Source organism: Ursus americanus, chromosome 2 (assembly GCF_024610735.1).
Source record: "Ursus americanus isolate L20-20 chromosome 2, mUrsAme1.1.p, whole genome shotgun sequence".
Lineage (NCBI taxonomy): Eukaryota > Metazoa > Chordata > Mammalia > Carnivora > Ursidae > Ursus > Ursus americanus.
Genome location: NC_142128.1, coordinates 3,642,314 through 3,922,672, shown reverse-complemented (window position 1 = coordinate 3,922,672; position 280,359 = coordinate 3,642,314). Strand labels below are relative to the sequence as shown.

General features: G+C 54.6%; 6 protein-coding genes and 1 long non-coding RNA gene across 23 annotated transcripts; 4 read left to right on the top strand and 3 right to left on the bottom strand.

Moving 5' to 3' along the window:
• Window positions 1-17,812: 17,812 nt before the first annotated feature.
• Window positions 17,813-53,445, bottom strand: WIPI2 (WD repeat domain, phosphoinositide interacting 2). 3 transcript variants are annotated; one of them, XM_087867053.1, is made up of 13 exons: window positions 53,181-53,445; window positions 47,021-47,103; window positions 31,408-31,577; window positions 30,007-30,103; window positions 29,497-29,594; window positions 29,002-29,094; window positions 25,831-25,901; window positions 23,343-23,450; window positions 22,302-22,466; window positions 21,329-21,436; window positions 20,501-20,598; window positions 20,188-20,278; window positions 17,813-19,203 (listed from the first exon to the last, which is right to left on the bottom strand). In XM_087867053.1, exons 1-12 carry the CDS (start codon window positions 53,252-53,254, stop codon window positions 20,217-20,219), a joined length of 1,227 nt encoding a protein of 408 aa, XP_087723179.1. In that variant the 5' UTR covers window positions 53,255-53,445; the 3' UTR covers window positions 17,813-19,203; window positions 20,188-20,216. The 3 variants fall into 3 exon arrangements, with proteins under 3 accessions (XP_087723179.1, XP_045669225.1, XP_045669224.1); XM_045813269.2 differs by lacking the exon at window positions 20,188-20,278; XM_045813268.2 differs by lacking the exon at window positions 20,188-20,278 and having other exon boundaries at window positions 20,468-20,598; window positions 53,181-53,444.
• A 17,372-nt stretch (window positions 53,446-70,817) lies between these two features.
• Window positions 70,818-111,362, top strand: MMD2 (monocyte to macrophage differentiation associated 2). The gene is made up of 7 exons (XM_087867050.1): window positions 70,818-70,909; window positions 95,920-96,001; window positions 97,494-97,654; window positions 100,634-100,708; window positions 105,085-105,186; window positions 105,897-105,966; window positions 109,601-111,362. Exons 1-7 carry the CDS (start codon window positions 70,863-70,865, stop codon window positions 109,802-109,804), a joined length of 741 nt encoding a protein of 246 aa, XP_087723176.1. The 5' UTR covers window positions 70,818-70,862; the 3' UTR covers window positions 109,805-111,362.
• Window positions 111,363-125,168: 13,806 nt separating this feature from the next.
• Window positions 125,169-188,747, top strand: RADIL (Rap associating with DIL domain). 4 transcript variants are annotated; one of them, XM_045813276.2, is made up of 15 exons: window positions 125,169-125,281; window positions 129,207-129,805; window positions 165,061-165,293; window positions 166,909-167,547; window positions 169,390-169,427; window positions 175,165-175,325; window positions 179,448-179,560; window positions 180,799-181,036; window positions 181,791-181,963; window positions 185,461-185,611; window positions 186,221-186,405; window positions 186,562-186,850; window positions 187,668-187,807; window positions 188,009-188,148; window positions 188,425-188,747. In XM_045813276.2, the coding sequence occupies exons 2-15, from the start codon at window positions 129,271-129,273 to the stop codon at window positions 188,528-188,530; spliced, it is 3,141 nt and encodes a 1,046-aa protein (XP_045669232.1). In that variant the 5' UTR covers window positions 125,169-125,281; window positions 129,207-129,270; the 3' UTR covers window positions 188,531-188,747. The 4 variants fall into 4 exon arrangements, with proteins under 4 accessions (XP_045669232.1, XP_087723131.1, XP_087723137.1 ...); XM_087867011.1 differs by lacking the exon at window positions 125,169-125,281 and adding an exon at window positions 187,182-187,208 and having other exon boundaries at window positions 186,221-186,400; window positions 186,542-186,850; XM_087867016.1 differs by lacking the exon at window positions 125,169-125,281 and adding an exon at window positions 187,142-187,184 and having other exon boundaries at window positions 186,562-186,837; window positions 187,671-187,807.
• On the top strand, window positions 139,571-144,034 carry PAPOLB (poly(A) polymerase beta). Its single transcript, XM_045813279.2, has one exon. It carries the CDS (start codon window positions 139,729-139,731, stop codon window positions 141,655-141,657), a length of 1,929 nt encoding a protein of 642 aa, XP_045669235.1. The 5' UTR covers window positions 139,571-139,728; the 3' UTR covers window positions 141,658-144,034.
• Window positions 183,295-202,390, bottom strand: AP5Z1 (adaptor related protein complex 5 subunit zeta 1). Of its 12 annotated transcripts, none has more exons than XM_087867038.1 (23): window positions 202,295-202,390; window positions 199,161-199,298; window positions 198,739-198,925; window positions 198,327-198,471; window positions 198,003-198,115; window positions 197,430-197,598; window positions 196,925-197,065; window positions 196,581-196,618; window positions 196,348-196,510; window positions 195,726-195,904; window positions 194,975-195,117; window positions 194,507-194,647; window positions 193,776-193,887; window positions 193,421-193,518; window positions 192,777-192,909; window positions 192,484-192,698; window positions 190,650-192,233; window positions 189,891-190,072; window positions 189,030-189,504; window positions 188,349-188,604; window positions 185,297-188,104; window positions 185,064-185,197; window positions 183,295-184,848 (listed from the first exon to the last, which is right to left on the bottom strand). In XM_087867038.1, exons 1-17 carry the CDS (start codon window positions 202,333-202,335, stop codon window positions 191,963-191,965), a joined length of 2,427 nt encoding a protein of 808 aa, XP_087723164.1. In that variant the 5' UTR covers window positions 202,336-202,390; the 3' UTR covers window positions 183,295-184,848; window positions 185,064-185,197; window positions 185,297-188,104; window positions 188,349-188,604; window positions 189,030-189,504; window positions 189,891-190,072; window positions 190,650-191,962. The 12 variants fall into 12 exon arrangements, with proteins under 12 accessions (XP_087723164.1, XP_087723149.1, XP_087723153.1 ...); XM_087867023.1 differs by having other exon boundaries at window positions 183,295-185,197; window positions 185,297-186,821; window positions 186,992-188,104; XM_087867027.1 differs by having other exon boundaries at window positions 183,295-185,197; window positions 188,349-188,434; window positions 188,579-188,604.
• A 1,337-nt stretch (window positions 202,391-203,727) lies between these two features.
• Window positions 203,728-206,369, top strand: LOC123802487 (uncharacterized). Its single transcript, XR_006782557.2, has 3 exons — window positions 203,728-204,039; window positions 204,282-204,389; window positions 204,485-206,369. It is a non-coding gene; the product is annotated as an uncharacterized LOC123802487 (long non-coding RNA).
• A 4,510-nt stretch (window positions 206,370-210,879) lies between these two features.
• On the bottom strand, window positions 210,880-276,796 carry FOXK1 (forkhead box K1). Its single transcript, XM_045813231.2, has 9 exons — window positions 276,163-276,796; window positions 229,424-229,609; window positions 219,106-219,262; window positions 218,386-218,532; window positions 217,550-217,743; window positions 215,021-215,187; window positions 214,647-214,931; window positions 213,671-213,895; window positions 210,880-213,057 (listed from the first exon to the last, which is right to left on the bottom strand). The coding sequence occupies exons 1-9, from the start codon at window positions 276,783-276,785 to the stop codon at window positions 212,792-212,794; spliced, it is 2,250 nt and encodes a 749-aa protein (XP_045669187.2). The 5' UTR covers window positions 276,786-276,796; the 3' UTR covers window positions 210,880-212,791.
• Between the last annotated feature and the right edge of the window lie 3,563 nt (window positions 276,797-280,359).

Genomic DNA, 280,359 nt, shown 5'->3' with positions numbered 1-280,359 from the left:
GGGATTTAGTGAAGGAACATTCTAGATGCCTCAGCTCTGCCTTCCCAGTGCTGTCCTGGAGAACAAGCGACCACCAGCTCTGCTCACCCCCAAATTCTGTCAACGGCCCCTGCCAAGGAGAACTACTGCCCCCCACTGGTTCTCTGTCAGAGCAGTCCTGAGCCCCCTTCCGGGCTCTGTGGGGACGTTTCCCCCGATGCCTGGCTACGTGGCTGGCATGTGCAGCACCAGACAGAGGGTGACCGAGGGGCATGCTGGCGTGGGGCGTGAGGACAGAACTTGGCCACGTAGGCTGGGATGTCCACACTCGTGCATGTGGGACATTTCACCGTGAGCGACGGGGCTGGCAGGGGTGGGAAAGAAGGGAGGGAGTGGACCGGGGTTGGCTACAATGGGGGACCAGAAGTCAGAGGTCAGCAGGGTGCCACTGTCCACCCCCTGCTCCCCACTCCCTGTGTCCTGGAAGGGAGCCCAGTTCACACCAGGTTGTTGCAAGCTGTGAGACAGAATGCATTTGTTCAACAGTTCGCTTGATTTATAGCTCTTAACTATTTGGACCCACGGCAGGTGGGCCTTTTGCTATTTGACCTTTGCCCCAGGCCCTGCAAATTTAGGGACAGGGCTAACCCCTCGTTCAGGACTTGGTACCTTCATTCATGTGGTTGGGTCCACCCCGAACACCTGCCTGTCCCCTTGGAAGTCTTCCGGAGCTGCCGGATGCCGCCGATGCCTGAGGTCATTGTAATTACCGGCTGCAGTGTTAGGAGGTGGGGCGGTCCGAGGCCCAAGGGTGTTTGCCGCGGGTGGGGCCAGCTCCGGAGAAGCACAGCGCTGGTGGAAGGAGGCTCTTTCGTCCCTGGAAGGAGCTTAGCTTGGCAGCATTTTCCTAATCCCTTTGGAGGATTAAGGAAACTCAGTGCTTGTCCCTTGATAATGCCATTTAAGGATTTATAGGTTTCAGGCTCTCCAAGAGAAAGCCCAGACGGCTTTGTTCTTGACTTGCCGGGTAACCTTGGTCTATGGCTCCATTCCTCCTCCTGTAAAGGAAAGAAGTTGGCAGTGATCAGCGGCCCCTGAAATGTCAGGTGTCTAAGGGGGTGGACTGTGGTTGCCATAGCTAGTGTTGGGTCGAAAACCTTCCTCATCCCACCCCCTCCCACCCCCGTTGGGGAGGCGGGGCTGTTAGGCATGAACCAGGAGGCCAGTCATGGGACGGCATCCACGGGAATGCCGTGGTTGGTCGGGGATGGGCATATGGCTCGAGCATGGCCCCCCAGAGCCTGCCTCAGAATTTCGGCTGGATTGCGCTGGTAGGCTTCTCCCATAGGGCCTCCTGACTTGGGAAGCTAGGATCGAGCTGTCCCCATGTGCCAAGCGCTGATGGGCAGAAGGAGGGTCAGGATGACAAGCACAACAGAGATGGAACAGAGAGGCAAAGCCCGGGCCGTGTTAGGACCCTGGATCTAGCCTTACCTGACACCTACTCCGTGAGCCTATACATTCCCTCTCTGGCAGAAAGCTCTTCTAGTGGTGTTTCTGCTACTCGGAACTGGAGGAGATGGATGGGCCTAATGCCGGGAGGGGGAACACTTGGATTTCTTCGGATGCTCAGCGGGGCCCCTGCTTCCTCCCAAAAACCAAGAAGCCTCCAGGGAGATTTCTTCCAGCTCTAGAGGCCCAGACGTCTCGGCAGCCGCTGACAGGATAACTGTGGTGGGCTCATCCTCAGACTACACGGAATGTCTTCCTGGGTTGGCCCTTCTGCCCCCTCCAGTCTGCCGCGTAAGGGCCACACCAGCGGGGGCCCTGCCTCTGGCTCCTGGTCGGGTTTGGTCAACAAAAGTCCCTGGCGAGAGACTGGAGGGAGGGAGGAGGGTGGGGTCAGGACATTTCTTCCCTGACTCCCACCTGGTGAGGTCGCCTGGGCTGGCGGTGTCTCTTGTCCCGCCATCATGGCCTCCCAAGGCCGCTGCGCGATCCTCTCATTCCAGACTCCAGTATCCCACCCTTCCCCAACTCTCTGGGTTCGGGGACAGCTGCTCCGGTCCTGGCTCAGGTGTCTGCCTCTGTTCTTGGAAGCAAATCCTCCGGAATCGTCCCAGTCTGAGGGCGCCATCGGTTTTCTCTGTGGGTCTGAGCGATGCGCGAGCCATGAAAAGCACTAGGATCAGACGACACACGACAGCTCTGGGTGGAGCAGCAAGGGACGTGGCCGGCGACAGCCGATGAAGGCCCAGGGTGGGTCTCGCGTGAGCCCCGTGCCTCTGACGCTCCGCTTCCCCACCCAGAGCACGAGAGGTTGGCCCAGACGAGCCAAGACTCCCTGGATTCCGTGCCTCAGAGCAGCGTATCGCGGGTTTACAGGCTTGAGGTTCCTATCACTTATCACCCATCAAATGATCACAAAAATGTTGGAAGTGATCCCACGCAGTGATGGCGAGGATGAGGGAAGAGGCTCCCCCGGACTTTGCTGGTGGGAACGTGACATGCTGTGGCCGTGCTGAGTAACAAACTGCCCCCCAAACCGAGGGCAGCCCCTCATTCTGCTCACGGATCTGGAAGCCAACTGGGCTCAGCCAGGCCGTTCTCACTCTGCGTCTCAAACCCGGTCGGTCACGTGCACATGGTGGCTTTTCCCCTTGTGGGTCTGCTGCCTGGGCCACGGCTCGCAGTGGCGGGGATGGAGCTGCCGTGGCTTCCTTGCCACACTGCTCTCCTCCGTATGGTGGCCTTGCACATGGTGGCATGTAGTGGCTTAAATTGTGCCCCCCAAAAGTATGCCCAAAGTCCTAAGCCCCAGGACCGGTGAATGTGACCTTGGTTGGAAATAGGGTCTCTGCACAGGTTAAGAGGAGGTCCACAGGTTAAGAGGAGGTTAAGGGGGCTCTAATGCAATGACCAGTGGCCTTAGAAGCAGAGGGAGACACGTCCAGAAGCTAAGGACTGCCTGGGATCGAGGGCTTTCGGCAGAAGCCAGGAGGGAGCCCGGGGCAGACCTCCTCCAGCCCCTGCAGGTGCGGGCAGGGCCGGCTTCTGCTGACGCCTCTCTCCTTGGCGTGTAGGTGGCCGTCTTCTCCTGTATCCCCATGTGGTCGTCTCTCTATGCCTGCCTGCGCCCTGAAACCCTCCTCTTCTAAGGACTCCAGTCCAGTTGGATTGGGGCCCACCCTTGGGACCTCTTTTTACCTTAATTAGTCCTTTCAAGACCCTGTCTTCCAAAGACACATTTTGAGGCACTGGGGGTTTTGGAATGCATCATCACTTTGGGGGGGGTCACAGTTCAGCCCACATGATGCGTTGAATCATCTGGTGTGTGGTATGTGTTGCAGAGGCCACAGGAGACAGGTCCACGGCAACTCCAGGCTCCCAAGCACTTTTCCCAAGAGACCCGGTCACTGCTGCCTTGTTCTGTCCATGGTGGGTTTGCAGACGCCCTCCGACTCCTGCTAAGGGAGGCGTGGGCTGGGAGGAGAAAGAAAAGAGGGAGAAGGAAAGTGACTGGAAATAAAGATTATAGTCGATGAAATAATATACACAATATAATGTTTGGGGGAACGAGCGTTGCTTTATGAAGTATGAGCGAGAGCCGTGTAATAAATATTCATGGGGGAAAAGAACTCTGCCCTTGGCCGAAGGTTTGCCTCTGGGTCCTTGAACATCTGCCCACAGAACTCGGGGACATGGAGGATTTGGGGGTGTTTCTGACATACCCTAAAGTATCACAGTCCCTGCCCCCTCGGCCCCCAAGATGTCACAGGGACGAAGGACGAAGCCTGCCTGGAAACCCCTTCCTGGTTTGCAAAGGCCTGTCCTCAGTGGGGCTGTCATTCAGCTCTCGGCCTCTGGGGTCTGTGGCTTCATACCCCCCAGACCTAATTGTCCCTTTTTAGCCCAAGGGTTGTGAGGAGCTTGATGGCGTCCCCATCTCAGTTTTCCTGGGCTTTTAAGGGACTTTTAATAATTGATGGCATGGCTGCCTTCTGAGCCCCTGGGAGCTGAGGGTGCTTCGGATTTTTCCATTTTGACCCAAGGAAGGAGGGAAGCTTCTCTGGGACTCTTCTCCCAGCACTCCTAGCCACGTGGCCTGGGGCAGGTCACGCCTTCTCCGTGGGCCAGAGCCGGTGGCGGTCATGATGCTCCGTGGGGAGTAGTCCAGAGACCATAGAGGCAGTGGGCTCTGGGAGTGGGATTCAGGGCCCCGGGCCTTTCTGCCAGAGGCCCCGGTACCGCCGTGCGACCTCACATCCCTCTGGGGTAGATCAGTCCACGGCCCCTGACCCCACGCCTGCGACCGGCTCAGCAGAGCTGCGTGAGCCTGGCCGGGCCAGCAAAGCCTCCTCTGAGCTTTGCGACATGGGCGTGTCGGGGGGCGGGCTCTCCCACCTGGGGTTTTGAATCCATGACAGTGGCGCCCCCAGCATTCGTGCCCACCCTTACCCCAGCTCTGAGGGCGCGGCGGCTGCACAGAGAGGCTGACGGAGATGAGCCGCCGCAGCCTGGTGGCATCTCTGGCCCCCGGCTCTGGTCCGGACGCCCCCGTGATGCGGGCCGTGCGCTCCCCTCTTGCTTAAGGCAGCTCGACCTGGGTTTCTGAACCTTGCCCCTGAGAGAGTCCTGAGGAAGGCAGCCGTACGGTCCCTGCTGTCACGGCATTTACAGCAATGGGGGGGCAGGGATGGCAGGTGAGATGCCCTCCCACAGAGACCACCACTTGTGATACATGGGAACGAGGGGAAGTGAGGGGCTGGCTGGAGGGTACCCGGGGTTCACGTCGAGGTGGTCAGGCCAGGCTTCTGAAGAGCTGTCAGGAGCCGGGCGGTCCATACATGGAGGGGACATCCCCACCTTCATCCGCTCGAGGCAGGGGGGCTCAGGACCCAGAGGAGGACTGGGAAAGTTGCAGGGGACAAAACCCAGCTCAAAGAACCACCCTGGGGCTCAGGCCAGTGGAGGCAAGGCCTCAGAAGCTCTGGAACCTGGGACTGGACTGCAGGGAGGACCTTCGGGCTCTGTCCCTGGTCACTCACGGCTCCCCAGCCCCATCTCCCAAGAGGGCCTGACCGTCCTCTCTGCACCCCAAAGGGAGAGGCCCAGGGCAGAGTCCTGGTAGGCCCGGCTTGGGTCCCACGGCCACCCGGTGGATGGAGGGGGCAGTCAGACGGGCCCCATGGCTGGGGGAGCTCATTCCAAGAAGGGGCTGGTGCTCTGGGACAGCAGAAGATGGGGCATTCACAGTGATGGGGGTCACCCTACAGCATCTAGAATATTCTTCAGGAGGAGAGAGAGTCAGAAATTTAGGGAGAAAATACATTATCTAAGAGTTAAGTGGGAATCAGCCCTTCCAGTCTATTCTGGTCCCTTTGATCCTTATCAGCATTGTCAACTCCATGACAACAGGGGACCAGCTCTTTGAAGCTGTGACTGATTTCTGTAAGCAACCAAGTTTATATTTTTATCCCTACAAACCCTCCCCACGACTGCTTTCTCAGGGGCTGTGGTCAGAGCGTGGAAGGCTCCTGAGGGCCCGTCTGCCTGCAGGGCTGGGGACACTCGGAGTGGGGGCGGCTTCGGATTCTGTCCTGTGACTTCATTCTGCCGGGCTGGGCGCGGCTGGGCCCCCTTCCCCCTCCCCCTCCTCGGCCGCAGCCCGTGTCCTTTGCCTCAAGGACATTTGCAGACGGAGTGTCTTCACTCAGCCCGTTGAAACCACACCCTTGAGCCCCTGAGGCCACACACACGCACAGACACACACGCACAGACACATGGACACGCGCAGTCTCACACGGAGGCATGGGCTTGTCAGTGGACAGGTTCACAGCCCCGTTTCTGCTTTGTAGCCGTTGCTGACGCCCGTGGTGTAAATGCTCCTTGTCTGGTGTGTTAGAGAGCTCGGGGGGGGGGGGGGCAGGGGGAGGAGGGGCCCACAGAAAAGTCCCGAGAGGGTCGGAGCCAGCTCCAGCAGCCCCCTGACACCCACACGCGCACACAAACCCCCTCGCTCTGCTGACCGGTCTCTCCACGCCGGCGCCAAGGTAGGCCTGGATTCAAACCTTCCTCTGCTGTGTGTCTTTGGTCACATTTCTCAACCTCTCTGGGCCTCAGGTCTCACAAAATGCGAAAACCCATCCAGTGCTGATGTGAAGCCCCGTGCTCATTTGGGAAGGCCTGTGTGGAGCCTGGTGCCCGGTGGTCCGGCTGCCGGAGTCCCAGGGCCACACCAGGTATGTGCTCTCTAGCCCCAGGGCGGCTTGGGCTGAGGCTCCCTTGTTCTTGAGCAGGACTCGGGCTATCTCCAGGGGTACAACTTGGGGCCTTGCCAGCTTCTGGAGCCTTGTCTCCTCCCTCCCGACACCTCATGCTTCCCAGGTTGCCCCCAACACACCAGAGATCCGTGCCCGCAGCTCCCCGGCGGGGGGGGGGGGGTCATTCCTGATGCCACCTGCTACCCCCACAGTGGGGCCCTAAGAACAGGGGCATGTGTTTTGTCTGTCTTCCCAAGAACCTGCCAGGTCCAGGGGACAGAGGCTAGTCCTGGCTCTCGTCCCCAGGGCCCGACACCCTGCGTGGCATGTGGTGGGAGGACCACGTTGTCAGATTGGACCAAATGGGTCCAGAGGCTCAGCGCCCCCAGAAGCGGCAGGCTGGCTGCAGGGCAGGTGTGGCCTCAGAGCAGCAGCACCCGGCCCTTGAGGACTCGGTCCCAAACAACCACGAGCCAGAGGCCCCAAGCCGAGACGTGAGGGTGCAGTGGGGTCATAGGCTGGAAGGGCCTGGCGCGTCCACCGGAGGACGCATGGCTCGAACCGCTCTCCCGTGGCTGCGCTCCCAGAACTTCGGAGGGTCCCGCCCTGGGCCCAGCCCTGGCATCCAGCCCCAGGAGGCCCCAGGCGGCTTGCCGCTCTGCCTCCAGCTGCCCCCACTGATGGCGCCGCCGCCTCAGAGCCTCAGCCCCTGGACCCCCACTGCCGTTTCGCCCGCGTGGACTGGAGGGCCTGCCAGACTGGCTGGGGGCTGAGGCACGGAGGGCAGGAGCGACTAACCTGGCCTCAAGATCAAGACTGCAGCGTATTTGACCAGGAAAACAAATCAGTAAGCCGGGTGTAACACGGTGCGGACGTAACGCTCCTCTTGGGTTTCTTACTAAGACTCATCATCTTTCTACCATATGATCCAGCAGTTGTGCCCCGTGCTCCGCGCCCCTTGCGCTCCCATAGGAGCGAAAAACTGAACGTCCCCACGAAAACCTGCACACGGATGCCTACGGCAGCTTCATCCACGATGGTCCAAACTTGGAGGTGACCAAGACGTCGCCCCCCCGGTAATGGGTAAAGCTCGGTCCATCCAGACATGGCGCGTTAGAGGTGCTACAAAGAAAGGAGCCATCAAGCTGGGAGAAGACACAGAGGAACCTTAAATGCAAATATTTAAGGGGAAAGCAGCCAGTCTGAAAATGCCGCATACTATATGATTCCAACTCCATGACATTCTGGAAAAGGCGAAACCGTGGGGACAGTGGCGGGTCAGTGGTTGCGGGGGTGGGGGCGGTCGGGGGCAGGAGGGTTGAAAAGGAGGAGCCAGACGCAGCTGCGGGGCCGTGGGCTGAGCGTCCTCCCTCCCTCTCCCAGGCCGCACCCCCTCCTGCCTGTTGCCAAGTGGCCTCAGCCCCCTGCTGGCACCTGCAGGGGTCACTTAGAAGCCAGTGGTGCCCAGAACAAGAGCCGTTTTAATAAACGAGGGAGTCTGGATATAAACCAGAAACGGAGTGGCGGGTGAGGGCGTCTGAAGGCAGATGCTGTGTTGAGAGTGAGCAGAGCCGGTAAGTATCAGCCTCGGGGTCAGAATCCAGCCTCTCCCCCAGCCCTGTTCCATGTGGCCCCCATTCCATGCAGCCCCCCGTTCCATGCAGCGTGACCTCCCAGGGCCCACCCAGCAGGTGAAGCCGGCTCCCCTGGGCACTTGGAGGCTGATCGTTAAACTTTTAGAAATGGTGCAAATCACTATTAAGAATTACGTTACATAAATGTACAATTAAATCTCAAAGTAAAATCATAGTTGGGCTAGGCTGCCGTTAGGAGATGCCCTTTGGGGGCGCCTGGGTGGCTCAGTCAGTTGAGCGTCTGCCTTCGGCTCAGGTCATGATCCCGGGGTCCTGGGATCGAGCCCCACATCGGGCTCCCTGCTCAGCGGGGAGCCTGTGTCTCCCTCTCCCTCTGCTCCCGCTCATGCTTGTGCTCTCCCTTGCACTGTCTCAAATAAAATAAAAAAAGAGAGGGAGATGCCCTTTGGGGGTTTCACGCAGCTTGTTTCCGTGCTCGCCCACCCGTGGGGGCTTCCTGTGCTCCAGCTCTCTCTCCTCCCGCCGACCTCGGGCCTGCGAGGACTCTGGGTGAGCCCGGGGGCCTTGGTTTCCCTCACACGGTTTCCAGCTACTCTCAGGCGGAAATGCTGGAGCGGAAGTAATTTCTTCTGAGATTTCAGAGGCGGTGAGAAATCGTACCTTCCAGAGGGCCGCCTGGAGGAGGGCGGGGAGGGAATGGGCGTCTCAGACCCTGGAGACCTAGCTGGAGGCAGCTTCCTGGGTGACTGGTTCCCAGTGTGGCTCAGGGGAGGGTTGGAGGCCTGGGGGCCTCAGGGGCGGTGTGGCCAGGTCCCCTCCCTGGGCGCCTGGGTGGCATCCCCCGCAGCCTCTCCCGGGCGGCTCCCATGATGAGGACCCAGAAAGCGCTGTCCCACCGCTGGGCGTCGCCCCCTGGAGTGGCCTAATCTTCCTGCAAACACTTCACGCCTGATGAAATCACAGGCTCTTGGAGCGCAGGCCTCACAGCCGGGCGAGTGCGAGGTTTCTCGGTAAGTGGCTCTTACAGACTCTCGAAGGGCCCCTGACGTCAGGGAGAGGTTCTTGAGTTCCGCCTCAGAGGAAGAAAATGAACGTGTGCTGTGTATTTGAGGACAGCCTCTGCCCTCGGAGCCCGCTGGGGCGCGCGGCCCAGGAGCACAGGGGCCAGGGGCCCGGCCCCGGCTTTGCCACCACCCGCCCGGGGGACTGAGGCAGTGGCTCAGGAGGGAGGAAGCAAAGCATTCAGCGATGGGCAGGAGGGGTCCCGCTGGGCCCAGGTGGGAGGAGCGGGCCCTGCGAGGCAGGGGGAGTGCCAGGAGAGCCGGGCTCTCCCCCGGGACGCACTGGCAGGAGGCTCCCGGGACGGAGGAGGCCGGCTGCGTGACTTGGAGCCCAGACCTGCTCGTTAGGCCTGTGTGCATCTCAGTCCGAGGCGGGAGCACAGCTGGAAGTTCTCCCTTCTTTCCCATCACAGACTCCGAAAATCTGATATCCTATGTTATCCGAATGTGTTTCAGGTTATACGTCTAAAAGAGGGCACTTTTGCAAACCATCACAATACCGTGATAATGGTAAGAAAAGTGAACAGTGTTTCCTTAACGGCGTGGCACGGACCGTCAGTGCTTGCATTTCCCCAGATGCTTCATAAATTTTCCCACTCTTTATTTTAAAAACATCAGTCTTACAAAATAAGTATAAGGACACCTACAGACCCTTCCTTCTGCGTTCGCGGAGATGGTCATCTGTCCTTACTGATGTCCAGTGTTCTATCGGTAGGTAACGGACATCATTTTAACGTCCCACACAAGCCATTATTACTGTTTTTATTTTTCTGTTGAGTCCCTAGGTCTTCATATTCACCAACAGGCTTATCAATGTCTTTGCTCATCGGGTTTTTTTCCCCCTAAAACATAATACATCTTTTTTTTTTTTTTTTTTTTTTTTTTTTTTTACTCATTTCTTTTTCATCTCTTTGGGAAAATGGGTCATGGCTCATTCATTCAGCAAGTGTTACTTGGGTAGCTCCTGGTGTAGACTCGTCATTTCATTAAGTGCGTTATTCGCGTCCTAGATCTCCGCTAGGGCGGGGCGTGATCTCCTGTTGGCCCTCCCTCACCGCTGTATTTGTCTCACTGTTACTGGTGCAGAAGACTTGATTTCTGTGGCTTTCATAACCAGACACCTAACTGAGCATTCTTTTGTGATCTGGACACATTCTCATGGGTTTTTTATGGGTTTTCTTGGGTTTTCCAGGGAGACGATCATATTATTTGCAGATAACGAAAATCCACCTCCTCCTTTCCAGTATTTTTTATTTTGCTTTTAATTGTGGTAAAATATACATACTATAAAATTTCCTATTTTAGCCATTTTTAAGCGTGGAGTGCAGTGGCGTTCGGTACACGTGTGCACAATGTTGTGTGACCTTCACTAATTCCAGAACCTTCCACCATTCCAGACAGAAATTCCATCCCCGTTCCCCAAGCCTTCCCCACACCGCCCCCGCCTGGGGCACACGGCACGCGTCCTGGGTCCTCTCCAGGGCCAGTGGCCAGGGCTGTCCTGTTCCTTTTTGCCAGCAGGGCAGTGACTTGTGTTTGCGGCTGTCTCTGTCCCTGCTGCCATCTCAGAGAGAATCAGGGTCCAGCCCCACGCTGTGGTCTGGATCTGGGGTCCCCACCCCGGGCACCTGGGCCCTGACCTGATCTCACTGGTCTGCCTTTAGTTTCTCCACCTGAGAATTTCCCCTTCTTTCTTTCGAGCCCCATCATGCATTTGCGTTTTTAGCCGGAGTGGGGGTGGTTCTGCGTCCACCAAGTTCATTTCTGTTGCTAGAACCCTCCACGTTTCCCTACCGACCCACACAGACTTCCATGGCAGGCTTTCCATCGATGGAGCAGAAAGCACGGCGCCTGCCTCCCCCGTGGGCGCTCCGGCGTCTCCTTTCCAGGGCGAATCCTCCATCTAGTCCGTGATGGGGTGGAACACAGGCAAACGCGGCCGAGGGTGAGTGTTAAGTGACAGCTGGGTAACCACATCTTCTCTTCACTGGCCTGTTTCTTTACCAGGTTTTATTTTAAGCTCTTCAGAGCATGTGTGTTGCTATTGCGAACCTTTGCTCAGAGCTCTCTGGCAGCCAAGCTCTCCCCCGGCTTATGCAAATAGAACCCCCCAGAAGACAGCCCCCACGCGACTGCACAGAGCTCTGGGTTCCCAGCCAGCAGAGCCGTGGGGCCGGGAGCGTGGGGCGGGCCCCTCTCCACGGCCCACGGGGCCCCGAATTCAGCTCTCCCGCCGTGGACTCCGGGCGCGGGGTGCCGGGCGTGCGCCTCCTCTCGGCTGTAGAGACACCCATGAGAGCAAGACGATCAGCGTCCCATGGGCTGGGGAAGACACGAACGGAACGGAGTCCTCGCAGGCTGCGAGGGGAAGCGAAAGCTGGTCCAATCCTGGGGTGGTCTCCAAGCACGAAGGCCATCGCCCCTCCCCGCCTGCGGGTGCCCGCACCCCTGCAGCTGCGCATCAACAGCAGAGCTGGTTTCCCTCCCTCGTGCCTGTCCTGACCCTCTCACCTGTTCTGGGCAGAATGAAGTCAAAGTGACAAGGTACCAGGTTTTGTTCGTGCGTTTGAAAGAAACCTGGCAGTTCCGCGCTGGCTCTTGGAAGCCGGGCTCCAGCGGACCACCAGCAGGCCGCCATGCTGCCCGGAAGCCCGGGCAGCCACGAGGGGAGGGCGGGGCCGGGCCGGCGCCGTGATTCTGGCCCAGGGAGCCACGGGGCCAGGCGCGAGCGGCGGGGTCCAGCCAGACTGCAGGGCGCCAACCGACAATGACCTGCTTCGAGCCCCCGCAACCCCACTCCTAGGTAAGAAAGAACCCGCACGAGTGGCCCGGGAGACATGTATACAAGGACGTCTGCAGGGATGCTGTAACAGCCACAAACGGGAGACGACCACACGTCCACCCACGGGAGGAGGTGTAAACGAGCGACCTCACTTTCACACGACGGAGAACGACCCGGCCACGAGGACACACGGGAATTTCCTTAAAACCCAAGAGAAAAATGTATGTACACGTCCTGATCTAAATATATCCTCGGGGATAGCGTGGCGATCTGCAACACCCAGCGAAGAGCCTTTGCGCTCCTTCCACCCGTTCACAGACCTGGTGCGTATTCGAGGATCGTAAGTGAATGCTCTGTATTGGAGGAGGGTGCGGGCTGCAAGGAGAGCCTCTGAGTGGAGGGGGCTGTGGGTGCGCGGCCGGGGCGCTCAGAGAGCGGAAACATCCCTCTAGGCCTGAGGCGGGATGAGAGGGCAGACCCAGCACACGTGCCCCTTCAAACAAGCCTGACAAGTACGGAGGACCTGCCTGGCCCCACGTCCGACTGCCCACGAGAAGCCGGAAGAGTCCTGGTGGCCGGGACATTGGAGGCGACCTTCCCGACACCAGACACACACAAATGCACACCTGCACACACAGGAGTCACACCCCGCTGTGGGTGGAAGGTCAGATCCTAACTCTGGGGTGAAGCCCTGGTGCGTGGGGGTAGTGTTCTTCTAAGAGGGAGACCCGCAGCGCCCCCCGGCCCTCCCACCCGGTGAGGACACAGCGAGATGTGGTCTGTGAACCAGACATGGAATTTGCCAGCACCCCGACCTGGGACCTGCAGCCTCCGGAGCTGGGTGAGACTACATTTCTATCGCTCCTCCGCACATCCTCGTCTTGCTGGAGACTTGGTTCAAACCTTCTGTCTGTGATCTTACGCCTCTTGAACGCCCCGCGTGCCCTTCACTCAGCAGCCATCAGTTCTAGGTGACCTCTGCGCCCCCCCCCCTCAAAATCCTTTGTCCGAGAGCAGATGCCAGGTTGGGAACTGTAAAGAGAAGGCCCCTGTTAATCATTGAGGGAGAACACGATGTCGCCGCAGAGCTGCATACTGATTTATGAAATCAACTTATAAAATGACCTGTTAGAGAAGAAGCTGGAAGGAAACACACCAAAATGTTCATCCTGCTTTAGCTCAGGGCGGGGGTGCAGGTAACCTTTGTCCTCTTTGTCCATCCCGATTTTTTCAGAGTTGTCCACACTGAGCCTCTGTGTTTACCTTCAGAAAACTCTTACCCATGTTTACCTTTGAACACAGAGCAGCTGGGATGTGCTTCACGCAGGAGGAGCCCCCCCATCTGCCCCTGCCAGGGACCACCGCACCCCACTCCCCGGGCAGGGGGCAGGGGGAGCTCCCCCTCCCAGCACTGGCCAGCAGGCCTCCTGCGTCCTGGGCCTGGGAAGCAGGGCCTCTAGGCCTGCACCTCACAAATGCCCGCCCAACCTAGCAGCTAAGAAAAAGAGGGAGATAGCCCAGGGCACCCATCCCCGTGGAGTTGCAGCCCCTGTCCGGTGGCTCCTCCCCACGGGTCATCAGCTGTGGAGCGGGTGGGAGAACGTCTGGCCCACCCTCACTGGAGGGAGGAGGGAAGGGACCAACAGCATCATCACAGGAGTGTGGCATCTCAGGCTGAAGCAGGACAGTCGTCCACCCCATTAGGAAAACCTTACCTTCAGGGTTTCCAAAGATGAGTCGGTCACTGCAGCGTAATTGTAAACCGGAACGAGAGGTTTTGATTTTTAAATAGATTTGCAATTTTTATTTAGAAAGAGCCCAGCAACCATGGACCCCGCCCCGCCAGAGTAAGCTGGAAGGTCCAAACCCTCAAAGCCCAACAGGGAAGTCACATTGAAGTTCAAAACCAGCACGCTAACGGTGACCTGTTCCCACCTCTCACGACCCTGTGGACGGAGGGGACGAGAGGGAAGGTCCCCTTGGAAAGCACGGCCAGCAGGGACAGAGCCCTGTGGGATCTGCTCCCGTGACCTCCCAAACCCGTTCCCCTTGCAGCGCCTCGCCAGGGACTACACCAACCTGATGGGCACTTCCTCTCTGGGAGGACACTGGCAGAGCAAGCCCAGCCCTGGGGGAGCCAGGGACCCCGGCAGCTGGGGCGTCATGTCAATGGAAGCAAGTGCTCAATTTAAAAGCCCCTAACACGATTAGTCCCCACGACCACAGCTGCCGCAGTGGTGACAAGGGCGGCAGGGAGGAACTTCCAAGGGTTTCACTAATTTTACTTAAGGGCTTGCTTTAGAGCTGGCGCTCGGGTTGGAACCAGGCGTCCTCAAGGCATCATTTCAAAAGGGGGTCGGACCTTAGAACGCCCTCTGTTTAATATGCACGTTACCTTCTTGCTTCAGGTGCCTTGTGCCCCGCAGCACCGGCCCCTTAGGACACGCGTTCGAGGACCCGTTCGCACTGCGCCGGCCCCCCGCTGGGCATTACTGCCCTGTGGACTTGTTGGAACCGGCTCGTGTCCTGGGTCTGGCAGACTCCAACTAGCTTGGGGAAGGTCAAATGAGGGAGGTCAAGGGGGCCTCCTCCAGGGACACAAAGGGTGGCAGGAAGCCCCGCTGTCCTGCTGTCCCGGCCACCCCGCCTCACGCCCCCTGGAGAAAAAACGCCTGGTTGCTCTAAGGGAGCCCAAGTACATCCTTACGTTAATCCACTAAGAAAAATACAGCAGGAAAAACAAAATCACAAATGCTCTCTATAAAAAACAGGAACCAAAATGAGCACATGGAAAGACTTAAGGAGTCTTGTGTGTCTCCCTGAAAAATTAAATGCTGCGTCCGTGTCCTCGAACAGGGCGGCCAGCGTGAGACCGGCAGCAGGGACATGATCCCAACGGCTTCGGAAAGTCACCTGCTGAGGGCACTGCAGGCTTCTCAGAGGCAGAACGCGAACCAGACGCGTCTGAGCCTTTGATGTAAAAGGGACAAGTCCTCCAACCTAGAGGGAGCCGTGGGGCGCAGCGGGGCTCAGAAGGACGGGCTTCTAACAAGCGGCCAGACCAGCTGCACCTGAAGTCAGTCGAGCCGAGGCTGCAACGTGCGGAGCGCCTGTGTTCCCCCCGCCCGCAGCCCCCCCATCGCCGGCAGGCCAGCGTCTCCCCCAGCAGAGCCTCGGCCGGCAGGGCCTCCCAGCGGCCTCCACACGGACAGCCCGCACCTGCCTAACCCCACCCACCCCGTGAGATGCAGCGTCCTGAGGGAAATCCTTCCGATGAGGCCAAGAATACTGGTAGAAAGAAGTGTTATCATTTAGTTCACAAAGGACAAAAATCAATTCTGGATGAAAACCTTTATAAGATTTCAGTCGGACTTCAGGATTCTGCTACTTTGCCATAATATTCTAGGAAGAATCACAGTGCACTGAAGTATGGTACAAAGGGACGTACAGCCTGGGAGTAAGGAATGAAGCAGTGGGGGAAAGAAAAGGATACCACAGCTGTAAAATGCGAACAGCAGTGGGATGTCCAGTCTGCTTGGGTCTGGAATGTAACCCGTAAGCACATTTACTCATGGCGCACACATGCGTGTGCACACGCACACCCACACCCCCCACCCCATATACACCGGCAGCACATACAACAGGTTCATCTGAAAAGGAAATGTAAGAACGAATATCATTAAATCACAACTCAGTAAAGAATGAAACAATATGGAGAGGACGTATCAAAACAGTCCCTTTAAATTCTGAGCTTTAAAAGGATTTAATTTTTCCAAATTAAAGACTTTCCTGGTTTGATTCCAGGGACGGATAAGAGGGGCTGGCCATGCCTCAAACCCAATTTTCTTTTGTGCTTCACAAAATCCACAGAATGAAAAGGTACAATACGGGCCAAGGGTTAGGACCTGGGTGGGAACTAAAATATACATCAGTGAGCTCTGCCTGGCAATGAGCTATTGTTATATATTTTCAGTAAGAAATCAGTTGTTCACAAAAGAGAATTCTATACAAAGCTCTCCTCCCAAACAGAATATCCACGGCTTGAATGCACTTTCTTTTTATGTCTCCGACACCGCAGAACCCAAACCACAAGCTCTCGACCTGTCCCCCTTAAGAATTAAGTACACTTGTAAAAAAACGTATTTGGATTTTCAGCTGTGCTAGCTAGTGTCACAAAGACATTTTAAATGAGAGCTCCTGTCACTCCCTGCATGCAAAGGATGGGACCTCCAGACGTTTAGGGCAGGGGACACACAGACCAAACCAGCATGGCCCACGCACAGCTCCGTGCTGCTGCTAATGATTACAGAGGCCGCCAAGGACAGCAGCGTGGGGCCTGGAACGCCGCTCCCGCCGCCGACCGCCCCGTTTCCCTCTGCGAAGCTGTGACCTGAGCACGCCTAGTCTTTCCGTATGTGACCCCCATTTTTCCGTCTGCTCCCCAAACGGATCTGTCCGTAGGCAAAGCCTGGGAACTCCGTCCTTGGCGGGTAGAGGGCGGGCTGGCCGCTCCAGGGGAGCTGGTGTCCCGCGCTGGCGGAAGGGGCTCTGCTTGGGGGCGACCGTGGCCCGGCAGTGCTCTGGAGGCACGTCTCCCCACCCCTCTGCCCAAGACCCACGCGGGCAGCTGCTCAGGGGCCCTGGAACCCGGGAGATAGAAAGGCAGGGATGAACGGGAGTCACGTGACCTCAACGGTGCCGTATACTTACGTGGTGCTTGTTTTACCTTTCCAACCAGCTTAGTATTCAGAAATAAGAGCTGAAGAAACACCGTTGGTTTCATTCCGTAAGACCAGTGTCTGTTTCAGGGTTTACTGGGTGCCCACAGCCCGCCAGGCAGGGATCGTCCTGCGGTCCAGCACAGGAGACCCAGGCCCCCATGGGGCCCACCCAGGCCACGCCACCAGAAGGTGCTAGAATCAGCAGCTGCATGCAGGTGTTTTCTACTCCAGCTTCAATCTAGCTGTGGCTTCCACGGCTTGAGAAAACACGAAGGGTTTGGTCCCAATCCACACGGGTCTATGAAGAAGTGTCTGGGTTTTGTTTCCTATCCCGTGATTCTTTCGGGAGCTTGGAACATTATGACAAAGTTAACACTGGTGTACGGTGTGGGGTTGAGCAAATCAGTGCCACGTCGGGGGCGGCTGAGGAGCCTTTCTGGCTGAGCTTCGAGCCCGGCGGCAAGAGTTCTGCTAACGAGCATCTCGCGGCTTCCCCAGGTTCTCTCCTTTCCCGCATCCCCTACACACGTCTCAGGCCCACTGATGCCCAGGCACAACGGGGCTCCCTCGGGCAGGGCAGGGGCGACGGTCACAAGCCGCTCAGGCCACCTTTTTGAACCGCCCGTCCTACCGTGGAGGAGATGGTGGCTGCCAGGGAAGGGTCCCACGACAGACGAAGACACGACCTCTGCCAGGAGAAACCACAGAGCAGATCTGACTCCCCACATCGCCACGAGCGTGGAAGCCAACACACAGACGCCAAGATCGGCCATACTGAACACGAACAGGAAAGGCCGTTCTCTGTTTGGTCATCAGGAGGCCCTGGCTCAGGGCCCCACATATGCCATGCACGCCTTTGACACTGACTTTCCCGTGAACACTTGCCCCGGCCAACTGCGCCACTGAAGACACGGAGTCCGAGGCCTTGCTCCGGAGGGGGAGAGAGGACCTTCCAGGCCCAGGCGGCCCCCGTGAGTCCTCGGGTTAGGAGCATCCTTGCTCGGGGCTCAGCCGATGCGCGCCATCTCACACCAGGGACGGAGGGTCACAGCTCATCAGGTGGCAGGCAGTGCCAGCCGCAGAGTCCAGTCTAGACTGCTTCACTTCCGACTAGCACAGCACCTCGTTGCTGCCATAAGCAGCGCTTCTAGAGATTTCCGCCGCACTCAGGATTTACTCTGGGTGCCCTCTGCACCGAGGCTTCTGCCTAACCCGACTGCTGGACACGCAGCGCCAGGAGTGCGGGCTGACCTCGAGGTCGGGCACGTGGAGTGTACTGTCCTCGCCACGGACGCCCGCCCCTCCCTTCTCCCGGCCACACGACTGCCACGACCAGCACAACCCAGAACGGATACTCGGCCCTCCTTTGTTCGGAAGCCCGACAAAGGGAAAAGGGAGGGCAGGTCCAGTATTTTCACTTTTTTTTTTTTTTTTTTACTTCTGTCCTTAACTGTCACCGTTCCAAAGCCTCTATAACGATCTTTTACACCATTACCTCCACTCGAATTGCCTCAAAACTTGGACTGCTAGATGTGTTGGTCTGGAATGCAGAGTTCGAGGTATCTGCGGTTGTGTAATTCTGTAAAAACGAAAAGGGGAGCTGGGCTAACACTAGGACCTGTGACCACAATCTCACGTCAATTTGCTGAACAATTCTGTAAGATTAAAATAGAAAAGGCACATATCACCCCGTAAAGCAGGTGCTCAGAGCCAACCTCCCGCCTCCCGCCCCCCCCCCCCCCGCTTCTACCTCTAGTATTTCTGACGCAGGTGAGAAGAGCCCCTGACAGACGGCGGAGCTCAAGGTCAGAGGGCAGTTTGGGTGCCCTCCACACTCTAATTCTGTGCTCCACGGGTACAGGGAATAGCTACAAAATTCCCTAAAAACAAACACCCCTCCCAGTTATTCAACAGGAAAATTAAAGACCAGATAATTTAGTTACACAAATGAGACCACTTTCCTTTGCTCTGGCCTTCTGAGGTGTTCCTTCCAGTTCACGTGCTGTCCTAAAGGAAGATTTCTAATAGCAGAAAGAACCCCTCTCCTCCAACACCCACATGAAAAATAAGGCCAGAAATAAAGTCCGGCAAGCAAGAAATCCCAGAATAATCCAATTTGGAAAGAATTTAATTAACAAAATAAAATGGGGGAAAAGGGCCCAGGAGGGGTTCTGGAGAGAGAGAAACCCTTTCCATGGCTGAAGGCCCCCAGCCTGGCAAGCCCAGAGGGGGCTCTTGGACCCACCCGAGCAGAACCCGCCTCGACACCCAGAACCGCTCTGCACGATGCCACCTCCTCCCCACGTACGCTCCTCCTTATATACAGGTTTTAAAAACCAAGCAACTGCAGTTGTTATCAAGTGGCTTCTAGTTCTCCTATGCTGGCTTGGCACATTCATGCATGCAAAGCGAGGTTTCAAGGGCTTCACCAAACAGTTAATTTTGGCAAAAAGAGAAAACAAACAAAAAGCTAAGATTCCTAAGCAGGATTAAAAGCCACTGAAGTGAAAACGATGTATTTCTCAACAGTATGGAATGAGACTACAGCTACAATCTTTTTTTTTTTTTTTTCTTTTTAAGTCTCTGCCATCCTCTCCCCTACTCAGGTCAAAGTTCATAGCAGCATAACACAAAGTCCTCCATCAAGCCAGTGTTCTCTGCTTCGGGGGTCAGAGTTCACAGGTCAAGTTCAGTCCGTCCGAAGAATCATAGGAGGATGCTCACTGTCCTCCTCCAGCCGCAGAGCGCTGGCCTCCTCTTCCAGACATGCGCCGCCCACTGCTCCCAGCTCATCTGCATAGGCTGCAAAGAGATAGCACAGCCATGCTCAGGGGCTGGGAGGCAGGGAGGCTGAGAGGCTGTGAGGCAGGGAGGCTGTGAGGCTGTGAGGCAGGGAGGCTGAGACGCAGGGAGGCTGTAAGGCAGGGAGGCTGTGAGGCAGGGAGGCTGAGAGGCAGGGAGGCTGGTTGGCAGGGAGGCTGAGAGGCAGGGAGACTGTGAGGCTGTGAGGCAGGGAGGCTGGGAGGCTGGTTGGCAGGGAGGCTGAGAGGCAGGGAGGCTGGGAGGCTGGTTGGCAGGGAGGCTGAGAGGCAGGGAGGCTGGTTGGGAGAGAGGCAGGGAGGTTGTAAGGCAGGAAGGCTGAGAGGCAGGGAGGCTGTGAGGCAGGGAGGCTGAGAGGCAGAGAGACTGTGAGGCTGTGAGGCAGGGAGGCAGGAAGGCTGGCAGGCAGGGTCCGGCAGCTGCAGGGGCCAGACCTGGACAGCTACAGGCTGCAGTGCACACTAAGACTGAACTGGGATCCCTCTCCGACTACAAGCTTTTTGTGGCCTTGGGCAGCTCAAGATGAAGTCTTTTATTTTCCAAAATTCATAAATGTCAAAAAAATGGCTGCACAGTAAATAGGGGCTTCCCGACTGACAGGCCACAAATTTTCCTCAGTGAACATGGAGGATGGGGATAGCTCTCGAATTGGTGATGCCGGACGCTCGACACCGGACGTTCAGTGCTTCACCTGAAAGGGCCACTTCCTCTCAGAGTCACGATGAGCACATACAGTCTTCTGTGTGAGCAAATCTACAGGATCGCCGACCTGAGGTCAAGCTGACTGGGGGGCGAAAGGGGGGGGATGGCTGGATGGCCTCATCTGTCTGCATGCCGACCTCCCAGCTCCCGCGGCAGGAGGGCCCCCGAATGCAGGCCTACAATGCTGTCCTCCCGGGACCCGAGAGCTGAGGGGATGTCCCACCCATGCTCACTGAATGAGGACACAAGACCAAGGACACCTGCCTGGCGATGTCAGAATTCAGGGTCATATTTCAGCCAAGAGGCGGCCAGCCACGTGTACCTGAAGCAGCCTGAGCCATCGTGACTATTTTTCCTTCAAAAATGAAGAAAACGAATTCAGCCTGAAAGCCCCAGCTGACAAGAGCTCGCCTCTGAGCCTACCTGTCCCCTGCCCGAGGGAAAGCGGCAGGTGGGCCGTGCTGCTCAGGGAAGAGCGCCAAGCACGGGCCGCAGCGGGAGGGCCTGGCATCAGGGACCCTCCCGGCCACGGCACAGCCCTTACCGAGTCTGGTCGGAGACGAAGGCACGTGAGTACCTGTGGCGACAGCTGCGTTGTAGGTCTGGGTCACTAAGGGGCAGTCGTGAGAGGCTGAGTCTAAGATTTCATTGGTCGTCTCCATGCTGCCATCCAACCTGGAGGAAGCAGAGAAACACGGAAACCCCGAGGCAGGTCGGGGGTCCTGCCCACACCGCCTCGGGGGCCCGTGGGGCCAGACGTGCCACAGCAAAGGCAAGAGGCCGCGCCAGGTGGGTGCGCGTGTGCGCTCCTTGTGCTGGGCTCACTGTAAGCTCAACCCCGTGCGTCTGGTCACCTGGAGTGTCACCAAGATGTGCACATGGGAAGTCTGATGAAAAGAAGTGACACCACTGAGATAATCTTACTTTTGTAAGACTAAGGATCAGAAACACAATTCACTATTAAAAAAAACGCATCCACTTTCACCCGTTATAATTATAGTATTATAGTATCATTTTTAGAGAATTTCTGGATAGCTTTAAAGAAGCAAAACCAAAATCAAAGCGGCACTACTTCCCAATGAACAAATACTAATGCCTTCCTTTCAAAGAGGACACCTACATGTCACAGTGAGACAGCAGGCACTCCGGGAGCGCGCACCACCCTGGGGAGGGCACCAAGAGCATCACCCCTTTCCTGCAATGTGCTAAGTTCCCGCCTCCGTCCACCCTGTCCCGTGCCAGCCACCTGTCCAATCTGTGCCCAGGCCGTGAACAGGACGCCAGCAGAGGTGCGGGACAGCGGGAGCGTGTGCGAGTGAGGCCTCCCAGCACAGGCCAGCTCCGCTGGATGCGTCCCTCTGTGCCACTGGCTTTTGAGGAGATGGCCGGCGCGAGGCCCACTTACTTGTGCTGCTTCATCAGGGTGCACTCGCCCCCCTCCTGGGGGTCCAGGTTGTACATGTACAAGTACCCGTCAGAAGCTCCCACCAGTAGCCGAGGAATCTTCTGAATTCTAGCGAGAACAAAATGGAGCCACATTCTAGGACCGCAACTCGCAGACAACGATCTCATCATACCAGCAGCCCTGCCTTCGGCAGAGCGGGAAGAAGACCCACCCCCACCCCATACGAGCACAGAGCTAGTTCCGCGCGCCCGATGTACTATATACGGGTCAGGAGAAAGATCGCACCCGCTGTGCTGCTTGGGGCCGCAGCATCGAGGCTGAGGGGGACTTCGTGTGAATAAACACCGAAGCCCACAGGAGAACAGGTGCGCGTGAAATCAGTCTCACGGCTTCTCTATGACTAAGGGTAGGTATTTTCGTAAGTTTTTTCACCTGAGTTATTAGCTGCACAGAAAGGATGTAAAATAACATTTCTAAAATTCACGGAATCACAGAGATGTGCCATCACAGGATTTTCCAGACCGTACTTTCCTGCACGGCTGTACTTCGGACAATCCCACGAGGCTCGCGAGCCGCCACGTGTGTTGAGGCCGTACTCCAGAGCGACACCGACAGCCCCCACCTACGTTAACTAGTCGGTTCTGCAGGCCCCAAAGGGTTAAATACTGCCGACGTCCTACAGTTCTGACTGACGGTGTTTTTCATTGCCGTTATAAACATCCCAACGAACAGGGGAAGACTTTCTGGATCAGAACACTGCAGATGAATCATTCGGGTCTAGTAACGGTCAAGAGGCACTTGGGGGGGGGTTCCCTCCACCTCCACCAAGTCAAAGGCCTAAGTCTGTGGGTCGTTCCTGAACCGGGAGAAACCCAGCCGACCCCTAGCACCACCGTCTTCGGGGCTCTGCGACCAGGCTCCCCACTGGACAGACATCGGCAAATGGGAGAGAGGCAACCCCGTCCTTACTCACGTGGCCAGGGAGCAGATGTTCTTGTGGCCACAGAAAGGCAGGCGGACTGTGGCAAAGGCTCTGCCCTGGTTGAACATTTCTGTTACTTGGGAGGGCAAGTAGCTGGTGGAAGCCATGAGTACCTTCCCGAAGTACCCGGTCCAGGTGGTGGGCTCCTCCTGAGGTCTAGGGGAGGAACCGTCATCAGCTGTGTAATGGGGGACCCTTCACCAGAACGACCAGGTCCCACTCACAGGAGCAAGTATCAGCCCTGAAACTTGAAGAGGACTTCCCCGTACTGCAGGGAAAAGGGGTGCCGAGAATGAGAGCCGGGGAGCACTGGAGGTGCGTCTTCTGGGAAGGGTCCGAGGAGGCCCGTGAGGGTTGCTCCTGGGTGCTCTCCCAAGTAGGGCAGATGCTCAGCGCCCCCCCCACCAACTCTGCAGCAAATGTGAGGACGTACAGGGCCAAATTCATGATCCACCCCTCCCGCCCCAGATCTTTTGAATAGGAAGTCTCCAAATACCTTGTAAGTACAATCTCAAATCGTTCCCCGAGCCCGTTTCTGTTGTTATTCATTTTGCATATATTAAGTCATCTTAAATGTTCCTCTGAATAAGACAGCAAACCAACAGTACCCATCCTAGTCGGCCTTGTTAAAATTTAAGAAAAGAACCAGCCCTTCACCTTGTACATCCCTCACACAATTTCAATCAACTGCTTTAAAAACGGAAGCCGCCTGTGGGCAGCCTGGAGCCAGCACTCACTCCGAGGGGGCGACTACCCTTAAGTGCTTCCGTGGGTCTGGGCGGAGCGACGACTGGACAGGTGCAGGGACCCCAGGATGTACCTCCTCACCGCCCCCCCACCCCCGGCTTCATTTTCCAGGGAAGGCCATGTCCCTGCCGAGCCCGGATCTGGCGACGCTGACTGTAGGGCCAGCTCCAAGGTCTTTACAGGTAAAAAGGACTATGGGCAGGACAGTGTCTGTGCTGCTGTTCTCCTCCAGTCAGTGGAGAAGGGCCTTGTGTTTTCTAAAACGAATGTGTCTTTGCAACTCACTTTTCTTTCACAGTCTCGAGTTTGAAGATATGCACAGTCTCAGTGTTGCTGGACGCGGACAGGAACATGCTGTCCATGCTGAAGGCCAAGGAGCAGATGCTCACACACCTGGGGGCGAGCGGAGGGGCCGGGGTTACGCGGTCGCCCACAAGCCCTGGTGCCGGCGACTAGCAGCCTTTCTCCAGGGCTTTCAAGGTCAGAGAGGTTCCCAGCACAGGCATACTCGAGTCTACTGGTGTCTTTCTTATTCCTCTCCAGACATCTTTTCTTTGCCTTTGTTTTTTAAAGATTTTATTTATTTGAGAGTGAGAGAGAGAGAGCGAGCAAGCAGGGAGGAGGGGCAGTGGGAGAGGGAGGGGCAGGCTCCCCGCCGAGCAGAGAGCCCAGCTTGGGGCTCGCTCCCAGGACCCTGAGATCATGACCTGAGCCAAAGACAGACGCCTAACCAACTGAGTCACCCAGGCGCCCCTCCAGACATCTTTTCAAAAATTTTTCTGAAGAAAGGAAAATGTTTTAAAGGTAATGCCAAGTTAAGAGCAATTCTTTAATATTTTCTTAGCCAATTTTCTTTGAAATTCCAAATAGCAAAGGGAGTCAGGGCTTCATTAAACCATTTTTGGCCAAATTAGGCTGGATTTACAGCACTAAGGGCAGTAAAAGAAAATCCAATAATTTAAATTACAGCAATTCTTAACATGCAAGAAAGCAAACGGACAACCCTGAAAACTTTCAACATGCTAAGACTCTACAGTTGATCTTAAAAATCACCGTAAAAATCCCAAAGCCCCCAATAAACGTGCATCTCCTCACAGCCCTACAAGGACAAGGCACATTTTGCCCTGACTGTACAGAGCTCGGGATAAATCAGGGACGGCGCTCACAGTGAGGTGTGAGTGCGGACGGTAAAGGTGCTGCGCGCAGGCGAGCCAGAGGAGCACGGGGGGCGGGGGGGGAAGGGGGGTTTCCACGAGAGGGTCGGGAGGGGCTCCCTGAGGCACAGACATTCGACTCAGACGTCAACAGCTCAGGAGTTGGCCCGGTCATGGCTGCGACACCAGCACAGGAGACCCCGTGCAGAGAGATCACTCCTTGGCGGAACCCCTGTTCAGTGTGGCCGGAGCTGGGAGCGACAGGGAAGACAGAGCTGAAAAAGCAGGGTGCAGGAGGCCGGGCTTAAAGACCAGGGCTGAGCGCTCTGGAGTTAGCCCTACCGGTGGCAGGTGGGCCCTGAAGGCTCCACACAGGGGTGTGCTCTGATTGTGCAGACACCCCCAAAGAGCAACCAGGCCACGGTCTGAAGAACAGACCGAGGGGGCCAACAGCAGAGACAAGGCGCAGGAGAGGTCAGACAGTGGCGATCCAAACTGGGCAGGCAGGGGTGCCGAGGAGATGGGGGTCGGTGGGACTGACCCGGGGCACCGACACCCCTGCTACCTGACTGGAAGGAAGGAAGGAACCAGTGTGGAGCCCCTCTGATTCAGCTGCTGGGTCAACGACAGTAGCAGGGGAGCGACGATGGGCAGACGGGGGCACATTCTGGCTGGTCGCTGGAGAGCCAGCATCAGGAAAGAGCTCAGGAGAGCAGCCCGGGCTACACATACAGGTGACGAGTCACCAGCACACAGACAAGACGGTGTAGGGGCCTGTGGGACTACACGGAACAGGAGAGAGACTCCAGGCAGAAGAAAGATACGGGAAGAGGAAATACGGGAGCAGTAAAGGACGACAAGTCCAGAGTGGGGTGGTCTATGGAACACCACGGAAACAAGGAAAGAAACACAGGAGGCAGTGATGGGGAAGGGCTGGGGCATTTGGAGACAGGACCCTAAAGCACGCATGTGCCGTCTGTGGGAAGGACCCCGAGGACGAGAGGGAGCGGTGACACGGTGCCAGGTCCCCAGAGGTGGGGGCGGTCCTGGAACCCTTCCTGGCCCAGTTCCCGCCCTGAGGTGGGTACCCTCAGCTGCCCCTTGGGAATGGGGACCAGACCCCCTCAAACCAGTCCTGTGGCAGGGGATCCAGGCCTCAACAGGATGGATGTTCCTTCCTCCCGAGCGGGCATCAAGGAAGAGAGGGCTAAGTACAGAGCCGGCAAGGTGTACGGATGGACAGGGACGTTAAGTGGTGACGGGCTGGAGGGGGAGCTGGTGCAAGTCTTCACGGTAGAGGAGCGGGACAGGAGCATGCCAGCCAGGTCAGTAAGTCACTGGCCTGCCACCTCGGAGCAGGGGGAGGAAGCCACGCGGCCCCACAGGGCCTGCTCAGGCCACTTCTTCTCGTTCAGTGGGACCACAAAGGAAAACCAGTCTGCTTTATAGAAGCGAGGACTCCAAAGCCTCCCCCGACATCCAGGTGGGTTGAAAGCACTTATGCATTTAAATGGGGGTTCCCAGGGCTGCTTTACGTCTCCACTTGTTGACCCAGAGAAAACAGAACTGAAGCCCCGGATGCCAGCTCCAGATCAATTCCAAAGACTTACATATCTTACCTCTTAACTCCTCTCCGGAACTCAAAGAGTTTTTGTCCCTCTGGAATGGAGAATACCCTAATCACGGTCCCCTGTGACAGGTGGAAAAGGAAAGAAAAAAGGATTTTAACCGAGGAAACCCAGCCTGTCTCCTTCCCGTCAGACCCTGGAGGAAACGCGAGGGGCCCCCGCACATCCTCTGCGCACCAGCGGCACGGCACACCGTTCCGGCTTCCACCGCCTACTGCACGTTTCCTCTTTTCTGTAGATAGAGCCACCCTGGCTCACTGCTTCTCCCAAACACCAACAGCCGTGACATCACGTGTGCAACAGCGCCAGTTCTCCTAAGTCATGTGACGTTTCACCTCACACACATGACCCCTTGACATGCGGACTGCTCGTCGAGAGGCACCACCTAACTCAGCGGTCTGGCAGGTCCCCGGCCCCTGGCATCCTTTCTTGTACTTCAGGCTGAGCTACTGATTAGGGAAGCTTCGGGACCAGACAAAGGGGTCCAGCAGTGAGCAGTGAGCCGCTGCACTTCCCGGCGTGGAGGTGAGGTGTGCGGGAACCGCTAGAGTCCCTGCCTCCCCCAAAGTAACAGGGCCTTTGTGGATGGACAGCCTGGATGTGGGCATCTGGGGCAGTAAGTCAGAGGGAACAGCCAAGAAAGTGAACACAAATGGGACTTTCAACATTGAAATGCTAAAAGAAAACTAGCAAGCCACAGTAATACAACAGCACAACAAAGAGACTCCTAGAACAAAATGGAAAACCTGGAAACAGGCAGTATTTCAAATTCATGGGGCAGGAAGAACGACTCAACTAGACTCAACAACGTGTAACCTGACACCATACACATCTTGGAAGGTTCAAACTGTTTAGTATAAAAACCGTTAACATCGGATGTGTTTATAAATAGTAAAAATAAACAAACAGACTATTAACAACCTAATTATGGAACACCAGGAACACTTTCCTTTTCTTTAAAATGTTACTTAAAAGGGGAGCTTGGGTGGCTCAGTCCCTTAAGTGTTCAACTCTTGATTTCGGCTCAGGTCATGATCTCAGGGTTGTGGGATAGAGTCCAGAGTCCGGCTCTGTGCTCAGCGGGGAGTCTGCTGCAGACTCTCTCGCCCCCGCCCCCAACCCCTCGCCTGCGTGGGGGCACACATACATTCTCTCTCTTTTGCTAAATCTTTAAAATAAAATGTTTTTTAAAGGCAATGATTCTCTCTGGATAAAAGGATACCAAATGAACTGCAATCCTTGAGAATTGGAAGGGCAAAAACAGCGCAATCACATACGAAAGTAACCACGGCAAAGGTTTGATCCTTTATAGTCTCAATTTTCTTAGAGATTTTTTTAATGCATTACGGTGCATGATACTAATTAGCAGAGGGCTGTTGGTCCCAGCCTGACTGCGCTCCCTGAAAGCAGGATTAAGCAAGCACCTAGGGATGGCCCCAGCACCTAGCAGGATGGGGGAGGCCACCGGGGGGTTAAAAGCAAATCAAAAGATTGTTCTTCAAGGCCCAGGACAAAAAAGTTGTTCTATTTTTAATGGCCTTGAGATCCCACAAAGTGCTTTAGGGAGCTCCCAGGACTTAATGAGAACTATGGAGATGAGACTATTAACCAAGGGGGCCACTTCAGTAGAAATGGACAGGGCAACAGTGTCATCAGCCAGTGGTGTTTAAAAGCAAAGTCAGGCTGGGAGTCCAAGCCTCTGTCGCTGCCCAACGTGATGACTCTCAGCAAATTATTTAACGTCTCTGAGCCCTTGGTATGAAATGAGAAAGTGTTTACCTTGCTGAGGAGATGGAATGGGGTCATGAATGTAAAGGACCTGTATTCCCGAGGACTAAGTGATCCACAGACAGCAGTACCATTCTTATGAGAGTCAAGCACAGAGACCCAGGCAGGAAAGTTCGGGTGAGCGGACTTTTCTCGGATCTTATTTGGTTGGCTGGGCCAAGGGGAGAGGCAACTACTTTAGGTTTTTTTTTTTTTTTTAAAGATTTTATTTATTTATCCGACAGAGATAGAGACGGCCAGCGAGAGAGGGAACACAAGCAGGGGGAGTGGGAGAGGAAGAAGCAGGCTCATAGCGGAGGAGCCTGATGTGGGGCTCGATCCCATAACGCCGGGATCACGCCCTGAGCCGAAGGCAGACGCTTAACCGCTGTGCCACCCAGGCGCCCCTACTTTAGGTTTTTAGCGAGAAAGCATCAAAGCAAAACAAGACAAGTGAAAAGCTGGTACTGGTTACAGAGAGGAGGAATAAGCCAGAACAAACGGGATCGTCAAGAGCAAGGCCAGAGAATGGGAATTATGGAGACGAGAGGGCAGCAAAGGAACAAGGTGTAGCAGCCACACTAGGAAGAGCGTGAGGACCCTTTGCTGTCATGGAAGCTGGAGGGAAGGCCAAAGTCACTCTATCCTATGTGGAGAGAACTTTAAAAAGACCACATCCTTTTAACCCAGAAAGTTTGTCCATTGGACTCTTTCTTTTTTTTGGGGGGTGGGCGCGGAGGTGTAGAGGGAGAGAGAATCCTAAGCAGGCTCCTCGCCCAGTGTGGAGCCCAATACGGAGCTCGATCTCATGACCCTGAGATCGTGACCTGAGCCGAAATCAAGAGTCAGATGCTTCACTGACTGAGCCACCTTGGTGCCCAGTCACTGGAATCTCTCAAGTGAAAAAAGATCAACAGAAAAAGATTTGTATGTAAGAATTATCTATATTCTTAATCACCTATGTTCCAAATGTTATTATATTATTGCAACCTAACTATCAGGAACAATATAAACGTCCCCCAAGGGCAACGTTCAAGTAAACCGTGACTGAGTATTGTACAGCCATTAGAAGTGGTTTTTAACTTAGGGAGATCTAATTCATGCAGAGCGAAAGAGAATGGTAAGTTACCCGTACGGTATGATCACAATTTTGCTAAATAACAGAAAAAGAAGGAAAGGAAATATACTGAAATGTGTTCAGAGCCGCCCTGGCCAGAATTATGTCCGCGGCCCAGCACACGCTAGCGTGTCACCGAGAAGCTTGCTGGGGGCAGAGTTGTGATCTGTGCTTCTCGGGCAGCCAGTCGGCACAGACACTTGTTTGGTACCTTGACTGTGTGAGCAGCAGGGTGCCAACCCCCTGGAAGAGTCTCCTACCGGCCACGGCAGACGCACCTTCTCCGAGGCAGTGGCGAGCTTGGTGCCACTGGAGTCAAACGCCAGCGCCGCCAAAGGACTGTCGTGAGCCGGGATCATGTTCGCAGCTCTCTGAAAGGCAAACCCACCGTGACGTGGCCGCCACGCAGCGAGACCACACCCCACGCTGCCAATCGTCATCCGGCTGCAGTGCCTAGTGGCTGCGACCAAAACCCCATCCCGGTCAATACGAGAACCACATGCACCGGAATTACTGGGGGAGGGGCCCGAGTAAATGCTGCTCGAAACCCTCCAGAAAGCAGAGCACTTGTCCATGAAGTCTTTAGAGCTCTCGCCATTCCCCCAAACAGCCACACGGCCAGAAGCTCAGCGCCGGGGGAGCAAGGGCAGAAATCTGCAGGCAGAGGTCACCCAGACCCTGCTGAGCCAAGGAAAGGTGGACGCCCATGGGGCCACGGTGCTCGTTGCACAGAGCGGGAGTCGAGAGGAACCCCGGTACAAAAGGAGCCTCACCAAGTTCATGGTGTCGAAGACCTGCACCTCTCCGATGGTGGCACTGCCTGGGTACGCCAAGTAGCCATTGTCGTTGTGTATGGACAGCGCACACAAGCCTGTGGTAACACACGGAGGCAAACACGGACAGTGAGGCCCAGAGGCGCTTCCGTCTAGTTGCTACCCGCAAGTTAGCATCCACTTAACAGAGACCGGAGAAAGCAAAGGGGCTCAGACACAGCCGTGGGAGTTGCTGTGCCGATGGTTCGAGCGCCACCCCCCAAACCAGCTCCGCAGGTGACAGCAGGACTATGAAAACAGACCGAAGGCCGTTGGTGGGAACCGATCAGCAGCCTCAGAATTAGAGGCTGACGAAACCCATGATTTGTGGTCTGGTCTGGGGGTAGCTTGCTTGGTTTAAGATCAATACTTTCAATAGCTCGCTATCCCAGTGGAACCTACAAGGAGAAAACAGCTACTCTTTAAGAGGCAGAATCAGAAAAGTGGGCTTTCTTCCCACCGTGAGCTTACCTGCAGGGTTCGGGGGGGTCTCCCGGATCGTGTGCAGGACTTTCATGTCCCGGATGTTGTGTATATACAGAGACTCCTCCAGGCACACTATTAGCCTCTGGGAAAGAGAGAAGACACAGAAAACCAAACGTCAAGAGGCCGGAACACCATGCGGACTGGACACGTGCGGCACGGCGGACGCTGGCCATGACCAGCGGCTTTCCTGCAGCGCCTCCCCTACCAACTCGGGAGTGTCCACAGCCGGCCGCACCTGCTCCCCTTTCCGCCAACTGCACCAGGACCTCAAACCAAGCGACTGAATGCACTATTGCAGAAACTGGAAAACTATAGTTAAGAAAGGTATGGTTTGTGTTTTCGGTTTGTTTTTGCTTGACTCACCCCTCCCCTCATGCAAATCAGAGCAAGCGCCTTGGACAGGTCTGCAAAGGTCGGCTGCTTTCAAAAACCCATGTTGAATGAAGCACGGCAAGACGAAAGTAAAAGCCTAGGGGTTTCCGAAGTCTCAAAGCTCATGCTGCACTCACGCTATGTGTAGGCGTCTGAGTCCACACTCCACTTTAGAGAGGATGCGCGCACCGAGGGATGGCTGACGCAAGAAGACAACTTGGCAGGCACGCAGCGCCATGTCAGTCGGTGCGTGAGTACACACGTATATGTTTTAAGTTTAAAAACCGTTCAACGTGTTACGTCTTTTAATTTCCTACTGTCACCATGTCCTTCGGTTTGCAGACCAAGCCCAGCAGGCCTCCCCCGCAACCCCCCCGCCCGGTCAGCACACTGCGGACGCCCTCGCCCTGCAGTGACGTGCGTTCCGCATCCAGCAACCGCATCAGCTTTCCCTGCGTGGAATACGTGGTTGTCACAGGGAAGCCGAAGGGGCTTAGGGGCGGTGCTGCATTCTGTGGGGAAGCAAAAGCCACGAGGTGCTCTCATGAAATAACTCAAGCGCTAGCCACCAAGTCCGTACTCTGCGCCAGACGCTCTTGTGAGTGTGGGGAAGAGAAAACAAAAAAAGGAGTAATTCCTTCATCTTAAAAGTAACAGTTTAAAAGAGAAATAAGAAGAAAACAGGAAAGAGATGCTTTTTAAAAGGAACACCTATAAAAGGGAAAGGTGGTGAATAAACCATGCCGCGTGAGGAAACAGGTGTACAGAGAAACGCTACGGCTCGCGTCTCGATGGGTGAGGAAAAGGTGACCTGGCGGAGAGGACGGGACGGCGTGCTGTGAGCGACCTGCCGAGAGAACAGAGCTGAGTCGGGGAGGGGGCGTGGGGGGACCCGGTGCGGGGCTGAGGGAGGGGGACCACTGCGGGCAACGGCAATGGCAGCGACGGCCAAGAGCCCCCCGGACAGTGAGACACGGACAGAGCCCCTGGCAGGCTGGGTCGGGGGTCACTCACCTGCCTGTTCAGCTTCACAGCCAGTATGGTATTCGAGTAGCTGTAGTTGCAGATCTCGGTGCCTTTCTTAAAGTGGCAAACTTTTAGCTTCCTGGGAGCTTTGAGGCTAACGATGGCCACTAAGCTGCTCGAAAACAGTCTTTCTACAATGCACACATCTTCAGTATCAGCTGAAAGGAGGAAAACAACGCGTATGTATTCATGTCAACAGGTACAATCCGCTCACACACACAAATGCACTTCGAAGTAGACATGCGTGTCCAGCAGAGCACAACGGGCTTACACAGTGGCTGTCTGGACGGTCCCAGAACACGGCAGAGTGTGCAGGTCAGCTTGGGGGCAGACAGACTGGGGCTACACACACCGCTTATGAGCCGCGGCCAGACTGCTCTCCGGGGCTCCCTGCTCCCCCTCCTCGTTCCTCTCTCACATCATCCTGATCACTGGGTGCGGGTCCTTATACACACCCTGGAGTGTGAGCTCCACGAGGACAGAGGCCTTGTTTCCCTGCTGGTGCCTGCGGTCCTGGCCCTCCCCCCCTGGTACCTGACAAATCACGGGCCCCGGATAATCTCTACAAGACTCGATCTTTCTACGGCTTGCCTTCCTCGTATGTAAAATGGGGATCACAGCTCCTCTAGGTGACTGTTAGGAGGGGTTGCCGACACCAGCCTGTAGCACTCCCACCCGTTACCTCCCTGCTCCCCGCTTCAAGTGGGGACATCCCCTACTCATGATGGCGAGTTCAAAACGAGCGCACACAGCACATTGCACAGGAAGTAACAGACACAACAGACCCTCCGTACGTGTTACCTCACACCCACCCATGTCCAGTAAGTGCCCACATGTCCCCGATCTTTATTTCTGCCCTTGTTTAGTAGCAAATACCTGGTAAGCTCAGATCTAGAAGCAAAGAGAAGACTGGATGGTAGAAAAAACACAGCAGCAACAACGCATGTGACTTCCGCACGTGGCCTGTCTCTGTCTGTGCCTCTGAGGCGCACCTATGCGGGTGTCTCAAGCACACACCCGTCCACCAATCCAACGACGACCCGAGGCCGCACCCTGTCTCTCTGCACCGCAGCGGGGCACAGAACGGAGACGACCAGACAGGACCAGCCCAGGGACCTGGAAGTGCCGGCTATCTGGAGCCTCGGCAACGCTTCCACCGTAAAGCAGATGCCCTCATGTGAAAACTCATGGGAAACCTCACATGAAAGACAAAATACAAAGTTACTCAAAAGCATTCCTTCCCGTTAGGCTCTGCTGCTGGATTTAAATGGTGTAACAAAGACACGCTTAAGTTAGTTTAGAAACCCAACTACAGAGAAAATGAAAGAAGCAGCTCCAAGGGAACTTCTATTAAGACAAAACTATTTCTAGAGGTGTCTGACGGCTCAGTCAGTTGAGCACTTGACTCTTGGCTCAGGTCAGGATCTCAGGGTCGTGGGATCAAGCCCCACATCAGGTTCTATGCTCAGTGAGGAGTCTGCTTGAGATTCTCTCTCTCCCTCTGCCCCTCCCCCTGCTTGCTCTCTAAAATAAATAAATAAATAAATCTTTAAAAAGGAGAGACTATTTCTAGGAAAATGCCTGGTATCAGTCATTTCAACATAGAGGTGACAGCCTCATGTGCTCAGCACGACTAGGTACTCACATAGTGGGTGGTGGCCACAGTCATGTATGTACCAAGTGACATAACACAGGCCTGCGGGGAAAACTATAGGATTTTGCTGTTACTTAGAATGGAATCAAGTGTCTGATTCACAGTCACTTTTACTGAAACCCTAACTGCTCCTTCCCACGGCAGCAGGCTAAGCCTGACAAAAACAGAGCAGGCATCAGGCTGCAGCTCCCAGCCTGGCAGCATCTTAGAAGAGCGGCCAGTCCCTTCTAGGACCCGACTCCCCACTGAAGGGCAGGATCAAGAGAGGTCCCGCTGCCACAGCAGGCAGGATGTGTGTTCCGTCTTTACCGATAAGCAGTCTCTAGCCTTCGCGGTGCCGTCTGGCACATGGCCGAGCTCAATCGCCAGGGTGACCAACCTCAGATGAGACCGATCCAAAGCCAGAATGTTGACCATGAGCAGTGAGAATGTCCTTCAGGGCCCAATACTTGCTTTCTCTGACCAGCCCCTTCCCCCCGGAAACTGGTAGAGACACTGTATTATGACCAGAAGCTTGCTTGGTGAGCAGTGGGCCCGCGGGACCAGCAGATGCTGGGAGGGCTCCTGGCCACCAAACTCAGCTGTGCAAGGTGGCTGGCCGCTCAGGCCCGGGGACCGAGGGTGCTCCTCATTCACTGTCCCAAGTCTCCTTCTTCAGGCTCCCCTTGCCAGTTACCTCGCTCTTTCTTCAGGATTTAATGATTGATGCACTTAATCAATCACTTTCTCTGCTTCTCGTTCTGGCAGTTATCACATTACCACTGGGCATCTGGGGGTGTTCCCGGCCAGGTCAGGCTGTACCCCCAGGTCTAGCACTGCCCGGCCCAAGAGTAGCTGGTTGTAACTTTGTTGGATGACTGAAAACAGACCTGGGACTAGATTCTGGGTTATTTCCCAAATCTTTCAAAATACCATTACACGAAACACAATAATCTCCTGAATAAGGTCATATCTAAAAAATGGGCTGATGCTACCCATGATATTTGTGTCAGTGGTGAAGGAGTACCATGCCCCTGGGTGGTAAAGTCCAAGTGCGTTCGTTCTAGCATAAGCCCTGGGCAAGCGCTGCAGCGCCTCAATCCTCAGTGCGTCCGGGGGGTGTGACGGGGACGCAGAGACGCAGGCCCCTCACGGACGTCAGACTGAGTCCCAGCTCTGCTGTTTCCTGGTTGTAAGACCCGGCGCCCAGCTCCTCAACGGTCAAAGAAGAGCTGGAGCCTTGGCTTTATTCACCGGATGACTGGGAAACAGTGAAGAGAAGCTGGCCTATGAGACACGGATTTCTTATAAAATAAGTAAATATTCTTTAAATTCACTGCCCCTCTAAGTTAAATCGGTGGTGAAAAAAACTTATTGTCGATCCTCATGATTCAGACTCTGTATCTGTACATTGGCCTGGTTGCGGAAGTTTATTTGTAACCCTCAAGGTTAATCCTTGTGGTGCTTCTACAGTCTTCCGTGGACACGCACAAAGCAGCAAAAAACTGCTGAAGTGCCGGACGCACGTTCCCAGCTGAAGCCGGCCAGGGCGCTACACTCTGCTCTCTTGTTTTCCGCTCCTACTGTGAACAACTGTCCTTTCCGTGGTCTGTGTTTTCGCATTCTGTGCTTTCGGTCCGTGATCTCACAGTGTAAAACAGGCCCCAGCCACCGCACCGTCTGGTGCTCCCAAGGGCAAGAAGGCTGTGATGCGTCTCCCGGAGAACCGTGTGCATCAGATAAGCTTTGTTTAGCATGAGTTACAGTGTTGTTGCCGTGAGTTCGTTGTTAATAAATCAACAATATATATTCAAATAAGATGCCTTGAAACAGAAACGCATAAAACAAGCTCAAGTATTCATCACTTGATGCAGACACTGCGGCCAGAGGCTCACAGGGACCTAACCCTTCAGTACTCGCTGACTCCGCGTTCGCGGCAACGTGAGAATGGGACTACCGTGAACAATGAGAACTGACTGTCTTTTTTGCTTCAGAGACTGGATTCGTACCCCTCTGTCTGACACAACCTTCCTTCTTTCCTTCACCCATTCAATATACAGTTAGACGCTGACCCCAAGCTTCTGCTCAGGCACGAGGAGGGAGTGGCGAACAGAGCCGGCAGCACGGAGCCGGGGCCGGGGAGAGAAGCAGGCCCAGGCCCTGGGCGGCACCGCAACAGTTCCAGGTCAGGCAGAGGAGGAGAGCCAGCGACGAGACCGAGCGAGAGAGAAAAACCAGGTCCCTGTGACCCAGAAGCCAACGGAAGACGCTGTGGTAAAGAAACAGCAACTGTGCCCAGAGCGGCCGCGTGGGGCAGTCACTGAATCTGGGGACACGGATGTCACCTGGTGACCCTGACAAATCTTGATGGAGAGGTGGAGGCAGAATGAAGTGTGAAAGGCGGGGAGGAAGTGGAGAACTCCGGCAACCGGCTTCTGCCGTGTTAGGGGGAGGTGAAGAAACGAGCCGTCATGCTGCTTATCCGTATCATCTGTACGGTTAGGGCGAGCGTCTGTTTTCACGTACGAGAGCTACCACACGTTAATGGAGCGACTGGTAACGCAGTAAAGCCAGGATAAATGGAGGAATGAACTACGTAAAAACTAGAAGGTGTTACGTTACGGTAACGTAACGTAACACAGGTCACATGTGACAAGCCCACAGCTAACATCAGACGCAACGGTCGGAAACTGAAAGCCTTCTCCACTAAGGTCAGGAACAACACAGCGATGCCCGTTCTCGCCACTTTTATCCAACACAGTGTTGGAAGTCCCGGTCAGAGCCATAGGAAAGAAAGAGAAGTAAAAGTAGGCAAGAACATCCAAAGGGGAAAAGAACCTCTTAAGTAAATGGTGCTGGAGACCTGGACAGCCACCGGCAGAATGCAACTGGACCGCTTTCTCACACCACACATAAAATAAGCTCAAAATGGATTGAAGACTGAAATGTGAGACCTGAAACCATAAAACTCCTTAGAGAAAACACAGGCAGTGACCTCTTTGACCTCAACCTTGGCAATATTTTTCTACATGGGTCTCCTCAGGGAAGGGAAACAGAAGCAAAAATAAACTACTGGGACTGCACCAAAAGAAAAAGCTTCTGCACAGCAAAGGAACTCAAGAAAATGAAAAGGCAACCTACTGAATGGGAGAAGATATTACAAATGATGTATCCGATAATGGGTTAATTTCAAATATACATATAAAAAACTTATTTGGCTCAACCAAATAATCTGATTTAAAAATGGATAAAAGGACCTGAATAAACATATTTCCAAAGAAGACATACAGGTGGCCAACAGACACATGAAAAGATGCTCAACATCACTAATCATTAGGGAAATGCAAATTAAAACCACAATGAGATAGCTCCCACCAGTCAGAATGGCTATCCTCAGAAAGAAGTAACAAATGCTGGCGAGGATGTGGAGAAAAGGGAGCTCTGGTGCACTGTGGGTGGGAACGTAAATTGGTGCAACCACTGTAGAAAACAGTACGGAGGCTCCCCAGAAACTTAGAAATGGAAATACCATACGATCCAGGTATTCTACCGCTGGGTATTTACCCAAAGAGAATGAAACACTACTTTGAAAAGACGTATGCGCCCCAAGTTCACTGCAGCGCTATCTGCAACAGCCAAGATCTGGGGGCAACCCAAGTATGCGCTGAGGAGTGAATGGATAAAGAAGATGTGGTATACACATACACTGGGGTACTACTCGGCCACGGAGGAAGAGGGAGATCTTGCCCTCTGTGACAACATGCACGCACCCAGAGGGTACTAGTCGGGAGACGAATACCATATGGTTTCACTTACATGTGGAACCTAAAACCAAACAAACAGAAACACTCATAAATACAGAGAACAAGGTGGTGGCTGACAGAGGGAAGGGAGTTGGAAGGACGGGCAAGAACGGGCGGAGGGGAGTAGGAGGGAGGCTTTCAGTTATGCAGTAAGCCATGGGGACGGAAGGTGCAGCGTCAGGGATACAGTCCGTGGCGGTGCAGCAGCTCCGTGTGGTGACGGACGGTGGCTGCACTTGTGGTGAGCACAGAATGCCACGAGAGTTGTGCGATCGCTACGCTGCACACCTGAAACTAATGGAACGTTGTGTGCCAACCAGCCTTCAGTTAAAAAAAAAAAAGGTAGGTAGGTAGATATAAAGATATACAGATACAGATCACTGTCCATCCTGCCACACAAGTGGCAGGTTTTTTTTCAGTTTGGAGAGAAAAATCTGTCCTGGTTTTCCAGGAGACTGACTGATGTAATCTCCCTGGGATCTGAAAAGAGCTCAATCAGCTGCGTGCAGAGCAATGCGAGTCATGGGATTCTAACAAAAGTGGTCCTCATGCCTCTCCATGTGACCAGGTGTTTTCTTGAAGGCCTTAAAACCAGGGGAGGGGGCACATCCACAGTGGAAAAGAAGTAAAACGATCACGACTTGCAGATGGCATGATACTATAATATGGAAAATCCTAAAGACGCCACCAAAAAACTACCAGAACTTATAAATGATTCGGTAATCGCAGAAGACAAAATTAACATATAGAAATCAGTTGTGTTTCTACATACTAATAATGAGATATCAGAAAAAGAAATTAAGAAAATAATCCCATTTACAACTGCATTAAAAGAATATCAAAATACCTAGGAATAAATTTAACCAAGGTGGTGGAAGACCTGTATTCTGAAAACTCTAAGACACTGATGAAAGAAACTGGAAAAGACACAATAAATGGAAAGATATTCCATGTTCATAGATTGGAAGAATTAATATCGTTAAAACGCTCATACTACCCTATGCAATCTAGAGATTCAGCACAATCCCTATCAAAATACCAAGGTGTTTTTCACAGAACTGGAAAAAAGAATCGTAAAATCTGTATGGAACCACAGAAGATCCCAAATAGCCAGTAAAGTAATCCTCAGAAAGCACAACTAGGCTGGAATTACGCTGATTCCATACTACACTACAAAACGACAGGAACCACAACAGTATGGTATTGGCACAAAACTGACACAGAGATCGACAGAACAGAGAGCGCAGAAAAAAACCTTACACATACATGGTCAGCCGATCTATGGCAAAGGAGGTAAGAATATACAATGGGAAAAGACAGTCTCTTCAAAACATGGTGCTGGGAAAACTGGACCACTTTCCCGCAGCACACACAAAAACATTAAAAATGGATTAAAGACCTGAATGTGAGACCTGAAGCCTTGAAACTCCCAGAAGACACCACAGGCAGAAGCTCTTTGACATTGGTTTTAGCAACATTTTTCTGGACCAGTCTCCTCAGGCAAGGGAAACAAAAGCCAAAACAAACAAATGGGATTAAATGACACTAAAATGCTTTTGCACAGCAAAGGAAACCATCAGCCAAATGAAAAGGCTACCTACTGAATGGGAGAAGATATCTGCAAATCATACATTAGATAATGAGTTAATATGCAAACTATATTAAAAAAAAAAAAACTTAACACCAAAAAACCAAATACCCCAATTAAAAAAGGTACAGGGGACTAGAACAGACATTTTTTCCAAAGACATACAGATGGCCAACAGGAACTTGAAAAGACGCTCAGCATTACTAATCCTCACAATATGACAAGTGTTGGCAAGAGCGTGGAGAAAAGGGAGCCGTCGTACACTGCTGGTGGGAATGTAAATCAACCAGCCACTATGGAAAGTAGGGAGGTTCCTCAAAAAACTATAAATAGAACTACCAGGGGCACCTTAGTGGCTTAGTCGCTTAAGCATCTGACTCTTGATTTTGGCTCAGGTCACGATCTCAGGGTCATGGGATCGAGCCCCTGGTCTGGCTCGTGCTCAGCGGGGAGTCGAGATACTTTCCTCCTCTCTCCCTGCCCCCCCACTCTAAATAAATAAATAAAATCTTAAAAAAAAACCCACAATGAGTTACCACTATACATACATCAAAATGGCTAAAATTAAAAAGATCGGTAACAGCAAACATGGGGGAGGATGCAGGGCCAGACTGCACTGGTGGGAATACGCAATGGGATCGCCTCTTAGAGAATCCCGAAGTTTCTCATAAAACAAAACACACTTTGCACTGCTAGATATTTACTTAAGATAGATGAAAACATGCTCACAAAAAGATCTGTACAACAATATTCATAACAACTACATTCACAATAGCTAAAAATGGAAAAAGTACAGATGTTCATCCACAGAAGGATGGACAAACTCATGTATTTGCACAGTGGGCACCTGAGACGCGCGCCAACAGGCGTAAACTTCAGCACCATTACGCTGCGTGCAGGCAGCCTTACCAGAAGGGCACGGGCTGCATTTACGTGATGGTCTGTCATGGCCAAGAGGAATCTATAGCAGGAAAAACCCAGAACACTCCTTGCTTCTTAGAGGGTGAAAGGGAGCTGGAACGGATGGGGGAAGGAGTACGAGGAACCTTCTGGAGTGATGGTAAACCTGGAGTGATGTAGGATTTGTCAAAACATAGAATGTTTACTTAAGATTCATACATTCCATTGTATGTAAATATTACCTCAAAATAAAAAAAGAAACAGTGGGCTCTAGTTAGTAACATTTATGAAGTATTTAAGGAAGTACGTGCTGATGCCTGCCATGTCCCGTGAAATGCACACGAAAGATAAGACAGATCGATGGACAGACGGATGTGTGACAGGATGAATACAGGAAAGTGTTAACAACAGACTCTAAGGGCGGACATATGGGTGTATCTGTGAAGTACTTTGACCTTTTCTGTGTTTGAAAATGTCCATTAACAACATGGTGGGAAGAGGAGAGGACTGTTACTCACCTGCTTAAATACAAGTGCAGAGAAAGTGAACAACTAGTGGGTTGGGGTGTTTGCCTGTTTTTTCTACCAACTGCAAGTTTGAAAAATTAATTTTGAAATTTTAATGAAGAAAAAAATGCGGATGTAATTTTAGAATCTTTTTAAATGGGGGGATGTGGGAGGCCATAAAGCTATTTTTAACCACAAATACTCATAAAAGAGAACAGCATAATGAACCTCCTATACCCAGCACTCTGAATAAATCTTATCTTTCTGCCATTTCGCTTCAACTATGTTTTTCTTTTCTGAAGTTTCAAAAAGAGGCTCATTATTATCTTGACATTTCACCTCCAAATACTTCAGTAAGCCCCTCTAAATAACTAAGGACATGGGAAAACTACCTTTTCCAGCCTATGAATACAAATGAAAGATACCATAACATCAAAACACATTCCAGCTGGCTCGAGTATTCCGTGTAAAACACGGTACCGAAGAACTAAAGACACCCCTGGAGAATGTTCTACGCACCCCCGAGATAGGAAACGCCTTTCTGGTGCTCCAAAGCGTGGAAGCCTTCGGAGACCACACAAATACAGCTGAACAGACAAAAAACTTGAGACTTCAACCCGGTAAAAAGACCATAAACAAGGTCAAAAAGCAAACAATCCAGGAGAAATAGTTAAACCCACCACCAACTGGCTGATTTGCTATAAACTGGTAAGAGACAAATAATCCAACAGAAAAGCAGGCAAAGGAACAGCTGAAAAACACGAAAGAAGCAGAAAAAAAAAAGAAGCAAATGACCACATGAAAAAAAGAGAGTTCCGTTTCAGGTATGATTTAAGAAATGTAAAGGCAAATGAATGTGCTTTTTATCTCAGACTCATCAATATTAAATGTCTGGTAATGCCTCGTGTTGTAGTAAGCGAGAATACGGGCACTCGGACCCTGTTAATAAGAACACTTTTTTTTTTAAAGATTTTATTTATTTATTTGACAGAGAGAGACAGTGAGAGAGGGAAGACAAGCAGGGGGAGTGGGAGAGGGAGAAGCAGGCTTCCCACTGAGCAGGGAGCCTGATGCGGGGCTCGATCCCAGAACGCTGGGGATCACGCCCTGAGCGGAAGGCAGACGCTTAACGACTGAGCCACCCAGACGCCCCAATAAGAACCCTTTTTAAGGGCAACTCGGCACTATCTACCCACTGCCACATGTTCTTCTGTTGATTCCATCCGCCCAGCTCCAGGAGTTTATCTGACCGCTCGACTCACAGGTGGGCCAAAGAAAGCTCTCACCCAGCAATTCCACTCCGACAGGCATCTCTCTCCTCAAAGGACATGAAAACACATGTCCACACAAGTGCTCACAGCAGCACCATCTACAACCGCCGACAAGCAGAAACCACCGAGCGTCCCTCGACAAAACATGGTGTGTCCGTGGAAGGGGATATCGCTGAGCAAGAGGAAGAAAGGAGGCGCGGACACACGCTCGCACGTGGACGAAGCTTGAAAACACTGGAAGTGGAAGAAGCCAGGCCCATCTGACTGCAGTTTCTGAGCCGTCCAGAGTGGCCGGCGCGGACGCAGAGAGCAGACGGGCGGGGCTGGGGCGGCTGCACGGAAGTGGCTACTGAGGGACTCAGGGTTTCTTTTGGGGATAAACAGGTCTTCAAATCAGACTAGGTATGTTGTACAACTTGGGAAATATACTAAAACCCACTCACTTGTACATTTTAAACCAGTGATTTTTACAGCACATAAACCACATCTTGAAAAAGCTGTTAAACTGCACAGACTATCGCAGAATTGGGATTGTGAGGAAAGAAGTGTAGGGCAGCAGGGATGGCGGGCGGATGGGAGTTGTTGGGTGGAACCCCCCGGCAGGTGCAGAGCAGGGGGGGGTCTTCTTGGAGAGTCCCACACCCTGAATTCTAGAACCCTCCCGCAGGCTTCAGGGTCTCTGAAACCACCGCAGTTCTCATCAGTCTTCCAAAGGAGCCAGGAACTGGGAAAAGGTCAAGGCCCTTGTGCAAGGGCAGATCAATCCGGTGACCCTGCCGGTAACATGTTTCTGTCACCACCTGGGAAGCAGTAACAGCACACAAGGACCGGCTTCAGAGTGCCCTTCCGTTCCACACCAAGTGCCCACCTTTTCAGGAACACACCTTCACAAAGTGCCCTGTCTTTCTGTGCTGTCGGTGGCTTGGGCCTGTTAATTTTCTACTGCAGGATCCCAAGAACCTCTTTAACATTTTGACATGACACCTCACTCTCAAGAGCACCCTAACCACGTAAACATATGCAGTCACTTCCCACTAAACCGAAGCCCACCCAGCCCGGCCCTCCCACCAAAGTATGGCGCACGAAGCGTAACCCAAGGGCCCTGCCATCCAAGGAAAGCAGGAGAAAGAAGGCTCAACATCTGTGATTATTCAAGGTGGCCTGTCACGGACACTCGGCCCCGATCAAAACTCACTCGACCCACCCCCGAGAAAGTGTGAACGTAAAGCTCAGTGACCTCAAGCGTCAATGAAAGCTTTGCCTTCAAGGCCCATTCTAGGCCAAAGTTTCTGACAAATGTTCTTCGCAGAGATGACCTACCCAAAACTTCACTTAAGCAGCGAATTACGTGACTTAAAAAAGAATGCTGTTTTGCCTCTGCAGGTGCTGCTTAGAGCTGAAAAAGATAAAGCTTCTAGAGACCAGGAAGTAAGTGACAGGACACACGTCCAAACGAGGCGCGTCTGCCGGATGCCCGCAGCTCTAAAGAGAGGCAAGAGCCTGCCCTTCATCACAACGGATTCGGGCAGGGAAATGCTACTGGACTTCTCCCCCTAAGAGCCAAAACCATGATGCATCTCACGGAAATGAATATTCCAACCAGGGTTGTCTGTCAAATCGGAACAATCTCAAAAGCACCATTTCTCAGCCTTCAGATGCAAACGATGGCCCGTAGGGTCAAGGACGGTGAGTTTTCTGGTCAAAGGTGCTGTGTCTGTGGAGGCATGGCTGTTAATCACGCAGGCGCCGGTCACCTTTGCGCAGATAAGCACAGTCCGCTCACGCTCAATTTCAGAACTGAATGCTTCCTGTGCTATGTTTTCCTAGCTCAGAAACTTAAAAATGCAAACATACACAAGGTAGAATGCGAAAAAGCCTACTTTTCCTCCTGACTTACGTGCTATTTTACAAATAACATCTATACTACCTTTATTTTGTCTTGGGGGTAGGATTTCATTGCAATAGTATTTCAGGGAAGGGAGACAACATATTTGCACATTACGTATCTCCACACACACAATGGACAGAGACAGAGAATGACAGGACAAAAGGGCGCGCACACAACAGGCAAAGCATACATGGGACTTCCTGCAACTTCAGAAATTACAATATAGACGGGGAAAAAAACTTCCATTATTTCTGGGCAAAAGGGTTTTTTTGTTTGTTTAAATAACCAACAGAAGAACAAGCAGTTGTTCATCTTGGTCTTCCCAAGACCAGTTCTGGCTCATTCTTTCTGTAACAGCAATAGTGACCGACAGCGAAGGTCTGAGTCCGTGACGCGCAGCTGAGATTATGAGCCCGCGCTAAATCGCGAGGCATCAAGTGTCTTCTTTGCTCTGTGCCTCCTTGTAGAAAAATTCCAGAAAACAATCTTGACTCGGTAGCTAACCTGTTTCCGAATGGACATTCATCTACCCAATAAAAGCGTGTGAGAGAGAGGAGAGCTGGACAAAGCTCCAGGAGGAAAAGAATTTCACTGCTCCCAGTTTAAAGTATTAACCCTCAGAAAGTTCTCTGTCCATTTTCATCACGTATTTCTAAGGGTCAAAGTTCACTAAGAAGAGCAAAGGAATCTCTTTCACCTCACCGTGCTGGTCAGTAAATACCCACCCTTTTCACAATATTATCAAGACATCACATTTTGCTCCGTCAAAAACCTTTAGAAAAATGAGGCACCACAAATCAGTAAATAAAGTTCAAGGGAACAGATTAGTCACGGAACTGATTCCATCTGAGAAAGACTAAAGACCAGGCTTTGGTATTCTTACACCCTTTCTCAGGACTGGGTCTCTCAGTGGGGGCTGGGGTGGGAGGGATTCTGTGGATTTCAAAGCAGCTGACCCTAGTCGCTACAGCCACACTTTCACTGCACGGTTCAGGGGCTCACTGGGATGCAGAGCCCGTAAATGTTTCAGTCATCCATAAAAGCCCGATGGAGTGCAGAGATCAGGCTACCCTTCTTTGAAGAAATCCCCTACGGGGAACAATCCTACGTGGGACCGTGGGAAGGGGACCGGTTTAGAGATTTTTCAAACTACCGACAGCCACCTGAGATAAGCAAGCACACGGGTTCACAGCCGTTTTATCACCCAGATCACATCTTCCAGCTACACATTAGAAAAGAGGCTTTTTGAAGAGAAGATTTAGTAAGCATCAGCAGGCCAAGTCTGAGGACAAAAAAGGAGTAAACTCTAAGGCAGCCCACAGGAAGTATGAGTCAGACACTGATGAGCTCCCGAGGAAGGGCCCGGGTGCTAGCCTTTGGGGCAGCAACAAACACCAGACTTGTCGGGGGAAGTCAGACACTCCACTGATGGAGGTGAGGGTCACCCGAAGGCCTACTGAAGAGAGGAGGCCGAGGCCTGGGAGGAGGGAGCCCGTAAAGCCTCTGACCTCCATGGGAACTCCACAATTTCAGGTAACCGGCAGAAGAAATGACATTTTCCCCAACAGTCTTCATCTTAGGCTAACAGGGGTGGGGATGCAGGGGTGGGAGGCGGTATTTGTGTCTCTGCTTGTCGCTGTGTCCCCAGCCTAACACTGGACGCAAATACCTGCACTCGTTCTCTGTCTCCCTCCATCTACACGCAAGTGCCACAGGGGCAGGAACGTGGCCACTACTGCATCTCCACACGTGGAACAGGGTCGGCGCACGGCAGGTCCTCAGGACGCGTTCGTGGAGCAAATGGAACCAAGAATGAATGAGAAGCCTGTTTGCACTCCTCGCTCAATCCCCCCTTCTTCAGAGATAGGGCAGGTAGGCAGATAGGGCAGAATTCCAAAATGGAACATGGAACCATCGAGAAAGCAAAGCTGGCAACACTGGAACACTCGCTCAGAAAGGAGATACCGACACTGTTAATAAGGACGACTGCCCACAACCGCGTGCTCACGTAGCTGAAATGCTAAGTACTCAGTCCCTCCCTGAATGCACACCCCAGCGTGACCAATCACAAGAAGTATGCTGTGCGTAGAGAACTCCCAACTCTCTAACGAGGATTCTTAACTGACGTCAGGCCGTGGGCAGGTTGCTTATTATAGACAGAGAAAATATTTACAAACCATATGTCTGACAGAGGCCTAGTATCCAGAACATATAACGAACTCTCAAAACTCAACATCGGAAAACCCCGAATAATCCCATGAGAATGTGGGCAAAAATGCCGACATTTCACTGGAGAGAATATACACGTGGCAAATAACACACGAAAAGATGCTCACCATCATTAGCCGTTAAGGAAAAGCAAATCAGAACCACAGTGAGACCGCACTGCTCGATCTCCCAGGATGGCCACAATGAGAAACAGAGATGACACCAAATGCCAGCAAAGAGGGAGGAACTGATCTCTCAGACATTACCGGTGGGAATGGAAAATGGTACAGTCACCTGGAAAATACTTGGGCAGCTTCTTTAAAAAGAGGAGAAAAAAACTGGGGGTACCATATGACCCAGCAATTGTACTCTTAGCTATTCATCCCAGAGAGGTAAAAACTCACGTCCACCCAAAGCTCTAGCCACAGCGGCTTTATCTGTAATAGCCAAAACCTGAAATCAGCCCAGATGCCCTTCAACAGGGGGCTGGTGAACTGTGTCCATCCACACCCATGGAATATACTTCTCAGTCGTAAAAAAGAACTACCGACACACACACAACAGCTCGGATGAACTTCCAGAGCACGATGCTGAGTAAAAAAAGCCAATCCCAAAAGGTTATAATCTTCCATTCACATAGCATTTTTGAAATGACAAAATTTGAGAAACAGAGGACAGATTCGTGGTCGGCAGGGGTGGGAAGGAGACAGGTGTGGTTGTAAAAGGACAGCAGGGAGGATCCCACCGTGTTGGAACTATCCAGAGTCCTGCTTGTGGTGGAAACAGGAACCTGCAAGGGTATTATGACTGTACAGAACTTATAAAAACACATGTGCGTACAAGTGAAACTGGGGAGACCTGAAAGGGAGCAATGGGTCCCCTCAATGTCACCCTCCTGGCTGTGACACTATAATGTGCTTTTGCAAAATGTTATCATTGGGGGAAACTGCGAGAAAGGTCTAAGAGATCTGTTTTAATTCCAACATCTGCACATAAATCCACGATCACCTCAATTTAAAAGAGGTCATGTTTTTGAAAAGAAAAATAAAGAACAAAGTGTATTACAAGCTCATGTCTGTAAAACAAAACCACACACAAAACCAAAAGTATACCTTTATGTGTGTATGTGTTACATGTGCGTAATTACGTAAGTGCATAGGAAACAAGTTACGTATGTAGGAGGAGCCCCAAGCTTTCTAGCATATTCAGTCTCGGGAGGGGTCCGTACCTACCATGTAATCAGCAAGCACTACCATACACAGACAGACACACGCAAAAGGAAGCCAAAGAAACTCAGGTCCAAGATGAAGCAATCTATCTAACGTCCCGAGTAAGTGCCCGAGCAAGAAGTCAAAGCTCACTCGACCCTTCCACAATTCCAGACCGCCTGACGTGTGGGCGTGCCTCTGACGCGTGGGCAACCCGGCTGCCATAAGATGACAACAGAAGAAAATACATCATTCCCACGGGGGCTTTCCTGGAAGCCCTGTATCACAGAAACCTAAATGGTTTAAATAATGGCATTTAAAGTGGGGTGAAATGACAGAATAATACATACAGCACAGTATCATGTGTTGGAAAAAACAACCCATAAAACAAGTGTTTCTGTGCGTACACGTGTAAGTACGCACACGCACAGACCCTGGAGAACACGCACCATCTGTGAGGATCAAGGGCAAAGAAGAGTACTGGTCAGGGGGTATCGGGGCTTCAATCACAGTGTTAGAATTTGAGAATGCATTCCAATTCAAGTATAATTTGTCTATTTTTTTTAAGAAGGGGGAAAAATAAAGCAAACACTTACTGCATTCATAGATCTGTTCCAGCTTATCCACAGAAGAAAGGGAGAAAAACTTATAACCGGACTTACTACCAACAGCTAGGGACCTGCAAAAAAGCCAAATCAGAAATAAGAGCTGATACGTGTAGACAGTGATAATGCACAAACTAGCTCCACGTTACCAAACAGTAACCATCCTTTCCACCAAACATTAGCACAAATAATTTCCAATAGTTTGTAGCAGGTGAGTGGCGGCTGAGCAGCCAAGGGGAAAGTGGCAGAGGGAGATGCCCCACCCCGCAGCCAGGAAAGGGTGAAGGCCAATAAAATACAGATAATATTCTTCTTTAAAACCAACAAAACCTTAAAGATAAATTTGACAAATAAATGAGAGTAACTGGCCCTAAGTTAATGACCCCCTCAGAACAAAGTGGGGTTTCTCAGGTGATCTGATCTACGTACAAGTCCAAAAGCTAAATAAGCCGACGCCCCGAACTTTAAACAAAGACATTTACGGTGTAGCGGACGATGACACCCTCTGCTTTCGGCACGGCCACAGCAAATGCGGCTCCATCACCTGGAGGTTACGCTCTGGCCGGGCAGTGGGGTGGAAATAAAACGGGGCAGAAAGCTCGCTTAGAACCTGGCATCAGAAGACTACCCAGCTGACCGACAAAGAAAAGGTGAAGCCACTCACAGCCAACCCCAGCACCGCGGCGTCTGCTAAGGGGCCTCAGGGGACCTCGCGGGCTCTCCGGGCCCCCAGCACACGAGCTGCGGGACACCGACTGAAGTATGTCCTCATCAGACGATTACTACTCTCTGGAACGTGACCGACCACAGAAAAAAACAGAAGAAAGCACAGCTTTGAGAAACAAAAGAGGAGCCAATAAAGCAGGAAGCGTGGGACACGCGAGCAAGCAGCTCCTGGGACTGCTGTGAACTCAACAGCTGGGAGGACGTGGAAACCAGCGGAGGCAGAAGACAAACCAGAAGACCGGACCGGGGCTATCCGCACACCAAGATAAAAACTAGGGCCCCGCTAACGGCCGTTTCATCTATTAAAAACTTGAGATTTCCAACCTCTCTTTCACCATATGCAGAAGAAATATATTCTAAGAACAGAGGTGCTATAAGCACTATTAAATTTTTAAGCTGTAATTGGTACATCTTGGCCGTATGAACAGAAACAAAACTACCAGCCTGTTTTGGGGGGCAAAAATACTTCACTATACTGAATTACTTATATTAATAAAGTAATTAGGTATTGTTACCTGTAAATATTTTGAAAAGCAATAAAGAAGCCAATAAAAATAGAAGACTATCCAGGAAAGCTAAAAATAAAAGACAAAAATCTCGGTAATCTACAACTTTGGGAAGTTGGTATCTGGGAAAATGTTTTCCAGATAACTAATGGTTGCTATTTTAAGCACCAATACCTTTCCCCTGCCATTTCTGAATAAAAAATGAAAAAGTCATTCTTGTATCCTATGCTTTTCTGTGTTCCTATCACAGGGGGATGGGGAATTCTTAACATTTTCCGGGACTCCCATCATTAAACCTACCCTACTATTACAATACAGCGACCCTCTCAGACGCTAACAAGGAATTGAGGGTTTTGTGTACTGACCTCAGGTGGCCAGACTGTAGTGCTGAGTTTCTAAAAACATTTTCCACCTTTTGTTTTGCTGACAGGTGTCACTTCCTTGTGACCCTCCCCCCATCATTGACAGCCCCTCTCCCATTCTAAATTTCTTATTGACTTAGGAACCAAATCACCAAGCTTATCGGCCTTACATATAAGCTTATATATATAAGCTTAGAGAGGGCTTCTTCCATGGACAAAGTTAATGAGCTTTAATAGTTAATGAGAACCTGGATTTTGATGCTGTGCTCCTAACAGACGAATCTGTCAAAACTGGGCTTTGGTGATCAAACATCAGAACTTTGATGGTCTTAGAGATATTCCAAAACTGGTTTAGGATATTAAACACCTTAGCCAGAATTTTAATTGCATGGTTTACAAAACCTTAATCAGCCAGAAATGGAAGCAAAAATATTTCAATTATTTTGACATGTATAATATGAATATATACTTTATCAATAAAAGTATATGTTTTTAAAGGGTGGTAACACCAGCAATCAGGTTCATACATCCTTCTTCGGGGATTGATCCTGCTTTTACTAATTTCTCATGATTTGCCTGACCATACAGTGGCAGACATACTAATCGGAGAGGCAGATTAACAGGTAAGTTTGAGATTTCCTTATTAAATAATCTTATTCCCCAATAAATGTGTGTGTGTGTGTGTGTGTTTTTTTAAAGGTAACACAGTGAGATCTTTTACTGACAAAGGGAAAACCCAGCTCGCTATAACAGAAAAAAGGATGGATGTACCCAAGCCCACATTTCACTACTATACCCCTGCCTCCGGCTGCACCTGCTGTCGGAATCCAGAGACCCTGTTACACACTCTGGAGACAAGGTCCGCGGCCTTTGTCAGGATGAGTGAGCGCTTCTGGAACATGCTTTGGGCCGACCCTCTTTAGTTTCATCCAGTCCCCCTTTACTCTGCTTCTAGAGCTTCCCCAGACTGCCAATCCTGAGCCTTTTGGGGACTCTGCAGTTTAAAGTAGGTTGACTCTCTGCTTTCTCAACTAGCGAGTTGGGATCCACTTTCCTGTACTACTTGCTGGCTTCCAAATTGTTGTTGCTAGTGACTCCTTCCTTATTCTCCCTATCCTATGGCTTTCAGCTTTTTAAAGTATCGTTTGGTATTTTATTGGTTGACATTTTAGTAGGGTTTTGGGAGGGAGCCAAAATTAATGCTTGTGTCTGACCCACCATCTTTAACCGCAAGCCTGTCACCGAATTTAAACTAAGTGTTCAATATCTAAAAAAAAAAAAAGTGATTTCCACTTAAAAAAACCACAAAAAAACAAACCCCCCAAATGTGAATCAGATCTTTCTCTTAACTCCTTTTTCTTTTCTTTGCCCTCTTACCAATAATTAGTCCTGAAAGGCTTTCCCTTTCCATTATCTTCTTATTTGATTAGAGGGTTCAGTGGCATTGGGCCACACCCATAAAAAGGAAACCACATGAACTGCTGAGACCTGGGAGGCCCCGGGGGGCCCCAGCTAGTAAGTTCATCGCCACAGCAGGCCCTTCCCTCAGCTCACAGCATTCCCCTCCAAACTGAATCCTCCTCTAATCTTTCCCCCATAATGGAATCACTGTTCACCCCGAACCCACACCAGAGATTTGGGAGTAACCTTAACTTCCCTGCACCACCCACATCCCACGGGTCACACTAAGTCCCGATGGCTGACCAGTCTGCTCTCCACGGGCCACTGCTGTTGGACAATACCCTCCTGGGTGATGTCTGCCCTCCTCCAACACACCCTCTACCCAGCAGGCAGAATGACCTAAAACTTTAAGGTTGAAGGATCCTTAAAACCCATCCACAATCAAGCCTCTCAATTTACTGATGAGGAGAAAGTGGAGAGAAGGGACTTTCCCACAACTACATCTGTAACCTAGAAGAACCTCAGTTAAACAAGCGTCTCCCTAACTTTTCTGGACACTAACAACATCGATGCTACAAACAGAAGACTTGGAAAATCAAGTCCCTTTCTTCCGTCTACCCCTTTTGGAGACGTAGTTTAAAACAGACATTGCCACATCACAGGCTTCCCACAAGCTGAGTGGCATCTGGTGGAGGACTTCGGTCCTTGACATTTTCAATTAAGCGACACTCTGCCACTTATTAGTTTGTTAACTTCTATTTCAAAAAGCCAAAAATTCCTCCAAAATAAACCTTCCAAACTGTTACTTTCAGAAACTAGGATTGGAACTAACCAGTCAATAGGTGACTGAGATCAGCTGTTCCTGGTGCCTCTTTCACTGCTCTAGGTTAAAACAAAACAAAACAAAACAAAACACACACACACACACACACACACACACACACGCACACACAATCAAACAAAGGGTAGACAACAAAAGTTATACTTTCAGGTCAAGAATCCTAGAAAAATGAGCACAATATTTGAAACCACATTGTCAGGACAAAAAGGAAGGACAGATACAGCTTGCTATGCAAGCTATACTCTTTGTTAAGCATTCCTGTGTAACGTACACGTATTCTATTAAGTGAAATGGCTTCCAGACTTCCCCCTGGTGAATGTGGATCCCAGACCAATAACCTTTGTCTTGTGAAAGACTGTGTTCCTCTATAATGATAGCTTCTGGAGACGGTAAGGGAGGCAAAGGCGTAAATTGTGCAGCCTTTCCTCAGGAACTCGTGTATTTCTTTAGGACAAATTACAGTCATTTTAATTGATAAACTTCTAGTAGAATCCTAACTCACTATTTCTTAACAATTTATGTTCATACTAGATCAAGGTCTCTGGCAAGTTCAAATTATGACGTAAAAATTTCTTGAACTTCAGGACCCACTGAGGAGTGGGGAAGCACGTGATTTCCAAGTGTGAAAAGGTCTATTTCCAGCCAGATGAATATATTCTATTACATAGGGGATTTGGTAGCCCGTTTGAAGTAACAGCAAAAGAGAACAGTCTCATATTTTATTTCCTTTCAACATAAACAATGGGTAGTGAAAAACTGAGAGGAAAAAAAGCAGAAACTGTTTTGGAACTTCTCTAATTTATAGGAGACATAAAAACAACCACAAAGCTACCATTTCTTACCCATCTCAAAATACTAAGGGCTTAAGAACCAAATCACAGATGGTTTGAAATGCTCTATTCGCTTCTTGGATGGATATAATCTAGTCTATCCCAATTACAATCACGTGCAACAGGTTGTCCAAGATGTTTCTGTTGTACTGGCTTTTGGTCACACAGTATGCTTATGTATGTGGTAGCTTTAATCTTTAAAGACTGCTACAGTAGGATTTCTAAATTCACTATCCTCAAAATCCTAGCTTTCAGGTAGAGAAGAGTGTGGCAGGGTGGGAAGATCACTGGAAGAGCTGTCAGTCCCGCGCCCACTCCACTACTGGCCAACTGGAAGATCCAGGTGCAGCTCTAGGCCTTCGTGAACTTCAGGTCCCTCATCTGAAGTTGGAGCAGGAGATGGGCTTCCTTCCCACCCTCCCTGCGGTCCACCTGCCGCACCATCTGCACTAACCTCACAATTCTGGGGAGGTGCTGCTCAGCACCTTCTGCCTACTGCTCCACAATTAACTTTCATTAAAAAAAATCTTTCCCCCCTACTTTTCTGATCCCATTCAGCCAGTAACAACTCAACCAACTACTTACTATGAAGCCAATGACCCATTCCTCCTAACTTACATCACTTCCTCTTACTCACTTCCCAAGATGGCTCTCCTCCCTTCCAGTTCCACAACTCCTTCCTTTTCCAGAAACTTCACCTATTAACTATCCTCACAGGTCACCCAGACGGCCTGTGAAGAATCAGCTTCAAACCACATGAGTTTGGACAAACAGCGTTCCAAATCCATGGGTGGGCATCAGTGGCCTCTCTTCCCCTAAGGATGGCCCCAGATTCCTCAGGTCCCTCTTGGCTCAGTTTCTCCCCGGATCAGAGGCCAGGATTATTGCTAAATCTGTTTCTTGCTCGGGCAGGACATCAAAGTTACCTAAAAAAAGAACAGCGAAACAAGAAGAAAAGGAAAGCAAAGAAGGGAAAGAGGCCCGAAGATGATGAGGAGACTAGAAGGACCTGAAGAGGGGAAGGAGTGGAGGAAGAGGGCTGAGAAGAAGGAGAGGTGGGAGAGAAGGAAGAAACGCGCTCTCATCGCTCCGGAAGCGGCTGAGACAACAGGTCAAGGCACAAAGTTCTGCCCCAACTTTGTGAGAAGGGAGGTCCCAAAAGGTAAAGCAACCCTTCGGTGGGTGGGTGAAACACCTTCCTATCTCCATCACCTTCCCCGCCCAGAGATTCCCAGCTCCAATGCAGCGCAGCGCCCGGAGGGTCTCCGAGGAGAGCGCCCCTCCCTCCAAGCTCCGGGCCCGCCCCCCGGGGGCGCCCCCGCCCGCCCCGGCCTCCACCCCGAACTTCTAGGCCCGACCTCGGGCCCGGCCCGGGCCCCGGCCTCAGCCTCCCACCCGGCCCAGCCCCGGCCCCAGGCTCCCGCCCGTCCCGGCCACAGGCCTCGGACCCCGGACCCCGAATCCCCGATCCCCGCCCAGCCTTACGTGTTGTCCTGGTTGAAGTTGGCGAAGAGCAGCTGGCCGGCGCCGGCCTCGCCGCTCTGACTCGCCAGGTTCATGGTGGGCGCGCGGCGGGCGGGCCCGGCTGGGGGATCGCGCGCGGGAGGGCGTGCCGGGTGCGCTCAGGGTCGGCTCCGGGCCCCGCTCGCCGCCTCGCTGGCCGCAGCTGGCTGCCCGGGGATCAACCGCCGCCTCATCCCGTGCCCGCTCTTGTTTATGCTCCGGAGCCGGGGCACTCTGCGCGCCTGCGCGGCCCCGCCTCCTCGGCGCACGGCTTCCCCATGGCGCAGGCGTATTGAGGAGGTCCCGCCCCTTCACCTCTGGCCCGCCCCTGGGGCTCTGGTGGAACACGCGCACGCGTGGGGACGCGCGGGGGCGCGCGGGGCAGGGCTTCCCGGCGGACCGAGGGCGGCGCATGCGCATGGAGAAGAGTAGGTGCCTCGTACACTCCGTAATTTTATCAATATTAAAAGGGCCCGCCGTGGGCCAGTCGTTGCGCTAGATAGCATCTTATTTGATTTTTATAGCAACCCTACTTAGAGAATATTGCATTCCCATTTTACAGATTTGAAAACTGAGGCTCAGAAATACTAACCTATTTGCCGAATGTTGGATCTGAGAACTGAAACCCCTTTCTTTCCCCAAGGCCCACGAGGAGTCGTTCACCTTATATTTATTCATACAGTCAATAATCTTTAGGAAGTACCTTCCATGTGAACTAAATAGGCCTCCTTTCTCTTAGAGAAGTTACCGTGGGGGAGATACTTAAAAACAATTACAAGTCGGGCTACAAGAGAGCACATAATGAGGTCACTCAACCTAGACTTAAGGGACAGCGACTGTGCAGTCAGAGAAGGCTTCCTGGAGGAAGGGAGACCCGAAATTTGAATAGTAGGTAACCAACACAAGGAGATGGAAGCATTCCGTATCGCAAAGATCCACAGATGAGAGTGTGTCCCGGGAATACTGGGCTCAGTGTGTCTGAGCTCAGAGTGGGACGGTGAACACGAGACAGATTTGACTTGTGAAATCGGAGGTGGCTAAATCAAGCTGGATGTTGTTAAGCTACATTAAGCAAGAGACCGAACATTATCCTAAGAACAATGGGCTGCCATTGAAAATATTTAGGCAGGAGAGTGGCACGATCAAATTTGTGGGTAGGGAAGTTAATTCTAGCCACAGAATCAAGAGTGCATTGAAAATCGTTGAGGAAAGAAAGGTCTTTTCTATTAAAGGTGCTGACTCTCCTACCTCACACCAAACTCAAAAACTAGTTTGAGATGGATTGTAGATACAAATGTGAAAGGTAAAACAATAAGCCTTCTAGAAGAAAACATGGGAGAATGCCTTCATGACTTCGGGGTAAATAAAGTATTCTAAACAAGTACTTTAAAAAGTACTAAGCACAACATAAAACATTAATCTTCGTCAAAATTAAGGACAGCTGCTCATCAGGAGGCCATCAAGGAACGTAGAGAAGGCAAGCTTCAGAATGGGCCCACATAGGGGCACCTGGGTGGCTCAGTCCTTAAGCGTCTGCCTTCGGCTCAGGCTGTCATCCCGGCGTTCTGGGATCGAGCCCCACATCAGGCTCCTCTGCTGGAAGCCTGCTTCTTCCTCTCCCACTTGCCCCTGCTTGTGTTCCCTCTCTCGCTGGCTGTCTCTCTCTCTCTCTGTCAAATAAATAAATAAAATCTTTAAAAAAAAAAAGAATGGGCCACATAGACTTTCAATACATGTATTTGCAATACGTATTTTTGACAAAGGACTTCTTTCCAGAATGTTCAAAGAATTTCTACAAATCAATAAGGGAGATACCAACTCATTTTTTTACTGGGCAAAATACTTGAGCGCAGGCACTTCACAAAACAGCAAAACGGCTAATGAGCACCTAAGAAGGTGATCATCATTAATATTCATCAAGAAAATGCAAATTAAAAGCAAATGAGAGACTACAAGCATCTACCTGTTAAAATCAAATAGAAACAGAGACTAGGGCACCAGAGTGGCTCAGTTGGTTAAGCGTCTGTCTTTGACTCAGGTCATGATCTCAGGGTCCTGCTCAGTGGGGAGCCTGCTTCTCCCTCTCCCCCTCCCCCCTGCTCATTCTCTCTCTCTCTCAAATAAATAAAATCTTTAAAAAAAAAAAAAAGACAAAAAAACAGAGACCAGACTTGAAAATACTCTGAGGAGACAAAACCAGTTTAGTCAGAGAAGCAAAGCCTAATTTAGCTTATTTTGCAAGACAAGCCAGGCTAACTCGACCTGGGTCACTTCTTGCTGGTGCCTCTGAAAATCATAAGCAAAACAAAGTAGTTCCCCAAAATTGATATGAGGTAACTGCTAACCAATCCCCTTGCATTTAAGAAAATTCTAATACCGTAACCAATCACCGTGGAGTGAATAGGCCCTGTAGGAGCTGCTGTATAATGATTACCTCCGAGCCTCCATGTTTTAGTTTGAGCGCTCTTCCTTTGCAAACTGTCTCTTTGGTGTGCGCACGATAAACTTTATCTAATTACCACTTCAGTGATTTGTTGATTTTTGTTTTTTATTCTGAACTTTTGACATCCTCTACTGGCTAAAATTAAGATAATTGACAATACGAAGTGTAGACAATGACTGTGGAGCAACTGGAACTTTCATACACTGAGGATACAAGTCTAAATTCTTGGGATCAGGGCGCCTGACTGGCTCAGTCGGTAGGGCGTGCAACCTTGGATCGCAGGATTCTGAGTTTGAGCCCCACATTGGGTGTAGAGATTACGGGTTACTTAAATATAAAATCTTTTAAAAAATAAATTGTGAGAATCACTTTGGAAAACTGTTTTGACAGTATTTACTCCAGTTAAACATGCATATTCCCTATGATTCGGCCATTTCACTTCTAGGTGTATCCTCAAAAGTAATTCGTGCATATTTTCCCCCAAAAACAGGTATGGGAACACTCCTAGCTGCTTTTTCATAATAATTCCGAACAGGAAATAACCCAAATGTTCATCTACAATGGAATGAATAAGCAAATTGTGGTACATTCATGCAGAAGAATACTACAGAGCAATGAAAGGCCACACACACGTGAATGAATCTCACAGATACACTATGGAGTGAAAGGGGCCAGATACAAAGGAACATAAGACTGTATGAGTCCATCTATATGAAGTCGAAAATAGGCAGAGTCGTGGTTCCCACTGGTGGGGGATTAGTTGGGAGGGGGCAGGAGGGAGCCAGCCCGAGTGTGGTCACTGTCCTGTGTCCTAATGTTAGTGGTTGGCTATATGGGCAAATATGTAAATGTGCAAATATACGTATGTGGATGCCCATAGGGCCCATCTCCAATCACTGAAGTCAAGGGGTAGCGCAGGAACCGTGTCTTGAGTGGTTCTGTCTTTATATCAGCTGGCACGGTTTCCTGTGGGCCATTATCTTTGGACAAGGGCACGTAAAGAGGTGTCTGAATGAATCCCCTCAGTTCTAGACACAGTCCTTGACTTCGTTTTGAAAAGTCACCCAATTGCCCATTGCTCCTCAGAATCTTTTATTTCATCCAGGATAATAATTCCTTTTCTCTACATTAGTTCAGCCAATGAAGATCTCCAAATGGCGGAGCTGGGGGGCGTGGTGGTGGGTAGACTCTGTTTCCAATTTACCAGAACCATGACTCTGTTCCCTGGAGTGATAGGGGTCCTGTTGGTACTAGAATTTCAAAATCCAGTGAACGCAGGACTGTGTGGTTGGAAACAAATTGTTCAGTGGATTATGAGTTGTAATCTGCCAGGAAACACTACCACCTCTACTCCCAGTTGATGGCATGTCCTGAATATCATAGAATGACATCTCGACCTCACGGGGTGGGGCCTCTTAGCTGGCGCCACAGCTAACCCTTCAGGAGGCCACTCTACCAATCTATGTGGGTAATCGGATGCGTGATAAGAATGGTGAATTCCAAGGGCGTGAGCCCATTGTCGAGCTTCCTTCCCCTTAATGTAATTTCTTTGTCAGAAGACATATGGTATGAACACCTGGATAACCCCTTTAAAAATGGTAACCTCCAAAGCGTCTGCCTTTGGCAGGTCATGATCTCAGGGTCCTGCTCAGCGGGGAGTCTGCTTCTCCTTCTGCCCCTCCCCCCCCGCCACCCTCCCATCTCTCTCTCCTCTCTCAAATGAATACATAAAATCTTTTTTTTAAAAAAATGGTAACCTCCACACTTTCTCACATTCTCTATCCCTTTCCTTCCTTTATATTTCTGTATAGGACTTGTCACTTTCCAGGGGACCACAAAACGCCGCCTCCTGACTAGAACATAATCCTCCAGGAAGGGAGGATTTCTGTCTGTCTTGTTGGCTCTGTGCTGTGATTACTTAGAATAGTGGGAACTTCGTGCCTGATGAGCTAAACTCTGGCCTCCATTCCTGGTGGCCAGAATGGGCTGGAGCTGAGGGCTGTTGCCCACTCACCCTGGTTTTGTCCCACTGCTCTACTATCTGGGTGGCACTGGGAACCACAGGCGAGTGCCGCTGAGGAGTGGGCTGGATTTGCTTGCGCCTGAGAGCTTGACCTGTGTGTGACTCAGAAACGCACCCTCGTGTCCCAGCTCACCTGGGGATGGCATGAGCTGACATTCCTGATGGCAGGCAGAGCAGGAAAGATGCTCGGGACCTTCCATCATCCATTCAGGAGTCCTCCAGCTAACCAGCCTGATGCCAATCCCATGAAGAAGAGCTTCCCTTCCTCCTTTCAACCATAGAGCAGAATCATCATCTGCTGGTGCTTGAAACATTCCTCAAGTATTCTTCTTATGTGCCACATTCAGAGATGAGCAATCCTCCCCCAGGCGAGTTTCTAAATAAACCCGTGGGTTGAACAGCTGGCAGAGAGGAGGGAAACTAAGGGCAGAGTGAAAGGGTGATGGCGTGCACCTTACAGGAGGCGAGGCAGTGGGAGGGAGGTCAGGACAAGCACAACACTGAAATCGGACAGGCATACCGGGGTTCACATCCGGGTTCAGGTTCTCTTGAGCTATGCTACGGCGCCTTAAGCAAGTCACGTGACTTCTCCAGCACCTGCTTCCTCAACAATAACAAGGGCTAACCTAATTCGCTTCTCGAGAGTGCTATGGAGGTTGGATAGATGGGAGCGAGCCCTTCCAGACGAGCAGAGCAACAGTCGCTGAAGGCCATTCCTCTACGAAAGCCGAGAGAACGCTGACAAAAATGATCAAAATCAACTTCTTAGGAAAACTCTGGAAATGAACCGAAGGCTTGCAACATTCTAAGAAGAATTTATACAAGCAAAACAGCAGAATCTCTGTAAGAGCAATGAGATCTGTGGCATTTTAGTTTTCCCTAATTCCACCTCTCCCTCCAAGCTCCATGGAAGCCTTGAAAATCGGCAGCCTTGTGATGGTGACAGGTGTAAAAACAAGCAGGCCAGTAGTCACTGGAAGGGGCGGAAAAGGCTTGGAGCCCCCCCCCAAAGGCCCATCGCCAGAGAGCGGTCACCATTTGACCTGCCTCGTACAGTTTTTGGTGAAAAGCTCCATTTTCAAAGCGTGTCTTTATTTGATCCAAGAGTTTGCTAGCTTGTCATGTGCATGAAGTTCCCTCCTACTTATTCCTCGTTGGTTGCGTTTTATCATGAGATGTGGCTGGATTTTGTCAAAAGCATTTCTGCATCTATAGGACGATCACGCTTGTAATGTGTTCATTTGTTGGGGGACTCGGTCAGACCGATTCTGAGAAGTCAGTCCCATCCCCCGCGCTCCCCGATCCCACCCTGCGCAATCTCTGATACCCCTGCTCATATTTTTTCCCTCTTCTTTCTGCCTCTTAACCTGCCTACCTAGGGTCATCCCTGGTTCAGCATAAGCCAGGGATGGGTCAAAGGTTGTGCACAAGCCCCTCGGCCAGTTCGATTTTTGCCTCTTACTGTTGTGTGTACGGCATAGAAGCTGCTATCATGATTCAGAGAGCTTACTTGTTTCCGCCTCATGTTCAGCCCGAAGCTCGTAGCTCAGTGTTCTTTCTGTGGTTTCCCCTGAGAGGGTGTAGCCCTGGGCATGTGCCCCGTCTGCCAGATGGCCAGGGTTGACTGGGATATCCTGTGAAACCCTGACTTGCTAGGAGCCAGCACCGAGCAGCAGGAACTAACGGTTCAGTAAATGCAGGTCCAAAGTTCTGGGAAGCTCCTTGTGCCAATGAGGTTTCCACCTGTCTTGACACAGCTGGGTGCGGCGTGGGGAATGCCTTCAAGTTTACCCCGTTGACGGCTGCTCTGAAGGCTCTGGAGTGGGGACATTCTTCCTGGCTCCCAGAGCTGTGCAGGATTCCAGGAGGGCTGTGGGAATCTGCCAGATTTCCCTTCAGGCTTGGATTTTTCAACTCTGGGTTCTGCATGAAGTCAGTCCTCTCTGGTACAGCCGCTGAGCTCATCCCGGATCCTGCCACTTCCTCTGAGCGGGACCCTGGGCCTCTTCACCTGAGCTGGGGTGGGGACAGATTTTCTGATGATTGTTTTCGGATATGGTCACTAGCTGAATTGCTGCTTTGCCAGGGGAGGGCTTGCAAGTCCTTTCCTCCAACATAATGAATGTTCCACCTCCACACCTTTCATTTTCACTTAACAATATACCCCAGGGGACATTTCCAGGCCCTTGGGATCGAGCACATTCTTTTCTGCCTGTTGCACGGGGTTCTACCGTGGAGCTGTTCTCCCATATTTAAAACAGCCTTGCTCAGTGGATGGTATCTAGAGTGTCCCCACTTTTTCACTGTTCCAGGCAACATGGTGCCTTCTCTCCCACCATCACAGTGTTTATCACCAGGTTTATGCCTTCTGTCTAGACCCCGCCCCCGAGTTCCAGAATGTTAGAGCCAACTCTTCCCTTGCAGGTTCCCTCAGGAGACTGCTCCCTTCCAAGACTTCCCCACCCTGGTGGGTGGCCCTTTGTCTCTCTCACACCCGTGGGAACGAGCTAGTCAGTGTTTCTATAGACAGTGAGTCGGCTACCCTCACTTGTGTTTGACGGACTCCAAGGCAGGCAGGAGGGCGGGAGAACTTGACAGTGACAGAGGGAAGGCTCTGGTGGCCCAGCTGGAGACCGCCTCGCTATGTGACTGGTTAGGGGAGCATATTTGGTTTTCTCTGCTTCGTCCTAAGTTGGAAGTGGGGTCAGAAATGAAGGAGGCTGTTGGTTATGGATCGAGTCTGGCATTTGGGGGCCAATGGCAACTTGGGAGGCTGTCTGACATCCTGGACTGGTTGCCGCAAGTGGTTTAGGTCAGAGTTCGGTCCTCATGGGTGGACTGGCCACCCTACATCTATATGTTCACTTTCCCACATCCTCAATAAACAGTGTCGATCCTACCTCCAAAATATAGCTAGAAAGCAACTACCCCCGTGCATGTCCGAGGCACCGTCATCTCTGACCTTGTGGTGAGAAAAGGCTTCCTTCTGGTTTTCCACACTTCTGCCCTCGACCCCTTTCAACCCATCAGGAGCATTGCTCAGAGGAATCCTAGAAGGCAACGGGATCATGGACACCCTCTCCACCCCAATTCCCAATAAAATCCCATTTTCTCACCACGGTCTACAAGCACCTGTTTTGTGAAAGCTCTGCTCACCTCTCCCATCTCATCCAGGACCCCCTTCCCTCTACCCCCACTCCCAGCCCTGTCCTGCTTCTTCCTATCTCTCTTCTCTCTTCCCCACCTTGAAGACGTTCCCTTTGCCTACAACCTGCCCCCACCCCAGCCTCCCATCTTTCAAAAACAGAACCCCTGGGGACTGAGGCTGACCAACATCCCTGACCTTCCTGTCAGCCAAGTCCCCACCCCGCTGTCTTTTCTCTTCCCCTTTTAGCACTTAAAAAGGAAAACAAAACAAAACACCACTATGGATGGTTTCACACATACTAGAAACAGAGAGAAAAGCACAATGAATTTCCTTACACCTACTACCCAGCTTCAACAATGGCCTAAATTTTGCTATTTGGGTTTCAGTTATACTCCTTGACATCTGTTAGGAATATTTGAGAAGGAAATCCCCGATATCACTTCATTTCACCTGTACCTATTTCAGGATACGTGTCAGAACGCGCCCCCCCCCCCTTTTTCTTAATATGGCAGCAATGCCATTGTCCCACCTCACAGAATGAACAATCATCCCTTTGTATCTACTACATGGTCGGGAACCCGTTTCCCCTGATTGTCCCTTAGACATCTTTTTTTTTTTTTTAAGATTTTATTTATTTATTCGACAGAGATAGAGACAGCCAGCGAGAGCGGGAACACAAGCAGGGGGAGTGGGAGAGGGAGAAGCAGGCTCATAGCAGAGGAGCCTGACGTGGGGCTCGATCCCACAACGCCGGGATCACACCCTGAGCCGAAGGCAGGCGCTTAACCGCTGTGCCACCCAGGCGCCCCTGTCCCTTAGACATCTTTTTACCCGTCGATTCCTCTGAACCAGGGTCCCAACTACGGGCTCTACATGATATTGGACGATGAGCCTGGAAGTCTCTTTTTTATCAAAATAGTCTCCCCACTCAGTTGTCCCGCAGTTGGCCCCACATTCTGGATTTGGCTGATTACTTCCATGTGGTTTCACTTAACAGGAGGATAATTGAGAATGTTTCTCGTATCTCTTTGATTTAGAGCTGGAGGAAATACGTTCTGGCAAGATTTCCTCTGTGATTCCCAGAGCTGGGGTCATTGGGGGCATTCTAGATATTGACATCTATTGCTGAGAAGGTCCTGGGATGGGACGGTGGGTGAGCAGGCCCGTTCTCACTCCCAGACACTCCCAGATTGAGCCAACTCCCAGACTTGTCATTTTCAATGCGCGATAATGTGATAATTCTGCTTCTGGCCACAAGAGGCCAGCAAGGCCCAGCCATTGGACCCAAGGGGCTCCTCCAAGGCCGGATCCTGGGCTCTGAATCCTTTCGTGGGGCCTGGGATCAGGGGTGTCCAGTAATCGGCAGATGGGCGAGTAGGGCAGACTGGACAGGGGTGGACGAGAGCTGGGGCATATCAGAGAGGCCCCGGTGAGAGAAGGGCTGAAGGTCAGAGCTGGTGGTCAATTCAAACACGGAACATTTCTGTGACTAATGTTAGTTAAAGCTTATAATTGTTAATTATAGCAGCAATTGGGCCTACGAGCACCGCACACTTGATCTTTACCTCTTCTGCATACACACGCATGGCAGGTACAAAGATACGGCCTTTTTAAAAAATTGCTCTACCGGGATGGCTGGGTGGCTCAGTTGGTTAAGTGTCTGTCTTCGGCTCCGGTCACGATCCCAGGACCCTGGGATCGAGCCCCACATCGGGCTCCCTGCTCAGCGGGGAGTCTGCTTCTCCCTCTAACCTTCTCCCCCTGTTTGTGTGCCCTCTTTCTCTCTCTCTCAAGTAAATAAATAAAGTCTTAAAAAAAAAGATAGAGGAAATTATTAGCAAAAAATCCATTGTTTTAGGCAAGGTCGTCCTTCTAAAGGGAATGGATGGGATCTATTCATAAATTTCCTAGAGCTGACCAGGGAACTTGCTTGTTGACCTGGGACAGCTTATGCTTCTGGGGGGGTTGAAACTGCGGTCGGATTAGGTACTAAGCCTTGGTTGACTGACTTGGGGCCTTAACCAAAGTGACACCACTGTGTCCTGTGGTTTTCTTTTTAACATTCGATTAAGTTTTGTATTTCTTGTACATATAAAAGCAAAACGAAGTTTTAAAACCTACTTACCACATCACACCAGTTTTTGTGAATATTTTGAAAATGATATTTTCCCCTTGGGGTCCCAGGGAAAAAAATTTTTTTTAAGATTTTATTTATTTATTCAACAGAGATAGAGACAGCCAGCGAGAGAGGGAACACAAGCAGGGGGAGTGGGAGAGGAAGAAGCAGGCTCCTAGTGGAGGAGCCTGATGTGGGGCTCGATCCCATAACGCCGGGATCACGCCCTGAGCGGAAGGCAGACGCTTAACCGCTGTGCCACCCAGGCGCCCCCAGGGAAAATTTTTAAATAAAAAGCCAGAGGACAATAATCTCATGTAGGGTAAAGTCACCTCGTCCTCCAGCAAGATGTTTGGTATTCATTCTTCTCATGACAATTCAGGTTATCATTACCGATATTACCTGCTTGCTTGTTTTTGTTTTTGTTTTAAATCTGACACCCCAGGTCAATGGAGGGCCTGGACTTGAATTTCACTTCAGCCTGTATGGACATGTCTCCAGGTCTAATGTCCTTTGAATGGTGCCCCGGGCACTTTGCAAATGCAGAGGTAACTTGGAGCCTTTCCACCTCCAGGATTTGGATGGTAATTCCTGGGGATGCAGTGCTGAGATGAGGGGTGTCTGGAAGACAGAGACCAGATGACCCAGGATCTGGCCCCCACGCACCTCCTTCCCCACGTCACTTCCTGCTCTCATCTCTGCTGGTTTGGAAGCTCAGGATTCGGATTCCTAAGCCAGGAGTGGAGTAGATGGGAAAAGGGCATTCATTTGGAGAAGGTGGGGGGCTGGGACAATTCAGAGCAGGGAGGTCATCGGTCAGAGGAGGCACTCGCCAGGAAAGAAGAGGTACCTTCCAGGTTGTCAGGTCCTGTGGGGGATTGCCATGCCCATCCTGCACCCCTTTCCTACAGCTGCACCCTGACTGGTGGATGGGAGGCCCCCCTTGCCCCTGCTGTCCACCCCAAGAATAATCCCCTGATCAATTTCCTCGCCTTAATCTCCTCTCAGAGCCTGCTTCCCAGACAAGTCCTGCTCCTTCGGGCTCAGGGCCCAGCACGCAGTAGGCTGAACAAAGAATGGACAGTCAGAGTCCCGGCTCTGAGCGATGACAGGGGACAGGGGATCCTGGTCAGATAAACTCCCCAGCAGTTGGACAGACATGGTTAAAAAGAAAGCCACAGGTCCCAAAAGGAGTCATTCATGTTAAGAGCCTCACATCAGGAAACCAGGACCTAATATCTAACCTAACCACAGTTTTCTCCCTCTACCCTCACTCCCCAAAAGTAACCCCGAACCCATCAACCTGGAATTTTCTGGTCAGCACTAGGAAATTTATGGATAGACACTTTCCATTCCCGTTAGGAGGGCAAACTCGTCTAAAATAATGCATTCTTTGCTAATAATGTCCCTTTTCCATTCTCTCTCTGTCTTTAAAAACCTTTCCTTTCCTGCAGCCCAGTGGAGTTTCCCTCTGCCTGCTCGATGGGATGCTGCCTGATTCGTGAATCGATTAATAAAACCAATGACCTCTTTACTAGATCGCATATTTGTTACTTAAAAACATATATCAAATAAAATCTGGAATATATATTATAAAATCTGCGATATACGAGTATATATAAACTATATATGAGTGTCTGTGTACGCATACACACAGGTGTGTATACCCACACGTGTACATACAGGTAGATTGTAGATAAAATATAGATATAGATGCTGATGTAGGACATGTTGCAGTTTGAGAGCAAATGGTCAAGAAAGAATTCTTGAGACAGCTTTGGTGCAAAAAGGTGGTTTTATTAAAGCACAGGGACAGGACACGTGGGCAGAAAGAGCTGCGCTGGGGTCATGAGGAGTGGCCCATTATATGCTTTCAAGTTGAGGGGGGTTAGGGACAGTGTAAGTCTCTAAGGAATTTGAAAGCAAGGTTTCCAAGACCTTGAGGGGCTGGCTGTTGTTAGGAAAAGGGTATTTATTCCTGTCTAGTAAAACCCTAGTCATGAGACCCTTCAGATGTATATCGGTGGGCCTCATGCTTGGAGGACGATTGCTAACAAAAATCTTGGGGGAGGGGGTAGAGATAAAGGAAGTTTCCCAAGGAATTTTTATAAGTTAAAGGAGATTTACAGGCTCCTGGAGGTCAGGATAATGTTAAGCTAAGATTGCTTTTTGCCCTTAGCTAAGTATTAACATGGAGGCAGTTAAGTTTCTAGAGGAAGGCCACTGCCTGTCCCAAGGGCTTGTCAATGGGCTCTGAGTTGGAAGGAAATTTGATTTTTTTTTCTTTTGCCTTTGTTGCCTGCATTAGACCCTATTTGAAGGTATAGAGAGTGACCAAGAGCACCAAGAAACTGGAGACAACCTTGAAAGGAGAAGCATTTCCAAGCTTGTAGCTGTGTGCCCGCGGATAGCTTCGGTGTGGATATCTGAGCTTTCAATGTTCGCTGTCATGTCTCTAGTGGTGCGAGGGGCTGACGGAGGATTTATTTATTTATTTTTTTTTTTTAAAGATTTTATTTATTTATTTGACAGAGATAGAGACAGGCAGCGAGAGAGGGAACACAAGCAGGGGGAGTGGGAGAGGAAGAAGCAGGCTCATAGCAGAAGAGCCTGATGTGGGGCTCGATCCCAGATCGCCGGGATCACGCCCTGAGCCGAAGGCAGACACCCAACCGCTGTGCCACCCAGGCGCCCCTGACGGAGGATTTAAACATGTTTCCTGCCTGTCTGCAGAGTGCACGCCCCTCTGATATTGAGCCCTATGGTCTTCAGTCATGCAGATAGCGGTCTGTTGGGTGGTGTTTGGAGGAGAGCGTGGAGAGTGTGATCTGGGATGGGGAGCCTCACCTCAGTGGGGTAGGGAGATCAGGGACAGACTTACTTACACTCCAGACCCCGGCTGGACTTCAGGGTCACCCAGGTTACCTGTAGAACCATACAGGTACTCAGTGGTTCCCCAACCAACTGAGCTAGGGGCTCTGACAGGGGGGCCCAGGCATCAGGACTGTTGCAAGCTTCCCAAAAAACGCTGAAAGGTGAGCACCCTGGGGCCAAAATCAGTGAAGCAGTGTTCCCACAGCACCCCTCCACCACAGCACCAATGCGGGGCAGCTGTCGAGAGACAGAAAAAGAGATGGATCGATGCAAAGCACCTGTCTGGCTCTGTGCTTATCCTTCTTCTTCCCATTTCGCACACCAGGAAAACGCGGCTGGCTGGCTGGTGGCAAAGCCAAGGCCAGAAAAGTTATGTGGGACAGCTGCCTGTTGTCCACTCATTGTCTACTTACCTGGGGTGGGTGTTTACTTTAAACTTGGCTCTGCCCGTGGTCGTGGTCCCCCCAGGTTAGGAGAAGCTGGGCAGGAAGCTGATCTCACAGCAGAGGACTGAGAAAGGTAAAGGAGCCTCTGCCCGCCAGGAACCGTCCACCCAGGTCAGACCACGCCGCTCTGCGACCCTGGTGACCTGAGACGGAGACCGAGACCAAAACCAGCTCGAAAGCTTGTCTAACCACAGACGAAATTAAGGTCCCTGTGCAAAGCACAAAAATACCGAATATCCCTACTCTCCTGGCTGGCACAAATGGCCCCACGGATTTGTCAATCACAGCCCCTCCCTCCCCTGGCATTTCCCCCTTCTAGAGAAGACTTACTAAGCTATCCCATCAAGAATTAGTCCTGCTTCCTGATAGTATCCAATAAAAAGTACAGCCCCACTTCTGCAAACTTCCCCCAAGCAACTAAGGCAAGTACAAATTTTGCCATGAGTCCTTCCTGACCCCTCCTGGAGGAGACCCCTATGGTTCCCCACGGTGGGCCCTCCGACTTCTTGCAACCAATCGATAAACCTCCTTGAATTCTTTGGCTGAAGGGCATTGACAGGGTGATACCGTGGGGCCCTGGGGCTGGTTCGAAGGTGGCACAAAGAGGAGAAGCCATTTCCCTCAAAGTTCTCGCAAAGGAGACCTTCGAACTGGGTCTGGAAGAATAACTAGAGACCTGCCAGGCAAACTGAGGAGGAAAGGCCTTCCAGGTGGAGGGAACAGCATCTGCGTAGTCACAGAGCGTCAGAAAGCCCCACATATCCCGGGGAGTTTGTTTGGATTCATTTACTGGGTGTGGGGGGTGGGCGAGGCTGTTTTATCCTGACTCCATCCTGAAGGCAAGGGGAGACAGTAAAGGATTTTAGGGAGAGGAACTTAATCAGACTCGTGTTTCAGAATGTTGCTCTGGTGGGGAGGGTTTGTGGCCTAGTGAGGCCTGGACAATGGGGACTTTGTTGCCAGACACTGCTAAGCACATAGTAGATGCCCATGTCGGATCTACTGATTGGGGATGGAAGTCACCAGCCGGTCGGAGGAGAATCAGGTCAGGTCAGAAGGGGACATTGGGTCCCGGGGACAGCTAGCAGAGGGTGGCCTCATGAGACAAGACTGTGATGCGGTCAGGGCTCTAGGGAAGGGGTGAAAAGCATGGGGGGTTTGTGGGGGGCTTTCTCTCTCTCCCTACTTGCCACTCTGCTCCTCCAAAGAGCCAGGAAGACAGCAAGCGCTCAATCAGTGCGCATTCAATAGTGCAGGGCACTCCAGGGACAGACAGATGTGGGTCTGTGTGGCTTGCTGTGGGCCTTAGCTTCCCTGAGCATGGCTCTTTGTCTGCAGATAGGAAGGGCACGTCTTACCACGCAGAGCTCCAGAAGGGACTCGAGGGGAAGCACATTTCCAGGCTGCCTTTGTTTCTTCAGCAATCCTGCAAGGCAGGGGCTGTATTTCCACTTTACTAGTGGGGAAACTGAGCCTCGAGTGGGAAGCACCTGGGTTCAGGGCGCAAAGCTAGCTGGCGGCAGAGGCAGGCCTTGGGTCCTGGGAAGGCCACCTTCAGAGCTCCCAGCCAGCCAGCCTGGCCCAAGGGGTGGTATGGGGCGGCCTTCTGGGTAGGGTGTCAGAGGAGGAGCCGCAGAGCCCCAGGGAAGATGAGGTGGGTTTTGGCCAGGAGTGGTTGTGGGGCTGATCGCTCAGGTGACCGTGAGCGGTCACTGTGGCAGGGGCTGCAGGCTGCATCTGGAGACAAGCACACAGTGACCCCTGAGGGAGTGGTGATGAACAGGCTCGGCGACAAGGCTGGGGGGCCTGAGCCCACACAGCGAGCAGGAGGTGGCCATGGTGAGGTGGGCACAGGTGGACTTCTGCCATGGGGGAGGCGGGGCAGGGGCCAGAGCCGGGGGGCGGGGAACCTGGAAGGCCCCAGGGTCAGGAGCCCAAGGTTTGTCCCGTGGCTGCTGCCTCCCCTTGCGCCCACCCCGTCTCCTTCACGCACAGTCTAACCCTGACTCCCACGCAGGAGTCAGGCCCCCAGTTGCCATAACAACTGGATCCCAGCAGTAAAAATAGTAACTTATTTCTTATTCAACTTTTTTTGCTCTTGGAGAAAAAGAAAATCCATTTCTAGGTTTGTGTTTCCCCTTCAAGGGTCTCTTCTGGGGCCCCGCTGAGCCCACTGCCAAGACCTGTGGAAGGTCGACGTCTGGCTGGGGCCGGGAGGAGGCCAGCGGGCCAGCAGCCTGGGGAACTCTGGACCCACACCTGTGGCTTCCCTCGGCCTCTGGGCAGCTGTGCTCAACGATGATGGAGGCCCCAGGCCTGCCCTGGACTCCCCAGGAAGAGGGGGCCACGGGGAGGTCAGGCCTCTGGGGGTTTCACATTTATAAAGCCAGCAGGGACCTTTTTGGAAATTGAAGTTGAGGGTGGAGGAGGAGCTGTGGCTGGCACCTGGGGACAGGTGTGTCCCAGTGGGGCTGAAAATAAGGCCTGGGGAGGGGGTTACAACAATGCTGGTGGAGGTCAAGTTCAGGGAAGAAGCCATGAAATGCACGTTCAGAGCTCAGAGCCTGGGCAGCTGGGCTCCAGGGCAGCTCGTCTGGCTGCGCGACCTTGGGAGGGTTCCCTGGTCCCGCTCAGCCTCTTTCCCTCCTCCATCGAGGGGACAGGAGGTGCTGGTCACTATAGCCACGAGCCTCACCCGTTCTTAATCATGACTCCCGGTAAGAATACATTTTCCATCCCAAGCAGGATGCAAAATGTATACGGACAACTGAAACAAAAGTTTCCTGAACATGTCTTATTCTCTCCTGGCATCGTGTACTCTGGACGGAATGTCTTTTCTGTTTCGTTTTCAAAGGCGGCTCACCACCCACCTGGTTGACTCCCTGATCTTCGAGAACCAAGCTGCCCCCTAGGACTTTCTGTGGTGTTGGAAATGGTCCGACACAGCAGCCACTGGTCACATGTAGCTGGTGAGTACTTGAAATGTGGCTCGTGTGACCCAAGAGCTGCATTTCAAATTGCATTTCATTTAACGTGGAAATAAACAGACACAGGAGTCCGGTGACTTTCACGCTGGGGGTCGCAGCTCTCGGAGGTCCAGATAAGCAGTTCAAAACCTGCAGCTCCAAGGAACCCTCCAGCTCTGCCTTCCCAGCCCCTCCTCACAGGGTGAGCTGGCTGCCCTGCCGGACCCTCTGGCCCACCACATTCTATCCCTCGGCCTTCCACTCATGCCAACCTTGACCTCCAGCTCGCCTGGCCAAAACCCAACTCACATCTTCCCTCACCTCCCTGCTGCTCCTCCTCTGGTCTTCTCCCCCTCCCTCCACACCCCCAAATGTCATCAGTACCCACCCAGCAGGGCCAGCCAGAAGCCCAGGGGTCACCCTTCACTTCTAATCCATCAGCAGGGTCTGGTGGATTTGACCTCATAAACATCCCTAGACCTTTTTTCTGTTCCCCAACCTCCAGCCGTCCGTCCCCTAGACTGTGAATGCGTGTACATGCAACCCTTCTTTTCCCCACCGACACCAGGTGTCTGTCTGTGCCTGTCCTCGCCCAGCATTTGGGAGTGCAGAAATGAATTCCATAGGGTCGCTTTGCCCTGGGTGGGATTATTTTCTGAATGTGTAGTAGGATCTCAAATAAAGCGTTGTTATTTAAAATAGCAGGGAGCTGGGGGGTTTGGGAACCCAAGGGAAGGGGGGGGCAGCGGAAGGAGGTGCTTGCCTTTCAGTTTGGACACCTGTCCTTCCATGTTGAAGGCTGCTCTGCCTCCGGCTGTCCCCAAAGGTGTCGTCCGCTCCTGTAGGTAGTTTCCCACAACCTATAACCCGGGCCAAGGTCTCCTAAACGAGAGAGCTGGATTTTATAGATCAGAGGAGGGTGGGCAAATCCTGGGCACGCTGAAACCCGACAATAAAATGCGCGTGCCCCTGTCTGGGGGTCGTGAAGGTCCCCAGAGTCACAGCCTCTGGGAGTGGAGAGGTTCCCCAGAGACTGCGGCCATTCCCGGGCGGATCCCCTGGGGCCGTCGCGCCTCCCAGGCGCTCGGAGGCCGGAGGCGCTGGCCTTGGGGGAAGCGCCAGCTACAAGTATACTCCCCGGGCCGGTCTCGCCGGGGGCCTGAACGGCTGGCGCGCCAGCGGTGTCCTCTCCCTTTCCAGCCCAGCCCCGGCCGGGGGGACAGCGGGGGTCCGTCTAGCAGGCCGTCACCTCGCTCTGGAAACTACTGGCGGAGGGCACCCCTGGAGAGAGAGAGAAGGGGGTCCAATCGGAAGTCCCCATCCCTCCCTATCGCTCCTCCTCCCCCCTAGCGAGAGCAGGAGGGGTCTGCGGGGCACGGGGAGGGGGCCAAGGCCGCGGGGACTAAGGCGATTGGCCCGGAGCCCCCCCGCCCCGCCCCCGCCACCATCTGCTCGGGATTTGGCGTCAGCGTCTGGGGCTCCCGCTCGGCTCGGCTCCAGCTCGGGCTCCGCGCGCCCCCCGGCCGGCCCCCACCCCGCGCCCGCCTACCTGCTGCTCCCGCGCCCCGCGCCTCCGTCCCTCCCTCCCGCCCTCCCTCCTAGCGCCGGTTGTCGGAGCCCCGGGCTGGGTGCTGATGGAACCGCCGCGATGTTCGCTCCCCGACTCCTGGATTTCCAGAAGACGAAGTACGCGAGGTGAGGGTGGGGGCGCGCGGGGAGGGGGCCGCCCGGGGAGGGGGCGCGCTGGGCAGGGGGCGCGCGGGGAGGGGCGCGCGGGGGGAGGGGCGCACGGGGAGCGGGTGCGCGGGGAGGGGGCGCGCGGGGAGGGGCGGCCATGGCTCTCTCCCGGCTCTGCGCCGCCGGGCTCGCTAGCCCCGCCGCCCGGAGAATTCGAGTTGATAAATGGACCCTAACCTCGGCCGGAAGAAACCAGAAAGGAGACTTCGTGGTCTCTGTGAGAGTCTCCGCGCCCAGCTTTGCGCCCTGGACGCGGGAGTAGCGCGGGTTCCCTGAGGCGAGTCGCTTCACCTCCTGGAAACTCAATTTCCAGGTCTGCAAAACCGGGATAATGAACGACCCCCTCCCCGGGGACCCCGCGAAGCACTTTGCATGGCGCCCGGAGCAGAGTAATCGCTCAGTTTTTATCCGGCGTTTTTGTTAGCGATAAAAGGTGTTAGCACGCACCAGTGGTGTTCCCCCATTACCCCCTGCACTGCCCTTGCCTTCCCTTCCCGTCACTGTTCCTGCCACTCCCCCACCCCACTCCTTTCCCCCACCATCCCCCCAGCCTTCACCACCCCCATGACAAGTTGGAGGAATGAGTTAAGTGTGCTTTTCAGGTGGGGGAACTGAGGTTCAGGACTCAGGAAGAGTTGCTTGCACATCTTGGCTTTTTCACAGTGTGAGGTCCGTGGTCCCCTGAGCCTCAGTTTCTTCCAAAATGGTGATGGCAGATACTCCCACCAGACTGCTGAGTGGAAGCCAAGCTCCTGTCGCATTGATTACAAATTAAATGGGGAAGGTTCGTAATTATTAAGTTTGTCTAAGATTTTGTGAGTCTGCTTGCCTGCAAGTGGGCAGGAAAACCCTTTCCCAAAGTTGCCCTCAGCCCCTAGAGGTCTGGAGGGAGGACGGGCTGTTCTGGGAGTGTGGGTTTTTGCCTCCTGCCTGGGCACCGATGGGTCGCCCAGCCTGCCCTGCTGACTTATTGCCCCCCCCCCCCCCCGGTCTCCTGCTTCTGGGTGGAGTAGGCAGGGGGTGAATTTGAGATGGATTGCCATCATTTTTGATATCTGTGTGGCTCATGTCTCCTGACAGTTGCTGACGGTCCCTGTCGCCCTGAGTCTCCACAAGTTCTGCTCAAACAGCAGAGCTTGATCACAGATGTCCAGGCTGAGCATGGCATGGGGTAGGGGGCAGGCAGGACTAGGGCTTTACCTGTTAGTCTCACCCTCCATTTCCTGGGTTTGTGCATGTCTCCTTCATAAGGCTGGGGAGTCCCACCGGGAAAGGGGACACATGGGGGAATTCTTGTGGTTTTTCTTTTGGCTGGCAGGTGGGAGGGGCTGGCTGCCCAAATCCATGGAGTCCTCTCTGATATGGGCACTTGGACTTTCAAAGGCTTGTTCTCGAGGGTCCTGTATGCTATTGTGAGGTATAAGTTGGTGGAGGGTTTGCTGGAAGGGAAGGGAAAATTCTGGGACTTGAGGCCACAGATGCAAACATGCAGGGAAGCCTGGGCCATGGGCCTTCGCCTGTCCTGCACCTGCTGTGTGGACTTGAGTAGGTGTCTCAACCTCTCTGGACCTCAGCTGGTTGATTCGTAAGGACAGGAGGCTTGGTCTGAATGATCTGTGGATTTGGATACTGGTGCTGCCCTCTCTAGCAGGGCCAGGGGCTGGACCATGAGCTTTTACCTTTCGTGCTTGGGCTGATGCAGTTTCTGCGGGTGATGGGTCCAGTGAGGAAGTGGAGCACATCGATTGGAACTATTTCTGTTCCCTTCCTCATTGCACGGCCCTTACCGTGGCGCAGCCCACAAGTTAGGTCCTTAATAAAGGCTTCCTGATTGAGCGAATTTAATAGTGTGACCCAGTGCTATCCCGTAGAAATGTCACACCAGCCACATACGTCGTTCTCCGTTTTTAGTAGCTTTTCAGTTTAATGTGTGACTAATTTTCTATCTCATTGTCATGAAAAGGTAAACAACAGTGAAATTAATTTTAAGAATGTATTCTAGTTAACCCTTGATATGCAAAGTGTTGTCATTTCAACATATAATCAATATAAATGAATTATTCATGAGGTACTTTACATTCTCTTTTCGCTGCAAGTCTTTGAGATCTGTTTGTGTGTTTTATACTCATGCCCCATCTCAGTTTGGACTGGCTATATTTCAAGTGCTCAGTAGCCACATGTGCCCATATTGAATAGCACACGAATGTCTTCCAGGGTGAGAGATGGGTGTTTATCTTAATCAGTCTGGGTTACTATACGGAAGCACCATAGACTAGGTGGCTTATACACAATAGAAAATTATTTCGCATAGTTCTGGAGGCTGGGGTCTGAGATCAGGGTGCCAGCATGGTTGGTTTCTGGTGAGGGCCATCTTTTGGGTTACAGACTACAGACTTCTCATTGTATCTTCATGTGGCAGAAGGAGAAGGAGATACTCTCTGGCCTCTTCTTAGAAGGGCACTAATCTCATTTATGAGGGCCCCACCCCCTGGATCTACTTATGCCCTAAAGGTCCCACCTCCAAATGCCATCATACTAGAAATTAGATTTCAACATCGTTATTTTTTTGTGGGGAGGAGGGAGAGCACAACCATTCAACCCTTAACAGTGTTCCTAGTTCAATCTGTAAGAGATGCTTTCCCTCTTTGAGCCTCTGTTTTTCAGTGGATGGTTGGACCAGCTCATCTTTCAGGTTCTAACCTAGAACCCTTGAATGGTTCACCTGGATCAAGAAATACACTTATCGTTAAGCTATAGGAATTAAAGGCTGTGTAGTGTTTGTGCAGGGCTAGACAAATTGGCCAGTGGAATAAAAGAGAGAGGCCAGAAGCAAATTCATGCCTATAAAGACATTTGATTTTTGAGAAAGGTAGTGTTGCTGATCAGCTGAGGCAAGGCTGCTCTCTTGAATAAATGGTACTGAGACAACTGGTTATCCAGAGGGAAACAGTGAAACTGGAGCCCTACCTCACACCATACAGAAGATGCATTTCTGGATGGATTAAAATTTTTAGAAGTGAAATAAAAAAAAAAAACACCTTGAAAACTTTCAGAAAATAGAAGAGACTATCTTTTGAATTTCAGGGTAGGTAAAGATTTCTGAAGGCACAAAAAGGTAAAACCATTAAAGAAAAGATGAGTAAACCAGACTGCGTTAAGAATTATGAATTTCTATTCATCGAAAAATACCATGAAGAAAATAGAACACAAGCTACGAACTCAAAGGACGTATTTGCAGCACATTTACCCACCAACGTAATTAACGTTCAGAATATGCAAACAACTACGTTAAGAAAAAGACAAATAAGAGTAAGAGAATAGAAAGTGTCAAAATACAAATCATTTTGCAGATGAACACAAAGAGAGAGACGAGAACACAAATGAGCAGTGAGCATACAAAAAGCTGCTCGTTTTCAATGGGCGTCTACCCTGGAGAAACTTGCACACATGTGCGTCATTGGAAACGGACAAGAATTTTCTCAGCAGCGTTGTTCGTGATACGCAAGACCTGGAGACGCCCCAAACATCATTGGTAGAATGGTGTGTATCCATATAATGGAATAAGACCCTGCAAAGAGAGCGACCTCCGCTTTCAGGCAACAGTATGGATAAATCTCATAGACGTGTTGAGTGATAGCCAAACACAAAGGAAAGTACGAACCCAGTCATTCAGTGCTCAAAAACAGGCAAACCAACTGTTGTTCAGGAATGCAGAGGAAGGTATGTGCAAAGCCGGAATATGATTATTGCAAAATCAGCTCACTGGCTACCTCTCAGGGAGGGGGGGATACACAGGGTACTTCTGGGTCCTGGCAGTGTTCTAAATCTTGACTTGGGAAGAAAACCAAGCTGGCTTCTCTGTGCCCTGCAAGACAGCTCCCGTTCCCAGGGGGAGACTTACCCACGTGGCCACGCCTCTCTGCAGGGGAGGCTGGGAAGTATCGTCCCACTCTCTGTGTCCATTGCTGCCTCCCCGGGGCCCAGAAGAGTACCGGTCAGATCCGGTGAATGACTAGTGGCTGTGTGACTTTGGGCAAGCCAATTAACCTCTGAAGACATCGGTCTGCTCTCTCGCTTTAATCTGACTTTACGTGGGGTCTTTATAAAGCAACGTTAAGGTTACACATGCAGCGTGTTCTCCTTGGACGACATTTTTTTAATCCTGGGAAGTAGGTGTAAACATGAAAGCAACGGTCCCCCTGCATCCTGCCATCTCGAGATCTTCACTGTGAAATGTGCAAGGTGCTAGAGCTGGCATTGCATCGTCGTTTAAAAAATTTGACCTGCCGTAAGGTTGTCTCCCTTGTCTTTAACAACTGAGTTTGACACGTGCCTCATATTACATCTCATCATCGAACCCTACTTTATTTTATTTACTTCCCACTTTTAGAAACTTCTGTTGCTTCCTGGAACCCGCTTCTGTAAGTGACGCTGCTGGGGGACATCTCTGCAGCCAGGCACCAGCGTTCAGGAGAATTCTCCGTGTGGACGCCTTTCTGATCCCTTGTCGACCCTGGGCATTAGCCACGACCAGTGGGTCACAAGTTCCCTGTGATGCTCACTGACTGCCTGGTCCATAAGGACCAGGTCTTGGGGTGCCTCCAGGAATGACCCCCATTGCGCCATTTTTCCCATGGGTTTGAAGTTGCTCGTAAGGTCACATGAAGGTCAGGGCCCAGCTCTTCCCACAGTGGTGTCCTCGGGGAGTAGAAGGAGCTTGGAGCTTGTGTTCTGGTTCTGCTCATCTCTTTGCTGGGTTCTCTTGAGCAGGCAACTGAGCCATGGTATCCTCCTTGGACCTGAGGCTAGCATGGGGTTGGTAAAGCACACAGTGGCCCTGGTCGGCTTTCTGTAGGTTTAAGTCCCCAGCCTACTTACCTGACGCCCCTTCAAGGCCACTTAGGACCAGTCCTATTCCAGCCAAGAAATTCCAAAGGTCACGGGTTTTGTAAACATTTTTTGTTGTTGTTGTTATTCTTTTTTTTTTTTTTTAAGATTTTATTTATTTATTTGACAGAGAGAGATAGCCAGTGAGAGAGGGAACACAAGCAGGGGGAGTGGGAGAGGAAGAAGCAGGCTCCCAGCAGAGGAGCCTGATGTGGGGCTCGATCCCAGAACGCTGGGATCACGCCCTGAGCCGAAGGCAGACGCTTAACGACTGCGCCACCCAGGTGCCCCAGTGTTGTTGTTATTCTTAAGGCGATGAAGGTGTGTGTGAGAAGCATCCAGTGAAGGTATACAGTTGGTGCTCCAAAGTGGTCGCTATTTATGTAAGTGATTGTTGTTATGTATAGTCTCTTTCCAGAGAGGAGTGGAAGCACTCTGGAAAAAGCACGTTTCTCAAGGTCCACGGGGCTGCCAGAGAGCCCTTCATCTTGTCAAGGTTTGCTGTGATGTCAGTGGGCCTCTGTGCGCCGGGCAGGAGTGTCCGGGAGGGGCTTCCAGGGGCTCTGTCTTGCTGGGCTGCTGTGGGCAGGCCCATCTCCAGGCTTCATGGAGTAGGAACCACGTGCCGGTCCTCATGCCTCGCACCTTCCATTCACCATCTCCTCCGACCCTTAGCAGCTGGGGCACTGGGTACCATTTTTAATCCCTATTTGGTTTTCCCGTGGTCACGGAGCACACGGTGCAGTTCACGCCTGGGCTGTGCTTGGCTTTTCCGCCTCCCACACAACCACAGGCATAATGATCCCCACAGTCACCTGCGTTCGTGGAATGGGGCCGGAGCTTGTGCAATTGTCCCCGCTGGACACAGGGACTGGAATCCCGAGTCCTCCCCGCTGCACGTGCCCTGGCAGGACCCTCAACACACCTTCTGTGCAGCCTCCTTCGTTTACACGCAGGCCTGTCCCAAGCATTTGTGAGGCCAGAGCTAGTGTCCCAGGGGAAGCCCACACACCATATGTCTGAATATTCAAAGTTAAAAATCTAGCTAACGAGCTTTTCAACAGAACGGCTTCTGTCCTCTTTGGCAAATATACTTCTATAATGACAAAAATGGAACACTCTGGCGAAATGTGGCCGTCAGATGGTTGAAGGCTGGCCACGTGTGCCTTGGCATTTATGGCTGGGCCAGCTGTGCCTGGATGGGGAATAAGATAAAGGCATGCATCATTTATTAATTGTTGTGTATTTCATACCAGTTATTTTTCTCTTGTTGCAATCTAGGGCAGTAGCACTAGCCACCTGTGGCTATTTATTTGTTTATTTATTTAATTTATTTATTTTAAGTTGGCTCCATGCCCAGCGTGGAGCCCAGCACAGGGCTTGAACCCAAAACCCTGCGATCAAGACTTGATCTGAGACCAAGAGTCGGACACTTAACCAACTGAGCCACCTACATGCCCCTACCTGTGGCTCTTTAAATTCAAATCTAAATTCATTAAAGGGAAATAAAATTAAAAAGCGAATTCCTCAGTTGCACGGGCCCACATTTAGGTGCTCAGTGGTGGAATATGGCCAGTGGCCACTGTATCGTACAACACAGACCTACAACATTTCGATCATCGCATAAATTTCTGTCAGCACTAATCTGAAGGATGAAAATGCAAAACGTAACTTGAAAAATATCCCACAAAGGGCGCCTAGGTGGTCTACTCGGTTGGGTGTCTGCCTTCGGCTCAGGTCATGATCCAGGAGTCTTGGGATCGAGTCCCGCATCGGGCTCCCTGCTCAGCAGAGAGTCTGCTTCTCCCTCTCCTGCTCCCCCTGCTTGTGCTCTCACTGTCTGTCAAATAAATAAATACAATCTTTAAAATAAATAAATAAAAAAATCCCACAAATAAAAATTAAACCAAATGTAAAAAAACTGAGCTCCCTGTTGGAGCGCGCGCCAGAGTTTCCTTTCTCTTCCAGGCTGAATAGTATTCCACTGAATGGGTTTGCAGCTGTCTTTGGTTTCGAGGACACAGGAAGGGATGTGGAGAAGTCCTTTCCATGGGGCTTGCCTGAGTTAGTCATAAAGTGCCTGGTGAGGACGACAGCTTGGACTGGGCCAGTGATGAGCGCTGGGTCCCCGTGACGCAGGTGCTCGAGGCTTCCTTAAGTTAGTTTGTGGGTGTTTGCGAGAGTAGGACCCTCTAAACCCGCATACTCCATGGATCGGTAACATTGGTGGCATCTAGTGCTTGTTAGGAATGCAGAATCGTGGGCTCCATCCCAGACGTATGGAAGCTCACGGTTTAGGGGAGGACTGAATTTCCTAATAATACCATGTGAGTGAACACAGCATTGGGATGTGGACAAGCATGCAGGAAAGATGGGTACGGTTTCTGCTCGAGGGTCCGGGTGAGGGGGGCAGTCATAAGTAACAGAAAGCCTCAATTTGAACTGGCTTAGAGGAGAAAGAGGGAAGGAGGGACAGAGGGGATGAGAGAGAGCGAGAAGGAAGAGGAAGGTGGAGGAGAGAGAGGAGGAGGAGGAGGAGGACAAGGAGAGGAAGAAGAAGGAGGGGGAGAAAGAAGGGAGCACCAGAAGAGAGAAATGCGTTTGTGTCCAGAACTGAAAAGTTCAGAGTGTCTGGGTTCAGGTAGAGCTGGATCCAGGGTCTCAAAGAGGACCCGGGCTATCTCTCTTTGTTTGTGGGCTCTGTTTCCTCTGGTGGCTGCATTGTCTGGACGGCTCCCAGCCTTTGTGGACCGAGTTTCTCTTTCCTGGCAGGATCACCACTGTCCTGGAATCGAGGGTCTGTGTCCTGGCCTGGATGGCATGCCCACCCTTAAACCTATCACTGGGGTGAGGGGAAGGGCTCGGGCAAGTCTAGATTCTTTGGAGCATGGCGTTTGAGAGTCAGGTATGGCTTGGGGGGTGGGGGGATGTGGCTCCCCCTGAGCCCAGTGGGATGAGGGGAGGAAGGTGTGGCCGAAAAGGAAAGGGAAAGCCATCATATAGGACTGATGTTTGTCGCATCTCCTGACAATGGGATGGTTCCTTGTCAATATGTCCCTTGACCCCGAAGCCTTCAGTGCGTGTGTACGTAGCACGAGGGCACTCTCTTATGGGATGAGATTTAAGAAAGGAGACTCAGCCTTAAATAGGCACGAACCTTGAGGACACGATGCTAATAAGCTGATAAACAAAAGGACAAATGTGTGGGTCCAGGTCTGTGAGGTCCCGGAGTCGTCAGACTCGGAGTCAGAGAGCAGATGGCGGTGCAGGGGAGCTGGGAGGGGGTGGGGGTCTCTGTGTCACGGGGACAGAGTCTCAGTGTGGGGGGATGGAATGTTCTGGAGCCGGACGGTGGTGGTGGCACAACGTTGCAAACGTGCTTGACGCCCCTGAACCGGACCCCGAGAAGTGGTTAAGACAGTAAATTCTACATCGAGAGAATTTCACCACAATGAAAAAAAAAAAAAACACCTAGCTGAAAATGGTGACATACGAAGGTCATTTATCGTTATTATTTTTTAAAGATTTTATTTATTTATTTGACAGAGAGAGAGACAGCCAGCGAGAGAGGGAACACAAGCAGGGGGAGTGGGAGTGGAAGAAGCAGGCTCCCAGCGGAGGAGCCTGATGTGGGGCTTGATCCCAGAATGCCGGGATCACGCCCTGAGCCGAAGGCAGACGCTTAAGGACTGAGCCATCCAGGCGCCCCCGCAGGTCATTTATTAAATGCGAGGGGAAAGGGGGGGGGGAAGGAACTTTAGCATAGATGCAGTATTTTTTCATATGGAGTCCATATTCCAGTTTTACCAGTTTGCCCCATCACTGTGCCAGGTACCAGGACCTGATTCGCAGTGCCTGCGTTTCCTTACCCTCCCGAATCCGGAATTCATCTCCCGTCTTCCTCTGTCAGGCATCCACGTGTCTGAGGTGTCCAGGCCAGTTGCTCTGTAGGCTGCCCCAGTGTGGGGGTCCCCGGGCTCAGTTCGGGGTCTCATGGTTAGACTGAGGCTCTGCGTTTCTGGTGGAAGCGATGCTGGTCCTTCTAGGCGCCTCATAACTGGCAGCGGACGTCCGTCTGTCCTTCCGTGTGATGTGGACCTCGATCGCTTGCTCATGGTGACGTCCTCCAGGTTTTCTGTCTGTAAAACTTACTGTTTGTTTTGGTAATTGGTAGCATCTGGGGGGAGGGAGTGTAAGAGATTGTGTAAATATTCCGGTCCTCGCGTGATGAAAACTTTCATTCGTAGACGTCGAGAGAAGAGAGTAATGAGCCCCTGACACCCCGTAGCCTGAGCTTAACAGTTACTAACGTTTTGCCAAAGCTGCTTCATCTCGGCTTTTTCCCTGTTGCCGTATTGGAAGACAAATCCCCGATGGCATGATTTCAGTCCACATCTCTAAGTGGCGAGGACAGGTGTTCCCCGACCACCAGAGCCCTGTCCCACCCGTCAGCATTGGCAATAATTCCCTAGTGCTACAGGTGCCCTTGAATTCTACATTTTATCTGGTCTTAGAGAAGGCGTATTTACTTAACCGCGTGTGGCTAGTCCGCGCTAGGTAGCGTAGCTGTCGAGGCCAGATGAGGCTCAAGATCCGCGTTCCCCGCAAGAAAAGGCGAGAAGCTTCAGGGCGCATCTCTCCGTCAGGGGCACGCGAGACATCTGCCTGTCCCGTTTCCAGTGATGCCAAGATTGACCTTAGGGTCCCTTGGCTCCTTTCGAATATCCGGTTGCTCGGCAACCCCCCAAACTTCTCTGCACTGAGGGTACCAAAGTGCTGGTATCTTCGTTATTATCCAGGAGAAAACCACGTTTCATTTCTTTGCAAGAAGGGCCTCCAGGGGAAGGAAGGGAGGAGTCTGTCTGTAATGTAGATATTCTTAGGATGTGTGGGTGGTGTTTTGGGCTCTGTGAGCCCCTGGGGTGGTGCGCCCACTCTGTGCGTGTGTGTGCACACGTGTGTGTGTGTGTGTGTGTGCACGGCCCAGAGAGGTGTGGATCTCCCAGCAGGCAGCCACCGTGCTCAGGAATGGGTGCCTGGATCCTGGGTTGAAAACCAGCTTCAGCACATCCCAGGGCGCTCTGCGCTGGAGTTCCCGTGGCTCTACCGGTCCCAGGATGGCGCTCTCGACTGTTGGCCATCAGTGGGCTGGGTTTGGCCAGGGCACGTGGCACTGTTGTCAGGGCTGGTCATTCAAGGCCTCTGCCATGTTGCCGGGTGCTGGAGCGGCTGCTCCCTGCTCAGGGACCAGCACGAGGCTTGAGGACATATTTCCCGTGGAAGGATGGGCGCTCGTGGAGGCCCCGGCCATCCAGCAGGTGGTGGGCTGTGAGCGTGACCCCTCCTCCTGGTGTCAGAGCTGTTTTTGCTTCCCTTAGGGGAGTCAAGGGCTAAGGGCTCTGGGGGCAGGGGAGAAATTTGCTGATTTTCTTCCCAAGTTCCTCCCAGTGGATTCCAGTTTGGGACACGCCTCTGAGAAGGCCGGTGATTTGGGAAGAATGTTCTGGGTGCCGTCTCTGTGAGGAGAAGGATGTTTTCCATGAGCTCACGGGAGGTGTTCTGGATTGTAATCCCGTCATGACATCAGGGAGGGGAAGACCGCAGAGATGGGGTTGTGGCAGGGAGGCCAGGGTAGCCTTGTTGCGGGGAGGCTGTGGGCCGTGCATTTTGGTGGGCCCCGAGGAGCCCTGCACCCCAGCATCCTGGAGTCAGGGTCTGGCGGTACTCTGCTGACCACCTTTACGAGCCTCATTTCCTCATCTGAAAACTGGGCTAAGAAGCCCACCCTGCAAGCTTCCGAGGGCTTTGGAGGGGAGCTGAGGAGTGACTTCACATTCATGGCAGGGTCTGCATTGGGGAAAACTTCAGTGAACCGAGCAGATGTGGGTCCCAGGCTCAGCGAGCTGCCGCCCCGCGGAGCCAGGGGGTGTGAGTGAGCCTTGCAGACTATGGAGTGCTGTCACACAAGCCTTCTGGTATCACAGCACCTTCCCCAGGTGGGACCGGAGGCCTGCAGAAGCGAAGTCGCTTGCTTACCCCGGGGGCTCGTGGCTGGTATCCTAAGAGGCCAACTCTTAGTCACAGATAATCTGCCTTAGTTTGGGTCTCCCCAGAAGCAGACCCCGAGACAAGGACGCAAAGGCAAGCCTGTGTTTGGGAGGTGATCCCAAGAGCCATCGAGAGAGTGGGGAAGGAGCGCAGGGAAGGGTACACGGCCACCATGGGGCTTGTGAGAAGCAAGCTGGTTCTGCTTGGAAGACGTTGTGGGGTATGCGTCAGAGTTTCCCCTCTGGGCACAGAGGCCTGGCACACCTCTCAGCTCACTGTGTCGCTGGGTGGGGGGTGGGCTTGCATCAGCCTCTTGTTACAGGGACGGTGGAGGTGCCCTTCCGCCCCGGATTTCTGGTTCAGAAGGTCTCTCACCTGCTGTCTTCCAGTGACTTCAGTGAGGCAGGGGACAGGGGTGGTTCCTGCTTTAGAGATGGGGACTCTCATTATCCCAGAGGGGACGTTCCCCAGGGAGCCACAGGGAGGGTACAAGCTGGGGCTGGGATCTGGCCAGGTCTGTCTGGCCAGTCCTACCAGGTACACACCTCCAGGGGGCACTGTCCACAAGGGATGCTTCTTGAAGCAATGCCCCTTGGTCTGTGTTCCCTCCTACAGACCGTGACAGAGTTCCCTGGACCCGGCACCAGGTCCAGTCTCAGCCTTTCCCACCCCTTCCTCAGTTTCCCCTTCCTGTTCCTGGCTCGCTCTCCCTTGGGATTTTGATCTTGAGACCATTCTGGGGTGGCACCGGCCCAAAAACTGTTTCCCAAAGCCTGAGCCAAGACGCTGTCTGCACCCAGGAGGAGCCTGAATTCATGAATGGACACAAAGAAGTATCCTGGGGCCAAGCTGGAGAAGGGGAGGCTCTCAGGGCCCAGGGCCAGCTCGGCCCTGGGCTGCCCTGGCCTCTGGGGGACAAACAGACAGACCCCCTCTTTGTGTGGAAGCCTGGACACATCTCTTTAGTCCTCTCTGTCCTGGGATCCCAGGGCCGCCGCTGCCAGGCACAGCCCAGTCCGGAAGGGGCGGCCGCTATAGTTTTCCTGGGAGAGGAGGACTGCTTCTCTCCGGGGGCTACAGCCCCGGGCCCAGGCGGGGAGGAGAGGGAGAAACTGCAGAAACTCTGAGGCTGGGCCTGGCCCCTCCAGCCTGACAGGGAAGGAGCAGGAGGGGAGGTGAGCAGCTGGGATGTGCTGGGGGTCCAGGTGGTGGGGACCCGGCAGGTCAGCCAGCTTCCGCCCTGCCTGGGGCACAAATGGTTTAGAAAGCACCCCCCCTTTTTAAAAAAGATTTTATTTTTAAGTAATCTCCACACCCAACACGGGGCTTGAACCCACAACCCTGAGGTCAAGAGTTGCATGCTCTACCCACTGAGCCAGCCTGGTGCCCCAAAGCATCCCTTTTGAGACCCCACCCAGACCTAGCCCTTAGGAGCGTGGGGCCGCTCTGTTGGCCCTCTACCGAATTATAACGTACAGGGGAGCCTGCCTTTCGCTTACAGCTTGAACCCTGGACACAGCGGGGAACCAGCGCCCAGATCAAGATATTAAACAGGGCCGGTTGCCAGACACCCCCCATCTGCCCCCTCCCGTCACTGTCCCCCACTCCCGAGGGTACCCACTGTCCAGGCTTTTATCATCAAAGGCTCCTGCTGCTGATCCTCGAAGTTGATATAAATAGAACCGAAGTGCGGGTACCGTGGTCCGGCGCCGTGTCTGAGATGCCTGCCGGGTTCTGTGTGCAGCTGTGCTGCCTGTCTCGACGTGGTCTGCTGTTCTGTGCTGTGGCTCCCTCGGTTTCTTTCCATCCTGCCCTGGATGGGCATTCTGGGGAGTTTCCAGCACTCTCTTTGTGACCAGCCCCTTCCCTCCCCCAACTCTGATGGGACAGGTTTGAGAACGCCTGGTCTCGAACATGGATTTCAAACATGGACTTCCGTATTTAAGATGCTTTTGTTAGATTTTTAAAAAATTACTAAATAGGAAATGAACATTGTAGCCGGTGAAGCTATGCAGAAACATAAAGAAAAATTAGTCTTTCCCGCCCTTCTCCCCACCCTCTCCTCTGGGGCCCCCTGTCATACCTTCTGCTTTTCCATGTCAGCTCCCAGCCCCGCCTCTTAGATCGTGGGACCTTGGGCAAGCCTCTTATCCTGGCTGGATTGACCCACGTCTCAGGAGTCTGTCTGCTCCAAAATTTTTGGAAGATTTTAAAAGGCCGGGACTGTTCCTAAGTGTTCTATCTCGAGTCTGAACGACTTTGTAAACACTCTGAGATGATCGATTGTTCAGGTAGTTGCCGGGTATTATCTGCTGCAATCCCGGCTCTGCGTTGGTACCAGGAAGATGGAGATGAATTGGGGCCAGGCCCTTGTTTGCAGCTTAGGGGCCAAGACCGACCCAGAAACACCCAAATATGTGTCGCCTGTGCTGTGATACGGATTGCACGGGCAGCTGTGGGAGTCCAAAGGAAGGAGCTACTCTCTCTGCCTAGGAGTGCCCCAGGAAGAGGAAGAGAGAAGGGGGTCCACCCTAGCACCAGCTCGTGCAGCGGCCTACAGGTGAGAGAGAGCTGTTTACTCTCCAGTCTAGACGGGGGTGTGAGGATCAAGGAAAGCTTTTCAGAGGGGCCTTTGGACCTAGGCTTTGAAGGCTGAATAGGAGTTCTCCAGCTAGCGAAGAGGGAAAGGGATTTTTAAGCAGAGGACAAGATATGTGCAAGGCCCAGAGACATGATGACTGTGGGCCATGGGGAGAGCTTTCTTGGGGTGGGGAAAAATTGCAGGGTCTAAGTCAGGGATAGGAAACAAAAGAAGCCGGTCCCCCTGGGACACAGGCTCTTCTTTTTGTTCTTGGTTTGGCCTGGGCTCTTGTGCTCTGGGCAAAACCGTGGCCCATGAGATCTGCGAGTCTTGGTGTTAGACTTTCCAAGATGGGAGGGACTGACAAAGCTGGGGCTTGGCGGGGACTGGGGATCATGGGCTACTTGTGGCCAGGGGTTGCTCTGACCACTGGCCAATGAGGCAGTGATTTTAGGAGCTGAGAGAGGGCTCTGTCCCTTCCCTTCTTTGCCTCCAGATTCTCCATCCTGGAGAGGATGCCCAGATACCTTACACTATGGTGTAAAAGACTGATGGTAGAACCTTTCCCATCAGAACCACAGACAGGGCTGAAAGGGGAAGTGAGTGCAGTGCAAAGAATAAACCAGGAGTCGGGAGGTCTGGGGTCCCATCTCAGCTGCACCACGTCCTAGTCTCCTAGCCTGTGGCTTAACTTCTCTGAATCCCTGTATAATTGACGGTCATAATCTCGGCCGTGCTCACCTCACAGCCATGCTCAGGCGGAAGGAGGGAAGTGAAAGCATTGGGTAACTCAAGCCAGGGACGGCTGCCTCCTGCCTGCCCTGAGCCCATGACAGACACTGCCAGTCATCACCACCCTCCTTTCCTGCCACGCCTAGACTCACTCTCAGCGTCCTTTGCGACACGGCACACACTTGGGGCAGCCACGACCAGCCCTGGACTTGCGTGGGAGTTGAAGCCTGTTTGCTGTCTGTGCCGAGCCGGGTGTTCCGTTGGTGGTCCTGGGGTCCTGTGGTGTCCCTGTTGTGTGACACCTGACGCTGTCGCCTCTCTCCTCCGTTTGCACACTGCAATCACCTGGGGAGTTTTTAAACTACCAGTGCCTGGGTCCCTGCCTGGCAGTTCTATTTTAGGTGTCGGAGATGTGGCCTGGGCATCGGGGTTTTTCCTTTCTCCCTGGGAATTCTCATGCGCAGCAACATTTGCTCCTTTCTCCCACCTGCCAGGTGGTGAGAGCTTGTGTCCCCGGCGGCCCCGGGTCTCAGGGAGGGGGTGATAATGACGCACCTGAGCCCCAACGCCTGTCACTTCCTTGCTGGCAGGATAACAAGGAGTCTCCCTATGTACCTAGATTTGCCTGTGGCCGGAATTTTCGTTGTTGTTGTTAAAATACATAGCATAAAATATACTGTTTCAACGGGCATTGAGCCCTTTCACGCTGTTGTGCACCCATCACCACCATCCGGCTCCAGAACGCTTCATCTTCCAAACCTGAGACCCTGTCCCCGTCACACACCATCCCCTCCCCCAGCCCCCGGCACCACCACCTGCTCTTGTCTCCATGGACTTGGCGACCCTGGGGATCTCATATACGTGGAATCCTGCATTAGTCACCTTTCTGTGTCTGGCTTATTTCACGTTGCGTAACGTCCTCAGAGATCATCCGCGTTGTCGGTAGCAGGTGTCAGAATTCCTTCCGCTTTAAGGCTGAACGATATCCCATGGGATGCACAGATCACATTCTGTTACCCATTCATCTGTGATGGACACTTGGGCGCGCCCATCTTTTGGCTCCCGTGAATCACGCTGCCGTGGACCTGGGTGTGCAAAGATCCCTCCAGACTTTTGATTCTTCTCCCAGAAGTGGAGTTCCTGGATCCGATGGTGGTTCCATGTGTAATTTGGGGGGGAGCCGCCATACCGTGTTCTACGGCGGCCACACCATTTACTTTCCTGCCAATTTCTCCACATTCTTGCTGACACTTGCTTTCTGTTTTTGGGTAGTAACAGCCACCCTTATGGGTGTGGAGTGGTGAGGCTTGATTTTGAAAGCAAACCTTCTTTCCTTGAACATGTCAGAGCACCGGTTCCGGAGGTGACACGGGAGGTGGAGAGGGAGCCACTAGTCCTGAGAGCCTGCTGTGTGTGGAGAGTTCACACGTCTTCTCCTCGGTGAGGCAGGTGCCGTCACCCTGCTAGAGTGCAGGCCATGTGGTCAGCCAGTCCTGGGCCTCAGTTTCCTCCGCTGAAATGGGGCTCATAATAGGAACTGCCTCATCGGTTGTGAGGATTTATAGTCACAGAATCAGTAACGTTGGTCATGTGCCAACATGTGCTGAGTGCTGTGCGTGGATTAACCCATTTCACCTTTTTTTTAAATCTTTATTTATTTATTTATTTATTTAAGATTTTATTTTTATTTATTTATTTGACAGAGAGACAGCCAGCGAGAGAGGGAACACAAGCAGGGGGAGTGGGAGAGGAAGAAGCAGGCTCCCAGAGGAGGAGCCTGATGTGGGGCTCGAACCCAGATCGCTGGGCTCACGCCCTGAGCCGAAGGCAGACGCTTAACAACTGTGCTACCCAGGCGCTCCTAACCCATTTCATCCTTTTATAATCCTCTGCGGTGGGTGCTGAGATTCTCCCCTTTGCTCAGACCAGAAAACCGAAGCCCAGGGAGCTCTCGCAGCTTGCACATGGACTCGTGGCTAGAGAGGGGTGGTGCCAGGATCGAATCTGGATGGTCTCACCCCCTGAGCTCCTGATTTTAATTGTAAACTCTAGTGCGTGCTCAGTAGATGGTAGGATGAGGGTCTAACCCAAAGAAGAGGCATAGGGAGGAGTCGAGGAGATCCTCAGGCCTGGCTCCACCCCATCTGAGAAGGGCAGCCGGTGAACAGTGTGGAGCACACTTACCTGGGTGCTGTGAGTTCCCGGCTGCAGCAGGAGCGTGTCTCAGGCATGACCATCTCCATGGGACAGCCCTGTGATCCCGTGAGGGATCGGGGGGCAGGCTGGGGCTCTGACGGACGAACTCACTCCCAATTGTTGGACTCACGGGATCGCAACAGCTCCTGCATTTGGAGCGTTCACCAGGTCCAACCGGAACTGCTTCCAAAGGCTGTCCTCTTTCCACTGTGCCCCACTGCCTGTCCAAACCTTAGAAACCCAAGCGTTTGCCACTTTAAGAAAGGACTGGTGCAGGCACCTCCCGGGATTCCAGTGCTGTGTTAGCCAGGACACTGAGCCTCAGCAAAGTGTAATTTACTTGAAGGAAACACTTGAAAATGTTTTGGTGTTCATCTTGGAAGGAGGAAAGGAAAACAGATTTTCTGCTGTCCATCCTTCTGTCCATTCAGACAACTGTGTATCTACCTATACGCTTTTTTTCCTACCAAGCTATGTGCCTAGCTCTCCTACTCACATACTCACCCACCCCTTCATCCATTCCCCCATCTGTCCCCGAATCCATCCATCCATCCCCCATCTGTCCATCCATCATCCTTCCATCCGCCATTCATCCATTCCCCATCCATATCTTCATCCCCATCCATCCCCCATCCATCCATCCTCCAATCTCCCCATTAATCCATCCATCCATCCATCCATCCATCCATCCATCCTACCATTCATTCCCCATCTTCCTGTCCCCTGATCCATCCATCCACCCTTCCAGACAAATATCTACTTATCTAGTTACTTGTCTATCAAGCCATTTGCCTATCTCTTCAGTCTACTTACCCACCTTCCCATCCAGCTAGTTCCAAAGTTGGTAACTGGAAACCTATTGGAAAGTATGGCTGCTGTCTTGTGGACAGTGGAACAGCCAATGAAAAACATTAATAATACGACATTATTTTCTCCTTTTCACGATCAATTAAAAATGTTCATATTTGCGATCTGTAATACCGAGGTGCATCAATCATGTCTTTAGGGAGTTATGGGCATAAGGGCAGCATTTTGCAGCTGCCGAGAAAGCTCTGCAGCCCTACAAGGCCAGGGTGACACCTTCCCGCTCTTCCTTTCCTGCTGCCCTTCGGTCTCCTGAAGTTCCCTCTGCTGTCTTCAGTGTGACCATCCCATTGTGTCTGTGACATCACCCCCAGCAGAGGACTGACCTTCTGTTGTTGAAATCTGTGCATCATAAAAGCATTGGCATAATGACCCTAAGATGAATTTTCCCCAACGTTTTGTTCTGAAAAATTTCAAACGTGTATCAAAAAGTCGCAAGAAAAGTTCATGAGCGCCTGAGTGCCTGTTGCTTTTGCAGTGTTGGCTTTATCACTTCCTCCTCTCTCTGAACCTTTCGAGGATAAATTGCAGACGTCCGGACACTTCATCCTCAAATACGTCCGCACATATCTCCTAAGGAAAGACATTCTCCCCCATAACCGGGACACACTTATCTCTCCCAGTACGTGATACAATACTGTGGTCTGATAGGCAGTCCATCTTTGTCTTCCTTCAAAGCCCTCAAACGAATTCTTAAGAAGAAAAATGCCATCGGGGCGCCTGGGTGGCACAGCGGTTAAGCGCCTGCCTTCGGCTCAGGGCGTGATCCCGGCGTTGTGGGATCGAGCCCCACATCAGGCTCCTCCGCTAGGAGCCTGCTTCTTCCTCTCCCGCTCCCCCTGCTTGTGTTCCCTCTCTCGCTGGCTGTCTCTATCTCTGTCGAATAAATAAATAAAATCTTTAAAAAAAAAAAAAGAAAAATGCCATCAAGAGTGAATCCTGAGGCCTCACCACAAATATGTATTTCATTTTTGTGCATTAACGTGTCGTCTTCTGTCCGTACACGTATTTCGGCCTTATTATAATCATAACGAGTTATATATTTTCTCTTTCCCACTTGATGATAGATACACGGCAAACATTTCCTGTGTCCTTATGCAGTTAGATAAAACTGACGTTTAGTTACACAAATAAAACCTGAATATAATCTCATAAAAATTCAAACAACACAGGTCAGTGGAAAATCTCCTTTGATTCCCCACCCAGTCCCGCAAGTTCAGAATAATAAGGGGCAGCCAAAGTCCTCTGTGCCCAGAAACCCCAATTCCATCCATCTCTGCTCTTTTCTTCCTAGGCATCTTTGCATGCACTTATCACCAACCTGTTAGACATTCAGATTAATTCCTGTTACTAGGATTTGTTCAGTTCCGTGTTACTCGCTTCTCCGTCTCGGCTGTCCATTGGCGTCACCCAGCAGCTCTAATACCGATGCCTGGGTCCCAGCCACAGAGAGATGCTGGGTTATTTGATCTGGGATGGAGCCGGGGCATTGGCATGTTGGAAAGCTTCCCAGGTGTCTTTTTTCTTAGCATTAAAAAAAAATTAAGGTGAAATTGACATATAAAATTTGCCATTTTATTTTATTTTAAAGTAGGCAGCACGCCCAGCATGGAACCCAACACAGGGTTTGAACTCATGACCCTGAGGTCAGTACCTGAGCTGAGATCCAGACCTGAGCTGAGATCAAGGATCAGATGCTTTACTGATTGAGCCGCCCAGGCGCCCCCTGAATTTGCCATTTTAAAGTGAACGATTCAGTGGCAGAGTGCAAGCCACAATGTGCAGTCGTTGCCTCTGTCTGGTTCCGAGCGTTTCCATCCCCCCAAAGAAGACCCTGTAGCCATTAAGTGGTTGCTCCCTGCAGCCTGGGGCAACCACTCATCTCTCTGTCGTTACGGATCTGCCTGTCTGGATATTTCGTGTAAATAGAACCCTGTAACATGTGATCTTCTGTGTCTGTCTTCTGTTCGTGGGACAGCCTCCCGTGCTTGTGGTTTATACGTGTTGCAGGTATGGGAGTGTCCTTCCTTGTTACGGCTGAGTACTATCCTGTGGATGGATCACGTTTCGTTCATCTACCCGCCCGTGTGCAGCCAAGGTTGGGAACCGCTGGCCTCACCTCGTATGTCCTCCCCTTCAGATTGGAATAATAATATTGACTTTGCAAGGATGTGGTGGGCTTTAATGGGAAGTCCCTGGATGGGCCAACCACCAGTAGGAAAATGGTGCCTGGCTCTTTGGGGGGCTCTCCAGGAAGTGGTGAAAAGAATGCCTATTCTTTGAGCACTGATGCGTATCCGGCAGTCCTGTGTGTCCTCTTGAGCCATTTTTTAAAAAAAGACTTACTTATTTATTTTAGAGAGAAAGAGAGAACACGAGCAGGCAGAGGGGCAGAGGGAGAGGGAGAGAGAGAGAAGCAGACTCCCGGCTGAGCTCAAAGCCTGACATGGGGCTCGATCTCATGACCCATGAGATCGTGACCTGAGCCCAAATCAAGAGTCAGACACTTAACCGACTTAGCCACCCAGGCACCCCACTCTTAAGCCATATCATCTCATGGTACCTATAGGGTAGGTAATAGTATCTCCTTTTACATGCAAGGAAGCTGCAGCCCAGAGACGGGAAGTCATTTCCCCTAGGGCTCCCAGCACCTAAGTGACTGCAGAATTTTCCACGCGGCTGTGCCCAGCTCCAAAGCCCTTGCTCCGTCCTTTTCAGGATGTGAATTCAGCCTCCGTCCTTGCCTCCCTGCCAGCTCGGACTCTGGATCCTGACTCTGTTTGGGAGCTCTCCGTGTGGAGTTGCCCTCCCCACCCCCAACAAATGTCATGACCCCGCAGTCATCTAAGCAGGAGGGCTGGCCGCAGAATGGTGATTCTGTTCTCCAGAGAGGAGGCAGAAAGGCCCACCTCCCTCTTTCAGTTTTTAACTAGTGACAGACAGCCTGCTGGAAATATCAACTCTTTGAAAAGAAACTTCTCACAGTCTTGAAGCCTGTTCCTTGACTGTAAGCTCTGTGCTAGAACGTTCTAAATTTTATCTATATGTTTCATCTGTTAAAAATGACTCCCTTATCCCTCTGCTGGGGCATGGATAAACTAGCCATTGTACGTCCAGACAATGGAAGAGCACTCAGCAGTAGAAAGGAAGGAGCCATCGGAACAGCGCGACATAGAGGGACCTCACATGCATGATGCCCAGTGAAAAAAGCCAAACTCAAAAGGCTATGAAGAAAAAAACAAAAGAGGTTGGAAGGGTTGAGAATAATCGCCAAGAACGGTAATGTGTGATTTAGGAAGGCCCATTTTCTCTTTGTGTAAAACACGTTTGTCTTAGATGCATTTTAAATAGAACTAAGTAAATCCCTGCTTGGCATTCAGAGCAGTTTCTTTCCACCTGACAATGCACTTTGGCTTTATAAAATAAATGCTTTTTAGACATTAAAAAAAAAAGACCCAAAAACAAAAACGCTGCAGGCCAACCGTGCAACTCCATTTACTCAACATTCTGGAAAGGCAAAGCTGTAGGGGCAGAGAACAGGGCGGCGGTGACGTGCCTGGGGACGGGTATCGGGGGCCTAGCGTGTGTGGGCATTTGGGGAGGATGAAGGATCTGTTATTTATCTCGGTTGTGGTGGTGGTGACACGGCAGTCTACATTTGCCCAAACTCATGAAACTGGGTAGCCAGAAAAAGAAATTAGACTGTATGTAAATGCAAAGGAAAAGTGAAACCTAAATAAAAAAATTCATTGTCCTCTTAAAAAATGTCTGCCTAGAGGCTCTGAAGAAAGAAAGTAGGCCACAAGGAGGTAAAGAAAAAGTTCTCGGTTCTGGAGGGTTGTGGGAACTCTGTTTCTTGGGCATTTGCCCCGGGCCCTGGGGCCTCGTCTCCTGGCCTTTTTCTCTGCCCTCCTCTCTCCTGTTCAGCGGCTGTAGCAGGGGGCAGAGACAAGGAGGGTTTTGTGGAACCCAGAAACAAATAAAGAACTGCCCATCGTGGGTCGCCACGGCAACGCGACATCCGCCCGTGGACCCGTGAGGCTGGAACCATGGGTGGCTTATTGGTGTTTGTTGAGGGAGCAGAGGAGAGGGTGGCCGGGCCGCGCCTGGTGGCAGGTGGACGAGAGCTCCCTCAGCCCCGGACTCGGTTTCCCACCTTGGAGAGAGGCGTCAGCTGTGTCCCTGTGCAGTTGGCCTCTGTCCCCCCCACCCCCAGCCCCATTGGCACAGCCCCCTTGGAGGCTTTTGGGCAGAATCTATCAAAATTAACACTGTGAGTTCCTGTGATTGCCGTCTCCAGGGCTATAGGAACGAATGACCATACGCTTTGTGACTTTAAACAACAAAAATTTGGTCTCCCAGCTCTGGAGACCGAAAGTCCAAAATGGAGGAGGTCACATCACTGCCATCTGTGTGTCTGTTGTCTCATGGGCTTCGGCTCCGTGGCTGTCCTTTTCCCATAAGCAGCCTAGTCATAACAGATCGGGGGCTCACCCTCCTCCAGGGGGACCTCATCTTAGCTGATGACATCTACAACAGCTGTTTCCAGATGAGGTCGCTTTCTGAGGTACTGGGGGTTAGGATAGCCGCATGGGATTTTGGGAAGACACAGCTCGGCCCGTAACAGTGCCTTTGTGGTTGTATTCTTATCTAGTAAGCCACTCTTGGCCACAAACAACTTCTGAGCTGATGGGCTGGTTGTTTTGGGCTCCTGGGGAGGCTGTGACTCTGTGGGGTCCCCAGCTCCAGGGTCAGGTCCTCCCTTTTCTCTGTGACCCTAAGCCCAGTGTTGAATCCGCCCCTCCTCGGGTGTCAAACTCTGGGGCATTGGAGCACTGGGGCGCTGACGTCTAGCCTGCTCTGCTCGGACGCCTGGCCCTGGGACTTGCTGCCTGGGGGTCTTAGTTGTCTCATCTGTGTAATGGGCTCAGCATGACCCTGGCCTTGTCGCAGGTGGAGTGATCGCCGCCCGCAGGCGGAGGGCAGCTGTCAGAGCAGGTGGGTGGGGAGAGCAGCGTGGACCCCCAGACTTGTCCAGGTGCCGAGGGACCAGGGTAGGAAAACCAGACCCCAGGAGTGCCAGGGCAGGTAGCCGTGTCAGTGCCTGGCAGACACCCTCAGCCCTCCAGCCTTGATGCCTGCCCTGCACACACTGGGCTGCTTGCCATGTGCTCTGCACACTCCCGTCTGCTGGTCCCTGGGCCAGAAGCACCCTTCCCTCTCCTACCTCTCTTTTCACCTGGTAAACTCATTTATCCCTCGATATCTGTCTGCCAGTGCCCGCTGTGGAGCTGGCACTCGGGCATCGTGGTGTGCCTGTGCCCTGGGGAGCCTGTCCCCTCTTGGAAGCCTTCACACTATGCTGTGTCCCTCCTCTCAACTCCAGCCAGCACATAGTAGGTGCTCCCGAACGTTTCCTGAAAGGATGAGGAGCACTAATCCCATAGTATAAGAATTTCTGTTTGGATCTGATGCCTTCTGGATTGTGAGCTCCTTGAGGGCAAGGCCAGGTCACCCCAATGTACCGTCCCTAGTTCTCAGTGTAAAACCAGCATACCGAAGGTGCCTAACAGATGCTCTATGAACTGTATGGCATGGGTCCAGCACGGAGGAGGTGCTGACAGATCCTCGGTGAAGTACACTTAATGCGGATCCAGCACACAGAAGGTGCTCCATAAATGCTCTGTGAACTGTGGCACAGATCCAGCACCCAGAAAGTGCTCCATAAATGCTCTGTGCCGTGTTGTGCTACCAGCATCCAGAAGCTCAGTATGTGCTCGGTGACCTGCACCAGGCATGGACTCGGCAGACAGAAGGTGCTCAGTAAATGCTCTGTGAACTCTACCGCACCGAGCCCTTTGTGCTGAGCTATAAGCCCATCCCTTGTTTGTGGGTCTTCATAGTAATAATTGGGATCTTGGGGGACAGTGTTTGATGCCGCAGTGGAGTTTAACCCCATCGGGTGGATGACGGTCAGCAGAGTCCAAGGTGAACAGGTGAACTGCCCATTTCCCTGATCCTAAGCCTGTGTGGCCAGGGAGGGACCCCTGCCAAGCTGGCCCTGCTTGCCGACCTCACCCTGCCGCTCTCTGACACCCCTCCCCCACCCTGGGGGGACTCTCCCTACACTCCGCACCCCACCGTAGCTTCCCCTCTGCAAGATGGATGGGGCAGTGTGGGTCCATGGGAGCTCCGATGCGGGTCAAAGGAGAGACTGGAGGGGCCGAGGCGTGGAGATTCCCAAAGACTCCGGAACACCAGGAATGCACATTGATCCAGATATGGTCCACGTGTGGACCTACACTCAGCGGAAATGAGTGCGATGGTCACCAAAGATGTGCGCACGGATGCTGACGGACAGAGTTCTCCATGGTGGCCCCAGGGTGGACCGCCCCCCTCCAGGAGACTGGATGCGTACACTGTGTGTGGAATTCTGTACCGCATGAAAACAGCCAATCCCCGCATCCAACGATATGAATGAATCTCGCCAAAGTCACGTGGAACCAAGGAAGCCGGACAAAGAAGGGTTTGTGCTGTGTGATCCATTGATGGGAAGTTCAAAACAGGCCAAGCTAATCAATGATGCCAGTGTCAGAGGTGATTTCCTTGAGGGAAGCGTCACGGGGAGGGGACCTACAGGCCCTTTCTGGGGGGCGGGAAGTGAGCTCGCGCTCCTCCCGGGTGCTGGTTATGCAGGTGGGTGCACAAGTGAGAACTGGGCAGGCTGTACCCACAGGGAGCCGTACTCTGCGTCAGCGAGACGGACAGAAAATGTAAACGAGCAAATGGAGAGAATGCTGTATTTAGCGAAGTTTTGTAACAAATACTACATTGGGGATCAGGCACAAAATATTGGCTAGTTCAAAAGAAGTGTAATAGAGGGGCGCCTGGGTAGCACAGTCGTTGAGCGTCTGCCTTTGGCTCGGGGCGTGATCCCGGCGTTCCGGGATCGAGTCCCACATCGGGCTCCTCCGTTGGGAGCCTGCTTCTTCCTCTCCCACTCACCTGCTGTGTTCCCTCTCTCACTGGCTGTCTCTCTGTCACATAAATAAATAAAATCTTAAAAAAAAAGTGTAATAGAAAGGGGGGAGGAGGGGGGAGAGGAGGGGAGTGGAACTGGGGGGGATGGGAAGGAGGGGGAGGGGAAGGTGAAGAGTGGGATGGGAAGAAGAGGAGGGAGGAGGGGGGAGAGGAAGGGGAGGGATGGGAAGGAGAGGAGGGAGGGGAAGGGGAGGAGTGGGATGGGAAGGAGAGGAGGGAAGAGAGGGGGAGAGGAAGGGGAGGGATGGGAAGGAGAGGAGGGAGGGGAAGGGGAGGAGTGGGATGGGAAGGAGAGGAGGGAGGAGAGGCTGAGAGGAAGGGGGGATGGGAAGGAGAAGAGGGAGAGGGAGGGGAAGGGGAGGAGGGGGAGGGGAAGGGGAGGAGTGGGATGGGAAGGAGAGGAGGGAGGAGAGGCTGAGAGAAAGAGGGGGATGGGAAGGAGAAGAGGGAGAGGGAGGGGAAGGGGAGGAGGGGGATGGGAAGGTGAGGAGGAAGGGGGAGGGGGGATCCTTTTTCCCCACCAGGAGAGACCCAGTCTTCAGGTCTCCTGGGAATCCTGTGACCACAGCTGCTCCCAGCTTCCTGGCCCAGCTTCCCGGAATTATGCCTCTCATTCCAGGTTCATGAACCACCGAGTCCCCGCCCACAAGAGGTACCAGCCCACTGAGTACGAGCATGCAGCCAACTGTGCCACCCATGCTGTGAGTTGGTTTTTGGGGGGCCGAGAGGGGGACACTTCCAGGTGGGAGGGAAGGCAGGCTCTTTACCCTTGGAGAGATTCAACATTTATTCCACGGCCATGTCCCTAGCTGATGACAAGTCCTCTGTGGCCCTTGGAAGAGTGAGTGGGATCTCGAGGGAAGGCCATCTGGGTACATGGGACTGTGGTGCTGAGCATGCCTCTCTCTTGCTCTGCGAACCTTCACTGGCTCCCTGGTACTTGGTACAGCATCTGAACTCTGTAGTGAGCTCTCAGGCAGGCCTCAGCTCATAAGTCGGTCCACCTCCCACTGCCACACCTTTCCCCCAGGTTCCAGCTCCTGCCTGTGCTGTTTCCTGGGTAGAAGGTACGCCTCCAGGCCTTGGCACATGCTGTTCCCTCTGCCTGGAATCCTTGCCGACGCCACCCCAGCCTCGCCTAAGAACTCCTCCTCTGGGCAGTGGACTGCTTTGGGACTAGTGACAGATCTAGACCACGTTGTCCAATTTGCTAGCTGCTGTCCCCGTGTGGCTGTCGCGTTCTTGAAATGCAGCTCGTCTGTTGGAGATGTGCTGGGAGTGCGACATACACGCCAGCTTGGGCAGACTGAGCACGGAAAACAGGATGTAAAATACCTCCTTAGTATGTTTATGTATCTCACCTGGTATTTTGGATCTGTTGGGCTGAACGAAATATGGTATTAACGTCAATGTCACCTGTTTATTTTTCCCTTTAAAAACATGGGTCCCAGACCATCCAAAATGACCTGCGTGACTCACGTTACAGTTCTGTTGGCTGGGGCTGCCATAGACCCTTTCTCCTGGAAAAGTGCTCCCAACACACAGAACTGGGCGCACTTTCAGGGACCCCCTGCCCCCAGCACTTTGGAGAATTCTAGACTTTTCAAGGGAAAGGAGGGACGAGCCAAGACGTGAAGAGTGAAGGGTTTTCCGGGTGGACCTGTGGGGAGGGCCATTTTTTTCAGAAGGTGCCAACTACGTGGGCAACCGCACAGCTGTGAGGCGGCGTGGCGCGCCTGGGCCCACGAGGCTGGCTGTGGGGGCCGTGACCAGCGATGTTCCTTGAGGCCAGGAGCCTTCGTGTCTACCCCGAATTTCTCTAGAGCCGCGCGGCCCAATATGGTAGCCGCTGGCTCCGTGGGGCTGCTGAAATTGTAACTAAAATCAATTAAAAAGAAATAAAATAAAACGTCAGCCCTTTCACGGCATAGTCACGGCTCAGGGGCTCGGGAGTCACAGGGGTCTAGTGGCTTCCATGCTGGATGGTGCAGGTTTAGGATTTCCCACCCAGGAGGGAGGTTGTGTCGGGTGATGTGGACTGGGCCATTCCAGCCACGGAGGGAGGCTGTGTTGGATGGTGTGGATCTGGAGAAGAGGGTGGGTGGCGCGCTCGGGGGGCTCAGGGACTCTGTACTTCCCCGGACCCCGCACCAGAGGCCGGCCCCGCAGCACCTGTCCCCGCTCTGCCCCCAGCTCTGGATCATCCCCAGCATCGTCGGCAGCTCCAACCTCTACTTCCTGTCTGACGACGACTGGGAGACCATCTCTGCCTGGGTCTATGGCCTCGGCCTCTGTGGGCTCTTCGTGGTGTCCACCGTGTTCCACACCATCTCCTGGAAGAAGAGCCATCTCAGGTGCCTAGCCCACGGGAGGGGCGTGGGCCGGGCAGGGTGACCAGGGCAGGGGGCATGCCTGGCTGAGCCAGGAGGGGCCCATGGTGGTGACCCTCACGCCGTTTTGCCTCTGCCGGCCGGGGTTAGGTCCCACTGGGCAGACCACTTCACCCACATGAGCCTCGTTTGCCCCCCTCAGAGAGGCCCGGAGAGCAAGCCGCCAGCTCCCGGTGTTGTTCCGAGGGACCCTCCTAACCGTCGTAACCGGCACAGTGACCGCCCACTTCTGGGCACCCCCTGCCCTGGGTTTCAGGCCCTGGACAGATGTCACCACTGATCGTTTCAATAATTCCGTGGTATAGGCATTAGTCTCAGATTTTTAAATTTTTGCTTTGCTTTTAATTTTTAAAAAACACTGTGATTAATACATGTAACATGCATTGCCTCTCTTCGCCAGTCTTAAGCGGCCAGTTCAGGGGCATTAAGCACATTCACACTGTTGTGCAAACACCACCGTCCGTCTGCAGAACTTTCTTCTTGTTTCTGAACTGAAGCTCTGTCCCCTTTGAACACTCGCTCCCCATCCCCTCCCCAGCCCCCGGCACCCACCATCCTACTTTCTGTCTCTGTGAGTCTATCTCCTCTAGGGACCTCACACAAGGCAGTCATACGATATTTGCCCGTTTGTGCCGGGCTTCTTTAACTCAGCGTGAGGTTTCAGGGCTGGTCCCCGTTGCAGCGTGTAGAATGTCTGACTTGTGAGTAATAGTAATGACACTGAAATTTGGAAGACGATGGGTCTTTCTCAAGATCGCCAAGCTGGTCATACCTGAGCCAATGCTGATCCCGGGAGTCAGGGGCCCCCATACATGGAGGGATGCCCTGGTCCATTGCAGCAGCTGCAGTGACCCCTCATCTCCAGCCTCAGCACTCCCCTCCTCCCCCTAGGAGCCCTGTGACTCTGCGGTACCCGCATTCCCGTTTCCCATTCTTGCCCTCTCCGTGGGTCTTGGTTCTGCCCCACTGTATGAGTTCTCGTGGCTGCTGTAACACATGACCACGAATTAGGTGGCTGGAAACAACAGAATTCATTCTCTTGTAGTTTAGGAGGCCAGAAGGCCGAGATCAGGGTGTCAGTGGAGCTGTGCTCTCTCCAAAGTCTCGAGGGGAGGATCTGGCCTCTTCCAGCTTCTGGTGGCCCCAGTGTTCCTTGGCTTCTGGCTGCTCCTACAGTCTGCCGGTGTCCTCACACAGCCTTCCTCTCTGTGTGTCTCTTTGTCCAAACCTTGCTCCCCTTTTTCTTACTAAGAAACCAGTCATTGGGTTTAGTGCCGGCTTAACCAGCAGTGGGACTGGCTGGCCTTTCCCGTCCTCACCTGTCACATACTGAATGAGAAAAACAGCATCTATCTTCTAGGTGGGATTAAAAAGTTAATGCTCGTAAATTGCTTGGACTACAGTGATCTGCTTATCGCCCACGAGGTATACACGCTAGCTGCTATGGTTACTTTCATTTCTAGGAGGACTTGTGGTTCAACCATACACAGGATCCCCGGTCAGTTTTACTGAGGGCTGCAGTTTGCTGGACAGAATCAGTTCGTGCTAGTTATCTATTGCTCTGTAATACATTACCCTCGGTCACAGAGGTTTTATATATTTTTAAAGATTGTATATATTTATTTGATAGAGTGAGCAAGAGTGAGAGAGCACAAGCTGGGGGGAAGGGGAGAGGCAGAGGGAGAAGCAGATTCCCCGCTGAGCAGGGAGCCTGACGTGGGGCTGGATCCCAGGACCTTGGGATCATGACCTGAGCCGAAGGCAGACGCTTAACTGACTGAGCCATCCAGGCGCCCCCAGTCACAGAGGTTTTAAAACAGGAAACCTTGATTGCCTCTCAAAGCTTCTGAGAGTCAGGGATTCAGGAGCTCAATTAACTGTGTGGTTCTGGTTCATGAGCTCTGGTGTAGTCCTGAAGCAGGGCCGGGGCTGCCGCCATCTGAAGGCTCGACCGGGGCAGGAGAGGCTGCTTCCAAGCTGGCTCCCTCACATGCCTGGCAAGTTGGTGCTGGGTGTTCACCAGGTCCTCAGTGCTTCCCACATGGATCTCTCCAGAGACACATGGCTCATTTCTCCCCAAGTTAGTGTCCCAAGATAACAAGGCAGAAGCTCTAATACCCTTCATGATCGAGCCTCAGAAATCACTCACCATCATTTCTGCAGCCCTCTGTTGGTTACGTGTGTTTGCCTGATTCATCGTGGGAGGGGGCTCCACGCGGGTGTGAATACCAGAAAGTGGGGTTCTTCGAGCGCCATTTTGGAGGTCGGCTAACACACTGGGCAAATGTATTGAGGGCTTACTGTTTGCTACTTAGCGTGAGGTCACAACAAAAACAGCACATGTTGATTGAGCACTTCCCCATATGCACTGTGCTAAGTACCAACACACTTAACCCTCACGGCCACCCTGTGACAGGCTGCTGGTATCCTCCCCTTTCGATAGATCAGAGAGCTGAGGCCGAGAGACGGTAAGGAGCTGGGTCAAGGTCATACAGTCTATACGTGGTAAGGTTGGGATTTGAACTCGGGCCTTCTGGCTCTAGACCTGGACCTGAACCAGAATGTCGGGACCCAGAGGCTCCTTAGCGGGGGGCACACAGGTTTGCTGGTTTTGCACTTTTTTCAAATCACCAAAGCATTTCATCGTTTGAAATCTTTTGAAAAGCCCAGTATATAAAGCTGAAATGCTGCGTCTTATTACAGGTGTGGGTGCCAGACCTTCCCCTTTCTGGGAGAAGGCAGTCCTCAGCGAAACCTGCGGGGTGTCCCCATTCAACCCCTAGGGGGATGGGGAGCCTGAAGCCCAAGGGTGGTGACTGGGGCAGAGGCGCGTCAGCCCCGAGCCCAGGCCCCTCCGCACCCTCAGGCGGGAAAGCGCGTTTGTCCCAGAGCGTGGCTCTGGGGCCCTACCCCTGACCCTACTCCTACCCCTTCTCTGCCCAGGATGGTGGAGCATTGCCTGCACATGTTCGACCGCATGGTCATCTACTTCTTCATAGCGGCGTCCTACGCGCCCTGGTGAGTACCTCTGTGTCGTCCGTGGCGGGGCTGGGGCTGGGGGTGGGGGTGGGGGGACTGGCTTCCTCTCTCTGAATGTCTTCTAGTTGTCTGCGTAATCGGTTGATTTGGCATGAAAGAGTGTAGGTAAAAAGATGCCCTCTGCCCATTCTCCTTCTAGAAGCAGCTACTTAGGACCAATTTCCTCTGTCTCTTTCCAGAGTTATTTTTGGCTAAAAGAGCCAAACCTTGTGCCCAGAATCGTGTAAATACATCGGTGTTCCTACCTTTCCTTCTGGTTCTAATGCAAAAGGAAGGGTACGATACAAACTGCAATTTGCTTTTGTTCCCTTGGTAATGTTGCTGGGGGCGTCTTTCTGTATTAGTACACTGAAGGTTTCCCCAGTCTTTTTTGTTTTGTTTTTGTTTTTTTACAACAGCATAACATTTCCCGGCCATCCCCTGTTATGGATATTTCTGGCATTGGGGCGCTCCGTCCATTGAATCTCCTTGTTTGCGTATCATTTAGCACCCGCGCATGGATGTGTTGGCTCGAATCGTATCAAGTTGCAAAGAGGCGGCCTTTTCTGAGCTCCAGAAACAGCAGTTCCGTGTGGTGGAGCCTGACCTTTGCGGCATAAATTCGAAACTTGGATTTCTGGGCGGAAGGGAGCGGGCCTTCTAATTTGGTTAACGGTCATCGGATCACCATGCAGTGTATCGGTTTTAAGCTCCCCCCCAGCAAGTGACCTGGAATTTTCCAACTTGATTTAGTAATAAATCCAGAAGGTTCTGGAATAAGGAAACACTCAGCTTCAGGCCACACTCTAAACACGTGGGGCGCCTGCAGAGCTGTTGTGCTCACATTTGGGGAATGCATACCGCGTGGCCGGGCGTGCTGGGGGTCGGGACCCTGAGGGTGTGGCTGCTGGAAGGGCATCTGTGACGGGACAATGGTGGCATGGTGAGATGGGCCTGTGTGCATGTAGCCACGGGAGCTCAGGAGGCACTGCTGTGGTGTGGGGGCCTCGGGAGGGCTGCCTGGAGGAGGTGTGCTGCTCTGAGAACTTACACGTGTGCTTCTGAAGAGTGGGGAACCACGTAAAAGTTTGTTCCATTTTTGCCTAGGAAATTCCTATAAGTGGGGCATTCTCTTTCATTATATCTGCTAAAGACGGGTTTTATTTGTATATACAATGGCGATTACTTTTTAAATACATTTCGTGGAGGTATGCCGTACCAGGAGAGCATGCATGGTGAATCTTCACACACAGCGGCCAGCACCCAGATGAAGAAGCAGAACATGTCCAGCCCCCTTGTGCCCCTGGGCCCCCTCCCCTCAAGGTAACCCCAGCCCTGACACCTGTCATCATATGATAGTTACACCTGATTTCTTCTTTCATGTTAGCGGAGTCCCTGCTCTTTTGCGTCTTGCTTCTTCCACGCAGCATTCATCTGGGGAGAACCATGGAGTCATTCATCCTCGCTGCTGGACAGGGGCTGGTGACCACAGCTCGGGTGTCCATGCCCCTGTTGCAGGCTTGGCATGGTGCCATGTCTCATACAAGGGTAGGGGCAAATGGAGTATAGATGGGAGGCTGTTTGGTCTGTTTTTAGGGGTGATGGGGCTTTGAAGCAGGATATTGACGAGTTTTATTGTTTGGACCAAAGGGATCAGGGAGGTGCGAGGGGGGCTGGCACAAGGACCTAGGGGAGCAGTGGTGGTGGCCCGGACCCCAGGAGCGGCCACGGGAGTTAAGAGGAAAGGAGGGACAGATCAAAAAGACACTTGCAGGGAACTGAGTAGACTGACTCATGGATGGTGGAAGGGGGCGAGGGGTGCCAGGTTTCTTGGGCCAGCCTCCCCCCGAAACCAGCTCCACTGCCATGTCTGTCTGGGGGTGTGGCAGATGCAAGCCCCATGCCCAGCTGGGCTTTGGGAGAGGAGGGGACATGGTTGTCTTCCCAAAACTGGTATGCTTCTGACTGTCCTATGCCAAGTGGGCAGGCATATGTATGGCGGCTTCTAGAATGCGCACAGATCCTGGATGAGTGGGTCGTGGGGAGGCCACTGGAGCAGGCCAGGAGCAGGAGAGAGAAACCAGGAGCCACGGGAGGGAGCTCCTTCCATGCGGCCACTTGTGGTTGGCCCCAGCGGGGTCCTCAGCATCACCTGCAGTTGCCAGGGACCAGGTCATTGCAGGTTTCCTTTTGGATGTGGCTGAATACGGTCAAGTTTTGTGCTCAGCTACAGTAACTTTCTTTGATGTGGATTTCTAGAACAATCCTCTGACTGTCCTGCCCTCTGCTGGTTTAATGGCTGGGTTTCTAGTCTTGATTCCCGGCTGCGGCTGATGGAGCACGGGCTCTGCGCTTGTCCTGTGCTGACGTCTGAGGGTCAGGCCGGCAGCTGAGGTCCAGACCCCCTCTCCTCATGGGACTTAGGGTCCCACAGGGAGCACAGACGTTGACTGCCCCAATACGGACACAGGAAAGAACCACAACTGTGGCAAGTGCGTGAACGAGGGGTGCAGGTGACGGGTCCTGGTTTGCAAGCCGTTTTAGGAGGAAGAGTTGGCCGAACGTGGGAGTTGATCAGATATGTGGGAGGACGTAGAGAGACAGAGGAGCTTCGTGACCCGTTTCCTGGCACCTGGGTGCAGGGGAAAGGGGGACACGGGACAAGGTGCTGTAGAATCATTTGGTGGGTATTTTTCTTTGAATGGCTCTGGTATTCATGCTGTTTTCTGCAGAGCCCCGGAGGTTCCCAGAGGACCACGGAGGGGTGAGGGTGTGAATGGCCGTGGGTTCCCCCATCCTTGCCTCAATCAGAAAACCCCACTTTTTTTTGTCTTTTATGTTTTTGATAGATTGGACTTATGTGTAAGATTCCTGCATACAGTCTTCACTTGAAGTTTGTAAAAGGTGCTTGAAAGCCTTTGGCATAGGAGAAAGAGAGGAGCAGAAATATTTGTTTGAGGGGCGCCTGGGTGGCACAGTCGTTAAGCGTCTGCCTTTGGCTCAGGCTGTCATCCCGGCGTTCCGGGATCGAGCCCCACATCAGGCTCCTCTGCTGGGAGCCTGCTTCTTCCTCTCCCACTCCCCCTGCTTGTGTTCTCTCTCGATGGTTGTCTGTCTCTGTCAAATAAACAAAATCTTAAAAAAAAAAAAAAGAAATATTTGTTTGAAATTCAGCACACTTTTTTGTGGGGGAGGGTTCATTTTCTTCTGTTAGAGTCAAGTTGAAATTCAGTGTGGTATTTTAATAAGAAATGACCTGTGTCGCTTGAGGCTCCCTCCCCTTCCCGTCCCGCCCTCCATTCCAGCCTGTCCTCCTGTCGCTTCCTCTGCCCATCCCCTCCATCCCATTTTATACTCCTGCTACCCATTGGCCTATTTTGTGTCTGGAGAGCTATTTAGAAAGTTCTTCCGGGTAATGAGCTGGGTTATTTTTTTCTACCTTTAAGCTTTCCAGTATAAATTAACTTCTTTACAATAACAATTGGACTCGGAGCCGATTGCTTTTGGGGGGACACGGGGGGTGGGCAAAGGTTTTATATAAGGTAGTCTCATTCGAGAAATTCACTCTGGGAAAAAAGTGAAAAGACCCCTCCCCTCAACCACTGCCATCCTCACATGTCCCTTTTTAGATGGAACTCCCGCTACCCACTCAACAAGGGGTCCGGTCGGTGTTCTGCACTTTTACACGTCTCTCTTCACATGTGCAAATAATACATACAGTCCCGTGACTCTCTGCTCGCTCCCCACCGCCGCACTTAGCAATACGTCTGGGAGATGTACGTGGTTGGGAGACAGAAACCATACGAGGATTGGAACACGGACCATCTGGTTGGCAGGAAGGATGCACGCGGCCCAGCTCCGCTACCTTGGAGCCGGCAGCAAGGCTGAATTTGGAGCCGAGAGGCAGTAAATTGATAACAGACGCATACGAACCTTACATCCCCTTCCCCTTCTGGTAGACAGTGGGTGCCTTCCGGCGTGTCCTGTTGGACCAGTGCTGTGATGAATGTCTTCTTCTGTGCCTCTGTGCCCACGCGAGACAGCATTTCCTTGGCTAACCCCTGGGTCTGGGATGATGGGGTCACTGGACAGGGGCACCTCGGGTCTGATAGATTTGGCCAGATGGCCCTCGCACAGCCTTTATGCTCCGGCCCATTTGAGAAGCGCTTTGTCTCTGCGCTCGGATGGTGTCCGTTTTGCTAATTTTCCTCTAATCGTTACTTATTGTTGCAGTCAGTTTCTCCGTCTCTCCACCTGTCTTTCCACCAGAGCCCACGTCCCATCTGCAGAGCCGTGGGGCACAGGGCTGCTCTGGGCTCAGTCTTTCTGGGTCCCAGGGGGCCCCCCCTCAGACTGTGCCCTTGGCTCTCTCTCAGGCTGAACCTTCGGGAGCTGGGCCCCTGGGCCTCCCACATGCGTTGGCTGGTCTGGATCATGGCCTCGGTGGGCACCATCTACGTCTTCTTCTTCCATGAGCGGTAAGCCAAGGCTGGGTAGACGGGGGAGGGCTCAGGTGGGCAGGGCCTCCTCTCTGCTATGCATGAGGGCAGAGCTCTGCCCGGCATCCTGGGGTTCAGGCCCATGGATGACCACCAGAGCCACGGCCCATAGGGTTGATCTGAAGACCTTGAGGGTCACGCGTCACTCATGTTCCCTAAGCTGGGAAGCTGGGTTGTCAGATGAGCGGGGAGGCTCCGGACTCCCTTCACGTGCGTCCCGCTGAGTGAAGAAAGAAACAGAGCTGTGGAAACAAAAGGGAATAACTGACTTCTTGAATCACCTGGGAGGGCAAATCGGTGTCAGCCGGTGTAGCCTCCCGGATGGATGGAGGGTAGGTGCCTGGGCCCGGAGGGGAAAAGGTGCTGGGATCACACAGTAATGACGGCCCCGGGCCCGAGCGTGGCAAGGGCCCGCACGTGGGCCGTACTCAGCAGGGGCAACCCTGGCCCGTTATCCCACCGACAGAGACCGAGTCCCAGAGGGAAGGACGTCCGTCCAGGGCCACCCAGCTCCGCCAGCACTGGCTGCGTGTAACTGGGCGAAGTCAGAGCCCAGGAGGGCCGGGCAGAGGGTGGAGTTCTTCTCACTCTTTTGGTTGGGGTGTCCCCTCCTACCCAGAACGGGGAGCTGTATGCCGTTCCTCATGGGGAGGCTGTCCCGGGGCCCAGATGGCTTGTCTTCCTGCCAGGTACAAGCTGGTGGAGCTGCTCTGCTATGTCATCATGGGCTTCTTCCCCGCCCTGGTCATCCTCTCAATGGTAAGTGCCCCTGCCCGGCCAGGGGCGCCCAGCTGGCTGGAGGGACCCGGACTGACTCTTGGGATGGTCGAGTCCGACCCCCTCCTCTGGCACACGGTCAAACTGAAGCCTCAGGACGCAGTAGAGCAGGCAGGTTAACCCTGGGGGGCTCGACTCCCTGGCTTTGCAGGCGCTGACACCACCTAACCTCCAGTGAGCGAGGTGACCCTCCCCACGTCAGCCCCTTCCCTGAGTCAGCCTCCCCTCCCCGAGTCAGGCCCCTTCCCTGCATCAGCCTCCCTGTGTGTTTAAGGATTCAATAGGAAAACCCGAGGACAGAGACTAGGACGGTGCCTGGGACATAGCAAGTACCCAGTCACTAAATTACATCTGTGATCATAACATCTCTGGCTGTGGAGGCAGAGCCGAGGCTCAGGACTTCGGACCCTTTGGGTGTTTGCATGTCCTAACCTGCTTGTCTGCACTAGAGACCAAGCCCAGAGGGGCAGTCGGGTTCCTCCCCGCACGCATTCTGAGCCCTTACCAAGGGCAGAAGGCCTACATACAGGATCTTCCCTCCTTGCCCGGGGCGTCCCTGGAGATGGACATGCTGTCCCATTCATGACACCCAGGCCAGCCCGCACGCGTGTGCAGCCCCTGAGTGACTGAGCCGGGGTTGGCCCCCATCACTGCTGACTGTGGGGACTAGGATCTTTGGGCTGTTCCGCCTGGGCCTGTGAGGGGCAGAGCAGGAAGAGAAGCAGCTGGGGTGGCCACATGTGGACCGCATCCCCTCTGCGAGCCTCAGTTGTCCCGTCTGTCAAATGGGCACAGTAAACTCACCTGCCTGGCACCTTCCCTAGTTTATTATCTTACAGTGTGATTATGGGCAGGTGGTGAAATCATATGTAGTCAAGTCTAGCAGGTGTTTTGTGTTTTTTTAAAAATGTTATAGTTTTTACAAACCTAAGTGGTATGGTCAGGGTGGTCTTCCTTTCTCCAAGTTCACGTACATATTTACCCGTATTTTCTCCTGTTTCTGTTGTGGTCGAACCTTCCCTCTGTGGTTTCTCCTGGACGTGGTGATTCATCTCCAAGCCCCTAGCCGGTGACGTCAATTATCTGCCATTTAAATGTGCTCCTTTGGTCACACGTTAAATTCACACGTGTATGTGGGTCTACCTCCGAGATTTCAGTTCTGTTCCGTCCGGGGGCCCGTCTCTCCTGGCACCAACCCATTTTACGTAACGTAGCTTAATTACGTTTTCATCCGTGGCCCCGTCAGTCCTTCTGCTCAACATTTTCTCGACGATTTGTATTTATTCTACGGACTGCCTTCTCCCCGTGAAGTTCATTTTTATTTAAATATGTATATTTATTAAATTTATAATATGAAATTAAACATTAAATTATGTAATTTATATTGAATATTTAAAAAATTTTAAAGTTAAACATTTATTTAATTTAAAATCTTAAAAAATTTTATGAGGAATATTAAATGAAGCATTACATTATATAATTTATATTAAACAAATATTATAGTTAAAAAATTTTAATTTATTAAAAAAATTTTAATTTTTAAAAAATTTTGTCAAATATGTCAAATATTAAATTATATAATTATAGTAAAATATTTTTAACATTTTAAAAATGTTAAAACATTTAAATATATTTTAAAAGATTTAAAAATGTATAAAGATGATTAAAGTAAATGTTACATTGTATCATTTATAGTAAACAATATTTTTAATTTTAAAAAATTTAAATTTATTTTAAAAATTTTATGAATTATATTAAACTAAATATCACACTGTAGTATTTTGAAATTTTAAAACTATTTAAATTTATTTTTAAATTTTAGAATTTATGAAGTGTATTAAATATTACATTATATAATTTATATTAAAGATTTTTAAGTTTTTTAATTTTTAAAAAATTCATTTAAATTTTTTTAAAAATTAAATTTTATAAATTACATTAAATAAATATTAAATTATATATTATCTAATTATGTATGACAAATATTTAAGTACATATATACTTATATATAGTAAGGGTGTATTTAAATACATAGTCACTGCAAAAACCTAGTCTGAAAATGTGTGAAAGAGCCAAGCCCCCCTTCCCCCTCCTCCCCAGTACGATGACCCAGCTGCGACCACCAGTTTCTTGTGTGTCCTTTTTATTTATATATTTATATGCAAATCTATGTGGATATGCAGACATAGGGACTTGTTTGTTCTTCTACAAAAACGAGGTCGCACGAAACGTATGGCTCTGCAGCGTGCTTTCCTCACTGAGCACGTGCTGTGGGCACGTCTCCACGACCGCCACGTGGAGTCATGCCTGCCTTATAAGGTGCTTGTGAAGGCTCCGAGGTGCGAGCAGGTGCGAGCAGGTGTGAGGAGGTGCGAGCAGGTGCGAGCAGGTGTGAGGAGGTGTGAGCAGGTGCGAGCAGGTGCGAGGAGGTGCGAGGAGGCACTAGGTATTCCTAATGCTGTTACTGTGTCGTTAATACTCGAGTATGATGCTCTCGAGGACTGAGGGAATCAGTGTCCCCCCACAGGCCAGTTAACCCAACGTGGAGGTTGGCGTGAGTCCCTTTGTCTGGAATGCTCAGTTCCCGTGCATCGTATGTACATACAGAGTGCATATCGGGTGTTGCACGTGGGGAGAACGCTGCTGGAAGGATCCTGTTAGCAGTGCTGGTCTGAAATGCGTGTGCAGGCGGACCCGGGGAGACGGGGGATGGTGTGGCAGGCTCCTCTCGCTCAGTCTCCGCCATTCCCTTTAAGCACCAACCACTGCTCGTCTTTGACGGCTGTAGGACGACTTCTTTTCTCTTAATGTTTTTTGTTTGGTTTCTCTAAAATTCTTCACTCTGGATATGTATTACTTTTAAAAAACTGTAATACAATATACATAAAATTTATGATTTTAACTCTTTTAAATATATAGTTGGGTGGCAGGAAGCACATTCACGTTCTCGTGCAGTGGTTACCACCAGCCATCTCCAGAACATTCTCATTGTCCCAAACCGAACTTCTGTCCCCATGAAACACGAACTCCCTGTTCCCCCTTCCCCAGCCCTGGGTAACCTCCATTCTACTCTCTGTGTCTGTGGATTCGACGGACTCCGGGGACCTTGTATGAGACGGATCCTACGGTCTGTGTCCTTCTGTGTCTGGCTCCCCTCACTCAGTATCATGTCTTCCACGTTCATCCGTGTTGGACCAGGTGCCTTTTTAACTGAGTCATGTTCCATGGTCTGAAATCATACGAGTAACAATTCGTTTATCCATTCATCCATCCCCAGACGTGTGCGTTGCTTCCACATTTCGGCTGTTATGAACCTGGGTGTACCAGAATCTGTCCATGTACCTGCTTTCGCTTCTTTAGGGTACACACCCAGATGTATTCATTCTCAGAAAAGATAAGCTAGAAAATAGTCTTTGAGAATTTGATAGAAACGAGCAACATTTGAGAATTAATTTGGGGAGAATAGACAACACGTGTCGAGACCCGCTACCCGGGAATCTGGCCTGGCTCCCCATCCACGTCTCTTTTCATTTTGGGGTGGTGGGGAATGGCGGGGGGCTCCCAGCCCAGCTGGCGGCTCCCCTGACCTGTGCCCCACTCTTGTGCTTGCCGACAGCCCAACACCGAGGGCATCTGGGAGCTGTTGACCGGAGGGGTCTTCTACTGTTTGGGCATGGTGTTCTTCAAGAGTGACGGGACGATCCCCTTTGCTCACGCCATCTGGCACCTCTTTGTGGCCTTTGGTGCTGGCACCCACTACTATGCCATCTGGAGGTACCTCTATCTGCCCAGCACCCTGCAGGCCAAGGTGTCCAAATGAGGTGGCCCAGACCGCACGGGACAGAGCATCATGAAAAGTGTGTCTGTGAACTTTGGTCCAGAGCACAGCGCCCAGGCCCATCTGCACATCCACGGGCAGAGTTTTTGATGGGTCCGGGCCTACTTCTGGTAACAGTCAGAATGTCCTTAGAGTCCCAGGTGAGAAAGAAAGCATTTAGTCATTTTGACAGAGGAGAAATTAACCCTGTAACGTGTTTCTGTTCTAGGCAAGTGTTTCCTAATACAACCGACATTAACATTCTCAGAAAAGGGAGCAGACACTGTCCTGGCAAATGGGGGGCCCCTGGGCCCCTATGCGCTCTTTAAGGTCCTCAGAACTCTATTAGGGAGTTGGTGGAGTGTTTGTATCCCACTGGCCAGGGCCGCCTCTGCTACCAAAGTCCTGGCTGGGGAATTGTGCCCTGTTCAGGGAAAGTCGCCCATCCGTGACCATAGCAGACATCACCAATCAACTGCAGCATGGTGCGGAATCAGGATTCTTCTCTGGGAGGTGCTCTGGGCAGCCACGACCTGTCGACTCAGCACTCATGATGGCACCCCTTAGCCTTTCCTGTCTGATGTGCTCTGCGGGGGGGATCACAGCCAGACCAGTTAAATGTCTCCACGTGGGGGAGCCTGCTTATCTCCTGACACGACGCCTGTCCCTGTTGGGGAAACCCCTGGAGTGGGCCATTTTGGGGCAGTGAAGGGAGACTGAGGCAGACAGCATGAGCGGCCCCCGGCCTTCTGCTCCACCACAGCTGATTCTCAGTACAGAGGAGGAGTGAGTTGGCTGGGGATGGGGAAGTGATTACTTAGCCATTTCTTCTGCTAAAAAAATCCAGAGAAATTATCAGAGCCATTCGTTCAGGGGGGCAGGCAGATCCCAGGGACTTGCTCACCTGCTCCAGACTTGGGGCTTGTGGTGCCAGCATTCGGATTCTTGCTTGGTGCCAATCAGTGGCCCTTGGAGGCTCCTCAGATGAGCCCCAGAGGGAAGGCCTCGCTAGTTTGATAGGGACCTGGGCAGAGCGTCCCCAGTGTTGGGGTACCCCCACCTCTGAACTCCCTAGATGCCCACTGACAAGGCTTCCAGGGACCTGTCCTCGTAGCATCCCCCCAGGCCTGGACTGGCCCCTCTGTAGCTTACACTTGGACATTTACTGGGGACGGGATCCAGGCCCAGCTCCTGAGCTGAGTGGGAATCTGGGAATCTCTGAATCAAGCATCTCTCAAGGTAGACAGGCCTCAGCCTACAACTCCCAACCAGAGCTGGGTGGGCCAAGACAGGATGCCTTATGCTTAGTTCTAGTACATTCCAAGGTATTTCAGGTTCCAGCGTCTGGAATCCCATGTACCGAAGCCAGTATTAAATCATCAGACACATTCCTCAGACAGGCGGGTTCTGAGCTGGCAGATGCTTTGGGGGTAAGCTTTGTCCCCTTGCCGTGTGTGTGTGCGTGTGTGTGTGCGCACGCGCGTGTGTGCGTGCTTGTGTGCATGTCTACACTGGCACTCCCAGCCTCTGGAAGTTGCCTTCGTCTGGTCTGCCCACTGTCAGTTGGGGTCAGGGTTGGAGGTTGGGGTGGGGAGAGGAAGCTTTGTGGGGGAGGGCCCCCTAGGGAGGGGCTTGCTGGTGATGGGGGGGGGGACAGGGACACCGGGACAGTGATCTCTGCCTGGGCCTGAGGCAGGGGGAGGGGTTCATGTTTGCTCTGGGAAGCCGGTCAGGAGATCTCCCAGAGTGCGGCCCCAGCACCATGCCAAGCTGCTGTCCACGAAGGTCGTGTCATTGAGGTGCTGATGGCACAAGGCCCTGTTACAGGACCGGGGCTGGCTGGCCTGGGACACTGACCTGGGACATCTTTAGTGGCTCTGGAGCTGAGCTCCTTATGTGACACCTGTGTCTCCATCCGCCCGCTCCTCCTGGCTACCTGATCTTGCATTTTCCCCAAGACAGCCTGCCCCTTTATGAGGTGCTGGTTCACCCCTCATCCACCCATCTTATTCCTCCAAAGCCCTGCTCAGGCATCAGTATCGAGGGACTTCTGGCCTTCCTCTGACTTAGCGGCTCCCTCCTGCTTCCCCCCTAACCCCTGCACCGTGCTTACCTGCACCGTGCCTTGGAGCTCTGTCCTTCATCACCCTGGTCCCTGCACCTGCGCCCCACCCCAGGTGCTCTTTAAGGGAGGAGCTGTGTCTTGCTGGGCTTGACATCCAGTCTGGCTGCTTCTGTTTGTGAGGCTTGGGCCAATTCCTTAACCTCAGTGTCCTGCTATAAGATGCGGATAGTAAGGCAGCCCCTTGCAAGGTCGCTTGAAGATTCGGTAGGGTAGTGAATGTGAAACACCCAGCCTGGTATGCTAATTGGCTCCCTTAGCTGTCCACTTGGGAAGCAACCTCTGATAATGAAGATGACCCTCTTCCAGGAGTGTCAGCTGTGCTGGCCAAAGCAATGAATCACTAATGGTGGAATTTCCGACTGTGGACAGGCTGGTGAGGACACTGTTCTGTAGGGCTTGACCTACATTTCTTCCCCTGGCTCCTCTTCAGCCTGTTCCCCATGAACCCTTTCTCTTCCTCAGCATCATTGTGAAAGTGCGTTTCCCAGCATTCCATTTCACCCAAACCTAGGCCCTGGACCTCCTCCAAAATGTGTCACCAACAATGCAGGGAAGGAAAAGATGTTCCTCAGGCCAGTCCCTCCTGTGGGTAAGTGTTCCAGTCTGTGCACTGGGCGTGTGGGGTGGAGAGGGCAGGGCACTGGGAACCCAGATGCCAGCTCCCTCTTCCTGGCCACCTTTGAGGCTGTCGTATGGCAGGGCTATCCAGCAAAGCGGCTGGCATGCCCCAGGGAGCCAGGGAGGAGGTCAGCAGGCCTCTTGGACACTTGGGGTGCTTCCGCAGCTGCTCCCGAGTTAGGCAGCACTGCTGGGGTGGGGTGGGGGGTGGGAGCTGGTGAGAAGTGAGGTTGAAGGCAGGTTCGGGGGGCTCCCACTGTGGCCGTGCCTCCCACTGCTCGGCCGGGCTGGGGGACAGGCCTGGAGGTGACAGCCTGCTGCCCGAGTCCCTTGGCTGTCATCAGGGCCAGCCAAAGCAGGTGCGCTTGCTGGTGGAGAGACCTGCCCGCCAGCTGGCAGGATTTCCCTGGCAGGCCCTGAGCGGAGCTTGCCGAGGGCCGTCCCCGGGCCAGCATCCTCTCAGGCCGGGGGGCTTTAAGCCAACGGACCAGAGCCGCCTTTTTCCCTTGATTGGAAATTGCTCATAGGGTGGGAGCAGGGCTGAGCGGCCTTCTCTCCATCAGCATCCGGTCAGGCTGGGGAGAACCCTAGGAAGGCACTGTGCAGGGGTGGGGGCGGGATGGGAGTTGCGAGTGGGCCTAGACGGAGGCCCGCTTTAGGTGGTGGGTGGCAGCCCCGTGCAGTGGGGTGACGTGGTGGGCTTCCCGGGAGCGCTGCTGTCCTGGGTTTTCAGCGCAACGGGCTCTCTTCTCTATATTCGTCTGCAAACCTGCGGCGCTCCGAATGTTTTCCCACAGCTTGGCTGAGCCCCTGCATTTGCGGTTAGGCCCCTGTTGGGAAGCAGGGGCCGGGGACAGCTCAGGCGCTAAGAGGGGCAGGTAGAGCTCAGAGACCTGGGAAATGAACCTAGTGCCTTAGTCAAGAAGGCACTGTCACCTTTGCCACCACACACTGTGCAACCAGGTGCCGACAGGTGGGCTCTGGGAACCACATCGTGGGGTCCTGAAAGAACCCGTGGCTGTCCCAGCAGCCGGCCCCACGTGAATACACGAACACTCGCAGGTAGGGTCCACCGCAGGTGTGGGGGAAGGAGCAGAAGGCTGGGGAGGCAGAGGGTGCCTGTCCCGGGGGCCAGTCTCTGTGCTGGTGGCTTCACAGATGCTCTGCCCGTTGATTGACACAGTCTCCTCTGTGGGGTAAGGGTTATTAGCTAATCTTACAGAGCAGGAAGCCAAAGCACAGAGAGGTGTGGCGACTTCCCCAAGGGCACCCAGCATGTAACCAGCAAAGCTAAGCTTTGAAGCCAGGACTGTCTAACCTCCAAGTGTCAGGTCCCACGGCCAGATCGCCTGTTTCCAAAGACACCCACTGCCCCCGTGTCTGTCCTCCAGGGAGGAATGCTGGGCTGAACATTTTTAATGATTTAAACACAAAACACTGGTGTGTAGCATTTGCTGATTTCCATGGTGTAAATGCTCCTGTGGCCGATTTCAGGCGACCAGGGTGACATCACTGAAGATGTCGTGAGAGGGGATGCCCGCGTCTGGCCCTCGAAAGCGCGCACGGGCCTGCGCGGCACACCACTGCCCCACTGCTTCCCGCCTGTGCCCCTCACGGAGCTGGCCAGGGGTGCTCGGGATGCCGAGCTGTGAGAACACTTCAGACCCTGTGTGGGGCCAGGCCTGGCACTGAGCTGCCTGCGTGCTCCGCCGGGGTCTGGAACCTAGCGCCAGGCAGACCTGCTCCGGCTGCGGCCCTACACAGCACGCAAGACCCTCGGCTCCCTAGGGTTTGGCCAGGGAACCTTTGCGGGGATTTGCTGAACCTCAGATCCTGGCTGCCACATGCCTAGGACTGCTGCTGAGCCAGCAGGTCAGGGTGGTGCTCTGGAGTCTGGACACCATTCTGGAAGACCCGCTCTGGAGCTCGTCTACCTTGAGGCCCTGCCCCGCATGTCAGTGATGGCGTTCCCGAGTCAGATTCCAGAGGACGGACTCGCGTCCAGGGGCGGGGGACCTAACTGCTGCTTTTGCTTTGGGCTCACTTCGTTTCCTAGATTCACAGTATTAATACCCCTCAGCAGTCTGTGTTTCTAGACAGGCCATTCCTGAAACTGGGCTCTGTCCCTGATGTTTCATAAGCTCTGTGCCAAGCCCTGTGAATTACGTTGTCTTTACGAGCACTCTGCGAGGTAGGGGGATCCCATTTTACCGATTTGGAGACTAAGGATCAGAGAGGTTAAGTAACTCATCCAAGGGCACACAGCTAGTAAGTGGCAGCTCTGGGCTCTCCCCCACTCCACTGTCTGCTCCCTAAGACACTGGCAAGTCCAGTTTAGGGTTCCCAGCCTGTGGATAGGAGCAGTTGAAATGCTGGTAGGCTCCATGTTTTTGCTTCAGCTGGCCCGTGTGCTCTGAACGGTTATACCGAAGGTCTGAAGCTTTGTTCACTGGCCCTATGTTCAAACCAGTGTTGGAGACGCTGGCAGAAGCTCCCACTCAGGCTTTCAAAAGATGCTCATTTGGGAGAATGTGTAGCCATATGGCTCCGAGTGGCAGGGTGGCTGGGAGGAGTGCTGCTGCCCCAGCCCTGGGCCTCCTCCCAGGACATTCTCTGGCCCGAGGCTGTAAGGCTCAGCCCAGGAACCGGATTCCCTTGAGGGGCTCCAAGCCACATGTCCCCACGGGACACCCTGCCTGTGCACAGGTGCTGGGCAGGGATCTGTGGACCCCGGGCTGGGAGGCTAAGTAGCGGGACCTTGAACATGAGGCGGGAGGGGCGGGACAGCTCGGTTTTGTACCCAGAGAGTGGGGGTGAGAGCAGAGGAGTGACATGCCTGGGGCACAGAGCCGGGAGAGCTGGGGCCCCTCCCACACCCCTCTCTTTCCTTCCCTGGGCACCGTGGCCCGTCTTGCCCCCTCCAGCGACACAACGTGCGGAATATGTGGCCTCTCTCACGGCCCGGCACAGGTGGCGTGGGGCCTCCGGGTCTGGCAGGGGGGACGTACCAGCCCTCCCCCGTGGCCTTATTTCCCACATGTGAATGTGGTGCACTTGAGCTTGCCACTTGCTGTGTGACTGGGGGCAGATTACTTACCCTCTCTGGGCTTCCATCTGGTCAGCTGTAAAAGGAGCTGGTGGTCTTGCTCGGCTGATTGTCAGCTGCTGGTCCATTTCCAGACTGGGCATGTCAGGGATGGGCGCAAAGCCCACACTGGTGGGCTGGGCTGGCTTGACTTGGCACGGTAGACCCTGCCCCAGTTTGAGGTGAGGTCCCCTGGGGGAGCGGAGGGCGGTGGACCCAGCTTCTCCTCTGAGCAACACTGAGACCCTCGTCCAGTCACAGACTCCTCGGGTGGATACAACGTAGGGAAAATAAAGGAAACCCAAACGGGCTGAGCAACACCAGCCACCGTGTAAGGGAGTGCTGTCCGCATAGCAGCCGTTAGGTGTAGACGGCTAAGGCAATTAAAATGGAATAAAAAAAAACTCAGTGCCTCAGTGGTACTAGCCACATTTTAAGTGCTCAATAGCCACATGTGGCCAGAGGCTACCGTTTTGGACAGCACAGATAAGGACAGTCTTCACCCTCCCAGAAAGTTCCATTGGACAATGCTAGCAGATCAGTGTTTCTCAAACCTGTTTTTTTGGTTGTGGAATCGCTTCGTACTCTTAAAAACTATTGAGGACACCAAAGAACTTTTGTTATGGCTATATCTAATATCAACGTTTACATACTAGAAACTAAAACTGGGATAATTTGAAAGTACCTATTAAATCACGCAAAGATAAACTCATTACACATTAACATCAGTGGCGTATTTTTCTATGAAAAATAACTATTTTTCCAAACAAAAAGAGACTTAGGAAGAGTGGTATGGTTTCACGTTCTTGCAAATCTCTTGGACGTCTGACTTAGCAGAAGCCCACAGGGCTCCCTGCCTGTGTTTTCGTGAGTGTGTGACCATGCCGTAGTCTCTGGAAACCTTTGCCGGAAGACAGGGCAATGTCATAGTGTTATTACGGAAACAGCTTCCCCTCGCGAGCCCCCAGAAGGACCTTGGGAGACCAACATCGTGGAGAACCACTGATCTAGACTTTTCCCTCTGTTTTATAGCAGGTCACAAACGCCGCGCAAGGGGTCGAGATCTCAGACCAACACTGTCCTCGTTTCAGCCCGTTTTGGCTGAAACTGGAGGCGTGGGCAGGACGGGGAGGCAGGGGGGGTGTGAGCAATGGTCTGGGCGCCCGGCTGAGGGTGGGTCTGCATCTCCACTGACCATGCTCAGTGGCCAACTCCATACCCTGTGCTCGGTCAGTGCTCCATGCACATTTGTGGGGGGAGCGGGGAGGGCTTGGTCTCCTCCTCTTCCGAGGTTGGGAAAGTATGGCTAGGGAGCCTCGTGGATGTGTTAGCCCTTTGCGTCTAGGGCTGGGCAAGTTCCCAACCATGGTCCGTGTGGACACTGCCCTGGCCTTTACTCTTGGCGAGTCTGAACATCAGAGGACAAGCCGGAGTGCTAGTAGGGGGCTCCCGGGCTGGGTTTTCCCAACTCCAGTCTGTAGTGGGTTTGACTCTGCTCTGGGGGGTCCTATGCCTGGGCACTGCCCAAGAGCTGGTTTATCTGGAAGATTTGGAGCAGCCGGCTCCAGCTTCAGCATGGGGCGTGAGCTGTGGATGAGGGAGGGGAGCACGGACCTGTTTGGTAGGTGGTCTAGTTGGTGGGGGGGGCAGAAGAGGGAGGTGCGGGCTGGGGAGGGGTCCCTGCCCATGGCGTGGCTGCTCGGGCTTACAGCACGCCGTCCAACGCTGTCCACTGCCTGCGGGAGACAGGAGGCCCTGGAGGTGTTGGGGTGCTCTGCATGCTTCTGGCATCCTGGAGACCCGTGTCAAATATCCCGGGTACGGCAAGTCGTTCAACCATGAGGGCTGTGACACTGGCCTCGGTGGCAATGTTGACACCACGGAAATCAGCAAAGGCTACAGATCAGAGCCCAGTATTTCTGGAGAGCTTATTTCACCAGCGTGCTGCCGGCCTGGGTATACCTCTCCGCATCCCACCCCCTCTTTATCACCGTAGCAGGCGATACACACACGGTTCTGAACGTGTGCACAGTCACTTTCTTATATGCTTCGCCCAGCAAAACCGGCAAGACAGGGACACTGAGGCTGTTCGGAGAGGCTGCGTGCTTGCCCAAGGTCATCCATGGTGCCGGGCAGGGCTGGGGTCCGCGTCATGGCCCCGGGGTGTCACGTCCTCCTCCTTCCGCTGTCTTGCTCCCCAAGAACTGAGCTCTGGGGTAGGGCATGAGGCATCTCCTTACTACCTCCTGGGGCCCTGTTCTCCTGACTGGAGCAACGCCATCCTTTGGCGGCTCCGTTCCTGCCCTCAGTCAGTTTTGCCTGAGGCCTGAGGAGGAAAAGCGGGTGTTCTCCGCTTCTGCCTTTGGGAACTGGCCAAGGCTGGGACTCTCTCCAGGGGGCGAGGACACTGGAGCCCAATGCCTCCTATGGGGCCTGGCCGCCATTGAGCCCTGAGCTGGGGGGCGGCCCGTCATCACTGGGGCCCAGTGGGCAGTGGGGTGCAGCCACGGCTGGTTAGCCCAGGTTTTCGCAGAGTCTCTCTGCCCACACAGCCTCAGCTCACAGGTGTCCTGACACCTTATCTTTGTAAAGCCGGCCTCGTGATGGGCTCTCAAACCTACCTGTACCCTCGTTGTGGCGTTGGGGCGGGGTCCCGCATCCCAGCTCCGGCCCATCATGAGGATCGGGCTGCAGGCTGCGTGGGTCAGCTGTCCTCCACTTATTCCCAGACCTCAGTGTTTTCCAAACCTTTTAGACCGTTACCCATCCTAAGAAATGCATTTTACATTGTGATTCCAGTTCACACGTCTGTCGCTGAAACAGGACCTACTTGTGGGATGCACTGGGGGGTTTCCTACCCTGCCCTAGCCATCTTACCCTCAAGTTGCTGATTGCAACCCACTGAATTACTTCCATCATCTCTGGATATTGTTCTCGGTGGTTCCGTCCTGGGAAGGCGTGGGTGTGGGTACTAGGTACTTAGTGCCTATTTGCATAATTGGCGGGGGGGGGGTCCACGTGGAGCCAGACCTCAGGAACTTGGGTGCCCAAGGCCAAATGGGGACTGTTAAGGAGAAAGAAGTGAAGAGCTTGAGAGGATCTGGCTGCTCAGAACCCTGACCCCACTGAGATGAATACAAGACCCGATTTTTGGGTCTCTTGTCCTGGTGATGGCCCCAGGTCCTGGAGGGCCTTGGGGGCTGATGGTCATAGAAGCCTCGGGAATGTGTGTCAGCGGGCGTTCAGGCAGGGCTGGGAAGGTAGGAGGGAGACAGCGAATCTGAAAAATGTACGGACCCAACTTTGCAAGAGCCGTTCTGCCTCCAGACCCAATTTCAAATTTCGGGCCCTGATCCCCGCCGAATGACTCGCCCACCGGTCCTGTTTACAACACCGGGTTCACTAGGAATCTTTCCACTGCTGTTGCTTGTGAAGCCCTGTCTTGGGGGTGGGGGGCGGGGAGCAGGCGCTCTGACTGCCTTTCACACTTGTTTTTCTAGATATATCGTGTCGACAGTGTTGGAGACTGGCATCTGTGGCATGACTTTTTAAAAATGTCCTGCTGGTATCGGACCCTCTCTGTGTGTTTGTGAAATTGCTCTTTTGTATTAACACAACCTTTGACAAACATTTGTAGTGAAGGGGAATAACCCTGCTGGTGAATGTTACCGTTTGCAGTGGAGTAGAAAGAACTTAAAAAAATAAAAATACAAGATGCCTCACTCTTGTCCAGCTGTCTTTTTACAAATAACATCTGTCCAGGGGCGCCTGGGTGGCTCCATTGGTTAAGCATCTGCCTTTGGCTTGGGTCATGATCCCAGGGTTCTGGGATCGAGTCCCACGTGGGGCTCCCTGCTCAGCATAGCATCTGCCTCTCCTTCTCCCTCTGCCCCTTCCCTGGCTTGTGCACGCACTCTCTCTCTCAAATAAAATCTTTAAAACAAAAAATGCTCTTAAAAAATAACATCTGTTGATTGTCTTTATCAAAGCAGTCTCTGTTCACTGTAGAAAACTTGGAATGTTTGGAAAATCATAAAGTAAATTAAAAACCCTGCATTATCTGTCTCTTGCTGCAAAACAAAGGACCCTAAAACACAGTGGCTTCAAACATAGACAATCACCGACGATCACATGCCTTCCGTCAGTCGGGAATTCAGTCTGGGCCTCAGCCCGAGGATGTGAAGGCTGGCCGCGAGGATTGAGGATCGTCTGAAGGCGCATTCACTCACAGGGGCCCCGACTGGCTAAACTTTCTGTTTCAAAATGTAGATTTTAGGGGCGCCTGGGTGGCTCAGTCGTTAAGCGTCTGCCTTCGGCTCAGGGCGTGATCCCAGCGTTATGGGATCGAGCCCCACATCAGCGTCCTCCGCTGGGAGCCTGCTTCTTCCTCTCCCACTCCCCCTGCTTGTGTTCCCTCTCTCGCTGCCTGTCTCTATCTCTGTCGAATAAATAAAGTCTTTAAGAAAGTGTAGATTTTCAGGGACAGTATGACCAAGAGATCGGGAGATGACTGACATGGAAAAGATAGTTCGTCCATCACAGTGCCCAGGGGAGGGAGCACAGGACGCCCCACGGGGCCACACGGGAAGCACTAGGGATGGTCAGGAGGCAGAGGGTGCAAGGAGAAGACACGGGGCGTCGGGAAGGAACAGAGGAGGGCTAGGATTAGCAGATTTCGGATTGGCTAGTTTGAAAAATTTCCGCAGGCTCTGGGGCATAGGGGCTGCCCCTCGTTGTGTGGCCCTTGGTCCTGGGGTGATGAGGATGGGGGAGTATTGGTCTGGAGCCTAATAGAGAAGGAGGGGATGGCTGGTCTCCAGACTGGTGGTTTTGCGTATGAAAGGTATACCTCACAGGTGAGTTGTTTATTCTCTCCAGAGATCAGGTACTCCTGGGAGGACCAGTCTTCCCGTGGTTGGTATGAGGGCCCAGATATGAAAACATCAAAAGCAAAGACATCTTAATACACACCGAGTGACTTCCCCATTGGTCTGGGCTTCCTTTCCAACGGGGCGGCTGGGTCCCAAGAAAAAGAGAGCCAGGTAGGAGACATGAGGTCTTTTATGACCTGGGAGTCCTATAACTTCACTTCGGCTATGTTCTACAGTTGACACAGCTGGAAAGTCCTTCCAAAAAAAAAAAAAGTCCTCGGAGGGAAGGCAGACCTCTTCCCCACCACCTGACGGAGGAGAGTCTGAGTTACAGGGGGAGAAGGGTGTGTGGGATTTGGACGTATTGATAGGGCTCTCTTTGGCAACTGCCTCGAACTCCCATGACCCAGAATAATCACCATTAATATTCCTGATCTATCCCACTTGCATCTCTTCTTGAACGTGTTTGGACAACGGAGAAGTGATCTGTTATTAATAACATTTTGTGTTCTTGGGCAAGTCCTTTAGCCTCTCGTGGCTTCAGCATAGACGCCGAATTAAATTAAGGGCTCTCACGCATGTCTTTCCTCGGGTGCTAGAAAGATCTCCAGCTGGACCAAGCTGTTTCGCGCTACCTTGAAAAACAGCCACGTGTTCCCAATTCTCATTTCAATAAAGTTACTGCATCGTATTTTCTCAATCTTAATTATTTTTCTCATACATACATCATACACCAAATAGTACTTTCCAGAAGAAGTGCTCACAGGCATCAAATCAAGGAAACAAATAGAGAAGTGAGTGGAAATATCAGACTCGGCCAAGCATGTTTGGTTTCGGCCAGGTGTTTCTTGAGGCCCCCTGTGCTCATGTTCGTGATTTTATGTTGTCATCATATCACACGGTCATATTTGATCCTAACTCCTGCTTGGTTTAAAATACAACTTTTCAACATGTTCCCCAGTCCCAGCACTGGGACGGGAGTTTCCAGAGCCTTCCCCACCTGAATAGTTTATTAACCTCTGGGGTAGGTGATTTCTTAAGTCCCAACTGGACGAAAATCTCTAACAACCAAGCAAATGTGGTTCCGGTTCTGTAGAACAGGCCAAACACTCAAGAGCCAAGTGATTCGAAGCATCCATTTTAATGGCGTGCACGGAACCCTTTGTTTCAGCTGGACACGCCTACTATTCCTGGCTTCATGGCCCATCTCTGTGCTTGGAATCCGTGTTTTCCAACGAAACATCTTACCCGAGCTACGGATCCAAATGTCTACCAGATATCGACATCAGAATGGACGTATCAGCTTTAAACTGAGTAATACCCAATGCTGTTTCTCTCTAGTTGTGGTACCCCGTCCGTTCCCAGTGCCAGGAGGTACTCCACTGTTGACGGGACGGACGACACGGCAAGAAAAATAACAGTCACGGAGTTTCGGCTCATGAGTGCACGAGGAACGGCCAAACCCAGATAGGGGTTGTGGTGCCGAGTTCATGAGAACGGGATCCCAGGATTCAATCACTTGTTTGGACAGAAAGAAAGGCTGGGATCTAAGGCCCTGCATGTGTCTGCTGCCACCTGTCCTTCCTCTCTCCGGGTCCCCCCAAGAGCCCAGTCTTTCTGCCTCTAGACAGGTCATCATCTCTTGGGAATCTACACTTTGACCTTTACCGGACGCTTTTTCTTTGGGCTCCTTTGCGCCTTTCCTTGACGGTGCCCTGGACTCTGCCGCCCTCTGGTGGTCGTGTTACTCCGTGGATTTCTAAAGACGTTCAACCTTGCATCTCAAAAACTTGTTTTGCTCACCTGCCCGTGGGCCTGGCGCAGATGAATAAAACTCAGTGCTTGCCCTTGATAAGCTTCCAGCCGAGGGGATGAGAAGGCGATGGGTGGAAACCTATTAATTCTTTTGTTTACTCATTTAGCCAATATTTATTGAGCACCTGGTAGGCTCCCGGGATAGTAGTAAAGAAGGCAGGTGCAGTGCCTGCCTGTCCCTAGTGGGTGTTAAAGACTCCAGCAAATACGTCAACAAGTAGTGATAAGCGCCTATGAATTAAACAAAACAGATAACGAGATAGAGAATGACCACAGGGGTGACCGTCGAGAGAATGGTCCGGAGACAGTAGCGAAGATTTAATGAGGGGAAAGTGCCAGCAGGCAGACACAAGAGGAGGGGCATTTTGGGAAGAGGAGACAGCAAGGGGAAAGGTTTCGGGGTGGGGGTGGGGGAATGAGCCTAGTGCGTTTGAGACCAGAAGTTCCGTGTGGCTGGAGCGCTGGGATGGAGGGAGCATTGGAGTGGTCAGCAGGCCCCGCTGGGTAGGGTTTGAGCCCTGCCTTATTCTAAGTGCAAAGGGGAGTCATGGAGGGGCCTAGGCTGAGGAGTAACCTCTTGTTTGCATTTCAGGAACAGAGTTTGATATAAGGTGAAGCTGTGGGAGCACAGGAAGGGGTGCAGATCCAAGTCTGGAGGGGGGAGCCCTTCCCGAATGAAGCGTATTAGCTATTTGCTGCTATGTAACAAACTGCTCCCAAACTCAGTGGGTTAAATCAATAAGCAACATTTATCATCCCGCAGTTTCTGAGAGTTGGGAATTTGGGGGCAGCTCTGCTGGGTGGGTCTGGCTCAGGGTCCCTCATGAGGAGCAGTCAGTGTGTTGGTCAGGGCAGCATTCATCTGAAGGCTGCCGAGGCCGGAGGGCCCATTGGGGATCCCCTTGGAGGTTGAGTCCCAAAGGAAGAGTGGGCATTGGCCAGGTGACGAAGATGAGTTAGGACTGAACTGTGTCCCTCTAAAATTCATAGGTTGAAGCCCTGACGCCCAGTGCCTCAGAATGTGACTGTATTTGCAGATGGGACCTTTAAGAGGTGATTAAGGTAAAATGAGGTCATTGGAGTGGGCGCTAATCCACTATGACTGGTGTCCTTGTAATAGGAGATCAGGACACAGACACGCAGAGGGACGTCCACGTGAGGATGCAGGAAGAAGATGGCCATCTACAAGCCAAAGACAGAGGCCTCGGGAGAAACCAACCCTGCTGACACCTTGATCTTGGCCTTCTAGCCTCCAGCTGCTCAGTGTGTGGTGTTTTGCTATGGCAGTTCTCGAAAACTGATACAGTTGAGAAGGGTGTTCCAAGGCCAGAGCCAAGATCTAGAGGTGTGAAACAGTGTAGTAATGCCATATAGTTGGCATTGCCAGATCCTGAAGAACAGGGGCCAGCACACTCCTTCTGTACAGAATCAGGTAGTAATATTTACTTTGGGGTTACTCCAGGCTATAAAGTCTCTGTTGCGTGAAAATGGTTATAGACAATACGCAAACGGGTGTAGCTGTGTTCCAATAAAACTTTACTTACAAAAACAGCAGCCCACAGGCCATAGTTTGCCAACCCCTGTTGAAGAGGGGTGCAGGGCCTCGGTCATGGTGAGAAGTACCTTAGGAGAACACAGAACTAACCCCAAGCTCCTCTTCTAGCCCTGATATGTGCTTCTTGAGGGTCAAGGTTAGTGGAGTATGTGGGGAGTCCTATAAAAGTCCCTGTGTGCATGTGGGGAGTCCTGTAAAGGGCATTCGACAATCACACCGTCCCAGGCTCAGTTCTTGGCTCTACCTCTGTCTGGTCTTTCTGAACCTTTTCTTTCTTCATCTGAAAAGTGAGAGCAACAACATCTGTCCCCCAAGAGTCAGTGTGAGCTCTAAGTGAGATGATACAGTAGGTGGTCCATTAATGACTGTCCCCCTCCTTTCCTCTTGCGTATATGGAGTCATTATTATAAGACTTTCTGCCCCAATAGAGAGCTGTCAGCAAAAAAGTTCACGCCAGGGGCAGAATTCTGCATCTACATCCAAGACCACGTGAATCCCCTGGGTGTGGACAAAGGGACGAGTCTTTCCCCAAGGTGGGAAGCCCTTACCCCCAAGGTGAAACCCCAGCGGGAGGACTGGTGCTCCCATTTGTAAGGACGTGAGCTTCTTTTAAAACACCTTATCCAAGGAGGGCCGTTGGGCCAGAGCCCTGGAGCTGACCTGGCCCCGTTTTGCATCATTTTAAGCAGAGGTGCCATGGTTTGATTTGTCATTTAAAACTCTGGCTGCTGGGTGGGGGACAGATTGTAGGGGAGATGGGACACTTTCGGGGTCTTAGATGTTCATGTATTGGGGCTGTCCCCTTTTTGGTAAGCGTTTGCTTTACCCTTCTCCCTCCTTTTCCTGGCCCTGTCCATCGGGGGACTAGAAAGTGGGGACAAAACAGCCCACAAGTCCCCTGGAGCCTCAGGCCAGCAAGTGGCACCTGAGCTTAACACAGCCCCGCCTCTCCTGCAGAGGCCCCACCCCTTGAGTTGCAGACGTGAGCAGCCAGCCCCGCCCTCCCCGGAGACCACGCCCCTGCACTCGAGGCCACGCCCACATCCATTAATTGGCCGGCAGGTGGCGCTAGCGCTCAGCCCAACTTCTCACCAGCTCCGCCCTTCCCTCGAGGCTCCACCCCCTCGAGGCCTTATCCTCGGTATTAGGTGGCCGGAGAGGGAGGCTCCGCTCCGCCCCACCAGGCCCCACCCCTCAAGGCACCGCCCATCAGTTGGGTGGCCGACAGGAGGCCCCACCCCACCCGACAGACCCCGCCCCCGCAAGGCCCCGCCCCGTCCGTTGGGCGGCCGGCAGGAGGCGCCGCGCCACGCGCCGGGCGCGGGGCGAGGGCGAGGGCGAGGGCGCGGGCGCGGGCTAACGGCGGTGTGGGAGCCGCGCGGGAACGCGGCGGCTGCGGGCTGTGCCGGAGGTGAGTGCCGGGTGCGCGAGGAGCGGCGGCCGGGGCCCCGGGGCGCAGAGCCGGCCGGCGGGGAGGCCGCGGGGCGCGCGCTGGGGCAACGGGGCCCTCACGGGGCATCTCCCGGGCCGTTCCGGCCGGGCTTGTCCTGTTGCCATGGAAACCGGCCACTGTCGGGCTCCCGGCGCGGCCCCGGGGGGCGGGACCCGAAGAGGGGCGAGCGCAGGAGAGGGCGGCGGGGCCCTTCGGGTTCCAGGGTTGGGCTGCGGCCACCGTCCCCTGAGACCCGGGAGTCTGACCCCCCACTGCAGGGCACCCAGGGCCTCAGTCTCCCTGGTGGTCCCTTCGAGGGGGTCTGGCAGCGCGGGCGCTGCGGGGGAGCAGGGCACGGGGGTCCGCGCCCTCCCTCCAGGGTCGGCGTGACATACCCCCACCTCCCGCCCACAGCCGGTCTTGGTTTTCCTGCTCACACAGCGGCGCGTTCCCCACTCGTGTGCCAGCTGAAAGCATTGTCTCCTAGCTATTTCTGTACCACCTCCAGCCCCTCGACACATACTGCATCTAAGAAAACATGTTAAGCTGGAGCTCCTGGGAGCCCCGCGGAAGAAACTGGCTTATTTCCCATGAGGGAGCCGGTTGGTGGGACCGCTTGGGGGGGGGGGGCGGCTGCAGACCCACCTGCTCAGCACCACGCGCCACACACACCTTGTTAAGTGTTTGGTTAATCTGAATTGCCCCAAAGAATTTGCAAGTCAAGGGTGATTACAGGTGTCTCCAGTTAGCACCTCTTGTGCATTCCAGAGAGGAGCCAGTCCTTAATCCCATTGGTGGAAAAAGTCCCCTCTCAAGAGGGTAGTATGTCAGAATTACATCTGATTAAATTATTTTTGTATTTGAAAGCATTGCTCTGGCTAGAGCTGTCAAGGTAGGATTTATGCATGGTGGGGAGAAAGCAGAGTCCGAGAGTCTGCCCTCTTCCTTCCCCGTCCTGGCGGAAATTCTAATGAATCCCACATTGCGGTGTTGGGCCGGCCATGTGCCTCCACCCATTTCATCAGCCCGGCCCTGACCTCGCTCATTGCCCTCACTGGTGTGACTTGAGCTTGTTTTCATCAGAAATTGGATTCTTCTGGAGAACAAGAGAACAACATCGCCTAAGAGAAGCAACAGCAAGTGTCGTACACCCTTGGGCCTGTGTTTCCGCAAATATTTGTGTGAAAGAGGAGTGGGCAGCAAAGGGAAAGAGGTCATGCCTCCGAAACCCGGATCGGGTCCCAGGGCGCGCCTCGCTCCGGAGGGCGCGCCTGCGCTCCTGCCCTTGCTAGGGACTGTTGGCGGCACATTGGGACAAATAGGGCGTCCTCTGCATACTGCAATTGCGAAGGACGCTGGCGAGGGACCACGTGGCCGCTGTTGGGGGCTGCTCTCTGAAGACGGCCACAGAGAGAGTGACCATGGGGAGAAAAAGGCTTCCTGACCAGAGAGACCAAACAGTCCAGGGTCTGTGTTCGCCTGGACTTCTTGGGGCTTAAGAAGGAGCTCCTGAAGAGAGCGGATCACAGCGTGTCCTACATTTTCTCTGCTCTTGATGTGATTTTGCTAACTTTGCCTTGGAATCCTGCAGAAGTGAAGGGAGGGGAGCTCACTTCTGAGGCCCTGGGAGGGGATCCAGCAGCTGTGTCAGTTTCTGTTTCTTGTTTATTGAGGCAGAGTTGTATATGCTTCAGACCTTACAGGCCTGGACCCCGTGCCAGGCACAGAATAGTAGTTCCGTCTACGCTGTATCTAGGCGCCTTTCTTGCAGTTTACGACATCATATTTAAGTTCACGTTTAGACATTTTCTGGAAAGGCAGCGGCTTCCAAGCCTCTGGGCCACTTTGGGTTTGGGCTGAGACCCTGGGGCCCGTGCTTGAAGGAGGCGGCCAGGTAATCGGAGCGGCTGTGGAGGGTTCAGGTCCTTTGAGAAGGTGCTGGCCCAGAGGCTTCTGAGCTGGGGTGTCCTGAGAGGCAGAAGGCTCACGTGGGAATGGGCTGCGGGTGTGGTGTGCGAACTTGGCATGCAGGTGCTATCCGAAATGCTTCAGTTGTGTTTGACAGGCCCATGTGGGGGCGCCACGGCCAGCTCTGGCCTCCTTAGGATTTCACGAGGAGAGGGGTCGCATATTCCTCAGGGGGAGAGAGACCAAGCCTTTCTAGCCTGACCCCCAGAGGCCAGACAGAGCCCCAAATGCTTGTTCCGCTTCGGACACTGACCGCCTTGAGCGAGCTGCTGTCTTCAGGAAGCTGGTGTGCAATAAAGAGCTTTGCTGGGGGAAAGCATAGGTGATCAGCTGCGGAACAGGAGTGTCCCCCACCCACCCCCGAATGGCGGGTGTTAGTGTTTGGAACCTCGTCTTTGGCGCGTGAAGCTGTCAGAAGCATTTTGAGGAGTTCGGGTTTCTCTGAGGATGTATGGTGGCTGACAGACCCAGGCTGGTTCTAGAGGAGTTGAATGGCGAGTCTGCTTCCCCACTTCCTCACGACAGCCCTGGACGGAGTGAGGGACTTAGAGAATGTGACGGAAGCCTAGTGGATGGCTAGCAAGAGCACCGAGCACAGGCCCACTGTGGGTTCCCTTGGGGTCACTGTGGTCCTTTTGTTTGGGGGGGCTCCTCAGTGACTTTCTCCTGCCCTAAGCACACAGCTTCACTTCCAGAAAGACGCCTCCAGGGCCCGTGGAGCCAGGACTGGGTCAGGACTGAGGACACTGACTCCAGCCGAGTGAGCGCTGACATTCGTCACAGAGGCAGGTGCTCACTGCTGTACTCACTGGGACCTGGGCCACTGTTTCCAGAGCCTTGAGAGAGTAGACTTTTCTTGGTTGGTCTGTCTGCTGTTGTCTTTGGCGAGGGCGTGAGCACAGAAGTTGGGAGTAGGGTAGTTGGGAGATAGGTTCGGTTTTCCAGCGTCCCCAGCTTGTTGCAAAGCTTTGGTGTTTATGAAGCAGAGCCTGCCTTCCTGCTCGCACTACGCTTGGGCGGGGGGTGGGGGTGGGGGTCCTGGTAAACTGTCTCTTTAGAATCCTAGCCCTTCAAGCTCTAATCATTAGGATTATGGTTTTATGAAACACCAAAGCGTCCCGGAGCTGTTTTCTAATTTCCCCAGCAAGATCGCCTCTCTGGCCTGGACCGGGCCTGAATACCGGGCTGGATGTGGTGGGTGGAATGCATACATTCCAGTCGTGCCTCCACGGATTCTAGAAGAGCCCTTTTGTGTCCACTGTGGTCCTGTGGACGTCGTAGACCTGCTGTAGCAGGGAAGCAGCTCCTCCAAGCCGGCACCTGTCAGCGAGGAGCCGCGTTTCGGGGGATCTGTGTACTGAGTGATCACTCAGTTCTCTGTTAACGTGTCTGTGACTTTGCCTGTTTTCTTAGATCCATTGGTGCTTGTGGTTAATGTCCCGTGTTAGAGGCTGTGGTGTAGGAGAGGCTGAGCTCAGGGAGACCAAGCTTGCTGCCCTCTGTGGGCTGCTTCCCACGGGACCGGGCCGGCCCTGTTGCGATTCTGCTAGGCAAGTACGCTCATCCATGTGCCCGCCGCCACTGTTTCTTGGCTGCCTGCCACTCCGGGCACATGTGCCCAGCTCTCCGCAGAAGTCGAGCCCTGTGGCGGAGCAGGTCTTACCTCTTGGTGACCTCTTCATGCTTCCTAGTAATGGCTTTCCTTTAAGGGTGCTTCAGGCCGTTCGAACCTGCTGTCCCCTGTGGCCTCTGCTGGCTTCAGTCATATTCTGACTCAGGTGCTCTGTTGGCGCTTGGCCGGAGGTAGTGTGCCCGCTGGCCGTGTTGGGACATGGGGCCCTGGATGGCCCGTTAAGTCCGCCAGATTCACTTGAGCCTTGTTTGCTCTTGCCATTCATGATGGTCAAAGCTAACCCACCTTATGTTTTTCTCCCAGGACACAGCCTTTTCCGTGCCATTGGCCAGTGCCCTCCGTCCTTGTCCATGACGACGGGCCCACCATGTTTTATGGGACCCATTTCATCATGTCTCCACCCACCAAGAGCAAGCTGAAGCGGCAGAGCCAGCTGCTGTCCAGCGTGCTGTCCCGGACGCTGAGCTACAAGTACCGTGACCTGGACACCACCTTCTCCAGCCTGGGCGCCAGTGACGACCCCGCAGAGCTCTCCACCCAGCTCTCGGCCCCTGGGGTCCTGAAGGTGTTCGGGGACAGCGTCTGCACGGGAACCCACTACAAGAGCGTCCTGGCCACCGGCATGTCCAGCGCCCAGGAGCTGGTGAAGGAGGCCCTGGAGCGCTATGCCCTGAGCCCCGAGTGCGCCAGCCAGTACGTGCTGTGTGACGTGGTGGGCCAGGCCGGCGACTCGGGGCAGCAGTGGCAGGCCGAATGCTTTCGGGTCTTTGGGGACAACGAGAAGCCCCTCTTGATCCAGGAATTATGGAAACCCCGAGAAGGCTTGTCCCGGAGGTTTGAGCTAAGAAAGAGGTCAGACGTGGAAGAGCTGGCAGCCAAGGACGTGGACACCATGACCGCAGGTGAGGAGGGGAGAGGCCTCAGGGAAAGCGGACGCTGGCCAGGGGAGATCCGAAAGGCAGAGGCTCAGGGATCTGTTTGGGGGAAAACTCAGGAAGGTATGTTTGCTCTGTCGTGGTGTTTGAGGACTTCTTAAATTTCCCACTTTAATCCAAGTTGCCATGGAGACTGCAGTTCGTCTATACTGCAGGATGCGTGCTGGTGCTTTAGTCTTGCAGTCAGGTGCTTGGTTGGTGTGGAGAGCCATGCCCACCGTGCACGCCTTGTCAGTGCGGATGGCAGGTGCATTACGGAAGTCCGGTAGTGCCCCAGCTACTGGGTGGATCTCAGGGACAGGCCAGTGAAAGGACAAGGGAGGAAGTCGGGTCTGCAGAGGTGACGGGGTGCATTGGGTGTTTGTGGGATTGTGGCTGCCTGGGGCAGTTGGAGGCCTGTGGGCCACTGCTCCGTGTCTGCCCAGTGTTCTGTTGATGGAAAGTTGATTATCTTAATAGGTAAATGCCATAAACAATAATTTTCCTCAAATGCCAAAAGAGCCTTAAATGTATCTCAAATCATATTTGACTTTTTCTTAATTTCCTGGAGAAAATGGTAGCTTTATGCAAAGAAGGGACTTGTCCTATGTGGCCCTGAGTTGTCATTTGATTTCATGATGCGCCAAAGTTGGCCTTGAACACTCCTGACGTGCTGTGTGTGTCCCCGACGTGTTGCAAATGCTCATTCTCTCTAGCTCTGCTTCTGCTCTGGGGCCCGCTTTGTACCTTCAGTGTGTGGAGGTGAGCTGGGGGGGGAGGTTGGTGGGTCTCCCAGGGTCTGGGGTCACTCAGACCTGATGGGGACCTCTGAGTCTCACAGTCCAGGGGGTCACAGTTGACATTCAGCAGCAGTGGCCGCCTGTTACCTTAGGCAAATTAGTTCACCTCTTGTGGCCTCGGTTTCCGGATCTGGAGAATGGGGGTGTGCCTTCTGCGTTGTGGGCATTAGTGATACAGTAAAGCACGTAGCATGGTGCTTGGCAGACGCGCAGGGAGTCATGGTTGTGTATCACTAGCGTTTCCCGTATGTGGTAAGCAGTTTGTTCTGTGTGCTCCTAGTCTGTGCTGAGGACAGAGCTGGGGGGTCCTTCTGACGGGGGGAGTTATCACTGACGGCGTTGGGACTGGCTGGTACACGATGATAATCAGAAGCAGGCCCAGGTGTAGTTGGTGTGGTTTCCAAGCATCCCTGGACCGGCACCCCGAGCACCCCCACCCTGCGAGCCCAGGCTTTGGTTTGTCATCTGGTCCTGCCTTGCCTCCCACGAGGCCAGGCAGACCTGCTGAGGGGCCGCACTGGTGTTCGGGTCCTGGTCATTGTCCTGCCTGGTGTTTTCTCTGCTGTGTGGAGGGCAAAGGCGCAGGGGTCACGTGCCCCGGGTACCCGGCCAGGGCCTTGAAGACCTTGCTCTGTGTTGCACAAGTGATGGCTGGTGGGGGACGGGGGCCCAAACGCCATCTGCAAGACATGGGACTTTGTCTCCTGTTCACCAGCCCCTTGTAGAGGCCTTCCTTTTACATTAGTTGAGGCAAGAGATGGCCCCATTGCCCACAGCCTATTCAACTTGGTGTTGGTTTTGCAAAACCTTTCAAATAAAGAGTCTATTGAACGGGACCAGTCTCACTGACACACTTTTCCGGGCTGGAAGCGGGTTGTGTTACCTGCCCGAAGCAGGCCTGCTGGACCTCGGGGAGTCAGCCTTCGCTGCTAGCCTTCCCTTGGGGTGTGGTCCGGGCACTCCAGGGCCTCCTGACCCTGCTGTCCCCCTTGCCCGTGACGGCAAAGATGGGGCAGTGAGGCCTGCGGAGGCCGTGTGTTGTCTGAGCCGACCCCAAGCAGCTGAAGAGTGTTCCGTGTGTGGGGATGATTCTGGGCCAAGTCTGATAATGAGAAAGAATCTCAAGCTTGTTGGTCTGCCTGTTCGGGAAGACTTTGCCTCATATCTCCTGATTGACAACCCCCCGCACCCCCGCCGTGCCTGCCTGTCCTCTAGAGAGCGGGCGCCCCGCTGGCCTGTGTGTGGCCGTGAGGCCGCGTGGGGGCATTTTCACAGGTGAAAGTAACGCCTACAGAAGTGGGGCGTTCAGTGTTCAGGAAGGTGCTGGATTCCCCAGCAGGACAGTGCTCCATGCTTCTCTGTTCTCCTTCTTCCCCCAAAGAGCAGGCGAGCTTGTCCCTACTCTTCCAGTGAGCCAGTAGCCTGCCTCATCTGGGAACAGTGGTGGAATAGAGAAGGGACTGCCTGCGCGTGTACGCACACGAGCCTGCGTGTGCATTATGTGTGTGCGGCGTGTGCGTGCATCTGTGTGTGCACGTGACTTCATGCCGGCCTGGGAGTCGGGGCGCACTAGTCCTGGTTTCAGAGTGAGCCGTAGCCGACACCCAGGGCATGCGTCCTGGCTGCTCTTTGGAGCTGAGGAGCAGCTGAGAGCGGGTGCCGGGAACCCACCCCAGGCCGGGCTCCTGAAGACTCACGGGGGTTCCCTCTGAATCACGGCGTGAAAGAGGGTGTGCCGGATGCTTCCCCGAGGCTCTCCTTCACCATTTGGACCACTGTTACACACCCATAGTAATGCACTCAGACACTTTGGGTTTTGTTTTCATAAACACTGTCTTTTCACAGCTGCCAGCTTCCCCCTGATTTCCAGAGTATCAAAATATTGTGCATCCGCTCTGGGGGAGAGGCGGCTGGCGTAGGTGGGGCGGCAAGGCCTCTCCTACTTGCATATTCCCAGAAGCCTGGTGTTTCGGATCAGGAGCATAGACAGGGCTCTGGGTCCTGTCACTGCCATGTAGACAGTAATCACTTCTGCGCACTTTGGGGAGGGGTGACGACTGCGCCATGTGGTCTTTATCAGCGGCTTGGGAAGGGCGAGAGAGAAGGTTCGTTTGTGTCTCCGGGACGGAAGAGTGTATGCAGCCTAGATTTCTCAAGCTTGACCTCAATGACGTTTTAGGCCCATGGTTTGCTGCGAGGGCCGACCTGTTCGTTGGAGGGTAGTTAGCAGTTCTAGGCCTCTGCCCCTTAGATGCTAGCAACACCCCTACTTGCTGTGGCAACCCAAAATGTCTCCGCTCACTGGCGGGAGTCCCCGGGGGCAAACTTGCCCCAGATTGGAAGCCACCAATTTGGACCTAGTGGCCTAAGCTTAGTTCGTTGGCTTCACTGGGGCCAGTGCCATGTAGCTTCGTGATCCTCAGTCCACGCTCCCTCTTCTGTGGCTCGCTGAGGGACTTGGGTGCCTTGAAAGCCCAAGGTCTTGAGGCTGACATGCAGAGCTGCTTTTTCTGCCTGTGGATGCCTTTCTGTGCGGCCTACATGGCCCTCAGAGGCTTGGCGTTGCTCCATTCCCTGCAGAGAGGGTCTCCTTCTTTGCTTTGGGTGTGCCCTGTGAAGCAAGCAAGCTTAGAGCATTTCCGAAGCTTCTGGACCCGAGAGGTGCAGGCTACGCCATTGCAGGGCCTCTCTGCCTCAGCCACGGGGCTTGTGCCTAACCGCCTTCAAGTGTCTGTACAGTGTGGGGCATACAGTAAGTGCTCGTTAAGTGCCTCTCGAAGGACTGATGCACGTAAGGAGAGCAAGCTCCTCTCTAAGTCCCACTTCTTGTATGCATCGAAGCCTCCAGAGTTGGAATCTGTTTTCTTTGCTGGGGGATGGGGATGGGGACGGGGAGGAGAGAGGGTGGTGTGCTGACGGGGTGACAGTCCCTAGTGCAAGCTGTGGCTTGAATGACGAGGAATGTGCCCCTTGGGCACCTGACAGTACAACCTGCCAGCCCCCCCCCCTTCAGGCCCAGTGCGAGTGGCCGGTGGTGGCAGATATGTTGTCTCTGAGTGCCTGACTTTGGTGTGTGGTTCCTTCCACCCTTCCGTCCACGGGTGGGCAGATGGAGGCTGGCCACCCAGTGACGGAAATGTCGAGGCTGCAGAGGAGCCCTCTGCTGTCTCCACTCCCTGGTTGTGCACCATGACTTCTGTCCTCACATGTCCCCCAATCTCCCGGTGCTTTTGACGTTTTCCTTCTGCAATGAATCTGATCCTAAATAACTTCTCTCAGAATGAAGGAGGCGATCTGGATTTTCTTCTCTTTTTTAGGCGTAAGTGCCTTGTGAGTCTTGAGTGAGACTCCTTCGAGCATATTCACAGGGATAGCATCATTGTGGGCAGAGTTTTATGTGGTTTGGTGAAAGGCAAGACAACCGCTATCTTTTCTCATCAGTCTAAAGTAATTGAGCTTAAAAGACATTTTTGAGGATTTTTAATTCAAAGAGAACGTAAAGTCGAATGGTTACTTGCTCGCAGCCCGTCTCATCCTTTAATTCACTGTGTAGATTTTTAAAAAATTCACAGCCTTCAGTTTCACGTAGAAGTGCAGCATTGGAGGAAGCTTGACTGCCCTGTTCCCCCAAGCTGGGTGGCGCCCACCTGGGGCCTGGCCAGCAGCACCCTGCCTCCCTGGGGACTTCCAGCCACATTATATAAGGAGCCTTCAAAGCTTACTGCAGAACACACGCCGGGGGGGTGGGGTGGGGTGGGTCAGAACAGGTGTAAAATGTTGGCAAGGTGTAAACTATAAGAGGAATTGGCTAAGGTATGGCCAGTGTGGACATTGCAGGGGAGGAAGTTAGCCGGTGCGGGAAGTGCACGCCTGCGGGGATGCAGGCTCTCCCGGGATGCTGGAGCCGGAAGGGCTTAGGCGTTGGGTTGAGGAGATAAGCAGGAATACCAGACATCCTTGGTCCCTCGTCTTTCTTCACATTTGGCTCCCAGTTGAGATGCTCACAGTGTGAGAATGGATGTTAATTAGTTGTCATGAGTAACTAGTGATTCTAGCAATGAAATGGCACTTACCTCATATTTTCTGAAACCTCTTTATAGTTTTACTGAAATTGATTTTAAAATTCTGGAAGAAGTATATTTAAAAAAAAATCCATTAGCCAGGATTTGCTTTCTAACTAGTACAATACATCCTCCTGGTTCTCGATGTCTTCTGTGTTGTACCAAGTTACCACAAAATGAACCAGCCTCTTTAAAGTTGTCTTGAAACAGGTAGACATAAAAGCAAAAGTTTGAATTTGGTTAAATGGAAAGAGAGACAACACATGGTCCAGTTAACCATGTGGGGCATTTCCAAGAAGTATTAGCATATTAACAACTATGTTTTATTAACATTTAAAGCAGGTTGGTATCTGTTGGTTCCCAAAAATGACTTATAATTCTGGGGAAAGATTTTGGGGGATCTGTTTGATTCATATAGAATAGTGTCTCTTACTGGTTTTAGATAATATACTCAGATAAACCGAGAATGCTAGACAACTATCTTTTTTTTTTCCTTCTGATGGTTGAAGTGGCAGAAACGTTTCCGGAGATCTTGAACACATGTTCACATGGGTACAGAGTGAAAGCAGTAAGTGAGGCCCAAGGCCACCTTCTTTGCTGTGCTGTCCTCGCACAGACGGAGTCCGGTTTTTGGAAAGGATCCTGGTTCTCAGATGCCCAAGATAGGTTTGAACAAGATGAGCAGGGGTAGGGGAGATTGACCTCCTTAATTCTGAGACATGTTTTAAAACCATGGTAATTAAGGCATGTGGTTTGGGGGCAGGAACCTCCAAGCAGATGGAGGGAACAGAATAGAGAAGGCAGAGGCAGACCTATGTTGACTGACCCAATGGGAATTTGGTGCAGTGTAGATTGCATCACAGATAGTGGGGAAAGGATTTTGTAAACAGTGTTAGGATCATTGGCATCAGCTAAAAGAAATAAATATTTCATAAGAAGGCTTAAAAAGCACAAACCATAAGGGGAAAAGGTAGATGGATTTGACTATATTAAAGTTTAAACTTCCTGTTCAACTAAGGACACTACATAATAAGATTAAGATCTACCTGTCGTGCGGTAAACTTCAACTCATTGCTTTTGACAGAGGCATAGTTCTCCATCATAGACATATACCGCATTATCCATTCCCCCGGTCACGGGCACTCAGGTTGCATCCAGCTTTGTCCTACTACAAACAATGGCATCCCGCCCTCTTGAGGGTCTGTGCAGAGTTCTCTGAGGGTATTCTCCCAGAAATGGAATTTCTGGCTTGTAGATATGTCCACTTTGTTTCCTAGTAAGCACTGCTGGACAGCAGCTTCTCCAGAAAGGCTGCTATGACAATGGTGTGCTTTCTTGGGGGCCCTTCCACATCCTTGGGCACTGAGTAGGAGCCCCCAACCCATGAAAATCTCCCCTGGAAACGCTTTCAGATCAAAAGGTGCTGTCGTGTAGTGGGGTACTAGAGTCATGCAGCCAAAGAAACTCCCTGTAGCCAACTGGTATGAGTAGCTGTGAACTGAGTCACGAAAAGATTTCCCGAAGGTTACAATGTGTAGATTTGAAACTGACCTCTACCTAATCAAAATTCAAGAAATGAGTCTTCTGGATATTGATTACCAGGGACTCAGAGGAGAAAGAATTTTCTTTTGTTGTGCTCATTCATTCGTCAGCAAACATCACTGAGTGCTACCCTGTTGGTGCTTGACGAGATGTGTGTGTATATATATGGCGGTTGACAGATAGATCGTGTGCTTATGGAGCTAAGAGTCTAGTGGGAAGTAAAGGCAAAGAATCACATAGAAAACATCTATTACAAATTGCGGTAAGTGCTCTGGAAGAAAAGCAGATGTGCTAATTTAGCATAAAGATTAGGGAAATTGTCTCTGAGGAGATAAATTTTAAGCCAATCTCAAGCAGGACAACACGTTAACCAGGTGAAGAGTAGTGGACACCTGGTGGAGCCAGAAGAGCTTTCCGGGTAGAGGACAGAGCATTACATACAGACTCGAGGATGAGAGACAGTGAAGCAAATGGAAGGCATTGGAAGAAGGCCATGTGGCTGGAGCATGGGGAAAGCTGTGGGCATTGAGGCTGGAGAGAGAGTCAGGGGAAGACCAGCCTGGGTTGTTAGATATTTTAGATTTTAGACTAAGTATGATGGGAGGCCACTGAAGGGGTTAAAAGACCACTCTGATTCCTAGTAGAAAATACTTGAAAAGGTCAGTAATAGGCGATTAATTAAGTTATTATAGGAATCTATTTGAGAGTTGATGGTAACCTCAAGTAGAATTATGAGGGAATAGGTAGAAGGAGTGTATGAATCCCAAATATATTCTGGAGGCAGAATCAACAATATTCGTAAATGAACTAGATGTTGAGTATGAGAAAGAGGGAGGTGTTGAGAATGACTCCCAGGTTTCTGGTGTGCGCAGTTGGGGTGGATGGAGATGGCATTTACTAAAATGGTGACTACTGGGAGAGAAACAAATTATGGAGGGAAGAGTAAGAGCTCTCTTTAGGTTAAGTTTCAGATATTCAATGGAGGTGGAAGATAGGAAGTCAAATAATATGGATCTGGAGCTTAGAAGACAGTATGTTATGGGGCTCCTGGGGAGCCCAGTCGGTTAAGTGTCCAACTCTTGGTTTTGGCTTGGGTCATGATCTCAGGGTTGTGAGATCAAGCCCTATGTCGGGCTCTCTCTGTGCTCAGGTGGAGTCTGTTTGGGATTCTTTACCTTTCCTTCTGTCCCTCTCCCCGCCCCCCCCCTTAAATAAATAAATAAATAAATAAATAAATAAATAAATAAAATCTTTTAAAAAGTGTTACAAAAGCTTAAATTAAGCTGTAAATAGGTGATATTTAAAGCTGAGAAAGTTGAGATCTAGGTAGTGAATGTACATATGATAAGGAGAAATGAGAGTTTAATATGGAAACTAGAGAAACACCAACTTTAGAGGCTACGTAATGGAGGAGCAGTCAAAAAATTAGTCTGAGGGGGCCCAAGATGTACAAGACAGCACAAAGAGTGTGGTGCCGTGGAGGCCAAGAAGAGGCTACCAAAGGTCAAAAAAGATGTAGACAATTGGATCCATTGGATTAAGCAACATGGAAGTCACCAAAGACCTTACTGATAGCTGTGTTGCTGGAATGTTGAGCATGCAAACTATATTGAAATGGGTTGAAAAATAGGTACTTATATTTCTTGGAATATGTGGGATTACTTATCCTAGAAAATCTTTCTATATAAAAGTACCTGGTAGAAGTGTTGGTTGAAATGTAAAAAAATCTCCTTTAAGATGCAGAGCTGAGTACCCAAGAAAATAAAGTAAATCCTCAGGAGTGAAAAAAACCAAAAAGAGGTACTTTGAAACCTCAGAATCTTAGCTGATTCTGTAAGCTATAATTGCTCTGGAGGCATTTGCCAGTCTTTGTTATCAAGAAACTTTAGCAGCTGCCCAAGAGAGTCCTAGAGCTTCAGGACCTAAAGAGGCAGGGAGTTGGAATTGAAACCCCTGGATATGGTTGCAACCCTTGAAGGGTGACACACTGAATGAAAAGATGGAAGAGGAAGAATCCGACACCTGGTGAAAGGAGGTGACAAAGAGTTCTCTTTCTCGATCTGGGCTCTGGGTGGGGAAAACTCTTCCCCAGAATCAAAAACCACTCTTCCTTTCACATATGTTTGGGGTTCAGAATCACACTAAGGTCATTGGGCCAGTCCCTGGAAAAGGAACTAAATTAAATTACGGTGTATAATTTGATAGTGTACAGGACATCTGATAGAAACAAAGCAATTCCTCTCTGGAAGGACAGCCACACAGTCATCCCAAACCTCACCAGTGATGAGCTCACAATCCCAAAATTACAAGACCCATGAAGTGATGCCTGAGTCAGTAGAAAACAAGCTAGAGTCAGATTCTCAAGAATAGCAAGAATTGGAGCCATTAGTTATAGAATGTTAAGTAAGTTTAAAATATTTACTGAATAAAAGGTAGAAAGAAAACAGGAAATAATAGAATGTCTTCCAAAGAGGCAGGGAAGATTTGGAAAAGAACAAGATAATGCTTCTTATAATTAAAAATGTAAGTATTTAAATGGCTGCTTCAGTGACGTTTTAAACAGCAGACTGACAACAGCTGAAGAGAGGATTGGAGAACTGAGAGGTAGGTGTGGCATCACCCAGGAAGAAACAGGAGGTGAGACATGGAGAACCCAGTGAGAGAGTCTATCACGTGGTGTGCACAGCGTACTCCAAGGACGTGCCCGAGCTGCTTCCGGGGCTCATGGAACGAAAAGCACGAATCTTAGATTCAGAAATCACGGTATAAGGTAAATGGAAAGTCAACCCCTTGACACCTAGCAGCGGTACTGCAGGACACAGGGCAGGGAAGATTTTTACCACTGCCAGAAGGAACAGACAGGTGAACAGGTCAGCCAGACTGCAGACTTGTCAACAGAAACTGTGGAAACCAGAGGCGGCAGATAGAACTTTCCAGCTGGAAAGAACAGAACTGCCAGCCCAGAGTTGCAGACCCAGCTAAACCACCAGCCAGGCACTGGGCCACAGAGGACGCAACGGGAGGCCATTCACTGTGAGGGGTTTCTGAAGGACACGCCTTAGGGTGAAGGCCACCCGAAGCTGCCCCTGGAGACGAAGCAGATCCGAGGTATAAGAAAAAATGGTGATCAAGGGACTAGACGGTAGGTGTGTGTAAACAGTACTGGTGAGGCCGAAAACAAGGCGTACGCCTGACCACCTGCACCTGCCTCGGTCCTGCGGCAGAACCTCGGAAACTACAACTCCCGTGAGGCTCCGCGCGGTGCGCAGGCGCCGTGGCATACGTGGCGTGCGTGGCCGTTCTAGAACGCCGCTCCGAGGGCCCGGGCGCCATGTTTGGGCCGAGGGGACAGCAGAGAGGCGCTTGAAGCGGCGGGAGTGGAGCGGGAGCGGGTTGGACCTGGGCTGGTAGGAGCCCCGCCCCTCCCGCCTCAGCGGATCATGACCCGGGCAGCGGCCGTGGAGGTCGCGGTGGCGGGGGACGTGGCGTGGCAGGGCCGGCGCTAGAGATGATGCCGTTTCCGGTGACAACCCCGGGATCACAACAGACGCCGCCGCCGCCCAAGCACTATGGCATCTCTTCCCCCATCAGCCTAGCACCCCCCAAGGAGACTGACTGCATACTTACCCAGAAGTTAATTGAAACCCTGAAGCCCTTTGGGGTTTTTGAAGAGGAAGAGGAACTGCAGCGCAGGATTTTAATTTTGGAAAAATTAAATAATCTGGTAAAGGAATGGATACGAGAAATCAGTGCAAGCAAGAGCCTTCCACAAGCTGTAATTGAAAATGTTGGAGGGAAAATCTTTACATTTGGCTCTTACAGATTAGGAGTACATACGAAAGGTGCTGATATTGATGCGTTGTGCGTTGCGCCGAGACATGTTGATCGAAGCGACTTTTTCACCTCGTTCTATGACAAATTGAAACTACACGAAGAAGTAAAAGATTTAAGGGCTGTTGAGGAGGCATTTGTACCAGTTATTAAACTGTGTTTTGATGGTATAGAGATTGATATTTTGTTTGCAAGATTGGCACTGCAGACTATTCCAGAAGATTTGGACCTAAGAGATGACAGTCTGCTTAAAAATTTAGATATTAGATGCATAAGAAGCCTAAACGGTTGCCGGGTGACAGATGAAATTTTACATCTAGTACCAAACATTGACAACTTCAGGTTAACTCTGAGAGCCATCAAACTATGGGCTAAATGCCACAATATCTATTCCAATATATTAGGCTTCCTAGGAGGTGTTTCCTGGGCGATGCTAGTAGCAAGAACTTGCCAGCTCTACCCAAATGCAATAGCATCAACTCTTGTACGTAAGTTTTTCTTGGTATTTTCCGAATGGGAATGGCCAAATCCAGTGCTACTGAAAGAGCCTGAAGAGCGGAATCTTAATTTGCCCGTATGGGACCCAAGAGTAAATCCCAGTGATAGGTACCATCTTATGCCCATAATCACACCAGCGTACCCACAGCAGAACTCCACATACAATGTGTCTGTTTCAACAAGGATGGTCATGATTGAGGAGTTTAAACAAGGGCTTGCTATCACACATGAAATTTTGCTGAGTAAGGCAGAGTGGTCCAAACTTTTTGAAGCTCCAAGCTTCTTTCAAAAGTACAAGCATTATATCGTACTTCTAGCAAGTGCACCAACAGAAAAACAACATCTAGAATGGGTGGGCTTGGTGGAATCAAAAATCCGAATCCTGGTTGGAAGCTTGGAGAAGAATGAATTTATTACTCTGGCGCATGTGAATCCTCAGTCATTTCCAGCACCTAAAGAAAATCCTGACAAGGAAGAATTTCGTACGATGTGGATGATTGGGTTAGTGTTAAAAAAGCCAGAAAACTCTGACGTTCTCAGTATTGATCTCACCTATGATATCCAGTCTTTCACAGATACGGTTTACAGGCAAGCAATAAATAGCAAGATGTTTGAGATGGATATGAAAATTGCTGCAATGCATTTAAGAAGAAAGGAACTTCATCAACTATTGCCTAATCACGTGCTTCAGAAGCGGAAAACACATTCAACGGAAGGTGTCACTTTAACAGCTTTGAGTGACAGCAGCCTTGACTTGTCTGTGGACGCTGAGGACAGCATGTCTGTGCCTTCACCTGCTAGCACTGTGAAGACCGGCCCAGTGACTGGCAGCTCTCAGGGCAGAAATAGTCCTGCTCCCACTGCAATGGCAGCATCAGTGACCGCCGTACAAGTGACTGAGGTTTCCTTGCAACAAGTGAATCCCAGTGAAAGCTTAGGGGGTGCATTGAGCGAAAGCCTTCCTCAGACTGCCACACAGCCAGCCCTTCTTCCACCACCAAAGGCCACAGTTGCCAGAGTTGTTTCTTCAACACATCTGGTAAACCATCCACCCAGGCCTTCAGGGAGCACTGCAACAAACATAGCGAATCCTATAGTGGGAGTCTAGCAGACGTTCTCACCTCATGAAGGACCAAGGAAACTCAAAGAAGAGGAACAATCTCATAAAGAGACAAGACAACTCCATTAGAAACTATTCAGACAGTGGCTGGCCTTGTGGCAGACATCCAGTACAGAACTTTCTAATATCCCGGCTCTCCGTGCAAATCCTGTTCCTGTTCCCAGGAATTCAGTAGGACAGATTGAACTGAAAAACAACCTCAAGGGTCCATAAACTATATCTGCCAGCTCAACCTGTTGTCTTCAACTGCTAAAGGAGGAGAATGAAGGGTACCAAACTAGATTTGACTCAAACTAGATTTAGCCTTATTTGGTAACTTCCTTTACTTTGGCTAATCTTGATCCGAAGTCCAGGTTAGTATATGATGCTAGAAGTACTATTATAAATGCGTCAGCTGCAGTTATAGTAACTATTTTAAAGGACTACTGCCCATAAAGAGAAAAACAAGAGAAAAAAAACCCTCCAGCTATATTTGTACCCATGCCTGACATCTGGACTGGATTTATGTTTGATGCATTGTTGGGGAAAATTTGCAATACAAACTGGTATCAGAATTCCTTCTACTGATGATGCACTTTATGTATATTTTTATTAGAAAGTAGAACTAATTTTAAGCTTTTCAGCTTGATGAATTTTAGTTTTTTCCTGAGGAGTTTTCTTCATTATTAATTGTCAAACTGGATGCCATTGTGCAGTGTGTATAAACTTCAGAAAAAGCATAAAAGTCCCATCTAGCTCAGTCCCCATGAGGTAGCTATAACCCTTTAAAATGTCAGCTCATAGGGTATATATTTGACATTGAAACAGTAATTAGTTAGTCTTTGGTTTTGCTGGGACACAGTCAAGAAATAATATGTTAGTTTTATCTGTGGAACTGTTTTAGAGTGCATACGATCAGCAGTCAAACAGCAAATACCGTCTCAGAGCTCACAAAGCTCCATATTCTCTTGTCCTTAAGCATTTGTCCTAAAACAAAAACGCTTTTTGCTCCCCGCTTTGCTTGTATGTACAAGGTATGCTTGTATGTAGATTCATTCAAAAAACCCAGAATGCTAGTGTATTCTTAACCATGATGTGAAACCCACAATCCTATGGCCACATGGTACAAAACACTGGATTTTGGTTCCATGGCTAATATTTCAGTAAAGCTTTCCCGAAAGTAATGAATTGGAAAACAGTCATCGGTCTTGGATGCTGTTTGAGCTACACGTATGAGAAATTTTGTATGCTCCAGAGTATCTGCTTATGGCAAAGTTAATTTCCAACTTAAACATGTAAGCAAAAAGGCATTTTCTCCAAAATATTTAAACGATTTTTATTTTTAAAGGACTCTCTAAAATTTATCAGTAAATTTTATACGTAGAAACATACAAAATAGTTTCTAGCAAGTACTTGATATCTAGTCAGCTTCCTGTTTTTGTTTTATCCTATAAGAGATTAGGAATTCCTTCCTTTAAATTAAAAAAAAAAAAGACCACTCATAACTAAGTGGCAGGACATCCACGTTTAGGACACGTGAATGGCAAACAGATATAGAGGAATGGAAACTCGGTCTGTCTTAATTTGGACACAGAAAGCCTGACAGTTTTTCCAGTTAGCCTGGTCCTGATTCCTACCCTCCTCCAACTGTGTTCCTTTCTACCACGTGTGCATTTTTCATGTGAAACTATAATTTCTTAAACCCTTTCCCCGTCCTTCTGGATTAACTTTCCAAAGTTGGAATATAGTCTTCTTCCTTTTAGGCTCTGCAGTAATTGAGGCTTTCTTTTCACCCCTACTTTGTGATGTTGACTACACAGTGTTCGTGTTGCCCACATCTTTGCCCTGTGCAGTCACCTTGCCCTTCCACCGCAGTAAGTCAGGTGAAGTGTGCACAGGAGCTGTGTATTTCAGTTGGCTGTGGGGTCCGGCTGGAATTGCCCGGCACAAACATAGTCTTGTCATTTTGTTTACAACATTGGGGGAAAATTAGTTTATTAAGTGTTTCATGTAACTATACTTGTTTAACCAAGCTGGAAACTTGGGGCTTTCTAGTTTTCATTAACTGAATATCAGACTAGTTTTTTCACATGATGTACATAGTGTCTCATGGCTGGAGTTGGCTTTGTTTTATAAAACCTGTTCCCCTTGTATTTTTCAAGCGCTATTTTGAAAACAGATGATGTATTTCTCCATTGAAAACACAATAAAAATAAAGAAGCAAACAAAGGGGTTTAAATCTGACAATAGGAGTTCAGATGCTCGGGACGCCTGGGTGGCTCAGTTGGTTAAGTGTCTGCCTTAGGCTCAGGTCATGATCCCGGAATCGAGCCCCATGTCCGGCTCCCTGCTCATCAGGGAGTCTGCTTCTCCTTCTCCCTCTGCCCCTCCCTCTGCTCCATTTCTCTCTCAAATAAATTTAAAAAAGAGAGGTCAGATGCTCTTACATTGTTGCAGAGGAGGATAAAGGCACTGATGAAATTTTTGACTTTATTAAGTCTAGAATTCCTGTTATGTTGGGACATGTGGAAAGGTTAAAACTTCAAGAAGGTAAAAAAAAAATGGAGTGAAAAAAATCAAAAGAAGGCGGGAAAAAAGGGGGGAGCATAGGAAAAAAAACAGGTAAAAAGAAAATGCAGTCTAAGATGGTAGAAATGAAACCAAATATACGTCACTATATATAACAAATGGACCAGACTTCCTGACTGAAAAGTGTCAGATTCCACGGAAAAACCGAGTGCAGCTCTATGCTATTTACGAGAGACTCATCCAAAATGTAAGATGGAAAGAATGGAAAAAATACATGCTAAGGAAAAGAGACTGCTAGAGTGACGATATCATCCAGGCAGATTTCAGAGCAGAAATAACAGCCAGTGACCAGAGTGACCACTGCTGTAATGATAGAATAAATAATGTACCATGAAAATGGAACAATTTAAAACTTATTTGCACCTAATAAATTAGCCTCAACATAGAGTAACATAACAAGCAAAGATGAGCAGAAATTGCCGAAGTGTCATTGTCACAGAAGATTTTAAAGCAGCTCTTCCATTAACAATATCAAGCAGACCAAGAAAAAAAGAAAAAAAAAAGTGTTGAACACAACAGAGGTTGGCAAGCTTTTCCTATAACGGGCTAGATAGTAAATATTTTCAGCTTTGTAAGGCCATATGGTCTCTGTCTCAACTACTTAACTCTGCCTTTGTGGACTGCGAGCAGCCAGAGACGATATGTAAACAGATGGCCAGGGCTGGATTTGTTACCCATCCCCCCCGCTGGCGTTCGTCATCCCTGATCTACTGGACATTTATGATAGTACCTTCCACCCAACAACTGGGAAGTGTATATCATTCTCAAATAAGCACTGGGCATGTGCAAAAATTAGCCTCCTGCTTGATCAGATAGTAAGACTCAGCAAATTGCAGAATATCTGATTCATAGAGCATATTCTCTGATTATGAAATAGGTTTTCTTTTATTCAATAACAAATAGCATAGAGAAGAATTTCCTGAAGAAGACACACAAAAAATGGCTCAAACCATTAAAGACTGATGAACTGAATCTCTTAATTGTATTAAATAATGAACAGTGAAAAGTGAAAAGCAAGCTCAAGCAGGGAGATTTTAGAGTACATAAAACTGACAAACGATTACTATCCGGAATATAACAAGGATGCCAAAAACAGTCTGTTCAAGATCAAACTACCAATCAAACACGGCAAAAGAAGTGCATAGGAGTCTCAGAAGAGGAGCTAGGAATAGACAGTAAGCACAGAAAGGTGCCCCATCTCATTAGCAGTGAGGAAACACAAATTAAGAGCATAGAAATCTGTCTTACAGAATGTCAGTCTAGCAACATCCGGGCTTGTGGAGTACGGGGAGCCGTGGGAGCTCTAGCACAGGGTCTGTGAAAGTGGGAAGTGCTCTGTAGCCCTCAGGAGACAGCTTGGACTTCCCTAGCACCATTGGCCTGCTCGCACGTGCCTCTGCCCCTGGGCTGTGGACCATTGATGTGCTTCAAGGTGCCTGTCTGTGGGCCCCCTCTGCAGCTGCATCCAGAACGCTACACCCCTCCAGTTGTCCTCCAGTGTACATGTGTATTTCTGTATATGCCATGGTGTCAGAAGAGTTGGGAAGCACTCTCCTAGAGACTCTGTCCCGTGGATCACCAGGAGAGGAGTACGGGAGAGTTGGTAGTAGCGTTTTGTAATAGTTTAAAGCTTGAAATGACCCACAAACCCATAAATGGGGAATGGATAGATAGTGGTGGCTTCATGCAATGTACAGTGTAGAGCTGTGGGGTTAAGTGCACCATAGCTACGTGCATCAACATAGAGGTATCTCATCACATTTAGGAAAAAAGAAAACTGCAGAAAAATAGTGTGATACAAATAATTAGAGCTGTATAACTGAGGGTTACAAAAATGTGTGGTCTGACCATAAATTAAGAATAAGGGAATGTTAATCACAGAATCCAGAGTAGTGCTTGCCTTTGGTGAGATGAGAGGTGGGGAGAGGACAGGGAGCCTAGAAATGTTCTACCTTTTTCAAGTTAGATGGTGGATGAAGCAGTGTTCATTTTATTATTGGTCTAAGTTATAAATGCTTTCGTATGTGTGACTACTCTCTGGTCAAAAAAACCAACACCCAGTGGTATCTTAGAAGCCTCTGTGTCCGTTAGGAACTGCATTTGGCCAGGTAACCAGCTGAGCCCAGGACAGGTTTCTTTCACGCTACGGCGGTGGTAGGTTCAGGGCCAACAGGGTGGCTTTCCAGGTCATCAGAGACCCACAGCTCTTCCACGTTTAGCGCACCCATTCTAGTTCATGCCTGCAGTCCAGAAGGTCCCCTCCAGTGCAGGATGATTACAGGGCCACTGCCATCACAATGGCGTTTAAGGCAGGAAGAGGGGGCCAGGCAAAGGTGTCCCTGCCAACGGTATCCTCCTTCTGTGGAACTTTCCTAGAAGCCCCAACGGGATACCCTCCTCGCTCACTGACCGGACTTCATCGCATGGCCATGCCTATCTGCAAGACAGACTGGAAAAGGTAGTTTTTGTGAACCGGGTGTGTTATCTCATTGTTCCTCACCATGATGCTCTTAGGAAGGAGGAGAGAGCGGGTCCTGACCAGCAGTGATGGCCGTCACTCAGATATTTAGAAGTTAAACACTTCCTAGTGACTCAGGGATCAAGAAAGACTTTAATGTGAATCAGAACTTGTGGGATGCAGCTGATGGGGGATTTGGAAGGAGGGTCATAGCTTTTTTTTTTTTTTTTTAGATTTTATTTTGGAGAGAGTGCGAGCATGAGTGGGGGGAGGGGCAGAGGGAGAGGGAATCTCAAGCAGACTCTGTGCTGAGTGTGGAGCCCAACATGGGGCTCAGTCTCACGACCCTGATATTATGATCTGAGCCGAAACCAAGAGTCGGACGCTTAACTGAGCCACCCAGGCGCCCCAAGGAGGGCCATTGCTTTAAATGCTTATACTAAATAAAGCCTGAACACTGGTGAGTTACCTGCCTACTGGATTAGGTAAAAATATATGTCTAGTAAATTCTGTGAGAGAAGAAAGTAACCAAGATAGAGCAGAAAGCAAACAGAAAACATGCAGGGGAGAGGACCAATAAAATGAAAAGTAGGTTCTTTGAAAAGACTGGAAGTCAAAACTGGGAAGACTGATGAGGAAAACAAAGATGGCGCACAGCAGAGGTCTCAGAGATGTGAAAGGGGTGCAGCTACGGTAGGGTTTTTTTTTTTTTTTTTTTAAAGGATCTTATGGATAGCTTTTTGCCAGTGAATTTGAAGACTTAGATGAAATGGACATTCTTCTAGAAAAGTTAGCCTACCAAAGCTCACTCAAGGAAGTGTGAACACTTGGACAGTCTCCCCGAGAGAGTGTGCGTGAGCAGTCGGGCGCACGCCCAAACCTGACCCGACCATGCAAACGCCAGACCCGAAGTCTGTACAGGCCAGTTCCTCCCCAGCTCAAGGACAAGATTATTGCAATACTGCACCTCCGACTGCTCCAGAGGACAGAGAAGAAGCGACTGCATGAACCCAAGAAAACCTTCATCTCAGAGCCAGAGAAGGGAAGGGTGAGAAAGCGGGCAGGGGCTGGGGTGGGCGCTCCAACATGGCGAGCCCAGGGCTTTGATCTCTCACAGCACCACTGCTCTTGTCCCTGGGACCGGCCAGTGCTTTCAGGACCAAAGCAGCAACTCCCGCCTCTGGGGTCTTTTCGTTCAGATGTTGGCCGAACAGTTTCTTTCTCAACTTTTATGCCCCACACGGCCAATGTTCGCTGTTTTCAGTGGGAATGCTGTCCTTGTCCAAAATCAGCCGACTGGTCCTGATTAGATTGTTGTATTTTAGGGAACAAACACCTCTCTTAATGCTAACACATACACTCATGTTTAATTTTACATAAATTTGCTCACATGATAGAAACTTTTTACCAGGGAATTCTGCGCTCTCACATCAGGGCCTCTGCCATTCGGATTCCTCCCGATTTCCTGGTGGTAACCTGGTGTGGGCCCGTGTTAGTTTTCTCTTGCTATATAATAAGTTACCACAAGTGTAGCAGCTTAAAGCCACACCCATTCCTTAGCTCACAGGTCAGAAGTCTGGCGTGGCGTGGCGTGGCTGGGATCTCAGGGTATCACAAGGTCGAATCTGAGGTGTCAGCCGGGCCGAGTTCTTGTCAGGAGGCTCATCCTTCCTGTTGGCAGAATTCAATTCCTCGCGGTTATCAAACTGAGGTTCCCATTTCCCTGCCGGCTGTTGTCTTGGGGTTGCTCCCACCTCCTTTCCACGTGGCCCGCCACCCTTCAGGTCAGCAGTGTTGCGCCAGCCCTCCCTTGTTCTTCAAATCTTTGACTTCCTCTCGGCTTTTAAAGGCTTCTGTGCTTGGGGTAGGCCTACCTGGGTAATCTCCCTTTAGATGGACGCAGAGTGAACTGATCATTACATCTGCAAAAACCTCTTTTGCCATAAAGCAGAGCATCACTGGGGGCATGATGGCTTCCGCATGTACAGGTCCATCCTCACTCAGGGAGGTGATTATACAAGGGCAAGGGTCACTGGGGGTCACCTTAGGTCTGGCTACCCACGATCCATAGCTATGTCCGTAGCAAGGGCAAATGCTCCAGCCGTCTCCAGGCCCCGCGGCCCCGTGCCTTTAGGTGTCCGTTCAAGTCCAAATGCTCATCGTGTACATAGTATGAGTCAGGTGCAGAGCAGGTGCCCGAGGACATGCAGGATGTGCAGCCGCACAGGTAGGTGCAGGGCACAGGCCTCCCCACCTGCGGGCCTGTGGGACCAGAAGCTCTCGGCACGCAGTGGCCGGCCAGGTGCAGGACAAGAGTCACGGAGTTCCGGGTCAGAAAGAGGGCAGTGGACAGCGAGAAGGAGTCGCTGGTCCAGGCAGTGTTTGAAATCCGGCCAGGCAAACGGCAGCTGGAGTCCGTGGTTCAATTTCAAGGCCTGGGAACACTCTGCCTGCCGTCCTCTGGGCTCTGAGCCAGCCTTTGTTTTCCCTGAAAGCTGGGACTCCTCCACAGCCCAGCGAGTGGCTTCCTCCACCAGCTGCCTGTCAGGGGCCTCCTTTCGTGCCCGGCTCCCCCAGCCCTAGTGTGAGCTGCTTGTTCTCGAGGACCTGGAGGCTGTGCTGGGCGTGGATTCCAGGGGCATTCACCTGTCACACAAGCCACACCCACAGACCATGCGTCTGACGTGGCCCTTCTCCCAGCTTCTGCTGAGATGCGAGGGTGCTCGTAAGCTGCTCCAGCGGCCCTGGCTGGATGAGGAGAACCGAGAGGAGCACCCTTCGTCTCTTGAAAGGGTCTTTGTGTGGCCCAGCGCTCTGACCTCCAGATCCTTCCGAGGCGCCGAGAGAGGGCTGAGTAGAACACTGAGCCTCGTCTCTGTGCCACACTCCCCCTCAGCAGGTTCTGCCTCTTGGCCTCTTTTGTCACGCGGAGAGGCTGAGGGTTTGCAGTCCTGCAGTCCGGTTCCTTTTTGATTCTCAACTCTTCCATTTCTCTCCTCTGTGCCTCTCGAGACAGGCAGCGAGCGGAAAGCAGGTGGCTTCTTCCGTTCAGGCCCTTCAGTTACAGGTCCTGCTTCTGCACGACCAGGCCCCTTCCCGGGCTTCCGGGAACCGTCCCCCGTGTCCTCGTGAGCCTCGCTGCAGCCCTCTCGAAGTCGAGATTCCCAGGGCCCCCTGCTCACAGCAGCTGCTGCTTCCTCGGATGTGGTTTAGGGAAGCGCTCCTCATTTTCTTCTGAGCCCTTACCCGCAGCGTCTCTCCTGCCCGCGTCTCTACGAATAGCCTGCTGCAGGCTGGCGGGACTCTCTGCCATGCTGCTGGAATTCTTCCGGCTTCCACGCTCTGCCCGACTCCCGAGTACCTTCCCCGTTGTAGGTATTGGTTACAGCAGTGCCTCACTGCCCAGCACGCAAATCCACTGTCATCCCTGTAGCAAATAACCACACATCTTGTGGCTTAAAACAACACTCTTTCAGTATCTCACGGTGTCAGTGGGTCGGGAGTCTGGCGTGGGGTAACTCGACCCTCTGCTCACTTGGCGGCTAAGGGCCCTCAAGCCCGCAGGTTATCGGCAGCGTGAGGCTTCTTGGGGTTGTAGGACTGAAGTCTCCATCTGGCCTCTGCCTTTCCTTCTGCTGCTGCTAGCTGTCAACCAGGAGCCCCTCCGAGCCCCGCAGTGGAGCACCCCCTTGTTCAAACCCTTCTCACAGGTCAAGTCTCTGATTTCTGTGACCGGCTGGAGAAAACTCCCTGCTCCGATGGCACTCACGTGATTAGGTGGGGCCCCCTGGATTGTCTCTGTATCTTTAGATCAACCCCGTCGGACTTCAGTTACATCTGCAGAATCTCTTGGCCCTTGAACACAATGATGGGCGTGATCCCAGGGGGCGGAGGTGGGGGTCGTCTTAGATTCCACCTCCCACAGTGGCCTTCGGTAGTTCCTCTGCGCTTGGGCAACCCCGTGCAGACTCTACTCCAGTAGGTACGTGCATGGCTCTGGGTCAAAGTGTGTTGCTTTAGCAATGGGATCATATACTTAGTTTTCCTGCCAAACTCCTTCCACATCTTTTTTTTTTTTTTTTGGTTTTATTTATATGTCAGAGAGAGATTCCCTCCACATCTGTTACAGTTCTCCCTCATTCTTTAGGAATTGTGGAATATTCTGTGGTGTGGATGGAGCACGATGTATGTTTCGGGATCATTAAGAATGCTTTTGCCATTCAGGAATATGTATTACTTACCACTAAAATAAAAAGGACTATTAGTTAAACCGGACACAATGCTTTACTATTACTTAGGACTCCTAGTTTGTACTTCCCTAAAGAGCTCTAGTAAACCTAAAGATTTATTTAAACATAGATTTTCACCAGTATTCGTTTTGCACATACATGAAAAGATAAATAGGAGTGAAATAAATCCAGTGACGTAATTCTCCTTTCCAAGCTCGGGCGTCGCTACGCACATGCGCACAGCGGCCCCTCCTCTGCCCTCGGGAGCATCGGCGAGGCTGCGTTTCTGAGGACAGGGCTCCACCGTCACCTCCGACTTTCTTCCCAGCCGTTGGCATGAAATTCTGCAAGTTTTGCACGTGACAGCCGGAGCTCATGCTCCTTCTTCAGATAACCCTTAACGGACTGAAATATTGTAGGATCTCCCGCACCCCAGCCCAGGAGGGGAGTAACGACCGAGTTCTCCTGTCACTGCTGTTGCCGGGCTGACGTGCCACACGCATACAGGATGCTTTCCAGTTTCAAAGACGCAAACAATGTCAGGAATTTAAAATGTAAAGAAAAGTGTATCTAGAACAGACGACATGTCTACCCTAAGTGTGTGCCCTCATTCGTTTAGTAGATTGAAGAGGATATACTTTTAAAAACATTTACTTACCCCTGGCTGGCTCAGTTGGTTGAGCATACAGCTCCTGACCTGAGCTGGGGTCTTGATCTAAGGGTCTTGAGTTCAAGCCCCGCGTTGGGCTCTGCGCTGGGTATGGAGCCTACTTGGGGGGAAAAATGTTATTTTCCCCAGCGTTACACAGGTGCATAGTTAAGACAGTGCTAATTAAAAGACAACAAAGACCGCACAGAGTTCCCTGCCCCAGCCTGCCCTTCTTCCCAGGTTTGCACTCCTCCGAGGAAATCGTTCTCATCCGTGAACTATTTTTTTCTTGCCATTTAATTCCACAGCTTAAAATAATAAGCTTATCCTACTACTACGTGATTTTTTTTTTTTTTTAATTTCGGGCACATCTAGTGACTTCCTGACATGAAGGTGGGAATGGCTCTTGCTCAAACATCCAGCTGCCATGGCCGCTGCTCTCCGTGCGGTGGGGAGATGCAGAGCGGTGGTTGGATTGGGAACCAGGGTGCACGTTTCTACGGCCAGCTGTGCCTTTGTGCAGCTGAAGGTTGGTGTGATCAAGGATTACTTTCCCCGCTTGCCCAACTTTTAGTTTCTTTGAAATTATTGTCATTATTGTTTGTTTTCTCTTTTTTTGGTACTTTTCTCTAACTCAGTATTCCCCAGCTCTCTGCCAATAACCTTATTTAAAGATGCTCTGGTATATGGGGGCCCCTGGGGGGCTCAGTCAGTTAAGCATCTGCCTTCAGCTCAGGTCATGATCCCGGGGTCCTGGGATCAAGTCCTGCATCGGGCTCCCTGCTCAGCGGGGAGCCTGCTTCTCCCTCTGTCCCTCTCCCCGCACACTTTCTCTCTCTCTCCCAAAAAAATAAATTAAAAATATATATTTTTAAAAAATCAAGAATATATATATTTTAAAAAAGGTGCTCGGATATATGGTGTATTTTATCAGTTCCAGCATTTTGGAGTCTCCTGCCTTATTTCAGTCTGGGCTGGCTGCATCTCCCTGGGTAAGGACCCCCTGTTTCTCCTTGTTCCCCCCGTTCTTTGTTCTAGGTTATACACGCCTGTCTTGCTTAAGACCCCATATGTCTAAAAAGATCCTTATCCTCCTTAACCCGTGATTAATAGTTTATCTGGGTGTAGAGTTTTAGAATGAAAACAACGTTCTTCCTAGAATTTTGAAGGCATTGGCCCATTTCTGGTAACTTCCTGCGCCCCTTGGAAAAGCTGCTAGACGCTGTGTTTCCTCACCCCTCATGCTCGGTGGCTTGCTTCTCCTTCTGGAAGCACATAATTTCTTTATGCTGCTCTTTCCCCAGCCTTGCCCTGAAGAGTCACCTGTGTGCCTTGGGAGGGTGTGTTTGCACCCTGGGGTTAGAGTCTTACCTTTTTATTTAAAAAAAATTATGGTTGTAACTATTATCATATTTATTCAAAATATGTCCACTTGCATATCTTGACCCTTCATGCATTTTTAACCTCTCTTGTGTGTTGGACTTTTGATGGGCTATTTTAGTCTAAAAACTCATGATCTTCAGTTCTGAAAAGGTGTGTTTTTCCCTTGATGATTTTTTTTTTGAAGATTTTATTTATTTGACAAAAAGACACACAGAGAGGGAACACAAGCGGGGGAGTGGGAGAGGGAGAAGCAGGCTTCCCGCTGAGCAGGGAGACCAATGCGGGGCTCAATCCCAGGACCCTGGGATCATGACCTGAGCTGAAGACACTTAACGACTGAACCACCCCGGTGCCACCACCCCACACCCCGCCTTGATGATTTCTGCTGGCTCTTCTCTTACTCAGGGTCTGGATCTGTTTTTCTGATTTTTTGTCTCCTAGTGTCTCACCTTTGTCTTTTTGCTCTACTGGGGGAGATACAGAGTGCGGGGGGGGGGGGGAGATGCAGAGTGGTGGGGAGGGGGGTGGCTGTTCTCTGGGGGCAGGATTCCTAATGAGAGATGGGATTGCTCCGCTCTGGTAGAAAGAACTGCTTCTGCTGCTGGACCCAGGGGATGCCCACCTGCTGGGGTTGGAGCGGAAAATGCTCCTGGGTCAGTCGCATCTGTGTGTGCTAGCTGTCACCTGTCACTCGGTCCTCCCTGAGAGAGGGCTTAGCGTCATGTCGTCATCTTGGGGGAACCAGATAGCGCCTTGGGTTCAGCTAAATAAAATTCTTGCTCTGCTGGTTCTTTGCCAAAGTTCTGGAACGCTCTGTTTCTGTCTGTGACTGACTGACAAATGGCTTGAGTGTTTTATACTCGGTTACCCATTATCTTAATTGGGTTATTAGCTCCTTCTGAAGAGGGGATGTTATTTCCTGAGATTCGAATTAATGTGAGAGGGTCCAGCTTTTGTCATGGAAATAATGCTCTCAGTGCTTTAAAATGCAATTTCTTGGGGAGGGGGTGGGGGATGGGGTAACTGGGTGACGGGCGAGGAGGGCACATGATGGAATGGGCACTGGGCGTTATATGCTACTGATGAATCACTGACCTCTACCTCTGAAACTAATGCTACGCTACATGTTTATTGAATTTAAATTAAAAAATGCCATTTCTCTCCACTTTAAAAAAAATGACACTTCTGTTGAAAATTTGGAAAATAGGGAAAGTATAGAGAAGAGAATAGAAATCACCTAAAATGTCCCCTCCAATCATTCCAGTGTCTTGTTAGTGTTGTATTTACTTTCTTACACAATTTAAATACACATAGTTATATGTTCTGTATTTCTTTTTTTAACTTTTATCTATTTGCTCGTATTATGAGCCTAATTTTTAATGCCAGTGAATGAGTATGCCTGCTGTATCCCTATTGTTTTAAGACCAGTTCCCACTTTTGGTTTATAAATAATGCTTATATAAACATCTTTGTGCGTAAATGTTTGATTCCTGTCCGATTATTTCTGTAGGACAGCACCCTGAAAGTGGAATTCCTCTGTGGAAGGATGCAGACGTCTCTAGATACTGATACGTCGCTATCTAATGGTGGTAGGGCGAACATATCTCAAGAGCTATTTTTAGAACTGGGGGCAGAGCAGGGCCACTTTCCGTTCCCACCAGCAGTTTCCGAGAGTGTCCATGTCCGTATCCTTGCCATTGCGTGATTCTGTCTCTTAAAATGGTCTGCTGGTTTGGGGAACACGGGTTCTCATTGCTGAGGTTTGTGTTCCGGTAGGATTTGTGAGGCTGGACGGTTTTTACCGTGTTTGCGAGGTGTTTATAGTTCTCATTCCACACCTGTCTGTGTTTGATTTTGGGGTACTTCAAGCACACGAAAAGCAGATACAGGATAAGAAAATGAACTGTCCGTGTACCTGTGACCCAGCTGAAGGAATAGGCTGCTACAGACAGAGCCCCGGGGGGATGATGTTCCCTTGGAAGTTTTCCTGGCTCCCCCCAGGGTCCATGGAGAGAAAGTTCGCAGAGCTCAGGACGCGTGCATTTTCCCTGGGAATCGAGTCCCCGGGTTGCCTGCGGGAAGGCAGCATTTGGCAGCTCCCTGGGGAGAGAGAAGGTGGTGTGCCATGTAGACGGAGCGGGTGGAAGTGGAAGCTGCAGGGCTGGCAGCGGGCGGTGGGCTCGGGCGGCACGTCCGAGGACAGCCTGCGCGTGCTCAGGAAGGAGCGAACAAGGGGCGCCTGGGTGGCTCAGTCATTAAGCGTCTGTCTTTGGCTCAGGGCGTGATCCCAGCGATCTGGGATCGAGCCCCACATCAGGCTCCTCCGCTGGAAGCCTGCTTCTTCCTCTCCCACTCCCCCTGCTTGTGTTCCCTCTCTCGCTGGCTGGCTCTCTCCGTCAAATAAATAAATAAAAATCTTAAAAAAAAAAAAAAAAAAGAAAAGAAGGAGCGAACAAGACTCAGTGCCTCCTGGCAGCATCCTGTTTTCAGAACCGCTGGTGTAGACGGTTACCGTGAGCTGTGTCTGCGGCATGTTCCTGGCTCGTGGTGTCCCCAGTGTCTCCGTGCAGGCCCCTCCGCCAGCCAGGCTGCGTCCTCTGTGCCCTAGAAAGGCAAGGCAGTGTGTTGTGAGGCCGGTGTGGGGTGTGTAAGTGTAAGTGCAGTTGTGGAAAGGACCGTGTGCGCAGGAGTGGGCGGAGAGCTCGAGGAAAACGTATAAAGCGCGCACTGCCCACCTGAGCTGTGCCTGGTGTGCAGGGCCTCCCCGCACGCTTGTCCCCTGCACTGGACGCGGCCTGCAGTCCCCACCAGGTCGCCCTGACTCAGCACTCGCCTTTCCCTCTCACAAGCACCAGTGTCCTGATTTCCTCATGCCCTCTTTCTCGCTTCTAAGTGATACCAGCCCTGGGTTTTTTCCTACACAAGAGTGTCATTTCACCTGTTTTGAGCGTGTGGGGCTTTGGGAAGAGGATTTGCAGAGACCCTTCCTCAGCGGTTCCAGGCAGCCTGAGCTCTGTGCTGTATCTGCCGAGATGATCACGTGGTTTGGGCTGTTAGTCTGTGGATTTGGTGTATTGCAGTGGTTGACTCTTGTATGTTAAATCTACCCCGCGGTCCTGGGGTAAATCCCACTTGGTGGTGCTGTATCATCCTTTCTATCTGTTGCCAGATTTGGTCTGCCAGTGTCTTGTTGGAGACTTCTACGTCTCTATTCATAAGGGAGATGAGTCGGTGGCTTTCCTGTGATGCCTTTCTTCTTTCTTTTATCGAACTTCACAAACCTGTGCACTGGATTCTTCAGTCGGTCCTGGAACATTATCATCTGTTTTCTTTCCAAATACCACCTTTGCCCCGTTCTTATTACTTTCTTCTTGGAGTTGTCTTTAAACATGTGTCAGACCCTTTCTGTCTTCCGTGTCTCGTAACCCCTCGTAGAGTTTCTCTTTCTTTCCTGGTCTCTTTGCACTACCTCCTGGATATTTTCTTTTGACTGGTCTTGAAGTTCACCCGTTCTCTCTTCTATTGGGTCAGATATGTTGCATTGAAGCTGTAGTCTCTGTTACTGTATTTTTCATTTCTAGAGGTTCTGATCAGTTATTTTTCAAACCTGGCATTGCTATTTATAATTTGTTGTTCCCTACAGATATTTCAAAGTGTGTTTTATGTCTTAAACAGGGTGAGTGTAGGGGCACCTGAGTGGCTCAGTTAAGCATCTGGCTTTGGGTCAAGTCATGATCCTGGAGTTCTGGGATTGAGCCCCATATCCTTTGCTCAGCAGGGAGTCTGCTTTTCCCTCTCCCTCTGCTCCTCCCCCTGCTCATGCTCTCTCTCTCACTTGCTCACTCTCTCAAATAAATAAAACCTTAAAATAAAATAAAAAAATAAACAGGGTAAGTGTAATTTTATATTTTGTGTATGATAATCTCAACATCTGAGCTCCTTTTCTTGGAAGGAAACTTTTCATTGAAATACAGCGTGCAAACAGAAAAGTTCACTGGTTATAAGTGTGCAGCTCAATGAATTTTCAGAAAGTGAGTGTCCTGTGCAGCAGACACCCAGATCACGAGACAGGACATTACCAGGACTCTAGCAGGCTCCCTCATTGTCCCTCCCAACTGCTAGTCACTGACCCAACTGTCTTCCAACACCTGAGATCAGTTTTGCCTGTTCTTGCGTTTCCTATAAATGTAATCATATCATATTTACCTTTTGTGTCTGGCCTTTGTTTTTTGCTTAATATCATATTTTTAAGACTTATTTATGTTGTTGCTCAGGGAAGAGTTCATTCATTATTATTGCTGTACAAAGTGCATTATGTGAATACACCACAATTTATGTAGCCATTCTCTTATTGACTGACATTCGGGTTGTTTCCTGTTTGGGCTCAATAGGAGTAAAGCTGCTGGGCCTGTCTTGTGATGATGCGTGGATTTCTGTCAAATACATACCTAGGAGGGGCGCCTGGGTGGCTCAGTCGTTTATGTGTCTGCCTTCGGCTCAGGTCATGATCCTGGAGTCCCAGGATTGAGCCCCACCTTGGGCTCCCTGCTCGGCGGGGAGCCTGCTTCTCCCTGTGACCCTCCCCTGTCTCGTGCTCTCTCTCTCCCTCTCAAATAAGTAAATAAAATAAAAAAAAAGTACGTAGGAGTGGAGTCAATGGGCCAGTGGGTGTGCGTATGTCCAGCTGTAGGAGATGCTGCTAAACCTTTTTTCCTAAGTGTGTCTGCCTGTTTTTACTCCCACTAGCAGTGTGTAAGAGTTCTGACTGTTCCATTTTCTCTCTCACGCTTGGTGCTGCCTGTCTTTTCCATTTTAGCTATTCTCACGGTATTGCTTAGTGGTTTTAATTTGCATATCTGATGATTAATGAGGTGAACCACATTTTCCTATGTCTAAAGACCATTTGGGGTAGTCTTACTTTGCAGTATCTGTTCTTGTCTGCTTTTCTGTTGGGTCGTCTGTCTCTTTCGTATTGATTCTGGAGAGGAGTCCTTTTTCTGACGTATGTACTGCAAATATCTCCTCTTTCTCTGCAGTTTGCCTCTACATTCCTCCGAAGAGAAGTTCTTAATACAATTACTGTGTCAGTCAGGAAAGCAGAAACCACATGAGATGGGGAGGGGAACTCAGGTGGCACGGTCCTGTAATGTCCCTTTATGAGACTTCCAGGTCCCACTCAATAACGGGTCAGGAGTTGTTGCTCAGAAGGAAAGAAGAAGGTGTGCTCCAAACCCCTGAGGTTGGCCCAGAGGGGCCACACTGCAGACCTGTTTGCCACAGAGTCTTCCAGTGCTGTCGGACCCCCACGGTCAGAGTGGCTTGCCTGCAGCCCAGACTTGCTGCCCATCTTCCTCTTGCTCTGGTCTCCACTGAAACTTGGCTCTTGTGGGTTCAGTGGTGCACCGAGGTGTGCTAACAAGGATAGGAGTGGGTGTTCAGGGAGGGAGGCCTGCTCTTGCGGCTCCCACATGAGGTTATTGTAGGTTCTGGAAGCAAGGGAAGGTTGGTCTTTTCAGACACAGGAGGACAGGCTGCTTCTCTTGGCAAGAAAGGCTCACATTGAATCAGGGGTTCAAGTTTCTCAGCGTCATTGGAGCCCACCCTGATTTCCCTGTTCCATTGTTTAGGGTCCTGCTTATTCCCAATCAGTGCCTTAACTTTCACACAGGAAACTCAGTGAAGCTGTGAATTCAGTTTTCACTGTTATTCTGCAAACCACACAGTTTTATATCTGATGTTCAGTTTGGTTGACAAAAGAAATAGATTCTTTTAAGGTCCCTCCAGAAACATTCTTTTTTCTCTGACCGATGTAAGTGTCGTATTTGAAGAGCCGTACTTGTCAGTGTCCGTGTGTATCCTCTGCAGGGCACGAGGAGCACCTGTGGGTAGTCCTCCCTTTGTGAGCAGCGTCTTCCCCCATGTAAGAAATCTTTGTGAGCCCAACGCCATGAAGACCTTTGCCTACGTTTTCTTCTGAGTGCTTTCTTGTTTCACCTCCATGCCTAGATCTGTAATCCATCTGGAGTTAATTTTTGTGGGTGGTGTGAGGTAGGGGTCATGATTCTTTTTTTTTTTTTTTTCATATGGAGATACAGTTGACCCAGTATCATTTATTGAGAAGAGCATCCTTTCTGTGGATGTGAGATTCTGTTCCGGGACTCCCATTTCTGTTCCCATGGTCCGTTGGTCCGTATACCAGTGCCACATTCTCTGAGGTAGCGTAGCTTACAATAGGCTCTTATCTGGTAGTGTGAGTCTTCCAGCATTGTCTCTGATCTTCAAGGTAACCTCACCTTTTGCATTGCCATATATGTTTTACCAGTTTGCGTACACACACACACACACGCACGCACACACTTGCCCATGCGCACATGTGTTCAGGCATGAGCGCACACACACAGCTGCTGAAACCCTGTCTGCAATTGCATTGTGTTGAGTTTGTACGCCAGCATGGAGACCACTGACATTTGTACACACCATCAATTTGGTGTATACCTTTCTATTCATTAGGCCTTTAATTTCTGTCAACGATGTTGTGCTGTTTTCAGTGTTGTGGTCCTGCATGTCATTGGGTAGACTTGCTCTGTAGTAGTTTCGTTTGTCTTGACACGATTATAAATGGCTCAGTACTTTTGCATACCGTTTTCTCGTTGTTTCTCCTGTATGAAAACATGGCTGAGTATGCACCCTGACCATGTCTACTCACCTTGCTAATCCTAGTAATTTGTCCATAGGTCCTTTTGCAATTTCTATAAAGACAATCACAGAGTTTGCAAAATAATTATAATTTTCTTTCTTTCTTTTCAATTCTTAGATCTTTCATTTGTTTTTCCTGCCTTTATTGTACTGGCCAGGACACCCGGTGCAATGTTGAACGGAAGTGGTCATAGCAGGTGTCCTCGCCTTGTTCCTGATCGCGGAGGGGAGCTCAGTATACATTTTGCTGAGAATTTTCTTTGCCAATAGTCAGACGGGTCCTAAAAAGCTTACATATCCCCATCCACCTGCAGTATTAAACCTTTATAGGGTTTAATGTGAGAGTGAAGTGGGATTAAATGCAAAATGCCCAGAATAAGGCTGGCTATGCAGTAGCTAGGTGCTCACCAAAGTATCTCTAAGTTAGTCGTTCTTTTTCTTTTTTGTGTATTTCAAATACAAAAAATTCACTTCAAGGATTGCGTGGTAGCAAGAACACCACCCCATGTCTTTGCTAAGGTAGGAAAGGGCATTCCAGTTCAAAAGGACTTGCTTGAGCCTCCCTCAGCCTTTTGCGGCTAGTGAAACTCCCTTACGCAGGACCATTTTGTTGCCCCATCCGTCGCCCGTGGTAACCACATCTGTGAGACTTCCAGCCCCAGCCCGCAGTGGGTGTAGGCAACACGAAAGTTTCCAAGTTGTACATATTGTTTCAAACTCTCAGAGTCCCGGAGGGAAGAGCAAACAGGATTCCGAGGTAAAACCTGCAGGTTAAATTTTATTGTCCTGAACCTACTGACGTTCAGGAAAGGGCTGTGTTTTTCTTTCCAGTGCTGTTCCGGAGCCAGCATCGAGCCCGTGACCGGAGCTCCGGGGACAGCTACCCACTGTTTTCAAAATTAATTTTGCCACCCCTAGTATGCACAGAGTCCTCTCCTCTCTGCCAGCAGAGAGGACATCTGCACCAACCTGTTGTGGCGGGAAGAGGGGGTTGCTTGTCAAAGAGCCTTGTGGGCCAGGGTGTCACCCCCCACCTCTTCCCTGCCCGGCTGGCTGCCTCACCCCGCCGTGTCTGAGCACGCTGGCGGGGGGCTTCACCCTGGGCAGGTGAGGGGGCTAGCTAGAGCCAGTGGCTGGGGAAAGCCAGGCTCAGAGCTCCTTTCTGTAAACGCGTCCACTCCCTCACTGTCTCGATCACGGTCACACCCGGATTAGGAGCCCCTACCCAATCCTGTGTCAGAGGCAAACAGTTCAGGAGAGGCTGGCTGGACTCTGCGCATCCCATCAGCGCCTGATTGAGTCGTGATTCCTGTTGCTTCAGAATCTCGAGTTTAACTAGCCTCTTCAAATGTGGAAAGTTATCATTTTGTTCTGGGTGTGGTGTCTGTGTGTACTAGCCAGCGTTAGGTGGCGTGGTGGGTCCCCCGTGTGTCCTTGGTGGGAACAGGGCAAGGTGGTCCCGTGTGTGTCCATAGGCGGGAACACGACAAGGTGGGTCCCATGTGTGTGCTCGGTGGGAACACGACAAGGTGGGTGCCGTGTGTCCGTGGGGAAGCACAGAGGCCTTCCCAGGTTCTGGTTACCCAGACCCCTGCTTTCACTCCTCTGCTGGGTGTGTTTCTGCTTTTCTACCAGAGCAAGTATGCCAGGGCGGAGTGGGGAGCCCCATATCTGCCACCTTTCAAGGAGCTGACAAACACTTATCTAGAGGAAAGAATTGGAAATCCAAAACTCAAGTTAAATTGGTAGGTGCTTAAGTAAGTTTACCGAGCGCTCAGTGCACTTCTGTAGACAGGGCTTCGTCTAGTGACAAAGTAGGGAGCGTGGCCCAGCAGGAGTTCCTATGCCTGTCTGCTGTGTTCCAGAACCTTCTGGGCACTTCTACAAAGTACAGATTCCTGGGTGTCCCTCAGACCTACAGAATCAGGCCAGAATCTCTGGCCCCACTGAGCTCAGCCATAACATAGCAGGAAAATGCGTGGGATCAGCACGTCCGGCCCAACGGGTGTGGGGCGCGGGGGCGGGGGTGATAGGAGAACGGGCGTACTCCGGCCTCCGGGCCTTGGAGCATATCTCCACCCACTTCACCCACGAGCAAGGCCTGACGCTCTTCTAGGATAAATAGCCTTCCACCGAGAGTTCCTGTGCCATGGAACATGTGGACGGTGTGGCCCTTTTATTCATTAGAACCCCTTTGCTGAAGAAAAGTGATTCCCGATCCAGTCTCCCCCTTGTGAATGAAATCCATGACCGGTGGGGGGGGCGGGGGCGGAGACTCCACCATCAGGCCCCCGACTCTGCCGGCCCCCACGCACCCCTGGCCCTTGCTCTCTGCTCCTTAGACGCATCACAGGTGGCCCGGGCCCCAGGGGCTGAGCGCCCTGAAAACGCCTGGGCTGTGCAGGCCACCGGCACGTGCCATGCCTTTGAAGGTTTCTGGGGTACGTCTGGCCAGGATTCCGCCCAGCTGTGTGCCACCTGGCATCCGCCACCCAGCACGGAGCATGCTGTTTCCGAGTTTGGCAGATCTGTCCTGGTTTTGCGCGGTGCTCAGATGCATGGTAATGACGGCAGAGCTGAAGGAAAATCAGATGTCAGCAGGGAAGGTGGCTGTCCTTATAAGCCCTCTGGAAGCCACAGATCCTCTTCTGAGCTGCTCCCCGGGCACGGGGCTGGGGTTCTTCTCTGGCAGCCGCATCAGGCCAGGGCCAGGTCCCGGAGCTCTGCGCTGGGAAGCCACGGTCACACGCCGGGGGGCGGCCTACAAAATGCTTATGATTTTTACTTTAAGAAAGTTTAAAGAAGTAAAAGTAAAAAGAATAGTGTAACTGACACCTGTACCTTCCTCCCAGAATTGACATAATATTTTTTAATCATATTGATTTAGAGTTTTCTTAAATAAAAGTAAAACATCGTATATGAAGTTACGTAACATGAAGATACGTCCGGGGCATTGCACGTGTCGCTTTAGCACAGCGTGTGACGTGCAGCCCGGATTCCACGCCGCCCCGCTCGGGAGACAGCCGTCGCTTCAGTTTGCTGTGTCTTTTCTATCCGGTTTTAAAAATAGCTTTCCACGCGCACGTAGGTAAACCGCGGGCAGCGCGCAGTGATGTGTTCTGAGCTTCTGAGGCGTGCAGACAGGTCTCCTCCCTTATATGCGCCAGTCTGCTTTTTCCACCCACCTCTGGGTGCACACTTGACCCCCACTTTCCCCTGCAGCGTCTTCATCCGGTGATCCCAGTTCCCCCAGAGGGTCCTGTGGCCCATTTGGCGTCCTCGCGCGGGTGTCCACGCGTGCGTGAGGGTCCTCCTGGCTGTGCCGCCAGCAGGGCGTGTGCGGGGTGGCGTCAGGGTCACGTCCGCTGGGCGCTGTGGGCTGCTCTGCGCCTGAGCCGTGCTGGCCGTGGGCGCGTCCCTTCCGACGGCCTCTGCGCCATTGCTCCTCAGCCCTGGCCCCCCGGTGCTCTCGTGGCCACCCCAGGACCCAGTAAGGAGACCTGGACCCCAGACCAAGCTGCAGTATTCCGAGCTCCCCAGGAGGGTCTGAGCGCTGGTAGGGTGAGAACCGCTGCTTTCCACAGCGGGGGCAGAGAAGCCGGCTCTGGGCCCTGGGAAGGCCCTCTGCCAGCGGTGTAGGAGCCCGACGGCAGTGGGGCCCGGTCGGCAGTGAGCTCCCTTGTGGCCTGCAAGTCCAGGGGACATTGGCGTTGGTCTCAGGCCTCATCTGGGGGTCCCTGGGTGCCCCTGAGACTTTAAGGGGAAAGGACCACCTTCTTAGTCTCCGGACTTCTGGAAGGTGGTTCTGAGGCTCAGCCTGTCCTATGGCGCCATCCTAGATGGAGGAAGAGCTTGGGGGCTAGAACTTCATTCTGGACTGGTTTTTAAATGTTTCTTCTTTTGGGTCTGGCCCCAGGTCGTGCAGTGCTGCTCCCAGTCCTGGGGTCTGTCATCCTTAAGAGTAGCAGGTGGAACAGGGCAGTTTGAGGTGGGGAGGCTGGCTTCCATCTGCCCCACCAGCCCCTGCCTGCTCCCCCTGCCTTCCCCCCACCCCTCCTGGCCCCGCCTGGCCCACACTTCCTTCTGCCCCTCCCACACCCCCTGGCAGCCCCTGCCTCCCCCCACTTCCTCCCCTCACCTGCTCCCCTGCCCTCCTTCTCCCCACTCCTCCCTCCTGCCTGCTCCCCTCCTTCCTCCCTGCCCCTGCTGCCTCCTCCTGCCTGCTCCCCCCCCCCTGCCCCCTGACCCCGCTCCCTTCCCCTGCTCCCCCGCCCTACCTCCCCCCTGCCCTGGACTGCTGCCTGCCTGCCAGTCGCTGGCTGGCTCTGCAGCAGGCGGGGAGCAGCGGGCGCCGGGCAGACAGCCTCGCACTGCAGCTCTGCCACTGGCCCGGCCTCCTGCAGACCCAGCCTCCTGCGGGCTGCAGAGAGCTGGCTTCCTCCTGGAAGGGCAGGTCTCCGGTAAGGCAGCACCCTCGCTCCAGCTAGCCTGCCTCACTTCCTCGGCTTTGTCTGGTTATAGGAAGGGAGAATGCAGAGGGGGATGGATGGAGGCTGTGTGGAGGGGAGTCGGCAGAGGGCTCAGAAAGCAAGTGCTGGGGTCAGCCATGACAGTGACAGGAGACTGGCCTCCTGGGCTCCATCTGGCTTCTCGGCTTTCCAGCAGCATTAGTTTAAAAGAGCACTTCCTGGATGTATAAGACTCTTTCATGGGGGGCGTCTGTGCACGTGTGTGCGTGTGTAGACACGGGCATGTTTGCGTGCATGTGTGCGTCCTGACCTGGCTGCGACAGGGGCAGCCGTGGAAGGAACAGTGTGCTGTCCTGGACAGAGACCGGTCAGCTCAGTGCGCTGGGTGACGAGGGCAAATGGACCCCTTCTTCCTTGTAAATTGGGGGGGGGGGCAGGGGGACTGCGTATAGTTCTCGTCTCATCTGATCACAGCACGCGCTCGTGTTCATGCACACATGCACTGTCCCCCCCCCCAGGCACGTGCATGTAAGTGTGCGCACACGCACGCACGCTGGTGGGCCGGCAGGACTCTGGGGACAGTGCAGTGACATACAGGAGCGCCTGGCACGGTGACCCGGCAGGAGTCGATGCTGCAGTGGGTCTGGCATCCTGAGGGGAGGGGCTGTGGTGTGGCTGGTGGGGTGGGTCATTGGGCTCCTGTAGGGCGCCTGGGGACACGGACAGACGGCTGGGCTGCCTCCTTTTCAGAGGGAGCCCCAGAGGTGCCCCGTCCTTGCCAGGATGGGGTCAGAGGGTGGAGTCCTGTGTGCTTCTCCACATCTGTTGACCAAACAGTGCCTGGTGTTACAAGTGGGTCCATGAGACCGAATTCAGAAGCCCCCAGAGGTGGGCCTCAGTTAGGCTCTGACTGTATACCCCGTGTTGCTTCTGTTTCAGGGATAAACGCCCAAGCCCGGAGGCTGCAGCGGAACCGTGCCAAGGGAACCCCAGCCCTGGCTTCGGGGGGTGCCCGGAGCCCCCCGACACCCCGGCTACGCCGCACCGTCAGTGAGAGCAGCCTGAGCTCGGCCACCGCCCAGGACCCCGAGGAACGCGGCCAGGACACCATGCGCTACTCCCTCTACGAGTCGCCCCACCTGCTCCTTCTGCAAGGCTACAGCCAGCAGCACGTGAGCCCGCCCCCCCGAGGCCCAGCCGCCCCCCGTGAGCTGACCAGGAGGGCCCTGGACGTTCTCAGAGTAGAAGGCCTCCACCTGCCGCTAGCTAAGTCAGCTGTGAGCTCCTGTGGCCACAGTCACCCCGGTGATGACGAGCCTGTAGAAACAGGGTGGTGGGCTCCACCACGCAGGGCCGTTCTAGATGCTGGAGGAAGTGGAGCTTCCCCTGTGCTTTGTTTCCAGAGCATTCTCCATCCAGGCTACAGTAGGAGGCGGCAGGAGAGGGCTCACCCGATACCAGGCTCCTTCTCGGAGAATTGTCTGCCACTTTCCAGATGGTGTCTCAGGCCATGCCGTGCCCTGGCTTTGGGGACCTCGACACAGGCCCACCCCCTTGTCCAGAGGGTGGATGCTTGCGAACGCCTCCTGTGGCATGCAGCCTCGAGTGCCCCTTGTCTGAGGGGCCCCTGGCCCTCAGGCCTGCATTTCCCACCACTTCTGTGGGGGCCCTTGGCTGGTTGGGCGGAGCCCTCAGAAGCTCCTCTCTCGGCTCTTCCTTTCCTGCTTGCCTGCTCATGCCCATGTGCTGAGCTCCCTTCTGGCTCCACTGGTGCACGCCGTGCGGCCCTGGGGCTGCCGGTGCTCGGGTCTTAGCCCTACCAAACCTGGCCTGGCACCTCCAAGCCGTAGGAATGGACAAGAGGCCAGACGAGGGTTCCAGGCGAGGCTTTACCGGGGCGTATGCTTGAGCCCAGGGGCAACAGCACAAAGGAAGGAGTCCTCGGGCTGACTCCCCAGGGAGAGGGCAGGGGCGCTTCTTCGAGAACCAGGTGGGCAGAGGGGTAGAGGTGAGGGTTTTCTTGGCACTGGTGTGCTCAGAGCGCGTGCCTTTCCATACATGGCGTGTGTCACTAGCGGCTTAAATCTCCACTCCTGGGTGTGATTTTTTAGCCTTTCAGCGAGGGAGAGGTAAGTTTAGGGCCCTCCCGTGGTCATTGCGCACTCTGAGGCCAGCGTCCCTGGTCCATGCTGGCGCAGACTGGTGTGGCCTGGTCTCACCAGGTCTTCCCGGCGCTGACTCTCTGCTTTAGGTTGATGTCCTGGTTTCTGCACTCCAGAAATGCAGGCTCACGAGTTTTCTTGTAGGAAGTTTTTTCTTTGTGGAATATTTGCATTGCATTAGGGTCGTGGGAGAGGCTGGAGTCCGGCCCCTATTCTGTCTCACGAGGCGGCGTCTGCCATCTGGAACCGCAGAGGAGAGGGCTGGCCCACAGTGTGTCACAGACCACCGGCGGGGGGAGGGGGGTGCTCAGCCATGCCTGTGAACCAGTGTCTGTGCCCAGCGCGGCCCTTGTCTGGCCTCTGTTGTCTCAAAGCTGGAGTCTCCCCTGGGTGTCTGGCGTGCCCCCGAGGCTGCTCTGGGAAGCCTCCGCACCCGGGGACAGGGCGGGTGCCCCGTGTGGGGCAGGCTGGGAGCCAGCAGCAGGTTAGGGAGGACTCCAGGGCAGGGCTGGCCCAGGGTGGCAGTCCCGGCCACATGGCTTAGGTGACACCTTTTCATTTCTTCCCACTGACAGATGTGTCCCAGGTGGCGTCCTGCCCCTGAGGCCCGATATTTGCATTTCAGGACAGCCTGGTGTACCTGCTGAACCGGGAGCAGCACACGGTGGGCCAGAGGACCCCTTCCAGCAAGCCCAGTGTCAGCCTGTCGGCCCCTGACATCCTGCCCTTGCACTGCACCATCCGCAGGCACCAGCCCCCGGGCCCGGAGCAGGCGGGGAGCAGGCTGGTCCTGGAGCCCATCCCCGGGGCGCCCGTCTCCGTCAACTTCTCCGAGGTGGGGGGCCGGGCGGTGGTGCTGCGTCACGGGGACCTGCTGTCCCTCGGCCTCTACTACCTGCTGCTGTTCAAGGACCCGGCGCAGGCCCAGCCCCTGCCCGCCCAGGCCCTGGCCCGGCTGCGCGCCGGGCCGCGGAGCTGCAGGATGTGTGGTGCCACGCTCCGTGCTCGGGGCGCCTCCGCCTCCGGCTCCACGCGGGCCGCCCTCCCCCGGCCGCGGCCGCTGCGCCTGGAGTTCGAGCCCGAGGCGGAGGACGCGCTGCTGCAGCGAATCCTGACGCTCATCGAGCCCGGTGGCGATGACCACAAGCTGGCCCCGGCCTTCCTGCTCTGCCTCTGCATCCAGCACTCGGCCACCCGCCTGCAGCCGGGCTCGTTCGGGCAGCTTCTGCTCAAGATAGCCAAGACGATCCGGGAGACCGTCTGGGTCAGTCGCGGGGGGGGTGCCGGGCACTGCGGGCGGGCTGTGGCTGCGGGAGGAGCTGGGTGGGCGCTGTGGCCCCCCGTGGGAGGTCCGGACTCCCTCCTCTCCCAGGGCCAGCCTGCCCTGCCTGTGCACACCCAGGGAGCCCGGGGTGTCCTCTGTGGCATTCTGTCCCATGTGCTGGGCTGTGACATCATGAGCTCTGGTCCCATGTCCCTCCCCAAGGCCCAGCCCACCTACGACATGGCCTGGAGCCTGGGCCCCAACACCCACTTGGCCTGAGTGCCCCGTGCTTTCTGCCGGGAGCAGCTTGGGCTTCTGCCAGCACTGCGGTGTGGAGCCCTCAGCTCGGTGGTGGGGGCACAGGACTGGCTGACTTCTGTACGTGGAAACACTTCCGTCCATCAGGGCCTCTCGAGCAGGGCACCACGTGTGTCTGGGCAGAACTCCCAGCGGCTAGCAGCCCTGGGCTCCACCCGCTGAACGCCGGTGGCTCCCCTCCCGGAAATGGCTCCGGGCACTGCCAGGCGTCCCCTGGGGGCACCGCTGGCCTGTCCCTGCAGGGCCGGGGCCAGTGTGCTGCAGGCTGCCTGGGTCCAGCCCTCGAGGCCCCCCGCCACTTCCTGCCCCTCCCGTGACTGGACTCCCTGGGGACATAGGCACGGCTGGTAGTTACAGACCCTCCAAGAGACGCCCATTCATCTCGGCCTGTAAACTGCAGAGATTGTAGAAACTGGATAGAGGCCTCAGATTAAAAGCCACATTTAAAATGTTTGAAACCTTTTAAAAGCAAAAGTCAACATGGGCTGTCACGTCCAGAGGTTTGTGTAAGTTATCCATGTACATTGTGGACATCCGAGCCCACCGGCCAGGGTTCCCGCGCGGAAAGACGTTGGAACTGTCCCGGTGTGGTCACCTCCCTGGGTCCCTGTGCACCGGCCAGGTGAAGTCCATGTTGGGTGGGAGCCCGACCACACCGGGGCCTGCGGTGACTGTTGACACAGACCACCATCCTGTCCTGTCTGCTCTGGGCCGGACATTTCCTAGCGAGTCAGATGCTGTGATGCCGGGGCCCTATCCCACTTGCCAGCTGGAGAAACTGAGGCTTGTCGAGGTGAACAACCTCATCCAGGGTCTGGAGCTCAGAAATAGAGGAGTGTGGATCCAGGCATCCGCTGCATGCTTCCCCATGTGCTCCCTGTGCTGTTCACGAGCTTAACCCTGGTCCGTCGAGAGCCCCAGACGTTTCATTTGTCCGTCTGTTTCTTGGGCACCAACCGCTCTCTGTCCTACACACTAGAGGCAAGATAAGCACATTCTAGAACAAGTAACGGAGTCAGAGCTAGGGCTCTGCTTAGCCACATAACAACTTGCTACTAAAGCAAGAACCATTTCTTGATTAAAAGTGACGGAAAGTGTTGGCTAAGCCTGCATCCCTGCTGGGATGTTTGTGCTTGGAAGTACTCAAGCACACGCCCGTCTACTCGCTGTCCCTGCGGCTGGCACGGGAAAGCCCGCGCGGGACGCTCGACAGTAGGGGCGTTGGTAGAGTCTTCGTGCTGGTATCCGTACAACGTTTGACCTGCTTTACTGTTTCTAGACGCGCCGCTGGTTCTGTCAGCGAGCCGGGTGTGGATTGTGTCTGTGGCAGGAAGTGTGCAGGTCCCACGCAGGGATGGAATGGGAAATTATCCTTTCCAGCCCCGTGTTGCGTAAACAGCCTGCACGGTACACGACGTCTGCCATGACGGTGCCGTGGTTTTCACGTGGATTTAGCGGTGTTCTCGTTGAACATGCCCTGTGGTATGCTGTTTTTTTCTCATGTTTGCTTGTTTGTCTTTATAGGAGAAAACCAAAGATCTGGCGGAGAAGCAGGCACAGCTGTAAGTACGGCTCCCTGTTAGGCCCCTAGATCCCCAGACCTGCACCTCCCTGTGGAGCCAAGACCCCGGGGGTCCCCCAGACGCCTCTGGGGTCAGCTCTGGGCTTCTGTCGCACTGTCCCTCTCTCTCCGAGGGGCTGTTTCCATTTCTGTGCTCAGCACCGGGGAAGCGCTGGGTTTGGGGAGTTTCTCCAGGGTGCGCATTAGACCGAGTGGGCAAGACCCCCTCCGGAGCCTCACCCCGCCTTCGCTTCCCCTGACGACTGTGCTACAGCGGACCCGCCCCTTCAGGAGAATGTGCGCCTCCCGACCTGGAGCAAGGGCAGCGTTTCTGCTCCCCCGCGTCCGTTGTCACAGAAAGTGCTGTCGAGGCTCTCACACCACAGCGGGGACTCGGGGAGCTGTTTGGCATTAACGAGAGAGACATGCGCGGGCCACCACCCAGCAGTCGCACTGCCGAGCGGGCCCCGCAGGGACACACCATCCCACGGGGGGCAGGCGGTGTGCGCCTAAGTCCTCGTCCATAAGCACAGAGGTCGGAAGCCACCACGTGCCCCGTGCAGCGGACACGTGGCGACGGCGAGCGTGAACACGCCGTGTGCACAGCGCTGCGTAGACAAAGCACCCAGAAGAGCGCCTGTAATGCGACTGCGCTGAGCCTCCCACTGCCGGAGCGCGCACGTGTGGGAGCTCCCCAGGGGCCGTGTGGAAGGGGCTGGGCCCTGCCTGTCGCGAGGGGAGGGCACGCGGGACGTCACGTCGCAGGGGGGCCGTGGTCTGCCCGGCTCCTGGGTCTGCCGCCGGATCCGGTAAAGCACACTGTCGCCACGCGCGCCTGCTTACGGGTGCTCCGCGGGCCCTCGCGGGAGGAGGAGGAATCGTCAGGCCCCCCTAGCGGGAGGCCCGGAAGCCCGGGTCAGGAGCAGCGCAGAGTTGCGGTCACCCAGCTGTCCCGGCTGGGCCGGACGTTGAGCACACAGTTCCTGCCGCTCACGAGTGTCTGCTCTCTGGCTCCTGTTGACATCAGGAAGTCAGAGTGGCATCTGGGGAAGGGTTTGCTGATGAGCAATATGGCTCTGGGGCGCGAGGCTGCGTGGGGAGCCCAGGCCCTGCCGCCCAGCTTACTGGGGCAGGGCTCAGTGTAGCCCGGGCCCCTCAGAGAGTGCCGGACGGCCTGCCCGCGGTGGAGAGAACGGCACAGGGCTCGGCACGCTAGGTTTTCCATGTGAGGGGGCTGGCCTTGGGGGCCCAGGGGCAGGTGTGGTTGCTTCACCCCGCCTCCCCAGCTTGGGGGACAGCTGGGCTTCCAGGGCTGCCGTGGGGCCTGGAGGTGATGGAGCTGAGGTTTTAGAGGCTCAGGCAGTCCTCGCCCTAAGTGCCTCCTCACTGGGGAGACCGAGGCCTCCCCCCAGCAGCTCCCGACTGGTCTGTGTTCCAGAACTTGTGTCATTAGGGACTAAAAACAGCCCTGTGTCCATCCCCAGGGAATGCTCCCTTTCTCCTCCTTTTAAAACAATTTTTGAATCACTTGCAAGGTCGAAAAGCACAGACTGTTTCCATCACCCCAGAATCCACACCCGAGCTTCACACTATGAACCTCGTGCCCCGCGGGCTTCAGCTCCGTGTGCTGTGCTCCTGTCCAAGTGCGGTGGACTGGTGACTTCCACCGTGTGCTTTTTCTGCATCTGTGACGTTCACACCTTTTCCCCGGAGGTGTGAGCGCGGGCACCGCGCCCGCAGGTGTCGGGACCCATGGCCTCATCCCTGGGATTAAGCCCTTCATGGCTACTGATTTTGGTAGCCTGGGGATTTACAGTTGTAGGTGTTTTAGTTAGCATTTTCTCCTCTGAATTCATACGGCAGCTGGATCTAGGATGTTCCCCGTCGTCCTGGTCTGACTTTAATAACAACGCGTCAGGTTGTGTGAGGCGAGGGCTCGGGCCCCAGCGGTTTGCTGAAGTAGTGTGTGCAAGGTCTGGGCGGCCCTGGGTTGGCCCGTCCCATTTCTTCAGTGATTAGTGACGTGTCTGGTTTTCTACCCCTGCTAGTGTTGATTTCAGTGACTTCTGCTTTCGTTCTTGAAGTTACTGGGATAAAATTGTTCCTCATATTCTCTTGGGACTGTTTTCATCTCTCACGTATTTAGTTCCTGCTGGGTTTATATCTTTCCTCTTACTTTCCTTTGATCTATCTTCCCAGGGATTTGACTACTGTCATCTGTTTGAAAGGACCAGTTTTGTTGTTTTCGCTTACCTTTTCTTTGATTTCTGCTCCATTAACCTCTATGTTATTTCCTTATTCTTGCATAATTTGTATTTTAATTTCTTCTTTGATTCGTGAATCTTTTTGAATGTTTTTTGAACTTCTTAAATTTTAATTTAATTTTTATTAGCAAAAATGCATTCAGTTTTGTTTTCAGTAATGATTTCTCTCCCATATGCTTCCCAAGCAGATTTTTAAAAATTTGTATCAGAGTAGTCATTGATTTATTTTTATTTATTTTATTGTGGTAAAAAACACTTCACCTGAGAATCACCCCTTTTTTAATTTTTAATTTTTATTAAGATTTTATTTATTTGACAGAGAGCACAGGCAGGGGGAGTGGCAGGCAGAAGGACAGGGAGAAGCAGGCTCCCTGCCAAGCGGGGAGCCCAGTGTGGGGCTCGATCCCAGGACCCTGGGGTCACGACCTGAGCCAAAGGCAGATGCTTAACCTGAGCCACCCAGGTACCCCAAGAACTACCCTTTTGAATTTTGAAGTGTATATTAGCAATTTCCAGTCCTGCCCAGCTCAGCCCAGCCCCTGGCAGCCACTGTTCTGCTCTCCCTGAGTCGGAGGCCTTCGCTATCTCAGCGGAATCAGGAGACGTTTCTCCTTCTATGATTGATTGGCTTATGTCGCTTAGCGTAACGTCTGTAGGGCTCCTCCACGTCACAGCACACTGCAGGATTCCCCGAGTCTTTAAAGGCTGAGTAACATGTCATTGTATTATATACCAGACTTTTTATCCCCTCCTCCGTCCGTGGGCCTTAGTGTGATTCCACGTCTTCCTTATCGTGAAGAGTGCGGCACTGAACACACGTGGGGCCCCAGTGTGTCTTGGAGACGCGGATTTCAATCCCTTTGGGTAAATACCCAGAAGTGGCGTTGCTGGGTCACATGGTAGTGCTATTTTTAATTTTTCGAGGAGTGTCCATCCTGTTTTCCACAGCGGCTGCACCTTTTGCATCCCCCCCAGCAGCGCACCAGGGTTTCCAGTTTTTCCACACCCTCACCGACGCTTGTCACCTCTTGTCTTTTTGACGGCGGCCGTTGCAGCAGGTGTGAGGTGCGCGCTCACTGTGGTTTTGATCCTGGTGGTGAGTGACGCTGAGCACCTTTCCACGCGCCTGTTGGCCATCGGAGGTCTCTGGAAAAGTGTCTCTTCAGGTCTTTAACCTATTTTTTAATCAGGTGGTTCGTTTTTTTGCTTTTGAGTTATAGGAGTTCCTTATGGATTTTGGGAATTAACCCGCTCTCGGGTGGATACTTTGCAGACGTTTCTCCCGCTCTGCAGGTTGCTTCTTCACGCGTTGATGGTCCCTCTGCCGTGCACAGGCTTTGCGGCGGGGCTCGTGCTGCCTAGCTGTGTTTGGAGTCCTGCCCGTGAAACCGATGCTTCCGCCCACGGCCGCCTGAAGGGGTGCGGCGACCCCGCCGCAGCTCGTGTGCCGAGTGCGTGGCCTGCGGTGGCGGGTGCTGGGGGCTGACCTCGCTGCCATTCGGCACCGGAACTCCCGCTGGCTCTCGCTGGTGGTTTACTTGTCAGGAGAGGCCTGTCCGTCCCTTTGTGTTCTGGGTGAAATTGAGAAGGGCAGTGGATGTTGAAAACGCAACGGAATTAGGCTCTGAAGAGCCGGATTAGTCCTTTCTTACTGACACGCCCCCTTCACGCCTGTGTGCGCACACGTGTGTGATGCACGTGGGCGCGGGGGGCGGATTTGGAGGACCAGTGCTCGGGGCTCTGGAAGGCGAGCGGGTGGCAGCAGCAGACCTACCTAGCGGTAAGAACAAGGAGACCCGGCCTGAAGCCAGTTCCGTCCCTCCCCGGGAGCAGGACAGAGAGGAGGTCGCACTGGGTGACACGAGTGCTTATGTCAGCACAACAGAACCACAGTCACAAGAGGAACGTGCGAACTGGAGCCTGAGGTCCCCGCCTGTGGCCCCTGTGGCTCTTCCCGTGGGCCTCGTTCCCCGCGACCCTGGCTGTGACCATCACAAATGACAGTCCTGGAGCTGCCGTGGCGCTCGCCAGCCTGCCAGGCAGGATGAAGGGCCCTGTGCCCTTGCCGGGCCCGGGGACAGCACTGTCCTCGCCGATGCCCTGCCACCGCCTGGCCCGCCCCTCACAATCTGCCAACAAGAGATGCCGTTCCAGCGAGGGGTCGCTGGGACCGCTGGACAGCCAGCCCGGTGTCCCCCACGGACAGACCTGAGTCTCCTCCGGGTGGTTTGAATTGCTTGTGAACGGCTCTGTGCTCACCTGTCAGGAGAGTCCACTGGGTGCGGTCACGGGGGCACCGGAGACCGGGTCCTGGCCGCTGCCGCCGCCGGGCTCAGGGCCGTCCCTAGAGGCCGCCACCACATGGCCCGCTGACCTGCTTCTGCGGAGCGGGTGCCACAGATGGGCGATCGTGCCCAGAAAGATGGGCTGTTGACTCTTGAAATCGAGGAATTCCCAGAGCTCAGCACAGCCTCGCCACGTCCACCCCCAGACTGGAGGAGCGGCTCAGGACGGTGCTGGGAGCTTCCTGTCACCGCGGGCAGCTCGGTCACTGCAGGCGGCTCACAGCCACGGGGTCCTGGAACCCAGGGGCTGGTGCACGGGAGACCAGAGGCGGGGAGAGGGGCCGGGGTGGATCTGGGTTTGGCTGGAGCTCGCCGGACCCTGGAAGTGGGTGACCCTGACATCGCCATTGTCCCCTGGAAAGGGAGCATGGAGCCTCGAGGTGCCAGCCTGGGAGGGAGGCAGGCGTGCCCCTGGGGCCGTCTCCAGCTGGAGCTGGCCGTTCCCCAGGCTTGTAACGGGGATCAGAGGGAAGGGAAGGTTCCAGCCCCGTACCTGGTGCCTGGTAGCTTTCCGATTTCATGAGCTGCCGCGACAGGTGCGGCCCTGGCAGGAGAGTCCGTGTGAAGAGCGTGTGTTGGCAGCACCAGGCCCATCTCAGAGCAGCCCCTGGTTTTCTGACAGTTGACTCCGAATCTCCCGGTGATGTGCTCTGAGCGCTACGATCGCGTGGTTCTTAGCTAATCTTGCCTGTGTGCCTCCCGCCGCAGTTTGTTCGCTGTTTGGCTCTTCCGTTAATTACATTAACGTAAATAACACACTGACACTCCTGCCCCTCGTTCTGCGGCCGCGGGCGCTCCCTGCCTGTGCACACACGCATTTGCACACCGCTCCTCTGCGCTCCTTCGTTATCTCAGTCCCAGAGGGAAAGATGTGAGAATAGTGGACGAGCGTCCTTTACCAACGGCTGTGGCCCCTGGCGGTCCTTCCCACGCGGTCTGGAGGGCACGTGCCTCCGGCCTCACGTGTCCCACAGCTTGCTGTGGACCCCCTTTCCCAGCCTGGCCTCGGTGGGGTTTGGCGGCGTCCCACTGGTGTCCCACTGGAACGAGCGTCCTTGTGTGCCGAGCGCGGGCTCTGGCCTCCCCGGGCGGCCGTCCGGGAGTAACTCTGGGTCTTCTGTCTCGGCAGCCAGGAGCCCCTCTCCCCGGCCAGCTTCACCATGGCGGGCCTGGTCCCCGACCTGCAGCACATCCTCTTCTGGATGGCTAACTCGGTGGAGCTCCTGTACTTCATCCAGCAGACGTGCCCGCTCTACATGCAGAGCTTGGAGGAGGAGCTGGACGTCACAGGTGCTGCCGTGCTGCCGCTCCCGGGCGGGGGGGTCCCTCGCGGGGGTAGTGGGGGGTCCCGGGGGCAGCGGGTGTCCCCTCGCCGACCCAGGCTGCAGTCGGCCGCTCGAACCTGTGGAGGTGGCATTGTGTGGGGGTTCCTCTGAGAGGGGGCGACACTGGCGGTCGGGCAAACCCGCCCCTCGCGTCCCCGGCCTGTCACGCATTCAGCGCCTCCACCGCGTGTCGCCTGCGGGGGCCGGCGGAAAGCGTGCAGTGCCTCGGGCCTGGGCTGTTCCTCATGGGGCGCACTGCGGGTTCCGAGAGGAGACCTGGGGGCTGGTTGGCTTCGGGGCCGCTTTAGACTCTGTGATGGCAACACTGACAGACGCTGCCTGGGGCAGCCTGGGGGCTTCCAGAAGAGGGTGGTGTTGGGCCTGGGATTTCAGCCGCTATGCGTCTGCATCGTGGCTCCCGGAACAGCCGGGAAGGAGGGTGGGGTGGTCCCAGGGGCAGAGGCCACAGCCCCCCCAATATCTTGTTCCTGTGGCAAAACCAGAGGCAGCCGCAGCTGCGGGGGATCCCGGGCAGGTGTGGTCGGCGGGCCTGACTCTGAAGGCTGCCCCCGGAGCTGGGATGGAAGCCAGGCAAGCGGGCCGGGCCGAGGCTCCCCCGTGGGCTCAGTCTGCTGGACGCTGCTCGGCGTCTGTATGCCAGCCGTGTCTCCCAGGGGTGGCCGTGGGCTCTGTGTGGGAGAGCCGTGAGCAGGGAGCGTGGGGTCCCGGTCCTCGCCCAGGTGGTGCGGGACCCTGCTGAGCCCCTGGGAGGGGCTAGATTTCCAGAGATGAGGGGCTCTTGGTGGCTGAGAGTGAGGGGTGGTGGTCTGCACAGGGCAGGTGGTCCTACTGTGTGCTTTGGCCGTCCAGGAGCTGTGGAGATGGGTGGGAGGGAGGGCCAGCCGGGCCGGTGCCGGGCTACGCAGAGCCAGTGGAGGCGGCCTGGCAGGTGTGTCTGTGTCCCTTATCGTCAGTCACGGCTTCTTAGTGTTTTCTTATCCCCACCTCACAGTGAAAGGGGCACTGGGAGCTTCCTTGGGCTTCCAGGGCCTGGGAATCGGGGCTTTTGTGGATATGTAGAGGGACATACTAGAACCTTCCGTGTCCCAGTGGGCATTCAGGCCTGCTGACCTGTGGCCCCCATCCCCGTTCCCCTTGGGTGGACGTTGTGCAAGGCGTCCAGTGAGACCTCCCAGGATGCTGCTGCGCTCTCCGTCCACAAGGCCTGGGCCCGAAGCAGCCGGTTACCCGGCTTTTTCCCCTGAACGTGACATAAACGACCTTCCCTGTGCGTCTCCAGAGTGAGGGCACTGGCTCTGTCCCCGTAGCCTGGGCCGTCCTGAGCTTGGTGCTCCCAGAACCCAGGGCCTCCCTCTCTCCAAAGCCCGCAGGTATCCTTGGGGGCTTCCAGCTGTTCCGAACGGAGGGGCCCCTCTTCTGGACGTGGCGTTGGCCAGGGAGCACCTGGGCCTCTGGCTCGTCTGCGGGCGCATGTGGCCCTTCTGAGCAAGATGTCCGGAGGTCGGGGGTGTTGACAGGGAGTCCTGCCTGTTTTGCCCCCAGCACAGTCGGCTGGGAGAACTGCCCCCTCCATGGTTTTTGGGCACAGTGTCGGTGGGTGAGTCCTGCTGATGCCCCGTCTCGTCCGCCCTGATGTCACACGCTCTGTTGAGACGCTGTGGTCTTTGGACCCCCCTGGACCTCCTCCTGGGCACAGGGAGCCTGTGGCTGGCGGATTTTCATCACAGGAGCTTCTTGGGGCCGATGGAGGCTCTGCTTCCTTAGCCGCTGCCTCTGCCCTTGGAGGAAGTTATTTTTGGTCCGGGGCCTGGATGTCGCGTAGGCCATTGAGGCTGGGAGAGTGAGCCCGCGGCTGGCTGGGGCCCCGCCTCTGTCCGCCCCTGGGGCTCCGCGAGCTGGGGAGGCCGCAGCAGGATCTGAGCGTCCCACAGACCGTGTCCTGTGCAGGGCAGGCGCTGGAGAGCTTAGAGGAAAAATCCCATCAGCAGAGGCCAGAGGCGAGGTGAGAGTCGCGTCTCGGCCTCCTGACCTTCAGCGGGAAATTTCTGTGGGAAGATTTCTGAAAACAGATGTCACGTCCTGAACGCTGGAAAATCGCCTTTTCGTTCCACAAACAATCTTTGTTGTCCAAAGCTCTTATGCAGGACGCCTCCCTCCTACGGGTGGACGGAAGGTGGGCCCATCGGGGGTGGGGGTATTTTACCCGCTGAGAGCCTCTGTGGCTCTGCCTCAGCCCCTGTGGGTCTGGGGGCCTCAGGTGCAGGCCGCCGACCCCCGAAAGGCTTGTGTGAGAGTCAGCTTGCTCGGAAACGCCAGCAGAGCCCACACCACGGGTACACGTGCTTCGGCTGGTTTTCCAGTGACGGCTGAGAGAGTCGTGTGGCCGCTGCTGGGGGCCTTCCCGCGGCTGCGCTCTGCCGGGTCCTGGCCTCCTCCTCCTGCCGTTCCTCCTCCCGCCAGAGCCCCCACACCCACGGGGGGTAGCGGTGGGCTTTCTCGGACCAGCTGGCCGTGTAGGAGGCTCCCCCCACCCCACCCCGCCCTGGTCCAGGCCCTGCTCCAGGGAAAGGGTTTGGAACTGGTTTCTTGGCCCAGTTCCCGCTAGCTTCCATCGGCTGTGGGTCGTGTTTGGTCTGCAGGGGCCGCGGTCAGCAGTGGGCAGCCTTGCGTGTTTCTCTAGGCCTGGGGTGCTACAGCCCAGCGGCCTAGCAAGACCTCTGGCTCCCCCAAGCCACGGGGCCCCCAAAGTTGTCTGATTTGCCTCTCCTCTAAAGCCCGGTGAGGCTGCTGGGAGCAGCCGGACCCCACCAGGGTCTGTCCCAAATGCAACCCCACAGGCCAGGCTCTGGGGAGGACCCTGGGCAGGTGGCGCAGGCCTCTGGCTTCCCGAGCCAGGCGGCTTCCTGGGGAGTGAGCTCTTTGGGGGTGCTCTGTGGGTCCAGGGGCAGGAGTGCCCCAAGCCCTGGAAAGAGAAGTCCCTCCAGCAGTGGTGCACTCAGATGGCTGTAGGGCTGGCATCTCTGATGGGCTCGCACACTCTTCTGTTTGTCCAGAAGTGGGTGGCCTGGGTCCCTGTGCTCTTGGGAGGCCCCGTAAGACCCAGCACCTCCCTCCCAGCCCCGGGGAGGGGAGTCCTAGAGCGTGGGGGCCATGCTGTGTGGTAATGAAGAGGCTGTAGCGGAATGAGCTGGCGCCGGTCTACGCAGGACGCGTGCGTCCCAGCTGCCTGCCCGCAGCTCCTGGAGTGGGGTGGGGATCTGAGAGCATGGGAGACAAGGCAGAGCGGCCAGGCCGTGGGCACTCCTGCTAAGCGACGGTGGGACACCGCGTGCCTCCTGCGTGCTGGAGGCCCCTCAGGACATTTCTGCCCTGTTGGGGTTCTCTGGTATTGGGGTCTCTGTGGCCAATTTGGCTTCTTGACTTTACGGGAACACCTCCCAGAGATAAAGAATCACCAGGCATCCACTGACCCCCCCCCCCAATGGCCCCGCTAGGCAGGCCTCCCTCACAGTTCCCCAGGCTCAGCTCCAGCCTGTCTGGGGAGGCCCACCCACCTGGGCCTGTGGTTCGGGGGACCCGCCTGGAGCTGAGGCAGCCTCCCTCCGTGGAGCTGTCGAGAGTCCTGCTCTCCGCGCAGCGTCTTCCCTGCAGTCTGTCCCGGGTGCTGGGGGGAGAACAGGGCACATAGGCCATTTGGTTTCTCTCTCCTTGGAAACGTCACGATTCCGTGGAGGGACGGTCTCCTGCGGAGCTCTGGCCAGCGATCCTCTGACCTGTGTGCGGAGTGAGAAGCGGCTGCAGGGGCGTCGGGTCAGAATCTGCTATTGCGGGGGCAGTTGGTTCCCGCAGAAAACGTGTCTGGAGTCTAGTCAGTAACGAGCTTCACGTGCGCCTCGTGTCGCTTCAGCCTCGCCGGCCCGGGAGCAGGGGGTCCGCGTCTCACCCCTGCAGCCCTGGGAGGCTGTGCCGGCCGGGCTGGGGGGCTTTGGTTATCGCACCCCCAAACCCACGACGGGGACTTGGGCGAGCGCATGCCGGGTAACCGCGTCCCGCTATCTCCACACAGGCTCCAAGGAGTCCCTGTTCTCCTGCACGCTGACGGCCAGCGAGGAGGCCATGGCGGTGCTGGAGGAGGTCATCCTGTACGCTTTCCAGCAGTGCGTGTACTACGTCTCGAAGGTACGGCGCGCTGCCGGCTCGGGGTCGAGCGGGGCGGGCTGTGCTCCTCATGGCTCCCCGGGGCGGGGGGGGGGGGACCGGGAAGGAGAGGTGCTCTTCCCACCATCACTCGAGGATTCTGAGCTCTAATGGCTGCCCATGCGCCCTTGAGCTGTGAGCGCCCTTGAGCTGCTCGCCCTCCTGCCCTCCTGGCTGGCGTCACCCTCGTCCTGGGAGTCGGCTGGCTGCGCAGGGGCCTGCAGTGTGGGGGGGGCTGGAGGACTGGCTGCTCTGGGGGGTGATGTGGAAGGTGGAGCGTGTGCTCTGTGGGCATTGGTGGCCACCGTGGTGAGCACCAAGGGCGTCGGAGCCTCCGGGTAAAGGGGGGGGGGTGCAGGCAGGGGAGTGGAGAGAGGAGGGGCCCCTGCGGCAGGTAGTCCTGACGGTGGGGAGCCCGGAGGACTGGCTGAGACTGCGTTAGAACGTGGATGGATCTGGTGGGGGCCGAGGAATCCGGCCCAGCTGCTCTCCAGTGAGAAGCAAGAGGGTTGACTGGAGAAACGGATTCCCCGTTTGTTCCGCGTGCAGTCCGGACAGCTGAGTCAGGCAGCCCCGTGCTTGGTTGCTCCCAGCTGCAGGGAGCCCTGGGTTGAGGAGGACACAGCCTCAGTGTCTTGGCCAAACAGGAAGGAGCCCCCATCATGTGCCTTGAGGGTCCGAGTGGAGATGTGCGGCGTTGCCCTTGACCTGTCATCCCAGGGTCACCTTGAGGTGTGGTGGCAGCGAGGACTCCCCTCGGAGGTGGTGCCTTCACCTTGTTTCTGGGGAGCAGCAGATGCTGCTCTGTCACCCCCAAGATGAGTGTGGGTGCCTGCCGTCCTGCCAGGCCTTCCCCCGGGGCCGTTGCCTTGGCCCCCAGGCTGCTGAGCCTGGCTCAGGTCCGCGGGAGGGGGTGCTCTGGCACAGGGGGTGTGGTCCCTTAGGGGACCAGCTGCTGGCCCCTCACCACCCTTCTGTCCGATAAAACAGGAGGGGCGCAGTTCCTCCCAAGAACTGTGGGGCGTCTCCAGCGGCCCTTTGGCTGGGGCTCTGTGCCGCTCCTGCTGTCCTCTGCTCCTTTCACCGAGCTGCTCCTGAGTCCCCCGTGGCCCCGGGCAGCTGGGGCCTGTTCGGCAGGATGCCGATCTGGCCCAGGCGGGGGGCTCGTGTGCCCCCAGGGCCCTTGCCGACGGCAGCTTGTGTTTCCCTCTTGCCCCCAGTCCCTGTACGTCTGCCTCCCGGCCCTGCTGGAGTGCCCCCCTTTCCAGACGGAGCGCCGGGAGAGCTGGTGCTCTGCCCCCCAGCTGCCGGAGGAGCTGCGCCACGTCGTGTCCGTCTACCAGGCCACCCTGGACCTCCTGCAGCAGTTCCGGGTGCACCCCGAGATCGCCTCCCAGGTGCTGGCCTACCTCCTCTTCTTCTCCAGCACTCTGCTCTTCAACCAGCTCCTGGACAAGGGTGAGGCCCGGGGTCGGGGACCCCTGCCCCTGCCGCAGGAGAAGCCAAGCATGTGCTGGCGGGAGCTGGGGGGCCGAGGCATCTCGCTGCCTGGGGGTCCGGCGGGGAGGTGGAGGCCCAGAGCTTTTGCTGTCGCAGGGCTGGTGCCTCTAGGAGCGGGAGTGTCTGTCAGTGTCTGCAGATCGGTCCCGGGATGCGGGGGGCGGTGTCTGCACAGGCCTTTCCTGGTTCATTATATCCCCACAGAGCCTCAGCGGGGAGTGAGGAGGGACAGGCTCAGAGAAGGAACGTGGCCTCTGCCCCCCAGATTCCTCACTACCAGGGGCTTGGGTTGCCAGTTCCTTCCAGTCGGGCCCCACTGGGACACGGGGAGATGAGCATGCCACGCATGCAGACCTGTGGCACACGTGTCACCAGTGTGGCCTTCCCGGGCTGGTCGGGGTCTGTGGGCAGGATCCAGGTGGGAGCTGGGGGTCTCGGCTGTAGGTGTGGACATGTCTCTGCACTTGGGAATCTGTGGCTGTCACAGCCCCTCCCTGCCGCCTCATCTCCCACCTCCCATGCCCCCCCCCCCCGGGCAGAGAGGGGTCCAGAAGCAGGCTGGTGGTCTTGGGAGGGCATGTACGGCTGTCAGGCCTGTCCTCAGAGGCTTGGAGCCGGGGAGGACGGGCGTTGGGGAGCTCCATGGGGAGGGCGGGCGGCGTGCCTGCCGTGCGGGGAGCCACGGAGCATCACCTCCCGTCCCCGCTCCCAGGTCCCTCGCTGAGTTGCTTCCACTGGCCCAGAGGCGTCCAGGCGAGCGCCCGCCTGCAGCAGCTGTTGGAGTGGACGAGGAGCGCCGGCCACGGGGAGGCCGGGGAGCGCTTCTTCCGGAAGCTTTCCTGCGCGCTCAACCTGCTGGCCACGCCCCGCGCTCAGCTCATCCAGGTAGGTGGGCGCCGCGCGACCCGTGTGGGCCTCGGAGCTGCTTCCGGGCTCTGGGAGCTCGCAGAGCGGTCCCGGCGAGGTCCGTGTCCAGTCCCTGACCCCACATGGCACAGGGGGCTCTGCACGTGCGACTCCGCTTGGGGCCCCCGAGATGCGGAGCTGACCCTGGCTTGTCCGCTGGGCGCCGTCTAAGCGCACGACGCTTAGAAGCGGAGGAGGGAGGCAGGAGGGTGGGTCCGAGAGGATGGGAGCAGGAGGGACTCAACCGCTCGGCTGGCTCTGAAATGGACCATGGGGTGCGGCGGCCCCAAGAAGCCGGGAACGGCCCTCGGCTGAATTCGGACGGCCCCCACGCGCAGGGAGAAGGCAGCCTCGCTGGCTCCTCGGTTTTGGCCCCACGCCTGCGGGACGTCTGACCCCCGCAACCGTTGGAATGTGGTCACTTGTCGGAAGCACGACAGGAAGTGAGGATGCCCCCCGCCCCCACCTCGGTCACTACCTGACAGTTGTCACGGATGATCCATGAAACCAAACCAGCGGTGTCCCTTTCCTGCCGGGCAAGGCACCCAGTGTGCCCCAGGGACGATGGGGAGAGGTCTGCACGGCTGGCGCCACCGGGAGCGCCTGGACCACAAGGGCACCTTGGACATAGCCAGGACGCCCCTGCAGGGACCACGGACCTGCCGGTCAGGTGCAGCCGGAGCCTCCGCCTCTGCCCAGGGGTCACCACATGGGTCTCGTCTGTGTTGGGGTCACCGGTGCTTCATAATGGCGGTAGCTGCTTTGTGCTGGCCACGCCGAGGCCCCGCAGCCAGGGATCGCCCAGCAGATACGGAGAATCTGCCACGTGCGGGGGACTAGGTCTTGCTTAGGTGTCTTTTGAGTTACTGGATTTTTTTTTTACTCTAAAAGTGACTCATGGGTTTACTAGAGAAAATTCAGAAGCTGGGGCCGTGTGTGCGCAGATCGCAGATGGAGCATAGGCGTTCGGTTGGCTTCTTGGTGTCACAAGCCCCCACGGACAGAATGCGGACAAGATGAGATGTGGAGCGAGGAGGTGGGTGGGCGCCTGGGCCGCGGAGACGGCTGCCAGAGGAAAGCCTGTGGCCCCCGTGCGCGAGGCGGGGATCGGGCCAGGAAGGGAGGTCCCGGAGCAGAGCCGCCAGTCAAGCCCGAAGGTCTGCACACGGACAACAGACAAGCAAGAGGCCAAGAGTGGCTCTTCGAAAAGCATAATGAAAGTGGGAAATGACGAACTGCCACTATCAGAACGGAGAAGGGGACATCTTCAGAACAGACGCAGCAAGCAAGCGGGAATGACTGCGTCCCCGTCAAACTGCAGAAACATTTATTCATAGCAAGGGGCGCCTGGCTGCCCGAGCAGAGCTCCCTGTGGCTCTCCTGCCACCAGGGCTGTGGCCGGCATGTCGCAGACACGCGCGGGGAGGTCACGGGGCCACCCTTGTCAACATGACACGCACAGGAAGAGGACGAAGCGGCAGCCCTGGGTCCTCGGCTGCCCCTTCCTGCACGGCTGCGTGCCCGCCCTCACGCCGGCAGAAGCCCCAGCTGATTTCTAGAGCACTGCCAACGAAGGGTCTCCAGGCGAACACCAGGCTGTCACCCTGACACCAGGAGTCTTATTCTGAAAAAAGGGGCTTCCTGGGGGCCAAGGTGCTTCTGAGCGCTGGAGGCCATGTGCCGTGGCCAGCTGTGCGGGGGCCTGTGCCCTCCACCCGGCAGGTGGCTGGCCTGGCAGTGCTGGGTGGTCGGTGACAGCCCAGGGTGGGTGCAGGACGCCGACCCGCGTCCCACCACAAGCCAGCCAGGCAGACTGAGGGGGCAGCTTCCAACACGAGACGGACGTGGGGAGAGAGGCTGGGGGACACCGATCGGGTTGGCAGACTTCTCTGTAAAGGGCCGGGTGACCGCTACGTTAGCCTTTCCAGGCCGCACAGTGTCGCCATCCCAAACTCTTTGTTGTTGTTAAGCTCTTTATAAAATGGGAAAACCATTGTTAGCTCAAGGGCCCTATAAATACAGGCCTCGGGCCATAGTCTGCCATCCCCTGAAACAGACTCCTCAGGGAGAAGAAACAAATGAACAAAATGTTCATAAAAACAGAAGACTTAGTGTCTGTAAAATAATAACAGGATCCTATAAATAAAAGAACCAAAAGGATTCTTGGAAACTTACACTGAGGAAGATAACAGAGAGGAAGGATTCAGTGGCAAGATCAGGAGAGAGTCCAGGAAGTCACCCAGCAAGTGTCCCCGCACTCGGGTAAGGACCCGGGAGCGTGCTGGGTCACTGGCGCCCTCCCCGGTGCCAGCCCTGGACACCACGCAGCTGGGGGAGGGAAGCTGGGATTCTAGAAACTGAAAACCAAAAGGCACCGCCTCGGGCCAGCAGAGGCCATCCTGGGGGGGCTCCCAGCGGCTGCCCTGTGCCCCCCAACAAGGTAGCCCGGGACACAGCTGTCCCTCCAGCAAAGGCACTCGCTACCCACAGCCCAGGCCCTTGGCAGTAAACCCGGAGAGGGAAGCAGAGGAGCGACGGCAAGATGGGAGGGGAAGGACCTGCCGGCGAGGCCCAGGCTCCGAACAGTGAGAGTCAGAAAGAGCCGGGGAGGCGGCGGCCACAGAATCCTCAGGCCAAGTCACCCGGACATTCCAGACAGTGCAGCCCGGGGCTGGGACGGACTTGCACAGGACCTAGCACCTCAGAGTCGGGACCATGGTCACGAGAAGCCCGAGAACTTCCTGGAAGAATGAAGACAGGACACATCTCCAAGATCAGCCGTCACAGTGGTTTCCGACTTCCAACAGCCATGTCAGAAGCTGGGGGACAAGGGAGCTGCTGCACTCTGGGTCAGTCCTGAGGGCCTGAGTCACAGAAATCAGGATTAGCCCGGAGAGCAGAAGAGAGGTTTCCAGAAAACAAGAGCCCAGGGTCACGGGGGACGATGCAAGCTGTTGGATTTTGTGCACGAGTCCACCCTTCTCTACACGGCTTGGGCTGCTGGTCCCCCTTGAGGAAGCTTCCCTGTCCTGCACCCACAGAGCCGGTCTTGGGGGTTCCAAGTGGGGGAAGGCTTTGCCTCCATGCTTGTCTTCGGCCTGGCAGGTAGGGTCTCTCAGGCTGTGAGGCAGGAATCCCATTTCTCTTTCCCGAGTCCACGGGTCTCTTTCCCTCCCTTCTCAGCCCTGCGAGGCGAGGTCACGAGAAGCATGTCTGGTGGACAGAGCACTGGGTGTGGTGCCTGCTGGCTGTCCCCCCCCCAACAGCCACCTCCCCCCACCCTGGCCGCCCACGGGACTTTGACCCCCTCACCGACCTCACAGACGCCAAGGCGCTGCGCGAGCGAGCTGGGAGCATGTGGCCCGGAAGCCTGGATCCTCTGCTCCCGCCCCCAAAGTGCCCAGAAGACCCCCCAGGGCGTGTGGCTGTGCCATGGCGGGGGGGCCTCTGACCATAAGCTCCTTCTTGTCCCCCAGATGAGCTGGGCAAACCTGCGGGCCACGTTCCCCACCCTAAGCCCCGCGCAGCTGCACCGGCTGCTGACCCAGTACCAGCTGGCCTCGGCCGTGGGCCCCATGAGTGCCTGGGAGCCGGGGGCCCAGGACAGCCCTGACGCCTTCAAGTCAGGTGAGCCGCCTCGGGGGGCAGGAGCCAGGGGCCCCATGTGCCGTGCTGGGGTAAAGGGGAGCCTCCCCAGGGATTTCGAGGAGCCTCCCTGGGGACTTCGAGGAGCCCGCAGAGCATCGGCCACTTCCGCCCTGGGCCATCTTCCTCCTGGAGCGCCCCGCCCTGTCCCCCACCTGGGGACAGGAGACCCCCCCCAAGTAGGAGGTCAGAGCCTACAGAGCTCCTGACTTCTGAGGCCTGCCGTGAGGCGGGCCCTCTGCTGTGGGCCCCCCACAGTGTGGGTGCCAGCCTTCCTCCTGGGGGGGGGCTCCTGTTCCAAGGCAGACAAGCCCCCTGCCGTATGGATCCCGGGGACACGCCCGGGAGGGGCAGGCGCGGGGGGGTGGGGCACAGCTGTGGCTGGAGGCTCCGGTCAGCAGCTCGGGCTTCGTGCTGGGTGGTCACTAGATGCAGAAGGGTCGAGCACTGGCTTGGGCAGGTCGCCTTTGCCGGGATGCCCCCCGGCGGTGTCCCCAGTCCCGAAGGTGTGTGTGGGAGGTGGCTGGCACGCCTGGGGAGGGGCAGAAGTCTGGTCTTGGCTGGCCGGTCACGCCGTCCCCCCTCCCGCAGAGGAGGTCCTGGAGTCGTACGAAAACCCCCCGCCCATCGTGTTGCCGAGCGAGGGCTTCCAGGTGGACTTGGAGGCGGACTGCCTGGATGACAGCATCTACCAGCACCTTCTCTACATCCGCCACTTCCTGTGGAGCCTGCGCAAGCCCACCCCCGTCGGTGGGCCTGCCCGGCCGGAGTGCGAGGTACCAGGCCCGGCTGTCAGGGCACGGACTCCGGTAACGGGGTGGTCAGGGCAGCAGCCCCAGGCCTGGCTGCCGCCCCTGGGGGTTCCCGGAGCCCCTCCGGTTCTCCCACTACGCGGGCCGCTGAGCACCTGAGCACTTTCTCCCTCCCCCCAGGGCCCGCACCTCACCACCCCGGAAGGGCACCCTGAGAGCCCGAGCTGCCCCCCGGTTTCCAGGGGAGCCCGTGAGGCTGGCCAGGCACGCGCTCTGCCTTCCGCTGGGGCTCCCCGGGCACAGGGCCCTCCAGGAAGGCAGAGCCGTGGGGGCCCCCAGGCCGGCCCCCCTCACGTAGACTCCTCGTGCCTGCTCACGCCTCCCAGCACCCCACTTGGTGTTGAGCCCGCTGTCCCCGAGTGGCCCGAGGCTGGCGGCAGCTGTGGGAGGAGGAATGCAACTGCAGCAGGTGAGACATGTCCCCGGGCTCATGCCTGCACCCCAGCCCTGCTGCCACCTGCAGGACCCTTTGGGGTCACGCGCCCCTACCCCCCCCCCCCCCCACCGCGAGGTCCTAGTGGCCTGTTTGGCCTGGGCTTGCACTGCCTACCCGAAGGCCCCCAGCCCGGGATGCCGGAGAGCAGCTGGGCCACGCGCAGCCACCGTGGGACTAAGTCACTCTGCCCAGGGTAGAGGAAGGGGGGGATGGCTGGGTGATGGCACAGAGAAGGCGTGAGGCAGGGCGACGGAGAGGCCGGAGGGACAGAGCAGCCCTGGCCGTGCTCCTGAAGACTTCGGAGGGGGTCCTAAGGGCAGGGGTCACGCGGGCAGAGCTGGGCCTGAGACAGGACACCTGCTTCATTGTGCTGGGTCTGCGGCCACAGCTCTGAGTTCTTGGAGACAGAAGGCCCAGGACCCTCAGCGTGGCCCCAGCTCAAGAAGGGGGCAGCCCCCTGGGAGCCCTGGTGCTGGGCCGGGGGGCTGGGTCAGAGGGGGGGGCGGTGGACAGATGTGGAGTCACTACTCAGAGGTGCAGAGAGAGGGGCAGGGGCTCAGGAGAGCGCGGTGGAGGGGGAGGGAGCCTGAGCTGAGCCCCTTGCTCAGCCCTAGAAATGGCCAGCCTGCCCGGGCTCCGTTCTATAGAACTGCAGCCACGACAGGGAGAGGTGCCCCTTCCAGGCACGCGGGGGTGTGGCCCAGAGGGGGTCTGTGAGCACCCTTCCCGGGCTGGGGCAGGCTGCCGCAGCAGTGTAGACAGGGGCCCCTTTTCTTGCCCCCCCCCCCAGGAGAGGGTGTGGGTCCCGAGGACGAGCCCCCTGAGGCCCCGTCCAGCCGCAGCTCCAGCACGGACGACTTCTGCTACGTCTTTGTGGTGGAGCTGGAGCGGGGCCCCTCCGGTCTGGGGATGGGCCTGATTGACGGGATGGTGAGTGCCCCCCCCCCCCGGGCTCTGCCCGTTCCACAACCCCCCAACACTGGCCCACAGCACGTGTGCTCATCACGAGAGGAAGGGGGGGCAGCTCCCAAGAATCTGAGAGGAGGGAAGGGCCTGTCTGGGCCCGGGGGGGCCGTGCTGGTGTCCAGCGCTGCCCGTGCAGACCCGCTGAGGCCACCGCTTCTCCCCCAGCACACGCCGCTGGGTGCCCCCGGGCTCTACATCCAGACCCTGCTCCCGGGCAGTCCCGCGGCGTCGGACGGCCGACTGTCCCTGGGCGACCGCATCCTAGAGGTGAACGGAAGCAGCCTGATGGGCGTCAGCTACCTGAGGTGAGGTACCCCTGCCCCGGTGCCGCCGCCAGGGGAGCCCCGGCCCGCAAGCAGGTCCGCTCATGGTCCTGCTCCTTCGACCTCTGACGACACAGCAGCCCCGCCAGGGGCCCCCCAGGGAGGGGGAGCACCGTGTGTCACGGCGGGGTGACGGGGTGGGCCCCCAGCCCAGGCACCCCCAGAAGCCCCGCCCGTCTCACCTGCCCTGCGGCTGGGCCTGTGGTGCATCCCCACCACGCAAGCTCGGCGCCAGCATCCTCCTCCCCCCGGTTTCAGAGCCGTGGACCTGATCCGACACGGGGGGAAGAAGATGCGGTTTCTGGTGGCCAAGTCTGACGTGGACACGGCCAGGAAGATCCGCTTCCGCACGCCGCCTCCCTAGGGTGCCAGCCCCCTGCTCCCCGCCCTGAGGCTCAGCCGGGTCCGCCACCTCTTGCTGGGCCGTTCCCGCGCTCCCTGCCGTGGACGATGTACATCTTAGTGTATATTTTATTTATATGACAGACAACACTGAGCTGTGATGTTTGTTACAGAGCTTTTACGTTAAAAGACTTTAACGGAAACGTATAGATTCAATAAACTTATCTTTCGTATTCTGACGGGGTGTCGGTGTGTGGAGCTGGGGAGGGCGCGGTGCTCGGCTCCCGGAGGGGAGACCCCCTGGGAGGACACGGGATCCCTGTGCTGCCCCCCACCCTGTCCTGAAGCCCGGAGCTCCTGTGCTCAGCATGTTCAAAGAAAAGTCTAGAACCGGCCTCCTCCCCCCATGCTTTCCCCTCCACTCACGGCAGCCGCGGCTTGGCCCTAATACCAGGCTGTTAATCTGCGGCAGGGCCAGTGGCCACCAGGTCACTGTCCCTTCACCCCAGCAGGAGACTCACCTCCTCCTCCACCAGGCAGCTGTGAGCAGAGCCGAGCCCGGGGCAGGGCCGTGTTGGGGGTCGTGGTGACAGCGGAGCTCGGACACCCGCGCGGGGGTGGTGGGGGTGTCTCCAGCAGGGTCAGCGGCGCAGGCCTACAGCTGGCTCCTGGGTCGTCCTCACAGCGCCTGGAGCTCACTCTCTGACAGGAACAGACACCCGGGGGAGGAGGGGTCCCGGTGAGTCAGCTGCCGTCGCGCCGCGCCCCTCACATGGAGAGGGGTCTCAGGGAGGGAGCCCCGCCCCCGGAGTGGTGTCCCGCTCGGGCCCAAGCGCCGGGCTTCGCGCGGCTCCACACCGCCCTCTGGTGAGCGCGGACGAGAACTGCGCCCGCCGCTGCTCCACGGACACCGGACCCGCCGGCTTTGAAGCGCCTCCCGCTCCTGAGTTCCCAAAAGGCTGGATGACGTGTGTTTTGTAAACATTCATTTTAAACCTGATTGGACCCAAAAGGAAAATGTTTAGAGCCCCAAACTGAAATCAGGGTGCAAGTTCAGAGAGGCCAACAGCAAGCCTGCCCCGTTACTGGTCTCGGTTGTTCCCCGCTCTGCGCGGTGAAGGAGATACAGCTGTGCCGCCGAACGGGGGACCCCACGTAGCTAAGTTCCCGAGGGGCTGGGGCCCTGAGAGAGGTGACACCCGCACAGAGCTCACGGCAGGCGCCTTACAGGCAGTAACTCATTTACTGCTAGAAGCTCCTGCCCCCCCCCCCATTTTCCAGACAAGGAAACACGTGCAGGGAGACTTATTTTCTGTACCAGCCGCTGCCACAATAATGCTCGGAAAAAACAAGGCGGCTCAGCGTCCATCAACCTCACTTACCCTCACGCAGCGCAGCTAGAGGTCGTCCGAGCTGCAGCTGCGGTCGTCCGAGCTGCAGCTGCGGTCCTCCGGACCTCAGACAACACGCTGGCCAGGAATGTTCTCTTCGCCACGGCAACCGTGCAACAGGCCGAGCCCAGCTCCCCAGCAGATTTCAAGCTCCTCTCACTTCTGCCCACAGCCTGTTGGCCAAAGCATACGGGACAGGAAGCCCGCAGTCAGCGGGTGGTAAGCACGCTCCCCACCACCAGGCCATAGCAGGAGTGTGGACTGCAGACCCAGGGAGTGAAAAATGGACACCGATAACTCAGCCCCTTGGGAGCACCCCGGGTTTGAGCTCGGGTAGTTTCTGTCTAGACTCTCAGTAACAGTTTACCCTGGAAAGAAAAAGTAAAAGGAACATCTCTGGATTGGCCTTGGCTGCGTGGGAAGCAGGGAAAATGTGTCTCCTCAAAAGCCCTTCTCACCACCTGGTTCTTACGCAGGTTTGGGACCCAAACTTAGAGCAGGTGGAGGATCTGAAAATACCCCAAGCTGAGCACTGACTGAAAACAGCCCCCCAAGCATCTTGCAAAACTAACACACTTTTCTCCAGACGAACATTTACATCCTCAACCCTAGCCTTCCCTAAGTCGGGCCCCGGGGCCACGCGGGGTTAGCTAGGGCTCAGTAAGCGCACCTGGCCTGCTGTCCCGGCGCCACGCGGGGGCGGGGGGTGGGTGGGGTCGGCGGGGGGCGGGGAAGGCTCAGTACGCGCACCTGGCCTGCTGTCCCGGGGCCACGCGGGGTCCGCGTGGGGCGGGCGGCATCGGGGAGCGGCAGGGCTGGGTCGGCCCCGTCCTGGGGGGACCAGGGTGTCCCCGGGCGGGCCCCGCCCGACGCCCACCTCTCTGCTCCACGGGCACGTCACGTGCGGTCTCTCGGAAGTCCTCCTGAGGCCGGGACGGCCGGCGGAGCCGAGACGTGCACTCCCTGCCGGCCGGCGCCCGGTCCGGTCCTCGCACCGCGTCCACCCGCCTACTCCGCGGCCGCAGTTCCTTCAGACGACCGAGAGCCCCACCGTCCGGGGGCGGATCCGGGGTCTGGGGGCGGAGCGAGGGCTGGGCGAGAGGGGGCAGGCCGGGCAGAGGCTCGCGGGGCAGCAGCGCCACCTGGTGGCCCGGCGCCTGTGCGCGCCCCGCGGAGCTGGAGCGCAGCCTTGGGAGCTGGTGTCCAGAGCGGGTGGCTGGCCTCAGTGGAACAGGGGCAGGAGGCGCTGGGGTGGGTGGGGCGGACGACGACGTTTCTTCCGCTACCACACCCAGCGTGTCTCCCCCACTCGGCATAATACCGGAGCGATCCGGGATTTGCTCGGAGTCTCCCGTGGCAGGTGTTAGGGTCCCTGCTGGGTTGTCTCTCCCTCCCTCTGGATGGCAGGGGCCTGCAGGCCGGAGGAGCCCCAGCGCCCTGGCCTCCGCGTCTTCATCCAGTAGCATCAGAAGGCGGGCTAAGAAAGGACACTGAGCAAAGTCTCTTCCTGGTGGCAGCTGCACTGGTGGGAGGGACACGGGGCTCCCTTTCTGATCGCCCACATTCGTGCTGTTATTTCTGTAACATCCGGGATGCTGGGGGGACTCAGTGGGAAGGAACGGCCCCAGGTGTCTGGCCCAGCTGGGCGGGGGCCCCACCTGCCCAGGGCCAGCTCCCCCCACCCCCAGCAGCGCTCCCCATTCCTGGCCTCTCCCCTGCCTCGTGCACACAGGGACTTTCTGAAAGACATTTATTGTTGCTGCATCTCTCCGCCCCCGAACAAGGAGCAGCCAGAAACAGACCAAGCGGCCCCCATCCAGCCCCCGACGGGGCGAGAGCTCCGAATCAGACCTGTTCCACCACACAGCTCAGCACACGAGAGACACGAACACCCAAAGGCTGAGGACGGGACAGCCCTGACCAGCACGGAGGGACCCAGACGCACCCAGGCTTGGACTCACGCCCCTCCTGACTTCCCCTTTGGTCATAGCAGCCGCGGCTTGGCCCTAACGCCAAGCTCTTAATCTGCAGCCGGGCCGGCGTCCCCCCAGGTCACCATCCCTTCACCCTGGCAAGAGGCCCGCCTCCTTCTCCACCAGGCGGCTGACCGTGCGCAAGGCCAGGGGCAGGGCCGTGTTGGCGTCGCGGTGATAGCGGGGCTCGGCCACCTCTGCGCTGGGCGTGAGCACAAACTGGGCCACGCTGGGCATCTTCAGCAGCGTCAGCAGCTCAGTGGCCCGCGTGCGGACGGCTCCCGCGTCCTCCTCATGGTACGCGGAGCTCGGCGACGTGCTCTGGGCCAGGGTCCTCATCTTTGACAGGAACAGAGACACCCTGAGGGTGAGGGGGGTCCCGGTCAGTCAGTGGCAGGTGCATGCCTCACGTGAAACCTGAGGCCTCGTGGAGGAGCTGAGACACCCGAGGCCTCCGGGTTGTAGCATGAGCTTGTAGAGGTGAGGCTGCAGGGATGACGCCCACGCCACGGGTGTCCGACCGGACCCTCGTGCTGTGGGCCACATGCAGACCTCGGGGACCAGGAAGATGTCTAGAGCCAGCTCCCTTCCCCTTCTGCCCCATCCTGTACCTGGGAATCAGGTCTTGGCTCCGGGAGGCCAGCTTGGTCAGTGTGGTCATAAGCACGGCCATGACCTGCGGGGGGCACTTGGGAAGGGCGGCAGACGGGCGGGACTGGGTGACCTCGAACAGCAGGGCCTCCAGGGCCTCGAGGAACCTGTTGGTCTGCCCCACGGTGCACCGCCGGTCCCAGGACACGGAGAGGTACTCGCCGACGGCCCAGGCCTGGGTGGGGACAGAGCCTCAGCCCTCCGCAGGCACCCCGGTGCGAGAATGGGGCGGTGGCACAGCGGCCGGCCTTACCACGGAGGCGAGCATAGCCCCTCTGCTGTGGACGCTGCTCGCGCTGCCCACGAACTCCAGCAGCTCTCTCGCCAGTTCGACCACCAGGGACGGGTGCAGCGCGCACAGGGCCAGGAACTGCGAGCTCAGCACCCTGCACGGGGAAGTCACTGCTGGGCCGCAGCCGCCCCCGGGGCCCCAGACCGTGGTCCCCCTTCCACAACCAGAGCCAGGAGGTGAAGGGGGAAGCCTCTGAACCCTGGGTTGAGGTGCAGACGGTTCCCGCCCCTAAAGGAACCCAGGGTCCACTGGAGAGGAGGGGGGGCTGCCGAGTGGCGTGGGCACAGGGCCATGTGGCTCAGGCCTTCGAAAAGGGGGACAGATGGTCTGGAAGGATCCTGGAAGAGGGGCTGGGGCCGCCACAGGAGAGGACAGACCTGGGAGAGGAGGAACGGACGTGGGGGCGTTCCGGACCGGAGAGGGGAGTGCGTGCAGCAGCAGGGCTGGGGGGAGGGGGCGGGGAGGGGATGCTGGGGCGCAGGGTTTGCGCTGAGGAAGGCAGCTGGAAGGGGGCGCAGTGTGGGGGAGGTGGGGACTCAGAGCTGAGGCAGGCTGAGTGGGGGGCAGTGAAACCAGGCGGGGGCGGGGCCGGCGGGAGGGCCCACCTGTGCACACGGGCCTCGTACTCGGCCACCTGGTAAAGGGAGTCACTTCTCTCCAGGAGCAGCAGCGCCAGCTGGTTAGTCAGGGTCCCGTCGGCAACCTGGGGGTCAGGAGGGAGACACAGACTTAGCCCGCACTCTGACTCCACCCTCCCCTGCACTCTGCTCTGGACCCGGCTGTGTCTGCCAGCCCAGGCCGCTCTCGGGGACGGATGGGCCGCTGCTGGGGGCGGCCGTGTGGCACCCCTCCCGGTGCCTCTCGCCAATCCACAGCGGGATCTGCGCCAAGGACGGTGGCTCTGCCAAGGCCCAGGGCCGGCCCCCCCGCGGGAACAGAAGAGCTCAGAAGTGGGCTGACCTGGGTCACCGCAGAGAAGAACGCCTGGAGCAGTGTGGGCACGGCCTCGGCGCACTGGACCACCCGGGCGCAGCTGGCCATGGGCCGCAGCAGCTGGTGGAGGGGCGCCAACCTGGAGGACACGACACACGTCCCACTGAGTACCCGCCCACCCACTCCCCCGGGGCCCACAGACACGCTCTCCACACGCGAACGCTTGGCTGGTGCCTGAGGGGATAGGGGACAGGGTCACAGGGCCGTGGCCTGGACCAAGTTCTGAAACCGCCTGCGCTGCCCTCTTCCGAGGGGGCACCCTGTCACCGCGCATGCCACCCCCTGCTGACAGCTTCGCTCCCATGTCAGCACGCCCTGTTCCAGTCCTGGCCCTCCGGCTCCCGGGGAGTGCTACGCCTCAGTTTCTCCATCTGTACAACGGAGTCACCACAGCGCCTACCTGGCACGGTCGTGCGGACCGGATCGGGGCGCTGGTAAGAGCTGAGCGGGAGGCCCGTGCCCAGCGAGGACCCGCGGCGAGGCCGGTGTCTGCCAAGGGCAGGGGGCGGGGGCGCGACCGCAGAGGCCTCTTCAGGTCAGAAGGCGCAAGGCCCAGGGGCAGACGTCCCCAGACACGTCCCACCCACCCTGGGACCAGGCTGGGACCACGCGTAGGTGCTCTCCTGCCCAGGGCTGTGGGGCCGGGGACGCCCAGCAGCAGGCCCACGCCAGCAGCTCCCGGCCTGAGCGGCCCTTACCTCTCCACTGTGCCGCTGGCCTGGGCCCGCAACAGGTGCTGGAGGAGAGCCTGGAACTGGGGGTCCCGGGAGGCCTCCAGGCAGCTGGGGTTCTTGAGTGAGGTGTCCCACAGCGGCCTGTCAGACGCAGCCGGTGACAGCCTGTGAGCGAGCAGATGCCCGAGGCCGGGCTCAGACGTGGGCTCTGGGCACAGGCCACGGGAGGCCCAGCTCGGCCCCAGGCCTTGTGGAGAGACAGAGCAGACGTCACCCCGTGCCAGCGATGAGCCTCAGAGGGACCGGAAGGGGCCTGGTGCCCAGCACGTGCACAGTGAGGCCCTCCCGCCCTGAGACAGGCAGAGGCTCCGAGGCTCAGGGCTGGAGAGAGGCGCTCTCATCGGGGCAGCTCATGGAACAGCAGGGGACGGGGAAGGACCGGGTCGGCAACGGGGAGGGGACCCAGCGCCAGGTGTCACCACTCGGGCTCACCTGAGCTGCAGATCCAAGGCCGCGGTCAGACACGGCAGGTCCAGCAGCGCGTGGAGCATCTCCATGGCCGTGCCCGCGTCCACCAGCCACGGCAGCAGCGCCACGAACTCCGAGGTGAGGGGCGGGCTGTTCCAGGCCAGGAGCTGCAGGGACAAGCGTGGCGGCTCAGTGGGAACCGGGAGGGCCCATGTAGGGTGCACGGCCCAGCGGCAGGGCCATCGGCTTGAAGCCCACAGGTCACCGCAGGGGAGAGCACCTCGGGCCCGGATGGGCAGGGTGCCAGTCCCCCAACTTTCCCTGGGCCACCTCGATTTGTTTTCCGTCGCTATTCTGCTGCTGCGTTCACCTTCGTACCAGCGACGAAAGCAACCGCTTTCCACCTGTCATCGTTTTTCCTCAAACGCAAGCACTGAGGCTCCAGGTGAATTCGTAAAGACCACGTGGTGACCACGGCCACTCAGAAAAGACACGTCAAAGGGCTGAGCGCAGCAGGCGAGGCTCCCACACGAGAGGAACAATCGGGACAGATTCGAGAATGCAGCACAGTCCGGCCTCGCTACTCCTGAAGGGGCTCAGCACGGGGCTCTCCCGGCGGGGACGCTGTTCCTACGTGACGCATGGAACCCTGGGGCCGTCCCTGGCCCTCTGCCAGCAGCACCCCAGGCCGCCTCCCCGGAGGGAGGACGAGCGGGGGGCCCTGCACTCCCCCTGGGCGCTGCCCCCGCTCTGGCCCCAGGACGCCCGAGCGTGCCTTGAAGAGGTTGGGGAAGCTCCGCTTGAGAATGTCAAGGTTCCCGCCGAACAGTGGAAGGCTGTCCCTGCAGAAGCGGACGAACTCGAAGGCCAGCGTGGGGCTGTGGAAGAGCTCGCAGGGGACCCTGGAGAACAGGTGCTGCAGGATGGCTTCCGAGTCCACGGCGGCCGCCTCCCCTGAAACGCACGGCCTCGTCAGGGCCCGGGCCCCGGCATGAGGGTCCCCGCCTCGGCACGAGGACGCCCCTGCTGCTGGGTGGGGGCCTCAGAGTCGCGGACACCAGGGGCCCCGACGTGTCTGTGCTGCGCGGGGGACCCTGGCCAAGCTCCATCCAGCTGTGTCCCCAAGAGTCTCCGGCTACAGCCCAATCCCTCTGAGTCACACGATGTGGAATGTTCTCGGGAAGGTACTGTGACCTCTCATGAAACTCCCATGACCTCTCATGGCGAAGAGAGTTCGAAGGTCAGCCTGAGGCTGCTCACCTTCACCGCAGCCCGTGAACCCGCCCACAAGCCCTCCTCCCGGGTGCGAACGCTCCCTCAAAGCAGCACGGTTCCACAGACGAGAGGGGCCGTGCTTCCCCACGACCCAGACGAGTCTCCGGGCCCACGAGGCTCACCGTGGCTCAGGAAGAACCGCGCGATGGGAAGCAGCACGCGCGCCCGGGCCACGTCCCCACACAGCCGCGCGTGCAGGGCCTTCAGGCAGGACAGCGTGCGGTACAGGAAGGAGGGGTCCTGCCGGCAGAGCACGTCCAGCACCAGCACGGCCTCCACCAGGCACTGCAGAGACGCGGAGACCCAGCTCGCGGGGAGCCGTGCAGGGGGCCCGCCCGCCCCGCCGGGCACTTACGGCTTTCTGCAGGTCCGCGTCCCCCTTCCTCAGGGCTCCTGGGGAAGGAAGAAGGGCACCCGATCTCCGGTCAGCATCAAAACAGTGACTGAAAGGCACCCTGTTCTGGAAGCTCGAGGAGAGAGCGGAAAGCAAGCTGGGAGCGGAGGGACGGGCAGCGCCCCCCACCCACGCGGACACCTGGTGGGCTGGGGACAGGTTCTGCCCCCTGCCCAGCAACCTGGGGTTTAGGCCTGGGAACACAAAGCCCCCCCCGCCCCCGACAAAGAGGCTGTCCAGGCTCCAGGCCCCCACGAGCAGCGCGAGACGCCCCCTCGGGGAGGAGGCATGACAGCAGGACTCACGCCGCGTGCTCTGCTCCATGAGGCGCTGACAGTACTCGAAGGCCTTCTCCCTCAGCCGCTCCTGGGGGGGCAGTAGGTGGCTGGCGGTGGAGGTGGCCGACAGCACGGACAGGGTGGAGCCCTCCAGCTCCGACTTGTCGTCTGGAAGAGAGAACAAGGTGCTCGAGGGCCATGCAGGCTGGCCCGTCCAGGGGCGCGAAGTCCCTGCCGGGGCCACCTCCACCCTCACCGGACACCCCGTGGAGTGGAGGCGTCTCCCCCTGGAAGTCGAGCCTGTCTGCACTGCTGGTTGGTCTGCACCGGACAAAGGGTTTGGTGAAGCTGTGTGAACACCCTTGCTGACGTCTGCCCACAGTGATCGCTCTGGCTTCTCCCGCACGACAGGGACAAGTCTGCCGGTGCTGAAGAGGCTCGGCCAGGGCTGCCAGCATCACCCAGGCACCACACCTGGTCCCGCCCACCTCCTGCCTGTGGACCCCGTGTGTCCCCCCCGACCGTGTCCCACCTGCGTCCGGGGCGCTGGGACCCTGGGGACTGCTGTGCAGCAGCCAGGCCCGCAGCATGGAGAAGGCCTGCACGTTCAGCCACTGGTCCTCCGTGAAGTGCTGGCCCGTGGACAGCACCGTGAAGAAATCTGTGGCCACCGCTCCATCCACCTCGGTGACAGGGCCTGGCTGTGGGAGGCATGGAAGGGCGGGCTGTGGGGACCCAGGCTGGGGAGGTGCTGGGGTCCAAGGAACCGGGGAGGGGGAAGGGGCTGCTGTGTGCGAGTGGGAGCCCTGACCTCATGCTCTCGAGGACGGGGGCAGCCCCAGTAAGACACCTAAATGCCGGCACCTGAGTGGACACGGTCGTCCGTCAGTGGGTTTGGCGCACAGCATCAGGGACTGGAGGGCTGTGACCCCTGGGGACCCAAAGCCCCCCGCCCCCCCAGCCGAATGGAGACACAAAAGAGGGATCATTCTGGAATCAGGGCAGGTGGAAGGACAGGAGGAGTTGATGGGACCCTGGGGGCACGGATGGCCAAGGTGGTGCATGGACGCCCAGGGACAGGGAGGTTCTGCGTCTCCAGGCTCACCTGCCGGGCTCTGGGTGTGGAGAAGAAGCCTCCGGAAGTGTGTGCGACCCCTTGCTGGACGCTGGCATAGCGAAGCCAGTCCACCAGCCTCTTGCTGAGCAGGTTGGTCTGGTCTGCAGGTGGGGGGAGGGAGGGGACAACAGGTGGGAAGTCATCAATCCCACAGACTCAGGCTACAGGGGCACTGGGAGATCTTTCTAGAAAACGAGCTCTAGACAGGGAGCTGGGCCCTCAGACCTCCCCCCACCACCTCTCTGCCGTCCCTCCCGCGAGGGTGCTCCACTTGCTCTGCGCCTGCACGGGCCTCTCAGGAAGGGCGACTACCTTCATGGAGGGTGTGTGGGGCCAGGCGGGTGACCTTGGACACGACCGGGAGCAGGTGCCTCAGACTGGGCCCCTCGGGCTGCCGGCTCTCGAGGACTCTGAAGGCGCACTGGCCCACGCTTCGGACCTCCTCCTTTCTGTCACCCTTCACAAGGAACACGGGGTGGGGGTGGTGCGACAAGTCCTCTGGTCTGAGAACACCCGGGAAGGGGCTGCCGCTCTACGAGCAGCGCTGTTTCCATAACGCGGCCTCTACCGTGCCCAGAACTCGCCCTCCCGCAGCCCTGCCACTGCCCCGGGGACAAGGGGGGAGACAGCAGGAGGGGGCGGGAGGCTGGTCCTTCCCGAGGCACCGGGGGCAGGGCGTGCTGCGGACAGCCCAGAGCCAGCAGGGGCAGGGCGGGCACGTTACCTGCACCAAGAGCACCGAGGCCACCAGGCTCAGCTGCTGGCTGCTCTGGACATGGTCACAGGACAGGCTCAGGCCATCGGAGGGCGACCTCTCTCTCAGGATGGCGGCGCAGAGAAGCTGGAGCTGCTCGGGGCACTTGGGCGAGCAGAGCGTGGTCTGCAGCAGGTCCGTGCACGTCTTCTCCAGCCTGGGAGGGCAAGGCCACGTGGCGGGCAGCGCGTCACCAGAGCACAGCCCCCCCCCCACCCCCGAGGCCGCCCGGGGCCCGCTGGCCGGCAGAGAGCGCTCCGTGTGCGAGAGCGCCGGGAGCACCGCTTTCAGTGCGGGTGAGACGCCGACGCGCCACGTGTGGACAGGCACGCCCCCCAACGTGGCCTCACATGGTGGGAGCCTGAATCCCCCCTGCAGATCATCGCACGCACTTCCTCTTGTATTTCGTGGCTGAGACGATGAGAAAGAGCCTCTGCAGGGCATCCACCGCGTCGGGCCCCGGCTCGTCCTTCTGCAGCAGCTTAACGACCCGGGAACAAAACTTCTGCAGCTCCTCATCCTGGATCTCCCTAAACCGAGAGCAGGGCGTCGGCAACCTGGTGTCGGCGGACCGGGCCACGGGAGCCGGAAATGCCGCCCTGAGCCGTGACGGGTGGCCCTGGGGCTGGAGGAACACCCCCAGGGAGCAGAGAAGTCCAGATGTCGCATGGGAGCGCGAGGCCACCACCCATGGCTCCTCCCTCCCTGGGCCGTGGCCGTGGCCGTGTCACTCCGTTTCCCGGCCAGCAGGGCTGTCGGGAGAACACCATGCCATCAGCTACAGCAGACCCCGTCACGGAGACGCCACCGCTCCGGACTTCTGTTGTCCCAGAAGCAGAAAAACTAAACCGATGGATGTTAGGAGTCAAAATGAAGGGAAGTTTAGTCTGAAATAAGTTGTTTTTCACAAAGCTTCCTTCAATGAGCCTGTAACTTCTGGGAGCAAGAGTGCAATCTTCTATACGAAGGGGCAAACGTTGTGACACGTCATCTGCCCGCTACAGTTTTTTTTTTTTTTTAAAGATTTTTTATTTACTTATTTGACAGAGATACAGACAGGCAGCGAGAGAGGGAACACAAGCAGGGGAGTGGGAGAGGAAGAAGCAGGCTCTTAGAGGAGGAGCCTGATGTGGGGCTCGATCCCAGATCTCCGGGATCACGCCCTGAGCCAAAGGCAGATGCTTAACTGCTGTGCCACCCAGGCGCCCCTACAGTTTCTTATTCTAGTATTTACTCTGCTTCGTTAAAAAACATACATATTAAGCATCAACAAGTAAAATATTGAACAAAGTCTCAAAACAGAAACCTGGTTTTTTAGGTTTCTGTTCCAGTGCAAAAGGCAAGACAAGCCCAGGAGACACAGTACTAGGGGGCCCCCTCCAGCCCCCTAGCCACAGCTGAAGTCCACTGAATCTGGGCTGGACCAATCAGATGCTTGGGCTCAGGGACCTGGAATTTTGAAGCAAGAGTGACGGGGCAGCCCCAGCCTCAGGCTGACAAGGAGGCTGGCCTAGTGTCCGGGGCTGGGGGCCTGGGGCTGCTTCCTGTTTCTTGTTCTTACTTGAAGGCCCACAGATGAACCTCGTGAACTCCCCACCACTTCTGGTCTCCCTCCCACCTCCTAACCCATCTTCTTGTCTTACAAACACAACAGTCCCACGTGGGATGAGGACCCAGAAGGACAAGAGGCCTGGTCAGGTCTGTTTCTCATCGGGCTAACGAGACTGAGTGGGAAGCCAGCAGGCTGCCTCAAATTAACATGGCAGACTCTTTCCTAGAATGGTGGAACCCCTCATGCTAATTAATCTCTTCCAGTATATTCTCTACATTGAGGGATTCTTTCTAAAAGGCCAGTCTGCTCAAACCCCCCAACAGCTCCCCAGTGCTTTCAAACCCAAACTCCTACTGACGCTAACAAGGCTTACAGGGTCCCGGGCCCTCCTCACTTCTCTAAGAACCACGAGTCCTGTTTACCCTCTGCCTGAAACACACCTCACTGGCTACCCCCTCACACACAGCCTCTGATGAGTGTCTCAGGCTTCTGGAAACCTCCCTCACCTGCTGCACACCCCCGTCCACCCCTTCTCCGAGTCCCACTTCCTTCACTCGTCTTCAGCTTACAGAAGATGCTCCTGGTGACTTTTTCCACCCTTGCTTTCCATCCCCGAAAAGTTCAGACACTAAAATCCAGCGCAAATCCTAACTCCCGGACGTTAGCAACTTCTTTTAAAGTGCCACCCACACCACAAGCTTAGAGCGGAAGACAGTGAGAACCAGTAAGACGTAACTGATGACGACTAGCTTTCCTCAAACACTGACAGGGAGAAGTCGCGGAAGTCATGTACCTTACGGATATCGAACCATACGGTACCCTCAAGCCCCCCACTCACCCACCCAAGACAGAGAGAGGGGAGGAGTGAGAATTCAGACAGTGAAGGCTATTCTTTACGCCTCTCATTCTGCGAAGTTGTGACCTGGAGTAGAAGGTGAGCTGGGGAGAGGAAAGTCCTGTGAAGCACTGGGCGCGTCTCAGCTCTTGTCTCTCGGCAAGAACGCGGAGGTGAGTATGCCTCACGTTAAGTGAGAGGCTATTTTCACTTCAAACTAGCCCTAAATTCAAGTGAGCTCGAGCTGTAATGCTGGAGAATCTGTCCAACAGTGAAGGAGACACAGACGGTGTCTTTCTGAGATTTTCAATCTGTTTTGACCACAGAAGATTTCGCCCTGTTCCCAGCCTTCAGAACCGAATCTGCATTCAAGATCTTGTTTCCCTAAATTTACGGCAGCCTTGTCAACCATCCCAGTCTTTCCCACCCATTGGTCCAGCTCCAGATTCAGTTTTAGGGTTTTTATAAAAAGTTTACCACTGGCTTGTGGTGCTGACTGCATTTTCTTCTAAACAAGTGGAGTCAGGTCTTAACACTGTCTGATGGACTGTTTTAGTCCTAGCCTGCATTCTGCGTTCTCCCATCGCTGGTTGGGTGCTGAGGAAAGGGGCTACTGACCAGTCAGTGGGAGTCCAGGGCCAGCTGGGGGCCAGGAGCAGGTGGTAATTTCTCGACCCTACCTAATGCATCCCTAGGGGAGAGATTTTTTAAATCGCAGATTCTGCACTTAGCTCCCCCAGTTCCTCGGATGGTATGAGATTGCTGAGCCTGGCACGCAGAGGTCGCCAGGCCTCAATGCCAGCAGGCTCTCATCTCTTGGCGGCTTCATGCTCTTGCCCCTGAAACATCCGACAGCCTCTGGCTCCCCGACCTTCCTGCTGGACTTGCGGGTGTCGCCGACCAGCCTGGGGGGGCCCCGCCCCGCTTCCCTTGCACGCACCCTTCGCAACGCCGCAGCCACCGGGGACCGGCGGGACGCTCCCCGGGCCCCTCCCCCCGGGCCTGGACGGCCGGCCTCCCCGCTCCCCGGGTCTCTAGAGCGGGTCTAGGTGGGCTGCTCCAGATCGCCGCGCGCGGGCCCCGTTCTGTGACACCCCCCCTTCCCCCCGCCAGGAGCCCCAAGGGAAAGGCCGGGGCACCTGGCCTGGTGGAGCAGACTCTCGGCCCCCGCGGTGAACATGCCGCTGTCGCCGCCGCCGCCGCCCGGAGAGGCAGCCCCACCGCTTCCGGGTCGCGTCACGTGCCGCATCACGTGGGCGCGGCGGCGGCCAATGGGCTTTGGTGGAGCCTGTTCCCGCGGGGGCGGGGCCGTCAGCCAGCCGGCCGCGGGTCCAGGTGGGTTCCTGGTCGCGTTGGCGGGCTGCGGACCCCGGAACTTCGGCACCCCCGGACCCCAAGACCCTAGGCTAGGACCTCAGCACCCTGGGACTCCGAGCTCCCAGGCCCTATGACCCGGGAACCTAGGCACCCTGGGACCCTGAGACCCTAGGATCCCGTGACCCCAGGACATTGGCACCCCAGGACCCAAGGCTCCCCCCCACCCCATAGACTCTGGGCACCCGGGTCCTTTAGGAGATGGCCTGGGGCCAGCCCCAGCACCACTGCCCCACTTCTAGGTTGTCTCCTGACCACGGACGGCCCTGTCGTGTGCGGGTCCTTTGCTCAGGATGACCTGAAAACATGCACATGCTCTGTAGGCAGAATCAGTAACCATTCAGGGCTAGGATTTGTAGGACCTGAAGACAGATTTGGGGACAGGAGGAGGAACAGGGCAATGGCAGGTTTCTGGCTTTCTGCGTGGTACCATTCCCTTGGCACTGGGGCAGAAGAGAAGTTTGGGGAGTCATTCGTTCAATGAGCCAGCAATGACTGAGTCCCTTCGCTGTGCTAGGGAGTATTTTAGGTTCTGGGAAACAGTGAACAGGGGAGGCCAGGCCCCTGCCCTTGGGGAATTTATAGTCAACAGGTGGACAGTGATCAAATACACAAACACACACCACAGCCTAGCAGTGGGAATGCCATGAAGGGGGGATGAAGCCAAGTAAGGGCAGGCGCTGTGACGATCGGGTGTCTGGGCAGGGTGGTGGGTCAGGGGGCCTCGGAGGGATAAGCAGTGGGGAGACGCTTTAAGGGGGCCAGCTACTCACCTGCCAGAAACCCGGACTTGGCGGTTTTGAGATGCTCTGATGGCCCCCGGGAGGCGTGGAGGGCGACAGGTGTGGAGGAATTAGAGACGAGCTGCAGCGACGAGGACGGGGCTGGGCCAGGAGGTCTATTATAGGTGGTCCTGGGGGAAGGCCAAGCACTGTGCATCAACTCCGAGCCGAGTTTTATTATTACCACTTGAAGGACGATTGGACTGAAGCTAAAACCGAGTGAGGTGCCTAAGGTCACACACCTGTCAGCGGAGAAGCACGCTGAGCCAGCAGCCACGCTGTCCCCTGCCCGCCGCCCGCTGAGGAATGGCCAGAGCAGTGGGAAGACATCTGAGAGAATGCAGCTGCCGCTAGGAGCAGGGAGTGGGGAGTTGGAGGGGGGGGTGTCCCAGGGCTAGGAGGGGAGGCACCTGGGGGTGGCCCGACGCGGCTGGTCCTGGCTGGGCTGCCGAAGCTAACTGCAGTGGACTGCCCTTGGCAGAGCCTCTGATGAAGGATGTTGCCAGGGCAGGAAGCACCCTCCTGCCTTCCAGGCCCTGGTACCGAAGGGAGAGGCTGGCAGAGCAGAGGCGGGGTTGGCGCCCCCACCCCCAGCCCCGGCGCCGGAATCCCAAGTGCACAGGAGGCTGGGTGTGAAGCTGTCAGCTGGTGGTCTGATCATGACCCATGGCCGTGGAGGGAGTTTGCTGGTTTACCTGGGCCGTGGCAAATGCACGGCAAATCCACAGGTATGTGCACTGAGACCTGGGACATTTGAGACCTGGAAGGGAGTTCAAATACTGGTCTTGTAGCTTAAAAAGATGTTTTTTAGGGTAAAACATATATGAAGTACACAGATTGTGAGTGAACTCCATGATCCTTCCCGTTAATCCGTGGTATGCTCGTAAATGTTTCACTGGCTCACGGCGGGCCGAGGGGCTGACCTGTAACGTTTGATGATTTCCGTGTATAAATACCCCCCAAATGGCAGATTTCCAGCTGCCAACGTGACATCACTGCACTGCTGGGAGAGCCGCAGAAACCGAACAGACACGAGGGATGGGAATGACCCGGAGAGCAGAGCTAGAGTCAGATGAGAGTAAGAGATGAACCGTGTACTTACCACCTTCATTTTTAATGTAATTATTTAATTGTAAGTTTATACCATTAAAATTTGAATAATGGCTTTATTAGCAGCTGGCTCCCGAAACTCCCGGAAACGCAGCAAGCTGCTCTGGCAAGCCAACCCCGGCCCAGTCCTCCCCGCGGGCTCCCGGTGCCTCCTCTCAGCACTGTGGCTTAGTGCTGCCTGTCCATGCTTCATACAAACGGGGCCCTGCAGTGCGGAGCCTTCTCTGTGGCTCTTGTCCCCGAGACTGGCCTGCGTCGGGGTATTGGAGCCCACTGCCCTCACCGCTGCGTCCTGTGAGTAGGTGACCATAGGGACATATCACCACTCGGCCGTTCTGCTGTCAGTGAACCCCTGGCTTTGGTACCATGCGCTCAGCTGGACGCGCAGTTGGTCTGCAGTGGGGGTCGTGCCCTCACCTGGCTTTGGTACCAACCTGACTTCTGCTGAGAACACAGCTGTGTTCTCTCTGCACGCACGCACACCCCAAGCCTCTTCCCAATGGTGACAATACATAATGGTTTCTCACAAAATTCACATTTGTGTAAAATGTTATCTTGAGGTCGTCTTTTTATTATCTATTTAAAGTGGGCTCCTTGCCCGGCACGGAGCTCAGCGTGGGGCTCGAACTCACCACCCAGAGATCATGACCTGAGCTGAAATCAAGAGTTGGACGCTTCCCCGACCGAGCCACCCAGGCGCCCCTGTCTTAAGGTCTTACTAGTGAGAAATGGTTGTCTTAACAGCAAAACGGCAAAAGCTGCACCTTTCAGAAAGATGCTAACTGGCCATCACGCTCTCGAGACTTACTGTCCTCACTCCTGCTTGTTATTTGGCTAAAATCCTGCAACGTCCTGTTGCTCCTGTGATAAGGCCGCCATCAGAGTCTTACAGTGTCCGTGGGGTAACGTGAAGGACAGCCGTGCTCAGATGTCAGCGACAGCCGCAGGCACCTGTAGACTCTGAAAAAGGCCAGTTACTGAGCTCGAAGAGGTGACGAGCGACAGGCACGGACACTAGAAAACCTTGACAGAAGGTGTGTTGTGACAAGTGCACGCATCTCCGAGATCCAAGTCAGGGGCCTCCTGCAGTGGACTCACCCGTCTTCCTGCGACGATTTAATCGTAAAGCTGCTGGCGCTGCAGAGAAGGGATTTCACTGCAGCCTGCGTGCCCTGGGCCACTGGATCCAGAGCCCTGCAAGGCAGGGACGTCCCCCACCCCACAGCTGGACTTTGAACCCCAGTCTGACTCAGGCATCCAAGCCGAGCGCCTTTGCTAACGTTGCCTCAGCTTTGCCGTCAGGACCCAGAACAAGGCCTAGGAGACGACGTGCACACAGGGGCAGAAAGTTGCATGCAGCTGAGTGCTGGCAGGAGGGACCCCAGCTGTCCAGGGTCAGCTTCCGGGGGGTGCACGAGCCCAGCCACGGAGGCAGCTGTGGGCACGGGGCATCCCCAGCTGCATGCAGGTGCCCAGGAGTGGGGCGAGGCTCCGCTGGCTCCTCTGCGTCTGGGGGCAGATGCGAGCGGTCTTCCTGTCCCTGGCGCTGCAAACACTTGGATTCAGGGAACTCGCTGGGGCTCGGTGAGGCCAGGACATCACGGGCACCTCCCCTGTCCGTTTGCGTCTTCCCAGGAATGGGCTATTGAGCACGATGGGAGAACGCACAGCTTCCCCAGCCCACGGCGCCTCGGCTCAGGAGCCGCTTCCAGGCAGCGCGTGGGGGCTGCGTGTCCAGGCTATCTGCCCATCCACCCATCTGTCCCCCAGCAGCGACTCCCAAGGACCACACGGAGCCCCCGGCTCGTCTCTGTAATATATAATTTTATTTCTGGTTATAGAAACAAATGCTAAGAGGAGAAACAGAACTTCCCCATCCACATACAACAATTTAACAGATAAAAGGACAGTTAAAATAAATGAAAAACAAAAAAGTAGAAATTTAAAACTTTGTTATAGCTTTAAAACATTAACGTCTGATACAATTAGAAATCACATTCAGATCTCAAACTTTTAAAAAAAAGTATGGCTCCTTATTAAAAAAATACTGTATCCCATTTGAAATGAAAATGCAGGCGGGCCCAGCTGCTGCGGGCCTCTCGTCTTTCTGAGGAGGGGACCGCTGGCTCCCTGCCACCTGCGGGGGCGTCTGGGTCCTCCCGGGCTTCCCGTGGACCGACGCGCGCACAGGTGGCGGAAGCCCGCAGCGTGGCGGGGCCTTCGACCCCGTGAGCTAGTTTCCACTGTATGGGGTACTGCCGCTTTTAAAGCAGTGATTATTACACGCGCTGTGGAAAATACTTTAGACAGCCACTGTAAAAAAACACGCTCTCACACGCGCACGCACACACACCCCTAACACCCGCCCCCCAAATTATCTTTACAGGAGAATTACCAGCAGGTAAGAAAAAAAAAAAATCTCAGGACTGGTTTAATCCCTCCTCTCATGCCCCGAGCTGCGGGCGAGGGGGTTTGCCGGGCACGCGCAGCTCGCGGGGCTGAACTCGGCGGGTCCAGGTGAGAGTTGGGGTCACACTTTTGTCTCTTTCTTCCCCGACCCCACCCCCATCCTGAAATACAAACCGAGCCGTGTAAATGAAGAACATGGTATCCAGAAAGCCTTCTGGAAAGGAAGCTGGGAGGGAAGCAGAGAAGGGCCACATTTTAAATGTTTGATTTTCGTTCCCATTTTCACGGATTAAAAAAGAAAGAAAAAGATGTGGGTCAGTTAACACAGAAACTTAGAGGCTAAGAGCTTAAGAGGCCACAAGCCCAGGTGAACGTCCTTCACGCCCGTTGACTTCATGTGGGAAAACCCAGCTCGGAGTCACAGACCTCGTTCCAGCCCAGAATGTGTGGCATTCAGGGGACAGGTCACCACGCGCCTCATGACTCTGGGAGACGGATCAGAAGGGCAAGCCCCGTTACTGCAGCTAGGAACCTCCCTCCCGGGCACATTTTACTGTTTCTGACACGGGTAAACCACCAATAAATATTTGGATGAATCAAATGAACAAACCATTCCAGAAAAGACTCCCAAATAGAGAAGGAACGAGCATTCTTCCAAGTGTATTTGACTCTCTTAAAATCACAGGGTTGGCGCAAAGAGGAGAGAGCCACCTGGAGACCCTCTGGAGGGCCTGGGAAGCGGGTGGGAGACTGGAACCCACAGGAAGTAGGCGGCCTAACAGGTCCTGTGCAACAGGCCGCGGCTGATCCCCCACCCCCTGCGGCTGGCTCCCCCCCCCCCCCGCCCCCTTGATCCCTACTTGTCCTCTCCCAAGTGCGCCCGGTGACAAGCAGGTGCCAGGGCTGGACGAAGTGCTTTGTGGGGTTTCTCCTTAGACACAGAGATGCTCTGCTCACTCTTGGCTGAACGGTAAGGGCCCAAACCACAGGTTAGGATAATGAAGACACAGGATCCCCAAGTCTCACTAATTCGAAGAAGATTTTCATTTCCATCCTGTGTGAAATGCAGCGCAAATGCCAGTGCCCAGTGGTGGGCAGAGCCTCCCCGGAACTCCCGGCCGCGGGTGACCCGCAGGAGACCTAAGTGTTGGGGCAGGAGCCGCCGGTCCAGATGGGCACAGACCCACTGCTCTGATGTGCTGGAGACACCGAGAGGCCCATCAAGCTCGGAGGAACGGGCCTTCAGCCTTCCCACCTCTGTGTACGTGCCTTGTGCCACCGAGAACCTTCCCACCCCACTGACCCTGGGGGAGGCCGGCGCGGGCAGCACCCCCACATGCCCGGGGCCCCGGCTTTGCGGGCCTGGCTCCTGGTGCCTCCGTGCTGACCCCCAGGACGCAGAGCTGAGCTGCGGCTGAGCCCGGGGCCCCCGGTGGCTGTAGGGCCATCCGCCCTGTGGGGGGCCTTCCTCACACAGGAGGAGACGTTCCTTGCACACAGTCCGGAGGTGAGCCTGCTGCCCTGCGGTTCAGAGGACACCCTGGGTCACAGAGCCCCGTCTCAGAAGCAGCTGTGCCCGCGGGGTCTGGCGTGGAGGGCAGCCGTGGCCGCACACGCATTCCACCGAGGCAGGCCTAGCGCGCCCGGCCAGGGGGCCATCACGGCGGCTGGCGAGGGGCTGCGGGCCACAGTGTTTCCTTCAGGCCAAACCAGCAGTGGGGCTGTGGTCGGGGGCCGCACCTGGCCTGGTGCACACGTGCGGCCACCACACGGCAGGGCCTTTCCCCTCGCAGCCTCACGGCCTCCAGCCGGCTACCTGATTCTAGAACAAAGAGTGCGCTCCACACTCGGCCCGGAGACAGGTGTCGTGCGCACGGGCGGCCCTGAGGCCCCTTTCAGGGGAGCTACGTCCTCCCACAGACGTGAGGCTGGGCCGTGGGCCCCAAGGCGTCCTCCACCCCACACAGTCGCTCACACCCCCCGGACTGACAGCTGCGCTCCAAGAGCTCAGGGAACTGTGCGTCTTCTCTGACGCGTTTTCACATTTGACGAAGTGCTCCTTTCTTCACACGAGGCCTGTTTTTGTTCTATGAAGAAACTGACCCCAAGGCCAAAGGTTAAGCCTGCTCTTTCTCCTGAATTCTGAATGGCCCACGAGAGGGTTCCTACGGAGGGGGCTTCTGCCGCTCCCCCTGGAGAGGATGCTGCCCCCGGATGCTCGGGAAGCGAGGACGCGGACTCAGTGACGCTCAGGGCCTCAGGCCGGTCCTCCACCGGTCCCAGCGAGGAGCAGAAGAGGGACCAGAAGGTCCCCACTGAACCCTCTGGGGTCAGGCTGCCCGAGGCAAGGTGAGGCCCCTGCCCTCTGGCCATGGTCACACCCCCACCCCGAACCCGTTCCTTCCCTGCTCGAGAATCACAGAATACTCATTTTATCAACCCAGAAAGCCCTCCCCATCTTCTCGACTTGGCTCAGTTCTTAAACAGAGGCAAAGAAAAACAGCAACTCTTAACATGCACCCGCTGGAGATGGAAGCTCACGGGCATGGCCGTGGGCACACGGAGCCTGTTCCCCCAGGGTTGGCCTCGTGCCGGTCTGCACGGTGGACCAGCGATGGGTCCTGCCGTTCCTGGAGCGCGGGTCAGGGCCAACACGGCCACGTCCTGGGACGAGGGGCTGTTCCGGAACCTGCCAACCTTCCCCGAGGGAAGCAAGCCACGGACCCTTTAAGAATTTGCAGAGAAGGTGGAGAAGGGACAGTCGGCCCGATCCCTTACGGCACTGCAGCGGCCTGTCCTCAGCAGAGGCTAGCAGGCGGTACTTGGGAGGGCGGCCCCATGGAAGAAAGATGCGGACAGCTCATGAGGTCCACCCTGGGGCGCCAGGAGCCTTGCCTCCGTGGCCTTCCGTGTCCCACACTGCTCCACTCACTGGGCCTTGTGACTGCTGTGACCTCTGGGCACAACCCTCCTCCTTCCAGCATGATACCAGACTATCTTGGTGGGAAAATGGCCAACTACTGAAAAGTAGTTACTCATGTGACTTCCTTCCTGTGCAGAGAGGGTGTTTCCTGTCTCTGGTGCTGGTAAACGTGGCGACCGGTCAAGCAGGAGACCCAGAAGAGGCACGTGGTACCTGGGTGGAGAGGGCCTGCGTGCCCCGGGTCATGTCTCAGGAGGAGGTGGGCCCCTCCCAAAGCCCACACCCCTTTGGCCTGGCTGACCTCTTCACACACACTCCAGCCCCTGGGTGATCAAAGAGAAGGTCCTCGGACCCCTGAAGCCCTGATGACGGCAGCATTGTGCAGAACTTACTTCCGTTTCTCCCAATCTTGGCTGGGGTTGGCCCACCCTCTACGACCCACGCTTGCGCCGGGTCACGTCTGGCCTGGCGCTCTTGCTTCCCGGCTGGGGGAGACCATCCCTTGGTCAGCTCCAAGGGCACAGACCTTTCTGCTGTAAGATGCTGGTGATGGCCTTCGGCTGTCAGTCCCAGGACACGAGCCAGCTGAGCCAGGCCTGCTCTCTGATCAGATGACCAGAAACCCATCTAGAAACTGTCTGTGAACCCGGAGTGGCCACTTTCCCAGGGCCCAGCATAAGCTGACCTCACGGGGTCTCCTCCTTGGTCTAAGCAGGAGCTGAAAAGGCACGAGCTCTCCACGTGGCACAATAGCACCCATCCACATTCGGACCTCCCCATGCTCCCTCCTCCTGGAACCACAGCCCGAATAGAGTGCAATCGTCACAAAAATAAGCAGAAACCAAACATCTCGAAAGCTGGGAAAGCAAAGGGTCAGGACCAGACTGACCTGATCAGGCCTGACATGCATCCGTGGCCGACTGTCCTGCGTTCTCTGGAGCTGGTGTCAGCTTTTCTATGGAGGCAAACCCGGGCAGTCCCCCTCGCAAGGACCCCGTAAACGATGACCATGGGAGGAAAGAAGCAACAGGTGAGCTAAAGGCAGGCCCGCGGCAAGGGGTCGACCTGCCCATGTGCATGCCACGGCCTCCACCCAACCCACATGCCCTCTCACGCACACACCAGACACAGCAAAAGACAAAGTTTATAAAGCAACAGAAAATGTCGATGCAGAACAGAGCGCAACTTCTCATCACCGAGGACGGCACACCCGGCCAACGCTATCCCAACGTCACTGAAGGCAACAGGTATGGACTTCACAAAAGAGCTTTTTCCCACTTAAAGTTTGGTGCCATAGAAACTACTGGTTCGGAGCTTGAAGAACACCAGGACAGGCATCACCCCAGTCCAGGCAGGAGGAGGACACTCCGCACATGTCCCTGGAAACCGACAGCTGTGGCCGCGAGACGGCTCGTCACACCCACCCCGGCCGCTGCCGAGTTCTGGCTGCGGGCGAGGCACGCTCTCCATACAAGCCAATCTTGCCCAACCGGCCTTGAGATTGTGTTCCACGGTTTCCCTCTAGTTCTGAGCCAAAACCTGACGTGGCCCTCGAGGCCTGCTCTTCCTCTTGGGGGCTTTCCAGGGCCTGTGCGGTCTTGTGGGTGCTGCCGTCGGGGCAGGTGGGGGCAGGCAGCTTTGCTGGTGGGAGACTAATGCTGAGGACAGGCAACTTCCAGGAAGAAAAACTGTCCCCGCTGGACTTCTGTGAGGGGCCTGGGGCTGCTGTGCTGGGTGGTGTCCAGCGCCGGGGCGGCCAGCCAAGTTTAAAGTCACTTTTCACAGACGCACTTAACATTTCCTGAGAACGTTCTCCAAGAGGACCTGAAGAACTATAATTTGGATCCGGAACTGGGCTATAAATCAGGCAGCGTGGGCTCACCTCCTGCTCCGCAAACAGCTCCATGGGGAGCAAGGGGCGTCTGCATGCGCAGGGGTCCCTCCCCAGGGGAGCTGGTGCCACTCGCCGGGTCGCGGGGACAGGCCGACAGAGTCCGCAAGAGCCGATGGCAGGGGCGGCGCGGCCACTGCTCACAGCCCCGGAGCCCCGGGCACAGGAGACGGTGGGACGTACAGCAGGAGGTACGTGTTGGGCAATAAAGCAAGTGTGACCGGGTGACAACGGCGGTGGGAGAAGCGCTATGCGTCCCATGGCATGCAGGCGCCGGGGCCTCAGGCCCTCAGAGGACACAGGGCTCGCCGATTCCTGGACGAGGGGCCGCGTGCTCCTCATGCGGAGAGCTCTCCGCTCTGAACGCCAACCCGGCGGCCGTCGATCTTTCTTGAAGTTAGCAGACGGAGCAGCAGCAGCGACCCTTCCCAGGGATTAATGCTGGTACGCGGCCCAGGCCCACAGCGTGACACTGTCCACAGACGCCGGCCTCACAGATACGAGCTTCCTTCCGTGTTTGTCTCAGGTTTATGATTAAACCTCAATTTGTTTCAACAAAACAAGAAGTATTTGGGGTCCAAAGCCAAACCAGAGCCCCCTCCCCCCGATTAATGCCAAGACTTTCTATGTCGCTATTTCAGGGCAAAAACCCCACAAGACAGTCTGAGCTTTGGCAGTTCTCGCCTCTCTCCTGCCTCCTCCTGCTCGGCTGCTGACAGGCGTATGCCCACCGCCGGCCCCTCCCGCGCACGGCCTCTGTCCGTCCTCGGGGGGCGAAGGCCGCTCTGGAAGCCTCGCCTGTGCGCGTGGCCGGGCCGGCCCGTGGTCCAGCCCTTGACCATAGGCCTGGGAGAGAAAACGGTGCAAGGGAGAAGGAAAATAAAAACAAGCATCCCCGAATCATACAATCAGCTGTCTGAACTTGTTTATGGGTTTTGTTTTAAACCACAGCAGGGGCAGGAGGCAGAACAAGGAGACGAGTGTGTCCGGGGCAGGCAGGTGGAGGCCGTCCTGTCCGCATGGCACGTGCGCAGGTCAGCGTGGCGCCCCCTTGTCACGGTCCACAGGCGGCAGGAGGCCGGCGGTCAGGGCCCGGCTCCAGAATCCCTTTTGGCGAGCATCCCACTCGGCCCACACGCAGGCGACTTCACTCCCCGGTTCCGGGTCCCTGCGGGCCGGCGGCCGCGATCACCCCGGCCTGCGCCGTCACAGTTCCACTGGGCTCCTCCACGCGTGACCTTTTGACCTCGGGCTCCCCGGTGGAAGAGGCAGATGTGGCAGCAGTGGCTGGGGTCGCCGGGGTGGCGGCCGCTGCTGCCGGCTCCTCGGGCCCCACCTCGCACACCCGCGTGACCACCACCGGCGTGGATGAACTAGCCTGGGCCGCCAGGAGCTGCAGGGGGCTTGTGAGGGCTAGGAGTGGAGGAAAAAGAGATTTGCGTTGGGAACAGGCAAGGACCAGTGCACAGTCACTGCACAAGGCCAAGTAAACCACACCGGACCCTGGCTCCCAGCACGCCCGGCCCCGGGTGCCAGCCCTTCGCCGGCTCCCACAGCGGTGGAGCCTCGTGTGTCATGCCCTCCCTGCCCCAACCCTGCTCTCGCCCGAAGGGCCTCCTCTTGCTGCGTATCCCTGCAGACAGCTAGGGGACTCCTGCCCTCACCTCTAGCAGGTGCTTAACACAGGCCACCTGCCCTGAACCATCCTATGCACGCTGGATGCCCCTGCGACCCTCCCTGCAGCTGCACCCCTGCCCCCGTGTGCGTGCGCCCTCCCTGCCCCCCTCCAACCGTTTCCCTGCCCCCCGACCTCTCGCCTAACCCGGCGGGGCATGAGCGCGGTGACGTGGGGATCTGCCTCTGTGGCAGGGCTTGAGCCTTGGCGGGACCACAGTGGCCACGTGGCGCAGACGCTCAACAAACAGGGCGCGGCGAGGGGATCACCGGATGGCGTGGCCACGCGTTCTCATGCCACAGGCACCACAGGTGCAACGGCGGGGCCGAGCAGGCGCAGGCAGGGCCTCACCGTAAGTGCTGCCAGCTAAACTGTTCGTGGGGACCGCGTGCTTTCCATTCTGAGTGACGGCCCGGACGGGGAGGTGGTGCTGCCCGATGGTCACCGGTGCGGCCGGCTGCAGGATGGCGACCGTGTGCCCGGGGACCCCCGGGGCCATCTGGCTGGCCACCGTCTGGATGACGCGGCTGGCGGCGGGGATGGTGGCGAACGCGATGGTGGGCTTCTCTTCCAGGCCTGCAGGGAGAAAGGGTGTCAGAGCCCCGCCCGCCTGACGGGGGCGGCCCGCTCTCATTTGTGCTCAGCAGGAAGTCTGTTTATGGGGGGAACGGACCGTGGTTTGAAGCATCGACTATTCTCAAAAGAAAAATCCCACCAACAAAATACATTTCAAACAAGAGAAAAACAGTAGGGATTTAAAAAAACATCTAAATACCTTGAACTTTAACCAACCCACAGGTAATCGGAGAAAGAAAACATTATTTGGAATGAAAAGCTTGGCACTTGGAACCACGATCTTCTTTCTCCAAAATGCTTCGTCCTTGTGACGCTACGCACGGGCTGCGGACGGAGGCCTGTGAGGCCAGGAGACTGTGTGGCTCCAGGGCTCCCCGGGGGCTCCTGCTGAACTGGCTGCAGTTTCAGTACTGACCCTGTGACCCCTTGGGCTTGAGACGCCCACCGCAGGAATCCGCAGCGACTTTTTATGTTATGTGACTTCTAAGCCACTTCAAGCCCGCAACCCAGGCTGTCACCTCGGGGGCTGTGCACCTGGAGGTGTTACCGCCCAAGGATGGCACCCTTCAGAGGACGATTGGTGGTGTTTAAGGACACGCACCCCGAAAAAAACAAGTAGCAGGGAGGAAAGGTGGCAGCCTGAGAACCATCGGCCCCCAGAGACAGCCTGTGGCCCCAGCACGTGGGCTCCGTCCCGGAGACCAAGGACAGCCGTACCCGTCCCAGCCCGGTGAGCGCACGACTGCGTTACCTCTAGCCTCACTGCCCAGGTCCAGCACGGCTGTGCCCGCCGCCTCGTGGGTGCCCCCTGCCGAGGCCTGGCTGGCGAGGATGTACCCATTGGCGGAGCTGGCGGAGGTGGTGACCACCCTGAGCATGGTGACGGGGGGAGCCTGCTGCACGACGTGGATCGCGTGGCCCGAGGGCTGCTGCGCCGTCACTATGGACGCTGGCATGTAGGCGACGGGCTTGGCCACCAGGCTGGGCGGTCGGGGAGGCACAGCCATGATCACCGGCTGGGCGCTGACGGGAGAGCCTGCATGAGAAGGAGCATGACCACTGAGGCCCGCAGCTGCGCGAGGCTCCGATCTGCCGCGCCGGGAGGAGGGACAAGACCATTCTTACCGGGCGCACTCTGGGAGTACCGATACTCTGGAACAGAAGCTAACTTTGACCCAAAGTCAGGGTCGTGTGGAATGGGTGAGCCCTCTCGAGACAGGCACTCTGGAGTCTGCAGGCCGCTAGAACGAGGGGACATTAGCCCAGGGTGAGTGGGTGAAGCGGGAGCACTCCTAAGAAGAAAACAAGAGAAAGAACCGTGGTAGTAAGGACAGGAGGTCAGAAACGAAAGTGGTGTTTCACAAAACACAAACATCCCAACATCCGCGTTACGCGGCACCTCTGCCAGCCTTTCCTGATGTGTCTCTATCCCCGGAGGCGTTTCCAACACTAACACAACCTTCCGCGGTGACAACGAGCCACCTGGTAAACGCAAGAGCAACCGGGCGCGTAAGCCCAGGAAGTGGGAGGACGCCGTGCTCTTCGTGGCTTCCCAGAGCGCTGACTTCCGGAAGGGGACCAGCCAGTCTTCCACGGAAGCATTAAAAACATACGCTTTGATGGGACAGGCGCAAATTTCCCACCAGGACAGATCTACAACCGAGGGAGCAGACAGGCCTTGGGCGCACGGCTGTTGGCCTTGCACTGCTAACAGTCCAGGGGAGGGCTCCCTCCGTCACCGTTCGCCCGGGTTCTAAAACAGCACTATGGTCCGGCTCGTGCCAGTGAGGGCTGGCCTGGGACCGGCTGTGCAGCATGGGGACTCGGTCCCGAGAAACAGAATCCCAGGGTCGACCCAAACCTTCGGAGGCAGGACGCTGGAGCTGCCTGGAGGGGGCGGTCTTCAGCCCACGTTTATCATTAGCACAGTAAACACCGCCATGGATGTGTCGTCTACCTCGCCAGACACGTGGGTGCTGTGGGCGCCCTGGTCCCCTTGGGCACAGACCTGGCCCACCGCCCGCCCCTCGAGTCTTCCTCCTGCTTCTCCCACCTCTCAGCTGGCTCGCCTGCCTCCCAGCCAGACCTGGAGCCCGTCTGCTCATGCCCGGGTCCCTCCCAGCCCCCGAGCCTGTGACAGCCTTCCTTCTGACCTCAGGAGCCCAAATTTCAGGCAGGCCCCCTTTAACTCTGCACCAAATTTACCCTCCTGCTGCCTCCCACCCACACAAACATACCCACTGCCTCCCTCCTAAAAAATCCAGGTTCTGCAGCCACGAGAGTCCCTCCCTCTCCTTAACACACAGCTCACACAGCCTTCCTTCCGGGCCAAGAGTGTCCTGCTTGCCACTATGCAGATTCACAAGACTGTGTCCCTGACGCCCAGAGTGACTGTGAAGACAGGCCCACCTCGTCGTCCTCCAGAGACACTGCTTCCCCTTATCCGGGTTCCCTGGGCAGGGCTGGGCACAGAGAGCCAGCCCCATAACCGGTCCCCTAGCTGGCAAACAGGCTGATCTAACAAGCGAAAGGTCGTGGGGGTCACTGTTATGTATTGAACTGTGTCCCCAGAAATCACCAGTGCCTCACAAGGGGACCTTGCTTGGAGTCAGTAGGTAGGATGGTCCCTAACCCAGTGACCAGCATCCTCAAAGGGACAGTCTGGACACCGACGTGCTCAGGGAGAATGGCAGGGGAGATGCAGGCAGAGGTCAGGGAGCTGCATCCACGAGCCCAGGGGTGCTGGAGACTGCCAGCAAAGCCTCAACAGCCGGGAGAGGCCCGGCGCAGACGCCCTCACGCCTCAGAGGAACGCACCCCGCCGCCACGGTGACCTCTGGCTACAGATGCGTGAGAGAGGAGGCTCTGTCGTTCCGGCCGCCGGGTGTGTGGGCCGCTGCTCCCGCAGCCCTAGCAAACCCAGCTACTCCAGCAACATTTCTCTCCAAGCCCTACTGAAGCAGTGTGGTGTTCTGGAAAATCCGAGCCCAGATGAAACGTTCTGAATTCCTACCTCACCAGCACGACCGTCACCTTTGTTTCAACTTCTACTTTGGCTATAGACCTGAGAATCACGGTAGCCCCTGTTCCAGACATTTCTGGACGTCTGAGCGGTCTTTCATGGAACCACATGAGCTGCATGCTGAAGCGAAAAGCGCCAGGTGCCAACGCTCCCTTCCAGGCGGAAGAACTTTGGAGAGCATCTGTCCTCTCTTGCCCATGCTTTCCCTGGACTGGTGACCTTGGGAAGACCTCTGGGCCTGTCCATGTGCAGCTTGGCCTGATGGACCGTGCTGGCCTCGAGCGTGCAGAGCGGGAGGGTCCCCGACCAGAGGCCATATCCCAAGGTCAGCTTTATTAATGACACAGCCTGTTTGAGCTTGACCAGACCTGCTTGTCGGTCCCTCCGCTGGGACGCTTGCTTCCACCGAATGCTGCGAGCTGCAGGCCCCTTCTACTCCTCTCTGGTTTCAGGTTCTGTTCCCACCACCACCCATGTTTTGGCTTCTGAGAACGGACACGTCAGAGGAGCAGACAGGGGTCTGCTTACTAACTTTACTATCACACGACGAGTTTAAAGTGCCAAAGGGGCTCCCGTGAATGTGGACATCTCGGGAGTCAGGCTGCTGACCGAGGAGCCGAGCAGGGGCTTACCTGGACGACAGAGGCCCGAAGGGGGTGCGGAAACAGGAGACGCCCCTCTGCCTCCGTTTTCGGAATGCCTGTTCCACGAGCTTCGCTTCCGAGGCAGGGTCTATTCGCCAAAAAGACCCCTTCCCAGGTTCCTCCTGGGAACGAGGGACTTTAATAAAGTAACGGTTCAAAGAAAGGTTGTGTCGGATTGAATTCTGTGGGCAAGCAGAGATATTCACCAGTTAGCAAGTGAGGAAACAAACTGAATCCGAACGCAACGGACACGAGACCAGAGGTGATGGGGCAGCCAGGCATTCGTGCCGGTGAGGGCGCTCCACGGGGTGGCAAGGTCACTGGATTCTACCGGGAAGTGCAAAGGCACAGTGGTAGCTTTTCCTAACAAAATTCAGCATGGCGTTCCTTATAGAAAAAGTGAGACAGAAGGACAAGCCACGGCCTAGGAGTATGTGGATCGGAACTTGGACTAAGTCAACCGGCCGAGGGGAAAGAACAACCATGGGAAGAATGCTCCCGAACAAGCATGACACGAGGTCTGCCAGTCCCGGGACACGCGGGCCGCTGTGAGCGCGCACGTGCACCGTCCATTTCCACACAGCGCAGGATCGGAAGGCACGGTAAGTGTGAAAACACTGCAAAGTAACCAACCCTCCCTTCTCTGGACGTTGGAGGGAGAGAAGACTATTTGGACTCACAGGGGCCGTTGCTCAGTTCAGATGCGCCCCAGGCCATCCATGGAGACACCCCTGGACGACTCCGCCCCACAGAAAACGACCTGTGCGTTGGCTCCCTTGTCCAAGACAGTGGCGGGAGCCTGGCTTCTCGGGCCTGGGCCTCACCTGCCAGCCTTTGTCAGCCGTCCGGTAGTAGGGGTAATGCTTGGTGATGTGAGCATAGATCCCGCTCAGTGTTAGCTGCCGGTCCTGCGCCGACGAGATGGCCTGCACGATCAGCTGAGCGTATGAGTACGGCGGCTTCGACTCGTCCTGAGAACAAAGGCAGCGCGCTGTGAGCTTCGGCAGGCTTTCCCAGCCCCCCTGCCGTGTGCCCCCGCTCCCCGAGGGCCCTAGCGATCGGGACAGAGGGCAGTGGCGTGCCCACCTAACTCAGTCTCAGTGACCACCACCCGTCTCGCCAATGTGCGTGCACCCGACGAGGGATAGCCATTCTGGCCCCACGCGGGGAAAAAGCAGATTTTCATCATACTTTAATTCTGAAATTTCTCCCTTCCTCTGCAAACTGACTGAAAAACAGGTATCAGAAGAGAATGAGCTAAGATATGAAGTTGTAAGGAAAAACCCTGAAACCGTCCTGTCACCCACGGACGAGACAAGGGCAGAATGCGGAGAAGGTGCAGAGCGGGAAGGAGCAGTGTCCCTGGGGCCCACATGCGACCTTCATGAAGGAGCAAAGCGTGCTGTCTGGGCGGAGGGCTGGTGTCCTGCCCCCGAGCCCTGCTCGTTCTCACGCCGGCGCCCCGCAAGCCTGAGGCACCCCGCAAGCCCGCTGCGCCCCGCATACGGTCACCGCGCAGCCCCACGTGCCGTCAGGCCTGAGACCTTAGGGCTGTCCCCTCCGGACGCGTCCGCCTGCTGCTCCGAGGCGGCCTTCGCGGCAAACTCGGCGGCCAGCTGCAGGTCCGAGGTCACGTTCTGAACAAAGCGGTAGCCGGATGACCCCGCTCCGCGCGGACTGGCCGGGCAGGAGTTGGGAACACTGTGGAGAGAAACGACACGTCCTGACTTCACGATCTGGAAAAAGAGGACTTGAGGTCTCGGATTTCAGGACCTAGCTGGGTGATGCGGGGTGACAGAGAAATGCAGCCCCTTCCTTCCCTGTGTTGTCACGACGCTGCACCTCGCCTGCGGGGAAGGACGCACGCAGCGCCACCAGAGATCAGGTGCCGTCCACACACGGCGGGCGCGACGCGTGGTCCTGCAGCGGCAGTTTCTGCTCACGGTGGGGAGCTGTGGACCCTGAGAAGCAGGTTTATGCGCAGCCACCCAGCAGGCCGGCTCCCTGCGGCAAGGCCTGGGCCTGAAGGGCACCACCCACCGCGCAGGCAGGTCGGGCTGAGCATGCCCTGTGGCTGCTGTCACGTGCTCACTGTCCACGCGAGGGCGCTGTGGGCCAAGGCTGGGGAGACGACTTGAGAGCCAGCATGAGGACCTCTGGGACAGCCCCACCCCCAATTCCTCGGGGCCACAGCCACAGTTCAGCCCCTGAGGCCCACACTGGCTGTCTCTCTCCAGGGCCGCCATGCCAATCCGAGGTGGGAAACTGTGGCCAAATACACGGGCCGGACACACCTATGGCTCAAGTGGGTCCAGAGCACACACTGGCGGGTGCCAGGCCTGCAGGGTCCCTGGCCCGCTTCCTGCTGGAACGTACTAAGCCCAGCTCGGCGGCGACAGGCGCTGTTGGCACAGTGCCTCTCGTTAACAAGGTGGACTTTGGTTATCAAACTACAACAAAATTCTGATTCTGAAAACTAATTCTATTACAAAATATTCAGAGGCAACCAATGCAAACACGGTGTCACAAGCCCAGGTAAAAGGTGCCTCTGCTGGGAGCTGACCAGAGCCCTGTTGGCCAGCCTCCTGCGGGACCACAGGCGCCCCTCCCTCCACAGATCCCAGCCCGTGGAGCAGCGATGAAGTCCTCCCAAAGTCATAGAGGACCCGGGCCCCTGCCTGCAGGGCCAGCACCCCACCAGGAACCACCCAGAAGGCCCAGGTTTCCGAGCATGCCCCATGTGCTCTTGCATCCACCCCTCTGTCCCTCTGCCAGAGCCCCCTGGGGCCCCAGATTGCAAGGCCTCTCAAGTGAGAAGCCTCGTTCTCTTCTCTGCCACATTCCCCAGATCTGGGAGAGACAGTTGTGAACACAGCCTCCGGTCAACAATATAAACAGGCCAGGTAAAGGCAGGAAAGGGTAATAAAACCAGCTTTTTCTTAACTTATTTTGGAACCAGATATACAAAACCCAAGCTTATAACGCTGGGGCGGGACTGGTAACACATTCACGCACTAGGAAACAGGCTTCTCAAACACAGCCGTTTGGGAACCAAATGCCACCGCACGCGGCACGAAGATGTGGCTCAACAGTCACATGACCCTGAGGTGAGGGGCTTTTCCTGAAGATTCTCTGTGCCGTGTTCTGCCAAATGGTGTGAAGCTCAGGACGCCCCTTTGTGTTGCAGCCCCATCAGCCCCACTGGTTCCCACACATGCCCAATGCCCCCGCGGACCTGAACACAGTAAAGCACATCAGACCCCGAGGGACGAGAACCGCCACCTCCTGGAGACACAGTCACACCCAAGCAGGCAGCAGGTGGCTTCCTGACCTTGCGTGACACTGACCGGGCACCCTTACCAGTGGCGAGGACACACGTGACCTCTGCACGTAGGCACATGGGGCCGTGCTGCCCGCCACAGGTCACTATTCTGCAGAAGACTGAAGAAAATTTACCTCAAGCTCTCAGAGGCAAAGCCCTGAGAAAAGGCTGTCATTCACCAAAGAATGATTGCGAATGGGAGTAATCCACTGGGGAGCAAGCATGGGCGCGCGGGGGCAGCTGGGTGGCTTGCGCCGGCCAGCGCTTGCGGGGAAGTTTGGTGGGGACGGACCTGGCCATGACCTCAGAGCTGCCCAGCAGGCCCGTCCCAGCAGAACACGAGCTTGTGTGCGCGACCTTCTAGCCTCAGAGCAGCTAGCTTCTCCATGAACCCCCAGCTGTCCCCGCAGGCCGGTCTCTGCTGAGAGCGCTGCGCCTGGCGCCCGGCCGCCCCGACGTCACACCACCACCCGAAGAGAAGGACGAAAGCGAGATGCCACGTGAGCTCAGCTCCACGATGGGCCTCAGAGGGGCGGGTGTGAGATGGGGGCTGGGGGGCCCTAGGGCTTACAGCAAGGCTCCCACCCTGGGGAAACCCACCAAGGCACTCAGTGTCCCAACCAGAGTTGTGTCCCACCCCCCTGAAAATCTCCCTCACTACTAGCAAAAGCTGGAATTTTTTTTTTTATTTTTGAGTAGACTCCATGCCCAGTGTGGGCCTTGAACTCACGACCCCGAGATCAAGAGCCACGAGATCTACTGACAGCCAGCCAGGCTTAAGCAAAGACTGCTCCCCTTGTGGGGGCCCCACTGTCCAGGTGTGCGGCAAGCCTGCATCTGGGCACACAAGGAAGGCGCAGAGGCCGCGGAGCCGCCACCCGCCAGACGTGACACTAAACAAACGCCCGTTCTTCCTGAGTCAAGATTCCAGGTGGAAATGCAGTGGAACGTGCACTTTAGACCACAGGTCGCTGATCCCCCCTTTGTGGGAAAACAGCTCCTAAGTCACATTTCTGCTTCAGGCGAGAGAGGCTTATGGTCCTGGGGGGCAGCTGCCTGGGCTGGCCCGTCCTGCCAGCCGCGGCTCTGGGTTGGGACAGCCATCACGCGGGGGCAAACCCACGCTGGCTCTGTGACCGCCCAGGACGGGACCTCTGTGACCACACAAGTCATGCCCAGAAATGACTCTGAATCCTCCATTTACAGACACTGGAAAAGAACGAACAGCCTGATGGGAAAAGGTGTTTCCAGGTCTCACTGTGACAGTAAGAATTCCGGCTGAGAAAAACCAATGGGACGGAAGGCTGGCCTACCAAGTCCGTCCCTAGAGCCCGCGGTGAGCCTTCTCTGCGCTGCCCTGTTGCCACCCCTCCAGGATGCCCCCAAGCCCCGCCAGGCCCTCGACCCCCACCCAGATGCCTGCCTGGCCTGGTCTGCCCTGGGGCTGTGTGCATTTTCCTCCCGTGCCAGCCTCCTGGGACTGGATTCAGACCACATGGCCCTGAGATCACAGTGGGCACCTGGGACCGCCCTGGGGTGTGTGTGTGTGTGTGTGTGTGCGTGTGCGTGTGCGTGTGTGTGTGTGCGCGTGCACGCGCACGCATTTTGTGCTGAAGTCTGTAAGGCGTGGTCAGGTCTTCTCCCCTCCCTGGACCGCTCCCGGGTCTCATCCAGAGAACCACGGACCCTGCGCCCCAAACACTGGGCCCAGAAAGGTTGCTGGGGGGTCTATGTTCCACCTCCCTGCCCACCCCCAGGAGGGGCACCTGGAACCCCTCCCTGAGCCCCAGGCCCACACCACAACCTCAGAGATCATCCAAACAGTTTTCTGGAAGCTTAGTCTTTTTTGCGGAGTGTTACTGAGCTTTTAATTAGATTATTAATTTTTGGTTGAAAAATCGAATAAGCTCCTCGGTGGGATGGCAGCCCAGCGGACAGACCTTTCAGGCAGATCACACTTACGATGAATAGGCAGTTAAGTGGTAAATTTGTTTTTCGTTCACGCCTTTTGAACTTTTTCTGAAAACTAGGATGTTTTTATTCTACAAAATAAGTGCTTCAATTAAAGTAAATATCCTTTCTTATTGAAACACTGTTTCAGTGAACTTACAGTCTTGCCTCCTAATCTCCCCGGCTTTGCTGAGACGCACCTGTCCCGCCCACACAGGCGGGTGGGGGATGAAAACAGCAAAACAGAGCGTGGCCTTGACCCCAGAAGGGCAGACAGTATTCATTAGCTGGTGAGAAGGCCACTAAGGCACTTGCGGAGGACAGGGAAACGTTCTTCGAATTTCAAAAAGAGGAGAAAGGGAAGCTCAGTGAAAGGTGGGAGGAGAGCCCCCCCCCCCAGCCCCCAGAGCCGTGGGAAACTGCCGGGACAGGGAGGGAGGGCGGCAAAGGGTAAGAGCACAAGGGGAAGCTCTCTGGAAACATACGGTCAGCTCCCAGCGCTGCAGACCTGCAGACATGCTGGCAGACGTGGGGACGCAGGGACACTGCGTGCTCAGAGGCCAAACATCCGATCCAAGAGGGTCAGGAGCCGGGGGGGGCACCAAACTCTCTAACGGCAACATTCAGAGCTAGAAAGTGATTTTAAGGTGTGGGGGGAAAAATGTGTCCCACCAAGAACTCTCCACATAGTGAAACCCTTCGGCTAGTGTGAATGGACAAAAACGATGACTTTTAGGCATGGAAGATTTTTTGTGTTTTTAATTTACCTGTCCTGTACGTGTTTCCAGGAAGCAACCAGAGGATGTTCCCCAATAACACCGCGGAGCAGATCGGGGAAAGGGAAAGACTGGGCAGAGGGAGATCCCGGAATGACTGGGGAACTGATCCCAGGGTCGGAGGTGCCCCAGGCTGGGTCCAGGTGGAAGGAGACCAGGCCCCCGAGGACAGTCTTCCCAGCAGGTCTGCATGACGGACAGAGCTGGGAACACGGGACATTCGTGGGGGCAGTGGGTGGACGTGCAGGTCAGAAGGAGGGAACCAAACGCAGCAAACAGGGCCTAAGACCAACCCCCCGCCTGCCGCCCCACCCCGGGCAGGAGCAGCCAAAGTGCGAGCGAGGAAACGGTGGGCGCTGCAGCCACTATGGGCACCCTAAGAAAACGCCTGTGCTCACAGACCCAACAGTCCTGAGGTCCCGGGGCCAAACCCTGAATTTCCACCTAGGAAGTCAATACGGGACACACCGAAAAGCCGAGTCATACGGTGGACCACGCAGAGGTGAGCAAACACGGGCAGAGCTCGGAGGCGGGTGGGGACTGTCCCCGCGGTGCCGCCTTGGTGCATGTCTCAGTTCTTACACTATGTGCAAAGATCCCTAGGATAGAAACCAGCTGTCTAAAAGTTTCAGTGGCATCGACGAGGCTGGCGCTATCCCCGTGGCAGCGGCTCCACAGCGCGCTCCACCGCTGCACGCAGTCCGCCAGGCGGCATCTGCTCTCCGGGCCGTCAGCAGCCGATCCGGGACTGGCCGGGCGCCTGCGTCTCACAGCACCACCGTGCGGGTGAAGGCAGACGGGGAGCCCGCCCGCCGCTCACCCGGCGAGAACGCCAGCAAGTAGTCCAATCCTCATCACTGCTCCTAAAATCCCGCGGCTCATGACTCTCAAAGAGCATAGTTTCAACAAAATAAGCACGTCGGAGAATTGCATCGCCTCGGCATAAGACGTGCAGAAGTTTTGGAAGGGCAGCTTCAGACTGGCCACCCGAGAGCAGGACACTGGACATGGCCTGTGGGTCCCCTAGTGGGAACTCGGGAAGCAAATTCTAGCCCCTGCGGTGTGGTGACTCGGAAAGGCGCCCAAGACCCAGCGAGAAAGGAGAAGACCGTGCAGGAGGACACTGGACTCTACAGGGCCTTCCTGGGGAGAAGGGACCCACGCAGCTCCTCTGAGATGAGCCATCAGGAACGTTTAGAGGAGACGCACCCCATGCACCTGTCCTGCGAAAGGCACGGTGGGGGAGCTTTATTTTCTGAAATGTTTGAGTTCTGTATAATGCATACACAGTATTCCTGTAATCAGAAAAAAATAAGAAAACAGGGAAAGAAAATCCACAGAGGCCAGCTTCCGAGACCTCTCTTAAGGAACGCTTAAGATAAACGTGATGCTGCAAAATCCTGGAAAGCCATTTCACAAGCCTGTCTCGTTTCTGCACTGCATTCTGCCCGGTGCGCAGCAGCCAGCAGACTGGCCCGAGCTGCTCCTCAGCCCAGATGTCACCAGGTGTGCGCACACCCCGAGGGGTGGCCCACCCGGTGCAGACCTTGGGGGCTGCTCCCCTCAGCCCTCACCCTCCAGGGTCTTCCTGCTTCCCAGAGTGTGAGGCCTGGCAAGGGCCCTCCGTCATTGGGTCAAGTGCCCACGTGAGAACAACGGTGCACGCAGGCCGGGCATCACCCAGAAGGCACGGCCAAGAACACACGAAGCAGGAACCTTCAAAGGGCCCCTGAGAGATGTGCCCAAGAACTGGGAAACAGCCACCCCAGTAAAGATAAGAACTTTCAACATCTTAGAGCCAAAATACACCCTGGCACGGACTTCGGAAGAAGGGAAAATACAAAGAATGTGGAGGGCCCGCCTTTCTGTGTCGATGAACCAATTTTTATTTCTTGGAGCTTTTGGGCAGGGAAAGGGACCACGTGGGGGTGTGAGGTCCACAGGTACAGGTGCTGGAAAGGAAAGTGGCCACCAGGTGAGCTACAGATGATGGGGCTCCTGGACCAAAGGATCAGGGGGCCCCTGCTGGCAGGACCAGAAGCATCTGGACGCTGGCTGGGAGCTGTGACGCAGGAAACATCAAGCCAAGGAAGGACCCAGTGGGCGGGAAGAATGCAAGCACCTCTCTCGGACGGAGGGGACAGATCGAAGGGAAGGGAGGGCGGCCGAGCTCTAACCACTGATGGGGTGAAACTGCCCTGAAGACCACGGTCAAGTGTGGTTTCAGTTTGAAGTCAGTGGCTTAGACTTTGCCAGGTTTCACAACACAAACCACTCTGGTTTTTGATCTCTACCTTGAAAAAAAATCAAGGAAAAGTCTTCTTAAAGAACCAGTTTATAAAGTCTGGCTCTCAGTGAAGACCAGCTCCCCTCCTTCTGTGCTGACCCCTTCCTCTGGCTTCATTTCCTCTCTGTCCCTAACACTCCCAGCTCCAAGAGCTCTTCATAGATTGGTGTCTCGTTTTGTAAAACCCAGAAAATGATTAACTGATTTCTTCTTCCTAAAAACACCACTTCTTTGCAAAACGAAAAGAAAAGGTCAACAAAATGCTGCTGAAGACAGCAGAATCTATTTCAAAGAGCGTTCATTCATTTTCTGGGTGGAGTAACATCAGTGCAAAAAAAAAAAAAAAACCAAAACACAAACAAACGCCCAAAAACAAAACACAAACCCAGCCACAGGAGAGCCACACCCCCGGCCGGCATTGCCGTGGAAGCAGAAAAAGGCCAAACAGAAAGGACGGCGGGCGGGGTCGGAGTGTGGGGTGGGGCTGTTTGTTCTCGAGAATGTTCCTCCCGGGGCAGCCGCTTGGAAAACCCTGGAGGAGACAAGAGCTCAGGCCAGGGTGCTGGATAAGCCGTCCTGGCAGGAAAGCAACCCAAACTGAGGCCCCCAGGCGGCCCGGGCGAGCTGGCCAATGGCGCGAGCGGGACGCAGGCACACCAAACTAGGAGAGGAGGCGCCCTCCCTTCCTGCTGTGTTGCCAGAGGGACTGTTGGCGACAGCTGCGCAGGCAGGCCTCGAGCAGGGTGCCAGCGCCCCCCCCCCCCCCCGTGGAGACGGCCCCCAGAACTCCTCCCCTCCTCGGTAGCTGTGGGGGTGGGGGGGCGGCCCAGGGAGGAGAGGAGGGGTGGCGGGTGTTTGTAAACATGAGGCTCCACCCCTGCAACAGCCCAGAGGACAAACGGGATCTTGGCAAGAGAAACCACAAGGGCCTCTGAGGTTTCCAAACACTCAATTGGATTCCACAGCGCTAAGACAAACGGATGTAAACAGAAGTTCTCTCTGTGATACTTCAAGGCCAAAAAGGGAGAGAGGGCCAGTCCCGCAGCGGCTACTTCCTCCCCAAATCCTCCGCCACATGACACGGAGAAGTAGGGCTGGCACACAGCGCCCCCACCCGCCCGGGGTCAGTCCCCTTGCAGGAGCCGCACCTGCTGACCCTCTAATTGCACTTGGTAGCATAGCCCGGAACTGCTTCCAGCTCCCGCCTCCCTTCGGACACCACAGCAACGTCAGTGCGCAAAGCCTGGCTGCAGAATCTTAACCGGGGCCGTTACTGTTTGGATTTGGAATATTCCTGGGAAATATCTATTTCCTGAAGCCCTCCAGGTACAAATGAACACGTTTTTCTTTCTTAGAAAGGGCCTATTTGGCTGGATCATAACCTGATTATTAACAATCCCACGCTGACAGCCTGCCCGGGTTTTGCTGGGTGCTGAGCACCCTCCACGGCCACCCACACGCCGCCCGGAACCAGTCCCCAGCAGCCAGCGGCATGGGCGTGGGACGTCACCGGTCACTGTGCCCGTGGCTGCTTTCGGCGGCTACTGGGTGAAGGTGTCAGGACAGGCAGGTTTTACATCAGCTTCACCGAGATGTAAGTCCCCCATTTAGAGTACAGCTGAGGGGTTTTCGGGGTACTCTCAGAGTCTAGCAACCATCACCACTGTCTGAGTCCAAAGCGTTTCCACTGTCACCCCAGAAACAAACGCCATACCAGCTGGCAGGTGCACCCTCGGATCCCCAGCCCCCTGCAGCTGCCCGCCTGCTGTCTTCCTCTAGACCCGCCTGTTCAGGCGTTTCCTATCAGCGGCATCGTGCTGGTGTGCGGCCCTTTGAGGCCGGCTGCCTTCACCCCGCATCGTATTTTCATGGGGCAGCCGCGCTCTGCCAGGTGTCAGCACCTCCTCCCTTTTTATTGCCAAATAACATTCCGCGGTCAACAGTCCACGTGTGGCCCAGCGGCTCGCTCACCAGCTGACAGACACTGAGTCACTCCGGCCTCGCGGCTGCTGTGAATACTGTTGCTCTGAGCCCTCGTGCACAAGTTCGTGCCCGGACTCCTGCTCCGGGGAGCTGCTGGGTCACGAGGCAGCCCGTCAACCGGGGCCACCTCACCTCCTCGCGTACAACTTTTTATCCGTGGATAAATCACAGATAAGCAAGTGTAGGAACATTTCCACGGCGTGAGCACAAAACTCACACTGTCAGTTAAGCTCCAGCTAGCCGTCTGAAACGACGAGATCGCGTGCTCAATTTTGGGCTTTAGAGCAGAGTCACTGTAGAAACGTGAACTGAGCGGAAGGAGTAGTTGACACGCCGTGGGCACGGCACTGAGCACAGGACCTAACACACACGTGGCCTTCAGGAAGCTGCGCTCGTCCCTGTCTCCCGTCTGCGTTCTGGCCTGATGACAAGGAAAACAAGGCCCAACAAGGCCCCTGGTTCTCCCACTAACTAGATACATGGCCAGAATCAGAACGGGGCCCAGCCTTGAATTCTAGGCCATGCCAGGTTCAACGCTGTCCCCACCAGCCTCTCCGTAGGAGACACACCCCCTCCCTGGCTCTGCAGGACACCAACTCCAAGCCAGCTCGATGCAAACTGTTCCCAACGTGTCAGCAACACGTCCCAGCAGGAAAACAAGATGCGTGGTGGGGCATGACTGTCACAGAAAGACCGAGTGACACACGGTTCTAGAACATGAGGACCGCCACAGTGTGGCCGCTTAGTGAGGGAAGGCGTGGCATCTGACCAGGTGGCTGTGGGGCAGCAAAGCTCCTGCCCAAGGAGCGGCGGTTTTCCAAGTGTGGCTCAGAGGCAGCCCTGAGGACCCGAGACCCCTGCAGGAAGTATGTGGGGGCAAAAGAAGACTAAGACACGACCTGCCTTTTCCAGGTCTTACATTTGCACTGATGACGCACCAGCCACGGGGGAAGCTGCTGGTGCCGTGGCCAGAGCCACGGCCCCAGCACCAGCACAGGCAGAGGGCGGGACATGCAGTCAAGAGCCCAGCTAATCCCACTCTATGGGATCTCCCCGAAACCTTCCCCGAAGTGTTCTCTGTATCACATGCCAAGGATGAGAACGTTTGAGGGCTTTTTCTCCTTCAAACTCTAGATCAAGTCCTAAAACTTCATAAATTAACTTTAGAAAAACAAAGTTCAAATCCTGACATGCACGTATTACTTTAAAATATTGTCAATGTCTTTAAAGCCATCATCATACCTATGCTTCTTTTAAAGAAAGTCCCTAAATACACAGGACTACAAACTGGAAAAGGGATTAATGTGGTAGGGACTCTTCCCTCCACGAGAGAATTCTCCAGAGATTTTCGTTAGGTCATCAGATCCCTTGATGCACTTAAAATAGTTTTGAAATTTCCACCCCTGCAATTTTCCAGAGATATACTGAGAGTTACATGAGACCCGGAACTCCTGTGTCCTCCTGCTTCTCAGACAGATGGCCAGAGCAGGGGGACCCCGGTTCTGTGGAGGGGCCGTGTGGCCAGGCCGGAGTCGGCCGCTCACCTGATGGTGCCGGTTGGGGACGGGACGGGGCTGACCAAGCTGCGGAGATCCGGCTCCGGAATGTGAATCTTCAGAGGGGAGATCTGTGGGTAGAGGGGCCGGAGGGGAGATGCCGGGGCCTCTTCCTGACGGTACAGCGATGTGAACTGGATCTTTATGGCCGTGCTGGGGAATCGAAAAGTGCACCTGCAACAAGAGGGAGAGCTCACATTAGCGCAGGAGAGACGGGGGTGAGGCCGCGAGGCAGCAGAGGACTGTTCTGGTTCACCACGACGGTGGGGCTCGTCTGATGTCACAGAACCCCAGCGTCACTCTGTGGTTCAGAGAGCGAACCGAAAATCCAACCTGTGCTGCTGTCACGGGGACACTTGCTGACGCCGATAAAGGTTTTCCTTTTCCCGCACATGTGAAGAGAGAGGTGTGAACCCGGGCGGGTCCCCAGCAGAGGCTCTGACACACCGCCACCTCCCGTCCACCAGGATGGCCGCAGGGGTACCCGAGCGGGGTTCACTGGCTCGCAGGGAACGCTTTTCAGGAAGCTGAAATACCATGATCGCTGCTCAGCAGCAAGCGTGAAGTCAGACAGACAGACAGACAGCTGTGCTGTGAGAAGCTATCGGGCGGGACCAAGTGCCCGAACCGCTCCCAGGCAGGCCGGTGGGCGCCCTGCAGTGTAGTGACACCACATCTGGCTGCACAATCAGCTCCGGGCCTCAGTTTCTCTGCTGGCAGGTGACTGCGTGCCAACAAACCCGGCCTCACACATCCAAGTCATACCCTGCGTGTGCGCCACGCAAACCCAAGGTTGCCTCCCTCCAAGAAACGTCTATGCAGAAAATCTGGACATTATGTACCCGGCGCACCTGATTTCTAGAGGCACAAGTCGTCAACTTCAGTTACAAACAAAACTGCAAACCCCAATGAGAACAGGCTGCCTGGGCAGACACAAGGGACAGTCTCGCCTGTAGCAAATGCTTAGAAAAGGCTCTTTGTAAAACATGACGGGTGTGGCGGGGGGGCTGGAGATGATGCATGTCAACTCCCACCTTCAGTGCACTCCTCACGGTTCCGGAAAGGTGTTCAGAGCACGTCGAGTTTCACAACCCGAGAAGCGTGCAACCGCACGGAGCCTCGGCCAGCAGGCTGCTGGTCCACTCCTGCCCGCGATGATGCCGCAGCACTGTTTCTGTGGCAGGGACGCCTCCAAACTCCTGGGGACACAGCACTCGCCCTTTCCACTTGAAGTCCCTTCTTAGTCAAATCGTTTTTGAACGACCAGATTTAGGAGTAGGTCAAAATAGGTTCTGGGCTCACGAGAGGCAGTGAATGTCTGTGAGTGGACGGGGTACCGGAGCCTTCCACCCGGGAAGACCCCTTCTCACGGAATGACTACAGCACACGCGGGCGTCTGCTCCAACAGCCAGGCTGCACGCACCTCCCAGAGAAAAGTCAGTCACTCAAACCGGCTCGACGGGCCAGGACTGATTCTTCCAGAGACACCCGAGCACGGGGACCGGCCGTCTCCACAAAGACGGGGAGCAGAGTCCCAGGCTGCTGACTGACCCACAGGCACCAGCTTTGTATTTCCAAACCTAAAATCAGAACAAAGGGATTCTGACACCATTTTGTTCTGGGACACACAGTGTAAACACTCGCATGTTAGGGCAGGGGTGGGCTGCCTGTCACGTCGTGTCCACATCACCCCCACGGTTCTGTGCAAGGCCACCCGCGGCCATTTAAACACATTCTGCAATTTTCCTCCTGTAAGCCACAGTTAAAAAACGTTTGATGTTGCTTCCACTTTCCTTAGTCTTCCCACAACCCAACAGAAATCTCGGGGCGCCTGGGTGGCACAGCGGTTAAGCGTCTGCCTTTGGCTCAGGGCGTGATCCCGGCGATCTGGGATCGAGCCCCACATCAGGCTCTTCTGCTGGGAGCCTGCTTCTTCCTCTCCCACTCGCCCTGGTTGTGTTCCCTCTCGCTGGCTGTCTCTATCCTGTCAAATAAATAAAATCTTTAAAAAAAAAAAAAAGAAAGAAAGAAATCTCCTTCATTAGTATTTTGGCTAGAAAGTTACATCACACATTTTCCTACGATGCTCTCTGAGGCCTCCGGTTTCTCCAGACTTGGACGGCACAGAGCCAACATCCGTCCCAGCTCACGTCCGAGGACGGCTGCCGTCCCCAAACCAGAGAAGGAAGGAAGGAGTTTGGAACCAGGAATCCGGCTGAGGGCTCCACACCCACGCACCCAGGCGCACATGCACGCAGCCCTGTTCCGCGGTGTTCTGTACAGAAGCGAGAACGATGAGTATGTTAAGGCAGCGTCTAGGTCCTTCACCATCTGTCTCTTCCTTCGGCGGCTGCCAATCAACACGGTAAGCCACACTCCACTACCTGCCGAAGGGCCCAGGGCCAGAGTCGGGCCGTCCCACACCACGAAAGCCCTCACGCGAGCACGAAAGCACAGCACCCTACAATCATCAGGGCACCCAGAAAGAGGGTGTGGCTTCTGGCCTATGACAGAGCCCACAGAGCGGAATGTCAGAAAACAGGGCTGTGGGTGAAGACAAGAGTCGGCTCCGGATCCTTGGACTGGGGGTGGGGAGGCCAGGCTCCAGGCAGCCCGGCCGGCCCAGGGCTGCAGTGCTCCCAGACCACAGGGTGATTCTCGGGAGGTGAGCGAGGCATCCAGGGAGGGCTGCTGAAGGTGAGGTGTCGGGGTGGGAGCTGAGACGCAGGGGAACAGTGTGCAGGAAGAGGGGGCTGAGAACCGCTAAGGGGTCTACTGCCCTGGCCTCCGTGGTTCTGTTCTTAGCCACGAAGGGGAGGCTCTGAACACAACAGATGACCTCCTAGGCACCTTCCAGTTCAAAAAACAAAGATTCCAGATAATACGTGCACGCATGTGAAGTTTTTAGTAAAATAAAACACACATTTTGTAGGTCAGGGATTTGGGTGAGCAAATTAGCGAAATCAAACACCATCTATAACTGACTCCAACGGGGCAATTTCCTACCGTAAGAGTCGTTTCCAATTAAGGTTTAACAGTAAACATTTTCATATCATTTACTGCAACAGCTATTTCAAAAGCAGCTCCTGACTCACTCTTCCAGAAATTATCCTGAGGCAAACTGTCTCCTACCTAGGAGGAGAAACACCAGGAAGCTACTTAATTTTAAACAGACATCTCCCCAGGGTGCTCCCGGGTTCACCAAATACTTCTCTCCCTGCAATATGTTCATTCCGGTGGAGGGCGCTGGTTGGAGTTTTAACGAGCATGTTTTGCAGTTAAACCCGTTCTCATGGAGGTGCTTCACATTCGACCTGACCCCACTGCACGCTGCATGCCTGCCGTCCGCGCCAGGGACCTGGCTACAGGAGAGCGCGTGCGTGCGTGCGTGCGTGCGTGTGCGTGCGTGTGTGCACGCGCGTGCTAGCACTCCCCGCCCCGGCCTGCAGCGCACTCCGACAGGCAAGCACCCACCTGGGAGGGACAGCCCTTCAGATCCCTTGGCAACACCCCTGCTCTCCTGCAGAGACGGCATAGCTGCGGGGGTGGCGCAGGGCTGGGACGGTTGGGGGCGGGGGAGCTGGCTTTCAGGGGCGAGACAGATGCTGTAAAATCGACTGTGGTGGGAGATGCACAACTGTGAACAGATGAAAAACCACCGAACTGGACAATTTAAGTGGGTTAGTTGTGAGCTTCGTGACTTCATGTGATTCAAGCACCTCTGAGAAAACGTTCTCGCCCCAGAGCGCCCATGCTCAGGGTCTGCCCCAGGCTTGCACAGTTCCCGGGGCCACGTGGAAGCCAAAGGCTCCTAGAAATCGGGCCAAACTGCAGATGCCCTGGTTCCACGTGAAGCTGCCCTCTTCCACAGCAGGTCAAAGATCATGGCATGGAAGGCTGGTTCTGGCCCTGCTCGGGCACAAAGGAGCCTAAGGGATTCAGGGGCGACTGGGGTGGTCGCTTACTCTCACTTCTACCTGGTCCTTAAGTAGGAATCCCACCACCTGGCCTGCTAGCCAGGACGCTGTTGGAGACACAAAGAGCTCATTTCATCCTTACTGACATAAACACAAGTACAATGATCTTCATCTTAGATACAAGAAATAGGCAGAGAGAGAAAGAACTCCATGTAAAAACTTCCGGAAAAATTAAAAAAAAAAATTAAGGCAACAGAGCATTCACCCCCAGAGTTGTCATGGTCCCTGGCCCCCCACCCCCGCCTCTGGCCCCACTGCATCCCAGCAGCGACGAGGAGCCTGGGCATCCACGCAACGACCGGGAATGGACATTGCACACTGACAACGGATGCCTGACATTCCGCATGCCAACCAGGACACCCCCAACCTTCCCAACACCCCCAGCAGACAACAGCCCAGGACGAAGGCTGCAGACCGGGCATTTGTGGCCCCCCCTTGGCCCCCGTGAAGCCCATTGGACAAGAAACCAGCCAGCCGACCACCCTGGTACGCGCAGCAGCACCTAGCTCTTACACGGGACCAGAAAGCCAGGGAAGAACAGACACTTGGGGAGCATCTCCTACAGCAAGACAGGGACCAAAAGAACAATTTGGGGGGCAGACTCAGAGAAACAGATAATCCGGAGCAGAAGAGAAGGCAGACCACTTGTCTCCAAAGGTAAGGCATCTGTCTGCGGACTGAGGGCCCCAAAACGCACCTCCAGGGAAAAACAAGAAACCTGGGCGATGAGACGTACAAGGAAAAGAAAATTTGAGAAGGCAGGCTGGATGGGACTGGAAAATGTCTCCCGAAAAGACAAACTTTGGTGGCTCCGGCCAAGAGGTTCACATCTGAACAAGGGTTCTTCTACGGAGGAGCCCTTCTTAGGAAGCTCCAGGGAGGAAGGCACAGGACCCTACGACCAGACCCGTGGCCTTTGATCCAACGCCACCCTGCTTTCTGACCATCGGACAATCCAGTGTTTGCTACAAGTCGGCTGGTACGGTCCCAGGTGCTGCCTCCCTGGTTAGGAGGTAAAGACATCAGTGTTACAGGCTGGAATCCTCACGGCACGTGACAGCAGGCCTGGTGTGGACAGAGCCTGCCCCCGGGACAGACGTGCAGAAATGCCCGCATAGCTTGCGGCGGCTCGATGCGGTGGCCCGCGTGGCTTGTGGCAGCTCGATGCCGTGGCCCGCGTGGCTTGCGGCGGCTCGATGCCGTGTCCCGCATGGCTTGTGGTGGCTTGATGCGGTGGCCCGCGTGGCTTGAGGTGGCTTGATGCAGGGGGCTGCAGGAGAAGGAGGTGCCATGTCCTCCTCCAGTGGCCGCCATCTGGCTACAGAAGGGGCACCAGCCTGGCAAGCCTACAGCTTCGGATGGCCTCAGAGAAGCCCCCCTCTAGTGAGACAGGCAGAGAGGGCCCACGCCTGACAACAGTAAATAAAAGACCAGTTTTCAAGAATGACACCTGCCGCCAGAGATCCCTGCCGTGGATCCTGCACGCGGACACGACAGAGAGCAAGCCATCCGGGAGTCTGCGGAAACTACAGCCCGACAAACCATAAACCTGGCCCGTGAGCTGCGACTGCCCCACCCCGGCCTGCAGTAAGTGGGACAGGCCGCTAGGCAGCACATCATCTCCAGGGCCCACTCCAGACGAGGCCCGGGAGGCTGGTGGGCAGAGATCCTTCCAGAACGCAGACACAGGGACAGGCTCTGAGAACGTCGCTGCAGCGACAGGCTCTGAGAACGTCGTGACCAGTTCGTGTGCTTCCTGCTCTTCTCTTTTCCACCTGAGAGCTGGCATCGCCTTCCCCTGCCTTCTACTTCTGCTCGGCTCAGCATTTCCCAGAGGGACCACCTGGAACGCCCTGATGAGGGACGCGCTCGTCACCAGAGATCCTGCATTTTATGGGGTGCAGTCACTGAGTGGCACTTGGGGCTGCCTTCTTTGATGATGGGGAGGAGTGTTTTTATTTTGGAAAAAGGGACACAAATATGTGGGTGGCCAAAAGGCAGACTGTGACAGAGACAGCTAGTTGCCTGGACACATCCTCTCCGGGCACATAGCCGTCCAACTAAAGACAACACTTCTCTGCCTCTCGTGTAACCGTGAGACTGTGCTGGTTAACGGGATGCAAACAGTCATGCCCTTAAGGGGAGCACAGCTCCTTCTTCACATCTGCCCCTTCCCAAAGCCAGAGTGCAGGTGTGATGGCAGGAGGTGCAGCAGCCACAGTGGGCCGTGAGATGGACACTGGGTAACACAACCACGTAACAGAAAAGAGTGGGAAGTTGCTGTCTTAGCTTATGTTAAGGCTGTTACATCCAGAAAAAAAATCAACTTCACCCGTGTTACTTTGACCTTGGTTACAAAAACCAAAACTATAACCCAACTGTAAACACTTAAAGAATGCCCTATGCGGAAGCAGCCCTGGACAAATGAATGGTGTGTGTTCGGAGGCGAACATTCTGCGGCCACTTAGAAGGACGCTTCTCGTCACCGTGCATCCATGGGCAAATCTCTTCATGCACCGGCCTGCTTTCGCCGTCAAGGAGCAGCGGGCAACCACAGAGCCTGCTTCACGGGCTTCTTCGGGGCAGTAAACTCAACAGTGGAAGCGCAGCGACTGGAAGCGCACACGGCGTCAGGCACACCGCCCGCTCACTAAGTGCTGCCCCGCGGGGGACAGGGATGCTGATAAATCAAATGCAGAGACCCAATGGCTCAGAGTCATGGCGAAAGGTGTGGGATCTGGAACTGGACAGGCTTGGTTTGAGAATGGGCCATGCTGACGTTGTGAGGGGACCTAGGAGGTCCGTGCGGCAGGAGCCCAGATGCAGCACGGACACTGAGTGCAGGCCCCGTCACACAGCGAGCGGCCAATGGCACGCGGGTGTTCGCATGAAGAGAGGGGACAGGGAAGAGGGGTGGAAGAGCCCTGGGTGGGGGCGGCCTTCCAGGACCCCCCTTTTATCAAAATGTTCTTTCAGCGTTGTTACCGTGTCCTTTGAGAAATGAAACATTCAAGAACTGGGGGCAGGAGCAAGTACCTGATAATGAGTCCTTTAGAATTTTCCAAGTTATGACAGGTCCTCCAGAAACCTCGTGGAGAATTAACCCTGGCCCAGTTCTGCCCTGGAGTTCAGATCCAGGGGGGAGAAAGGCGGAAACGTGGCCAGGCCTCTAGGTCTGAAGGCAAGGCTGAAAGGCCCGCAGAAGGTGACGGCAGAGACAACCCGCAGGACCCCTCCCTTCCGCCCTGCTCCAGCCCCTCCTTCCCGGCAGAGGCCAGGAGGCCGCTTTCCTGGGGGTGGACCCGGCCCACGGCAGTTTGCACATACCTGGCTCTGCAATCGGAAAGCCAGAGGAGCCGGAAGCTGACTTCCGTAAGAACTTGGGAGAAAAGTAAGGCTGTTTAGCAAAAGCTTTTGAAAAACTTTTACATGTACAATCCCCACATCTAGGAATTCTGACAATCTTATTTTTTTTTTAGTCTAAAAGATCTATTTTTACTAACAATTTAATACGTTTTTCTAGAGCAGCCAAAACTGCAGGAGGAGGCAGCAGCCACCGAGGCTCGCCAGGCTGTGGGGACCACCCTCATGGCGAAGCTGGGGGCCATCGGTGGAGGGGTGCAGTTCGCAGGTGGACCAACAGGGCAGGAACCAAAATACAAGCTTGAACCAGGAAGAGCAAAGGGAAGCGGATGGCTGAGGCTTCGGGACGGCGGGACGACCACTGTCCCTGACCAGACGCCGGCTCTGTCGGGTCCCTGACACACCAACAAAAACTCAAAATCCAACCTTCTCTGCCTGGTCTTCGTCTCTCCTCCATGAACCGAGGCTGGGATCCTCGGTTACTCGGTTACTACTCGTCAGCTCGCTCCACCTTTGAACTAACCCCTTAGCCTTGCTTTCCTGGGCTGGCCGACTCCCGCGGCTGTGACCTTGGCCGGCCATGGCAGCCGGGGAGCAGGTGGTTACAGACTCGGCTCTGGCCACACGCTCAGCTCCGGGTCCTGGTCAGTGCAGCAACAACGCGGGTGTGGGAATTAAATGCGGTAACTTCTATAATTCTTGTTTAGAAGTTAACTTAGTTTTCTTCTTAAAAGATTTTTGAGTGAGAGAGAGAGAGGGTGCGTGCACCAACAGGGGGAGGGACAGAGGCAGAGGGAGAAGCAGGCTCCCCACTGAGCAGGGAGCCCGATGTGGGGCTCAATCCCAGGACCCTGAGATCATGACCCGAGCTGAAGGCAGATGCTTAACTGACTGAGCCACCCAGGAACCCCTGTTTTCTTCTCTACGTGTTTTCCTATGATTGATTGATTGATTGATTTTCCTTTAAAGATTTTATTTATTTGACAGAAAGAGAGACAGCCAGCGAGAGAGGGAACACAAGCAGGGGGAGTGGGAGAGGGAGAAGTAGGTTCCCCACTGAGCAGGGAGCCTGATGCGGGGCTCGATCTCAGGACCCTGGGATCACGCCCTGAGCCGAAGGCAGACGCTTAACGACTGAGCTACCCAGGCGCCCCTCCTATGATCTATTTTTTTTTTAAAAAACAGACTGTATTTTTACAAACAGGCCAAAACAACTTTTACAGGGGGGAAAAAAAGGAAAAAAGACTGTGGGATACTCGAGCCCCTGTGCTAAATGTTAAACACAGTCAGAAATGTAGCCAAAGGCCTGGTCAAAGCCGGGGCTCCTTGGTCAAAATGGAGGTTCAGCCCCCATCTGAGGAGCCCTGAGTAGAGGTGGTGTGGGAGACCCCTGCACTAGATGGAGGCCCCTGGAGGCCGGCCGGGGGCAGCCGTGATGACCCGCCCTCGCCTCGCACGGCCTGCTAAGTGGGGCTCGCGGCATTCCCCCTGCAGGAGGCGGCCAAGGCGGCACACCCTGGGGCTCCTGGACCCTTCAAAATCTTTCACCCCCCTTTCTTGGGAGCAACATTCTGGTCTGGGAGACTTGGACCCAACCGGGCTACAGAGGATGCAGGGTCGTCTCCAGTTTCACCCAGAGCAGTGTTAACTCAAGAATTTGGGGTCGTTTCTACAGTATCACTCGGAGGATCTGTGGTAACTGCTACGGTGTCACTGTATCATCCATGGGGGAGTGCCCCAGAATCTGTGCCTTTGGTGGGCAAGCCCCCCCCCCACTGCCCCGAGAAAGCCTCGTTCTCGGGCATGTTTAGGAAATGGCAAGGTGAAGGGCCGGCACACCTGCTCTGTCCGCGGGCCCCAGGAGGAAACCCACTGCCTGCCAGCCCTGGAAGACAATCCTGGAATGACCCACCGCCCCGTGTGCCACCGAGTTCCACCCTCCACGTGGTCATTTCTGTCTCGCCTATCGGAGGGACACACAGCACCCCAGCAGAGCTGCGGGCAACGCAGGGTCGCGGTTCCTGGGGGAGAGCCCCAGGTCATCTTCCCAGGGACACTCTTATCCCTTTGTGGGGACGTACTTGGTTTGAAACAAACCAAAAACATCACTGTGAAAGGCAAGCTCCCAGGCTTTACAGTTTGGAAAATCAATGGGGCAGAAAAGCAAGTACCTTCCAGACTTGCCCAAAAATCTCCAAAGACCATCCAGCTGGGTGAGTGGAGAAGCCGCAAAGGTCAGAACTAGTGTCTCAAACATCCTGGCCTCGTAAAGGTCGGTGCCGGACTGAGGGGGCCCTGGAGGGGGCCATCCTGTGACACCGGGCTTCAGCAGGACAGCGGGACGGGACCCCCCACACAGCAGTCACAGAAACAACGCCGTGGCTCTCTGGAACCGACGCGGGACAGAACGGGGCTATGTGCCGCCAGCAGTTCGAGTTCTCTTTCACCTTCTCCCTCCACACGGATTTAAAGAGGCTGGTCCAGGGGCGCCTGGGTGGCACAGCGGTTAAGCGTCTGCCTTCGGCTCAGGGCGTGATCCCGGCGTTGTGGGATCGAGCCCCACATCGGGCTCCTCCGCTATGAGCCTGCTTCTTCCTCTCCCACTCCCCCTGCTTGTGTTCCCTCTCTCGCTGGCTGTCTCTATCTCTGTCGAATGAATAAATAAATAAAATCTTTAAAAAAAAAAAAAAGAGGCTGGTCCAGGAAAAACAAAGCTGGGGGCACCACAATGCCGGATTTCGAGCTGTACTACAAAGCTGTGATCACCAAGACAGCATGGTACTGGCACCCAAACAGACACATAGACCAATGGAACAGAATAGAGAACCCAGAAATGGACCCTCAGCTCTTTGGGCAACTAATCTTTGACAAAGCAGGAAAAAACATCCAGTGGAAAAAAGACAGTCTCTTCAGTAAATGGTGCTGGGAAAATTGGACAGCTACATGCAAAAGAATGAACCTTGACCACCCTCTCACACCATACACAACGATAAACTCCAAATGGATGAAAGACCATGATGTGAGACAGGAATCCATCAAAATCCTAGAGGAGAACACAGGCTGCAACCTCTTTGACATTGGCCACGGCAACTTTTTTCATGACACATCTCCAAAGGCAAGAGAAACAAAAGAAAAAATGAACTTGCGGGACTTCATCAAGATAAAAACCTTCTGCACAGCAAAGGAAGCAGTCATCAAAACTAAGAGGTAGCCCACGGAATGGGTGAAGATATTTGCAAATGACACTACAGATAAAAGACTGGTATCCAAGATCTACAAAGAACTTCTCAAACTCAATATACGAGAAACAAATAATCAAATAAAAAAATGGGCAGAAGATATGAACAGACACTTTTCCAATGAAGACATACAAATGGGTAACAGACACACGAAAAAATGTTCAAAATCATTAGCCATCAGGGAAATTCAAATCAAAACCACACTAAGATACCACCTTACGCCAGTTAAAATGGCAAAAATTGACAAGGCAAAAAACAATTGCTGGAGAGGATGTGGAGAAAGGGGATCCCTCCTACATTGTTGGTGGGAATGCAAGTTGGTACAACCACTCTGGAAAACAGTGTGGAGGTCCCTTAAAAAGTTAAAAATTGAGCTACCCTATGATCCAGCCATTGCACTACTGGGTGTTTACCCCAAAGATACAGACGTAGTGAAGAGAAGGGCCACATGCACCCCAATGTTCATAGCAGCATTGTCCACAATAGCCAAAGCGTGGAAGGAGCCGAGATGCCCTTCAACAGATGACTGGATTAAGAAGTTGTGGTCCATATATACAATGGAATATTACTCAGCTATCAGAAAGAACGATTTCTCAACATTTGCAGCAACATGGACAGGACTGGAGGAGATTATGCTAAGCGAAATAAGTCAAGCAGAGAAAGATAATTATCATATGGTTTCACTCATTTATGGAATATAAGAAATAGCAGGAAGATCGGTAGGAAAAGGAAGGGAAGAATGAAGGGGGGGTAAACAGAAGGGGGAATGAACCATGAGAGACTATGGACTCTGGGAAACAAACTGAGGGCTTCAGAGGGGAGGGGGGTGGGGGAATGGGATAGACTGATGATGGGTAGTAAGGAGGGCACGTATTGCATGGAGCACTGGGTGTTATACGCAACTAATGAATCATGGAACACTACATCAAAAACTAAGAATATACTGTATGGTGACTAACATAATAAAAAATTATTATAAAAATAAATAAATAAATAAATAAATAAATAAATAAATAAATAAATAAAGAAAGAAAGAAAGAGAGAAAGAAAGAAAGAAGCTGGTCCAGAAAAGTCCAGGCGGGATGACCCACAGATATTACAACACAGCCACAGCATCTCAACGTCACCACTGACTCCCGGGGGCCTGACAGTACGGGAAAGGGACCCACACGCTTCAAGATCCTGTCCCCTCGGTCGTCCCTGCACCCAGCTCGGGGCTGCTTACCACCCTGCCAGCTCCTGAGGGTAGGTGTCACCCCTGTGGCTGCTCTGCTCTCCTGGCACACGGAGCACATGTGTGTCAGAGCCCACGACAAGGTCACCACGACCTATTTCTGGAATTGAAAGTCTATTAAGAGGTGAGGGTGTAAAAACCAGCGTACGGGTAGGAGGCAGGAGGAGATAAAATCTGATTGAAGCGCCACACAAGCCACGGCATGACGGAGAGGGGACAGCTGACACTTGGCTGCTGCAGAATCGTCAAACCAGACAGAAAGGACTAGAATTTTCTGGTCCAAGATTCACCTTGCAGGAATACGGACAATACAACTTCCCTGTGTTTAGTAGACGGTCCGTGGGCGCAGGAGGGCCATTGCTCCATTGCTCGTGGAGGACTGGGGGCCGCGGACTCGACCACCCCATCCACATCCACGCTTTTTAAAGAGATGCCCAGGCGGACATGGCAGTGTTGGCGGTGGCCCCGAGTGCCGCCTGGCAGGCTGGAGACACTCTACCCGCAGAGCCCCGGCGGTCCCCAGGCCAGGCTGCCAAGGGTCAGGGTGTCACTGAAATGGGGGACAGCAGTCTGCACAGTGATCGGTACCTGCTTGTTTTAACACCCACCTGATCTGGAGAAGGGCCCAGACTGCCCCGTCTGAACGTACAGCTTTCCCCTCCTCTCCTGGAGCACTCAGGCATGAGGGCAAAGGCACCGGGAGCCCCAGGAGAGGGCCCGGTGCGACGGAAAGAGAAGTCACCACCAAGTAAGTAACACATTTACCCTTTGAAGTTTTTGCCCTTCCTCAGGTCACGGGCCCCCACCCCATGGGGACATCCAGGTGACATTAGGAATTTTGGACGGGTCAGGTAGGACACTGCCAGCCGCCGGGACCTGGTGCTGAAGGAGAGACGTTCTATTAAGAATAATTTGCAAAACTGAAGGTCTTTTGCCTAACCCTTAACAAGAAATTAAAAAATAATGCAGCAGTAGTTACAAACTAGTATCTTGTGTTAGCAAGTGTGCCAGGGAACCATGTACCGAGGGCTCTAAATACTGACCCAAACGCCCCACTTTTCTGGACACTAGTTTTATTTAAATACGTGTACTTTGTGGATAGCACAGAAAAGGCTGCCGTGTTACCGTTCTCCCCATTGAAAACAGAAGGGCAGAAAGGACAGACTTGGGGACAGCAGCTGTTGAACTGTCCAAGGGGCGGAGAAACAGAAAACAAAGCAGAAATCAGCTTTGCATGTTTATCTTCTGAATTCTGGAAACTTTTGTCAAAAAGGCCCAAGTTCAATTTTGTTCAACTTGGCAGAGGAAGTGCTTTCAGAAGCTAGAGGCAGAGCCTGGGAGGGGCTGCCGGAACGGCGTCCCCGCCACGGCCGCCCCACTGGAAGCTCTGTGGCCAGGCTCGTCCTTCTACAGGGAAGCGTGAACTTGCCAAGAACAGGAAGGTTCCAGGCAAACCCGCAAGGCCTCCTGCCCCCCACCTCACCCGAGCATTACTATCCAAATCAACTTATGCTTCAAGACCTTCCCTTCTGACATCCCCAGAGACAGCAGCAAAGCTCGAGAGAGAACCCTCAGAAACAAACCTCGAGTTCACCTCCACAAAGAGTAAATAGTCCTTGCTGGGTTTTTTTTTTTTTTTAAGGTTCCATTTGTCAAAACACAACAGGGGCGCGTCTGAATGCTCTGACAAATCACATCCTTGCTTTATCAAGGCCAAGCTCAGCTTACTTTCCTAATTTGGAAAACGCGACCAGGCACAGAGCAAAACCTGGGGAGCCAGCCCGGCCAAGCTGGGGCGGGAGGGGCCTCCCGCGGGCGTGTGCAGCTCTGCCCCTGCTCTCTGGGAACCTCACTGGCATCCAGCCACTTCCCGGGAGAACTATGAGCCCACGAGAGGGCCTGGGAAGCTATCACAGTTGATGGAGACGGAGAACGCGGCATGATCTGTCCAGGCCCGTCCCGGCCCGGTCCCGGCGCACCTCGTACTCCCACACCCGGAGCAGGTGGGCCGGGCCGGGGGCGCTGGCAGCAGCATGGCTCCGGAGCGAAAGGGAAAGCGGTCTCCTGCCCTCCTGAAGTTACCCTGAGCGGGGTTTCACTTTAGGTCCAGCCGTGCGAACCACTGGAAGGGGCACCGCGTGGAAACCGTACAGAGCGGCCCCCTCTAGCTGGTGGACGGGGCTCTTACGAGCTCTCTTCTGTCCTCTGTGGCAGCAGGGGGGAAACCAGGGTGGTGTCCTCTGGGGGTTCTTGTGCAAGGAGGAGCTGAGTGCTGTTACCCTCAAGCAGCAGCCTTCAATGGCATGGAGCTGAGTCACAGAAGCAGTCCACACAGCAAGGCTCGTGAAGGGGATTCCACGGGGGCTGCGACATGAAGGGGTGTGCTGGGTGGTGGGCTGCACATGATGGCGGGCCCGGGCAAGCTTCTGCTGGAGCAAGTGCAGGTGTGGCGCCCACCTAAACCTACTTCCCTTATTCTTCCCCCCACTTTTTCCTCCATGCCCATGCCCCAGCTAAAAGACTATTTCCCAGCTGTCTCTGCAGTGGGAGCTGACCAATGAAAAGCAAGTGGAACCTCACGCACAGGCCACGCAGAACGTCTCCGAAGAGGTGGACAGATAGATAGCTACCAAGTGAGTGTTAACTGCCCATCATCTCTTCCTTCACTTCTCACCTAGGATGAAACTGTGATGGCCGGTGCACCAGCAGCCATACTGGACAAGGAGGTTGCTGTGAAAATAAAAGCTTCTTGCTAAGAATGGTGGGACAGAAAAACAGAAGCAGCTTTGATATTTGCTGAGCCAAGCCAGGCCTCAACTGCAGTCTGTGATAGAGGCAGCAGAACTATGCTGAACACAGACATACACAGACACACACACGACAAGGTGCAAACCTCTTATCCTTTACACATCTTGGATCAAACAAAACTGCTTGGTTTTAGAAAGGAAAATAAGCCAGGGCTCCCTGCTGAAGAAAAAACTGAACTGCCGTGTGTACAGTGGATCCCAGAAGGGCGGGCTGAGTTTAGAAAACGGTTCACTGGTGAGCGGGCTGGGAGCTTCTTTTGCAATGCCATTATCACCTAAACACACACACAAATTAGGGACCCACAATGCCAAAGGCTCCAGAAAAACCTAAGAAGCAGAAAACGCCAGGTCACTTAAGTTTCTTAAAAATTAATGGTGATTGGGGCGCCTGGGTGGCACAGCGGTTAAGCGTCTGCCTTCGGCTCAGGGCGTGATCCTGGCGTTATGGGATCGAGCCCCACATCAGGCTCCTCCACTATGAGCCTGCTTCTTCCTCTCCCACTCCCCCTGCTGTGTCCCTCTCTCGCTGGCTGTCTCTATCTCTGTTAAATAAATAAATAAAATCTTAAAAAAAAAATTAATGGTGATTATTTTGAACAGTATGTGCCTGAAAGAGAGGACAGGAGGAAGAAAATGCTTCCCGATTCCTGCAAGAACCCACTCTTTACGCTGTAGCCTGGGAGATCCTGCCATAGCAACAGGGACGTGTCTGCAGGGAGCAGGGCACAAGCACGCACGCTAGCCGGGAGGGACAGGCCTGCCGGGCACAGCGCGGTTCGGGCTTTATCTTCGCGTTTAGTAGGCTTCTCACCAGCAACATCATTCAAAGACGGTCCTCGAAAGAAGTCAGCTTAGCACATTCAAAACGAACAAAGCAAAACAGCTTCAAGAAGACAAATTAAGCCCATGTTTTTAGGGGATGCTGACCAACAGGCTCTTCGGCTACATTTACTGCCTTTGCAACAGGGGAGCAGCACCGATGTCCTGTGGGAATGGGGTGTACTTCCGAGCACCAGGTCGCTGACTTCCACAGCATCGTCTAGGCCGGACCCGTTGTGCACTTCAGCGGATGAAGGAACCGGGCTTAGAGAGAGCACATGTGAGTCAGGACCACGAGGCTGGAAAAGGCAGGCCTCCTGCTGGGATGGCAGCGTCGGAGGGCGCCGCGCCTGCCACCTCTTCTAGGGGTTCTCCGTGGGGACGGCGTGCTTCTGGCCACACACCTCCAACAGACAGCTCTGCATACGAGGCTGGGACAAGACCGGCTCTTTGGGAGCCGGACCCAAACCCAAGGGAGAAAGGAGAAGGAGTGGGGACACGGTGGAGGGCTGGGGTGGGAGGGCCCGGTCTTGCCCTTCCGGCTTCACTGCCTGCCCATCCTGTTTCCGTAACATTCTTGTAGATCATGTTTCTGAGAGAAAGGCCACTGGAAACCTCCCACAACATGCACAAGAGCATACTGACGTGTAATAAGCGAGCCCTAGGCCATCTCTGGGCCCCTGAGGACACCATGTCTGCCACGCCCACAGCAGCACCCCCACGCACCCGGCACTGTCACCAATGGGAGCTCCAGACATTTCTGGCCAAGATGTCATGGAAAGCCTATCCACAGAACACTCCTCCAGCTAAGGAAATACTGCCACCACGTCTCAGAGGCTAAAATGAGAATCCAGGCACCACCACCCCAGACAGTTTCTAGAACAGGAGAGCGTGGACAGTCACCAGAGCAGGGACACTTAGGAAGGTGGCCGCGGAAGGGGACACACCCCAAGTCAAGGGAACTTGACTAGTCGGTCAGGGCAGGACACAACCTCCAGCTCGCCACAGGCCCCTCTTCCAGCAAAGTCCCCGCGGGAGGGGGGGGACCTCTCCTGGGTCGCAGAGTGGCCACTCTGCTCACAGCTCGCTCTTCTCCCCTGGGGGTGGGGGGCTGCACCCCAGCCCCTGCAGGACATGGGCTGCACTGAAATTCAAGTCCAATTTTGCAATGAAACAGTATGGACGTCTCCCGTGTCCCCAATGTTTTATTTGTTCTACAAGCTTCCTGCGCTCCTTCACGGAAGATCTAGGGGATTACCTAACCGACGTCCTCCGCGCAGTCCAAGATGAGCTGCCGCCGTCGCGCCTCTTAAACACGGTCATGTTTATTACCTCGGGCAGCAGTCAGAGATCCAAGCAAGAGGAAACCCCGATGACCTTGCTCTGGGTTTGCTGCCAACACGCCACTTGGGGAGGAAAGCCATCCCGCGACAGCTCATGACAGTTCTAAGTTTGCAGTGGGCAAACTTTCTTTTCTTCAGGCTTAATTCAGGGAAAGTTTAAGTATTTCTGGGCTGATTTTCAGTTAAAAATTAAAATAGTACTAAGTTCCACCAAAACCCATACATTCGTCAGATGCTGGGCTGGAGTGCGCCAGCCTGGCTGGAGTCAAGATTTCCCATCACTAAATAGGCTCCTCCAGCACCCCGCCGACTCTGCTCCGTGGGAGGCTGGACGGCGCCGGGCTCCCGCGCCCACTCCATCCTGTCCTCCGCACTCTGCATGCCAGCAGGACGGTCTCCGTGAAGCCTCACATCAAATCACGTCCTTCTTCAGAAGCCATCCGCAGCTCTTGGAAGAAAATGCAAACCTCGAGCCCCTCAGGACCGGCCCCGCCAGCCTCCCCGATGCACCCTCCCTCTGCCGGCCGCCCTGCCGGGAATGCTCATGCCCACCTCTGCCCTGACGCAGCTCCCCCGGCATGGGTGGCCATGCTCTGCGAGGACACCCCTGTCCCCAGCGCACGGCAGCCCCACACCCTCCCTCTGCTGGCACTTCCTTCTTGTCCTCACAGTGTGCTGCACTCTGTGACCACAGGGGTGGGTGCCCAGGGCACAGGGCCAGGTCTTCCTGCTCACTGCGGTATCTGGGGCCTGACACACAGGAGAGGCACAGCAACACTCGCTGAAATGGGACAGAAGGAAACCGCTTCTGAGCTGTCAGCCCAGGATTCTCATGGCTGGAGGGCTCAAAGTTGAAAATTCTTCTTAATGGCTGCCATCATCTCAAGATTAGGATTCAGGCCATTTTCTAGAATACCGCCTGCCTACAGGAGACAGGCCTGGTTGTCACAGGGAATGCCACCTTCTCACCACGGCCACGGGGGAGGGGGGTGTCACATCACCAACACAGGCCACAGGGGCCGGCTGGGGAATTCTGGGGGGGTCTCCACGCACTTCAAGTGTAGCACAGGGTGCAAGGCCCCACAAAGCCCAGGACCCCGCATGAGTCTGAGCTGCTTCACGGTCAACCACAGCTGGACCCGGGCAGAAGTGGCTCCATGGCAGTGAGGACCAGCGCCTGGAGGCTCACGGCAGAGACCTAATTACATGGAAGGCTCCAGCAGCAGTAGTGAGAATGACCCCACGAACGAATGAACGAGTCACAGAGACATGCCAAAGAGAAACATTACAGAACTCTACTGAAGGACAAAAAGACCCACCCGAATGTGAAGCTGCCTTATACAGTTGGTAAGAGTCCACACGACGTCTGTCTGATTTGAAGGAAGCACTTGGCTGTCAGGGGAGGAAGGACACTGAGCCAGGTGGCAAGGAAGACCTGGCCCCGCACACAGACAGGGAGGCTGGAGACACACAGGTCTTGTGCTGCTGAGGCCCGAGAGGCAGCCACAGACCCACGGTGGAGACGAGCTCCTACAAAACATGCCACGTGCACTGAAGGCCAGGGACCCAGGCCGTCCTCACCACGGATGGGGATTCATGCCATCCCTACTGAGGGAGGTCGGCCCTGAGGACTCGGGGACAATGGGCTGTGCAGAGGGCAAGAGGCAGGCTGCCCTGGGATGGGAACGATGCATGTGGACCGGACACACCCTCGGAGCCCACACAGGCCACGTGGGAAGCAAGGAACGAGGGGTGTCCACTTCGCCCACCAGAGTGCAATCAGAGGAGGACTGACGAAACACAGGATTTAAATAAGACCCAACATCTCAAACATTATACCCCAAATGTCCAGGTTTCAATAAAAAACGACGTGTCCTGGGGCGCCTGGGTGGCACAGTTGTTAAGCGTCTGCCTTCGGCTCAGGGCGTGATCCCGGCGTTATGGGCTCGAGCCCCACATCAGGCTCCTCCACTGGGAGCCTGCTTCTTCCTCTCCCACTCCCCCTGCTTGTGTTTCCTCTCTTGCTGGCTGTCTCTCTGTCAAATAAATAAAATCTTTAAAAAAACAAAACAAAACAAAAAAATGACGTGTCCTACCGAGAATGAGAAGATCTCAGGCGAAATGAGAACAGGTGCCAACCGACACCAATGCAGGATGATGGTGATGTCAGGAGGACGCGACAAGGGCTGTGAGGCGGCCACCGGGGAAACCACAACGAGCAATTACAGACACGTGGAAGCAGAGGACAGACAGAGACCCTCAGGACGTGTGGGGCTTTCAACAAGAGATCAAACGTCCACATCGCCCGAGCCCCAGAAGGAGACCAGCATGTGGGAGGATGGGGAACATTTGAAGAACAACTGAAATTTCCCCAAATCTGGCAGGAGAGGTAAACGTACAGATCCAAGAACGCGAATGAATCCTAAGCCGGATAAACGCAAAGAGACCCACACTGACCTTCTCTAACACTGAAGACACCTTCTTTATGTCTTTAAAGCAGCCAGGAGAAAACAACACATTCTCTATGGGGGTGGGGGAAGAGCCAAATTTCAAAAACATTTTGGGAGCTGGAGCTTGGTGCAGTGTTCTTAGACACAACACCAAAAGCATGGTCCATACAAGGGAAAAAACACCAATGAACTGACTCCACTGACATTAAAATCCTTGGTGCGTGTTGGTCAGAGGATGAGGGGCTTGCAGGCTGGCCGAGGGACCCGCCGCCACACGCCGGGCAGGGGCTCACACTGAGACGGCCTCACCACCTCTCAAAAGTCAGCGGCGGAAACCAAACCGTGCAGACAGGAAGCGCAAGGAGACGCGTTGGTGAAGGGGTTCCGCAGCCGGTGGATGAGCCGCAGGAGGTGATCGCCATGCCCCTGGCCGAACGGCTACAGTCAGAACCGGTGCCCCCCTGATGCTGGTGGGGCAAGGAGAAGCGGGGTCCCCCGCGGTGGCGGCGCGAGCGGACAGGGCGCAGCGCCGTGGGTCGTAGGCTGGCAGTGTCTTCACCCAAACACATGCCGGCGGTACAACTTCGCAATGACACCCCTGGGCATTTTCGCTGAGAACTGAAGCTCCCGTCCGCTCGAAACCTGGACGTGAGTGTTCACGGCAGCTTTGCGGTAACAGCCCCCCAACTGGGCCAGGCAGACGTCCCTCCGTGGGCGGGGGTTCAACAGAGAAAGGAGGCCGCTCGGCGGGGCCCGGTCACCTCGGCCGCAGAGGCCAGGGGCTCCGGGGGCAGGCGATGCCGGCTCGGAAGGTGTGGTGCTGTGTGTGATGAACAGCAAAACCCAGATCACCGACTACAGGGCCCGAGAACAGACGCCAGGCTGCCAGGAGCCGGGGCGTGGGCTACGTGCGGCTCCGGGGGCAGCACCAGGGAGGGCTGTGTCTCGGTGGAGGTGGTGGGTCCACAGACCACATGGCATGAACACGCACGCACCACAGCACGTCAGCTTCCTGGCTCTGGCGCTGTCCTACGACTGCAGAAGGTCCAACGGGCAGTGGCAACGCCTGACGCTAGTGGGAGACCTGTCTGAATGCAGTCACGGCTTCCTGTGAATCTCTAATGATTTCAACATGAAGAGTGTGCTGGGGGAGCTGGGACCCCTGGGTAGAGCCACACCGATTGCAGCCCCCCCCAACCGGCAGCAACCCACACCCCGCCCTGGACTGTGATGCACACGGGGGGCATCCACACTCCTTTATTTCAAAACTGAAGTACCACGTAGGGGGACTAAAGAAGCTATGGCCACTGCAGCCACACAAAACAGCGTCCGCACACATTTATCAGCAAGAGGAGGGAGAAGGTGCGGGTGCTTAATGTTCTCCTGCTTTTACGAGAGAAAAAATAACCTGACAGCCCTCCACACAGCCGGAGAGTGGAACTCAAACACGTTACCCGCTCAAGGGCTGGGCCCTTCACGTTCTGGGAAAACACCAGTGACTCCAAAAGGGAACGTGGATTAGTGTGCTCGGGCCAAGGCCAGAGTGACATGCTGACATCTCAGAATTAATAGGAGATACGGCTCACACTCTCCTTGCTACAGATGAAGAAAGAGACTCCCGGAGGGACATGGGGTTACCATGGGGGGGGGGGTCGGGGGCAGGCGCAGCGTGGCCCGGTCATAGCAGGTGTGCCCCACACAGCACACACCTCCCTTTCACCCAGGGAGCTGCGTCATCTCAAAAACCAGACACAAACCGACAACCAGTTGTAACTTTAATAAAAAAAAGAAAAAAGAAAAATCAAGCAATCAGCTTAAAATAATTCATAAAATTGAAACACGCCCCACCTTTGTAAGCCAGCTCTGAATCTGTACAGTGGGGTGCTGGCGCTCGGCTCACGGGCTGCTGGAGGACTGGGTCCTCTGCACCGTATGCCTTCCCCACGTGTGCGCCCGACCTGAGCCCGCCTGACAGGCACCCCTGACCCAGGGACGCGTGCGCGCTCCTGGGGAAGCTCCCACCCTCCTTCCCTCCAGGCAGACTGTATTCTTACAACATGGACAGCCACGGCCCCGGGTTCCACTGGGAAATGTCAGAAATCCACTCAGACACGGAATACAGCTTCTCACAGACACTCAAGAGAGGCACCCTATTTCACCGGTCCTTTAATGACAGATTCCTGGTGGTGGGGTCTGGGTTGAAGTCTGGCAACTCTTAGCCTGTGAACAGCCACTGGAAGGACTATTTTGCTTCCCCGCCTTCCATTTCTTTATCTTCAAAGAACCAGCTGTGGGCATGAGCACTCTTTTTGGTGGAGTGCCTGGCTGTGAGCTGTCCAAGGACGCACGACTTACTAATATGCCCAGCAAAGCCGCTCGGCCAGACCCGGCTCCTATCAGCTACGGAGAGAAACAAAGAACTTGCAGAGTTTCATATTTCACAACACCCGAGTATTTCAAAACATCCTATTCATTCATTCCAGACTTGGCTCTGCTCAAGTCAAAAGCTGAGCGCTTGATAAACAGAGAGCTTCTCAGAGGTTAGGCATCCCCGACCCTGCCACCAGCCAGAGGGCCCGAGTCCCAGCTGCTCGCTGGAAGAGGACGGCCAGGCAGACTGGGGTGCGCAGACCACCTCGCCAGGGCCCGGGCCTGGGCCCCACGTCACATGTCAGCCTGCCAGCACACGGAAGCTATTACTTACGCTCGCTCCCTGAAGTGACACACCCACGCGCTACAGCACAAATCCATCTACAGTCCTTCTGAATATTTTCTGTATTAGACGAAGTCAAGAAACTCAGCTGCCCAGAAAAGCTACCTTCTTACCCCCAGGTAAAGCCTGCTTTTGGTTATTGTGGGTTCGGGTCTGCAGCCGGGGAGGGAAGATGCGGGGCAGCATGACCGCGTGCACACAAGCTCTCCGAGAGTGCGCACGAAAACATCTGATCACGGCTCTCTTTGGAGAACCGGAAGTCAGGGTGGAAAGGACACTTATCCTACGGTCTTCTATGCAAGAAACCAGAGACGGATCATCAGGGAGGGAAGCCGGGAAGGAAGAGAAGAGACTGTGGATTGCATACCCTTGGAGTTTTGAGCTGCGGGAACACATCACCTCTTCAGAAAACATTCAAATCAAAATTTGTAAAAGGTGCTTTGTAAAAGTGAAACAAGCAAAATAGCGCCCTATTTTTAGACACAAACGTAAGACCTGGATCTTATCTTGAGCCTGGGCCGTGTCTAGCAGACAGCGAAGGTAAAGGGAGGTTTTCCCCCTCAAACTTCATGAGGTTAACACGAGGAGATGGTCTCACCTCTGTCCTGGTCCCGTTCGCGTGGAGGTGACAGGATCCGCGAGCCACAAAGCAAGTGCTTCTTGGTGGTCAGAACTGGGTGACTTTAGAAACATCTCAAAATGAGTGAGAAAGCAAACAGACGGTGGCTATCGGAATCTTCTGCTGGGAAGCTGACCCCCCACGGGCTCTCCTGGAGCGAGTGACCCCGTGGGTCGCACGGTCTCCTGGTTCTCTCCCACATTACTCTTCTGTTACACCAAGCCCGGTGAAGGCAGGAGCCCCGACCTCCTCCAAGCCCGGGGTCTAGCTCAGGGCCTGGCACAAAACCGTGCCAAAATAATTATGTAAAAGAAGCACTTTTCACGACTTTAAGCTTGTAAAATGGGCTAGAGAACAATTAATAACTTTGTTAAGTATTTAAAAATGTAAGTAACTGGCAAATTAATAGGATAGGAAGAAAATTTTTTTTTTAAAGATTTTATTTATTTATTTGACAGAGATAGAGACAGGCAGCGAGAGAGGGAACACAAGCAGGGGGAGTGGGAGAGAAAGAAGCAGGCTCCTAGCGGAGGAGCCTGATGTGGGGCTCGATCCCATAACGCCGGGATCATGCCCTGAGCCGAAGGCAGATGCCCAACCGCTGTGCCACAGAGGCGCCCGAAAATTTTTCTTTTTAAGTCACAAATTCACTTGGATGAATTACCTGAACCAGGGAATCTGATTATGACTCTAGATGTGAAGTTCATCAACTGACAGGAACTGAGAGGGGCCCTCAGAAGTCCTGACCATTGTCCCCTTTCTTACCATAATTTTAAAATGAAACCTTGCTTGGAGTTCTTCAGAAGTCACAGAGCTCTGAGCACAATTTAAAAATAAATGTCATGTCTTGTCAACTGGAAACACACAGAAGAGAGCGCGACGACCCCTCCGGCCCGCCCCAAGCACTACATGCACATCAACCTTTGTGTCAGTACACCTCCCGCTGGCCGGCTGGGCGGCGTCTAGTCATGTGGCTCCGCGTGCACTCCCAACTCCGAAGTCAGAGCTAAATGTCACCGGCCAGAGGAGCAGATCAGCAAGGACGAGGAGGGAAAGCCCGGGACATACAGCGAGAAGCCGGGGGGGGGGGGGGCTGGGATGTTGAAACTGAAGACAGACGTGACCACTTTCAAGGTGAGAGAGTAAATTCGGACTTCACCAAGGGCAGTGGTTTGACTTCGTCAACTCTTAGCGCTCCTTCCCAGGAAGTACGCGAGGCACAGCAAGGGGGCTCGCCCTCCTGTCAGGAGCGCCCCTCCTCCTCGCTGGTCGATGGACAAACAGAAGCGAGCACAGGGCCTCCACTGTCTGCAGTGACTGTCCCGTAAGGTGGAAGGTGCCGGTAACGACTTGGAAGGAGTGCACGCGAGTCTTCAGAGGAGCGGGCCGCCCTCTGTCGGGATCACTCAAGTAGTGCCATCCGCAGAGTGGACACCGGTCACGGCGCTCATCACACCTCCATTTGGAGAGCGCACGTCTAGGGATGGGCGGCAGAGGAGAGGGTCTCCGGCGAGTGCGGCGAGCACATCCATCCGGCAGACATGGTGTGTGGACCTCATCTGCACTCCCCCACCGGCAGCATGAAAGGGCGAACGGACCCAGGAACTAGTAACAGGCGTGTATGATTCGCCCTAGATATCAAGCACGTGGATGCCTAGTTTTGGCTGTCCTCGTAGGAAAGGCCTCCCAAGGCACCCTAATGGCCCGCCATCCTCCATGCACGGCCCAGCTCCAGCCTTGCCCTCCTGCCTCCTTCCAAACGCACATCTTGTTTCCTGGCCTCGGGGTTGGCCACTGGCCGCTGCCCGACCCCGAGGCTCAGGTCACCTCAAGCCCAGCCCGGCTGCACTCAAGGCCAGCTCGCAGCTCCCACCTGCTCCTCCCCGAGGTCACGGCGCTCCTTCATCGACTGCACGTCTGAATGTTTACTTCCTGGTGGCCGTGCATGGGGGCTGGCTGTGTGAACTCGAGGAGGGTCTCCGTTCTCTATACCAGGTCCCTCCCTTGTGAAGCATGGTGGCACCTCGCCTGCCACACGGGATTGTGGGGAGAACGGTCGGTCGGCCTGGGTGATGTGCTCAGGCCACTGTATATGCCACGGGCCCATGATAAGCGCAGCTACTACCATCGTCACCACTGCTCCCCCACAGGCTTGTGGCCACCTCACTCCAATCCCCCCGCGGGCTCTGCTGATTCGTGTTCTTCATCGTGCCTCTTCGGAAAACCTCCAATGGTTCCCCACGGCCACAGAATTCAGCATGCCTTTCCACCCTCTCCACTTGCCAACACATCTGAGGTCCACTGAGAGCACCATGTCTTCCTTCACCCTAGGTCCCTCGTCCTCAACATCCAGCTCGAGTGACTGCTACCTGCTTTTCCAAAACCACCTCTTCCGCTGGGGCCACAGCGAAACAACCCTTCACAGCGGCCTGTGTGGCTGTGGGTACCCCCAGACCGGTTCTCTATAAGGCAATGTGAGTGCTGGGATGTCAACCATTTCTGGGCCAACACCTGGAAGCCGGCGATGCCTGCTCCCTGCAGCGCTCCCCCCCACCCCCCGCAGGGAAGGAGCTCTGCTCAGAGCCACAGGGGCCGCCTACTGCTCCCCTCTTCCAGCCGCTGAGCTGCCATCGTCAGCGGGGGTACCCGTACCACAGCCGGGCCTCGGACAGACGCCCCGCACAATGTTGCGCACGAGCACGTGGCCTTCGCGCCTGCGTTACCGGAGGCTGCCCTCTGCAAAAACTTCCTGCTGCAGGAACTAACTCACTGTCCTTGTGCTGCTGGAGGACACACGCCGGCACGCTGCTGCTGAACTGAACCACAGTAAACTTGGCCTCAGGCACAGCGCCGTGAAGAAACACCTGCTTTCGTAGCAAAAGCAACGCTGACCAAGGGTCAGGGAGGAGGGATCCAGGCCCAGCTACGCCACCCACCAGGTTCTTGGTGCCCTTGGCTCTCGAGGTTCTCAAAAGCCCTTAGCAGCTCGGAGACCGTCTCAAGTCTGTGACCCGTGGCCCGGTGGCCCGAGCACCCGACGGCTGGGACAGCACCAAACAGGTGCTCCAGGGGCTACACTGATGGCCATACACCTCTGTACAGAGCAGGAAAGACACCAGAACGACAGGACAGTGACAAGAGCCAACGCCGTGGAGACCATGAAACAGGAGCTCTCCAGGACACGGAGCTGCGCGAACTCCACGCGGCCGAGGCCAGTGGCTCCACCTGAGCTCGGTTCCTATTACAAGTGGTCTCGACCTGCACACACTGCGGGGACAGGCTTGTGGATGCTGCCGGGCAGCCAGCCTTCTCTCTGGAGCGAGAGAAAGAAGTCCTGCTTAGCAGGAGCCACAGACCTGGTGTCCACATGACTTTTAAATTGAAGTATAAAACAGGTCTCTACATAAATCCCCAGTCCTCGTCCCTAATTCAACTGTCAATTAAAACACGGACTGAGGCCACTGCTTCTGAAGCTCAGGTGTGTGGGTCAAGTGTGTGCAGAGCCCAAGGCAGGACACTCTTGTATCCAGGACTTTGCGAAGTTTCCGTCAGCCCAGAAAGGAAGCTGGGTCTGCCGGCTTTACAGAGGGGGACACTGAGGCTGGAGTGGGGGGGTGAGTCACTTGTCCCAGGCCATCAAGTTATCGAAACAGTCAATGACAGCCTCCATGTAAGCCCTGACCTTTTACCTCCTCAGGGGCAAACGCGAAGAAACCGAATTTTGCGAAAAATTTTGACACTGAAAACCACTGAGGCTTCTGATGAGTCACCAGACAATCTACTCTTCCAGGACCACTTCCTCCACCCCAACCCCCCGCCTGGTGTTCTCTCCTGCGGCAAAAGTGTTGTATCCACAGCGCCAGGCATGGCTCTGCGCGCTCCCCTGTGGGAGCCCACGCCAGCCTGTCCCGCTGCCGCCGAGCGGTGACAGACGCACGGGCAGCGCCCGGCCACTGGAGCAAAAGCAATGCTGACCTGCCCAGAGGTCCAGAACAACGACGCAATCCGAATTTATCATCGTGTGAATGAAATTTCATGTGGCAAACTCAGTCCCTATTTTACCAAAGTTAAATTCTGAAATGTCACTTTCAAGGCCAGCCGACCACACGTGTCTGCCACAGAACTAAGCTCCGTGCCCACGGGCTGGGAAGACACGGTCCGTGTTCGCAGAGGACAGCCTGAGTCCTGGGGTGAGGTCTGCGTCGGCAGACAGGGTCCGAGTGTGGGGGTGAAGCCCGCGGTGGCAGAGAGGGCTGCGCTCACCTGGTCGCCGGCCAGCGGTGCGAGTCACTGCGGCCCGCCCAGAGGTGGCCCAGGCCACCATGCACTCCCTCAGCCTGTGACTCAGCCACCAACAGTTGTTAGGTGCTTGTTAAGCGCCCGGCTCCTCACAGGCCCTGAGAAGAAAAATAAATGAGAGTCTGTCCTGGAAGACAGGGCTTGTGACCTAGTCAAGGAGGCAAGTAAACACAGCCACTTGAGAGCTGCTGCATTTGAGCCACGAGGAGGGTGAGGAGCTACAGTGAAGGGCCTCAGCCCAGCCTGGTCAACAAAACTGGGGGAGGAGAGGTGTGCGCGGCTGGGAGAGAAGGAGTGGAAATGGCATTCGAGGCTGTGAACAGCATGGAGGAGGCACTGGGGACGCGGGGACGAAGCTTGAGAGATCACAGCCACCCTGTGCTCATCCGGCTGCTTTCATGAGCAACGTTTCCCATGAGCCTCTTCCAGAGGTGGCCTCTGCCAGCCACCCCTACCTGCCAAACTCCACAAGAAGGGGAAGCCAGGAGGAGCGGGGGCCACCCCTGTGCGGCCGGCACCCACCGTCCGTGGACCCAGCCTGCTGTGGCTTCACCATAGAAACATTCACAGAATATTCTTTCCCGGGTCACACAAAAGAAGCTGAAGCTTATACCATGGGGGGCAAATTGCTACATTTTTATGACACCAGTTTATTATACTCTAGACACCCTTGTCCTCCTTCTGCCACATAAAATTCCATACTAACCCGAGAAACTTACTTTGGATGGTTTAAGGTCAAGTTAGATTTTAACCAATACCACCTTTACTAAGGGACTATAATCTTTTTCCGAGATCCAGCCAGATTTACCTCGGGCTAATCTCCCCCAAATTAGCAGCCGGTATCGCAGAAACCGCATCAAAGAGTCAGGAAGCACATCCGGCTTCCTCAGGGAGCCTGGGAGAATCGCTGGCAACCAGATGATGCTTACAAAGCAACAAGGCTCGTCGGACAGACCTCTGTGCCACCCTGACAGAGCCCAGAACAAAACACAGCCGAGCAGGATCAGCACCAAGCAGAACGTGGAAAGGCCTTTATTTGGCTCAAGACGCAGGCCCTTCAAAGAGCGCGTTCCTGCGGGCCTGACACCCACCTGGCCCCAGAGAGGAAACGCCCCGTCCTTCCAAACTCATCCCGACCAGGACCCGCGCTGGACAGTCTCCTCCTCCGCGTTTACTCAGAACTGGGAGAATGTGTGAAAATCTGAGATCGAAGGCCAAATACGCGTTCACACACGAAGTCAGGACCACGTAGCGCTCGGGGCCGTACAAACGGGAAAGACAGAGGGACCAGCGAGCCCTTCTGAGACAGACGGGAGTGGGAAGGGAGCAGGGAATGCGCCACGGACGCCATGAAGCCTCCCGCCTGCTCGCGCAGACCCCAGGTCCCCGAGCGTATTTAGTGCCCTGCAGAAGCAACGATCCATCTGGGGAAAGTGGGTCATAGAGCAGATTAATCCCGCTGAAGACTCAGGCGGGGAGAGGCCTGGTTTCGGAGGGTCTATTGAACTAGTTTAATTGTTATGTAAATCGCACGCTCAGCCGCGTCCATGGATCCCCAGTGGCCTATTCATCAGCACGGTTTGCTCTGAAATAAAAACTGAGCAGACCCTCTTTCCTCGCCCCTCTCCCAGCTCAGCCGCCCCCGGGGCCTACATCTCCAGGCTCTTTTCTTCTCTGCGTCTTTGTGGCACCCGCCTACACCGGGTCAGCATGCTTGATACGCAGATGGGCACTCCTGGCACCACGGGAAATGGGGAGAAGGGAAAAGGATCTCTCCCTCCCCACCGGCCGCCAGGCCTGCCACAGCATCCCGTCCCTTCTGGGGCGAAGGCAGGAGCCTCTGAGGTTGTAGTTGGAGTTTTCACAAAGAAAGCGCAATGGAGTTCGGTCAGGGTGTAAAGTAGCCGAGTTATTTCTGGGGGAGAGTTCTTCACGAACTGCAGTGTTATTTGTTCACTTTCAACAAATTTATCTGAAGACCCTGCAAATCAAAAGTGCTAAAGGAAAGTGGCAAGTCTCTGTAGACTCTGGAGAGTGAGCTGCCTGGGTAGGCAAAGAAAGGACCAACCCTGTCCCTGGGTCCAAAGGGGACTCGGCTGGCATTTAGAGCGGAGGACACAGTCCCTCACTCACCCCCCAAACACGGCTCTCCTGTGAGAGGTGGGTAACCCGGCGCACCGGGACCTCTTCTAAGTTTTCCCACTCTGAAAACAATCCAGAAAAAACTAGCAATCACATTTTGCCTTTGGTTACCAGGAGCATTATCTGGTGCTGTCTGCCGTGGACGGGTGGAGAGGTTCCTTCCTGATAAGGGGGAATCACAGAAAGCAGAGCCAGGGGCCAGGAGCTGCCTGCGGGGCCTCCGCCAGCCCGGGGCCTCCCTCCCGCTGAAACCGAAGCGCAAGGCCATGGGGCCGGTGGGGCAGAGGCAGACTCCAGCTTAGGGGCGCAGAGCGGCCCTAACCTCCTCATTTAAACAGACATTAACATAAAAAAAGGCATCTTACAGACCGACCAGAGGGACTCGAATCACCAGCAGTTGTGAAATTACAAATATGCAGCCTCAGCACAGTGCCTTCCTTTAAAAAGGAAGCAGACACGAGGAAAAGACACGGCGTGGTGTTAGCGGGCGTCTCGGTGGCGAGCAGCTGGACGTGGCTTCTCTCCTTCCCACATTTCCGTGTTTTCCAAATTTTCTATAAGCACGGGCCACAGCTACAAAACCGAAGAGTATGAAGCAGTAAAGGAAACTCAGAGCACAGAAGCTAATGAGCACTGTTTGGGGCTTTCTTTTAAAAACTGGCCCCTTCAAAAAGAAACGACACCAAATATTTTTGACTTTCAAGAATTACAGAATGCAGGTTTATAAAATAAACTCCCAAATAAACTTTAGAACTAAAGACTTTGAACTTTCTGCTAATTACCATGTCAGCAGTTGGGAATCTTCTGGAAAAAAATCATTTTGGATAGATGAATTCTCTGAAGAGGTAACTGTCTGCTCCTAGAGGAAGTTACTGACTGAAATTTTCAACCACTTTTTAAGTTACCTTGTTAAAACACATCTTAACCTCCCTGGCCTTGTCGGTGACCATGAACAAAATGAGATTACCATTTTGAAAACTAAGAGACGAAGCAGAGTTATTATAAAACGCTGACAAAATTACTGATGAGAAAAAGCAAATATGAATGTGTGCATCAGATCTCCACGTGTTGGAATTACAGGTCAGTCCCTCAGAGGTTAGAGGCCGTCAGAAGACAAGAAACTCCGAGGATTAACTATCCCCAAACACGGGCTCAACGTGTCCCTGGGGTTCCCCGTGCTTGCGGATGATGCACGAAAGCAGTGCCGGAACCGCACGGCCCAGAGACGCCGACCAGACGTGCGCAGCGAGGAGGGGACTGTTCAAACCACCACGTCACCTCGGGGTCAACGATGGCGGGGAGGGGACACCCACCGTCTCCTCTGCTACCACACTGGGCAGGGAAGAAGCCCAGATAAACCTTACAGGTCACAGCAGAAACACTTCCGCGCGTGGTTCTCCCCCTCCCGGGCCTTCTAGATTAACAGGGCAGGAAGGGGGGAGGGGAGGAGGGGAGTATGTCATCTAAAAAATACACAGGTACAAACACCACCGATACCTTGAAGAAACGCAAAGTGTGCGAGGAGCGAGAGCCCCAGCTGGGCCCTGAGGAAGTGACGCTGGGATGACCGCATGGAACAAGGTGGACGGTGCTCCAGGCAGGGGACAGCGAGGGCTGAGGAAGAGCTGGTGCGAGAGCAGGGGGCAACAGGGGCAGCAGTGACAGCGGGGCCCGGGCCGCCGAGGAGCTGCGGGCCTACGTGAACACGTATGTTACAGACGCGCAGCGTGTGGAAATGACAGACACAGAACGGGGCGCGGAAGGAGGCCAATCCAGAGATGGAGAGCGGGCGGGGAGGGCTGGGGCTGCGGAGGGAGTGTCGAAGGGGGCCAGAGCTGCGGGGGGCGAACGGCTTCTGGGCCTGGGGGAGGCAGGTGCACTGCCCCACCTCTCGTGGCGGGAAGGGACGGGGCAACTTCCTCACAGGGCAGATTTGGTGGCTCGGTCTGTGCTCCTCCCCCCCGCCCCTGCTCAGTTCAAACTGCCCAGCGGGGACCCACCTCAAATCTCACTGGCATTTAAAAAAACAAATCAAAACCAATCTACTTAAGAAAAATTAAATTCATTGGACTGACACAAGTTCATAAATCAAAGTAAATATTAGGGAGAATCTTACAGGCAAGGCCAACACATAAAACAGGCCAAAGAGAAGCCATTCTGCCCTCCCCCAGGGGAAGCTGGAGGGCTCCTGGGGACAGTCCGACACCCTGGCCTGGAGAGTGAAGTGGACGTCTGTCTTGTGTGTCAGAGGGGAGCACCCCTCCAGCCACAGGCACTTGGCCTTGAAAAGGAGGGGGCAGGGCTTGAGCAGCCACCCGCCCAGGGCATACCTGCAGGAGCCCACGGGGCCCTGGGCACCTGAGGATGCAGATGGGGACAGCCCCGCCCTCCTTCCCTGCTGCCCCACGTTCTGCGCGCTTCCCCAGACATGCCGGTCGGGCTCCGCCCTACCTGCTGCTCCCTGTCATCGGCCTGCCTGCAGTCACCCTCGGAGGGCCCCAGAGTGACACCCTCTGTGTGGCTCCAGCCTTCACATCCTGTCGTCCCAGTGGCCTGGCTGTGTGTCTCTCTCGGAACGGTGACCAGGGCCAAGGACAGCCCTGGCACATGCGGGGCTCCCAGCAGCTTGGAGATACAGTCTTTGGGCTCCATTTGGCAGTGGCGGGGTGAGCCAGAGCCCAAGTCTCCTGGGTGCGAGTGGGGTCGGCAAGGAGATGTTCGGCGTGGCTGAGCTTGCCTTGTGTCCTTGGGGCCCACGGGCAAGGGAAACAAGCATGCATGTCCTCCCCAGCATCAGTCTCAGGGGGGCCTGGCCTTCCACAGGCCTGGCAAGCGGCACAAACTGCAGACCAGGGCGTGAGCGGGAGACGGGCAAATGCTGGCCCCCGATGCGAGCTTTTCTGTGGCACGTGGAGGACTCCACTGCAGTCTGCTCTCGGCTCATCAATCTCCAATCGGGGCCACCGTGACTCACACAGGACTCAGGGGTCCTCCGAGCCAAGACGCTTTCTGCGCTACCACCAAGGCTCCAAGGGCAGGGTCTGGAGCCCACACCGCTCGCCGTCGGAGGAATTTATCCCATGGTATTTTAGGAAGCAAGCAGCAGCCAATTTCCCAAACACACGGATGGATGCTCTCAAAACGGCAATGAGCACACACACACCTTTCCCTACGCCATTAGGTTTTCTGTCCTCAGGGCCGAGCAGGGCTCCGCTCACAGGCATAAGTTCCGGGACTGTCGCCTGCTGCTTCCCCCGATGAAACCATCGCCCTCATCTACCGTTCTGCAGTCGCAGCGTCTGGAAAGATGAGCTGCAGACGTCTCCAGAGTCCGGAAGGGCCTTCCTGCCGTCAGGGCAGCATTCTGAATCTCAGGGAGCGCCAGCCCCGGCCCAGAGCTCCCCTCAGCGCATATGCTTCATACGGAAGCTTCAGTTTCACACAGAATGAAACAATCGTTCTTAATGCTGCTCTGTCCCCAACGCTCAGGTGAACAAAATCCACCCTCGTCTCACGGGCGCCATAAATCTTACGCACGTTTTCTTCCCTGCTGCACCATGACTCAGGCACTGCTGGAAAACCCTGTGAGAGGTGAGGACCCCAGGCCCGGGAGAGGGGGCATCTCTCGTGGGCTCTGAGCAGTTGTCCATCCACCCACCCACCCACCCACACCCACACACCCACACACACCCACCCCTCCCTCACGCCCTCAGAGCCAGCCCATCAACCCAGCCCTGCACACTCTCCTGACCTCTCCCCATGGCCATGGCCAGCACTCTGGCCCCCCCCCGGTACCTGAGTGTGGCCCCCACGGGGGCCCCACTGGGCATATCACTCCTCTCCTTCGAACCTTCCAGGGGGACCCTGAGGTCCCCTCAATTTCTGGATTCCTCTATCAGAGCAACTCCCCCCACACACAGCTTCTGCACCTGCAGGCCCCACTCCCGGGGAAGTCCCTGTCCTTGATGCTTCCAATCGGAAGCCCCTGCTTGTAGTTTAGATCTTAAAATATCGCTTCCCCAGAAAGGTCCTCCCACCCACCTGTCGAACACGCCCTCTGATTTCCTCACTGCGCCTCCTGAAACGAGAGCACACACTGGCTCTCTGTGATTATGAAGTCTCCCTCCTGATTCACAGAGGCGAAGATAGGGTCTATCCTGCTCCCTCTGCTTTTCCAGCCCCCCAGCACCAAACACACAGGGAGAGTCCACTTGCCAATGAACGTAAAATCGGAGGCCTCAGGAACCACTGGGCGTGGGAGTGTGTGTGGGGGGGGGCTGAGAGTGATCTTCCCAACGCCATTCGGGTGCAATATGGAGATGCTGTGGGGGGCACAGAGCGAGGCTCAGGGGAGCCTGGGGATGGGACAAGAACCCAGAGCGCCCTTGGACCAGGCGGGAGCAAAGCAGGCAGAGGTGAAGCTGAGACACGGAGGGGCTCCTGGCAGGCCGGTGCATGAGCTGGAGGGGCTGAAAGGGAGCCAGCCCGCTCAGAGCCGAGAGAAGCAGGGAGCGGTAGGAGGCAGGCTGCAGAGCCAGGAGGCACGATGGTCCAAGCACCAGGGCTGTGAAGAAACAGGTGCAGGTCTATGTCTGATGGTGTCACCTATGACGCAGTCTTTTGAAGTGGAAAATACACACAGTATAAAGAGAAAACTTACAACGGCGTTTATGTAAATTAACGCCCCCACCCCCAACCACTAAAACAGAGGACCGTCTCTGCGCAGGGGGACCGTGAGACAGAACAGGAGCTCTGTGCCTCTGGAAAAGGGACAGAGACATGGTGGCAAAGGTAACTCGTCGTGATGTTTGTCTGCTGAAAACACATGACAAGACGTGAATGAGTACGTCAGTTCTTTGTGGGTCCCAAGCACACGCTAAATTATCTTCTGTACTTGTCTGTATTTTTATTTTTTATTTATTTATTTTTTAAAGATTTATTTATTTATTCGATAGAGATAGAGACAGCCAGTGAGAGAGGGAACACAAGCAGGGGGAGTGGGAGAGGAAGAAGCAGGCTCATAGCGGAGGAGCCTGATGTGGGGCTCGATCCCATAACGCCGGGATCACGCCCTGAGCCGAAGGCAGACGCCTAACCGCTGTGCCACCCAGGCGCCCCACTTGTCTGTATTTTTAAACGCCTGGACATACGTACAAATTACTGAAGCAGATCTGGCTTCCATCCCCAACTGCGCACTGCTCCTCTGTGCACTGCAGCAGGGGTGAGCTGGCTGATGGGAGGCTGGCCTCCCTCTCAGTGTCCAGCCCCAGTGCGAGCGGGCTCTGAGCCCCACGAAGGTGATTCAAACGATTGAAGGGAAAAGCTGAGTTCGTCTTTTCAAATCCCCACCCTCTGGGCAAGCAGCTCAGAGAAACACTGACTATTCCGCTCTGATCGTGCCCTCTTAGCCCCGAGGGACCCTGGCCTGCCCAAGCCCGTTCTTCAGCCATCGCAGGATGACGGCCACTCTCGGCTACGCCCTGTCAGTGACTGGCACCTCTGCTGGAAGTGGAGGGCCAGGCTACTCCACTGGGACCGGCTCCAGACCCTGCAACAGCTTCCTTGCCACTTCCGACACCCAGATGCGTCAGAGAGTAAAGCAGTCCCCCCCCCCCCCCACGGACAGATGACGGCAGTGATGGTGATGACGTGGACCTGTGGCGAGTGCACCTGTGCGCCAGACACCGAGGTCGGCACTCTGGCATGTCACCTTTGGGTCTCATAAATACCCAGCAAGTCGGCAGTGTGCCCATTTTACAGATGAGGAAAGAGGAGCTTGAGGTCAGCACCTGCCCAAGGGCACCCAGCTGAGGAGTGATGACTTAGGCCTTTTATTTTTTTAATTTAATTTTTAAAAATAATTTATTTATTTTAGAGGGAGTGTGAGCGCGAGCGGGGGGAGGGACAGAGGGAGAGAAGGAACCTAAAGCAGGCTTCCCGCTGAGCACAGACCAAATATAGGGCTCAGTCCCAGGAACCTGAAATCGTGACCTGAGCTGAAATCAACAGTCAGATGTTTAACCGACTGAGCCACCCAGGCGCCCCAGACACACACCTATTAATCACTAAGCTTCTATCACCTCTGATCATGTCTTCTGCCACGTTGTTTCTGCATTCAGACCTCTCCTGTTTGCGTCTTTATTCATTCCTCCACCAACTTATAAGGTGCCAACTACGTGCCCAGCCTGGGGTCACTGGGTGGTGCTGGGGTTACGGCAATAAGCAAGGCACGGTCCTGCCCCCGACGCCACAGCGTGTCAGATAAACAGACCACCAACCCTACAGTAACAGTGGGATGGTGAGACCGGGGGCGCTGGGGGTGTGCGGCCCACAGGACTCACCCTGATGAGGCACCAGGAAGACTGCCCAAGAAAGTGGCTTCTGAGCAGCGAAGCTACATTTACTCTGAAACGTAAGCCTTCCTTGGGCTGCAAACAAGAATGGAGCCCACCATCATGGTATTCATTCTGCTATCTGGAGGTTCTAGCAAATTCAACAAGACAACAAAAAGAAATGAGATAAAAAAAAAAAGAGAGAGATCGGGGACGCCTGGGTGGCTCAGTCGGTTGGGCGTCCGCCTTCCACTCAGGTCATGATCCTGGGGTCTTGGGATCAAGTCCCACATCGGGCTCCCTGCTCAGCAAGGAGCCTGCTTCTCCCTCTGCCTGCTGCTCCCCCTGCTTGTACTCTCTCTTTCTCTGATGAATACATAAATAAAATCTTTTTTTTGAAAAAGCGGAAGAAAAAGACAAAATAGTCATCATTTGCGGATGAAAGTCTGACCTAGAAAATGCATGCAAAAAGTCAATTTAAAAACAGTTAGGAGAAATGGTAACTGTGACTGGATACAAAATAAACGTTTTATTCCAGCACTGAATGGCAAAAATTACTTATTAACTACGGAAAGAAAAACAGTAACTCTCCGGTGGAGAAGCCCCGTCAATACCTACGCCAAGTGATGGGTATGAACTTCACCAGGAAGGGGAGAGCCAGACCCGGGAGGTGCCCTGAGAGGGGTGAGGTCCTCCCGCCCACATTCCAGCCCGGGATCCCCACCCGGAATCTCACCATCTCATCAGGACTCCGTCTAATCAGACAAATCTAATTTGAGAGGCATCTGATAAAATGGCTGTCCTGTTCTGTTTTTTTTTTTTTTTTTTAAATGTCAAGGTCAATACAAAGAAAGGCCAAGGAGCTGTCCCAGAATAAGGAGACCAGAGGGGCTCCACGCTGGACAGGATGCTGGACGCTGCCAGGACGCTCCCAGGGCAGCTGACAGCGCTGGTCCCCGGGCTGTGGGTTAGAGAGCAACACCAGAGTGAGGTCTGGTTTCCTGAACTTGGTAACCAGGCTGGGTTATCCTTATTTTAAGGAAACATTCACTGCAGTACTAAGGAAAAAGGGAGCATTGCACATTTAACTGACTCTTAATAGCACATACACACACATGGAAATACTAACGCAAATATGGCAGAATGTTAAAAATTGGTGAATTGGGGCCGAGGACAGGAGTTATTTGAACTAGTCTGAACGAGTCTTGCAACTTTTCTGGAAGCTTGAAATGTTATCAAAGTGTAAAATTTAAAAACTAAATTAGTATTATAAAGCCCAGACCAGCAAAAAGAAAAGAAACACACACACACAGCCCACCTTTCCTACATGGAAACACTAACCCTTTAAAAAATAATAAGGGAAAAAAGATCTCATTCATACTGACCATCCCCAAGACAAATATATGAAACACCTAGAATTAAACATAACATATTAAGACACGTGGGAGCTCCATATAAAGAAAACCAGTGATACAAAGGTGGGGATCAAGCTCAGTAAATGTATCACTGACGTGGAGGAAGAAGGTGTATGACCTAGGGCAGGGGTGTGTGCGCTGTTTCCATAAAGGGCCAGACACCAAATATTTTAGGTTTTCAGGCCACACCATCTCTGTCTCAACTAAGCAGCCAGAGAGACCATGTAAACCAGTGGGCGTGGCCGTGGCCGTGTTCCCATAAAACTTTATTTATAAAAACAAGAGTCTGGTGGGGCGTGGCCGGATCTAATTGTGCTGAGACCGGCTAACTCTCTCCAGAGCGCTTCCTCTTCTTCCTGGACACATGGCCCTCCCTTGGAGCGGCCCTGGCCTGAGCTCTGATCACTGGCACACAAGCAGAAGTGGGACCCGTACCTTCCAGGCCGGGCCCGTCAGCCTTCCTCCACACGACGAGCTACCAACGGTGGGGTCACCAGACGGTGCCAGCCTGGGTCCCTGACTCACCATCCGAAGGATGCGTTTTCTGACCACTGATCAGAAACACTGATTCCGGACCTCCCGTGACCAGATGTTGGCACTGATCTATTACAATAAGCAGCAAACACAGACGATTGGGCATATAAGTCAACATCCACTCAACAAACGCTCAGTGCCCTCCAGGTGCCAAGCACTCTGCCGGCACCGGGAACACAACACTGTGTGGACAGCTCGGCCCTGCCCTCGTGGGACCTGCAGCTCCCTGCAGGGGGGGACGTGACCCACCGTCACACCACAGAATGACCGGCCACGCTGACAAGCGCCACCCAGTATGAGCAGGTGTCCGTGCAGACACCACACAGGACAGGCAGACACACAACACGCACGCGCCTGCTCCTAAAGGAATCTTTAAAAGCTGTGAGTACGCGGTACTCCTATTACGGAACTGGACTCAAAAGCAATCCATCGGTAACTAATATACACATTAAGTCCGGGGCTAGAAAGGGCCACTGAGTTTTAAAAAAATTTCTCCCTGCAGCAGCCAATGCGTCTCTTCTCTTTATTACCCACAGGAATCATCTCTTGGGTCCCCTACTTCTTTCCTGGGGCTTCAAGAACTAGGGTGATAAAGGGGAGAATGGAAACCGTCCATGCTCGCTTATCTGCAGTCCGGAGTAGTAGAAACTGAAGAGAATGACCAACCTATTCAGACAGAAGACGTTTCAACAAGCATCTTTCCAGAGGGCAAGGCCGGCTGCTTCCTCGCCTCACACCATGGAACCGCAGGGGGTCTACCTGAGCCCCAGCCCCAGGCCGGACCTGTCCGTCTTCCTCACCTCGAAGCATAAGGCAGAGAGTAACACTTGGGCCTCGGAGGTGAGTGGGGTAAACCGAGGCAGCGGCCACAGCCAGGTGCTGGGGATCCAGACTTGCAACGTCTGTGAGCCCATCAGCTCATGTTATTTAAACTTAAATGAACTTTCAGACTAAAAATTAAAAATCAAGTTCTTAGCCGCATTTGCAACGCTCAGCAGCCACACACGACTAGCGCCCCCGTCCTGGACGGCGCAGCCAAAGAACATGTGTGCGACTGCAGAAAGTTCTCGACTCTCCACGAGATCTCCCGTGGGCTAACTCAAGGGTTAGTAGGTGCCGAAAATCCGTTCATACTCCCGTTTGCAGAGAAAAATACAATTGCTAAGAAAGCCAGATATTCGGTAGCCTTCTTGCACGCTAGGCGCCAACGCAGGGCTACAGACGTTCCTAGTGAATAGGGAACCCAACCAAAGGGGGGCGGATCTTCTTCAGGGAAAGATGTTTTCCTCAAGCTGTGATGAGTCACTGTTCCCAGATTCAGAGAGTACCTGCCAAGCTGACCGGGTATATTTATGTCCCCAAGGGTGTAGGTGCAGGAATACAAACCTCTCCTGTTCATGTAACATCACAGCCTGCAACTTGTCTGCTCTGCCCTCAGATTCCACGTTCCCGTTCTTTCCAATCAGCTTTGAAGGGTCACTGGGTGCACAAGCCAGTTCTCACTGACTGTGCTGCAGCCATAGCTTCGTGGTAGCATACAGAAGGATCCCAAATTTCACCAGTAAACTGCAGCCAAATCATGTGACAGGAGGGAGTTTTCCTGGGAAGGTTGTCGGTGGACAACTGGTCCGGTTGCTGCCCATGCGTGTGCACGAGCTCCCTGAGTCACACGCGGCTCACCCGTCCCGGGCGCGAGCAGGCCTCTAGCGGGCGTCTTCCCGAGCAGCTCGCTACGCCACTCATTGCCACGGACGCCCCGCATCATGTCCACGTAACCCACCTTACATGAGGACTTGGCACAAAACCCCAACTATGAAAGTTCTGAAACCCAGAAGATCTGTGCAAGGGAGCAGTGCGAATGTGTGGGAAGGGCCGGGGAGGAGTCAGAACATACTTGCTGTTTCTACTGTCCATTTGGAAAAACAGTAAGTACTTTGTGTTCTTTTGATACAAATCACAAAAAGCAAAGCTGCTTTAGACTAGACGAAGACCAGTTTTATCCTCTGTAATACTGGTTTACCATGAGGAGGGAAGAGAGAGACATCCACTGAGGAAAACAGGAGACTGGGGAGGGAGGGAATGTTTATGTTTACCAAAGTGGCAGAGTTTTTGAGAAGTGTGCTCAGAAGGGTTTCAAAAGAAATCCCAAACAGGGACTATTTCCATAAAAACATGTCTACTTTGTCACTGACACCCCTTGAGGACTCTCGAAGTTCTGGCCCAGCTCCTTGTCTGTGCCTGCTCCTGGGGACCCCACTCCCGGGGCCGAAGGGAAACAGCGAGGCTGTGACCTGGGAGCCAGCGAGGAGGAGGGATGGGGGTGGCTCTGCCCTACCTGCTCACAGGAAAATAGCAGAAATTACTACAGGCCGGACAGCCCCATCCAAAGTCATTATGCATTCACCGCACATACGAAAAAAAAAAAAAAACTAAATTGTAAGCCGAATTATGTTATGAGGTACTAATAAGGCCAATGACTACATCATATGACTTTTTTAGTTTCTATAAAAATATACTGTCATTTCAACTTCTAAAGCAAATTTCAAAATTAAACTATATCAAAATGCCTGATCCTTTCAAAGATCTCTGTTTTCAAAAACATGATTTGTTGAGTTCGAGGGGGATCAAATTTACCAACTCAAAGATAAAATATGCTTTTGTTTATATAATAAGACATACTGATGTTAGAAGATCTGCATAATTCAATCAATATTTCCACCAATAATCAATGTATGAGGTCACAAACCCACGCATGGGTAATAAAAGATTTATTCAGAATGCAAGACACAGTAATGGATTTTAACCAAACAGAACAAAAAGTCCACTGATGACATTTTCAGGTCCCACACCTCAAGTGACTTTTAAGAAACCACTGCCTGTCCAGTGTTGGTGAGGCATCAAGGAATGGCACCCACCATCACCTGAAAGGCCACTAAAGTAGCCCTCCCTCTCCCAGCCCCGTAGCTACGCGAGGCTGGACCTTGACCCCGTGCTTAGCTGAAAACTATCACCGCAGATGAAAGGCACAAGCAGCCATGAGAGTCCAGCTGTTCTCTGCAAGCCAGACACGAAAGACTGACAAAAAACAAATACCCTCTTCTAAGTTTCTTTGTTTGGGGAAATATGGCGATTTCATCACAAACAATTACTCCTGAGATATGTCACTACTGCTATTTTTGAATGGGTTCATAAGTACGTGTATTTTAACTGCTGGGTTCTAACGTCTACCGCGGCGAGTGCGACAGACAAACCCCACATGAACAGAAGCTCTCTGGGGTCCCCAGTAACTGGTGTGAAAGGGCTCTCGGGCCCAACGCCTCGAGTCTTGCTGAAACAGACAAAGGCAGGGGGTGGCTGGAGGGAAGAGGTGGCGGGCCACCGTTAGCACTGTGGGGAGCTGGGCCGAGGGGCAGGGCCGGGCCCCGCGGGCTCGGGGCAGCGGCTGTGGCTTCCAGCAGCAAGGCGACGCAGTCCGAGCCCCGCTCTGCACACACGTGTGCTGAAGGACAAGAGCCCCAGACGAGCTTGTGCCTTTCTGGGCATGGTTAAACATGTCACCGATGACTAAGGGGGAAAAGTTTCTTCTCCATCAAACCACATCTACAACACCCATCCCTTTTCCGTGTGCCTCCCGGAAAGTATTCACAGGAGAGAAGCCACACATTTCAATCAGCTCATGATTTAGTGCCGGAACTGTTATGTCCAAGGACAGGGAACCCGCACTAACTCCTCTCATCCTGCTGTCGGCCTCCCAAAAGCTGCCGGCGGGCCCTAGGGGCAGAGGCCAGCCACACCTGCAGCGCCCTCACAGCCTCTGTCCGGGCTCCCGGGCAGCTCGCGGCACGCCCTCGTGGCTTCCCTTTACACGGTCACAAAATACGTTTACACCCAGGGATTCCATTTTCTGTCCTTTTAATCCACCAGGAACCTTTTACCAGAAAACCGGAAACTTGAAAGAAGTGATAGCGGTACTGAACGTTAACCACGAAACCTCCTAGCGAGTCACAGTGCAAGGGCCTACTTCCAGGAAATCAAAGTAAAAGCATTTCTATAATCCTCTCATTTTAATATGAAATGCTTTAAATGTAGGGTAATTATGGAGATGAGGCACTGCTGTAATTTGAGTTGTCACTAATTCACCAAGTTTATCCCCTGACATTCACAAGATGCAAAAACAGCAAATAGTAAATTACTGTATCTCCAAATCAAAAGCTTTCGTTCCATCTCAGCACATAATTTTAAACAGAGCTGTCTTTTTCTAAAGCATGAACAGTGAGCATCATTAAAACTCGATCCACCGTCTTCCTTTATCCACAACAAAGACTCTCCTAAACTTACTATAAAACCAATTCAGCACATACGTCATGATAAATAACATCCTTCTCATGGACTGATTTCTAAAATGCCATATACGTTTTCCCATAAGGGTGATAAGCCCAAGAACCTCAGCATGAACTAAATGCTGGAAAGGGGCCCATGTTTTCATCAACAAAGATTCAACGTCCTAGTTTCCCATTCGCTGCACTCCCATAAACCTTTTGAAAGTAAGCGTTTCAGAAGACGACAGAGTAACTTTGGACGAATGTATGTGACCCACAATAACCGTCAACGAGCAAGAAAACCAGGATATTTAGGGAAAATGCACATTCCGGGTTTGGCCACGCTCTCCAGACACGACGCAGCTGAACCCACCGCTTCCTTTCCTTCGCCTGAGCGGCTCCTGCTCCCAGGGTCCCAGCCTCTTCACGCGCATTTCTCATTTCTCCAGCTTGCAGGTCCAAATGGGCACCAGACCAGAATGCTTCTTCCTCAGAGGCTCTTCCGGCTACTGCTCTTCTCTCCAGCCCAGGGCCGCCCAGGCCAGGTCCCCTGGCAGGCGGGCTCCAGCCCAGCCCAGTGCCCCCCACCCCGCCACCGTGCACACGGGGCCAGCACAGCCCCCCTTCTAGGCCACTGGAAGCAGGCTGAGCTGACACCCTCTCTGGTCCCCAGTGCAAACCCCCCACGGCGCGCAGGCCCACTCCTGGGCCGACCGGCCACGACCCAGTGACGGCTGCCCAGATGCTGCTGTCTTCACCAAGTCTGGGGCCATTTCCAAATAATTTCAAAATGACTTCAATCTGATAACTACTTGCGTGACGGTTAGTAACTAATTCCACACTTTTCAGGTGACCAGTTGGGAGAGCACTGGGAAACGGTACAAAACAAACACGTATGTAGTAAAACGCTGTGGGGTCACAGTTAGTCACTTTCCATCACGGTCCACACGCGGAAGCCGGGATCCCTGCCACGGCCACTCTCCACATGTCCTTCAGAGGGTGGAGTGTGGCCCTTCAGAGGCCAAGATGAACGGCCACGGGACAGGCAGTAATCACCTGACAGACCCGGGCAAGGACCATCAAAAGGTGCTAAGGGAGACAGACAGACATCTCTGCTTCCTGACAGACACATGCTCTAGCGCCTTTGAGGCAGTTTCTGGCAAAAAAAACCCCACATCAAACCTGAGTCTGATCAAATATCTAGGTCCCACAACCAATTCACAATAAGTGGACACCCTGGGAATCCAATCCGTAAGCACAGAGGATGGAGACTATACTGGACAGGTAACCTGTCTCTTCATCGAGGAAAAAAAAGAGACAGATGGAGCCTACAGATGACAAGAGACGTAAGTGACACCAACCAATCACGCTGTCTGCACCTGATTTAGTTCCTGACCCAAGTAAACACGCCGTAAGAAAAGACCTTCGTGAGACAGCAAGGGAAATGCAAACACTGACTGCAGATTTGATGACGGTAAGAAATTATGATCAACTTTGAGGATGTGATCATGACATTGTGGTTAGGTTTCTTAAAAAAAGGATCTTCATCTTTTACTGAAGTGTTTACACGCAGAATGACATGACATCTGTGATCTACTTCCAGGTCACTGGGGGCTGGAGGAAAGATGAGTGGGGACAGAGGTAAAGCAAGCTAGGTCCCAACACGCTAGCCATCGATGCCAGGGACAGCTACGTGCAAGTTCACTGCTCTATTTTTATGTTTGAAATTTTCTGTAACAGAAAGTGTTAAGAAAGAAAAAAAGAGCCACGCTCGTCACAGAAAGTCTGGGAAACACAGAAAAGTAAAAAGAAAAGAAAGAATCCCATGACCTTACCACTCACAGAGGCTACCGCAAACAGAAGTCTTGTCTTTACTGTAATCAATCAAGCAGTCCATGTTTATTACAAATGTGTTTAAAAAAAAAAAAACACCCAGAAAAAAAGATGGAAGAGCAAGTGAGGGGCTGTGTAAGGGCCTGTTTCTGTGTAGTTCACACATAACACATAACATGTCCATCAAATTCCAAATTTGATGGTATAAAGAACTACAGACACAAACACGAGCCACACCCGCCCGTAAAACCGGAGAGGGCGGTCCACATGTCCCAGGGCAAAGCTGACTCGCCACCTCAGAAAACCACGTGAAACCGATGACATTGCTTTCCCTGCGGAAGCTGCAAATTCATTCAGTTACTCATATGTTCATTCAACAAGCACAACTCAGTTGTGCACCCCCTGCCAGCCGGTTGCTGCCCTGTGTCTCCAGTGAAAGAGAACTATTCTCGGCCCAGCCCTCAGGGAGCTCATGGGCTGGCAGAAATGCCAGACTCGCGGCCCAGGAGGCTTTGCAGAGCCAAGTGAGGCAAGGGCTGAGTTATAACTAACGTGCACTTCCTTCCCTGGGAGCGTCCAGGGGACTCAGCACAGTGCGGCCATACGGTCGGAGAGCAAGATCAGCTCTGAATGTGTCACGAGGAATTGTCTTCCCGTCAATAATTCAAAAATATTGAAGTTTTAGGAAGATATACTTGTAGTAATAAATGGGGATAAATTCTGGTATTCCTCTTACGCACACACTTTCTTGAGTAGGGAAGGAGGAGGGAGGAACGGCACAGTGGGAGCTGTCCCACATACTGGGAGCGGTGCGTGCCACGTCTCCCAGTACGGATGTCACCCATCGGGAAACGGCGCACATATCACCACAATGCAAAAAAAAAGCTCCAAGGCTTAAGCACCTCACTCCACTAAGTGCAAGCAGAGCCAAGTCCACGAAATGCCCAGTACAATAAGAATTTTAAATTTACGGTAAAGAAATCCATAGCTTCAAATATTAATAGCAAAACCACATACCAACGCCTGAGAGGAAACGGGCAGTAATTACTGCCTTTCTTTCAAAGTCAGTAATGAATTTCCCACTTTGGAGTGACAAAAATGTACACATTCAACTTCCTTGCACTGAATTCATTAAAATTTCCTGATTGCTTTCCACCTGATAGGCCAAAGACAGCCCTGACCTAGCGCTAAAAAGAAGTTTACAACATCCCATTCCATATATGGGACTACTCAGGTTTACGCTCTGTAAAACAGAAAAAAACGTAAACCAGCTCAAACCACTAAATGTGTTAGTCAACAGGCTTTGCCAGTATTCAGAAGCAAACAGGGGAAGGGAGACACAGACCCCCCCCGTTTCTCCTTCTGCCCGTGTGCTCTGTTCTCATGAATTTTACATCACTGTCTACGTGGAGACTGCTCAGAGAAGGCAAACACAGGCACAGTGGCGCAAAGAGCACGGTCAGAGAGCGGGCAAGTGCTCGGGCTGTCGGCCACAGCACAGCGCTCGGCGACGTGCCCACCCAGACGGCAAGCCCCTTGAACACGAGCCTGCCAGGGCCGCCCACAGCCACAACACGTTATAAACGGCGGACCCGGTACTGGCCTATTCAGCGGACGACGTGAGGCCTCGGCGGGCCGGCATTCCTTCCCTGCGTTAGAGAAGCTACTCTGTGCTCCGGGGTCAGTCCGCGAGGCCCCGGTCAGGAGCGCACCCACTCAACGGCTGGGCAGGGAGCTCCGAAAATCCACTGAGTCATGTGAAGGGGCATTAGCAGAACAGGCCTCTAAGAGCCCGGGGGCAGGGAGGGGACGAAGCTGTTTGGCTTGTCACTTTCTCACGAGAGCGGAGTGACTGGCCCTGAAACGTATTTCACGGCCTCGAACAGAGACTGAGCAGGTTACGGAAAACAGAACAAAGTAGTAATGCAAGTCGGACAGAATAACTTTGTTTCTTACCGACCCCAATTTTACCGAAATGCATACCTTTCACGTTTGTAAAATAAAGGTATGCTCTCCCTCTCACACCCTAAGCGGGATTGAGTCACTGTTGGTGTTGCACGGGAAAACCATTCGATACAATATTTACAACCAAACAACACACCAAGACCCTAGGGAGGGGAGAAGTTTACTGAAACAAGCTTCGGGCGCTGGGAATCACCCCAGCAAAAATCCCCGGGACTCTCTCATAAAAGAATAATGCGACCGTCAGAGACAAGTCTGGAACAGGAAACCCATTGGAGAAATATAAACACTAGTGAGGGGTTAAAGGCACTTACTACACAGAAACAGAAAGTGCCCAACAAGGAAGCAGGGTAGTTAAATAGGCTTTCTCCTGATCAATAGATCTTGAGAAAGCAAGGATCATACGGGCACAGACCATGGGGGAGAAAAGTGGACAGAGGAACCAGAACACAAGGGAACGTGAGTGAATGTCCCTAAAAGCACCCACAGGGCATCCGTGGCCCAGCCAGCCCTAGGGCTGCCTTCTCCCTGCCCTGGCCCCCATGCCCTTCTGAATCCCCTTCCCGCCCAGGAATCCCAGCTGTGGTAGGAAGGCCTGACTGCTGGGTACCACTGTCCTGTCCCAGGAGCTTCGTTTTCAGGGGCACTAACCAGAGAGCACTTCCTGTCCTGGCCCACTGCCCACGGGATGGGAACGTCCCTTCCGGGCCCAAGTCACTGCCATTGAGACCTGGCCCCTACTGCGGGGAGTTGGGGGCACACCTCCCAGGCTAAAACCACCTGATGCTATCATTCTCAGGAGTGTGTGCAGGGGCGACCCTGGGATTCAGACCAGGCGGGTAGTGTGGAGACCCTCGGGACCCAGGCTGGGCGAGGATCAGGGGGGTCCTCCGATCCAGGCCTGGCAGGGGCAAAGGCGACCCTTACGGTTCAGGCCAGGCGGGGCCGGGGAAACCCTCGGAGCCCAAGGCCCGGGCAGGGTGGAGGTCGGGAGAGGACCCGGTGTCCAGGTAGAGCACAGATCGGAGTGGCTGGGTCGGAGGGCGTCCCTAAGGCCCAGGTTGGGCGGGGTCGGAGGCGTCTCCGGTGTCGGGCAGGGCGGGGTCGAGCCAGGGGTTGGGGTGACCCCAGGGTCTAAGTCAGGCTAGGGATCCGGGGGGTGGTCGGCCCCGGGCCAGGGTGACCTCCGGATCCAGGCCGGACCAAAGGCCGAGAATGACCCCGAGTCGGAGTCGGACCGAGGATCCGGGTGACCCCGGTGTCCAGGCCGAGCCGGGGGACCGGAGGTGGCCCCGGATCCAGGCCGGGCGAGGGCCGTGGCACTTACTGTTTGGGCAGCTGCAGGGCGGGCGCGCCGCGCCGCTGGAAGGCCCCGTCCACGAAGACGCCGTTCTTGCCGAGACAGCGCAGGTAGAAGTGCGGCTCCTGGAAGGTGAGCTGCAGGTGGCGCCGCGAGATGAAGCTCGACAGGCCCATACTCAGGTCCACCGAGCCCTGCGACGAGTTGCGGCCGATGGTGACGCTGGGCTGCCGCATGAGGAACTCGAACTCGCGGCCCTCGAGGCGCGCCAGCGCGGGCCCGGGGCTCCGGCGCACCGAGGCGGCCGCCGCGGCCACCAGGGCCTCGCCCGCCGCGGCCCCCGCGCCTGTGCCCGCCGCCGCCGCGCCGCCCGCGCCGCCCGCGCCGCCCGCGATCTCGCCCCCAGCGCCCGCGGCCCCCGCGATCGCGCCCGGCAGCGGCGGCGGCGGCGGTGGCGGCGGCGGCGGCGGCGGGGGCTGGGCGGGCGGCGGCGTCGACGGGGCGGCGGGCCCGGGCGCGGGGGCCGTGGGGGCCGCGGCGGCGGGGAAGGCGGCGGCGGCGGCGGCGGCGGCGCACAGCACGGGGCTGCAGGGCGCCGAGCGCAGCGCCAGCAGGGCGCGGGCCCCGCTGTCCTCGCCGACTTCGGCCATGTTCGCGCAGCTCCGAGCGGCCTCCGGCGGCGGCGCGGCGGCGGGGGGCGGGGCTCCGCGGGGCGCGGGCGGGCGCGGCATCCCGGACCGGATCGCGGCGGAGCGGAGCCGGAGGCCGAGCGCGCGCGCGCCCCGCCCGCCGGCACTCCCGGGGCGGGCCGGGGAGGTGTCCACAACGGCGGTGCGCTGCCCTTCCCCCCCACCGCCCCCAGCTCCTGCCGCGTCCTGGAGGGGCCGGGGAGGAGAACCCCTGAAAGTCTCACTGGGGAGTTTTTGCTCCCGGGTCCCTGGGGACAGGGACAAGTGACCTCAGCCGTCTCCGGGGCCCTAGTCGCTCCCTCCGCCCCCCTAAACTGAGATCACACTCGAGCACCCGAATGAAGGGTTTTCGAACTGTAACTGGTTTGCCTAAAGATGCTTGCGATCCCTGATGCAACCGCGTGCCTTTTTGGAGTCATTTATTCACTCAACAGCCAGCTCAAATACCCCGGGACCCACTCTGGGCACCAGCCTTAAGGGCTGCAGACACCTCCTTGCCCTTCAAACCGCTGACCGGCTGGCTCATCAGGGAGGCAGATGCCCGGCCAGTGGGGAATTGGGGCTCGGACCCCTTTAGTGCCTCAGTGTGCTGGTCATGCCTTCCGCATTCAGCCCGGGTCCCCTAAGAAAAGTGGCAGCGTCTCCACGTTTCCGTCATTTACCCAGACCCTCCCTGGTGGAGCTGGCGCGTGGGTGGGAGCTGCAGACCCGAGTCAGGTGCGCCTGCTCGTAAATGTCCTGAATCCTGTGAGGCATTGCTGGGTGGTGAACTGCGAGGGTACCGGGACACGGGCCCCCAAGGTGGGAAGCTTGCCTGCTTTCATGCTTTCCGCTGGACCTGCAGTACCGTATTGGGCAAATCATCACAATACACAGATACAAACAGAGATAGGCAAGTCCTGGGGTGGGGGGGTAGATAAGTAACACATTTTTATGAAAAACTGTAACAAGAGAACCTACTTGACAAGAGGGAGGAGGACAGTAAAAACAGGGTCGGGGATCTCTTCCCTAAGGAATGACTTGAGTCCAAGGATGATTTAGGGGGAAGAGGAGGTTGGGAGTCTGGGGGATGGCATTCCAGCCATGGAACAGCATGTGTTAAGGAAGGGAGCATAGCACTTTCAGGGGATTGACAGGTCCCCGGCAATGGAAGAGAGAGTGACCATGTCAGCTGAACCCGATTAGGCAAAGGAGCCTAAAGGGCCATTTGGGTCATGTACGGATTTAGGTCTTATCCCACCAGCCACGGAAACCACCGCAGAAGGCCAGTGTGCGGACCCACGTATTGGAAATACAATCACTGGCTATTGTGTGGAGCCCGAATTAGAAAGGGGTCAGTGACTGTGGGGGGCCAGCTGGGAAGCTGGTAAACCAGGTAAGGGGGTGTTGAAGGAGCGAGGTGGACAGACGTAGGGGAATTCAGGCAATATTGATGTCATCCAAGGGCATTTACGTATACACTGGTGGTAAGAAGGTGTAACGGTGCAGCCGCTAGAGAAAACAATGTGGCAGTTCCTCAAAACATTAAACCTAAAATGACCATATGATCCAGCAACTGGACTTCTAGGTATAAAACCAAAAGAACGGAAAGCAGGGTCTTGAAAAGGTATTTGTACACCCATGTTCAGAGCAGCATTATTCACAACTGCCGAAATTTGGTGGGAGCCAAAGTTCCATCACACGTGTGGGGGGATACACAGCCAAGGGAATATGGCTCGGCCTTGAAAAGGAAGCAAACTGACACCTGTTACCACAGAGGGAAGCTTGAGGGCGCTGTGCTAAGAGAAATCAGCCCGCCACAGAAAGCCATGTCCTGTAAAATTCCCTAGAGTGGTCAAGTTCTTAGAGACAGACAGTAGAAGGGTGGGCGTCAGGGGCGCGGCGGAGGGGTGGAGGATGGAGAGTTAATGGGGAGAGCATTTCGGTTTTACAAGATAAAGAAGTTTTGGTGGTGGATGGTGGTGACAGTTGCACATTAACGTGAATGTACTCAGCAACACCGGACTGTATACTTAAAACGCCCAGGACGGTAGAATTCATGTGGTGTATTTTACCACGGTATCTGTATTTTTAAGAGCAAGAGATTTACATGCAACTTCCAAGGTTCTTTCTTCTAGCTCATCTGAGGTGATGTCTCGGTTTTTAATGCCAGTCTTTTTGAGGACAAGGGGTACACCTGTACCTCCAGGCCCCTCCGGCTGCCCTTCATACGAAACGTGAAGACTGATGCACAGGCTGACAAAGCTGTACGAATCTTTTCCCAAGGAGCAAGAGCCTGCATGGAGATGACACCGGGAGCTCGCAGGGCTGATGCCCAGTGACCTTGCCAAGTCCAGACACTCCCTCTGTTGCAATCCCTTCCTCCAACAGCAAACCACTGGATATACGGACAGCTTCAGCAGAGAGCGCAAGGAAAGGGCCGATAAAAGACCCCTGAAGAACCAAAATACAGGACACTGGATTCTTCTCTCACTCCGTCCGGGTCTAGAGGGCTTGCTGAAGCTGCTTCACAAAGCATGCCCTCGACAAAGCAGCAGTGAACGGCCTGCCAGGGAGAACCTCGCCTACCGTTTGGATCCTGCAACACCTGGGCTCTTACCCGGATAGAAGCCTCTGGAGCGGGCTGCAGAAACAGAAAGGAACAGAAGTAAGTCCAAGGCACTAAACCATCAAGAAAAAAAGGCTGACTTGGGAGGCGACAGTTAAGGCTGCGTTGGAAAGAGACAATGAGCTATCTGGAGGAAGAGCCCATTACAGAAGAAAGAAAGAAAGAAAGAAAGAAAGAAAGAAAGAAAGAAAGAAAGAAAGAAAGAAAAAGAAAAAGAAAGAAAGAAAAGAAAGAAAGAAGGAAGGAAGGAAGGAAGGAAGGAAGGAAGGAAGGAAGGAAGGAAGGAAGGAAAGAAAGAAAAGACAAAGCATGGGAACAGATTATTTACCCAAGACGATACACGGATGACAGACAAGCACAGGAAAAGAGGCTCGACATCGTTGCTCATTAGGAGCGAGTTAGAGCAGCAAGGAGATATCACTAGACACCTATTGAAATTACTTAAAGGACGTGATGAAGCCAGCCGTCGTTGCCCACGAGGAGCAGTAGGCATTGCCCGACATGGCGGGCGCTTGAGAAAACGGTCTGGTGGTTTCTCATGAAGTTCAGCGGACTGACCTGAGGGCTGGCAGTCCCATCGCTAGGCTTTAACCCAAGTGAAATGAAAACTTGTGTTGACACAAGGACCTGTACACAAATACTCACCACCAAACGCTGGAAACACCCCAGCCACCCAGATGGACCTCGGCCGGGAATGCGTAAACAAACCGCCGTGCAGCCACGTGATGGGACTCGCCACATCGACAAAAACGAGCAAAGCGCGGGCGTGCGGAACAACACGGATGAACCCCGAACGCACTGGGTGTGCTTTCACGTACAGGACGTTGCGGGTGAAGCACAACGATGGAGACACGAATAGATGTGCGCGTCCCGGGGCTGGAGGTCTGGGGAAAGGCTGACCACAAAATGACATGTGGGAATTGGGGG

What these genes read in the sequence shown, in the direction of transcription:
- WIPI2 (XM_045813268.2), bottom strand. Translation starts at nt 53,254, where the DNA reads ATGAACCTGGCGAGTCAGAGCGGCGAGGCCGGCGCCGGCCAGCTGCTC. An exon ending in TTCCGGAGAGGAGTTAAGAG is followed by an intron (nt 23,451 to 25,830) that starts GTAAGATATGTA and finishes GCTCGCCCCCAG; the next exon opens with GTGTGTGAGCATCTGCTCCT. An exon ending in ACCCTGATGAAGCAGCACAA is followed by an intron (nt 20,599 to 21,328) that starts GTAAGTGGGCCT and finishes TGCTTCCTCCAG; the next exon opens with GTTGGATGGCAGCATGGAGA.
- MMD2 (XM_087867050.1), top strand. Translation starts at nt 70,863, where the DNA reads ATGTTCGCTCCCCGACTCCTGGATTTCCAGAAGACGAAGTACGCGAG. An exon ending in CAGAAGACGAAGTACGCGAG is followed by an intron (nt 70,910 to 95,919) that starts GTGAGGGTGGGG and finishes CTCTCATTCCAG; the next exon opens with GTTCATGAACCACCGAGTCC. An exon ending in CCCTGGTCATCCTCTCAATG is followed by an intron (nt 105,967 to 109,600) that starts GTAAGTGCCCCT and finishes GCTTGCCGACAG; the next exon opens with CCCAACACCGAGGGCATCTG.
- RADIL (XM_087867005.1), top strand. Translation starts at nt 129,271, where the DNA reads ATGTTTTATGGGACCCATTTCATCATGTCTCCACCCACCAAGAGCAAG. An exon ending in CCCGCGCTCAGCTCATCCAG is followed by an intron (nt 181,964 to 185,460) that starts GTAGGTGGGCGC and finishes CTTGTCCCCCAG; the next exon opens with ATGAGCTGGGCAAACCTGCG. An exon ending in CCCTGACGCCTTCAAGTCAG is followed by an intron (nt 185,612 to 186,220) that starts GTGAGCCGCCTC and finishes CCCCTCCCGCAG; the next exon opens with AGGAGGTCCTGGAGTCGTAC.
- PAPOLB (XM_045813279.2), top strand. Translation starts at nt 139,729, where the DNA reads ATGATGCCGTTTCCGGTGACAACCCCGGGATCACAACAGACGCCGCCG.
- AP5Z1 (XM_087867019.1), bottom strand. Translation starts at nt 202,335, where the DNA reads ATGTTCACCGCGGGGGCCGAGAGTCTGCTCCACCAGGCCAG. An exon ending in TCTTCTCTGCGGTGACCCAG is followed by an intron (nt 193,519 to 193,775) that starts GTCAGCCCACTT and finishes CCTGACCCCCAG; the next exon opens with GTTGCCGACGGGACCCTGAC. An exon ending in AGCCAAGACCTGATTCCCAG is followed by an intron (nt 192,234 to 192,483) that starts GTACAGGATGGG and finishes CCTCACCCTCAG; the next exon opens with GGTGTCTCTGTTCCTGTCAA.
- FOXK1 (XM_045813231.2), bottom strand. Translation starts at nt 276,785, where the DNA reads ATGGCCGAAGTCGGCGAGGACAGCGGGGCCCGCGCCCTGCTGGCGCTG. An exon ending in TCCCCAACCGGCACCATCAG is followed by an intron (nt 219,263 to 229,423) that starts GTGAGCGGCCGA and finishes TTCTCTCCACAG; the next exon opens with TGTTCCCAACTCCTGCCCGG. An exon ending in TTTAGCTGGCAGCACTTACG is followed by an intron (nt 213,058 to 213,670) that starts GTGAGGCCCTGC and finishes CTCCACTCCTAG; the next exon opens with CCCTCACAAGCCCCCTGCAG.